General features: G+C 36.4%; 6 protein-coding genes and 1 long non-coding RNA gene across 21 annotated transcripts; 2 read left to right on the top strand and 5 right to left on the bottom strand.

The window, feature by feature from the left end:
- Positions 1 to 38,755: 38,755 nt before the first annotated feature.
- Positions 38,756 to 60,758, bottom strand: GAS2L3 (growth arrest specific 2 like 3). Of its 2 annotated transcripts, XM_088141920.1 has the most exons (10): positions 60,644 to 60,724; positions 58,629 to 58,730; positions 56,639 to 56,671; positions 56,048 to 56,216; positions 55,377 to 55,495; positions 53,248 to 53,389; positions 49,128 to 49,191; positions 48,338 to 48,476; positions 46,849 to 46,956; positions 38,756 to 46,400 (listed from the first exon to the last, which is right to left on the bottom strand). In XM_088141920.1, exons 3-10 carry the CDS (start codon positions 56,654 to 56,656, stop codon positions 44,985 to 44,987), a joined length of 2,175 nt encoding a protein of 724 aa, XP_087998046.1. In that variant the 5' UTR covers positions 56,657 to 56,671; positions 58,629 to 58,730; positions 60,644 to 60,724; the 3' UTR covers positions 38,756 to 44,984. The 2 variants fall into 2 exon arrangements, with proteins under 2 accessions (XP_087998046.1, XP_025029222.1); XM_025173454.2 differs by lacking the exon at positions 58,629 to 58,730 and having other exon boundaries at positions 60,644 to 60,758.
- Positions 60,759 to 60,857: 99 nt separating this feature from the next.
- Positions 60,858 to 95,980, top strand: LOC148215938 (uncharacterized). 2 transcript variants are annotated; one of them, XR_015796440.1, is made up of 6 exons: positions 60,858 to 60,953; positions 88,599 to 88,742; positions 90,621 to 90,658; positions 91,020 to 91,234; positions 92,802 to 92,898; positions 95,862 to 95,980. It is a non-coding gene; the product is annotated as an uncharacterized LOC148215938 (long non-coding RNA). The 2 variants fall into 2 exon arrangements; XR_015796439.1 differs by lacking the exon at positions 95,862 to 95,980 and having other exon boundaries at positions 92,802 to 93,277.
- NR1H4 (nuclear receptor subfamily 1 group H member 4) lies at positions 64,070 to 95,976 on the bottom strand. 6 transcript variants are annotated; one of them, XM_025173456.2, is made up of 11 exons: positions 95,764 to 95,891; positions 93,292 to 93,422; positions 91,104 to 91,215; positions 88,591 to 88,953; positions 87,114 to 87,254; positions 84,098 to 84,231; positions 82,318 to 82,416; positions 79,757 to 79,856; positions 75,765 to 75,911; positions 66,525 to 66,638; positions 64,070 to 64,611 (listed from the first exon to the last, which is right to left on the bottom strand). In XM_025173456.2, the coding sequence occupies exons 2-11, from the start codon at positions 93,325 to 93,327 to the stop codon at positions 64,373 to 64,375; spliced, it is 1,485 nt and encodes a 494-aa protein (XP_025029224.1). In that variant the 5' UTR covers positions 93,328 to 93,422; positions 95,764 to 95,891; the 3' UTR covers positions 64,070 to 64,372. The 6 variants fall into 6 exon arrangements, with proteins under 6 accessions (XP_025029224.1, XP_025029225.1, XP_025029223.1 ...); XM_025173457.2 differs by having other exon boundaries at positions 91,104 to 91,175; positions 93,307 to 93,422; XM_025173455.2 differs by having other exon boundaries at positions 64,071 to 64,611; positions 91,104 to 91,175; positions 95,764 to 95,976.
- Positions 95,981 to 109,427: 13,447 nt separating the features above from the next.
- Positions 109,428 to 133,165, bottom strand: SLC17A8 (solute carrier family 17 member 8). The gene is made up of 12 exons (XM_088141507.1): positions 133,065 to 133,165; positions 126,544 to 126,793; positions 122,175 to 122,293; positions 120,690 to 120,804; positions 118,846 to 118,933; positions 116,232 to 116,318; positions 115,881 to 116,017; positions 114,696 to 114,845; positions 113,793 to 113,925; positions 112,982 to 113,092; positions 111,092 to 111,219; positions 109,428 to 109,766 (listed from the first exon to the last, which is right to left on the bottom strand). Exons 1-12 carry the CDS (start codon positions 133,163 to 133,165, stop codon positions 109,428 to 109,430), a joined length of 1,758 nt encoding a protein of 585 aa, XP_087997633.1.
- A 13,637-nt stretch (positions 133,166 to 146,802) lies between these two features.
- Positions 146,803 to 185,413, bottom strand: SCYL2 (SCY1 like pseudokinase 2). 2 transcript variants are annotated; one of them, XM_025173431.2, is made up of 18 exons: positions 185,249 to 185,413; positions 178,553 to 178,757; positions 172,678 to 172,835; positions 170,320 to 170,464; positions 169,436 to 169,585; positions 167,779 to 168,000; positions 167,462 to 167,578; positions 166,682 to 166,807; positions 166,246 to 166,422; positions 165,648 to 165,770; positions 164,854 to 164,967; positions 163,389 to 163,521; positions 160,540 to 160,658; positions 157,918 to 158,018; positions 156,570 to 156,615; positions 156,372 to 156,461; positions 152,661 to 152,780; positions 146,803 to 151,976 (listed from the first exon to the last, which is right to left on the bottom strand). In XM_025173431.2, the coding sequence occupies exons 2-18, from the start codon at positions 178,727 to 178,729 to the stop codon at positions 151,362 to 151,364; spliced, it is 2,733 nt and encodes a 910-aa protein (XP_025029199.1). In that variant the 5' UTR covers positions 178,730 to 178,757; positions 185,249 to 185,413; the 3' UTR covers positions 146,803 to 151,361. The 2 variants fall into 2 exon arrangements, with proteins under 2 accessions (XP_025029199.1, XP_007438655.1); XM_007438593.3 differs by having other exon boundaries at positions 146,804 to 151,976; positions 156,549 to 156,615; positions 185,249 to 185,412.
- Positions 185,414 to 186,496: 1,083 nt separating this feature from the next.
- Positions 186,497 to 205,289, bottom strand: ACTR6 (actin related protein 6). 7 transcript variants are annotated; one of them, XM_088141918.1, is made up of 14 exons: positions 205,137 to 205,268; positions 202,815 to 202,954; positions 201,924 to 201,969; positions 197,625 to 197,808; positions 196,701 to 196,818; positions 196,087 to 196,155; positions 195,305 to 195,428; positions 195,039 to 195,174; positions 194,892 to 194,948; positions 192,977 to 193,075; positions 192,372 to 192,447; positions 190,858 to 191,029; positions 188,959 to 189,097; positions 186,500 to 187,997 (listed from the first exon to the last, which is right to left on the bottom strand). In XM_088141918.1, exons 4-14 carry the CDS (start codon positions 197,690 to 197,692, stop codon positions 187,868 to 187,870), a joined length of 1,188 nt encoding a protein of 395 aa, XP_087998044.1. In that variant the 5' UTR covers positions 197,693 to 197,808; positions 201,924 to 201,969; positions 202,815 to 202,954; positions 205,137 to 205,268; the 3' UTR covers positions 186,500 to 187,867. The 7 variants fall into 7 exon arrangements, with proteins under 7 accessions (XP_087998045.1, XP_087998044.1, XP_025029200.1 ...); XM_025173432.2 differs by lacking the exon at positions 202,815 to 202,954 and having other exon boundaries at positions 205,137 to 205,289; XM_088141915.1 differs by having other exon boundaries at positions 197,625 to 201,969.
- Positions 205,290 to 205,404: 115 nt separating this feature from the next.
- Positions 205,405 to 266,706, top strand: BLTP3B (bridge-like lipid transfer protein family member 3B). Its single transcript, XM_088141914.1, has 21 exons — positions 205,405 to 205,600; positions 209,431 to 209,593; positions 210,539 to 210,577; positions 215,015 to 215,106; positions 216,491 to 216,680; positions 221,409 to 221,549; positions 223,115 to 223,285; positions 225,186 to 225,366; positions 226,422 to 226,505; positions 229,701 to 229,883; positions 230,462 to 230,577; positions 232,014 to 232,155; positions 233,799 to 233,992; positions 238,898 to 240,372; positions 241,453 to 241,628; positions 242,453 to 242,580; positions 246,889 to 247,039; positions 247,995 to 248,251; positions 255,851 to 255,959; positions 257,843 to 258,015; positions 259,531 to 266,706. The coding sequence occupies exons 1-21, from the start codon at positions 205,557 to 205,559 to the stop codon at positions 259,654 to 259,656; spliced, it is 4,335 nt and encodes a 1,444-aa protein (XP_087998040.1). The 5' UTR covers positions 205,405 to 205,556; the 3' UTR covers positions 259,657 to 266,706.
- The last annotated feature ends 1,323 nt before the right edge of the window (positions 266,707 to 268,029 follow it).

The raw sequence follows: 268,029 nt of genomic DNA, 5'->3' as shown, positions 1-268,029 counted from the left end.
AACTTTGGGAATATGGCCAAAGAAGAGTGGCTGTTTGGCAAAGCCTTAATCTTATATGCTTTAATGAATACTATGTCATGATTGCAATCTCCAGTACCAAACTAAGTCTCTCTTGGGTACTCCCGCAATTCTTTCTTCCACAAGGGAAATACAGTGCCAACTCCCTGGAATCCATACTTGCTGGAAACAAAACTTTCTTTCTCCTGATGTGTACTGTGCTTGTTGATGCATATTGAAGAAGCCCAACCAGTATTTTAATAGTTGTTGTGCTTAGTTACTTGGACAATAAATAGCTTCCTACCCTCTAGCTATACGTCTCAGCTGGCATTATGAAAATTTACATCTACGATCCAAACTAAAGCCTTAAAAAAAAAAGCTTAGTTTATAATCTTTCTTATATGAAGAATAATATGAAGAGTATTATTACTTGAGCAGATTGGCTTCAGATAATTATGGACAGCAGTATTTCAATCCTTGCTAAAGAAAAGAATTGCATAATAAGGTATCTCCCAAAATCTCTATTGCAGGGGTGGACAGCACACAGCTTGTGGGCTGCATGTGGCCACCAGCATCTCTTTTTGCAGTCACAAACTCCCCATGGAGAACCCCAGAGTGACTAGGGCCAAAGCCTTTGGACCCATTTTTTTTCTGGGAAGCAAAAGAGAAATCTCAAGCAACAGAGAACGCACACCCAAAGGGACTGAAAGGCAATTACCATATCACTCAAATATTGTCAAGGTATCACTAACCATGATCTTCACAGCCTTCAGGCATGGCAGGAAGTTTAGTTTGGCCCCCAAAAGAGTGTTCATTTCTGCTCTATAATAACAATACTTATTTTTAAAAGTTGTCTCCACTGCTGTCCAGAATTTTCACATGAATTTTCATTGTAATAAAGCATCATTTTAATAAAGGTTTTATAATATCCTTGACTTGAGTAAAAATGGACACTGGTCCTGGAATAAAAATTATTTCTAATAGAAATAATAAACCCAATTGAAGAAGGTCCCACTATTCATTCCTTTGCAGACAAAGGCGCACTACTGGAAAATGTTTTTGAACTTAGTGAAACAGAGTTCAGACATCTGCCTGGGTCAAGATGTGTTTAGCTGGGCTCATGTTTAGCCATAAAACATGGTGTATAGTATCATAATGTCTAGATTTATAAACACACTGAAACAGAAAGCCACACTGTGATTTAATGGGGATTGTGAATGCAGAGTATCCACTTACCAACTATCCCAAACTCAGTGTTCTTCCATAAATCTTTATGTGAATTTTCCAGAGTTATATTAGAAATTAAACTGCATCATAGGAACCAAAATTCTGTACCAAAGAATGCTTTAAACTGTGTGCGGACAAAGACAGATTTAAATAATTGATTTGGACTTAAATATAAACATTCAATTCACTTCAGGTAGAACTCTGGAGGGAGCTGTCCATGGTCAATTTGAGTCTACAGCTAACTTGAGATTCTGAGCCAAATGAGAATTTATTCCAGATGGATAACCTTCTTCTGACATTCTATTATTTTAATATATGTATGTATGAATGAACATTTAAAATAAAGGTATGAGGCATCAGCCATGCCACATGCAATTACAGAACAACCTATAACTTGGTGAGGAGTTCTCTTAACTCTAGGGCAGAAAGAGAAAATGACTGACAATATCCTCAGAGACCTAAGACATTTCCCTCTGCAAAGGCAGACATCTATTCTGAGATTTGTTTAGAAGTCTGTACTTCCAACATTTATACTATTACTACAAATTGGTGAGGAACTTTGAATTGAGGAATTCAATACTAATATATTCTATTATAAATTAATCCAATCTACATTTCCTGAACTAAAGTGCAGATCAGAATGTAGCTATCTTCTGGATTTTGTAGTTTTATGTGGACATATCCAGAAGGCAACATATTAAAGAATGTTACATTAGAAACTGCTAACTGCAGTATCAAAATAATAACTTTGTAAATTTGTTGACTTTAAAATACAAAATCATATCCTCTAGGCCAATACTGAGGAACGCAGTTCTTCTTAGCAAGGAGAGGTGTTTGCAGCAGGGAGGGGGCACATCACAGAAGCAGCATTGAGCTTGTCACAATGCAAGGTCCACCCATTTTATAAATTTCCTCTGACTTCACACAAATGTACAAAAGGAGTGGAGTTTGTGTCATGCAAAACTATTGCTATCAACATTTTGACAAAAGCATCAGATCCTGCAGATGCCTCTGCTAGAAAGGGACATTTTTTAGTATTCTGTTGTTCAGCTAGGATAGGCAACAGCATTTTTGTTCATTTCAGTACTTCCTTATCTCTTTTTGGCAAACTGGACTCTCTAACCAGAACTGGCAAAAATCACTTGGTAATGCCAGAGACAAGGCTGCAATTCTGATGTAGGGAATCACATATAAATCAGATAAAACATGGAGCAAACTTTTCAGGATAAACTGAATGATCCTGATCTTTCAACATATCTATACTATATCTTCAACAATTCACAGTGCTCTGTCCTAATAATGCAAGGACAATACATGCCTAAAATTGGCAACATTGTTCTTTGTTTTGGTTATCTATCTTGTTTTCCTCATTCCTTAACTGGGGACTGCACATCACGCACTCAACTTGTTCTCCAAAAGATCTTTGTTGAAAGATTCAAAACATATAGACACAATGCCCAGTTAAAGAACAAGCTCCATTCCCAAGGTCTGTCCTTCAGTTGAATTTGTATGTAAGCCGAACAGTATTATTGTACAATACTGTATATGTAGCATTATTAACTCAAACCATTGTGTGTTTAACTCAAATCACTGTGTATTTTACTTGAATTTTGCTACAATAGGCTCCATTCTTAACTATGGGTCACCCATAAACTGGGTGTTCTTAACCCAGAGACTACCTGTATCTCAAAAGAAGTGAAACTAGCATAGCATAGCATAGCATAGCATAGCATAGCATAGCATAGCATAGCATAGCATAGCATGGCATAAAAAAATTACAGATAGTTGGACACAAGTTACGGCAATTTTTCTCTTAAAAATAAGTCCAAGTGTGAAAAAGCCTATCACCCAAATATCCAAAGCCTGAGGACGTGAAGTCTGATTATCTGTAATGTCATCTCAGTTCAAAAAAGCAAACAATTTAGTTTGAAAAAGCATCCAGAATGCTATTAAAGTGCAAAAATAATGGCTTATTATAAACTATTATTAAAGCTTTAACTATGAAGAAAGCATCAACACAAATCTCACAATTATAATAAAGGCATTTTAAACACGTTCACGTAAATGTAAGTTCTACTGGGATCAATTGATTGTTCTTCAGAATAAGTGTGTTTAGAATTCTGATTCTAAACTATGAATCAATATTGATTTTTAAAGTAAAACTTGACATCATACTATCTATTTGCAGTGACCTCAATCATTTTTGCTCACTGAATGTAAAATATACATTTTTCATTTATTTCTGCAGCAGCAATCTGTGCAGTCTTCAGGCAACTTGCAGAAAGAATTAACACCATGCTGTGCAGCAAAGAACTACCCTACATGCTGTGAGAGCTAAAACCTACAGTAGGTCCTCTGAAGCTATCTGTCAATTAAAAGCATTGATACAAATAAATATTTAAATACTATTATAGTAACACTTTTTTTTGCTTTTGCTTTCATATTTAATGAAGTCTTATCTCCCAGTGAGCTCTGCTACAGATGTGGTGTCTGTTATCAGCATGAATGGGTCACCTCCCTGAGCTCAGGGACTGGACTAGGGTTTTCCTGCCACTATCAAACAAGGCATTAAACTCTGTGGTGGATGTTGCCTTTTTGTTTAGACTTATATGCATTTCCAACATAAAAATAAACCTACAAAACCATTGCAGGACAGATTTTATGAGATAAATGCTCTATCCTCATCCCTCACTTACCAACTCTCTCTTCTAGATCTTCAGATGGAAGCAGAGCCACAATTGCTGCTGCTGCTGCTGGAAGTGTCTATTTCTGTTGGTCTCATGAGCAACTCTCCTTCTGTTTTAGTTCACTGGGCAAAGGTGGCTATAAGGAAGAAGCTCGGAGGAGAATGAACTACCACTTTCATTGACAAAAGAGCTGATGCCGTTTTATTCTAGCTGGTAGCTCCTACAACAGCTTAATGATCAGCCTCTGCTAGCATGGTGACACTTAAGAGCACAAAAACCTGGTGTTGGTGTGATACACAGATTTGATCAACCTTTTCCTGGAATACAGGTTCAATTGAGTGTGAGTAACACATATGGAATGAAGGATCTATGGAACTCCATGTGTTGTTGATTTATATTTTTCCATCTTCCTTAACTGTGGGTCAGATAATGATGGGGCTTATGAGAACTGGAATCCAACAATAATTGAAGGGCTACAGGTTGGTGTGGGTCTTCCGGGGTGTGTGGCTGTGTTCTGGAAGTTTTGTTTCCTAAGGTTGTTCCTTCTGTCTACACTACTCCCACCTCTTAAGGTATATAAAGCTGTATATTGAGTAGCATCAGTCAGCTTGCATATGTGTAGAGGCAGGTATTTGAACACTTTAATAAATAAATAATAGATATATATTCAAAAAGTTGGAGTGGGCAAAAACAATGTAGCACATCGTAAAACTTCTGTCACTGAAGGGTTTTGATATTCATATCATGAGGTTGTTTTTATTGATTTTTGTATTTGGTTTATTTGGTTGGTTGGTTGTTTAATTACAACCCATCAACATATCTTAAAATGGTAGCAGATAATTATGATGGTTTTTCAGATTATGTTCTCACCCCTCTTCATGTGCAGCACACTTTCCCCTACAAGTTTGTATCTATATTTATCTGTAGATAAATACTCTGATAAATAAATACACTCTAGATAATACTTCCACGCTACACCTAGTGTAGGGTAGAGATGCACTAGCTAAGATTCTACCAATCCTATCCAGCAAACTCCAAAGGTTTTTTTTTATCTACAATTTAGGAATTGTACTTTAGATCCCTAAAGTTTAAACAGTGATTCTCCTGAAATATATGCACTTGCACACTTAAATTTGCACAATAGTATATTAAACAGAGGAAGTTCCCATTTTTGTTTTATAGAATTGTTACATACTTTGCTTTTTCCCCTTCTTCCTACATTGATGGTAAAATTACTACTGAAATTCAGATTTTTAAAACATCTCTAATCCCATTTTTCAGGCAATAATATTTTTTTGAAAAAAAGATTCTTAAGAATACAAAAGCTTGCATCTAAAAAAAAAATCTTCTAGTAGACTAATAAACATGTTGCTTTAATGTGTATTTGTATCCTATTTATGATCATTCAACAGAAAGTGATTTCCTATTTTACCTGGAATGGCTGTGTATGCATGACACCATGGTTAACTTAGTCATGGCTTTTTCAACCCAACTATCAAGGTCCATATGATATACTACATCCTAAACTAAACCACATGGGTTCAGTTTGCACATGAAACTAAAATGCAGTCATCTAGTTTATAGGTCAGTATATCAGAATCAGAATTTTGGGGCTGGAAGATACCACAAAGATCATTTAATCCAATCCTGTATTGTGTGAACACAGCTAGTGTAGTTGCTTATAGTTATGAGGACCTTTTGATTCTAAGAGTGCTGTATAGAACATGCTGGCTGGGGAATTCTGGGAGTTAAAGTCCACACATCTTGAAGTTGCTAAGGTTGGAAACTCTAGTTTTCTAGAGTGCATCAATCCACAACCGGATGTTTTCCAGATATATTGGACTACAAGTCTCAGAATTTCTATCCAACATGGTAAATGAGGCATTGTCCAAAATACCCGGAAGATGTCCTAGTTTGGAAAAGGCTGCTGACAATTTAGTATTACTGCTCCATTATATACACACACAAATAATGATCTTTGCTAATGGAATCAGGGACTTCCATTATTTGCAGGAAAACAAACACCATTCCATAAACTGCATTACCTGCACAATATTTCAGATCAGAAATTTAATCTGCATACTACTTAAAGAGTCCCCAGGGATGTCTCTTTGGTTCCTTTGATTTCTCATGCTTATTAACTCAGAAAGAAGTCCCAATAAGTTGAATGAGGTTTACTGTCAAACAGGAACATATACAATTGCAAACATATTCCTTAAGACCATTATCTCACCGCTGTTGAATCACAATCCACTAATGGATAATACATCATTATTTTAATGACTATATAGGTCATATAGATGCTGGTGGCAACATCTAGCCAACCTTGCTTGAACCCCCAAAGCTAGGAAGAATCAGATTTAGTGTTTAGATGGGAGACCATAAGGAAATCCCATGGCTGTAACAAATCAGAACAATGAAAAAACATCATGGAAGAAGGCAGGGGCAAACCCATTCCACAATGCAGCCGAGAATATGACCTGGATTAGTGAATGTGGTCACCAAGAGTTGATACCGACTAGAAGAAATCTTTACTTTTACCATATGGTACAGTGAAGCTACTGGATCTCAGCTGCACAAATCCAAAAAATCACTAGATGGCAGAAAAGGGTTGTTTTCCATATCTCTTTGATGCCATTTAGTGATTGTCTGAATTTCTGCAGTCCAGATCTTGCAATCCTACCTTCAAGTCTCCAGAGAAGGGAAGGAATCAAATATAGCTAAAATATAGTTCCTATTGCACTTCCTAACATTTCATTTCCTAAGATGTAATGCGGCTATCCAAGTTGGCAGCTGTGGTCTTCTGTTGGGCAGGCAGTACAATGTGACCCTGAGTTGCCCATGAGCCACTTATACTAGTAGAAGACTGATTCATATGAAAAACAGCAAATACTTCTGACAGGAAGCATGTGGATTCCTTTCAATATATCTTTGATCCAAGTACTGCACATTAAACTCATAATATCTGAAATGAAGTCCTGATTTTTATTTTGTGGCCCTTTCAGGATTTACTACTGCTCATGATAAAATGATATCATAGAAATATTTAAGCTGGATTTAAGCATCGCTGGCTGGGAAATTCTGGGAATTTGAAGTCCACCCATCTTAAAGTTCCCAAGGTTGAGAAACACTGATTTAATATGTAGTGAAAAATATTTTGTTGTATGATTTCACAGTAAATTACGTACAGTACAAATATTTCTTTGCAAGAAAGAAGGAAAGTGTGAGGATTTACTATCTAGGGGGCTGCTGTTCTGTACTGTATAATGACTCAATTCTGCTTTACGTTAAATTTCTTCATTTTTTAATTTAATTTAATTTAAATTATATTAAATAAACTTCACATTCAAGTTAAAGTTGTACGAACTGGCAAAGTAGGATCAAAACAATTATATTTTCCATTACAAAATATGTATCTTTTTCTTTCTTTTTGAAGAGCTGCAAAACATTTCAACTTTTCAGAATAAAAACAAAACCACCACAGGATTACAAATATACAAAACTTATCGGATTAGCTTTGCCTTCTAAAACTGACTTTCCTCTCCTCGTATCCACACAAAAAAGGTCACTGAATCCTTAATTTTCTCAGATACCTGCACTTAGCAGTTAGTGCACACGTGTTAAGGAACTGTCTTGAATGACAGTGATCAAGTGCTGATGAGAACACGTGTGTGTGTGTGTGCGCGCGCGCGCATATGTGTCCCACCCTCCCTACTTCTTAATATCCTGGAATTGCGCGAGTTGCTTTCCTTCCCTGTCCTTTACAGCAAGAGGCTGTGAAACAGACGCTGATCTGGCAGGAGAAACCAGCAGTAACCCCAAACACACCATTTTATTTCTACGGAATTCCTCTGTATTGTTGTAGCACAGCAAACAAGCGCCTGTTCCATGCCTCCGCCGTCAAGGACAAAAGGGATTTCAGGCGAGGGACTTCGGCAGGGCTGGGAGGAACACCACCAGAAGGAAATTGCACTGACTTCATTAAGCAGCTGAAGAAAATGGGCCAGCAGATGAAGGGCGCGAGGCTTAAGTGATCCGGAGGGGTGAGAGCGAGGAGGAGGAGGAGGAAGGGGAGGAAGAGCGAGAGAGCACTGCAGCAAATACACCTCCATCTATGCACACACGCCACTTACCACACGAATCGAAACATCAGAGGAAAACCAGCTTAGGAAGGGAGGCGTCCTTTAGAAAGACGGTCTTAACAGTGCGAGATTCAGGTGAAGCTGTGGCAGATAGCCGTCTGGAAGACGAAGGCAAAGCGAAGGAGGCGAGAAGCCAGACTCAACGCACAGAAACACACACACCCCGCGGCAGCAGGGAAGTCTGTCCACTGCTCACCAAACCTGCACGCGGCGATTCGCGGTGCGGCAGTGGCCAATGCGGGGCGCAGGGCAGCCCCTAGAGCACTGCAGCTAACCGAGGCAATTGGGTCCTCCCTCCCCGGGACACACACGGAAGCTCCGCGCTGGGGCTCTCGCTTTGCCCTGTCGTCTTCCTACGCCCGTGACTATTTGCCTTGGAAGTGCGCGCGCGTGCGTTTGTCTGTGGGGGGAGGAGGGGGTGCGCGCTCCTGTGCGGAGGGGGAGAGAAGCTGGAGAGCGGGAAAAAGTGGCGAGAGCGACCCCGCCAGCATCAGGCTTCTGGCTCGGCCAGCCATTGACAAGAGCCAGCCGGACGGTTAACGGGAGCCCTGGCAGCCCGGCACTGAGACGAGCGAGCCACGCGCACGCTCCCCCCCCCTCCGGCTGGGATCAGAAGACTCCGGGGGCGCCGCTTTCCCGGCCTGCCGAAGGCGTTCGCCTCCCTTGCAGACGCACGAACTGCCCGCTGGCCCTGCTCTCTGAGGGTGGGAACCGTAGCCCCCAAAGTGCGAATGATTTTTACTTAGTTGTGCCACAGGTACTTCTCCTCCCACGCTGCAGTCGTCCCGGAGCCACCCAGAGGGCAAGGCGCTACAGGATGAAAAGCGGAATAGCCACGTTTAAATATCTAGCGGAAAATAAATACGTCTCACACTACCGACATTATGCGTTTTTTTTTTTTTTTTGCCGTGGAAATATAAAAGTTTTGCAATCACATTACAACCAGAAATCCACTGTCATAACAAACTCTGCATCCTTCAGCCTCAATGCTATATGTATTATATATACAAAGACTGGATTCTGTATACTTATTTTGTATAGCACGGGGACTAAAATGAGAATATGAATTACATGTTTGGATGCAAAATGATTTTATTGGAGGAATAAGAAAAGTATATGTTGGATCCATCTCATGGATGGAAGTATGTTGGTACCATTAACAAAAAATCTTGACCATTTTTTTTTTTTTAAGTTCGCTTACCTGATACTGAAAAAAATATTTAACTATAAGTAGAATCTTGCTTCTCAAATGTCTGCTAAAAGGTTAGCATTAGAGATTCCAAAATATCTTTTTATAATATAGTAGCATGTTTTAGTCACTTAAAAAAAAAACCAGACTTAATAATACTGGCAAAAGTATCTGGATTTAAATCTAAAATAGAATCTTTTGACACATGAAAAATATTAGTTTCCGTATTGCTGCAGGTGCAATTCCTAAAATAGTGGTTCATCCATTTCAAAGGCTAATGCACTAATTTTGCAATCAGAGGTCTGACATATATTTGTAATATTTCATTAAAAAATTATTCTCACGTACAAAAGTAATTAGAATATATACAGAAGCTATAAACGAATGCATGCTGGAAAAAGCTAAGATAGATATACATATACACACATACGCATGCAAACACATTCAGTTTGTATTCTGCAAATACACACATTCTTGGCCTTTGCTAGAATCAATTTGCTTGCTTTGTGTTGGATTACTGGTCTTTATGTGGTAACCCTGTTTTTTTTTATAATTCAGTTAAATGCATTACTGCAAGATTTTTGGGTAATGATTAATAGGAAATACATTGATTTAGATTAATAGAGCTCTAGCTCTCTCAGATGGTCATAATGTAGAAGTTAAGATGGAAGGTCCTACTCCACTGTTGAACACTTACAGAAACTTTCATCAGTATAAATCTACTGAGGGTAGTGTATCTACTCCTGATAGGTGATAGATTCCAAAATGAGAAGTTGCAAACTAGGATGGGCAGCACAGACTTAATCTTGGACACTGTGGGAAAGCCTACAAAACCAGACTGATCAATCACTGCTTGGTTTTGTTTTTGTTTTTCATATTAGCACTCCTAGAAAAAGTGCTGGATACAAACACCACAATGCCTATTTAAAATATCTGTGCCTCTTCCAATCCATTGTGTCTGTTCAGACCTTCTGAGATTGCTGGAAACCTTTTGATGTGTGTTCAACAATTTCTCGCTTGATACTGTTAAAGTCCCACTTTTCCAAAACAGTCCCTTTGAGGTCTGCTATGAGTATCCTGGGAGGTTGAAATGCTCTGATATTACTTTATCCTTGTTTTAAGTCCGGATATCAAATTTATGTCCATTAATTCTTTTGTGGAAAGTTTGTCCCATTTGTCCTACATATAATCCAGAGAGGCATTCCTGGCAGATGATTGCAAATGTCACAAAAGCTTATACCTTTTAATAAAGTGTGTTAGTTGGAAAAGGTGCTACCAGGCTCTTGATAGAAATAATCCCCTAAGAAAAATTAATGTCACCATATTGTTTCATAAATAGTGCTAGGAGTTTCCTATATAGAAGAATTCTTATGCCACACAAATCATCGACAAATGCATAATTGTTATATCTGCACCTATATGGATCAGAACCAAGTTAAGATCCTGTACAAATTATATACAGATGTAGTTATCTCCATGGCCTGCATGTATGAAAGTATGTCCTCCAATATATGATAATGTGTGAATGCTGTAAATATGGCATAAGCTCATCCCTTCGTAGTAGACTTTGTAGTAATATCCTTTTAAAAAGTTGCATGCAATGCTAAATTTAAATCTGCTACCTTGTTAGTCTTTACATAGATGCATTTTAAAGTAGGAGGCAGGAGATTTTTTTTTCCAGACTGGTGATATATTGGCAATTTCAGATAATTAAGAAATTGAGAATAAAATTATTTTGTTCAGTGCTTAAATATAGAAATGTTGGTGTGCCTGAAGTTAAGCACCAATGGATTCATCATGTCTGAAAAGACCTGTAACAGTGATAGTTCCCAAAACTATGTTAAGGTGTCTTAGACATCTAGCCACCCGTACCACTGCATTCTAGACCAGTTGTAGTTCCAGATGGTCTTCAAAGGCAGAGCACATACTTTGTTTTTGCTGAATATAATAGACAAAAAAAAAAAAAAATCAGCTGCAACCCAGCACATGTGTATTTATAAGGAAGGCTAATTGAGAATATATTTCTAGGCAATAGGGCAATATAGCAAATGGGAAATTTTTTTTGTCTCAAACACAGAATAAATGACTGCATTCTGGAAATTTTATTGAATTGTTTAGGCAGCTATGGTTTGGGAGAATTGAAACTTGGGAAGCTTTGGATTTTGACAAAAACAAGATCTGGGCAGGATGAGTAGAACAAGGGTGTGTGCCTAGCCTTCATTCTCCACTCCAGCTCCCAGATCAATTTTTTCCACTGTTGAGCTTCATAGGACATTCCCTTCATCTCCTTAGCTGCTCTTGTTAATGTATGTCTTTGGCTCCCCCCCATCTGGATCATAAAATAGCTGTTTTGTGCATGGATCAAAACGTCTGTTTCAATTCAACCATAGTGCACTTGAAAACATTCTGGCATGGTTTAGTTTCTGCATGCAACATTTTGCATAACCATACTAGACAACTATGGGCCAGACTGCAGTTATCCAGAGGTATCCAAGGCATGAGAGATCACAGGCAGGGCCTCCCAATCCAGGCACTAAAACTCACAGCCATTCAGTTGTGCTTGGGTTGAGCTAAAGCCTGTTCTTCCCCATCAGACCTTACCAAGCACTGGGAAAGAACTTTGACAACATTAATTGCTGTGCATTGTGCTATTGCCACCACAGAGGGAAGAATGATCCAACATGATTATTACATTATTACAAAACAGTTTTTTGTGCAGGCCATGGTTTTCCCTGTAAAACTTTGTGGAAGTGAAAGTTGAAAAAGCAGGATAGAAAGAGTATTGATGCTTTTGAACTTTGGTGTTGGAGAAGATTCCTAAGAATACTATGGGTAGCCAAGAAAATGGATCATGGTACAAATCAACTCGGAGTTCTCACCTGAGGCACAAATGGCCAGGCTCAAATTATCATACTTGGGACACATTATATGATGACCTAGCTCTCAGAGAAATCTCTAATGCTGGGAAAGGTTGAAGGAAAGAGAAGATGATGATGACAAGCAGCAGGGTGGATGGACACAATTACAGCAGCAGTGGGTACACTGTTGGAAGACCCGAAGGATCAGGTTGGGGACACATCATCCTGGAGAAATCTATCTTTGTGGTGGGTAAGAGTCAACAGCAGCTTGACGGCAGATAATCATCCATTCTGACAGTCAACACTAGAATAATATATTAATAGAAAAAATCTTATACCAGTTACTCTGAATGTTAATATTCACAGTCAAATTAATATTTACCTTTCACTGAAGCATGACACTTCTGGGAACCTCTCATTTGGATTATTGAAACACAATTTATATAGGGCTGTCTTTGAAGATACTACAGAAATCATAACTGGTTCAGAATGCTGCTGTTAAATCAGTCAGCATACAATACCCATTCTGAAAACACTACATTGGTTGCTAAATCAAAGCACTAATTGGCTTGGGCTCAGATATCTGAAGGCATAGGTATCTGCTCATTTATTAAATTGCTCTATATCCCATCTTTATCCCAGAGCTCATACACAGCACTCTCAAACAATTTGGAGTAAGTTGGACTAAAAGGTAGTGACTGACGCAGTGAATTTTCAAAACAGAGAATAGCAGCTCAGGATTAAAACATTGGGATCTTGGTGTTCACTGAACTTGGTTTTCTTCTTGCAAACATTTCTTTACCAAACTAGGTAAGACTGTCAGTGCTTTGATAGGCAAGAATGGGGTTTGCTGCCTTTTATGTGTGGCAGATTGTTCTACCTGACTTGAAAAGCATTGTAGTTTATGGTGCCTATTTCTGATTGAACTACCTAAATTGGTTGGCTGTATTGTTTCATCTTAGATTGTTCCTACCTGTTGTGTTGGGTCTCGCTTATCTATGTATTGTTTTCTGGGTGTGAGATAAGGGAAGATGTGTCCTGGCCTGTTTGCTTCCTTCTTGGCCTTTGCCTGCTTTTTTGGAATAGTTTATAACCATGTTTATCTCTATGTGTCTGTTGATGGCTGATCTATCAGAACACCGGACTTCTAGGAATTCCCTTGCATTAACAATCTAATAGCCAGGTAGTTTAGTCAGAAACTACAGTGGGGCAAAAAAGTATTTAGTCAGCCACCAATTGTGCAAGTTCTCCCACTTAAAAAGATGAGGCCTGTAATTTTCATCATAGGTATACCTCAACTATGAGAGACAAATGGGGGGGGGGGGGAAATCCAGAAAATCACATTGTCTGATTTTTAAAGAATTTATTTGCAAATCATGGTGGAAAATAAGTATTTGGTCACCTACAAACAAGCAAGATGTCTGGCTCTCACAGACCTGTAACTACTTCTTTAAGAGGCTCCTCTGTCCTCCACTCGTTACCTGTAGTAATGGCACCTGTTTGACCTTGTTATCAGTATAAAAGACACCTTTCACAACCTCAAACAGTCACACTCCAAACTCCACTATGGCCAAGACCAAAGAGCTGTTGAAGGACACCAGAAGCAAAATTGTAGACCTGCACCAGGCTGGGAAGACTGAATCTGCAATAGGCAAGCAGCTTGGTGTGAAGAAATCAACTGTGGGAGCAATAATTAGAAAATGGAAGACATACAAGACCACTGATAATCTCCCTTGATCTGGGGCTCCACGCAAGATCTCACCCCGTGGGGTCAAAATGATCACAAAAACGGTGAGCAAAAATCCCAGAACCACATGGGGGGACCTAGTGAATGACCTGCAGAGAGCTGGGACCAAAGTAACAAAGGCTACCATCAGTAACACACTATGCTGCAGGGACTCAAATCCTGCAGTGCCAGACGTGTCCCCCTGCTTAAGCCAGTACATGTCCGGGCCCATCTGAAGTTTGCTAGAGAGCATTTGGATGATCCAGAAGAGGATTGGGAGAATGTCATATGGTCAGATGAAACCAAAGTAGTACGTTTTGGTCTAAACTCAACTCGTCTTGTTTGGAGGAGAGAGAATGCTGAGTTGCATCCAAAGAACACCATACCTACTGTGAAGCATGGGGGTGGAAACATCATGCTTTGGGGCTGTTTTTCTGCAAAGGGACCAGGACGACTGCTCCGTGTAAAGGAAAGAATGCATGGGGCCATGTATCGTGAGATTTTGAGTGAACACCTCCTTCCATCAGCAAGGGCATTGAAGATGAAACGTGGCTGGGTCTTTCAGCATGACAATGATCCCAAACACACCGCCCGGGCAACGAAGGAGTGGCTTCGTAAGAAGCATTTCAAGGTCCTGGAGTGGCCTAGCCAGTCTCCAGATCTCAACCCCATGGAAAACCTTTGGAGGGAGTTGAAAGTCCATGTTGCCCAGCGACAGACCCAAAACATCACTGCTCTAGAGGAGATCTGCATGGAGGAATGGGCCAAAATACCAGCAACAGTGTGTGAAAACCTTGTGAAGACTTACAGAAAACGTTTGACCTCTGTCATTGCCAACAAAGGATATATAACAAAGTATTGAGATGAACTTTTGATATTGACCAAATACTTATTTTCCACCATGATTTGCAAATAAATTCTTTAAAAATCAGACAATGTGATTTTCTGGATTTTTTTCCCCATTTTGTGTCTCATAGTTGATGAAAATTACAGGCCTCTCTCATCTTTTTAAGTGGGAGAACTTGCACAATTGGTGGCTGACTAAATACTTTTTTGCCCCACTGTATACCAGCATTTCATGCTGTTTTAGTGATAAATTGCATCAATTTATTTGTTTACAAAGTAAATCAGAAAATAAAGTACAGTGGAACCTCGAGTTACGAATTTAATCCGTTCTGTGACTCTGGTTGCAACTCAAATTGGTCGCAACCCGAGGCAAATTTTCCCATAAGGTTCAATGTAATTACTGTTAATCCGTTCCGGCAGACCACACGTCAGGGGCGGAAAAATGGCCGCAGACCACGCGGCAGGGCGGAAAAATGGCCGCGGATCCGGTTCGTAAGTCGAGGCGAGTTCGCAAGTCGAGGTACATTTTTGGGGCCGGAGCTGGTCGTATCTTGAGAAATTCGTAAGGAGGGGCATTCGTAACTAGAGGTACCACTGTAATACAGCTCAGCTATATGGTTTTATTCATTATACAGATCCTACAAAGGGCTTGTAAACAGGACAGGTATTCCTTCTAACTCATGAAGCCTTTCCAAATTTGCTTCAGCTTCATCAGAAGGTAAAGAATTGTTCCTGAACTAGATGGGTTTAGCCTACTGGCGTAAAATCAGGTACAGACCCATTCTACTAGCATCTTAGGATCTAAGCCCATATAAAGGCTACTAAAAAGGAGGATTAAAGTAAGAAAATCAAAGAGGCTATTAATGGTTTTTCTTAATGTTATTCACATTATTGAATCTCTAAAATCAAGTGAAAGCTCCATGTTCTCTAAGTAGATAGAAAATAAGTCCAAATATTGGCTGGGTAAAGACTGAACAATTGTATATGAAAGCTATTTTAGCATAGCGCAGCAACCAATACAAATAGAAAGTCCTAACTGAGCAAGGGGAATCAGCATTTCCAGTTTTTTTTTTTAATAAATGGATCCTTTTCCTTTATTATAAATGGCATCAAATATTAAATATGAATGTCAGTCTTTCCACTTTCCAGATAATTTTATGAGACTCAAAATGACAAAATGAGAGTCACTTTCACCTACTTTGCATGGTGAGATACCTTACTGAGGCTGAAGATGCTTCGGTTATATTCAGTAAAGTTAACATTAATTTTTTCAACAAGAGCAAATAATTATTTCTATTCTTTGGTCCTCAGTCTTGTATATTCACGGACGTTTGTTTCTCAAACCTTATGATACTTCACCCTGACCCTTCTTCCTATTGCACCCAAGTTGTAGTACACTTTTGCCATATTATTTCTCCCTCTGAATTCTGTCTCCCAAGAATTGATTCCATTACTGGAACAATTACTTTCAACAAGGATTTGAAATCTATTTAGTAATACACACATCACAAGCCTTATTTTTATCTCTCGTTTTACCACAACAGTGGTTACTTAGTCTTAATAGAACTGCATATTTTCACCCATTCAGGTTTCATATCTTCTAAGTGTTGATTATTCCCTGAGAGATTTTGCTTTCTGGCATCCGCTCTAACATATGTTTGGGGTTCTAAGTCAACACATACCTACAATGTGTCATGATGTGGTGCTATCCTGTATGGTCACTTCCCATAAAGCTACTGCTTTTGCTACCATTCTAGGTGACGAAAGTCTTCCATTTACAGCAAGTATTGTCTTACTATACATATCTGATTCAGATATTTCGAGAAGGTCTGTGAGTGTCTTTTCCTTGTGAGGTTTATGGGATTTGAACCAGGCAGAAGGCCTTATCTGTGTCCTTACTATGGAATATTGTTATCCCTAGAGGCTCAGAAGGTGCCTTCCCTGCTTGTATCCAGAAAGATTGTAAAAACCTTTCTTTTTCGTTGAGCTTTTGGCTCCTGTTGATCACTGTATGGACATTACTGTATAGATGCATATACCTAATTTTTACATTTATTTTATTTGAATCATAGACCAGCATATCACATAATAACATATGACTCTAAAAATAAAGTAAAAATAAAAATCTTATTAATAGAATAAAATAAGATAAAAATAAAATTAAGGTAAAATTATAAAGTACAGGAATTAAAACCCAGGAAAGACCTATAAAATTACAATCAATTTTACAATCAATAATATGCGTGCTATAGTTAACTAAGATAGATAACTTTAAAAGGACATAAGTAGTGCTAGGATTTGTAAAACACTACAAGGATGTAAAGCTATGCTAACTTATACTGAGTCTAATACTTGCTGAAGCCCTGCTAGAGTTTGTTGGGATTATGACAAGTATGATCCAACCAACCACAACAAAGAAAGAGCAAAATAAAACATAGAATGGTATGTGTATATTTAAAAGGGGGGGGGAGGGGAAGGGGGGGAATATAAGTGCATATATTTGTTGTATTCTTAAATACTATTATTTTATTACTTGCATTATTTTTAATTTGTTTTGATTTTGTTGTACAGTGCCCAGGATCACAAAATTAGGAAGGTTAAGAATATAGTAAATAGGTTAAATAAATAAAATTTCCATGCTCCAGTGTAGATATTTCCATATTATATTTCTATATTATCTATCACTACAGTTACAAGCTTTTTGCTGATTATTGAATAGCTGCCATTTCCTCTGGGGTTGGCCAGAGATGATAAAGAACCTTGAATGGAACTGCTGATTAGTTTACACTGGTAAACTTCAGAAAGTTTCTGAGGGTATTTTCAGTGAAATGGCTCCTAGCATTAATAATCAAGCAATTCTTTCATCTTTCATCCTTATTTTAATAGGAATTAAAATGATGAAATAAGCAGTTGGGATAGAAAGCAAGGATGACAAGTGGAACCAGAGGATGATTTTTTTAATCTTATAAAAATATTATAATAAAAAAGTTATGAATAAATAGGCAATACTATTCTTGGTCTCTATGATCCCCTGTCCAAGAAGAAGATGTAGACTATATTTTTAGAAGCAAATTAAAGAGAATTTAAAAAGCCATGAAATAGTAGTAATAGAGGAAATTACTCCAACAGTTGTTGGGAAATTCACTCTGCCAAGTATATTGTTCCAGGAAATCCTTTTCTTTTACATAGGATGATTGTTTGATTATGTGCCATTAAGCTGATGTCAACTCTTAGCAGCCACAAAGATAAATTTTCTCTAGAAGGATTTGTCCTCAACCTGGTCCTTCAGGTCTTCCAATAGTTCATCCACTGCCACTTAATTGAGTCTATCACCTTGCCCTACTTAGATTAGTAAAAGACATAAGAGGTTGAATTAGATATAGTGTGCAAATTTGGATTTAAAGAAGCACTTGAGTAACTCTGCTCCTGATGTGTAGAAAGGTTCTTAGAATAATCTTATATCATTTTTTGATGAGGTAATGGATTGTGGGAACTCCTTAATGGATTGTGGAAACTCTATAGACATATTATAACTTAATTTCAGCAAAGTATTTAACAAATTACCCAATGAAATACTGATAGCGAGATTAGTGTGGGTTGGGTGGCATTACAATGAGGTGAATATGTGACTGGCTTAAAAATCAGAGCGTTGATAAACCATTCTCATCAAACTGGGACATTATAAGCTTCAATCTCGAGCCCTGCATTCTTCAATATTTGTTATTATTGACTTGAATGAGGTGCTTATCTTTACACAAAATTGGGTGGGACAATTAATATTCTAGAAGACTGAAATACATTTTAAAATAACCTTGATAGGTAAGAGAAATGGGCCAAAATATCAGAAAGAAATGCATATTTATGCACTTAAGAAACAGAAATTAAGTGCTTAGGTATGAAATGGGAGTTCTGGAGATGGCAATATCATCTTTGAAAAAGATCTTGTGTGAGCCTTCCCTTAACAAACTGGACTGGAAACAGGCATAAAAGATATTCAAGGATGCAAACGTTTCTGATAAGTAGATTTAACACAGCAAAGCCAATGAAGTCATTATAGAAGAATTCCAATAACTATAATATTTCAAATACAGGCTATATTTATAGTGAAATGAGGGTTTACATTCTTGTACCTCTTTCTCCCATCCATGTGGTCTAACTCTTTGGTGCTGGAGGTATAGTTCCTAGTTGTCACTCATTTTGGTGATGGACTAGTCTGATTTCAGGCTGTTTTCTTCTGAATTTGTGAAAACTAGATTTCACATTGTGGAACAGTAGTTGATTACAAACTAAATATGAGCAAGAGATATGATATGGGTTCAAAAATGCAAATGTAGTTAAAGACTGCATAAATCAAAGTATACTTTCTAAATAGCAGGACACAATTATTAGATTTTATTTTGCATTGATCAGACCCCATTCAAGTATTGTGCTCAGATTTCTACCCGCTGGAATAATTTCAGGGAAGGGCAATGAAGATGATCAGTGGTCCAGAAGTTATATCCTAGGAATACTGCTTGAAAGAACTGGGAATAGTCTTGAGAAGAGAAGGGGGAAATAGGATAACTACAATGTATCAGAAGGAAAATGCAGCAGTGGCAATGTGTGATTTTCTAAGCATTACCTAGATGATTTAGCAGCTGGATCTGAAAAGAAAGAAGCAAGAGCAGGACTGAAGAACAATCCCTAAACAGGAAAATGGGAGGAAAAGAAAAAGTGGGAGTTGGGAGAAGAGGATGATAGAAGCTGAAACTCTGAAGGTGACTGGACTGGAGCTGAAACGCTGAAGGCAGCTGGACTGGGGCTAGCTATTGGTAATCCTGCCTAGAGGATTTACAAGAGGACTGGACGTAGGAACAAAGGTGGTACATTCCAGAAACTTTTCGCAGTTAAGCAGATGGCTTCTCATTAGGACTGGGCAAAGAGGGAGAAAAGGTTGTAAAAAGCCTTGATTTATAGGCTTCCTTCTAATATTGTTTTTCCCTCCTGTAGTAAGGTTAATAGGAGAAAGCCTGTTAATTTTGCACCTTTAGAACTGAGAATAATAAACTCTGCTAAATTAATTTGTAAAAGTACCAGTTAAATAAAGAAGAGAGACAAGAGCCCTCATTCGTACACCATGAGGTATGAAGAGGAAAGAATATTGACCAGAGAGTTCTTATAACTCTGGCAATAGCATGCTTCAACTAAAAGGATGTCACCCAGAAGGAGGTCAAGACTGATTTTCTATCATTGCAAAGCAGAGTCTATACAATAATGGATTTATATTACAGGAAGGCAGATTCCAATTTAATATTAGAAAGAACTCCTAATAGTAAGAGGAGTTTGACAATGGAACCAATTATCCATAGACTTTCTTGACAGGAAGAGTTTGAGCCATCAGCTGGATAGCACACATTTTTCGTAGCTCCTGCCAGTCTAATCATTTTGATAGCTTTTTAATATTTTATTGGACTTATTTTTATTGGACTTTTTAACTCAAGTAATTTTGTTTGGATGAGACAACAGTGAAGACAAATGCACAGATAAAGGACTTTCTGTGGAATTTGATAGATATGGGAAAATGAAAGAAGCAGCATGGTGTTAGCCCGGGTTCCCTTCCTCCACTGAAGTCTGCTAAACAGCCAAGAATTGAAGATCACTTTGCACGAAAGGGGAACATAAGTAAAATAAATCTCCCTCCCACAAATCTGAGGTATTAGAATGGGATCTTCCAAGAGAGTTGGAAAAACAGTTATTAGAGCTTTCCCTATCTGTTAGGGAAGAGCTAAATGGGAGCCAGGACTCCTGTAAGGGCTTCCCTCGAGTGTCGTCGTTCCATAAAATTGGTCCAAATACTTGCCATAGGGGATTTGAAACAACGTCTAAAACTAAAAATGAAAAACAAAATCAGAATTTGGAGAGGCTTCCATGGGAGTTCATGGCAAAACAATGCTTGCTCACAGCGCAAACCGTTATCTCGATATTTGAGCAGCTTTCAGCCATAAAACATGAGCTGGGTGTGATGAAAGGAGAAATAGAGGCTTTTGTGCAAAAGTATGAATCCAGATCTTTTACTCTGACAAAAGCTTATGAAACAGATGCGGTTAACCCTCATACCCGGGATAAGTGTGTTGATAAAGAGCGAGCCGCCAAAGAAAAAGTTAAACATCTAGATAGAAAGCTGCAGCTCCCAAAGAATAACTTTCTAACTCTTGATAAGACAGAGTGGAGAATTTACACATACTAAAGATTCTTTGGATGTAAATAAAGCACTTCCATCTAAATTAAATCGCTCACTGCAAACACAACAGATTGTTCTCGCTATTTGCATGAACAGACATAAGGTTGGATGCTGGAATACTAGGACAGCAATTGTAACTTCCCTGGGTCAGCTTATTCATTGCCAATGTGGGCGGATTGATTTACGTGCTGTTGAATGGCTCCCAGGTGCTCCAAACTGGAAGCGGATCCTCTTGTCTTTCAAGCAGTCTACCATTCCTTTGATGCTATTTAAGATGAGGGCGTATTTAGCTCTGTTTCAAATTTTCCCCATCAGAGTCTTTTGTGACGAAAAGGTTCAACCCTCACTTACTGACATGCCAGCTCCCAAGGTTGCCATTCCTCCACCCCTGGCCTTGAGAGAGCCAGAGCGTGGGAGTCAGCCTGCCCTACTTGATGAAGATGTTTTCGATCCAACTGAAGCCGGCCTCATTAACACTTTTGGCTCTTTACCAAGAAAGGAACAAGATAACATTTTGCTCAAGCTGGAAAACCTGAAGAAAACCTTGTTGGTCACAATTGCCACAGCTAAGCCACTTATAGACCTTGTGTCCCCAACTACTGATTTTAACTGTCTCCCCTCAGCGAACAAGGGGCTATCTGAATATGACCCGCCAAAAAACAGCAGTCTGGATCCCTTCGGGCCAGTAGGGGAACTTGTAGCTGAGGAGGAGTTATTACCTACATCAGAACGTTCTACTGGGGCTTTAGCAACAAATCAGGGGACTGGAGGGAGATCCCCGCCACCTCGAATGTCACTGAGAGGAATGCAGTATGACATAGCAACCCTGTCCCCAGTGCCACTGAATGAAGTCCTAGTAAGGCAAGATCAGCTGGATGATGTCAATTACAAACAAGATCCTCAGGAGCTGATACAGGATTTGCATGAGGCAGGCCACCCTTCAGTAGAGGCCATAACATCTGCTGTTGATTTCCCAACTCAACATAACAGTGTTATAGCTATCTCTTGTCAAAATCATATTTCGTGACTGGTTTCAAATGACTATGCATTTTCCTTTTTAACCTGGAACATTGCTGGATGGTTAGTTCCATCCAAAGACCAACTTTTTTTTTTTGACTATCACACTTTGATGTTCGCTTTTTACAGGAAACTTGGGCCTCTTCAGAGGTGGAGTTAGACAGTTATTGGGTTAACTCTATCCCAGCTGTTCCGAGTAAGGTTGGTGGGAGATCTAAGGGTGGTATTGCGACTCTAGTAAGAACAGCTCTACAATTCAGTTGTGTCATTGCCTCCCTTAAAGCCATGGGTAGTGGCTAGCTTGCTTTCATCAAACATATGGAAATTTTGCTTTTTAACATTTATATTCCTCCTTTTAATAAGAATGATTTAATTAGTATTATTTGGGAGCACATAGAAAATTTTATCTTTAGTTGCTTAGATAAATACCCCACAGCATCAATAATAATAGGTGGGTACTTAAATGCCAGGATGGGATTAAATGATCACGCATTATTCAATCAATTCAAGATACATTATGAGGAGAATGTATAGTTCAGTGTATTTGAGATGCGGTTCCTTTCTTTCAGGATAATTGTTTCTTTGAATGAAAATTCATGAATAAAAGAAACTTGGTATGAACAAGTCTCTGTTCAGAATCAGTTAGTAGTGGACTACATGTTAACATTTTATACTATACTTATTCTTCAGACACACAGATAAATACAAGATACATGACCATACAATACATTCTGGTAATTCATACAAATTTCAAATTTCATTTGAATATCCTGTCTTAAAAGCAGTTTGTTGCAAAGCCCAACAACCAAGAATTTATGGCAGAATTCTAAGAGAGAAGTGCTCCTAGAAAAGTATTTTATCTCTTTTCTACATTATGGAGTGCCTTGGCTATTCTATCCAAATCATGAAGCTCTTCTGGCTTGATAACTTTCATTCTCCATTATTCCCCCTTATTTTTCATTTCTCTTTGATATTGACAATGCCTCAAAATTATCTTAACATTGTCCATTCAGTAGACAATTGCAAAGCTCCCATATTTTCAGTAATGATCAATTACTGAATTTGTTTGGGTAATTTTCATGTAGGATGCAATTTAGGAAGTGGCTCTGATCAATAATGTGCAATCTTCTGTGGAACAAGGACCACACTTGTCCTTTAGAGGCACGTTAGGAATGGTACTTTAAACAATAGATAGAGTAGGACAAAAGGTCAATTTGATTTAATTACAATTTAGTTCAATCAAGTTGAACTAATTACTTCTGGTTATTTAATAATTTTATCCTTCTGTCACATTAAAAATACAGTCTTATGTTAATTTTTGGAGAGACACAGCCCATATATGAAGCATCAGATTGTGTGCTTATTCTATATATTTTAAACCACAATCTCGAATGTCAAACTGAAAGGTATGATCCCTTTCCCCAAATCCTTTTACCTGTGAGGTTTTCATTAAGTGGATCCTGACTGCTGCTGTTACTGCAAGAAGGCACTGGAGTGACAGAAAGTGAAGCTGGGCAGGACAAAGGAGCAGATAAATTGGTCTGTGGGACATAATACTGACATGGGCCAGCATCTTCATAGAAAGAGAAAGGGAGAGGATGGTAAGCTTGAGAGCAGGGATTTTTCCAATGAGAAAGTCCAACTGAGAACTGGCCAGAAGCATCAAAACCTGAAAATAAGCAAGGTATGCATTAATATAGGAAGAGCCTTATTGGGTAGACAAGGCCCATTTGATAAACATTCTCTTTGAAAGCACTAACAGGTTTTTTTTAGGAAAACAAGAAAAGGATAGGAAAGAATCCACCACTGTCTGCTGTTTATTCCCCAGATATCCAGAGGTGGGTTATTTCTACACATGTAGGCTCTATCAACCCATAATTCTTAAATATTACTACCACCTTGATTTGAGCAGAGGATCGCACCTTTTGTTTTTCTACATCTATTAAATACACTATGCATTTTTCTACTGAATATGCTATCACTTCCTCAGAAATTAATGCTAGGGTTATGAAAAGCTTGTCATCTCTTTCATAGGTAAATAATACTGCAGATTTATATTCTGTTTAATTCAAATATCTGCAAACTAGGAATCAGTTGCATTAAGCAAGCACTCTCTTTGAATAGAACAAAACAAAAACTATTAAATCAGCTTTGTTTTTATTTCTAGCAGGAACCAGGTGTTCCACCATCAAACAGTAACATTAGATTCTGAAAGATGATAAAACTTAATGAAAAGGTAGGTAATACATTATATTTTGGTCTTATCTAAAATTGTTTATTTGCCTGTAGAACAGGCCCTAGGGGATATGTCCTCTTTTCTCCTTTCATCTCCAGATTTGCTCCAGGGGTAGAGGGAAACTCTTGCTGAGTGAGCAGAAATCTGCACATGACATTAAATATAGCCTGGAAAATCTTTATATTTATGCCTAAGAACTGAAAACACATATTCAGTATTTTTTTAAGCCAGTCATGTTTACCATAATTCAGTTTGGAAATCAGTTATGAAAACTCAGCTTGCTACAAAGCAATTTCAGAATATATAAACTCATAGCCAAGTTATGCAAACATGTGTGCAGACTCTAACAATAGAGACTTGTTTCCCTAAGACTTTGAAAGTTAGGTTTTGGAATTCCCTTTCAAATGTGTAACTAAGATCTCCAACAGTTCTTCAAGTTCGTTATAACAACAGTTTTACCTCTAATCATGCCACTATCACCAAAATAAATCTTTAGTACTTTATCAAAACTTGGTTATTTGGCTCCTATACTGCAAATACAGGAGTGGCTATCATTAAAGTTGTAAAATGAACAGAATAAAACACTTTAATAAAGAGAAAATAGGACAAGATGATTTAAGCATCCAGTTCTTAAAGACCTGAGGCTAAATATGCTTATTTATAGAGTCTTGATTAGATTTTCCCCAAATTTCATTGTAGCCAAATATTCATCATCACAAACTGCTATTATAAAGCAACTTTCTGCCTTCTCAGGTTCTTCTAGAAGCTCTTTCTTCAAAATGATTTTAAGAACTGTCTGGTAATGTTCTCTGGCTTCCTACTGTTCTCCCCAACCATCTAAAGTCACATTTTCCTTCTTAAGGGTATTTTTACATCAGACTGGAATGCTTGCTCCTGCCTGAAATTAGTTTGTTTGGATCCTTTATCAATTGACAGGCCTTTGCTGGTTTTCTAGCCAGAGCCTCTGATCAACCATGCCTAGTTTTTTGTCTAATTCCTCACTTACAGGTATTCGTCATAAGGCATTTGAGCAATGGTGCCAAAGATCTTAAAAATAACATTAAATCACTGAATGTTCACAGTATTTTGAGAAGGGACTTCCAAATTTCCACAAGGGGCTACATGGGCTTTTTGAGCCAAGGATTATCCATTGCTGGTCTACGTAAGCCATATCACCAGTCAGAATTGTTGGTCTCATAATCTGAATTGTAATGTATTATGTGTTTGGTCCCTACCTAACCCCAGAATACCTTATCCAATTAATTAATGACCTTCTCTGAGCTACAGTCATCCTTTCATAACAATCCTAACTATAAGAATTGTAACCATTTTATGCTTAATACAGCAAATCAAATCCAAAGCTTCAGAAGAAAAGTTACAGTGTAAGAACTCTCCAAAGTCATTTACCTGTTCTTTATACAAACTTTACAGAATATAAACAGATTTTTTTTTTTTGTCACAACATCTTTGTGTAAAGTTGTTACAACATCTACTGCAAATCAATGGAACCACAAGTGTCAAAGTTAATTTTTCTGTAAACTAAAGGGAAAACAAAATGTATCCAGTTTCTTACCTACTGTAATTTGGCTGATGCAACTATGGTAGCTGGTTCCAACAGAAAGACTGCTGCTGCCATGAGAAATGTCATTATCTAAAATAAAAATGCAGGAAAATATATGTGTTTATGTTTGTGTGTATACACATAAACACACATAAACAAAATGGTTGTAACTAAAACTTTGTGAATAATTGAGGCTTAAGCTTTCCTAAACCCTCTTTGGGCTGGACGTTTTGATACTACAATAAAGAGGAAATGCATTCCAAAAAAGAGCAAAGACTGGGCAAAGATATTGGTCAAAATGCATATATGCTAATGTAAATGCATATATGCAAACATAGAAACAATTTCTGTAATTTGTATAGTTCATCTCAGCATAGTGGGTATTCTGTTCTCTAACAGCTCTTTAAAAAGAAGATCTTCTTTGTGCAGGAGGATCCATGGCCATCCTGATGTTCCTGGGTACGCTTCCATGCATACTTCCCCCCTTAAACAATGGAATGATGATGACAATCCAACTTAGATGGTGTGTGTGTGTGTATGCACAGGAATGCCTACTATTTGCTTTGGTAGGAAGGTTCTGACTGGACTAATGCACTTCAACAATTTCTGTAATGAATCATACTGCTGAATAATTTGTTCAGAAATCCATTAATGAAAAGGAAATACTGTAAAATGTAGGGATCAGACTCAACCTCTGATGTAATTAGTAGCTATTTACTTTTAATGATGATTAGTAGCTATTTGTTTTTCTACTAGTGAGAATCTTGCCTTAAATAGCATCCCATAGATCCAGCCCTCATACACAGCATGCCAACATTTATATGCCAGCAAGAGAAACAATGAATAAAACCTTGATCTGTGAAAATGCTACTCTTCCTTTACTATCCAATGTGCATACATACTTTCCAATTCTTCCAATTGATCACTGGCAATATGTTTAATCTGGCATTAGTAGCACTAATTTTTGAATAGTGTTTTTGACTTTTTTTTTAAAGTATGCCTTCTTTGCAAATAAAAGATCAAGTGACATACCAATGTTTCAAACAGCAGTACAGATAAAATTTAGAACAAATTTCTATCACATTTTAAGATTAACTTTTAACAGTGCTAGCAGAGAGATCAAAACAGTAGCATGAGCCCCAAACACATTTGCAAAGCATGCCCATGTATATTTACTCAGAAACAAATTCAATTGCATCCAAAACTACTTACTTCTGTGTTAATGTGTTAAAAAAAATTCAGCCTAAATTATCCTTTCTGGAATTTCCACATTCAGTTCTAGCATTTCACTGGATTTGAAACCAAAACTCTGTAAGAAGACTTGTCTTAAAAATACAATGAAGCCTTTCTTCTTCAGTCAACAGAAGTGAGTCTACCTTAACCATTAAATGGCTGTGTTCATGCAACATACTTATGTTTAACAAGTTATTTAACTTGTTTATTTTAAACTAATTTTCTGTGGTCACTCTACACAGTGAACTCACAGTAAACTGGATACATAAACATGCTTAAAATGTGACTAGCAAGATTGTGATTCAATGTTTCATATGAATGCAACCACAGCGCCTTGGTGCCAAGTAAATTCAAAGACAAGGTGACTTTTCATAATGCTCTTTCTTCCTACTGAAACAAGGAACCTGGAAACCTCATACTTTGTTGCCACACAGAGTAAGATACCATAATGATCTCATATCTTCACACAGATGTAAGATCTTTACTAATTAAAGAAAATAGATTTAATAGTAAGAGACATTTTACCATATTTAATCAGGGAAGCCATTCTGCTGCCTTTCTCGATGGGGTTGTCGACAGGGCTACAGAATATAGTCAAATCTTTCAGCGATGTTTGCGGTTCTGCTTTCTGGATAGCTCCCATTTTACAACACATCTGATTCCTTGTGCATCTGCCTGCTTGAAGCCTTTGCAAGCTCCTCTCTGCTTCTGAAAGCGGTACAGTACAGAGTGGCCCCATTCTAAGCCAAGCATTTCTCTGTTCAAGGACGTTGCCCCCTCTCTGTTGGACCAGCTGGAAGGGTGTTCCTCCTCCAGCAGGCTAGGCAACACATGGGCTATTTTTCTCCCATATGATGCAGATGACTGCTGCTCCTGCTGCTGCTATTCCGAAACTGACACCAGGGCTGATTAATTTTTGTAAAGTTCTTCAGAATGCTCATTTCTACCTGGGGGAAACAGAAATAGTAGGCTTTTATCAACGGCACAGATATGTGAAGGATAATTAGGAAGAGCTCTAATCCTTAAGCAATATTCCCAGTGCAAAATTCCCCTTTAGACAGGATGAACACACACTTGAGCAACAAATTCAGCACAAACCTCAGTGAGGCAAATAAGCTGGTTTCTTGCCTAGGTAAGGGCATATTGTATTAAACCATGGTTTAATTATGGATCACCTTATGCTCTTGGGAACCTTCAGTGCAGCAGAAATTTTTTTTGTAGCCTTCCCCAGATCTGTGCCTTGCAATAATTCTGTCTGAGCTCTACAGGCAGTTCCTTTGACCTCACAGCTTTTGCTCTGGTACAGTAGGCATTGTCAGCTGTGAGGCCTTCTATAGAGAGGTGTGTGCCTTTCCAAATCATATCCAATCAATTTAATTTACCACAGGTGGACTCCAATCAAGGTGTAGAAACAGCTCAGCAATGATCAAGAGAAATGGGAAGCACCTGAGCTAAATTTCAAGTGTTGCAAAGGGTCTGAATACTTATGCCAATGTGATAGTTCAGTTTTTCCTTTTTCATACATTTGCAAACATTTCTAAAATTCTGTGTTCACTTTGTCATTATGGGGTACTGAGTGTAGATTAATGAGGAAAAAAGTGAATTTGAACGATTGTAGTATCAGGCTGCAACGTAACAAAATTGAAAAAAGTGAAGGGGGTCTGAATACTTTCCAAATGCACTGTATGTGTTTATTTTTCAGATATCCAAAGTGCTGGCTTTAGGTGATTCCTTATTTTTTGTTCAGCTTACTTTAACTATTTATATGGCAGTTTTCAACATTCAGTGTTCCCTCTAAAAGAAAATATCAAAACAGAAGCTCAAACAAATAAAATACGACAAAAAAACTCCACTGAAAAAGTTAAATATATAAATGACAACATATATGACTATTATTAACAGCTGTGTTACAATATTTACAGAAGGCAGCTTCCCAGAGTCCTGGTAGTATCATAGCCTTATATGAAAAATGATACTGCCCTAAGTGGGATGCTAAGCGGATCAAGTGGTAGCAGATGGATCCCATGCTGCTTTGTATCAAGTGCAATATTTCAACATTGTTAGCTTATGTACTTGAAAAAACCTCTGAACTCATCCCTACATGACTACCATTCTCAGCAATTTTATGACTGAAGATTTCACAGATCTCTGAAACGGTGTATTATACCTTCGTCAGGGTCGATATACTCTGAACTATGGCCATTCATTTCATTTCAACCACTCGAGTCATATCTGAAGCAACCATAAATGCTTACTTTCAGATAAAATACTTTCCTACAGTGGTTTTTAACCAAGTGATGAGATTTCTAGTACGAAATGCTTATTTGTGAATCTTGGAGATTTTTCATTGGCCCAACATCAGATATACTGATCTTGATCTTATCTAGTTTTCCTTTAAACTTCTGTTTTATTATACATCAAAACGCACACTGCCATGAGCATGAAGGTTCCAAAAATATTTAATTTCTACTATAATTAACATAAAGGCTGGAGCATCCATATGGGGGAGTGGGGTCAACAGTGTCCAAACAATGGGCATGACCAGATGATCAAAGGCCCACCCCCTTTTACATATGTTTGATGTATATTAAAAGGGGGCAGGCCTTTGATCTCCAGGTCATACTTGCCATTTTTACACTCTTGACCGCCTCAGATGCCACTGGGTAAAGGTATAGTCTCCCACAACTCAAACCTGACTCCTACTAACTATTTGGACTTGGACATGTTGTTTTCTTGCAACAGTACAGAAGGAGTAACTAGTTTTTACTTTGCTTGGATCAGCTAAGATCATCTAAGGCTGGCTAAGTGCTGCTGTCTGTGGTGAGCCCATCATAGCTGGGACAAAACACAGTGCATGGTGGTTGGTATAGTTTGCTTCAATTAAAAAAACAACAACCATGGAAAGCTTTTTTTAAAAAAAACTAGGGCATAAAGAAATGTCTGCCCAGTGAACTGAATAGAAAAAAATAGTCTCAGAGAACTTTGGAATCAAGTCAATAAGATTAATTTTCTTTCTTTTCCCCAATACATTTTCTTCTGTTTTGGGTGAATAAATAGGTCACAGGTGTTTCAACACACCACACAGACATGCATTCTGCTGTGAAATAGAAAAGTTATGGAAAATATCCTAGACCCCTCAGGCATATTTAATACAATAGGAAAATACCAATACACCTTTTGACCATCCCCTTCTCAGGTACAGGTATGCCTAAAATGGACATTCATAAAGGATACTTTATGAGTGTTTTTTTTTTGATATGGTGATTATCCAGCAGTGTAATTTTCTAAATGAAAAATTTAAAAAATAATGCTTCTTCCATAGGTCCTCCACCTTTGGTCCTCCACACAATCATATTAATTGGTACAATTTCTCTTGCCTTGAGGAATTGCATTGTCCTCTTGCCTTGTTGTGATCAGAGCAAACTACTTGAGAATTGCTGGTGTTGAATTAGTGCTCTGAAGGCTGAGAAAGGAACCAAGGAAAACTAAGCTTTATCCTTGGATCAGAGAGACCAACGTTCCCTCTTCGCCCAAGTAGCTCAATAAGTGACCTTGTACCATTTACTCTCTCACAGAATTGTTATGTACAGATAGCTCCTGGCTTAAGAATGTCTGACTTACGGACAACTCATACTTATGAACGGGCTGCCTATTACTAAAAACAGTGGATGGTGTTTTCCTTCCTCGAGCCGACGAACCACTGAAACTGCACAAGGTTTTCATGAACTGCTGAAGCCGTCTGTTTTTAATATACAGTCTGTTTTCAGCAGTTGTCAGTGGTTCATGAAAACATCGTGTGACTTCAGCGGTTCATCAGCTTGAGGAAGGAGAACACCATCTGCCATTTTTTAGTAATAGCAGCCCATTCATAAGTACATATTCTAACTTATGTACAAATTCAAGTTAAAGACAGACTTAGGAATGGAACTCATTCTTAACTTGGGGACTTAGATAAGATGGTAGGGTTCAACCAAGCATATTGCTCCAAATTCCTAAAAGGAAAGTTATGTCAGTTTCAGCCCAAGAATCACATGAGAGAGTCCAGAAATTAGCTCAGCTTCTTTATTAGCTTGCACCTAATAGACAGAATCTTGCCAGACTAAGTCTAATTCCCAACGAGTACAACTATAACCATCAAGCCCTTAGGGAGGGGCCAGTCTCTTCTTACTTTCACACAGTCCAGCTGGGGGCTGAGGAGATGCTTGGAATGTCACTCCCCCTCCCTGTAACCTTGAAGCTCCATACCAGAATCCTCCCCACTCATGCCTTTCATCACAGATAGAATAAAAATATAATAAACAATGATTTGGATATGGAGCTTCCATGAAATCCACACATGGAGTGTATCTATTGGAGGAAAGAAAACGTTCACCACTTTCATCTTCTTTTGCCCCTGAAAATCTGCTCAAGAGGAGATCTGACTGACTGTGATCAAAGCAAGATCATGAACAGGGTGTCTGCAGGGTGTGGTCAAAAAGTCAAGATGGTGGCCACAATGAGAGCTCCATCTTTTTACTGTGCATTGCATTGAACAGTTTTATGATGAACAAAGTGGGCACATTTTTATTGCATTTCTGTTACTACTGGGAGGTGGTAATCTCCATTTTTAGGTATTTTTATTCTATATAAAACACCTTTAGTACTGGGGAGTGATCATAGCCCCCAAATATTCATAATTACTTTTTCCCAATTCTTGGGGAAAAGGAATACTCATCTGATACAGCTGCCCAAATTTATAAGCATAAGACATCAGTGGTTTCATGCAACACTAGTGGAAAAAGCTACTGATAAGGAGGAGAATGGAATTACAGAAATCATATAGCACAGGAGATACAATCAGTTCTTCCTTATATAGAACAGTATGGAGGATATGGCAAGGATGTTTAGTGGCATGCATCTCTCTTTTGCTCATGTTTATAGATTAGTTAAATCCATTCCTTTCCCATCCTGCTTATATTAGTTAAATAGTTAAATTTTTATTTTCCAGTGATACATACTTTGGCTTAAGATGGATGCATGATTTATAGTAAATACATTTTCTTGCTATTTGGTAAAACATTTCTTAAGTTTAAGACAGATGTATAACTTTAAGTTATATAATATATAGTAATAAATCCCTTATTATCCTTCTAATAGGCAGAAGGGACATAAAGGAACTGTTATTACTGTCCTCTGTTTCATGTAATAAAATCCCTGTATCTTTTCCCCAGTGATACTGTACACTTATGGTCTTTGAATCAGAACTAAACCTATTGCCTTGCACTCTGTTCCAAAAAGTGGGCAGTTCTAGACAGACAAATAGGCTGAACACTTGTTCTTAATTTATTCTTGTCTCTCCTTTCCCTGACGAGCTGCATGTTTGCCCATGCTACATCATCATTCTCATCTACGGGGATGGACCAGTCTCTACTAAAGATTTCATTCTCTTCCACATTTTGAGATCAATTACTAAATTGCTATTGCTGGTAAATTTGTGATGAACCAAAAAATTGACCTTACGTTCCTGATACCGGACATGAATATTTCCAAGTTGTATTTTATGCTCCAGTCTGCACCCCAGCAAAGTCAATGCAACATTCACACTGATTTTTAGATTGCACTCTCAAAGTTAATACAAGGAGTCTTTGAAGTAGCAAAAATGCTGATAATTTATTTTTTAAAAAATGCTGTGGATGCATTGCTGTTTTGACACCAGTAATAAGTACTTTCCAGGTATTACAAAGGTTCATTTCTATAATGTGTATACATAATTTATGATTCCCTTATTTCAATGCTAGACTCAGCAGAACAGAACTGCCATTGACATACTATTCATCAGAACAACACTTGGTGGTAATTATATTTTTCCAGCTGCCATCACAGAGGCCAATGCAGAATGACTCATAGCATTTGGTGTATGGAAAGATGATTGCATCACTTTGGCTGAATTACTAAGAAGAACTTGAACAAAGTATTTTTTTCCTATCCTATCAAATACACCGATTTTTAATAAAATATTTTATGGGCAGATAAAATGAAATTGATATTTTTTTATTAAATGATTACAGTATTAAAATATTTAGTGCCTACCTTTTAAAAGCTCCAAGGTAGTTTACAAAACATTCATAGTTAGAAAATGTGCAAATAATATAAAATGGATTCATCATACAGGATGTAAAATTGGAATTTACTCAGGATAACTTTAGTGTAAAATTACTGAATAGAATGTTGGTGATATCCAATGGCAGAATGGTCAGACACATTGCTTTGTTCAGGAGCTGTCTCTCAAAGGAGTGATTTGCTTACGAAGTAGATGCTTTGAGGTAGAAAATGGTTCCAATTTCTCTTCATTCAAATAAAATCAAAATTGTTTTTATTGTTTTGTTTAAAATGTTTTAAATTGATTTTATTTCATTTTATCTTCTTATATAACTGCATTCCTCAAGGTGGGGTTAGGTAACTACAGTTCTCAAGATATTGCTAAATTACAGCTCCAAGCATTTCTCCCCAGTGGCCATACTGGAACTGCAAGAAATACAACAATTCAAAGCCTATAGGTTGCCCAACTTTAGCATAGCCTGTTCCCATTGTGCAGTTGTTAGAAAATGTATCCTTACCTACACCTACTTGTAAATGGGGACAAGGGAAGAGAGCATAAAGAGTGGTTCATGAACTACTTCACCTCTTATTAAGCAATGTAAGGGTGTTCCTTTCTATATATTCTTATTTTTATTACTATGAATAATAATTTTAACAGTAGTAGTAAGACTTGCAGATGGAAGACCGACTTCCCAGTAAAGTGCTTGCTCTGCTAGGCTTCACATGGCCAGCAATATGCAACTTCTTTTCAAAGAAATAAGGTAAGGAAAACATGCAGAATATGACTTCTGGAATTCTTCTCAATTCTTTAATAATAGCTCCACTCTAGTATTGTCCACTAGAGGTCCCCAAACTGTCAAGAAGCTATCAATTTACTTAAAAAAAAATATCTTTCAAATAGATAAAGTAAATAAATCAGATTTTCAGTGAGTAAGAAGAAATTAATGAGATGGCAGCAGAATTAATTACTAATTTTGCAATGCTACCTTTATTATTTAGGTAGTATCTGAAAGTCTTAGGCAATATGTCATGGGCCGTGTTGGAATGGAGAAGATACGGTATGGAAATATTTCTGTGGCTTCTAGAAAAGCCCTTCACCTTGCAAGGTAAGACCATAATTATGTTCACCTTAGTACGTTCACATGCTAAGTTAAAATGTAGTGCACTTAACACATGGAAGCATTTAAGGCCACTCAGTGCACCCAAAGCAAACACCACAGAGTGTGGATAACAGAAGCATGCCACAGCCTTTCTATGTACAGGATCTGTATTAAGCCTACTAAAGTGTTTTTTTTTAATGCAAGCTTTTGCATTCCTAAGAATTCATTTTCAGACAAGATAGTAGCCTGAAAAGGGGCTTAGAGATTTTTTTAAAATCTTAATTTTAGTAGTAATTGTAACACATCAAAGTAGACCAAAAGGGCAGAGAAGCAAGGTGCATAACAATAATTGCAACTTCTTCTGACCAATATACCATTGTAGATTTCTATTACATCGCATACTGCCTAAGTGTATTACATATTACAACTGTCATGAATTCAAAGCATATTTGGTAATGCAAATATGAGGGTTATGATATCAGTGCTGCAGAAAACTCTTTGTCACCATCTGCTGGTCATAGCCCTAGCAGAACTATTAAAAACCCACGACTGCCAACATTTTAAATGGCTGTCACTAATAATAATAAATGGTTGCCAAGTCTGAAAAAAAGTTAAAACTAAAAAAGGAAAACAAACTACAAAGTTTAAGAATTCATATTTTGATACAATAGTTAGGCAACTATTGTATCAAAATGGCAAGGGGCCCATTTTGCTGATTGTACTCCAGATCTCAAAAAGGGAGCACAAGTTTTCATTACATTTTTACCCATATTTTCTCATGCAAACATGAAAAAAACATTGCTGTAACTCAAGAAAGCATTAGATATAAGAATGATGCTGAAGTTAAATCAGGAGACATAAGAGTTGAGGATGATGCACCTGTCAAATGCTAGATGGCAGTGACTATTCTGGAAAGAATACCTAACTTTTCAATCATAGAACGAGAGGTTTTGTACGACTTCAGGGGAGCAAAACCATAGAAGTGAAAAAAGTTATTAACTGATAGAATTCAGAGTGTGCCAACCCTACCTGTTTCTGTTGGATGAGCTATGATAATTGGAGACAAACAGTCCTGCAAATATCCTGGCCCTGGGCAATGGAAGTTTAACAGTATATGTGAGCACCAACACCTTGACATTTAACACTTAATATATATATTAAGCCTTTCGCCCGTAAGCTCACTGGTAACCAGTGCAGCTCATGAAGTAGTGGAGTTGTTAACTAATTAATGTCTATTGTGGCTTTATGAAGCACTTACTACATTTTTAAATAACCTTTTGAGCTGAATTTTAGCAGGCAATTTCTTTGGAAAATCACTGAATCCAAAACCTGATTTCCAAGCCATATGTTGGAGCATCCTACAGAAAATCCAATAGTCTCACTCCTATTCATGTGCAGAATCTGTTTCCCTCCATGTTTTGCAAGAACTACAATATAGCTCGACACAAGCAAGCTATGGGCAACAATAACCAGGAAAGTCATCACACTATGGTTTCTAACAACAGTGTCATATCATGGCTTTTCCTGTTAATGTTAGAATAAGCAGATTTATTTATTTGATTTCTATGGTTGCCCAATTAGCAAAAGTGACTCTGGACCACCTATAGTTTGAAGATACCTGAAAACAAGGAATTAAAATAAAATACAATATAAAATAACATAACATAATAAACCTCCAGAACTTAAAAACAATGGGCTAACAGAACAACAGAAATAACAATAATAAGAGAAGCAACTGAGACCAACACTTATCTCATTCAAAAGTCTTACCTTCTATACAGGTTCATCCTATGGCTTGGCCCAATACTCAGGGGAAAAATCAGGTTTTTTGGGCCTTGCAGGTTAGGGTCACCTGAACCCTGATTGAAATGATGTTCCATAGGACAGGTGCTGCAACAGAGAAGTTACACCTCCTGGTCCCATTAGATAGCATTGCTTAACCATCTGCCAGATCTCATGAGAGGAGCAGAGACAAATATAGATAGGCAGTCCCAGTCTTGTGCCATTAAGGGCTTTATAGTTGACAACTAGGACCCCAAATTGCACCCGGAAGCTTATAGGGAGCCAATACAGCTCATGAAGCAATAGCATTCCAGGATACATTGAGGTGCATCTATAACTACTCATGCCGCTATATTCTGAACTAATTGCAGTTTCTGATTGGTTTTCAAGGGCAGCCCCAAGTACAACACATTGCAGTAGTCTAGATAGGAGATGACTAGGTCATGAGTGATCATAAGGCCTCCTGATAGTTCAAAATAAGTTCAAAAATAGTTCATCTACTTTTGCATAATGACAAGGCATGACAGGGAATTCATTTGTAAAATGGGGAACTTATCCATTCTATATAGATTTAATATTTAACATATGACTGCAGGATACAATGATATTTCTCAGACTGGAGTTATAAAATCTTAAAGAACTGTTTTTTCCAATAAGATCTGGTGCCAAATGGAGGCTTTTTATGCCTTTTATTCTTCTAGGGCCTAGGTTTCCTTTCTTCCTGGAGAGTGAAAAATCTTAAAGCAGTAAGCTTTGCGCTTATAGCCAGGCCCTCTGCTTCTTCAAAGTTCTCTTGAGATTTGTTCCTTGTACTAGTTGCAGACACTGGCGTGCAATAAATCCCTCTTGTGAGGCTAGTCCCTCGACAAGTGTAGGCTCATATGTTCCTGCCTCTGCAACTTCCTCTTTAGATGTTCCTGGCTCAAAGGGTCCCTGTCCCTGGGACAATCACCATCATTTGATTGGTATTTGACACCTCTGTTTCTATAGCTGTTGGTTTAGTGAATCACCTACACAAAACATATTACTGTTTGTCTTTAACCCTTGGATCCATGGTTTGAGGTTTTGTTGTCTGAGTAGCAGTCCCTCTTCCCTTTTAGCACAACTCTTACATATAGGCGACCACTATTATTTATCAAACATTGTCAAGCAGCAAATAAATTAACAATATAAACATAGTCAACAGTACAAATATTCTGTAATATCCAATACTTCCTTTCCTACTCTTTAAACCTCCCTGGTAAATTTGAAGTCTATGTCCTCAAATAGGTTGTGATATCAAATTTTGGAGAACTTCAATCTATATTCAGTAAGGGGGTACAGAGCAGGTTCCAGCTGCAAGAAATTGGGATGTGTTGCAATAAGGATTCAACAAGCTGTAATTTGGGATTTTTATAGCTCTGTTTCACCTGTCCCTAGGCTGTAGGTGTGGCTAGCAAGATACAACTGCTTTAAAGATAACTTACATTAAATAGAGAGTAAAACTACTCTCTGATATCCTGTTATACCAGTGCCAGAATGTGTATCCTGGGACCACTGGATCAGTTAGGCTTCTTCAGTGAAACCATATTTAAATAAATATGTCTTAATGTGAAGCGCAGCCTTGTTTCCTCACAGAGGTTTTCTTATAATTACCATGCAAATAATGGTACATTAACGCATTCCCACCACTAGATGGGATATGTTCTCTGTTTAGCTTTACATTTCTACTTTTTTGGTTTCTTCTAATTTTTACAATCACAGATACTCATTTATCATTATTACTGTAATTTCTATATTCACTGATAACTTAAAATATAAACATTTTGGAGCACAAACGAATAGGAAAATTTTGCATGAGAAGAACGGTGACAAGTGAGATCAAAGCTGCAAACAAACTGTACTTTACTGAACTATATGGAAAAACGGGGTCAGTTAGAAAGCTGAAAATAGGATGACTTTAGGCTGCCAAGAAAGCGATAACACATAACAGAACACTGAAGTCTCTAAGAAAATGACATGTGGCCTCTACGCTAAAGAATTTGTGAAAGGTTACAAAAGGCTTGTGAAATAAAGAACAGCTGGATGAGCTCCAGCAAGAGCTAAGCTGATTGATACTAGGAAAGACATTTGAGAGTACAGATATACAACCATTGAAGCCACTGTTCATATCAACAGCTGAAGCACTTGAGGTCATGGATACTCTAACCATAGGAAAAATGCACCATAACTTCAGGGAAGAATTATTCTACTCTGTGTTTGTGTGTGAGTTTTAAGAAAACATTGCTAATAAACAATATCTTTAATAACATTGAATTGTACTAAATTTGGGGATTGGTCTCATGCTTGAATTGTTCAGTAGCCCACTCTAATGATCCTGCAGTACAGGACTGATATTCTGGCCTGTGTAGGCTGGTGAGTAAGTAGAATTGTATGTATGTATGTATGTAAACTTGTAGACCATCAATATAAAACTCAATAAACAATCATGGCACCAGGGGAAGCACACTCCCATATATCCACACACCATCTTACTGGGCTCCAGCCTCATCCTACCTCAGCCCTTGTGGGAAAAGCCAGCTCTTCAAGGCATTCCAGAAGGCAAAGAGGGTGTGGGCCTGCCGGATCTTTTGAGGAAGGGCGTTCCACAGGCAGGAGCAGCTACAGACAAGGCGTGCTTCCTAGATCCTGCTAGATGACAGCATTTAAGGGAAGGGACCTGGAGCATACCCATCCTATCTGACCTGGTGGGATGGGCAGATATCCTCAGGGAGAGGCAGTCCTGCAAGTAGCCCGGTCCCATGCCATTTTGGGTTTTAAAGATAACCAGAACTTTGAATGGTACCCATTAAGAAACTGGAAGCCAGTGCAGCTCATGCAGCAGCAGTGTAATATAATACCTGTATAAGAGGTATTACAATTTTGATTAGTAGATTTTTAAAGCAAAATGTGGGGTGCCCAGAACTGTGTGCACTGTTGCATTCTGGACCAGTTGTAGTTCCTGGATGGTCTTCAGAGGGAGGCCCATGTAGAGCACATTGCAATAATCCAATTGTGTGCGACCAGGGCATGAGTGACTGTGAGCAAGGCCTCCTTGTCTTCATTTTGTACATAACTACTCTGTGTGCATTACGTTGGCCCAATTTATTTATGAGACAAGAAATTCACCAGTGGCAAAGATTTTGGAACCACCAAACCACAGAGAAAAATAAAACCTTCAGAGAAATGCAATACTTAGATAAAAATGTCTCATAAACTATTATTTCACAACTTCATAAAGTTTATTTCTCAACACAATGGACATTCATTTAAGGGATAGGACAGGGATGAAAATGAGATAGATGAAGTCGGTTAGGAAATGAAATTGCTTTTTTGCGAGACTCATCATCTTCATAAAGATAAAATCTTTTATTGAAAATTTGGGGTCGGGAGATTTACATAAGTAGCAGTTCTACATGTATAAGTGTGTGCGTGCGCACGTGTGCACCTTCAAGTCAGTTTTGACTCCTGGCAACTGCCTGGACCAGTCCCTGCAGTTTTCATGGCAAGGTTTTTCAGTTTGCCATTGCCTTCTTCCTAGGGATGAGCGCAAGCGATTGGCCCAAAGTCACCCAGCTGGCTTTGTGCCTAAGGCAGGACTAGAACTTGCAGTCTCCCAGTTTCTAGCCGGTATAAGAGGTATTATGATTTTGATTAGTAGACTTTTAAAGCTGATTGTTTAAGAAGTATTAGGCAAGGTCAGCTTTTAATACTTACCGTCAGACTAAGTTATCAACATTTAGCACTCCTGAATTTATATAGTCCAAATGCAGGTTATTCAGAACAAGCACATAATTGTTTCCAATACCTGCATTACAGTATATGATCAGTGGACCATATAATAATTGGATGCATTAAACTTTGGAACTTTTTTTTTTTAATTGTAACATTTTACCATCCAAATTATATTCTTGGATTCGTAGTATTTTGGTAGAATACTTGTCCAAATTTAACTTAGTGGATAGTTGGCACTCTACTAATCCTTTGTAATGAGAATATAGTTTTCTTTTTCCACATATAGGAATTGTTCTAGCTAGATTTTTTTCCTCTACTAATTCATTCTTTGATATCTGAAGTCAAAGCCTTGATGTAGATGTTATTACAATTTCAGACCATGCTTCTGTGAATCTTACTGCTTTTTGAGTAGCTTTTGAGTGTATCTCTGCTGAATGATACAAATTTTATAAAGCAGGGAACCATGCCTTGGCTAAAACATCCATCCATCCATCCATCCATCCATCCATTTCTAACTATCTGAGAAACTCTGGGTGGCAAACAAATAAAAACAAAGAATTACATTAAAACAAAAACCAACTAAAACCACATTCAAGGCTCAGTAAAAACAAACTGTCAGACACACGCACCCATGCTGGAGCTCCCAACTAACGTCCCACCCCCAATGCCTGGGGGAAGAGCCAGGTCTTCATGGCCTAGCAAAAGGCCAATAGAATAGGGGCTACCCATATTTCAGAGAGAAGGCTGTTCCACAAGGCAGGTGCCATAACAGAGAAGGTATGCTTTGAGAGACCTCTAGATAACCTTGTTTATTAATGGTACCCGGAGCACACCCACTCTGCTAGAATATTGATTTGAGATTGAATTATCACTATGCTTAGAAAGACAATTAGTATTGCTCCCATCCATTGCCTGATCAATATATATCTTTGTCTTTGCTAAAAATGAACTCAACAAATACTAACCTATTTTCATCCATTGCACAAAGCAACAATATTGTGAAAAGGGAGTAAAATCTACCATTATTAGCTTCTGGGTTTAAAACAAATTATATAATATTATGCCATCTATTCAGGGTACAGAATAAAAGTGTCATTAATAACTTTGAATTTTAGTCAAAACCATACTAATTCATTAACAAAATATTAGATTTCCTTTTACACAAAATAGTTTTATCACATTTTATCAGGACCTCATTATTACTTTTAATTCACTTCAAGAAATTGTTATTACAAATAAATCTATGAACCTGGTGAATGTTTTCCAATGGATTTCTTAAAAGGTAACTTTTGTGTCATATCTTGTTCGAGTTGCATGGCAAATCTCTTTCAAATAAATCCCTGACTTTCAAATTTTAATGAGGCTATCACAGATATTCCTAAATATAGTACAAAGTTCTAATGATAGTGCATCCAACACAGGTTAGATTTATACAGGGCTGTCAAATTTCTAACATCAGACTTGTTCGGACTTTAATTCAAAATAGACAAGTCCCTTGTGCTGAGAAAGCATTTGACAACATTTTCTTGGAAATTTATGAAGTGGCTGTTAACATATTTTGAATTGCCTCAAGTTTTATATTTTGGATTGATAAAATTTGTGCAGTCTCTAAATCAACAGTGATTAACCATTTGCTCTCCTTTGTTAAATTTATAAAAAGGCATGCCTCAAGATGCCCTCTTCCTCCTTTTCTTTTACTTTGGCTTTAGAACCTCTTAGTGGCATAATCAGAAATTCTGAAAACATTAATGGAATCACAGTGGAGTCTGATGTAGTGGCTAAGGTGCTGGGCTAGAAACCATGCAAATGTTTCTAGTCCTCCCTTGGGCATGAAAGCTGGCTAGGTGACTTTGGGCCAGACACTATTCCATGGTTAAAGGTAGACTAGGACCTGGGTCTTCCTGTTCAACATCTTAATTATGACATGATACACCGGCTGGCTGTGTGTATATGCATATGTATATAATCTTGTGATATGCACTGTAATCATTTTGAACTCTCTCCTTTCCCTTTGGAGCTTTTGGGCAGAGAACTCTTCATTTGAAACAGAGTAGCATCATCTTGTTTGGCTATTATACAACATTGGAAGGAGAAGTTGGTAACCATTTGCAGCAATTCTTTGTTTATATATGTGGGGCAAGGAAGAGGATTCTGGGGCAATAAGAAATATTTTTGCAATTGTTCTCTTTACTACATACTTCACAATTATGTAAACATAATCTTAGAAATTATGATGAAGTTTGAAGTTGATTCATAAAAACATGCCTGCAATGGAATTAATTTATCACAGTAAAATATCGCTAGACTAGGACCAGTTGAGAACAAGGCAGCCAGGGTATTTCTAGCTCCATCACTTGCAGAGTGGCCAATTATTTATTTATTTTCCTTATTTTTGCCTGATTTAATGCAGCTATTCCAACTCCTCTCCCACCCATTTTGTATATTCTGCCACATTCAACGTCTATAATCTCACCACCTCAGCTGGATTTTTCTGGATGCTAACTCAGTGGCTAAAGGACCAAGCTGACTCTTGCCACTGCAAACAATCCAGTGGCAAGAGATCTCTTTGGATTTCCTACCCTGGACAGATATTTAATAAAACTCTCAGTAATTATTTTCCTGCTCTGATATAAAATCCAAGAATAGTACAGAGGGTGTGGCAAATTGTCATTCCCCCACCCAGTTTTGCAAGCTTCAAACTGTCTATATATATAGAGGGACATAACTCAATTACACCACAACTGACAGCCTGTATGTTGTAATGATTATTGTTCAGCTAGGACTAGAGAGAACCCATTTAGCTAAGTTTCATGTGCTGATCATAGCCAGTCACATGATTATCATGAGAATGAATTTGGTGATAACCTGCTCATTGGAATTAGAAAAAGGTAAACATACAGTAAATAAAATGTAATACTTTTTTTTAATTAGAGAAGGCAATGTATTTTTAACATCTTAAATAATATATACCGTTATTATGGCAGTAGCTTTTATCATGAATGCAGAATGTTTTTGTTCTATTGTGCGAGTTCTTCAATATGAACTTTAACCTTGAACTACTTTCATGCACACCTCCATGAAAACACACATGGTTTCTAAACATAAATGTTCAGCTCCCAATAGAAGCCATATAGCTTGTGAAAATTTTGCTATAGCTTTTCAATGCTTACTTGGTAACTACAACAACCTGCAAACCCATATATAGGATTTTTCACTTAGCACTGGGAGGGCAGAGAGAGAAATAAAGCAAATGTCTACCCTGTTTTAAGAATAAAGACCGGGACCAACTTTAACCAGCTTTGAAGTCTTTCAAACCCAAACTGAAAGCAAAAATGTGTTGCTAAATATATTACTTTTCTCACAGCCTGTGATAACAATTTGAGATGTTTTTGTTTCCAAATCCATACATTGTTGAAGCTAAGTGCAAAAATGAATATTTAGAGAGCCCTGTATTACTTTTGTACCCTAACACTATCCTGTATCCAAAAGATATATACACGCATTGAAGTGTCATTATTCAATACGGTTGTTTTCAGGTAAGTAGCTATAAGATTACAATCTCAGAGTTAGTCTGATTCAGCTAAGGAAATCTGTGTGTATAAGCAAGTCTGGAGTCAAGAAATATGGATATAAATTTGCAGTGCCTAAGAATATCTGACTGCATTTTCCCCCCTAAGATACAGAATATATACTAAAAAATGTAACTCTCACCCACACTGAACCTCAAGGAGTCAGACATAATATATTTTGAAAATGCAACTAGAGCAGTCAGGATGTATATTTGACTAATTATTTCAACTCTGGCCAACAGCCAATTTGTGATTTTTTGTGGGGGCATGGGGAAGAAAACATTTTCATACACTAATGATTAATTTTAACTTGAATTTCAACTATTTGGTTCGACACTGAGTAGACTAACATTTTAACCAACAGTGAAATTATACAGTTAATGCTTGAGAAGCTTTTCTTGACTCCTGGGGTGTGGGCAGAGGGGGAACACAAGGAAGTTACAGCAGTTTGTTTTAAAAATTGCTTCAAAACCCTATGTTAACAAGTACAAGTGTATTTTAACAGCAGTACAGATGTACATAGTTAATTATCTTGCCAGAGAATACACACTGCTGAATGCAAACCTAAAACTAAAAAAGTAGATCCTGGCTTACTTTTTCTTCAATGTTAGTTATGTATGTTGTAAGTAAAGTGATTAAACGTAACAACAAATAGATTCTACAGCTAAAAATGAAATAATGTGAGAAATATAAAAATCCTAAAGGCAGCTTATTTAAAAGGTTTTTCAGTTACACCTATGAATATAATCCATGCTTTTTGAAGTTGTTCTCTCACTTTGTCAACACAAGCAATTTCCTAGAAATCTACTGAGCACTCTCCTCCCATAGAGAGGTTTGTCTATCACATTTTAAGCGTGCAAGACTGTGCCTGCATAAATTTTAGTCCTTTCAGAAAACCAAACATGAAAAAGTTACACAGTGCCAGTATCATCATTACATTATAATTGAATTCATAATTTTGTTCACATAAGCCCAGCTGATAACAGTAGCCTTGAACACAACCCATAATAATTAGAATACACATTTGAGCCAATATATTCAGACTTTCCTGTGATACAGCTGACAAAGCACATAATCTGTGAAGGCACTAAAATTATTATCTTCAAAGCCAAGAACTCTTGTAAAATGTTCTTAGTCATCTCTTTGCCCTGAAAGTTTAAATGAAATTTAGCATTGTAGATTATTAATTTAGAGTTATTATTAACTCAGGATTAATTGACAGTTGCTTTTTTAGTTAGTAGTATGCACATACAATAGTAGTAAATACTAATTCTCATGCTCATTTTTGACAAAAGCCCTTATTAAAAACAAATACCCATGACAGAGTCAACACATGATTTTATCTGAATATATGCTCAGGAGATATCAATTTTCTCTGGCACATGTACCTAATAATACAGGCAATTTGCTATGCTATAGTTTTCCTTGGAGATGGTAAATGCCACCTTGTCCATACAATTCATTAAGAAATATTTGCCACATGAAACTGAGCAATAAGTGATCTATTGGGTGCATTTTTATCATCTCAACATTAATGTAGGAAATGGACCCAAAAATACTTATAATGCAGATCATGATAAAGTGCCTTTTTGTAATCAGTCAACTATTGCAGTTGTGGGGACTAGGAAACCTTTTAAATTTCATTGTTCCAAAGCAGGCTTAGCATTTAAATGATTGTATTGTTATTTAATGTTAAGTTCACTAGTATAAAGTAGCTATTAGAAAAACATGTTGCAATAATCAATTGCAAAATTCTGGGAACTTTACTTTCTGAGTTTCTTATTCCCAGTCACAACAAAGTAATTACCCTCCTGTTCTGACTTTACTGTGGGATCCTTTAACCTAATTGGGGTCCCTTTAGTTAGAACAGTTGTAGCTTTTCCTTTTAAAACAGGATCCTTAGTGGTTGAATCAAGATCTTTATCGTTCTTCTGGGAGACTTTGACCTGTGCCTGACTTTTGATGTTAGCCTTCCCTGTCTTTTTCCTTGTCCCATTTATGGTCGATGTTTGAGGAAGACGCACAACAGACAATGGCATACGATCAGAGTGTGTTGATGCATCAGCTGTTACCTGTGTTTTCATCCTGCTATTTTGGGCCGCTCTCTTCTTAGCCGAAGAATTATTAATAGATGAAAATGAATTTTTACTCTTTACATCTGATGTAGATGCCTGCTCAGTTGATTTACCATTTGTAAGAGAGGAATTAGAACTCAGCTGTTTGGGGCTAGGAGCAGTTATCTGTTTGGCTTGCTTAGTTTCCAATTTCCCTCTGTGTGAGGAAAACTGTGTGGGCAATGTTTGACTGCTAATTTGGGAAATTAATTTTGCTGGCATTGTAGAAGATGTTTGAGAGCAAGATGGCTTAGGCACATGTAAGTTTCTGTTAATTGTCTTTGCAGATTTTGCTGAGGTTTTTGAAAGAGGCTTACATTTGGCTATATTTTTGAGCCCAGCTGCAGTATTAGAATGATGTTCTTCTAGAGAACCGACCCTTTTAGCTGTTTCAGGCAACACGGAAAGTTTACTGGTTGAACAACCTAGAGCAGGATGTTGTACAATTGGAGAATTCTGGGAACATGCAGGTTTGATAGATGATACAGTACATTTCTGAAGTGATTCAGAAGGTGTTAAAGCAGTTCTCCCCTGAGCCAATGATGAGCCCTTATTTACAGTTTGTCTATATTTTGAAACAGATGTAGGGTTATGAGAAGGCAGTGCTGACTTTTTTGAAACTGCTTTTGATGATTTGGAAAATGGCTGAACGTTACTTACTGAAGAGTCTTTCAATTTGGGGTGGCTCTGTGTGAACTGGTTTGTAGGCGAGGTATGCATTACTGCTCCTGAAGAAGAAAGAACAGTTTGTTGTGGCAACTTAGCTGCTGCCTGTTTCCTATTACCTACAGGAGGGTTTTTTGAAACTGAAACAGCAGCAGAGAGCTTTGAACTCTGGGTATGGTATGTATCAATGGCAGATATGGGATTCATGACCGGAGGCTGTGGAGCTCTAGCAGATGAATCAGAAACTGTATCACCAGATGCACCTTTTTGAAAAGACAAAATCTTTTGTTCCAATGTTGCAAACTGAAGCACTCGGCAAGGATCATACTTGAGAAGAAAACCTTGAAGAGTATCCCAGCCTCCACCAACGCGTACCATTACATGTTTGCCATGTAACATCTAACAGAAGAGGGGATAAAAAAACAGATGGTATATTGGTTATAACTAATTGCACTTAGGCAATATACATATTGCATGAAATATTAGAATGCTTTTAACATTCAGTTTTCCCAGAGGACAACTGATAGTTACCATTTGCCACCAATACCTAGAAAGCAATAGAGGTATTGTTCTTCAATAATGCACACCCTGAAAAAAATATAAGCACAGACCAAGAGATGCACAGGAGTACAAGCTGCCCAGTATTGTAGCAGCAAAGAGAAAGAATGATTGCACAAGTATTCCCAGGCATCAGAGACAATGGGACATTTTCAACCTGGGCAGATGATATCACTAGGGTAAGGTACTGTCAATTAAATTATATTGTCATCTCTTGAAAAGGGATAATTATCCACCCAATTAAGACTGATACTTCTTAAATGACTGAGCAGAACCACTGAAAACTTACTCGTATAAACAGTATTTTGTCTCCGAGTCTATAGCGCCCTTCAGACAAATACTCGATTGAAAATCTATGAGAGCAGCTACAAGGAGGATCTTCAGCAATATGCTTAACCTATATTGTACAAAGATTTTGTTATCTTTTTATAATATATATTAACAACAACACTAAATGTGAATTACCCATTTGGCTGCAAAAATGACATCCGAGGAAGACCAAGAAATACTCATCTCAGTTCAAAGATTCTTTCTTCAAAACTTCCAAGTAGAAAGTAAATTTATAAATTGTGGAAGAGACAGTGCATTTCAGTTATTTGCAATATTATTATATTTGTAGGAAATCAAGATTTAGAGTAAAATTCTAAGCATGTTTATTCATAAGTAAACTTCTCCAATGAGTCTTATTTTCTATTAATTAATTTTTTAGGCTGAAGCCTGAAGAAGCTTAGTATCGTGCAAGGTTGTAACTTTTTAGAAATGATCTTGAGAAAGCTTGCATTGACAGACTAGGATTATCTATACCAAACAGCACTTTGAAAAGCCCAGCTACCATTATCTGGGCTAAATGAATATCAATAGTCTTCAGTCAACAGATCCATACTTCAATTTAAATATGACATATTTGTTATCTGCACTCTGGACAAGACCTACCCTGATTACATGAATAGTAGGATATTAAACTCCTTTGGTGCCAACTGAGTTACTTAGATGCCACTGATTAGGGCTCAGCTCTTGGGTGACCATGGATAAATGCTTGTTTCATAGTTTTTCCAAGGACAGTCCTATAATGTCTTTGATCCTGTCTATTTTATAATCTCATTCATCCTGTCCTGCCATGCTGTCAGTTGTCAAACAGAACATCTAAATTTCCAGAAGCTAAATATAACTTTCCAAGAAGTAATATCAATAGTTGCTTAGAACTGCATACAAAATGCTTACAACACTGCCTGAGATGATTAATCAACACTAATACATGTTGAGGTGTAGTGCTTAGACTCCCTGAGTCAAGAGGGCTTTGAAGGTTCTCTCCTGCAATAATTCATGGTCTGACAAAATGGCTTGAGGTTGCATGCTAGTTCACAGTTTATAAAGCCATAAACAAGCAATAGATGGTTCAAATATAGCAAAACAAAACAAAACAAATTTGCTTGACTGTAATCTTAACCAACATTACAGAGATGGATAGATTTTTGAATGGAATGTGATTTGTAGATACCTGGGCTGGATTCACATATCATTCTAAACATGGTTTGCTTAACTATGATTTGTAAGATAAATAAAAATTGGCTGGTTTTGTACAATATGCTAAACTTTAACCACAGTTAATCCACAATGATTGGGCTTGCACAACATGTTATTCCAAACCAAGCAAGCTACAGCATGACCCTCAAAATTCCTAGAAAGTTTACATAATTCACCATAGCACTGTAGTCTTCCAGTTACATCACAAATATTCAGATTATAGCTTCATAGGTAGAAATATACATGCTACTTACTGCTTCATGTAATTCTCCATGCTGACAGCACAATTTATAGGAAATTATAGGAGCTACACTATCAGAGGACATCAACAAAGTTTCTTCCAATTCAATTTCTTTCTCTAGCTTTACTAATACTGGTGGTTCAACTCCATATCTATAAAAAGAAAAATGCTAAGTGTGTAAGATACTGCATTTAGAATTTTAGTAACATTTTAAAACAATAATCATAGAGTGAGAGTAGCTATTACACTTACTATGACATATGTAAAGCATGAGTGCTTGTAATCATTGCTATCAAGAAAAAGGAGAATTAACTAGGCTAGCTATAGAACTGGCACCGTTCCTGAGCTACTTTTGGGAGTGAGGGTGGAACACAGGAATAAGGCATCCTATTTTCTGGCTCCTTCTGTAAAACTTGGTGCCCTAACTATGGAGCAGTGACAGTGGTGGTTCTTTCATTATCTCATCCATTGGCAAAGGAAGACTTCCTTTTCCCCTTGTAGATGGGAAAATGCAAAATATCCTATGACACCTGGACTGCCTTCCCAGGGAACAGGATTAGAGGTGAATGGCTATGTTTTCATAACACTCAACTTAAATGTGATCTATCAATTAACCCAATTTTCAGGACTTGTATAGTACACAAAACCATAAACTAATCAAGCACTAGCTAAAATGCACTAGGTTAGTTTGTAGTACAGTCTTAAGAAAACAGCCAATCTCTGGGGCTAAAACCCTGAGAATCTTTAGGAAGATTCACAATGCATTCAAAGCTTCTAGTTGGAGAAGAGCGATGAATACACACCTTGATACAATGCGACCAATTTCCAGTAAGCAAAGGTATACTTGTCTTGGGTCTTTATGCAGAACTGTAAAAGAATTAGTGCAGGTAAGAAAAAAATTAGTTCAGTGAAACTCAGAGATCTGCCTGCATTCAATGACATGGAGCAAAGTCTGCAAGAGCTGTAACTCATACAGCTGGACTCAGGTCCAGAAATATTGGGACATCGACACAATTCTAACATCTTTGGCTCTATACACCACCACAATGGATTTGGAATGAAACAAACACAATGTGCCTTAACTGCAGACTGTCAGCTTTAATTTGAGGGTATGTACATCCAACTCAGGTGAACGGTGTAGGAATTACAACAATTTGCATATGTGCCTCCCACTTGTTAAGGGACCAAAAGTAATGGGACAATTGGCTTCTCGGCTGTTCCATGGCCAGGTGTGTGATATTCCCTCAGTACCCCAATTACAATGTGCAGATAAAAGGCCCAGAGTTCAGTTCAAGTGTGCTATTTGCATTTGGAATCTGTTGCTGTCAACTCTCAAGATGAGATCCAAAGAGCTGTCACTATCAGTGAAGCAAGCCATCATTAGGCTGAAGAAACAAAACAAACCCATCAGAGAGATAGCAAGAACATTAGGCGTGGCCAAAACAACTGTTTGGAACATTCTCAAAAAGAAGGAACGCACCGGTGAGCTCAGTAACACCAAAAGACCCGGGAGACAACGGAAAACAACTGTGGTGGATGACTGAAGAATCCTTTCCCTGGTGAAGAAAACACCCTTCACAACAGTTGGCCAGATCAAGAACACTCTCCAGGAGGTAGGTGTATGTGTGTCAAAGTCAACAATCAAAAGAAGACTTCACCAGAGTGAATACAGAGGGTTCACCACAAGATGTAAACCATTGGTGAGCCTCAAAAACAGGAAGGCCAGATTAGAGTTTGCCAAACAACATCTAAAAAAGCCTTCACAGTTCTAGAACAACATCCTATGGACAGATGAGACCAAGATCAACTTGTACCAGAGTGATGGGAAGAGAAGAGTATGGAGAAGGAAAGGAACTGCTCATGATCCTAAGCATACCACCTCATCAGTGAAGCATGGTGGTGGTAGTGTCATGGTGTGGGCATGTATGGCTGCCAGTGGAACTGGTTCTCTTGTATTTATTGATGATGTGACTGCTGACAAAAGCAGCAGGATGAATTCTGCAGTGTTTCGGGCAATATTATCTGCTCACATTCAGCCAAATGCTGCAGAACTTATTGGACGGCGCTTCACAGTACAGATGGACAATGACCCAAAGCATACTGCAAAAGCAACCAAAGAGTTTTTGAAGGGACAGAAGTGGAATGTTATGCAATGGCCAAGTCAATCACCTGACCTGAATCCCATTGAGCATGCATTTCACTTGTTGAAGACAAAACTGAAGGGAAAATGCCCCAAGAACAAGCAGGAACTGAAGACAGTTGCAGTAGAGGCCTGGCAGAGCATCACCAGGGATGAAACCCAGCGTCTGGTGATGTCTATGCGTTCTAGGCTTCAGGCTGTGATTGACTGCAACGGATTTGCAACCAAGTATTAAAAAGGGAAAGTTTGATTTATGATTATTATTCTGTCCCATTACTTTTGGCCCCTTAACAAGTGGGAGGCACATATGCAAACTGTTGTAATTCCTACACCGTTCACCTGAGTTGGATGTACATACCCTCAAATTAAAGCTGACAGTCTGCAGTTAAGGCACATTGTGTTTGTTTCATTCCAAATCCATTGTGGTGGTGTATAGAGCCAAAGATGTTAGAATTGTGTCGATGTCCCAATATTTCTGGACCTGACTGTATGTAAACATGGAACTCTGTAGTAGCAAGTTCTGTTCCATGTAGGAGTACACAAAGTACTCCTTTGTGTACTCCTACTTGACACCCAGACCTTTCTCTAGCTAAAACTGGTTTGGAAATCTACCAGTGCAAGATTTGTTTCCAGTCCTGAGAGAGTTTGGACATTAATTGGTCCAGCCCCAGTGAGGCAGGTCATACATGAGGCACATCTCACCCAGCTCAATATTTTGTACAAGTAGCTTATGGCAGGTTTACTACTGCAAAGTGAGTTTAGCCTGCTTTTTAGAAGTATGAAGATTCAATGGTACTTGTAACGATAAATGCAGTGAAACCCTTTTGAGGGTCAGACCCTATGCCCCCACATTAAAATTGTTTTGAGGCACAAACCCACTCTTTATTTCACCTCAAAAGGCTTACAAAGGGATCCTTGCAGACCTTTGGATGAGGCTCTTTGCCAAAAACGTACAAAGCATACATTCATGCCACAAAACCAGCCACTATAATCAGTAACTTTCAAAGTACTCTGAATTATGTCTTTAAAGCTGCAATATTATACAGGCTTGGCAAACCTAAATTTTGCGTGTTCCATCTATAGAAAAATTTAACTGAATGTAGATTAAAATATGTTCTGTAGGAACTATATGAATCCTACCATTCTTAGATGACACAGTGTGGTATAAGCCCTGGCCGCTGTCAATTACATTGCAAAACTGCAAACTGAACTTTGCTGCATCTTTTACAAACCATCCTGAATAATAATAGTTTTTAAATTTAAACACACCCACACCATGCAAAGCAAATACATAAAGAATTGCTTCAAAAAGTATAAGCAATACCAAACAATTTAAGCAGTAATTTTATACAGGCCTAGGGCTTATAGCCTAAAAGTAGATGTGTATCTACCTTTAAAAGAGACAATGCTAAAAACTTAATTAGCAATACAACTTCAAGCTATTTTTCTTAATGAGCACTACAAGATTTTGCTCCATCTGGAAAAATTTGATTTGGCAGCTGCTAGTTACAAGGTCCAGCCTGAAACAACAAGAGGCAGGCATTTAACAAATTGTTAACAGCGAGTCCTTCTTTCAACGGCCTAATTTATCAGCCAAGTACATATTATAAATCCTTTATTCAGAGATTCATAATCAGAGTATTTACTATTATTCTGAAGAAAATTTCAGGAAGTTCACTGCACCCAACTCTTGAAAAATAGAAAAGCTTCAAAGCAGAAGTGGATTTTTTTTATTAGGCTATCTACCCCTTCTTGACTACCACACATTTATTAATGTGCCTAGATTCCTCACAGCAGCACACCCCCAAGGCCTGAAGGTTGTGGCTTGTTCCATGTCTTATAGGGCATGACCCAAGAGATCAGCATGGGAGGCACTAAAAACAGTAATTGGACAGCTTGGAATTAGAACAAGAGAAAGGTATTTCTGTAGTAAATTAAGTGGTATCTAGGATTATGGGGTTTTAAGTTGATTTTATTATTATTATGCATTAATTTTCAGAATAGTTTACTTCTAAAAGCTATATAAGAAAACACTTTCAGCCAGTCTCAAGTTATGAAGAAATCATCTTCTTTGTAAACTCTCAACAAAGCATAACCAAATTTATCAAGAGCAGAATACTTTCTAAGCGTAATTTAGTATTGTAGCTGAATTACACACAACCATTTTGACAATATAATTAATATAATGAAAATGCTAGAGTAGTTATCGTATTTCAAGAATTTTCAATATTGTGATGCATCACCTGCAGGCTCAATTCAGCATTTTAAAGTTACCAAGGAGCTGGTGAGCTGTCAATGAACACACAGAAGAGCATGAATAAAGCCAATTATCACATCAACATCTTCTCAAGGCATCAGAATAGGCTGATGCAAATTCATGTTGCAGAAATCAGACAATCCCAACATTTTTAGGAAAAAAGCTTCAAACTCTATTGAAAAAGTGTGGCAACAGAGTTGTTAAACTTGTCAAACTAAATTTTAGAACTCTTATTGTAACTTCTGTTATCAGAAAGTCCCCAAAAGCAAAATCAAGATTGTTTTAATATTTCATTCTAAGGAATAGGTATTTTGCCCTGTTTAGTATTTTTGCATTTCTACACATTTTAACTGTGTTCATTAAACATATCAAGGTATTTCTCAATAGATTAGAAGGAACTGATTTATACAAACACCTCTCATCTTTTAAATTTAGAAGTGAGTAACAACTGATATCAGAAATTAGTGGCAATATAATTCAATAAAACAATGCAAAAAACATCTATAAGATCATCAATAAAAATTACCTAAGCCTTCGGATTCAAAGAGGTAAGTCTCATCCACTCCAATGCACCTACACCAATTCAGAAAGTTCGCTGTATTATCTCTGGCAAAGAAAGATCCTGAAGGAGCATCTTTTTTACAGGGAACTCTTCTCAAAGGGAAATTCTGGTAACAGGAAAGCAGTGGAGAAATTTTAACTGGAAACATTCCAAAAATTCTATCACAAAGGTTTCTTCTAGAGTAGAACTAGTAAGGAAAAGGGGGAGGGAGTTCCTTCTTTCTTTCAAGAAATATTACATTGCAAAAGAAATTAATCTCAATTGTACATAAATTAGCAAAGGGGAAATTTGTTTAAAATAGTATTGTAGTAGACTCAGTTAAGGCAGGCAAAAAGAAAAAAGAAAGGCCATGCACCAAACTTTGGGGCATTTGCTTTTAGTTGTCAGAAAAAAACAAATGTCCCATTTACTCAGCTGAAAACATGGCTTGAAAGACACTTTAAAAATATATTACCAGCAAAAGGTACAAGAAGGGCAATAAAGTGTATCACATGAAAATTCAGAACAAACCCTCAAGGATATTTATACCCGAAATACTGCTTCAGTAATTTAAAATTAGAACAAATCTGTCAGCAGCCTGAACATATGATTCACATTTTTCTAATGAATTTCAAGTCATGCACAATTTTAATCAACAGACTTTCATTATCATCTTCCAAATTGCTTTCCCTTTTTCACAGAAGCTGATCTGAGGCACAACTTTCATCTGTTCTGCGTCATCTCAAGCCACCAAATGTACTATCCAAATAATATTTTACATCTGTTTATAATTCTAAGTGCATCTAATTTGTGTAACATTCCTCCAACCCTTTACTATAGCCCTGGTATGTTCACTGATTCCTTCAGCATCCTTTTATGATAAATCACCTGACTCCCATCTTCAGAAGTCTTAAGTGTCAGCATCTGTACCAGCTGCAGCACTTGTTTTTAGAGCCCCCTGCATGCCACTTCATGCTTCCCACAACGCTTTCTCATTAAATACCATTCTAAACTACCTGATTGTTATGTGTAGATTTCCCATCCTCTGAAGAACACAGAATGTATTAAGTAACATGAAGCTATCACTGGGCAAAATGTAGTTCATTAACATGGGAATATGTGCATTTACACAACATACTAAGCCAAAACTAAACAAACCACACACTGCTTTACAGAACTGAACCAGATCAGTGTATCCCAGACTTCTAAAAATCTAGGTATAGGAGTTCTAATTCAGGTAGTCCCCAGTTTAAGAATGAGTTCCATTCCCAAGGTCTGTCCTTAAGTCAAATTTGTATATAAGCCAGAACAGTATTATTGTACAATACTGTATAAATAGTATTGTGTAATGAACTCAAACCACTGAGTACTTAAGTTGAATCATTGTGCATTTAACTCAAATTTTTCTATAACAGGCTCTGTTCTTAACTATGGGTCGTCTATAACCCGGGCGTTCTTAACCGGGAACTACCTGTATTCTTGCTTTATTTCCAGGTTAGTTCACATAAGAAGTTGACATACACACACTTATCATGGCATGGAGTGAACACAAAAGCATAAAGCAGAGTACTCTGTATAGGAGAAGGATGGATTCCAAGTATTGCTGACCTGAATGCATTACTTGAACATAGGATAACATTAGAATTAAAGTAGCCTTGGTATTAGGGTGAAATATGCAGTATCATACATTTTCTTATGCAAGAACATTGTGGCTGCCTTCACACATTTGAAGAAAAATTATAATGAACTGTGCATGTCTAGTAGAATTATTTTATGTTTAATATTCTTAACTTGTAGAATATCAATTCTACAAATTCTTAATTTGCAGAAAAGCAAGCTACTGTACTATATTTATTTGAGAGGAAGACTAAATTCAATAGTTTATATTTAAAATGGGGAAGTAATCTTAGATTTGCTGAGCATATATTAGAGGAGAAAATTTTTGCTAATGTTCCTTTTAAACTTGCATGCAGGGTTGCCTTCCTTTCAGGTAAGTACAGTATAAAATAAATTGCTGCCACAAACACACTTAATAGAATAATCTAATCTTGCTCACATGGCTTTTCATTAATTTAAATAAAAGTTAATTGCTATTTTTTTAAAAATGAACTTACCTTTAGATCATTTGAGTTACAAGATTTTTTAACTATGCTTTGAATGACTCCAATCAAAATGCATAGCAGTACCCCGTTATCAAGTTCCTCCAATAAATGCTCTGCTTTAAGTTCAATATCTATAGAAGAGCCATGATTTTCATTAGTAGAGAGAAGATAAAACTCAGACTGATAATTCAGATATACATAAGCATAGCCTCAACCTAAATCCACTGGGGAATAGCCTCTGTAACACTGCCTTTTGATGTGGTTTACCTGTGATGGGACTGTGGCAGATGTCAAAACTGATATACAACGTCACAGATGTCATTCATATTCAGAGCACATGATCTTATTCTTGTATTTTAAAGTAATATTTAAATTTCAGCCTGTATTTTGGGGCGTAGGTTAAACAACAGTGATTAAGATGAATATTGAGCCTTGTACTGTTCTGACTAGTCAATGTTTTAAAAAGCAGAGATGTGCATTTAAATTTTTTTTTAGGTAAGGCAGTATTATGTACTCTTAGCAATGACCAGACTTCTATAAAGGGAGAAACAGTAACATAAGTTGACACCTTCTGTTTGTTTTCTACATTAGTGGTTTTAACTTCTATCAGCATGGACTCTAAATCTAACTCTATCCCTACATCTTTAACTACAGTAATTACAGAGATGGTTCTTCAAACAAACCCAACAAGCCAGATAGCCAGATAGCCAGGTCCTCTTGCATAGGAATTAGAGTTGCCTCATGTCGGACAGATATCCATTGGTCATATAGTAAAACATCAGCCAAGCCAGGGCCGTGCCTTGGAGTCAGTGGACTTCGTGGACTGATAGGTGGATCATCTCCAAACCACACCTAAGGTGGATATCAACAACTAAATTAGACTGTTTGGCTACACCTTCAGCACCATGCAACAACTGATCATGTTTGCAATCCGTTGTGTGACTCTTTAAAAAATGGAGAGTAAAGTCCATAACATTGTATGTTTCACAAATGATTCACTATTATTTTAGAGAACTGTAGCTGTATTAAAAGGTGGATGTCGGCTTTCCATTTGGCTTGTACAATCCATCTAGATTACGGTATACTCTGAAAAATGCCAGTATTTAGTTTTCATTTTTTAAAAAACAAATAGCAAGTTGACAAAACAAGAAGCATAAAGCACCGTTATAGTAGCACATTAAATCTACAGAGTCAGTTATGTTCTTCAGATAGATATACCACAATATAAGGTAGGAAAATATTTAGTAAATATATTAATATTTCAATTTGCCTACCTGGACTGTATTCTGCATGGTAATTGTATGTTCCTAGGAATGGGGGGGAAAAAGAGAGACTTTCAACTAAAAGTGACAAATTGTATTTATATTCATTAGTTTTTCTATAACATTGAAAAGACAGCCAACAGATCAACAGAAAGTAAACCAATACTGATTAGGAGTTCCAAAGACACTTTCTAATTGCGCCCGTACTGTTTTTCTTATCTGGGATGGCTGTCCTCTTCCACTAAGCATGCAGCTTCTGGAGGGATGTACATGGGGTGGTGAGAGGAGAAGGGGCCACCTGCCCAGCCAGCCAGATCAGCTGAATCAACCCTGGCAATCAATGGGGTGACAGATGCCACAGAAAGATCACCCTCATATCCATTCCTACTTGATGGCTTGAGTTCCACATATAGGCTGATGTCAACATACATGCCCTATCATAAAGTTGAAATTTAGATGCAGAAAATCTAAGGGTCTATCCTTTCCATAGAAAATTATCAATCCTATCAATCTACTTAAAGTTAATTAAAATATTGGCATAGGAATAACTGTCGATATGAAATATTCATTGCTTGCACGTTTGTTTCCCATATATTTTAAACATATATTGATTTTTATATTTTTACATTAATCTGAGATTTTTTAAAAAACGATATACAGTAGCTGCAAATGAAGAACATTTGCGTGACTATTGCCAAATATTTAAAAGAATTCAAGCAGCAATTGAAACCTGAATTGTTACAAATTGCCATAGAAACATTTAAAATATATTAGACTCCAATGAAGTGAATAACCAATACTGTATGGGAAAAATATATATATATATATCCACGCTGCCCAATATTTTTGTATTGGAATGCAAATCCTGCAGTATGACAATATTTAGAACACAAGCTTCCTTTTAAATTTCCTTTTCAATTCATTTTCAAACCACACATATAAAAGAATTCGCTCCTGTACCAGCATAGCTTAAGTGGTGAATTTAAAACTCCATCAGAAATCTCAGATTCTAGCCAGCTGGGAAGGCACACAGATATCCTAAACAAATGCCACGATTTATTACTTGAACTTAAGAAACTCATGTCCTTCTCCTGATACTTCTCTTCTTTATACTACACAAAAAGGGCAGAAAGTAGAACAAATCTTTACTAACTAATGTATTCCGCTTCCCACAGTGAGTACCGGGGAATAAAGTTCCTTTACATAAAAAGCCCTTTGTCTTAACAACAAGCCAAAGTAAGGAGCTTCATTGACATTTCAGAAGGAAAAAAAAATATGGTTGCAGCAGCTACCAAAAATGCTGCTCTCATTAAATGATGGAATATTGCACACTTGAACAAGGCCCTTAACAAGCCAACTGCCACAGTAAAAAGAAAAGGCTGCTCAGTGTGCAAGGCAGACTACCAGCTTGAACAAAGGAAAATATTCAAAAAAAGAACTATTAGAAGAATGTTCAGCATCTTTGTTTTTCAAGAATGCCTCACAAAGCCTGCCTATTTTGGAAAAAAACTCTGCACGCTTGCAACAAAATGTCAGAAGATGTTTGCATCAGCTCAATAACATTACATCTGTCTTTCGTATCAATTAAAATGCAGTCATGAAGTTCACAGATTGACGGCTAGAAATGTGCTTCTTACATGATAGATTTATCAGTGGGTTCACATATCAAATTAAGTTATGGATCAACTGATTTTTATGGAATAAGCTACAATGTTTCAGGTCGCACAATTCAATATGCCAAAACAGAAATCATTACAGCACAGTACAATGTGGCTTGCATTTTGTGGCTGAGTGTCTTGTGTGAGCCTGACAAAGAGTTTGTAAACTAAGTTTCAGGGCTTAAGTTGTATGAATCTACCAAACTGTGGTTTATTCAATAAATCATGGTTAAACATTAGGGTCTTTTGTACAGAGCTGATGTTTCAGAAATCATATTCTTTATTTTTCAAATCAAGGTTTGGAATTTTGGGAACAAACAAGAAGTGTGTACATGCCTTCTTACCCTGGTTTTTTTTCCCCTTTGGCCTTTAGAGAAGATTTCCAAATCACAGATTTATATTCAATAATCACAGGAAATTGTGGTTTAAGAAAACCAGGAAGTCTTCTATGGGAAAAAGTAAGAAGAAGAAAAAAGATACAGAAGTATGTAAGTTTCTTCCTCATTTTCTCTTTCACAAAATGGTTGAAAAATTGGGAATGTGATGTCTGAATACAAAATCACAGCCACTGTGATTTGTAAATCATGGTTTATGACAGCATTACCTGTGAATCAGGCTACATGGTTTGTTTAACCAGTTCTAATTAAAATAAACCATGGATTAGAATAATAATACACAAACCCAGTCATAAGATGATGATCCTATGCATATACTTGAGTGGAAATCCTACTGAATTCAATGGACCAACTACAAAGCAAGCATGAACAGGAATGGGCCGCACATGCTAATTTCAGATAATCACTACCTTGTGGTACTCAACTAAACCTTTTAAACACTATTTGAATATTACAAGGGACTGCATATCAATTTCTGGTACAATTAAAGTACTAGCAATGACCTTTCAGGACCAGAAAAAAAGATACTTTCCCCTTCAGAGGAGTTCTTGTTTTAACAATTACTTTAACAATAGCGAGGCATAGTTACAAAAAGGGAGAGGACATTTGGGTAGCTATACCAACACTTTTGGTATTATTTATCTTTTCAAGGGAAACCTGCCGCACTTCTTAACTTTCTGGAAGTTGGGGGAAAAAAATCTTTAGGGATACATGGCTTTCAATATTATTATTGTTCTTGTGAGACACTTCCTGCTATTTTCACACTTTATGGTTTAGCATTCAAATTGTAAACAGAAAGGCTATTTTAAATCATTATTTGGAGTTCATTTCTTTGAACCTCTAGGAGAGAATGCAGGGTATAGTTTTACAACCAAACAAATAAACAACTTCACTCATTTGTTGGGAAAGCTGGAGCTGTAGTGATGGACAAATGCTTCACCACTAGGTGAATTATTACAGAAACCATATATATAGCCACATACCATTATGTATATAACATTAGTCATCTGCTACGCATCTTATAACTACACCCACTTTTTTAGACTACTATATAAATCCATAATTAAAAAGAGTTTATTTATTAAACTTATACCTTACCGTACTGTAACAAATCTCAGCAGTTTATGGTTCCCAACTTTTTCCAAACTTCGCAACTTCATGATACGTGTGACTTCAATTCCCAGAATCCCCCAGCCAACATGCTGGCTGGAGAATTCTGGGAGTTGAAGTCCACAGACTTCTTAAACATGCCAAGTTTGAAAAATACTGCCTTATACCATTTGAAAATTACTAGAAGACCATACATTCTTTAATTCAGAACTTGCATACTCCAAGGTCAGTTGGGGTAAGGAACAACTTGCCACAGGCTGTATACTGTGTCACATCCTTTCACTGTCTTTGAGCCTCAGACATTTCATGACATTGGGAGAAAAATTCAGTAAAAAGTCAGTATAGCTTCAATTTCGAGTTCCCCCCAACACGTTGCCTTGTTGGACTACGGCTCCCATTTTCCCAATATGCCTGCCGGAATGAGGGCTGTAGTTTAGTGCAAGACTGCAGAAAGCTGCTTTCTCCAGCGAGAAAACCCCATGTCAAGACTGTACGTGCGTCACGGCAACAGAGAGCAAAAGCTGAACTGATTTTCTTCCTCTTTTCTGGGTAAACGGCCAGCACTTTTCCATAGCCCTATTCAGCACTATCCCAAGGAAGCAAGGAAAGAAAAACCTTCAAGAGCATCCGTGCCGTACGGTTTAAGGCGGTGCATCCCCTACAGATGGAGCTACGGATGGAGGCTCTACTGAACCCAACACAGCACTAGCCAACCACGCTTCAGCCTAGTATGTTGGGATCAGTCCCAAACTTCTGCTTGCTGACACGCTCGGGGACCCACTGCGCTTCAGCCAGAAGAAATCACACATCCACAAGCAGTCTGCTATCGACCGGGGAAACTTGGAGGTACTTACGGGAAACCCCCAACTCAGGACCCCCCACGCATCCTCTGCCGGGGGCGCACGTGGGATTGCGGCTGCGGCAGGGAATCCTCTCGAGCTCCAGCGCTCCCTGATTCATTCGGCCGCGTCCGCCCGCACAGTTCGAAAGGCCCAATCAGCTGACGCGGGGCGGAGCCCAGGCCTGAGGGAGGGGAGGTTTCGGTTTGGGTGGGTCCCCTGCGGCGTCCTCCGCGAGAGGCGCGGTCGCGGCGCTGGTGCTCGGCGTGGATTCAAACGGAAGGGTTGCAGCGGTCCTGGGGGCGATCCTGCTGCGTAGCGTCAGGTGACAGCCTCCGCGGATTGGTGTCTCGAGCGGGTGATGGGGGCCTCCTCAGCCGGGAAGGCAGGGGGTACGCGTAGATGGCGGCAGCCTTGCTGAGGTTTCGCCTACCTCTACAGCCTGTTTTGGAATCAGGGCGCGGTTGCTATGATTTAAGACTCCTCTGCATTCTTTGGAAAAAAGCTTTCTACAGCAGAGAGCGCTGAGCGTGGAGGTGGCACCACCCAGCAGCCCTAACCAGTAAAGTCAGTGTGGAGACAGAATAACGGATCAGAAGCACCATCAGAGGTTCTTTATCCCTCCATATAAAGCATGTCGCAACACAAGACTATTCAAACAAGTATTTTATGGCTGTGCTTGCAACACGGTAAACTGTAAGCCTTGGTTAATAAATGCACTGGGTAGGCCAGTGTGGAATAAAGCCTCTTGTGCTTTATCATGTATTGACTAGCATTAAGTTGTTACGTGGACCCAAGTGTTGTGGTTTGTTACTCATGGTTTATGGTTTAGTGTGTTGTGCAGACACAGCCTACTTGGAACTCACTCTACTATAGGAAACTTTGGGGCCCAAATCAACACAGTTCCTTCACCCTCTGCTCTGACAAGGCTAACCCACCACAGAATTTAATTTAGCATACAGTGGGAAAAAGTAATTGTGTCTCAACTCTAGTATGTTGAGACTCTGGTATGTTTAACATGTTCTGTAAACCTGGCCAATTGTGAATTGGTTGAAAAATATGGTTAAGCAAGCTGTGGTGTAGTGTGGTATGTGCACCACCTATGTCACTGCTATGAACCAGAAAAAAAATATTCTTCATTTAGGAGAATAGAGTCAGCACTGATACCAACCAGTCTGGGTACACACACCATGTTGCTTTATGTACAGAGTTACTTTATCTAACAGTAGAAAAAAAAGTTTATATTTTTCCCCAAGTGAATAGGAAGGGAAATATTAAACTTGTATTTGACAAAGAGAAGCATTTAAAATAATCAGGAAATGTAAATTTCCACAGATGCAGACCTTACTGTTGAACAATATGGATGCCTTTGAAGTTTGCTATTGCTTTGGAAAGAGTGTTTGCTTGGAGATTTAACCCTTTTTCTAATATTTCAATAGGATTTTTCTTCTCTTTCCTTGCCAAATTACTTGCTCTCCTCCCCTCATCTCTATGCTATTCTTCCATTTCTTTTCATTCTCTTCCCTTAACTTATCTCCATTCTATTTCTTTCTTCTTTGCTCTTTTGGAAGAAAGGAGGGGAATGTGCGGATAATGGTTAGTTTCTGCAGATGGGGGGTCCATTAATTTTATAAATGGGATTCCTTATAAGGAGTTAATTGGAGTTAACTGAGATTAATCCAGTTAATATGGATGTATTTATTTGTCCAGACCTTGCCCTGCTTTGGAGTTTGGCTTGTGGAAGATATATGCAGGTATGTATGAATATGCATATACAAGTATGTCACAGGCATTCATTTCTGGGTGGGAGCATATCTGTAGGACTGATTTCAGCTAGAGTTGGTAGACGTAGATTAACCAAGTGGGGAAGGTGGGCATTGTGTGGGTGGTCTGTCTTTTTTTTTTCCCCCTACATATTCGTTTTGGGATCAGGTTAAATTTGATCTTATCTTTCTTTTAGTAAATAGGATTATTGGTTTGGCTTAGTTGGGCATACAAGATCTGGCCTGCAAAATTGGACACTGGAGTTTTCCACATCTCTTTGCTGGCATTTGTCTGGATTTCTGCAGCCTGGATATGGTAGTGCCTAGTTTAGGAATTTGGTTTTTAGGCCATGTTTAATAAGCCACAATTGGCGCGGTATAGCACAGGCTTGCACAGTATATGAACCAGATAAATGGATTCTGTATTTTATTCTCTACGGAATGAGCAGCAAGTTTGAGGCCCTTCTTCAGAAAGATGATCCTTATTTATTTATTTATTTATTTATTTATTTATTTATTTATTTACTCACTCATTTGATTTTTATCCCACATATCCTTCACAAACACAGGCATGGAGCATTTTCTACTTCAGTTTCCTCCAGCACAGTAGCCCTGTAAAGTAGACCAAAAGATGGTACCTTGCCTAAAGTCAACCTGGGAGTCTCAACAGTAGAGATAGAATTGATAAGTCACTTAACTTCAAGTAAAGTTACTTATTAGTTCTATTACAATAATTCCAGCACCATATTCAATTGTTTTCTTTTTCTTCTGCCTAAAAATAACAGATTTGAGTCATCAAACAGTTGGCATATTATGGTACTTCCTTTGATGGGCAACTAGATCTGCATTCCCTTCAAAGCTATTTTTATATTCACAGAAAAACTGTCATTTTCCAGTCTGGGCACTGCCTTCCATGGTAATTCTTCTCTGAGGAGAATAGGAGATTCTGATTCTTTCAGATTGTGTTCCTGCCCTGTGGCCACTAGGTTTCTGAGCCAATTCCCAATTTGGAGGTCTGAAACAATGTATGTCTGTGAATGTGAAACTGCTTAGTGATGCAGGAAATGTAGAGTTTGCTGTCTACTGTTTCACAATACAAATGGCCCTGTACCTCTCACCTACTGTTCAACCTAATTTTGAATATGGGTTTTCTGGTCTTCTGGAACAGTGCTGAACCCATGTATAACAGTAGTATAAGCAGAATGAAGCTACTCTAAATAGTGCTGAATCAGTGTCCAAAAGTACCCTATCAGCTAATAGTCAGGCTTTCTCTGAATGTACTTGTGCAAAACTGGAGCAAGATTTGAAAGATGGCTAATGCCACCTATCTAGCCATCCTTCCCAGCCTTATCCTACATTAAGGAGAATGATTGGTGGATAGTTTTCCCATGAGTTGGTGATATTTGGTGAGAAGGGAGGGAAGCAAAGCCAGGGAATCCACCAATTTCTGTCTTTAATATGTCCTGCACATAAGGACAGCAGCATTTGCCAGCATTTTATCTATGGCAGGATAGATTGCACATTTTATACCAGTATAGTTTTCGATAGTTTATGATTGATAGATAGCACTTCAGCTTGGCTGTGTGAAAAAGCCCACAATCTATTAATTTAGAAGGAGTGGTTTGTGATGAACAAAGGTGGAAATGATCTAATAATTTTAAAAAGAAGTAATTGTAATAATTTCTTTATTTTTAATTTAATTTCAAAAGAAAGAACAGGAACTTGCTTCCGGCAAACAAAAGTTCACTTGTTTCAAGGAACTTAAGAACCAGCACAGTTACTCTATGTGAAAATCTTTTATATAAAGTTTAGTAAACAGTCACAAATGTAAACTCCAGTGAAGATGATTTACTGTGGATTCTTTTAAGTGCTTTAAGAAAATATTTAATACAAAGACTCTGAAGCTGGATACACTGATATTATGGAGTCACTTCTATTGTCCCAGGTACCTGTGTTTAGGATGCAATAAAATCGAGTCTTATCACTGCACATCCCATATTTCACAAAGAAGAGGTGTAAATTTGTGATTGTTAACTCGCCACGACATCAGCATATCTGCATGATGGTGATTAAAAGTCCGCAGTTCTGTAAGGCGACCAAGGAGACATGCAAACTGTTGAGGATTATCTGTGTGACGAAGCTTGCAGAATTTTTGCAGAACTTCAAGCAGAGGCTCTTGAAGCCGTTCAACAGACTCTCTATCCTTGATGTATGGCCGATCTGGTTTTAATTTTCAAAGAAGATGGGGAACAATAATAAGCATTATTTTATATTTATCAACTGTGAAGACCAAAGTGTTCCAACTGTAAGTGAAATCCATCAGTTCTCTGTTCATGGGCCATTTTGTCCCCATATATGCACAATTGTGCATCTGCAAAAACCGGCAGTGATGATGGGGTTAGTTTTACTAGTTAGCCTGATATTATTGTTATAGAGAAGGTTGCAAACCCTGGTCCTAAGATAATAGAATACAGAATAGAAATAATTCAAAATCCTGTTATTGCAGAAATATTATCTGACATGCAAAGATGGTATAACAACTCTGGAATATTCTGCCTGCAGTACAGCTGGCTCCCCTCTCTCTTTATTTAGAAAGACCCTCAAAACTTTTTTATTCTCACAGGCCTTCACCCATAGTATTGTATTAAATATTGTTTCATATTTTGTTCTTAGTAGTGTTTCTTTTTGTGCTTTTTGCCCATAATCTTAGCAATTGCAGCAGTATACAAAATCTAAAATAAATGGTTAGAAAGTGTTTTAATTGGTTTTGTTATATTCTACCTTTGAAGCACAAAGTTACAATCCTGTCTCTATAAGATTTTAATTTAAAAACTCTCCCCTGCCTACAGAAACTAAGGAACAAAGAAATATTTTTTTCATTCAGATCCCACTCCTATTTTCTTGCTGTCCTATCTTTGAAGATGGGTCAAGATTAGCATTTCCTAGGGATTGAGGAAATAACACGAATCCCACTGAATTCAGAGGAGTTTGCTTCTCGATAGACCCCTGTCTTTTTATGCCATTAGCCAGATAGTAATGATCAGAAATGTGGAGTTTTAAGAGCCATTATATTAAATTTGTATTCACTTTTGTCAGTATATCTATGTGTTTGACATGGTTGGCCATAACTTTACTCCAGGGAAAAATAAGAGCTTAAATACCTGCTAGGTTTTTTGTTGGAGCTATAGTGTGGAGGGAAAAGGTTGAATTTTCTCCCACCTGCACCAGAACTCCAGATACAAACCCTGGTGGTTGGAGTCTAATGTAACACGTAATTTGTCTTTTGTTTTGAATTTAAATCAGGTCATTTGAAGCATTTAATACAGAAATGTCTAAGATTAAACAATTGTACCTCAGTATTTGTATTCCTACACAGAGTAACATTTTACAAGTTCCTTTTCAATATAGAAGAATGTTAGAAGAAAATCTTGTTCACAAAAGTACACATTTGGATCGTGTTTGGTATGACAGAAGCTGGTGAAAGATGAATTTAAAAATGGGCCAGATCTAGGCAGGGGGGAAGGGGGCTGCAGAGAAACCCTTTCCCCCAAAAGGGCGCCATGCATCTCTGGGGTGAGGTCTTCGAGCAGCAGCTTGGAATGCTTCTGACTGCTCCATTCTGAGCCCCCCTCATTGTGTGTACAGGAAGGAGCACATGCAGTCCACCCTATCTTTCCCATGTGCACACATGTGCATGTGGAGAGAGCTGAAGCACATAGGCAACAGATATGCACTCACCCTGATTAAATCATCTTTTGCACACAGACACAGAAGACACACATGTATCTGCCCTGATTTGACCCTTACAGGTATATATACACAGAGAGAGATGCAACATGTTTCCTGTGGCCTCTGCTGGTAAAGAGAATGGAAAATTCCACAAGCCACGCTCTGCAAGCTTTCACTACTTTGTTATTGAAATGTATTGGCCAAATATTTCTTCAGTTACTGTTTTTACATGAGAAATTAGTATGTTATCCTTTTCATGCCTCTTTCCTTTTTTCCTCAAATTCTGTAACATAATTCAATATTGATATTCTAGAACAGGGTTTTTCAAATTGTTCCACCCTGGGGTTCTGCGGCTTGAAACAGTTTGAAAGCCTGTTCTAAAACAATTGAGAAAGTAACATTACCTGGTGATAAGATAACTATTGCTGTAAGCAGAGCATATTCTTCTTGTGTCATCTTGAGTTCCCCAGTACTTTTATAGAAATGGAACATAGGCGTTATGTATTCATCTGAGATACCTATATTACAAAATATTGAGAAGTTCTTAAATACCACCATATCAGGAAGTGACAGTTGCAACCTCCCCCACCCCCAGCCCCAGGTTAGAGTTAACTTTATGTAATTAATCACATGTAAATTACACTAAACCAAATGTAATTTTCGTCCTGATCTACCTACTTTTCGGAGAGGCCAAATACATAACTACTCAAATAACACAGTTGCATGGACAAGTCAATATTATAATTACACAGCACCTTACCTATATTAATTATTTTTTCTTTTATGATGTTTTGGCTTCAAATAGATTGTGAGACTTCATTTCTTCCCATTTAGTAGATACAGAAATCTAGGTGAAAGTGACCTTTCCAAGTCTCACAATGAGATGCATCACTTGCAACCAGTCTAAATTCAGTCCACAAGAACTTAACAAGCATACTAATTTAAAAAGCACTGTATCAGTAGGTTGTTCCTTTTATTTACAAAGATCTTTTTGTTTACAAATGTGAGTATGGATCAGAATGGAGCCAAATGATGTCACCCATATATAAGCGGGAGACAGTTTGATCATTGTCATATTTGTGGGATCCTTGGTATTCTCTGAGCTTAGTTGTTTGCTTGCAGACATTTCATTACCCAACTAGGTAACATCATCAGTGTGAGTGAGTATTGTTGCCTGTTTATATGCAGTAGCTTTCCCTGCCAGTTTTGGTGGGGGGTGTAGTTTCCTCCTTGGTGGTTCCTTGACATATTGTTTTCTGCCTGATTGTCTGATGCTGATCCCTACTTATCTGAATGTTGGCTGCTGGAGGGGATGCATTTTAGACTTATTGTTTCCCTCCTTTAATGTCTCTTTTGGATGGTGTGTAAATGTGGTTTATTTCTATGTGTCTATTGATGGCTGATTTGTCTGAGTGCCGAGCTTCCAGGAATTCCCTAGCATTTTTGGATTTGGCTTGATCTAAGATGCTAGTAGTTTCCCAGTTAAGTCCACACACTTCAACACTGAGCTACAGATACTCTCTTCTGTTGTCTTATTTTGCAGAAAAAGGCTGTTCATTTGTGTATATTTGCTCTTCCCTTTAAGCAGGAAAACACGATACCCTGTGTTCCAGTCCTGGTACAGTCTGCCATTCTCCTGGAATGTACCGTCATACCTAAAGTAATTTATTGTTCTATGGTGATTTGTAGTGGTCTGGGCACTGTCAAGCCCCCAAACAACCCATTTAAGACTAAATAAGACCTTTGACAATTAAAAGGCTTTGCAAGGCCTATATATGTTTTAGTAATCACATTGGTCATTTTTCTCATTTAATGGGAACAGACAATGTGGAAAAGTAGAATATAACATAAACAGTATAGTAGAATTATGATGCAATCCATGGTAATTACAATTCAACACCCAAATTATGCAAGAACCTGAAAATCAACGAAGATGGAAAGTGGAAAAATCCTTTTTCTTTAAAAAAAAAAACACAAACTTTAATTCTGTATCAGGTCTATTTCCCCTTGTTTTTATTTTGTTTTTATGGTTTCACTATATGCTATTTTATTCACAAGAGGGAGCTATTTTCCTGTATAACACAAACTCTTCTAGCACCAGTTCTGCAAATCTCATGAATGAGTATCAGTTAAAAAATTGCATTGTATATATATTTCTCCCAACTGAACTCAAACTGTAAAATAGATAAATGCAGTAGATTATTAATATTGTTTGTATTCATATAAAACTGTCAAGATCCTACTTTACAGAGGGCATTCCTCTATTAATCAGAAATGGAGAAATTGCAGCCCTGTTGAAGAACTACAGCTCCCAATATCCTTTGCCATTGGCCATGCTGATTTGGGCTACTGGGAGTTTTAGTTCAACACCACGTGGAATCACAAATTCCCTACTGTTGATCTGTTTGAAGAGTTGCCTAATTCATGTTCAATTTGAAGACGGTTGAAATGGCCTATCAACAGTGACCACCTCAACAGGAGACTGAGTAGCTCAATAGGATTTTTTGGTTGCCGTCTCTTAAATATGTTTTGGGGTGATGAATCTTGTCTTTGTTTTGTAGTGTATAAATAGGCATCCTACTATTGCACTCCTTAGTTTCCAAGATCCATACAGATGGTAGAGAAACCCCCAGGAAACAATATGAGAAACTGGGCTTAAACCTAAGCACACAGGTTTAACTGGATGTTGAATCACTCGTGAAATCTTTATATGGATTGCCTAATATTTCCTTTCTAGATAAAAATCTTAAACTCATTTCAATATGTGAAGATTATAGGGAACATGAGGACAAAGTTTTCATCTTTATCTATAATAAATTGAAACAGTAGAACAAAACAGAGAAACCCAAAGCCTGGTGTATTTTCCTCAATGATGAAAATTTCAGCTGCAGTCTATGAAAATTTCTTGACCTTCTGGCTAAGATCAAGTGTAGGTTTCCTATGTGAAAGCCACATTTTGGTGATACTTTAAATAACCATGCTATGCTCATAGAAATCAGCTCATAATATCCTGTAGGTATATTTCACTATGATTATGAGGAGTAGCTCTTTCTGACTAAAAGAGGGCTTTTATGAAAACGTAATAAATAGACTGGAAGCATTTCATGCTGAAACACTTAAACAGTACGGATGTGAATGAGACCTCAAGGAACTTCATGTTTGAGCAATAACAACAACCAACTTCAGAATGAAGGTATTCCCACTTCTTGAGTAAATATATGTGAATCAACTGACAGTTGTGTTCCAGGTAATTAGTTGCTTCAGTGCTGATGGTGACTGGATTAACATAATACACTATGACACAGTATGGCTAACCATAGTTTATTAAACTATAATTGGCTGGGCTTATATAACATGCTAAACCATGAAGCATGGCTTAAAAACCATGACAGTTGGGTTCAGACATGCTAAGCTAAAACCAAACAAATCATATTCCAGCTTAGTGTGAAATGCAAACCCAGCCATTATCCATAGAGATCTATCTCTTCTTTGACAATATTTTATTTTTTATTTATTTTGTTCAGTTTAGGCACCGCTTGACTCCAAACTGATTCTGGGTGGTTCACAATATAGCAAACAATAAAAACAAAATACAGAGCAAGTAAGCAAGATAGGATCTAGTTACTCAGTACAAAAATGTAGACAAAAATACTTTCAGCAAGTGGCTCTAGCCATCTTATCCCAAGGCCTGGGAGAACAGTCAGATCTTCAAGGACTTATGGAACACCAACAGGATGGGTGCCATACACATTTCAAGGGGGAATCATGTTCCAGAGATTAGGCATGGTGACAGAGAAAGCATATTTCCTGGGTCACAATAGATGGTGCTGTTTAATCAAAGGGACCCAAAGTGCACCAACTCTGCTGGCTTATACTGGCTGGGCAGAAATCATGGGAGATAGGCCGTCCCTCAAATAACCTGGCCCTATGCTATATAGGGCTTTATTGGTGATGACCAGCACCTTGAATCACACGTGGAAGCATACTGGAGACCAGTGTAGCTCATTAGTAGAGACATAACATGAGCATACAAAAGCATACTCATCACCAGTTGAAGTTTCTGAGAAGTTTTCAAGGGTCCCATTGTAGTAGTCAAGCTGTGAGGTGGCTGGGACATGAGGGCCTTCTGATCCAAGAAGGGGCACAACCGTCCCACAAGATGAAGCTGTGCAAAGGCCTTTTTGGCCATATCTGCTACCTACTCTTTGAGCTGTGAGTCCAGGAAGACCCCCACATTGTGCACCACTCTTGAATGGGGAAGTGCTACAGATTCTCAGATCCAGGGTGCCCTAATATCCAAGCCACTTTATCTTTGTAGAATTGAGTCAGAGCCAGTTGCTCCCCATCCAGGCCCACGTAGCCTCCAGGCCCTGGGACAGGACCCCAATAGCATCACTCGGCCAGCCTGGGGTTCAAAGATATAGTTGGGTATCATCAGCATATTGATGATAACGAACTTCAAACCGGCAGATGATCTCACCCAGCAGCTTCACATAGATGTTAAACTGGAAGGGAGAGAATGTTGAACCCTGTGGCATCCCACATAAGGAGGACCTAGGGAATGGCTCTGTCCCCCTGTGAACACTGACTGGAACTGGCCATTAAGGAAGGAAAAGATCCGCTGTAAAATGGTACCCCTAATTCACAACCCTTGCAGCTGGTACAGAAGGATACTGTGGTCAGTGATATCAGAGCCACTGGGAAATGAAGGAATGCAAGGATGTATGCACCACCTCCATCTTAGCTCTGCTGTTGATCATCAATAAGCATGATCACGCCTGTCTCTGTACTGAAACCAGGCCTGAAAGCTGACTGAAAAGGGTCTAGATAATCTGCTTCTTCCAGGGTCCTCTGTAACTGTGTCCTGATATGATGGACTGGAATTGTGGGGGCCAGAATCGGGGAGTAAAGAATCCTCTTTCATCTCCCGAAGCGTGAGGAAGAAATAAGCGGATGAGGCTGGCACCTCCCTGAGGAATTCACTCTGTTTTGACTGGCTGACTTTGGGAACTCAGGTTTCAGTCTGGGAAGACTCTTGGTAGAGGTTGCAGCTAATAAACCTTGTTGGATTGAATCTGCATGGTCTCCTGGAGTTCCCTGTGCTAAACCTGCTATCTGACCACCTTCTCAACAACCTTCCTTAAAAAGGGAAGGTTGGAAACAGGACAATAGTTGTCCAAAATCATTGGGTCCAAGACTGGCCTATTGAGTAGCATCATTGCCCTTGTAAGATCTGCATCCTGAGTTACTTCTGCTACTCTAGTTTTAAAAAGGTAAGGAGAAATGGGCCCTTAGTTTGTTTTTTTAGTTTGAGACCATGCCTTTGGTATCCCATCACTAAGTCCATATGAAAGTATATAAATATGATTTCTAATTAATCTACAGTGGATTAATTTTTCAGAAAAAGCATTTCCTACATTGAAAAACTTGATAGCATTTTCCAGGTTTGCTGTCTACTTCCTGATGGCAGGGGACAATATTTTCTGTTCATTGTTTGGATACATTTCTATTTGTATAGTCTAAACAATTGTGTTTTTAGCATTAACTCATACCATTAAAAATATGAGTATGTGACATGTGCTAGATATTATGGACAAAATATAGTATATTCTTTCTGTATTCTTTTCTTTTTAATGCTTTTGATTTTATATTTCTTAATCATATAAAACTTCAGTCTAGAGGATCTTTCCATTCTTGAATTGGCCTGTTGTGTTTTTCCATATGAGAAAATCTTTACTATGACATCAAGAAAGACACACATTTGTGAAACTATCCTGTTGGTATTCTAGCAGCTTCGTCCTTTAGGTGAATGGTAGATTCAATCTGTACTTGGTTACTAGTATAATTCAAAATTTATTTCTGTTTTCACACTCATGTTCTTTGTTGTGCATCCTATTTTAATTTCCCTTCGGTAATAATGTAATTCAGTTTATGTATTTATTATAGCTAGATGTTTAAATTAAAAGAGAAGAAAAACAGCTCTGAGGAAGGTGATTTGGGGCTAATTAATTATAACTAAGACAGCTGTTAATATGAATGAAGAGATCTTTCATCTGGATAGGCTTGAAGCTGCCAGTAGATATTAAATCAAAGTGCAAATGAGCTCTTGTGTCACTGGGAAGTAAACACACATAATAATTACTCATACTGTTTTAGCTCATTCACAGTATCTTATCTATTCAAAGTATTTTTTTCAATTCCAAATCTTTCATTAGAAGCCTTACTTCAATTTTCCTGAAATATTATATGAAATATATTTTTAAAATATTCTTCAAAATCCTATATAAAAGCCTACCAAGCTTTCACTTATTGCATTATTCAAGAAACTGTCCATTCCTTCCGATGCCTACCTGCCCAGTACATGGTTCAAGAAAGCTCTTTCTGTTGAAAAAAAAAGCAGGTCCCAATATTTTTTGAACGGATTGTTTTCCACTTGACAGAATTTTTAAAAAATCTCTTGCTAATTCTCTCCTTGGGGTTTTCCACCTGGCATCTAGTTGCATTAGTTGTAGCTCCCAGATTTTTTGGGATCCAAATAATGCTTTTTTGTAACATTTTTAATGACCTGTATTTGTGCTTTGCATTTCATGGAATTAATTTTAATACAGCTGTTTGTGTATTGAAATCTTGTAAACAGCCTTGAAAGAATTTGCAATTGTAAATCAAGACAAAATCCAATAAATACAATTTCACTGCCAAATTATTTTTTTCAAATACAGTATTTGCTTTGGAAATGTGTTGATTTTAAAAGCCAACAAACACAAAGCTATTGCACTTGACAGTCTTTGCAACTGAAATGCACGAATCTAAATGACTATTCAGAATTACCAAAGAGGTCACTTAAAATGAATTTACTAACGCTACATCTCTTTTCTTGCCCATTCCCATGGGCTAGCTTGAGTTTTGTGAACATTAATAAAAACTGGTCAGTAGCATAAGCTTTTATCCGTGAAATAAAGAGGAACTATCATTACTGAACAAAAGCAGGTGAGAGTGTTACTGTTAGATAGAAACATTTATTTACCTAAATGTTTACTTGTTTACTGAGTGTTTATGTAGAAGAAGTCAGGGCTATAAGCAAGAAAGTGTTCTATTTCACAAGCTATTTGGCTGATACTCATCATCATCCTCATCTTCATCCATACTGCCTTAGCAGGGGGATGCTAGGGCAAAAAAGTCACCACTAAGTTTCTTTATCACACAGAAATTCAAAATGCATAACTGTCTAGATGAAGGGAAAGCTGCTATGGGAATTCAGCGGCTTGGGAATCATCCTTGTGGCAGGTGACAAAAAAGTGAACACCTCCTGGCATATTCATATTTTCAGCTTTTGTTGCTGCATTTCATGGATGCGGACAATAGGACTTATCTGACAACTTGACATTCACCTTCACGTAAAAATTGTTTCAACACAAGCCACAGAAATAATCCCCTAGAGTTTGTTTTTCTGTCAGAAGTTCACATCCATTACGCATTTTAAATACATTTAGTTATGGTATATAATATGCATTCATTAAAATGTGCAATTACATGTTAAAAACCTCAACCCTTAGCTGTAATTCTTAAGAGTTTCAACAACTGCCTGCAAGAAAATAGAAAATGAAGTCTGCACAGCAAAGCAAGGACAAGATATATGTATTGTCGAAGGCTTTCACGGCCGGCATACGATGGCTGGTGTGGGTCTTCTTATCAAAACCCTCATTATCAAAACCCTCATGGATCGTGCCAATCGGATCTGCGAAACCCAATTCCTAAACTCTGAACTTAACCACCTTAATTGGGTCCTACAAGCGAATGGCTACTCCAAAAATGAAATAAAAAGCTATCAAACCAAGAAAGCAACATACGACTGAAGAAGAAAAACAGCCACCCACCAACAAAGTATTTCTGCCCTATATCAAAGGGATCACAGACCGCATGGGAAAACTGATGGAAAAACACAATTTCCAAACAATCTTCAGACCCACCAGAAAAGTACAAGAAGTGCTAAAATCAGCAAAAGACAAAAGGGATCCCCTCACCGCCACAGGAGTATACCGCATACCATGCAGTTGCGGGCAAGTATACATCGGGACCACAAAACGCAGCATCCATACCAGGATAAAAGAACACGAAAGGCACTGCAGACTACAGCAACCAGAAAAATCTGCAGTAGCTGAACATGCTCTCAAGCACACTGGACACAAAATCCTATTTGAAAACACAGATACTGGACAACACCAACAGCCACTATACCAGGCTATACCGGGAAGCCATTGAGATTCACAAACACCAGCACAGTTTCAATAAAAAAGAGGAGAGTCTAAAAATCAACAAAACCTGGCTACCAATCCTGAAAAATACAGCCTGCAAAAGGTCAACGCACTCAGCTCAACCACCAGGACATGTGAACAGTTCACACAATGAACTTGCTAATCACCCCCAGCAGCCCCTCGTTAACAATTCAATAGAAGAAAAACCCTGCCTAATCCCCAGGAAGATACACACAGATGGTGACACCAAAACAAGCAGCCACTCAGTAACTCAACCCCCCCACACACACCCCCATCCCCCCCCCTCAGATCTCTATAAATACCCACAAAAGGGTCACATCACCCTGGGCACAGAAAGAACTGCTCCTGTCTGTGCTCCTGCACTCTGAAGATGCCGGTCACAGGTGCTGGCAAAACGTTAGGAAACAAAACTTCAAGAACACAGCCACACAGCCCGGAAGACCCACACCAGCCAACAAGATATATGATACATTAACAGAAAAAACAATTTTACTAAAACTGTTGGATAGCAATGCCCTATACTTTATTAATTCTTGGGAATATATCTAATAGTATAGTTGCTAACACAGAGCTGTATTTCTTAGAGTCAGAAATAAGGCCACTGAGCTTAATAGAACTTATTCCCCAAAAAATGGGTATAGAATTGCAGCCTAACTTCTGGATTTTTATCTTATACCTCCATTCATGCTTAGAGCATCTTTTTAAAAAGCAGCAAGAATTTTCCATTATCTCCCACTGCAATCATCCATTTTGGCTCTTGAATGTGTGCTTTCCAAATATGAAATTATCAAGAGCATTGGATTTTTCCCAGGCTTTTGAGCGTGGACAGTGGGTTTCAATGCTAATAAGTTAGGAAGGGTGAGATACTAATTTATTCTGTAACCGAATTGTAAATGATAATGAAATTGCATTTTGTACACAGAAAGATGCTGTAAAATGATTAATACTGGTCTATCTTGTGAAACCAAACATACAGTGAATTTCATACACATCAATCATGACCTAATTTATTGTAGATGAACTAATAATCTCAGTTTCTCCACTCAATTAGTACTTAGCAATTATAGAGCTTGTTTTGTCATTGCCATGCATTTGGGTGGTGAGATTGTTTTACTGGAATTAATGAGATAGAAATGACATATCATTATTTAACTTTTTCTACATCCCCAAATATAGCTGACTGTAAAGGGACAAATTTGTTTTCAGTATGTGTATTTTTATAATTCAGCATTTCCTTGATAATCTTGAACTCAAGGCTGACTATCTACTGAATGCTGAGAAGCCTGACATTCACAAAAGGACTATGATTTTTTTTGCTAAACATTTCAAAGAATAGTGAGTCTTCTTTTGCTATTAATTAATGACACCTACCACTGTTGCGAATTCTTTCTTCTAAGAGATCAGCATGTCCTCTAGGAAGTTTCCTGTTAAAGATTTCAGCTGATCGAAGGAACATAGCTTCTACTGCTGAACCCTTTAACAAAGCAATTTGATCTTCATGGTCCAGGGTTTGAAAACCTGGAATAAAATGTGAGAACATTAAGCTAGCAATCAGCAAAACAACTGTTTGGGTGGCAATGTTACATTTTAGGATAACTAAAAGAGTTGATACATCTCCTTTTTTAGTACAGAAAAGCAGCTATTTAATTATAAAGACATATTTGAAGGGTGTATTCTGTTTCAGTTCCCAAGCTACCAAGCAAGAATTCAAGTTTTTTCACATGTACACAAGCTCATAATCTTATTTAAGATCACAAGATGATTACTTTAAATCTAATTAGCATATTACAAATTAACTTCCTGTTTGTGGGTTAGAAGAGAGCTGGTTGCGTTATCATCTTTCAGTGTTTAATTGGGTATCTTCCAACTCTCATTCATTTCTTGTTCTTGCTTTTCCTTGTTCTAATTAGCTTACATGAAGAGAGACTATGAAAAAGGATTTCATATAATACTACATCAAAAAATAAGGTATCATGTATTGGAAGAACAGTTGTCACATAAAGATCTCCATACTTACATCAATTTAAAGGCAGACTATTAATATGGTCAATATCTTAGGTCTGCTTTCCAATGATGGCATTATTCCAATTATTCCATTATTCCATCTTTCCAATGATGGCATTATTATGAAGTGTTCACTTCATAACATGCAAGAGATAGCTGGGTGAAGGTGTTCTAGCCTATCTTCCTTTCTTTTTCTAACCCAGAGGTAACCCTCCCCCCCCCCCGCCACTAGTCATAAACTGATCTAGGAAAGAGCTGGGTCAGCCATAGTGGAAGCTTGTCTATCAGATTGAATGGGACATGGCTCCACCAATCCCCAAGTAAGCCTCCTTATAGCCATGTTAATTTTCAGTGCCCTGCTGTGATAAGTTATTAATGAAGTCAAACAAACATTTAATTTATAATACCCACCCTACTGAGGCTTAGTCCAGCTAGAGTTAAAATTGACATTTAAGCTAAATAACTGTAACCTGACACAATCTGACTTTACTAATAAGATTTAGATCAGGATAGCTCTAATTTTACTAACTGCTTTTTTCAACATCTAGTTACAACTGCTTACACCAATCAGTCTGTATTACTAAATAGATAAGTTTTGCTTATTTTCTTTTTTTTAATAGTAATTTTATTAAGAATTACAATTGCAACAATAAAAACCTAATACAAACTAAAAAAGAATAAAAAGAAAAAAGTGCAGAGGAAAAAATAGAAAGAAAATAGAAAAGAAAGAAAAAATAAGAATATAGTGACATAGATAGATAGATAGATAGATAGATAGATAGATAGATAGATAGATAGATAGATGACTCCCCTCTTCATCACAAGTATAAACAGTTTTAGTAACTTATCACCTTCTCTTAAAATACAACAAATTATATCTTCTTCCCATATCCCATCTCTTATCTATTAACAAATCCTTAAAGCCTCATCATTTCAATCCTGATGACAGCAAAAGTCCATTAAGGGTTACCAGATATAACAACATATCTATTTTAACCTTGATCAAATAAACCAACTTTAAAGTGTTCTTTAATTGTAATCTTTAGTTCCTTCTAGCTCCCTCTAATGTCCAATTTTTAAAGTCTTGTGTGTTTTTTTAGAGGAATTCAAAACAAAAGCATTTTCCCACAGTAAGGATTGTTATAATTAATTCAAAATCTTATTTCAAATTTATCTGGACCCTTAGTCCGTTTGTAACTTTCTAAAATCAAAGTTTTAATCACCCTTTTACTGTTTATTAAAAAAAATTAAGTCTTTAAACTTGTATTTAAAACTTCTTTTGCTAAAGATTGAAGGAAACTCAGCTGGTACTGTAAAACTTGTTGATCCAAAGGTTCCTAATAGCTGAAAAGCAGTTAACAAGCAATTTCCGAAAGTGATTAGAAAAGGAAGTATGCAAACCCAGTGTCCTTTTAAATATGCTGACTGCAGTTTGAGCAAAATGGCTATTCCCTTGTCTCCCAGAGCATTAAACTCATTTGTGGTTGATCTCCTCTCTTTGTCCAGAGAGGAATTACAAAGAGCCGGTCTACTTGCTAGCTCTTCATTATGCTGCGGTCATCAGCGGAGCCGTCTTCAGTTCACCATTTCTTCTCTGGAAGTCCAGTTTTGCTTATTTTCTTATAATGGTTTTAGATGACAAGACTACACATTATAAGAAGAAAATGCACTGTTTTATATGATGGGAGGTGAAACTGTGTGACCATTTTCTTCACTGCAAAATTAGTACCCATAGACTCTTTCTAGCAAGAGGTCCATATGAAGATCCATACACACTGTCAAACTAACAGTAGGTCTGGTCAGGGTCAGCTAAGAGTTTATGAACTTATAAAACACCACTGTAACTATATATAGGGAAAGAGTATCACAGATTTATTCCATCAATGAAAAAATAAAATTAAGACCTGGAATGAGGATGCTGAAGTTTATTGTTAATTGATTATTTTAATAGATTAGAGCCTAAAACTGAAACTCTCTACTCAAAATACTATAATAACTTATGTTCACTGTGCAACAATTCACTGTGCAACAAATCTTGCAGGTCAAAGAGTAAGGGCATGAATTATGGAGGATGGAGGCTGACACAACTGTCCACAGAATTTGATCTCTGTATTCTAAAGGGGTTGGTAAAAGGTGATTCTGAGGAGGGATAAACTTTCTAGAGTGAAAGAGGTGTTAGTCCCATCAATTATATGCTATACTGTATCCCCAAGTTTATTAAGCAGAAGCATTGAATTTAAGGAGCCTCTTGATGAGGGTGAAAGAGGAGAGTGCAAAAGCTGGCTTGAAACTCAACATTAAAAAAACTAAGATCATGGCATCTGGACCCATCAATTCCTGGCAAATAGAAGGGGTAGAAATGGAAGCAGTAACAGACTTCATTTATTTGGGCTCCAAGATCACCGCAGATGGAGACTGCAGCCATGAAATTAAGAGACGCTTGCTCCTTGGGAGGAAAGCTATGGCAAGCCTAGATAGCATATTAAAAAGCAGAGACGTCACCTTGCCGATAAAGATCCGCATAGTCAAAGATATGGTTTTTCCAGTAGTAATGTATGGCTGTGAGAGCTGGACCATAAAGAAGGCCGAGCGCCGAAGAATTGATGCCTTTGAACTGTGGTGCTGGAGAAGACTCTTGAGAGTCCCCTGGACTGCTAGGAGGTCAAACCAGTCAATCTTAAAGGAAATCAACCCTGATTGCTCATTGGAAGGATTGATAATGAAGCTCAAGCTCAGATACTTTGGTCATCTAATGCGAAGAGAGATCTCTTTGGAGAAGACCCTGATGCTGGGAAAGATTGAAGGCAAAAGGAGAAGAGGACGGCAGAGGATGAGATGGTTAGATAGCATCACTGAAGCAATGAGCATGAAACTGAGCAAACTCAGGGAGGTAGTGAAGGACAGGAAGGCCTGGCGCAATAGGTTCATGGGGTCACGAAGAGTCGGACACGACTTAACGACTAAACAACAAATTGAATTTAAGATGGATTGTCATCCTGAAGTTTATACTCCCCCTCAGTATTTATAAACCCTATAAAGCATCTTTCATCAGCTGTTTAATTTTTAACTGTTATGGTTGGTCACACAGTCAGCCAGATGTTTAGACTGGATTTGGCATTTTCATCCACCTACTGAGTCCTTCCCAAGGACCTGGGATAGGCAGATGTTGTTTGATGATGTATTATTATTATTATTATTGCCTTTTACTTTTTACTTTTTTATTTTTTAAATATTTTCTTAGCCACCTTGAGTACTAATTAGATTAGGAAGATATAAAGGGATATAAAATGAAAAAAAAGATCTCTCTGACTGAAAAACAGATCGATGAAATTGACCAAACTTATTTAACATCCCATTACCTGGTAATCTTTTAGTGAACTCCACAAGGACTTTAACATGACTAGTGGCCATTTCTGTTAAAATGAGAAAATTTTCTTCTGCGCTGAATTCCTCTTGTAACTGATAATCAAAACAAAATTATCATGAATTATAATAGTAGTAATAAAATATGAATACTAGAAATGAATTACTATTTTTTTCTTTAACAACTAATGCAAATTTATAGGATTAAATACCAAATAACTGAACAATTCTTAGAGTATGAATGTTACAGAAAACTGATTATTCTAGGCCACATAAGAGAAAATGAAATAGATGGAGAAGACAATATAGCATTTAAAATACGTTTATACAAATTACAAAGTCTCACAATCTTATACTCTGTAGATGGAGAACAAAGGTGGTTGCACGTTCAGCTTTTCTACAACAAATGAAAACTCTCTGCTCTGCTTGTTAGGAGATCTGAATCCAAATTCGGTGCCTTCATTGATGCTTGACCAGACCAAGTATAAATAGAACACTTTAGCTAGACTGCAAAAATTCAGAGGACTCCCAAATAATGACAAGTTGTTAAGAGTTTTCTTTATCTCTCTGTTGCCACCCAGCGGCCCTCTGAATTTTGCAGCCCAGTATGGTACAGTAGTTTCAATATAACTGCTGTACCTGGTGAAACCCATGCTGTTCACTGGTGTAATTTGCACACTACTTTAAGCCAAAAATATTGATCACTACATTATATTATGAGGGCATATTTGGTCTTCCCGATGTGGTCTTAAAGCCATCGTCCCTGCCCATTGGCCGTTCTGGCTTCCCCAGTTTCTTGTAATGTGCATCAGTAGTATGCAAGTTGGCTGCTTTCTTGTTGATCTTCTGCTGTTGTGAGCAAGTAAATAAATGAAACACGGATATCAGATTAGCATTATTTATTTACAATGCTCCTTCCTCCAGTTTTTCTCACAGCAATAACCTAACAACTAATAACAATAACAACTAAAACTTCCATAGATGTTATGTAAGAGTTACTTTTCGAAACGCGCCCTGGGCAGCACTCCTACTTAGATTCAGTTACATCTGAAGACTGGAAAATATCTTGCTTCTTTTAACCTGCCAAGCAGCAGCAAGTTTGGTATAGTGGTGAAGGTGTTCAACTAGAAACCGGGAGACTGTGAGGTCTAGTCCTGCCTTAGGCATGAAAGCTGCTGGGTGACTTTGGGCCAGTCACTCTCTCTCAGCCCACCTCACTTCACAGGGTTGTTGTTGTGGGGAAAATAGGAAGTGGGAGTATTATGTATGCTTCCTGGAATTGTACAAAATAAAAGTGGGATATAAATCTAATATTAAACAAAATATCACATCCATAATACTGACAGATGCTTATTTTGAACTAGGCCAGAAATCCTTGTTGTATGCACCAAGCCATTACAGTTTGTAATCTGTTACTTAGAATTGACAAATAGTATAATGATAAACTTCTCCAGTTACTTTGAAAAAATAGCCAGGGGTGCAGATGTCCCAGTTCATCAAAGGCTTAGAAAGAACTTTCCATCTTGTTGCTGATTTAGCATTTCTAAACATCTGCATGAGCCCTTATGCCATCCTTACAACTGTTATGCATAATTTCTGCATATCTTAATTGGATGACCAATATATCTGGTATCAGTCAAGAGATGCCTGAATGCTTTATATTATAAAGCCAAACATATGTGATACTGTAATTATGAACCTGTCAAAAAGAAGACAAGTTGCTATTAATTATGAGACTGAGAAACTGTATCAACCCATGTAAGTTAGTATTTAAAGCTTTCTCATTGAAGGCTGCAATGACAGATTATTCTTGTACTCTATACCAGTGTTTCTCAACCTTGGGAACTTCAAGGTGTGTGGACTTCAACTCCCGGAATTCCGGGAGTTGAAGTCCACACATCTTGAAGTTCCCAAGGTTGAGAAACCCTGCTCTATACAAAGAAAGCTCAAGTTTTTGAGTGGAGAAACTGAACCATAATCAACATTACTTCTTAACATGTAATGGTAGATAAGAGATTCTAGTTTTATATCAAGTATTATGTTGTTTTGTACCTGGAAAGCTGTGTGATTACCATATGCCTCATAATTTAATTAGTGCTCTCGAACTGACCTAATGTGTAGTGTCCTCATATATGAGGAAAAGATTGGCAATCAGAATTCTTTTCTTTTTTACGTCATATGTATGCTTGTGATAGGCTGTACACCTAAAAGAGGCACTTGAGTTTTACATGTCTGCATAGAGATTCCCAAAGTGTTCCCAGTCACTTGCTCAGCTCGTGACTGGAGAGAAGGCAGTGCCCACAACTAGAGTCTTAGGGCAGGGAGCTCATAAAGTCACAATGCAAAATAATAAGTAGGGGGGGAAAAGAGAAGGAACCTGCACCGCCCTACTCTCTCGTACCACGCAGAGTCTCCTCATTTCCCTGTCTGCATTTGGAGAGCAGACTTGTGTCAATGTCTGCAATATCTATTTAAAAACCCTTCTGGAAAAACTTACATTATAAAATAATAGATTCTGCAAAGCTTGGGGGTATTTCGTATGAAATTATATACTTACAAGCTTTTTGGTAACCTCCGGAGGAATCCGCTGTTTATTATAGGATTCCATTATATAATGAAGAAGATTCTGTTGTTCCGAGCTTAATTTTAGTTTCTCCTACACTAGCAAAAAATAAACCATAAATGAGCATGATTTTCTGCTTCATACTTAAGTTCCACTACATACATTTGAGCATCTTTCCTGATTTCAGTGATAGAGTTGATTACTTTCACATTACAAGTAGTCCTCGGGTTATGATGGCAATTGGGATTGGAATTTCCGTCGCTAAGTGATGCAGTTGTAAAGCTGCATAGCAACGGCAATCCCAGCAGTTCCTGTTGCCGTCGTAATCCCAGGACCATGCAAGTCATTAAGTGGGAAGAGGCTGGAGTCCCAGGCAAAGAGTGCAGGGCTGTGCTGGTGCCGTGGGTGGGTGAGTGCCACGGGTGGGCACTATGGAGCTCAGACAGGTCAGCAGGGGCCATGGGCGGGTGATGGGTCAGTGGAGGCTGCAGATAGGCACGGAGTGCAGACAGACTGGTGGGGGCTATGGAGGGCAACGGGTGGAGTGTTGGGATCTTGTACTCCATAGTGAGGTTCCTCAGGAGAAAAAGCAGGAGCGACTTAAGGGAGCGACTTGCAACCTTCCCTGCCGGCCTCCCCATTGCCTTTGCTTGTGGGAAGCCAGCGGGGAATGTCACAAATGGTGATCATGTGGCCATGGGATGCTGCAACTATCGTATGAGCCAGTTGCCAAATGCCTGGATCGCGATCATATAACCGCAGGGGTGCTGTGACAGCCAGAACTTTGAGGACCAGTCATAAGTACCACTCGTTCAGCCCCATCATAACTTTGAACAGTCATTAAATGAGTGGCTGTAGCTTGAGGACTACCTGTATATATGCAAAATGAAATCACAACTGCACCTTTTTAAATAATGAGTTAGTTATGAATACATTTTGCAAGGATTCAAAGGTATCAAACTAGTAATAGTAGTAATATTTCATTGATTAGCCACTAGGCCATATCAGAATACAAAATATAAAACACAAAACAGTAATAAGATCATATGCTATATCAAACAAGATGTATACGATGGGGAAACCCTATTACAACCAAGATAAAACTTGTCATATGGGTAAATATTAACCACATATATTTTTATTTATTTATTTATTTTTGGTGCCTTCAAGTCAGGGCTGATTCCTGGTGACTGCCTGGGCTAGTCCCTGAAGTTTCTTGGCAAGATTTCAGAAGTGGTTTGCCCTTGCCTCCTTCCTAAGGCTGAGAGAAAGTGACTGGCCCAAGGTCACCCGGCTGGCTTTCTGCCTAAGGCATGGTTTCCCAGTTTCTAGTCTGGTGCCTTAACCCCTACACTAAATTGGCTCTCTATCCACATGTATTATTGTACCAGTACTGTAGTTGGTTCACACACCATGCTAAGCCATGATTTGCTTAATCATTGGTTTACTGAATAAATCACAATTGGCTGGCTCTATACCATGAGCTAAGCCACAACTAAATAAATGATATTTTGGCAGAGCATGAATTCATCTTGATCACAAACCACACTGAAACTGATATCATAGTATAAATTGGCATACTCTGAAGGCCATCAATGAAATTCTTGTACATAATATAAATAAAACCTAAATTATATTTTTATAGTTATATGCTTCATTCCAACTTTCTATAGAGGAGCAGAAGTTATTTATGTGAGAATTCTCATTCAGTCTTCCATACTTATTAGTTGTATCATACTATAGAATTGATAAGATGCTACAGTAACTTTATTACCTTATAGAATTTAGTTGTAGATGATACTTGCTTCAGGTCTAGTCCCTTGGGATCTTCACTAGTTGTCTCATCTACAGGCTGTAATGTACTTTTTCTTAGTCGTTTTGACTTGCATTGTATTTCAGTTAACAAACCTGAAAATGAATACTTACAATTTTCACAACTGACACTTATACATGTTGGTCCCAAACAGCAACAAACAAATGTTCACATGCAATTAAGATCTCCTATAGCATTATTTTTTTTATTATTTTACATGCTCAAGTAACCTTGTCCAGGAGTGGGTGGCAACTACATCTACTCCTACACAGGTTGGCAACCAGGATCCATGCTGTGTAATTGTCATATTGCGTCCACAAAGGCTGCTGGTTGACCCTTCCCATCACCCTGAGAAAAAAGGGGAGGAGAACTTTTAGCTAATTTAACTAATTTCCTGCACAATGGGGCTCTCCTTCTCCCTGGATAACCTGTGCCTCCATGGGGGAGATTGTGGGGAGGAAGGCAAATCTGGTCTCCCAGAGGTATTTCTTCCCATGACACATAGACACAGTTTGGAAATCAAGAGCTCATTCTACATATTACATTCAAACTTAGCCAATTCCAGAAACACATTCTCAAAAAAAAAGTGAGGAGCTATTTACTTACTGAAATTATTTCAGCAGATTATCTGTTCTATTAATACCTGAAACGTTGTGATGCTTAATAAATTTGTAAAGTTGTTGATGTATAGTGTGCATAAAAAATCTTGTAAGCCAAAGCTGGATCTGTGCCATTCCTTCCCTCCATCATAATTGTTCAAAGGAACATAGTCAACTTTGATCAACATGTTTTCTGCTCAGAATATTAACAAGTATAAAGCCTTATTCATTTCTTCAATTTTACTATATCAGTTTAAGAAGATAAAATATTGTTGTCCAAGAATAGGCAAATGATGATGCAGGGCCATAGCAATCGTAACAAATGGAATACTTTTGTGTGTGTGTGTGTGTGTATTTCACCTGAAAGGGCCCTACTTCTGAGGATGAACAGAGACTAAATATTGTTGAGGAAGATATCTATGAAAATGCTTAATTCAGCAATGAATAGTTTTAATATCCTGTATATTATAAAATCATGCACCATAGAAATCAAACTTCCTCTATTACTGAAAGAAGAGGAAATTTAAGGAATTAAAATAACAATTCCACATAATATCTCAAAAGATTAAAATGGCATTTATGATCATGACGCCGGCACTAGGGTTAGTGCTGACTTTGGTTATTTCAGTACTATGCCTTTCCCAAACTGGTATTCTCCAGATGTGTTTAATGTAAATCACATTAAACTTTAAATCACCAGAATGAGAAAAATTGAACTCATGGTTGTGTGGATGTTGGTAATTTTTACATCATACAAATAATGAATACTGCCCAAGGGTGACAGCTGCTTCATATGCTAGAGGAAAAAGACGTTTCCATATATCCATGAATCAGAAAACACATGGTATACATAAACACAGGGCCAGATTGCTTATTTCATGCATTCAGACGGATGTCTCCTTTCCTAAATAACATTGCTGTGGTCTTCAGAACAGCAAATGTCTGACAAACGGTTTTATTGTATTCGTTTGACAGTTTCTGTAAATTTTCAGCCATGCGCCCTTCTAAGCTACTTAACAAAATTTCAGAATTATTTCCAATGACAAGCTTGTCTTTCCAGCAAAGTGTGAACCAGATTTGAGTGAGGGTCATTTTCAAAATCTACTTCTTGAATTAGTTTCTGTTGAAAGACTGTATTTTATAACCACACAAAAACATGAGTGCATATCACTGGATCATGGTGATTCAGGAATACACAAATAAAGTCATAAAAACCCATAAGATTGCCTTTTTATTTTTTGCAGTATAGCAACCTTTTACAGGAATAATTGCAGCCCTGTCTTATGAGTAAAGACTCAAAGTCCAAGGCAATCTTAATTTCAAAGAGATCATTTTGCTTAAAGTCAACTTACAGAAAAAGTTACAAGCTTAAGTACTCTGACAAACCTTGAAGGTTGTTTTTAAATTAAAAATGAGCAGTACCACTCCTTATTTGAAGGTAGTTACAACCAGCATGATGTCCTCATTCCTGTCCTTTACAAGAACATGCTTATGTTTAAGTTATGAGTTATATGACTCTCATAGTAACAAAGTACAAGTTTCCATTGCAGAGGAAGATTTAAGTCACAGTACCTATTGTTGGCCTTTGCTTCACTCAGGACTATCTGAGAAAATGATCAGCTGTTTTAAAAGTTTCCATTTCCTTGAGCAGCATTGGTTACACTGACCTATTTTTTTATTTTATTTTATTAGACACTAAATTACTGGTAGTCCTGAAAATACTTACACTCTCCCTTTGAATTTAATTTTAAGAAGGTTTGTTTTTATGGCAAGCTTACAGATTCATTGAGGGGTCTGACCACTGTGGCAGCATGATTTGTTTGCGTGCTTGGGCACTGAGGGCAAAGAGGGCATATAGCAAGATCTTCGCTGTCTGTTAAATTTACAGAATGAAGAATTAATTATATTATATTTTTTTTCATTAATTCCAAATGCTAATAGATCCTATTGTTTTCTACAAAGCCTAAGAATTGATATAGCATCTTGTGATCAGATTGGAGGATAGAAGTATATTAAAAATTCAGAGTAGATTAATTTCCGGTATGAGCTTAAACTGGTGTGATGCTACAATTATGCTAAAATAACTGAAGCCGTCAATAGGGAACACCAAACAGCTTTAATCCATCCTTGCATATTTACAAAACACAACGCATGCCAGGAAAGTAAATTTTAATAAAGTACAGTTATAAGTCTCCTGTTAGTTAAGTACAATACCAGCAGTGGGAGATTTGGAACTGATCTTCACTTTTTTTTCTAAATGGTAAATTCAAAGACCATATTAGCTTTTCCTAATGGCCCATAGCCCCTCTACTATAAAAGCAAACTACAGTGATTTTTCAGTTAAAACGAATAGTCAATGAAAACAGCTGCACACTTACACTCAGCCAGCATTCCTGCTGCCTTGCACTTTTGTAGACGGCACTTCTGACACTTTCTCCTCATATACATGTCCATCTCACAGTTTCCTCCATTTTTACACTTGTATTCAGCATTTTTAGTGATACTCCTTCTGAAGAAACCTGATGATACATGCAGAATAAGATTTCAGTTTTAAAACCAATACTAAAATGATTACTATATGAATAACACTGGTTTAAGATTCTTGTAATTTGAAAATTGTGCTCTATAGATTACAGTAAAAGGGTTCTCTAGGCCAAGTTTATAACCTGCATATAAGCAGCTAGTTCTCACCTTCTTTGCTGTCCTCTAAGTGGGCTCACACATCATGCTAAGATATAGTCAAGTTTACACATTTTGTTAATACATAAGCCATCATTTACCAACCACATACTGGACTGGAGTACATACAGTACAGTACAGTATCATGCTATGTGAGCCATATAAAGTACTTACTAGCCAGGTCAGCTTGGCTTACACATTGTACTGCACTGCAGTGTAATTTGTTGGTCTTGGTTTAATGTGTTCTGTTTTTCTAGTCACAATGACCTATCCACTATGTCCATAGTTTCAAATATTGGTCCTGGCTGATTGTGGCTACTTCAAATAATTGTTAAGTAAACCACAACTAAGTAGTAAAATAATGCACATTCACTGAATAAGGTTTATAATTGAGTCTACCATGCAAAGGCAGCCTTTCAGTTTGAACAGGCTTTTGAAACTAGATCTCCTTAAGTCTAATTTTCTAATCACTATACTATATAGGTCTTTAAATTTAAATAAAGGTTATCTTCTGGACAGACTTTTTTTTTTTTTTTTTTGGAATAGGAGGACACTCACTACCCTAGTCTGATTTGTTATGGAGTATTATTTCTGTCAATGATCCTGTATATATATATATGCATAGAACAATGTGATACATGGAAGTCACATCTCTCATTCTTTGACTTGTGTGACCAATGGAGTAGATAGCTGAACCAGGTTATTGCATGAAATTAAATATAAAAGCCATTCCAGGCAAAGAAATTTTCTAGTCCTATGCAAGAGAAATGCACTGGAAATCCCTCTAGCAAAAGAAATTATAAGGTCAAGATGTCTGTCCTGGGTGGGTGGGTGGGAGTTTTGTGCCCTCCTGACTTTTCTATCTCCCTTCTGAAACCTTTGCTAAACAGTGAATGATCTTGTTACAGAGTTTCATCAGTGGACTTATCTGTAATCACACAATCTTCTTATAGTAATACTACTGAGTAGACCTTTATGACTCTAAAGCAAAATGATCCAGGCCAGTGTTTCTCGATCTTGGCAACTTTAAGGTGGGTAGACTTCAATTCCCAGAATTCTGGGAGTTGAAGTCCACACATCTTAAAGTTGCCAATGTTGAGAAGTTCTAGACAATGTTCTATCTTTGGTTAGGTAGATGAATTCTATATAAATAATCTTTTTTTTTCTTTGTCCTACCTTTGCAGCCTTCACAAGTCAGGGCATTATAATGGTACCCAGAGGCCTTGTCACCACAGACAACACACAGCTCCTTATCTTTTGTTCTTCCAGAGAATAGACTCATCTGAGACTTCTTGGCTACAGGAATGTCTACCAGGACTGTCTCCTTGGTATGTAAGTTATCAGAGGGCATTTTTCCAAGCTCATACATTACAGGGGAGTACCATTCTTCAGACTGTTGAGGATAAAGACTAAAACCTGAGTAATAAGGTGGTAAAGAGATTGGAGGTTGCGCCGGGCAAAAGTGCATAGTGTTGTACTGTGAGTAGGATGACGCATCAGAATCTTTTGCTGCAGAAATCATGGGATCCGGTTGTATACCTTGATAACAACACAAGATATTTTTCTAAGTCAGTCTTCCAGGAACAGTGACTCTCACTAAAAATAATCATTGTTATTTTTTCTTCTTGAACAGCCTTACGGTGTAATGTTCAATTGTCCTGAGCTGAGCTTGCTTAATGTGATTAGATGGGTCTAATTAGAGTGAGACCTTGGATTTATGATATGTAATGGACACATACTTCATTCAGACCACCCCTTGATTTTACAAACTAAATAGGAAGGTTGCCCTTTACATTGAGGTTTTGCTGCATATGACATGAGTTAGGTCAATTATATGATTACGCAGATTATGCAAATTGATGAAAATGACAGATGTGAATTTAATGGACATTCTCCCCTGATTGATCTGTTAAATTGAGTTTCTACAGTGATTCTACAGCTTACATTTAAAAAAATAAATGTGTTTCCTTTTTCTCATTAACTTCTCTGAATGCCTTTGTCTTACTAATTCTTTTCAGATTTTATGGGTGGGTGTCTGTGGACATGTATATAAACTTTATGCAGGAAGAAGAAGATGTGTATGCCAGATGAAGGGACTATAGTTGCCACACGCATGCCAATTAGTGGTGGGTTGTGGGGGTTGTGGTAGGGGGCTTCTGTGTATAATGGGCAACTGACTCCACTGGGGAACTTCCTCTATACTGCATATGAAACTTTTTCCCAGGATTCAGAAGCCTGATTTTCCACATAGAAGGTGCTCTTTAAAAACAGAAGGGAAAGATGCAATGGAGATAGCTCACTTGTCTCTTCCCCTCCCTAGGGAAGAGACTATTCAGATTCCCAGTCAAAAATCTCTCTCACTCCCTCCCCACACCTACCCCAAAGACATTTACATAGTGGAATAAAAATGGTTGTGTGTGTCCATCTAGTTCTTGATTCTGAATAAAGAGCTGCCAGTTGCTAAAGCTACATGTGTAGGTTTGCAGACAAAACCACATATATTGATAGACTAAAATGTGGTTGGCTTGTACTGTGTGAACAAAGTCAGTGAGCTTGAATATGTTATCCAGCATTTGTAGTGAACCCAGTGCAAACCAGTTATTCTTTTAATTTTTCAGTATAAACATTTTTAGGAACTGTTTTTATAAGTACAATGCTGAAAAATTGAAATTACTATTTACTTATAGTTGTTATTTTTCTTTGCAATGAAGGATGCAACTTGTTCAGTTTATAAAACATTCTGTTTTGCTAAATAATTAGTGTTTTTAGTTCTATCTCTGTCTTCCTTGAATTTGTCTGATACTTTAAAAAGCTATTTAAACTAGTAGCTTTGCTAAGCAAAACATTTCAATAGTTAATTATAAATCTTATATAGTGGCATTACAAAGATTAACAGATGCAAATTATTGCAAGCAGTATCAAGTCAGATTATTTCTGATCTGATCTTGGTAGCCTTTTCCTGTGTGTCTTCCTTTCCCAGATATAATCACAACCAACCAACTGTATTTTAGACTAGAATGTTATGAAAACCAAACTGTATTTAGATTATAATCAATATGTCATATGAACCCATAACATTGGGTTACTTAAGCAAACTATAGTCAAATGAATCATGAGTAAGTTTGTTCTGGAAACACAATAAAGGAGTGCTATTCTTTTGTACAATTATCTGAAATTATTTTTCATTTTCTTTTGTCCTATACTAGGAGGAGTTTTCAGTGGTACAGAACTGAAGGAATATGAGGTTGGTATTTGTCAGGATAGATGTAAATTATAACATCTCTAGTTTTGGGGACAAAAATAACATATTTAAAATCATAAGTCTTCATTACATCATTTGCATACACAGACAAAGAACAGTTTTTAAATGTAAGCCATAGATTACAAAAGAAAGGTTGACTGACTTCTAAAGAACCATTAAATGCTACTAGTTCATTAATTCATTAAGGAGGATTACCTAATAAAGACTAGTTTTACCTAGCTAGTAAGAGAGTTGGATCTGCTTTTTAAATTTAATAAACATTACAGTAATGATAGCAGTATTAGTCATAACGTTATTCACAATCATAATCATGTTATGTTATCAATTCATTCTTATTTTACAGAATTTCATATATATAAGTTTCGATATTATACCTCAGCTTTCCCAAACCAAGTACTGTACATGTTTTAGAATATGTTCAACCTACCTATGTTGATTGGGGTAGGATGACAGTTGTAGTCCAATACGTCTGGAGGACACCAGGATGGAGAAGACTGGTCTACCACAAATCCAGAACAAGAGGAACCAAGATCACCATACTAGAAATTGTTATGTAGGGTAAGAAAAAGCTCGCTAGATCTAAGCTAAATTAATTACACATACAAGAAATAATTGTGTTTTGATGTCTTAGGTAACAAATATCAATGCCTAGACATGGTTTCACTATAGCTACTATAAAATAATCTTATCTAGTATTAAGAACAGCAAATGAACAGTGAGTTGGGATGATATCCTACCTTTTAAGAGCATACCAATTTGACCATTTAAGTAGAGTTCCTGAAAATTTTGTAATATGGTTCTCTTGTGCTTCCTTAACTTTCAAAAACTCTAATCACAAGTGATAAGTAAAACTTCCTCTGAGACCAGCCAAGGAAACAGTAGGGCAGAGGTTACACAGTTTACTTATTAACTTTATTATGAGGAGTAAGTTGAGAAAATAGCTATGACAAATTTCCAGCCCAATTTGATAAAATCTAGAAAATTTGCTTCCAGAAGAAGCACTCATAACTACAGGCTTACTTGCAGTATTATTTCTTATGGATCAGCATGTTTTATATTAAATTATAAAATTTTTGTCTTGCTAAAATAAGCTAGTCATCCAGTATTTTATAATCCACAATGGTAAATCTATATAAAACTTGTTCTGCCACCAAGGCAAGGACAGCTGAAGCCACTACTGAAATTGCTGCAGGAATTGACCAGCTTCACCAAGATGCCCCACTGTAAGGATCGTAACAGCCAGCAAGTCAATATGGCAGTATTGTAATAGCTCTGACTGCCTGACATCAGATTATGTTTTCCTCTTGGATTGGCCAAAGATACTTCTAGCAAAGGACTGCTCTTTACCTCAGGAAATCATGAGGAAATATGTGTTATTCTTTTTATTTTTCCCCAAGATAAAAGATCTACTGGAGAATCGCCTCCATGTTAAAAATATAAATGACTTCATTCAAGCATGTTCATAAGCAAGAGAATTATGGAGGGGGTCACGGGCTTTTCAACATGCCTCCAGTGGGCCAAATGCTTTATGCTATTGCTGGCCATCAGTATGTTCCCGTTGCCAATGAGTTTCTGCACAGTGCAGTCCTGTTACCAGCTGTGCTCCTCTCATCCCGGGGTACAGATTTTGGATCCAAGTTGAGTGATCTGCTGCCCTGTGGGAATCTAACATGTTAGCTGCCTGCCACTGACAAAAGGTGAAGGGGAAATTAATTCCTATCAAAAAGCATCAGACTTCAGAAAAGCATGGTGAGGAGTACTGGAGAGTTACTGATCACCATGGCAAGAATATCTAAAGAAGATTATTACATTTACTAAATACCTTATTTGTAGTAGACTCATAACCAAATAATACTAAAAATATAATATATGAGAGAAAGAAAGAATTACTATTACTTTAACCATTTTACTGTGCATTGTAAAAAAAAAACCCAGTCTCTCACACACACATGCACACACACGTATATATATATATAGAAAAAAAAATACAATTGGTATATATATATCTATATATCTATGCTGATTGTATTTTATATACTGTCTCAGAAAATCTTTTATATTCCAAAACATGATGTCATCTGCCCACTGCTTGCAAATTGCCTATCTGTTCTTATCTTTTGGCTAGGTTGATGTGATGCCCTTATATGCTGACAGCTGAAGACAGAGAAGCGGTGACAGACAGACTAAAGGAAGTATTATGTGGAAGATGGAAAGATTAGCAGGTGAGGGGGAAGAGGCAGAGAGCAGAAATAATATAGACATTCTATGAATGTAGAAGAATCACAAGGAAAAATGGTTAACACCCCCTCCCATCTTCTCCAGTGTCAAGACTTCAGTCCAGATCATCATATTCTCTCATCTGGAATATATATTTTTTTAAAAAAAACAACCTACACAAGAGGTTATGAATTTCTCATATGATTTATAGTTTGACTAAATGTTCCCGAACGATGAGGAAAAAGACATTTGGATAGGGCCTAGAAGTAGAATGAGCTGAATGCTGGGAAACAAATGAGTAGTCTGAAGTTAACAGTTGGTTAAAATGTTAGGGAATTTTTAGCATTTCTTTCAATGTTATAAATATTATCTTGCTATTAATGTATTTTCTGATTTACCAAATAAATTAGGACCTTCAGAAAGAGAAAATCCATCTGCTGAAGATAGCTGGGGATGCTTGACTAGGTTCATCTCCGATGCCATAGAATCTTTAATGTGAGATTTGCAATAACTCAAGTAGTGACGAAACCTAACAACAACAAATAATATTAATAATAATAATAACAGCAGCAAATAAAAACAAGTTTGTATATGTCCCAGAACAGCACTCATTTCCCAGAACATATCCAAATACAAAATTAGTGGAACTGTTGTGGTGAATATTAGAATGTCTGAACTGAGACATAATCTAACGTACCGTTCACAGGCTGTGTGCTTATATTTATCTGAAGTTACCAGCATCATGTATATCTACTAATTTAGAGTATATAGAGAGCATAATAATAAATCATAAAATACATTGGCCGGTAACAAAATGTTAGCCAGCATTCCGAAAATAATTCCAAGTAGTCATTATTTCCAAGATAGATAGATAGATAGATAGATAGATAGATAGATAGATAGATAGATAGACAGACAGACAGACAGACAGACAGACAGACAGACAGACAGACAGATAGGTAGATAGGTAGATAGGTAGATAGGTAGATAGGTAGATAGGTAGATATAGATAGATAGATAGATAGATAGATAGATAGATAGATAGATAGATAGATAGATAGATGTTAAATTCTATGAATATTTACTTGAGAGCCTAATAAATTTAGTGGGTCATTACTATATAAGTATAACATTTCTCTAAAAATTAGTACTGCCTTATTCAAGACTTTTTCAATCTTGCATTCTCTAGCTGTGTATGAACTACAATTCCCAACCTATTGCTATCTTGGAAAAAAATCTGAGAGAAGTAGCTCCCACAAATCTGGGGACAAATGATTGACAGCATACCAGTTTTGCCATGTAGAGCTGTTTTATATTAAAATTATCAAATTAAAACTTAGAGTTGTATTATTACACAATTGTCTGTTAATATGGTTTACATAAGAGACTCCAACTTCCTTGGCACAACTACTTTCCCGATATCTATGCAAACTTTCTATAACTTTCCATGACTTTGTATGACTTTTGGCTTGGAAGAGAGGCTAAGTTCTTGTAGTTGAGTTCGCATGCATTAAACCTGGTTTATTTAACCACTGTTAATTGAATTAATCCCAGTCTGCTGGGTTTATAAACCAAAACCAGATAAGCTACATTATGGCTTAGTGTAATGTGAATCTCACCCATATATCTCAATTCTGTTCATTGAAATTCCTTGAAATGTCAGTCAATACTGTTGGAATATGCAATCAAACTCATATTTTTATCTTTGGGTATAAATATTCAACAATATAAGAATTTTCATTAAAACATTTATTAGATAGGAAATTTCTCCATGAACTACTGTACTTAAGGTGACCCACTATCAATCTTAAATGCACTGAGGATTACAATCATTGGTTCATTTATGTACTGATATTGTACTGCAGCCTCTATTTTCTGCATGATATTGTTTTGTTGCCTGTATTTTTAATTCTATTTTAAAATAAGATAAATCCCACAAGGAACTAGTGAATAAAGAATGCCACTCTCTCAGAGTATTTGCGCATCCAATTAAATCTGTCCCTTTTTTGAATGTCAACCAAAATAATAGCACTGCCAGGTATCAGGGCTGTGGGATAATTATCAGACCAATGCTGGCCCAGAGATTCTATGAAAAATGTAAATACATAAAATACAAATTTTATATTTCCTCTTGAAAGAAAGCATATAATGAACACAATTCAGTAATGATGAAATAGTGATATTAATGTCAAATTCTCACAAGTAATTTTTTTACCCATTGGAGGAAGGGAATAGAAGGATTGGAAGCACCAAGTTGGAAGTGGCTATTATAATAAGGGAAACTCATTCCAACTTTGCCAATAAAATTAATGCCAAAAAGAATATGGAAAAGTGTTTTTATGTTGTTCCATCTTTTTGCCCTAGTGGAATACATATTGCCAGTTATACAAGATCCTGTGTTTGTGAATTCATAGTAGTAATAATTCATTTTTTCTGGGTGTTTTTTTCCCCTTTTATATTAGACACCATGGCAAAATTTTACATTTTGGCATCTGCAACAGAAATATAAAACAAATACACATTTTCATTAGGACACTTGCTAAATTTAATGGAAAAAGTGATCAGAAGCCAATTTGAAAGTTTGAAATTTGATAATCATTATTTAATTAATATTTATACAATCAGCAGTATATTTTGACAATGGGGAAAAACAGTGCTTTGGGAGTTAATCCCCACATGTATTTTTTTTTAAAGAGTTCTTTATCATACACTAAATAAATAATAATGCTGTTTTTCACTTTCTTGCAAATTCTAGTATTAATTCATGTGTAAATCAAAACTTACAACAAGATGAAATGAATGAAATTGCAGAGAAACAATACACTCAAACATGTTACACAGACTATAGGAATTAGTAAATAGCAACTTACACCTGATATCTTGCTCTAGTCTGTTCGTAGAATCAGCAGTTTTGCATCAGCTGAAACTCCTGAACTGAACATTTTTGTTTTGTTTCTTACTATTGCAGGATAAAACGATCACTTTAGCTTACTTCTCTCCTCTTCATTGACTCAATACTGCAGTGGACGAAGATTACTCATTAACAGTTTTTTCTTTCCTGAACTATCTAAACAAGCTTGAAGTACAGGAACTTTATAAAACTGGATACAGCACAATTCCTGGACAGGATATGCTGCTTATTATGATTGGCTGAACATTCTTATGGGGCAGCAACTAAAAAGCATGTTGACAAATGCTAGCTCATGCTTCTTCTGAATGAGACAACCAAAAGGCGTAGGAGATCAAGGCCAAGTGGAATTCCAGATATTGAAAAAGGCAAAAAGGTGCCAGAAGTAAAGCAGCTATGCTTATGCTTATTTAACTCATTTAACCCTGGCCTTAATCTTCTGAAAATTTAAGTAATTTACCACCATAGTGATATTCTGAGCATAAGAATTACCACCAATCTGGGTGCCCTCCAGAAGTGTCAGTCAAAACTTCTACAGTTCCAGTCCACATGGCCACAGCTAAGAAATTTACACATTCAGGTTGCACCAAGATTAAGAGAGCTTTAGTCTAACAAACACCCATCCCACAGTTAGTGAGTGTCTTGAAGAACTACATAATAGTTTAAAAACTATTCCCATATTAAATGTGTGAAACATAGATCATTATCAGAACACCATAAGGCCATGGCTGAATCAAACCAAATATGGATTTAGTCTAAAACATAGTTGCCAATCAGATGTCAATGGGAGGTCAGCAAATAGGACATGAGCATAATAGTACTCTCCTACTAAAAAGAGAACAGAGTGTAAAAGCAGCCAAAATTTCCAGAGAGTAAAATAATAGAGGGATGTTTCAAAATGATAGGAATCATGCCAAAATATATATTTTTAAATGTTATTTTGATATATAATTTTGATTTGTTTGAGTTCTATTTCAATGGATTTCATCTTATCAGTTTAGATATCAGAAAGAAACAGGCTTCAATGCGATCAAGCTAAATTTCCCCCTGCCTGTAGTTCTTGTCTTCCTACATCCTAACAGTTCTTTTTGTGTTTGTGTGTGTGTTCCACACACAAACTGGTATTGAGAATGAGTGATCTTAATAGGTAGAGCTATTTCCTCAGAAATCTATACAGTTCATAATTTTATGAATGAAATCAATGCACCCACAAACACACACACTATCCATTAACTTTTAAAAGAAATAGCTGTTTTGATCACTTCAGACGGTGTATACTATAAATTACTGATCTCATCATATTCTTTCTTTCCTTGTTCAGTATCTTGATCAGCTACTTCTCAGAGTTTCTATGAGTTTTTCATCTTCCCAATGCTGTACACATGATCAAAATGTACATTTGCAAGACATTCTGTGTGCGATCTAATCTATAATTTATGAATAATTATTAGGAATTAAATATGACTGTGTAATTTTACATTAAAATGTAAAAGATACTATTGTGCAGAATGTTGGCTTGGCCTTCAAGGACAGAAATGTTTATGACTTTTTAAAAATAAGTGTAACATAAAATCTCTTTTAAACGTTTACTGTATATGCTTATTTTATCCATTTAATCATTTACTTAACTATTGCTTCATCTCGTCAGTACTTAGGCCTTTAAAGTCAACAGATAATAATGTGAAATAAATAAAACCTTTGTCACCCACTGCTACATAAGATTTTACGTAACTCCCCTAAAAATAAGAAACCTTTGAACAGCCTGCTAGTAATATACATTGTACCACAAAGCAAGTAATCAAGTCTGATTTGGAAAATTAGTGCTATTTACAGAAATTGGCCAGATATTCAAGCCTCTTATGAAGGGATTTGTTTAATTCTGTATTTTGTCATCGTTACTAGTATTGTCCACTACACGACCTTCTACTGCCTCTTTCCAATTTTAATAGTTGTGTGATGTTATCTTTGTTTTTTTCTGTGCTGTTTGATTAATTTCAATTTTACTCATATTGTCTATTGACTTGATAATGCACATCTAGTATTTTCTCTGGAGTATTCTAGTCCCATGCCTTTGTTTGATTACTTAGTCCTTTTCTGTATCTGTTTCGTCATAATCACTTCTTTGGGCATTCTGTTCTCAGCAGGCAACCCCCCAAAAGATGCAGTGGTGTTTGCCAGCTTGATGGCTTGATGTTGTTAAACTAACAATTTTTTACATCAGTCTATTAGGAGACTCAAGGCACATTATGAAAGTGACATGGAAAAGAGGAATTTCAAACATTTAGTTCTATTATGAGGGCAGAATAATCCTACCATAATTGCATTCAGTTTATAGTGAAACAAAACTGAACAGTGGTTTTAGTGATTGGGATTACAATGGGGACAATGGGTTAAAGCATAGGTACAAATTTCCAGTGCTGCTTGCTTGCTTATTTATTCATTTATTTATTTAAAAACATTTGTATAGTTGTTCATCTTAAAACCAACTCTGGGCAGCTTACTACCAGTAAAACAATATATACAATCATAAAACCACCAATGATAAAACTAAAAAAAATTGGAAAAACCATATAGCATACAGCCCCCAGCATTCCTTTGGCCATTTACAAGAGACTTTCCAGTGTGAATGGACCCAAATTTTTACCCTTCCACTTCAGGGAGGAGGAGAATTAAGGAGACATGGATGTCTTAAGCTCCTTAACTCTCACTGTCAGATCAAGAGATTGGGTCTGTTGTACATTGGTATGGCTTCCAAGGCCAAATATCCCTGGATAATTGAACGTGGCATTATGAAGGGCAGGACACAAGCCCCTTTAGTCAAAGATTATCTGGATAAAGGCCCTAATGAAGAAGAGAAAAATCTGCATAGAGAAGGTCAGTGATAGAACAGGAAATATATAAATCTTTACTTCAGAGGGAGTTGTTCTGGATATACAGAACAATCTCTGATCTCATTTGGTCTGAATAAAGACCTTGACAGGTATTCCATTCATATAATTCAGCCTTAGTTTAACAAATTCTGAACTGTTCTTTTGTAATCTTATCCACCTTAAATCATACTGTGCTCTAAGTACTCGTAGTAGCTTTTACTCTGTTAACTTAGTTCAGGTGATTGTACTCTTTTTATTCATTTTCTTAATGATATTTGATACATTTGTATTTATATTGTTGACAGTGCTGGATGTATTAACTGGAGTAAGGTGAGTCCTGGAGTTATTTGTAACATATTTAACAGTCTGTTAAACTGAGATTTCAGTCATATTAACTGTGTTGGTGAAGAGTTAAGAGTTGAGGCTACTGAGAAGATATTTGAAATACATCTGGCCAAGTTTCTTTCAGCATTTTGAAACCCCTTTTCATTTTCTTCACACTACATTCTGTTACTCCCTGCTAAGAGGTCAGAAATTTTACCAGAACATATTTCATTCATGGATTGTTGCAGACAATTTTGAGGGCCGGGCAGCTGATTAGCAGACATTAATATTATCGTTTAACGCTTGCATGCTAGAGCTCACTGTTGAATGTTTGTGGTTAAGCTGCAAGAGGAGGATAACAATGAAAGGTTCGGTTGTGGGTACTTTGGAAGGAGGGTGCTCTGTGGAGGGGAAGTTAAGATTTTAAAATGTTCAAAAACCACAGTTGTGAGATCACCGGCTGACCTAGTTGTAACCTAAAACGCACACCCATAAGGTGGAGATTTTAGAAAACATAGAACATGCTAAGCTCATTATGGGATATTAGTATGTAACATGGAACCAAGTACACTTGTGTGACAATGTGACAAAATGTAACCAATTATATTTTTCCTTTACCTACTTCCTCATTCATGAAATGTATAAAATTTGACAGAAAGCTTGACTCAAGGTCCCTCTTCTTTGAGAGATGAGAACCTCTTTGCTGAAGTGCTTTGATAAAGTGACCAAGAGAGACTTCCCCTGACTCGGTGTGTCTGATTGGTGTTACGTACCGGGTAAACGAATCTGCCAGCCTTTGCAGCCAACATTTACCTCTCGAGATTGTAGATGCTACATTTCAGTTAGACATTTTATGTGTCCTTATATTTTTGTAACAGTATTAATTCTTGAGTAATCTTTCTATAGTAAATAATTTATTATATGTTCACATTGCAGCTCAACTGATTGTTGCTTTGCCTTATCTCCATTATTTTCTCTCCTGAAGTCTGGAACAAGAAAGAAAAGGTTTTGATCCTCTTATATTTGATATCCTTTTAGATATTTTAAGAGTGGTATCATGTGATCTTTTCTTAAGGCTAAACATGCCCATCTCTTTCATTTTCATTTCATTCTTCATAGGGGTGCTTCTAGTTCCCTGATCATTCTCACTGCCCTGCCTTTCTCTGAACCTGTACCAATTTTGCTCACTCCTTACAATTTGGTGCTGAAGGGTTGAGAGGCCCCCAGGTGGGTCTGATCAGTGCAGAATACTTGCAGTGGAATTATTACTTCTTGCAGTTTGGAAATTGTCTTTACATTGATGCAATCTAAAATTGGATTTGATTATTTTGCAATCACATCACAGTGCTGGCTCATGTTCAGATTGCAAAAAATGGTTATATCCCCCATTTCTGATTCTTCCAAAGCTTTCAGTTTGTATTATTTGTAGGGACATCATTTGGTTTATAAAATCTAAAATCTTATTTTAGAAGGCCATTATTATGGATGCATTTTGAAGGAAATAAGAGGCTCAATCCTGTCACAGGAAGTTTATAAAGGTAAGCCAGAAAACACAAGGAAAATGGAAAAGTTGTCTTTAAAGCTCTTCTGGGTGACTCAGATGACTGCGTCCACATAGTTTTCTTGGCAGAGTTGGAGAAGTAGTTCTGGAATGTTTTTGGCTTCCCAGTTTAGTCTATAGCACTGGGATTTCCCGATAGTTTTCCATCCAAATCCAACCCTGCTTAGCCTTTTGAGCAGAGCCAAGATCACCTGGGTTCTGCCACCTGCTGTGAACCTATTATAGTGAGAACTTAGCACATTTTAATTCTGAATGCTTTTCTTCAATTAAAAAAAGGTTTTTTTCTTTAAAAAAAAGAACATAAGGAAGCATCTTCCAATTTGTCTATTATATAGGATCAGGTCATTGATGGTATCTTTCACCATAGCACAGAAGAGGGCCCCTTCACCTCCCTAAACAGGAGATATGCCTGACTGATGAAAAATTGCCATATAATGTAAACCTGTGCATTTGTACCCAGAAATAATTGCCATTAAGTTCAATAGCACTTCTACATGAGGGAATATAGGATAGCAGCTTTACTGTATGATCAATGTATGCTCAGTGCTAAAAGTGAGCAAGCTATGTCTCACCATGAAACTTTATTAAAGGCTATATAACAATAAAACTCAGATTGCCATCATTTATTGTGCAGTGCTAAGAAGTATGAGTACTTTAGAATGTTTGAGTATACAGTGCATCTACACTGGCATTTATTAAGAGATATGTCATCAAGCAGTTGGCTCCTTAAGAAGAAAGATGCTTGCAATCATCAGTCCAAAAGATTACTGAAGAACTCCCTGATTGACTTATACATCATATTAACCCTGCCTACCTGCCTGCCTGCCCTGCCTGCCTGCCTGCCTGCCTGCCTTCCTTCCTCCCTTCCCTTTTTGCCAGTATGACTGAACACAATTTATTTACAAGCTGCCTTTTTGAACAGAAATATGATATATAAATTTAATAAAATATTAAAAGGTAGTGCCCTGTGTCCTGTGCCAACTAATGAAAAAGTGAAAGCCAGGCAAGTATCAGTTTGCAAATCTTTATTGCCATATTATAAACTTTTGATAATAGCTGGAAACCCCAGAGTAATTAGAGAACACTTAAGACTTAGGAAGTTCAGAGAGTCCATACCTTGCCTTGTAACATCAGTCATAGTCATCTTCCAGGCAGGAGAAAGGCAGAGCCACAGTGGTTGTCTGCAACAGATCTGGGGTTTAAGCACCAGAGAATGTGATGAGCTGATCTGAATGTCAAACCTACAGTATGAATGCAAGGCAAGGAACAAGAGCCACATGAGCACAGTCAGGAGTTGAGTTGTTTCCAACTGAAGGTAGGCCTGGAAGCTGCTCTTATTCACCCCAGGGACTGGCCTGGCTTGATTAGGGGTGTGCTGCCTTCTCTTCTCAAGGAGATGCACTAGTCACTTTTGCTAGGCCCTTCACAAATGTCACTGTTGATGAAACTACCATGGGTGCCTGATTGCCTGCTGGCTCTACGTGCTGATGGTTTGTGTGGTCTGCCTCTTTGAGCTTTGACTGAGGAGGCATCGCAAGTTTATTTAAAGGCTGCAGTAAGTAGATTGACACATTGCGCTAAGCCAAAAGCAAATAAGCCAAATCATAACCCAACTGCAAGTGGGTATTTTGTAACTGCTACAGATATCATGTCAGCAATTTTGTGAACGTACCCATTAAATCATTCCAAATATAACCATAGTCCAAAATAAATGGGGAATCCTCTGCTTTCCCCATTTATTTTGGACTATGGACATATTTGGAATAAAATGATTTAATGGGTACCTTCATAAAATTGCTGACAGGATACATGTAGCAGTCACAAAATACCCATTTGCAGTTGCCGCTCATCATCTCTTGTAACTCATCTCCTGTCCTGGTGTTCTTTACCATCACCCTTTTTTTCTGAGTAGGTTAGGGGGCCCCAAACTCTTCAGCTCATTGACCCTTTTATGATGTTTCAGATTGTTCATTGACTCCCAAACATTTATTATATGAAAATAATTTAATAAATACTACTTTAACTAATAGCACGATGATGATTGATGATGATGATGATGATAATAGAGAGAACTCAAGGCTGCTCTTACTGGCAGCTGACCATCCAACCCTCAGTAACACTGTCTCATCACTAGTCACTAGGACTAGGGACTGGCATGAAGCTCTACAGAGACCCCAAAATATTAACCTCAATCAACTTTCTATCATTTATTGACTACCTATTGATCCCAGACATTTAGTAACCCCCCCATCCATTTATCGTCCACTTGGATGGTCCCATCGACCTTTGGGCATCGATATTGACCACTTTGGGGAACCCTGGAGTAGATACCTGTATCTGCAAAGTATGCTATAATGATGATATGATCAAAGCTCCACTTGTTTCTTATATGTGTTGCACTTTTTGACCATACCGTGTGGGCAGCCCTATGGGTAGATGTTAATAATAATGCTAATAGCCTGTTTGGTGTAGTGATTAAGGTACTGGCTTAGAAACCAGGAGACTGTGAATTCTAGGTCTCCCTTAGGCATGAAAACCAGCTGGGTGATTTTGGGCCAGTCACTCTTTCAACCCAATCCACCTCACAGGGTTGCTGTTGTGGGAAAAATAGAAGATAGGAGAATTAAGTACAGATAGTTATAGTGTAGTGACCACAATTGGAACCAGCAACTTGGTTGCTAAGTGCTGCAGTTGCTAAGCGCAAGATCATGTAACTGTGACAGGCTTACAACCTCACTTCCCCTTCAGTTATTGAGCGAAGCACCACGGTCACTAAGCAAAATATCACGTGACTGCAACTTACAGTTTTACTTCTGCCTTCTGTATTAACTCTGCTTGTCACAAGATGGCTGCGAAGCACAGGAATGGTGATCACATGACCGCAGGATGCTGTGACAGTCATAAATGTGAGGATTGGTTGCAAAGTTATTTTTCTAGGACTGTCATAACTTCAAACTGTCACTGCACAAGGCAGTCAGTAAGTGAAGGCTACCTGCATGTTTGCTGCCTTCAGTATATATATGGAATAATAATAATAATAATAATAATAATAATAATAATTATAATAATAATTATTATTATTATTATTATTCAAACCAAGCATATAGCTTACCTATCATTTTTATTTGATAAGGATGATTATGAGATCTACGGTGAACCCAGTTTTTCTTGGAAATAAAAACAATGCTTGAGGCTAGCACTTTTAACATATTAACTTCCCATTTACTTTTTTAAAAATTAAAAGAATCAACTCCTTTTTTAAAACGCAGAGTATTTGGATCCTTGCAGGTACTAGCGAAAGATTACCAATATATTTTTTAGCACCAGATAGGAGATGCAGGGCCTAGAATGATGTGTGACTGAGTGTCTCTGCCGGGTTTTCTTTCTACTCCTCATTCATTCCTGTGGACACTTTTGTAATATATTCCTACTACCAATTACTTCTCAGCTTTATAGAGATATTTGAGGTCAGTCAGCCTAGGTTATCTTGCAGGGCAGGTTGAAACAAATATAAATATGCCACATGATGGTATTTGAAAAGGTAGAGGGCAAACACAGCATACTCTCTAGTGGGAGATAAAGTAGAGAGGAAATGTATTGCGGGGAGTAGCAGAAGGGTAATTTAAGCTTCCATTCACTCAGGAGCAACATTCAATGAGAGGGATTTGTTGTATTCATTCAAGATAATAGTGTCAGCTTTGTCCTATTTCATGTTCAAAAGCAGTTGAATCTGAACAGTAGGAAAGGGACAGTATTTTCCACTGCAGCTGAGGACAACAAGCTATTTTGGAAATGCAGGGCCCAGTTATGTGGCACATAGTTCTCTCCTACAGTTATCACTCCTTCACATTTGGCACTATAAATGACTGCTTCGTATTTTCTAACAGTAGGGCTGACCATCAAAAGCAGGATGTTGCAATTGATTCCCTCGGTCCATATTATTAACTCTCTGCTCCTTTTTAGGCTTAGTTCTTACATACTATCTCTGCTGTCAGAGATATTCCAGTCCCAGTTTAAGGAGTCAATTATTCATAGCTAGAGGAAGGTGGGTATCTCAGTTTACCTCAGTCTTTTTCCTTATTAGAATCTTAGCACATTTGCAGACAGAATCTAGAGAAGAGAAATTGGGATCAATCTTGAGAAAGGTGCACAAAATCAGCATAATTCTGAAGAATATGCCAGGCGGGTGACATCAGCTTAGGATTCTGTCACAGGGAATGGGCTATAAATCTGAAATTATAAATCTATAAATCTGAAACTAATAACTTAATCTTCACATTTCTCAAGAAAGAAACAAATCCTGATATGTTCCAGAAATGATACAGAACGTGTTTCAGAGTCCAGTTTGTATTTACACACCTGCTATCTCTCAATTTTATATCCAATTGTGGATTCTGTATTTTCAGTGCTGCTTTTTCTTGTTCCTCTCTTGAGACAACAATCATCCATACTCCGTGGTACTTTCTTCTCTCAATCCAGTCAACTATTGTTGTAACTGAATCTTGAATTCTGCTCTCCAATTTCAGCAACAGTTCCCATTCTGGAAGTCTTTCTTTTGCACACATTTGACTGTGGAGGTGGCAACCTTGACCTACTTATTTCCAAATTCTTCATGCTTTAGCTCCTATCCCCAACCTACTACTTTTAAGTCTTTCAAGTTCATTTGACTGAACTCACAACCCTTACGACCTCTACAACATCCCCACTCCTCCAAACACATACTTCAGCCCCATTTTGGTTTTAATCTTTGATCTTGGACAATAGCCCTTTATTGTTTCTTATTGATTGTCACTTTTATGTTGGTGGCATAATCCACTTGTCTCTTTTCTCTCATATCAGTGTTGACTATACATTTTGGAAATAGCAATCCTATTCCCAATATTTAGAAGGAGGCAATGTTGAATTAAGGTATGGTATTTTACAAGATTGATGTTCAATTTTGTGAGAATAAACAGGAAAATGGCAGTTTAAATGAAGCTTCATTCAAAAACAATATTGTGTTAGAACAGGGGTACATTTCTAATGAGGAAAGGGTACACTTGGAACTTTTGAGTTTAGAAAAAAGATAACCAAGGAACATTATAGACTATTTATAAACTTATAGGAAAACTTTTCTCTCTCACTCAAAATATTAGAACCTGAGATTATCCCATGAAGCTGAATGATGGAAGATTCAGATAAATAAAATGAAGGACTTCTTCACATAGTAGTATTCACTAGTATTCAACATAGTGATACAATGCTATTTTAATAAGGTGTCTCCTTTTTCAAAAAGTTTAAAATAATATCTCAAAGCTAATTATGATTTCTTTTCATGCTATAGCTGATAATAAGACTTACTCCTAGCAAGAAAATCTGCTCTAGTTTTCACTAACCAGAACATTTTTGAAGTATTTAGATTATTCAGTACATGGTATTTAACATTTTTCTTTATCTTCCAATCATGATTGAAAACATAGTTATAATCCTTTGACTATTTTTCATCACCAATCCAGGATTTTTTTGTGAGTATGCACTAAATTACCATTTATTTTCAAACATTAACCTCAAGAATCCACCAGAAATTACTAGCCTCAGATATATTTAATATAAGCATATAGGTGGAAAACACAACTCAGTAAAAATACTTTTAATATAATAAAAGTAGTTCCAGACAAGTTTCATTATCATTGCTATGACATTTCCCTCCTTTCTGAGGAAGGTGAAACTCTAATGTCTTCAGTATCAAAGACTCAGAAGAAATTAGTGGTATCCCCAAAGAATGGAAGAATCTATCATTAGGATGCTATGTCTTCGTTGTTACGTCTTCATGTGGCTTAACTATTGTCAAAACAGCACAGTTGAACAACAGGGCTCTCAATTAAATACACAATGTAACAAAATGTTTTCACTTGCAATTTTACTGATAGTAATAGCATGAAAACAAAATAATCAGGTTAGAAGTCATGCAGCATGCTTCCCATATATCTCTCACAGATTATGAGGAAAATTCTAGAATACCAAGTATTTCAGGCGTATTGAGTGTAAATCAATTATAAGAGCTATAACAAGCAGCACATTCCTTTCTAAACAATAAGCTCCTGCAAATACATTGCACTGCTTACATGTTGTCAAGTGAAAGGGAGTATAATCTGCAGAAATCCTTGGAATGGTAAAAGGGCGGGAAACCACAGCTTCTTTTTTATATGAAGGGATTATTTAAACCAACTGTTCCTTGGGCTCCCACTATTCAGGCCTTTAGTTTGCAAGAAAATATATAACAAATATATAAATATATAATTCAGAAACAAAGAACGCTATGAATTCCCAAAATACTTTTTTCTCTCCCATGACTGAACTGTGTCAGGTTCAGCCCAAGAAACTCCACGGGACAGTTCTGGAATTGCTCAGTTACTTTATTAGCTTACACCTGCTAGACAGAATCTCACCAGACTAACTCTAACTCCCAAAGTCTACAACTAAACACTACAAATTCCTTAGTGTGGTACCAGTCTCATCCTCTTTCCTTTCACATGCTCAGGCTATGGGCTGAGGAGATGCTTCTCCCCATGACCTTGAACCTCCTCATCCAAGTCCTCTATCACAACTGCCAGTTATTACAGGTAAAGTCTTGATTAATGCGGCTAATGAATTCCATGAAATGATTGCATTACAGTAATCAAATTCATACTATTTGAAGAAATATTTTTATGGAAAATATGGTAACTAGTTCCAGCTCGATGGAAATAGGCAATGAAAAACATTTAACATAAATTTTTGTATGTATATTAATGAAATATTACAGTAAAGGATAAAAAGAATACATTTATAATTTAAATGTATGGTTAACAAAGTCATAGGGTAGTTATAGAAAGCAAAATAAAAACAAGTTCTACTGTAGATTCAGGCATTCCAACATCTTGTTCTATTTTAGCATCACTATGACCACATTCATGTTGTTCAATTACACCAGATTTTTGCTGTAATGTAATAACAAGCCTCTTCTTTTTCAAACTTGTACTGTTTTCCTCAGACAGAATCTTCTTTTCTCCATTTTTCACATACAAAGATTAGCAGTGTCTAAAACCCCAGCTGCAACTATGCATGCACTAGCCTCAATTGTGCATGCACTAGCTTCGCATTAACTGAGTTTTGGGTCACAGTCAATGTGGCCTGATATCAATTTACAGTTTATGCTAAATCGAATATCGCATTATTCAAACTCACACTAATTGTGACCTACCTATATCTGTCCTGATCTGAACAGTCTGGGGCTACTTAAAAATAATTAATCTAAGGGTCCATTTCTATGCATGTTGGCTTCCCAGTTCATGAAGCCAGTATAAAATGACATGCTTTAATCCTTGGTCAGAAGTATCATACATAGTCATGTGACAAAAGTCTTTCCAATCATGGCATGAAAGGACTGTTTTTGGAAGGAAGGCCTGAGTTGCTCCTATTTTCAATGGCTAGTGAATAACTGATTTATTTCAGGTGGATTTTGGACTGAAGAGATATGGAATAGAACAGGAATACAATTGTATTGGGGGGGGGAGGGTGAAACTTTGGCCCATTTGGCCTTTGAATGGTATCCTGGGGGATGCATTCAGACTGTGGATGTGGCCAGGACAAAAACTAAATGATTTTATTTATATTAAATTAAAATTAATTAAATTTGGTTTTAATCATGATCCCTTTTGATCATACTAAAAATTATAATTTGGATGGCCTCAGGGGACTGCATTCAGGACCTTGAAGAAGCCTAGGGTTTTAGGTTGTGCCTCAATGATTTCAACATAACTGGAGATTAATTATGGTAACAGGTTGCTCTTCATTTATATTTGTGCTTCATTTATTTTTGTATATAATTTTAGTCTGAGGTTGTAATGTGATACCCAGATGGGGTCATGGATAAATGTTTTAACAAGCAAACCTGTATATCTAAGGTTGTGGACCAATGGCATAAATATTTTTATAACAGGCATATATTTTGGAGATGATCCAAAAATATGTATCTTGTTGGAACTGATAACATAAAAGTTAATAAATGGCAAAAACTATCCAGCAGGCTTTTTAAAGCTGCATCTAAACAACTGCTACAGGTGGTCCTTGTTTAACGACTGCTCATTCAGAGACCATTCGAACTTATGACAGCTCTGAATGAGTGGTAGTTTTGACCGGGCCTCATACTTATTGTCATCGCAGCATCCCCACAGTTATGTGATCACAATTTGTGACCTTCCATGCTGGCTTCCCACGAGCAAAGTCAATGGGGAAGCTGGCAGGGAGTTAGAAGTCATGGTCATGTAACAACCCACATGGTCCTTGTTTAACGACAGCAACTGGAACTGCTGGAACTGCCGTTGCTAAGTGGCATGGTCATGTGGTTTTTTGACTTACAATTGTGTCACTTAATGACAGAGATTCCAATCCCAGTTAGCATTGTTAAACAAGGACTACCTGTACTGAATAATCTCTAGTTAAACACAGTTTTATCCCTTCACCACAATGCATCCTCTGTTGCATATTACTATGGAAATGAACTCAGTAGGAAAGTCTGCTTATGGGACTTTTAGATGGCCATAGTATTTGAGTCAAGACTGCGATTGCATTGCTTTACAGTGATATATTAAAAATGTCATTATTAGCAAAGATTCAAATATTAAAGGACCATGGCATTGCATGGGTTGATCATATGCACTATACACCCCAGATGTATTTTTATTAATCCATTTGCTGTAATATAAGCTGAAAATGACTATGTTTATAGCCAATCATTTGGCAGGATTAATAATAATAATAATAATAATAATAATAATAATAATAATAATAATAAATATAGATACAGCTTGTTTTTATACACAGATGGTAATACACAAACCATAAACACATTTACAATGAATCTTGAAAATTTCCATTTTCATGGTGGTAAATAGTCTGTTCTTCAACATTTTGCATCACTCCCTTTTCCTTCTGCAACTCTTTCCTTTGTGCTACACCATGCTGAACAGTAGCACCATACGTTTTCTTTGAGCTAACAAAGGTATCATTGTTCAGTTCAGTTTCTTCAGCCAGTTCATCTTGCTCAATTATTCCACATTTCTCTTCATTCAAACTTTCTGGGTCAGCCCATTCCTGCTTCTCACCAGAAGCAAAGATAGCATAAAATACCACTCCACTATAGTGAACTAAAGCAGCTATTAGAAAGACATTTTGCCATTCTTCACGAGTCTAAAGAAATGACATGGGACATATTTTATGTAGATTAAATTTATATTTGGTCTTTCCACCAAAAATAACATTCAAAAAGAATAAAATATAAAGAAAATAACAAAGCTGTAGTTAGATATTAAAATTCAGGAATTAAAAACTTATCAAATAAAAAATATAATAAATAATATCACCTTGAAATAAATTGATTTCATCAGGAAGTTAGCTTTGGAGCCAAATAAAACTTTTTTTCTGTCAAAAGAGACAGGCTGGGCTCCTTTAGCAGATAGATGCAGAATTTAGGAGCATCTGCAAAAAAGGCCCTTTCTTTTGTTGTTATCAGATATGCCTGTGGTAGCGGAGGAACAGAAAGCCCTCATGGCATAATAATGTTATACTTCAAATCACAGAAGGCTTGGTAGCTAATGACCAGCACTCTGAATTGATCCTCGAGACAGACAAGAGCAAGTGAAGCTATTGTAAATAAGAGTCACTTGCTGGTGCTAGTTAATAATATAGCCACATTCTGAATCAGCTGAAAATTCTGAAAATTTTTCAAAGGCAGCGCAGCATAAAGAGGTTAGTCTGAAAAGTAGGTGCATTACGATGGCTAGATCTGATATCTGTAGGAAGAACTTTATTAGCATACTAGCTTTGTTGTGTAAACACACACACTCTCTCCTAACCAGCACTGAAAGCTGACTCTTCAGGTTCAGTACTAAATCCAGAAGTACACTCACACTGCAGACTTGAATTTTCAAGGGCTCTATAATCTCATCCAAAACTGGTTCATTCCTATTCCTAAACTGACTTCTAATGGACAAGAAACACCTCCATCTTAAATGGATTAAACACCAGTGTTTTTCCTCACCCAGACAACTGCTGATATCAGATGCTGATTTAGAAAATGAACAGCTTCCTTAGATGTAAGTATTGTTTCAAATACTGACTAAAAGGAGACATTGAATTGAATGTCATCAGCTTGTTATTGGCAACAATCTCAACACCATAGATAATGTTCAAATGTATCTTCCTATTTATATTAAGTGGTATGGGAGAAAAGATGGAATGCTGCGAAACCCTATAGCCCAATGGCTAGTTTCCCATTTCTGAGAAATGCTGTGAAATCCCACCTTTTTCTGAAACTGCTGATGTCATAACTATTTGGCAAGGGTAATCCTCATGCCAAATCACACTTGCTGAAATAAAGTCTCATATCCCCACTATGTTTTCAAAATGGCTAGGAATGGGGTTGAAACTGGCAAAACTAATGATGTTTTTAAAAAAAACCACTGACTGCCATGCATTTGAAAGCCATTCAAGAAAAAACATCTGAACTTCATTACCTTATGTTTTGTCATTGCACCAACAATGAGAGGGCAGACCATTCCTGACAATGTCCCAACTCCATTAGAGATGCCCATGAGAATGCTGGCATACCGAGGTGCAATATCTAAATGGTTGACATTAAATCCTGTAATACAAAATATAACATCAACAAGGTGCATTCTGTTGGCATGAAAATGATTCAAGCAGCTGAACATGCAACTGCTTCTTTTAGGCTGATTCTTGTTGATCATGAATATACAGCCTAAGTCCCCAAGGTCTCATTGTCCTCTGGAGTTTGATTTGGTCCCTGAGAACTTCAAACATTGTTACCAAATGTGATAATGTGTATATATATATATATACAGCCTAGCCCTAACACACACACACACACACACACATATATATGTGTGTGTGTGTGTTAGGGCTACTTGTGTTAATCAGATTTAGTTTAATTTAAATGTAAAATTAAAGATAAATTTAGTTTGGGGCCAAGAGTCAGCCTACTTTTTGAAGTCTGGTCTCTGTGCACAGTCCTTGGCTCTCAAATGGAAATAATAAGTAAAGCACAGAAAAAGCAATTATTTTGGAAATAGGGCACTGAAAGTATCACAAACTCTCACATTTCATAGGTAATTAATGTGAAGTTTCTATACTGTTAAAATGAAATTATATTACTGGTTTTGAATCTTTTAAATACATAAATAATATAACAAGCATATTTAAGTAGTCAGTTTCTTAACCAGTCACTTGCATAATTGTGGTTCTTTTTAATTTTTTATGTGGTAAAATTTTCATTAGAAATCAGTCAATTTAAAAAGCCATTTAACAATGTCATATTGCACAGGTGAAAATTTTTATTAAATGCAAGAAAAAGGCAGTGGCAGTTTTGAAGATAAGGGAGACTTCAAATAGGTAAGAGATTTGCAGAGAAAGAAAATATTCTTCAAGTAGGAAGTCCTAACTGACAGTCATGATCATTCTCAAGAGTTCTCCAAACACCAGTTACGGAAGAAGCTCAATAGACTGAAGAACAAAAAGTCTCAGGCCACATTCATGCAAGCCATTTAAAAGTAAAGGCCAAGACTAGGCACAATATGAAAAGTAAAGGCCAAGACTAGACACAAGTATGAAGCAGCAGAAACCGAAGGTGATGCTAGCTGACAGCTGCTGTTACAGCTGTACCCAGATTTCAAGTCTCATTAATCATCACATCTACTGAACATATTTCAAACCCGAGTGAGTTTCAGCATTTTTTTTTTTTTGAGAACTTGGCTTAATGGGCTTTTCTTGTTATATTTTTTTACTGATTATAAAAGTTTTACTTGATAAGCATCTCTCTTCTGTGGAATGCCCCCTCCCCAACTTATTTCTTTTCTTTCCTTATTTTACTTTTGTGTTAGGAATTATATAAGCAACTGGTTTTAACATAGTGACTGCATGGACAGGAACAGGCAGGATTACATTTGCAAATGACTTAAACCTGCTGTTCAGGTTTTACCATGATTAGCCCTCTAGCATAGAACCTCGGGATACAAATTTACAAATGCAAATTTAATTTCTAAACAGATTGTCAATATGTTACTTTTAGCCTATTAAAAGGTGGCATCTGATTTGGTTCATTTGCCAAACAGAAAATGTTCTTTAATGACAAATGTTAAGGGTCCATATGTACAGACATGTTGCCTGTCAGTCTTGCACTATACGCTATACATTTTCTGTTTTGAATGAAATTTGAGGATCCACCTTTGTTGGAGAACGCGTATCACTACTTTAAAAACATGGCTCTTTGTCTGACACCAGTAGTGTTTTTACAATATTGTCTGAAGTACATACAGAAACAATGAATAGCTATAATAATCCTGCTGATGTTAAAATGCTTCTACAAGGGGCTTAACGGTAAGTTTTACCTGAAATAGCAAATCCACTAAAGCCTACTGCTAAAACCAAGAAAGAAATAGCCACACCTCTAGTGTGAGAATATCCAACCACCAAAAGTAAAGTAGCTTCCATCCCAAAACCTGCAAAGGAAATATATGGAAAAGATTGATCATTCTTCAAAATATGCTGCTACGAGATGTATTCAAGCAATCTATTTAATTTTAGATCATGTTTCTATTTTTTTTTCTTTAAAGTTAGTTCCAGACCCTAACTACATGCAGCTTGGTTTCTAGTTTTCTCTGCTTTTTATAAAAACACCATGCTACACTGTGTGGGGGTTTTTTGGGGAGGGGGGGAGGGGGTGCAACCCTGGGATTCAAAGGGTAAAAATGATAGACAGATAGAGCATCTGATAGATGCTTGCACCTATCAGAAACACTTGAGCATTTGTCCTGTATGAGAAGTGGACATCATGGGCATGATGCATGAATATCACGTCATGGCACTGCTTTTTATTATTACTGTTATTCTTCTGCATGCATTGTTTGACATTTGTAAGATGCTTAGAATGTGTAAGATTAAACTGGCATGAAAGTCACAATAATTCTTTCCTCCCTTCCCACCTACATGCAGCCCCAACAGATTATCTCAGAAGGAATGAAACTTCAGCCGAAAAAAAAAGTCTGTCCATCCTTCCTCAGATATTTTAATAATTCAATCTTTTACTATACAACATACAAAATGCTTGAGATGTTGCATTGATTATACTTTTTTAAAATCAGCAAATGAGTTTGATATTTAGATAATAACATATAACTCAAATATAAAGTCTAAGCATACCTCCACAATTCATGATTTTTCTGACAGCAGTAGTTGTTAAAATTCTGCTGCTGCGTAAAAAGTCAGCCAGTTGGCCTCCAATGGGTACAATTACAGTCATTACCATGTGTGGAACTGCAGACAAAAGGCCAACCTGAAAGTAAATACATGCAATGGAAGTCACATGCCCAAAAGAAATAGGTTTTTCTTACAATGTATGAAGTTAAGTCAATGAATAGTTGGGGGGGACACATAATTCCCTAGCGTAGGTGAATTTGGTAAGTACTTCACTAAGGGACAGAGTTGACAAATTTCCATTTGTCATCAGCTGTTACAAGTTATGGAGACATTTATCATAAAAGATTGTCAAAGGGATTGTTAAAAAAGTGCTAGTGGCTGTCCAATGGAAACAGCAGGCAAAGGGATGTAGCTCCGTAATCCTAACTGGCTGCCATGGCCTCCTATCTTTCAGATGCAGTTTTTCACCAAACAGAATGTTTGGTTAATTTTTCAACACAGTTGCAGGTTTATCTGAATATTTGCCATTGGATGAAAATTAATGTCAACTATTATATAGGCCTCTAGTTTGGGACTATCTCCCAGAATCAGTACTAAAGCACTAAAGGTTCAATTAATATATATATATATATAGGGTTGTAATGTACAAGTTGTTGGATAATAAAAAATTATTTGTATCATAGCAGTATTGATAGACAAGTTAGCTCTTTTCTCTCCTGTCCAGTAGTCCTTGATTTTCATCAGGTTATTTGTGTGTCAGGCAGCTGGCACTGACTAACAGCGATCTATATTAAGGAAAGGGTCAAATGTGCCAATTTATTAGGAATAAGCAAAGGAAAATCACTGAGAACAATCAACACGTTATCAAAAGACCTTTAGAGAAAATCCTTGGGTTTGTATCTTTACCTTACTTATTGCAAATCCAAAGACCTCTTCAAAATAAGCTGGCTGACTTATGAGCAGCAAGTAGAAAGTCCAGCTTCTGCAAAAGTTTGCCACAACAATTGCATAAACCGGCATCGAAGTGAAAAACTGCTTCCAAGGGGTGCTGAATCTCTAGAAGAGAGAATGCCAAAGCTTTAGAGTGATTGGAGGCAGTGGTTCAGCTGAGTAATGTTAGACATCAGTCTTAAAGTTCAATTTGTCATTCATGTGTATTATTTGTGGAAAAGCATTTCCACTGTAGAAAGCAATATTTTAAAAACAAACATGAACAAGTAACCTGTCTTGTTGTTATTTAAATAATGAAAAGGAAAGGATTCTGCAGCAAGCAACGTCAACCCCACTGGGTTCAGCATGCCTGGACCAGTCCAGGAACCCATGCTAGGCCCCTTTGTGCTGTCCTAAGGGCTCCCTCAGTGAACATCTGAAACTGGCAGGCTGGGTGGCCTTGAGATGCAGCCCTAATTCCGCTACTAGCTGAAAGGCACCTGAAACTTCAGTAGTAACTGAAATCACAATTGGTGGTGGTGGGGGAAGGCATACTGATAGAAATAGCACCTCTAACAACTGCTTCATAGTACAGTCCTGTGCATATTTGTGGTATTCAGCTTTAATCCTTCTTGAAAATCATCTGAATTTAATACTAAAACGCAAACTTGGTACAATCTTTTTTGTTTTCATACAAAGAGCCTGAGAAAAAATTAAAAAGTTTTTAGGCTACAAGAAACAAGAAAAGAAGCATTTTTACCCCAACCTATTTGATTTATACCATCTTATGATTTCAAAAGCCTGGGATGAGAGATGGGAGACTGAAAACTCTGTCCACATCTCTTTTTCTCTCTATTTGCATTCACATATTAAGAACGTTTCGTGATCGATTCTAAAAATCACATCAGGCAAAATCTGAAATGTCTAACAAAAGGCTTCAGGAGCAACATACTGTCACCTAAGCATAAAATAGGGCATTAAATCAACAAAAGTTCAGGAGTAGGATTTTCTTGTGTTAGAACCTTCACAAACATTTAGTTCCAGTAATGATCTGACAAAATGCAGATCTGTTGTGAATTAATGTTTTCTACACTAGCTTTGGACAATAAATTATTTTCTAAGAGCGGGAAAAAGTATGAAATGAGGCTACAAGTAACTTACACTGGTATTGATTAAGTTGGCTCCTCCTATACTAGTTTCTATGTAAATTCTTTCCTCTGTGGTTATTGTTGGATGAACAGCTGGGCTCTCATATGCTTGCAGCAGCCAGAATATATACCAGAATATCCCGAACATTCCTTTAGATGGAGAAGGAAACAGGATTTTGTCAACCATTTAAAATATTTTGGATAATCCAAACCCAAAACTTTTGTCAGCATTATTTCAACACAATTTTAAAACCAATTATAGTAGAAAACCAGTTAATTTACCATTAATGTGAAACTAATGACCCCCTCCCAAAGAAAGATTATTACTTTATCTATGATACTTTTTGTTCACTGGGTAACTTACCATATGTATAGAAGACAGATGACCATCCTATATATTGTACTAATACACCTGCAAGTGGCATGGCAACTACTGCCCCAGCATAAGAACCTGTAACAAAAAACATATCCATATGGGTCAACAACTGTATTCCAACATACCTAACCCATGATATTATTCAGAATAGGTGTTCTGTTTGGAAGAGCATTACGTTGATAATTGAATACATCCTGTTTTGCAGTAGGAGAGACCAAAACATTGTAGAAGAGTGTGGGATTTATGGATTCTTGTATTAAGAAACACACTTGTGTTAGGCAAGATTGCAGCTGCTAGTGCTGCTGAAATATAGATAACTGAGAATGCACTTTGAAATACTACAACCCATGTTTCCCAACATTAACATGACTTCAGATAAAAGACCTATCCCCCATTGTTTGTTCATTTATTTCATTCGATGTAGGTACCACTTGACTCCATACTGACTCTGGGCAATTCACAGTATAGCAAAACAAGATAAAAACACAGTACGAAATAGATAGACAAATGGGATTTGGCCATATACAAAAAATCTAGATTGACTAGGACTAAAATTTTCAGGGTTGTTGTTTAGTCTGGGAAATAATAATAATAATAATAATAATACCCCTAGAAGAAAGCCATAGCAACCCAATTCCATATTGTTGCCACCAATATGGGCCCTGGGAATCTTAGGGAACACCTACTTGAGCTAAATACTGCCTGCTCAGCCTGGGTGAATAGGGAGTGCCTGTTGAAGATTCCCTCCTTTTATGAGGTTCAACAGGAGGGAACCTTGAGGCAGACATTCTTGAGGGCTGTTCCCTTCCTTTGGATTAGCTGTTCCCTGATGCAAGAATGGCCCCCACTCTTAGCACCTTCCAGAGAATAATTAAAATCTGGCTTTTCCAGGAGGCCTTTGGTGATCAAGCAGCTAGAGGAAGTTCTGTGCCATTATTGTTTCTTATTGCTTCTGGTTTTATTGTTTTCCATTGTATTATTCCATGTACTATGTTTTGATTTTGTACATGCCTAGAGCCGCTGGAGTGAGGTGGTTTATAAATTCTATAAATAAAACAAAAACTTCATGGTCATGTCCCTGGAATCACCATTGCTCAAAGGAGACTCTATAGCCCAATGCTTTATTTGGAAATATGCCTGCCTGCCCAGAAAAAAGACAAAAGTGTGTTGATGTAGTAGATCACACCGTGGAAAGCTAGAAGAGATGGTGGGAAGGAATCTGAATGGTTTGTTTTCTGGTGTGTGTGTGTGTGTACTCCTCACACACACACATATACACACACACAAACACACACACACACACACTATGCCTTCCATTCTGAGACGGTGTCTATGTCTTGCTCCCAAAATTTTAAGTGTGCCTTTTGGTCTTGAATACTGGGGATTCCTTTCTACAGTACTGTAATATGAAAGAAATCAGAACACTACTGCTGTTAATATTATGCAATTACTAGCAGGAAAAACATTGCTAGTAGTAAATGGTTAAAGAAAAATAAATGGCATTTGGATCCTATTGAGAGCTCATAAAGACAAGCCATGAAATTCTAGTTTGGCATTTACTGGTGTTACTAATTAATTATTCTGAAAGATGCATAGACACAGGTGTTCTTCTTTTTCTCATTTGAAATTAGTTCATATTATGTTAATAGACAGTTAACTTATGTATGAACTGTTGGGCATCCTGCAAACATTTCACCTGGAACTGCTCTTGGATTAGTTCATTAGCAAATTAGTTTAAAATGTTTATCCATACTTTTAATATTGTACTTAAAAGGTATTTTCCACCAACATTTTTAAACATAGTTGAATCAAATATAATACATTGCTTAATTATTTTTTTAGGTTATTGTCATCACACTGATTAACATTCAACTTGTCTGGAAATAAACCAAAACTTTAAAAGAATAATAAATAAAAGAGCAGCCTAACTCAGAAAGGAAATGAATTAATGTGCAAAGATGATGTTATCAATGAGTTATAGAATGGTTACATGAAGTTATAGGAGGCTACCAAAGCTGGGGGAGAAAGACAAAGAAAAAGTGGAGCAAGAAAAAAGTGTGATTATTGATTAGTGTTTTCTCAGAGCACATGGAATGATGAACTAACCAACTCTATATTAGCTTAGCATTTGGTTGTGTAAATTGAGCCTTGTGGTTAGTTTATGGTTCAGTATGTTATGTGAACCCCCAAAATTGAGTTGAATAAACCACAGGTAAATGAGTTGTATAAGCAAAGCCATATCTGCTTGATATGAGTAAGTGGGATAGGTTAAAGCAACAAAAATTTGAATTGGTAATGAAATATGGAAAAATAAACTTTAGAGAAATTTAAGCATTAAAAAAAAAAAATTCCCCTAATTGAAATTGCTATAAAGAAAGTGAAACTGTATGTGCTGACATGTATTATAAGATAAATAACAATTTTATGCCAGATTCAAATGGCAAGATATATGTCCTTCAGGTACTAAGAAAGTTTCTTTGGCAATTAAAACAATTGAAAAACAATTGAAGACCTATTATTTTTATAATCAGCATAGACTTTTTCTTTAAATCTATAATGGAAATATTTTCTCAAAACAAAAGAAGAAGAAAAATCAACATACCACAAAATGAAATAGTTGCCAGCCTGCTTCTTTCCAGAGGAGGAGCCCATTTACTCCACATCCCGTGGCATGCTGGATAAGTCACCCCCTAGCAAACATTTTTGCACAGCATTCAATTTCTATATTTAAGATTTTCATTTGTGCTCACATTTTTACTATCTGCAAGTAATTGGAGTTTTTACCCCTTTTTGGACAGCAATCTTATGCATAAGGAAGAAATCTCACTTAACATGAAGGGATTGACTTCAAATGAATGTGTGTGTGTGTGTGTAAATAATACAGTACATAATGGAGGGGAATTAAAGGAAATAGTGATTTATTGGGGTGGTAGAATCCCAGTTCTTTTATTTGGATAAGCTATTATAGATTCTATCTGTATTTCCTGAGTCTTAAATATCACAAATCAATATCTGTGAGGATATTTTATGAAAATCCTGAATGGATCTAAGATCCTGCCCCAGGACATGAAGCTTTGGTTAAATAGATTTAAGAATGGAAAGGATTTGAAGGATCCAATTATTTCAAATACTGCTTTTTCTCAATAGAAACCTACCTGCTATTAGTTGAAGCTGGCAGTATTAGTTGAAACTGCACTTTATATTTTCTGACCTTCCAGAGTTCACATGGCTGCAAATTAAACTGTCTTATTCAATTCAATTTTTTTTGCAGTTTCATAATAATAGCATATTTAGCCCCCGCCCTTTGGAACATCTTGCCCCCAGAGGTGAGACAGGCCCCCTCACTCCCAGCCTTTCGGAGGGATTTGAAGACCTGGCTCTGCCATCAGGTCATCAGATACGGGGTTGGCTAGCCCCCTAGAGGCATGGTGTTGCTTCCATCGGCCTCCTGGATTCTTCCTCTTCCTTTATTCTGTGTAAATGTGTTTTCTTATAAATTTTAACTATATATTTATTTATTGTTTTAATCTGTTGTAAGCCGCCCAGAGTCCCCCATTGGGGGGAGATGGGTGGGGATAAGTTTGATAAATAAATAAATAAAATAAATATTTCCAGAGTTCTCTGCCTGTTCAGACACTTTTGTCAAAATGATGAAACTACCATTGTGCTGTTGTGACATGAGCTTCCCCTTCTGTATGTGTACGTGACATCGCAATGTGTGTACAAAGGGGATGGAGCTTGCATTGCAATGGTGGGGCTGCTTTCATCGCTCCCCCCACCCCCCGATACCCACCAAGGATAGATCTGCAAGTTCCCCTCCTCCAAATTTGTGGATTGCAACTGTGTTCTTTGAGGCAACACTGAATGTCACCAAGCTTTCAAATATAGCCTGGGATTTTATCATTTTAATACTTATTTGTTGGATATGTATCCTACTTTTTTCCCAAGAAGTCAATGTGGAGTACATAGGTCTTCTTCCTCCACCCACTGCTCCCCTGTTTGGACTGAGAGAAAATTTGGCCCAAAGTCACCCAAGAAGCTTCCATGACTGAGGATAAACTTGAACTTGAGTCTTCCCTTAGTCTTAGTCTAATACTTAAATCATTACAGACTGCCTCTTGGTGGAAGGAATATAGAATCCAATCCTAAATACTCTTAGATCAGTGGTATTTACTTTAAACGTTAACAATATGGGAACAATTCTACTTCAAGAACTGTCAAGCTGACCAATATAAATTAACTAACCCCCCCCCTTGACTTAATTAACAGTAGACAGTTGCAGGTTCTGAGAAACCAAGATATTTTAACACAGTTGCCAAAAAAAAAAAATAATAATAATCCTCACCCTGGAATGATGCAAAATTTCATTCTAATTTGTGTATAGCTTACATGCAAATAATGAAGACTTAATAACTGGTGCAAATAAACATGTACATTGGTGCCTACCTCCACAAGGCCTTGCAAAATTCTTACAAACATAACACACCCATAATGTACTCTGGCAGCTGCAGGAATGAACATGTTCAGAGTTGAAGTTAGAAAAATTGCTGCTCCAAATACCCTAAAAAAGGGAGAAATATAATTTTCCCCTATAATTTCATATTGCCATGATGCCATGATACTATATATTGAGCTGAGGAAAGCTGGTCTAAATAAAAGTTCAGAATCATCAGAAGATCAAATCTTTTCAAAAGGATAAACTAATCATTCACTGAAGCCTTTTTGTCTAGAACTCCAGTTCAGTCTAATTGCTATGTCCGTTGTCCACCAGCATGGAAAAGGAAAATAGAAAACGAGGTAGGCACACAGCCAGATAATATCAGCTGAGAAATTTAGCTGAGCACAGTATAAAATGCATGATATTGAGGTTCTTGGTATTATGAACATTTTTATAAATGCTATTCTCAAAATGTTCAATATTACAAAACTCTTTTGAGTCCACAACTTTCTTTGCTAAATTCTTTTGAATTTAATGTTATTGTTTTTATTTCCGGACACAAACATATAATCTGACAAGGTTTAATTAACAGCAGTAACTATCAGTGCAGCTACAACATAGCAGTTGTAGTTTCATAGCAATAAGCTATTTTTGTGCCTTCAGTATTTGTAATGGAACAAACAGAATAAATATAACCATAAATATTATTTTGATCAAATCTGTGACTGTTACTTTGACTCCTAAATCAACTAAAAATATTTTAATATAATTAGAGTACGATCATGTTTTTGAATTGTGCTGGCCAAAGCCATAGAATTTTGTACTTTTTCCACCAGCAAAATACTAAATATGATTTAGGGATAAAGATGCACTGGCAACTATCAGATGTGGCTGGGGAACTGTTCAGCCAGTAAAGTTAGATTAGTAGAATAGCCTAAAAGGGGTAAGTTGGTACAGAGTAAAAACATACATCTGTTAGTAAATTCAGTCAGATCTCTTTATCACTGACTCTGTCACCTCACAAGCCACTAACTGGATCAAAAGTCACAATTTTAGCAATATAAGAAATGTATGGTATCCCATGAGCTCTTATAACAGGAGAGTACTTACAAGTATATAATGTATTCTGTTGAGATAAGCAACTGAATTGCCTGTAGTTTCTTATTATTAATAACTAAACTTATACAATCATTACATTAAATAATGATTAATATTAACTATTATCCTTCGAGCTGCAATCCTATGTCCATTTCCTCTCACTAAGTCCCACTGAACAGAGTGGAAATAATGTTTTTAAAAAACACGTATAAGGTAGTTGTTACAGTTCAAAATGAGGTCAACTCATTTTTGTCATATATATCCACAAATGATTATAGGTTGTTAGAAATGCTGAGTTCTAGAAAGGTAACACACTTTTTATACATATTATTTATTAAATCACGTGCAGCATTTTTCTAAATTCTGTATTGCATTATATTATATTAGTATATTACCTGTTAGCTGCTAGTTTATTTGCAATGAAGCCTCCTGGAATTTGTGTAACGATATAGCCCCAAAAAAACGATCCATGAATTAGTCCTACTATTTCTGGATCCCAGCTGAATTGTGCTTTCTACAAATAAAACAGTATTTAGTTGGCACCTTGATGTTTGTAAAATGTTCTTTGTTGCAAAATTCAGATATTCCAGTTATCACTAACCAACATTTGTGGATTTTTAATCCTCCAAGAGCTGTGAAAACAAACTTATCTGATGGGAGGGGGAAATCTTGTAGTTAAATCATACCTAACATTTTTAGAGTATTAATCAGCTGGCATGCTCTCAAGTTAATGGACTACACAAGGTTCATTTTACTTCTGAGTATTTGAAAGACATTGATGATATACTTACTGTCCATAATCATATATTGGAGACAGGAAAGAAAAATATCTGGAGCATTTTTATTGCAGCTAATCTCCTATCTGATTAGCCGAGCTGAGTAACTCCTTTGATCCAAATATAGGTATCTAACTATACAATGGTTGTCCTCTATTTACAGCAGTGCCTTTCTAGCTAATCAAATGCATTTTCACTTAGACTTTACAGCAATCTGTAGAAGAATATTTTAGGGGCACCTTTCAACCAGAGACTAGGACACGTTACAATGAAGCACATATTGGTTTATTTACAGAGTTGGAGGGAAAGACAGGACTAAAGAGGGGTGGGGTTACAGTCCCCCTTTATGCACATTAAGACTTATGCACATTAGAATATATCCAGATATTTCACTGGATATACACAACATGCACCCAGTGAAGTCAGTGAGGCCATTAGGGTATAATTATAAGGTAACGGCAGTACAATGGGTTTTTGAAATAACAAGAAGGCAGTTATTCCATGAACATAATTTCTTTTTAGGGAGTTACTTTCTTTTGCTTTCCCAGAGTTCTCCTCAGCTCCCAGTACCTTTTCCCAGAGTATCAGCAACTCTTGGCCTTATAAATGTTTTGTGGTTGAGCTAACAGTTTTAGTTTTCCTGAGAAGATATGTTAGGGTCTTTTAACTTGGCCCCAGGAATTCTCCTTCAATTCAGTGATATTGTCTTGGGTTGTAATTTCCATTTTCATTGTATGGTAAATGCTTATGAAGTTCTTTGTTCCATCTTGGACTACTTACTACCTGTCAGCCTGATCTACTTCACAGGGTTATTATAAAACCTGTGAATATTGGCATGGAGAAGTACATATGCCACTTTGAGTTCCTTGGAGGAAAAAACAGGATGTACATTTGTTTTTAGGATGTATGGGATCAGTATGGGAGTTAAATCATAATATTTGATAAATGCCACTAAGCTTTTAATATAGAGCCAGTTTGGTGTAATGATTAAGGCATGAGGCTAGAAACTGGGAGACCATGAGTTCTAGTCCTGCATTAAATATGAAGCCAGCTGGGTGACCTTGGACCAGTCACTCTCTCTCAGCCCTAGGATGTAGGCAATGTCAAACCACTTCTGAAAAACCTTGGAGGGCGGAGCTGGCGTCGCGGCGATACGGCGGGCGATCCTGGGTTCCCAGGATCGCAGCTGATATCTCCTCCCCTGGACGGTCCCGACGGACCTAAGCCGTCCCGAAGAGATGGCGATCATAAAGGGCGCGTCCCGCGGATCTCAGGGATGCCGCAAGTTCCAGATTGATCCCGGGAGAAGCTCTTGAAGCCGGCGGAGGAGAGCCAGCCAAAAATGGCTGCGAAAGCCGGGACAGCTCCAAAGGAAGAAGGAAGAGAGGGGTGTCAACTGGGTGAGATGGACTTTTATTATTCAACTATTCTTAGAGAACACCTTAAGTAACTTAAAGAGATTTTTAAAAGTGAAGAAAAGTGGATTAAGCGGCGAGATTGAACCTTATAAAAAAAGAAGGGGGAAAAAAAAATTTCTTTTCAACTTTCCCTTTTTAGTGGAATTGACAAGATGTTTTTCTTTTAAAAAAATATATTTTTTAACTGGATTGGCTTTTTCTTTTTAATATTCAATAATTCTTTATTTTAAGCCTTTTTTTTGACTAAGATTTCTTTATTGTTATAAGAAATTTATACTTTTTGATTTTGAAATGGGGAAAGTGGAGTTAAGAGAAAGTAAATGAAAGAAAGTTGCACTGCCATCTAGAGGCGCGACTTAGTGCTTTTTTCCTTCCATTGTGACGCATGCTCAAGGACTCTGTGCTTTCTAAAAAGATAGTGGGATGTGCATGTTTATACAGGTGCCATCCGTAACTATAAACAAGAAAGTGGAGTTGAAAGCGATTTTGAAAATATCAAGATGGAAAGTTTGAGCTAGTCACAAGAGCCTTGATTAGTGGCAGTAGCTCTTTTTTCTGCTAGAAGCTCTGCTTTGCTCTCCATTCCCCCCTCCCAGTTGGATTTTTTTTAAAGAGACTTAGTCTCTCCCCTCCTCTCCTTTTTTTTTTATTTTTTATTTTATTTTTCTCCTTTTGCTTATTTTTTTCTCTTATTTTTGGCAAGAACAAAGATAAAGAATCCTTTGACTCAATGAAGGTTTATCAAGACAATAGACTATACGAGAAACACAATGTAGAAAAAGATCTTTAAACTATCGAGGATGACTATAAAAAACTGGAAGAAGAGCTGCAGAAATTCCCGCAAAAAAAAAAAAAAGAAAAAAAGATATTAAAGCTAAAATGGACTTAATTAAACATAAAATGGGATCAATGGAAAAGGAAGAAATAGTACAAGAAATCAGAAGTATTAAACAGAATTATTGTGAGGCCTATAAACTGAGAATTAAAAGGGTTAATCAACTGATAAATGAAGAGGGACAGACTTGTTCTTGGCACTGAGGGTGAGAAAAAGATTATACAAGATTATAATGGAAAATCGTATTAAGAGAATGCACAAAAAGAAGAAGTAAAACAACACTGAAAGAAACTACTTCAGATGTTTAAAGAAAAAACGAGGGGAATACAACAATGATGGAACTGACAGAAGCTTTAAAAAGCAGAATGTTTGAAAGGACATTTATTATTGCTTTCTCTTATCCAATAACATAGAAAAAGGAATAAACAGCTAGATATTTTGGGATATTGAATGAAAAGGGTGAACTCAAAATTATGCAAGCGCTGGAATAAAGTATAAATCTGAGATGTATAGTTAAAAATTGTATTTGATTGTAAATGTCTTAAGAGATTAGACTAAAATTTATATATGGTTGAATATAGTAACATATAGATTTTAAACTAGAGACATTTTTGTTGAAACATGTAGTGAAGAATCTGGTTAGAACTGTAACCTGGTTAGAACCGTAACTGATACTGTAACTGATACTGGTTAGAACTGTAACTTTTAAGAATTTGAAAAATTAAAAAGTACTTATGCAGGAGGAAGTTATTGAAAATTATGGAATGTGCAGAGATGAGTTAAATTGAGATTTGATATTAGAGTAAGAAGATAAGTAATTTTATATGACACGGGATTTGTTTTTATTAATGATTAGATGAGAAAATATAGTAATGTAATGGATTAGGAAATTTTATAATAGAAATTTGATATTAACTATTATATATATACACATATAATCGATAGATGAAAATGTATTACTAATCCTATTGAAAGTTAAAAATTTTTGTAATAAATGATTCTATAGATTAGCTATGAATGATTAATAATTGTTTATTGATAAGTATACAAGTATATTTTGAATAGATGATATGAGAATTTAAGATTATGAAAGGGGCACCAACGAGTTGGTAACTGGTTGACACACGGTATAAAATGGAAGATGCTTTTTTTATGCCTTTTTATGTTTTTGTTTGTTCATGTATGTTTTGTGTTTGTTGTAAAAATAAAAAAACATTTATAAAAAAAAAAAAAAAAACCACTTCTGAAAAACCTTGCCAAGAAAACTGCAGGAGCTTGTCCAGGCAATTGCCAGGAATCAACACTAACTGAAAAGTACACGTGCGTGTACACACACACACACACACACAAGCTTTTAATGTCACTATATCTCTCCATGGCATGGGCATAAATTAATTAGTAGTAAGGGGAATAAGCTTAGTACAGTGTGAATCTCATGAACTCAGGTAGCAGTACTTGGAAAAACCTCCTTCTGTCTGAGACTTTGGAGAACTGATCTAGCTGAGTAGAGCGATTTGCTCTATACCAATTACAAAGGCCCTATACTTTCTTCCTATAACGAACTCGCTTATACTATCTGAATATCAGCTTTAAAATATAGGTGTCTTGTATCTGCAAATGCTAGTGTCTATTGGGAAAAACTGAAAAAAATAGAAAAATAAACTTTTTTATCTGATCACTTCTAGAGTCTTTTAAAATGCTATTTCTCTGTGTCGAAATAATGTATTCTACCTACCTCAGTCTCTGGTTTTCCATTGATGTAGACTGTGTTGTTATTAACCATTTCCACTATAGCAACACCAAGATTGCATCGAATTCCAAAAGAAATGCAAAATCCCAGGCCACTCATCACAGCAATTATATAGCGTTTAGGTAATCCACAGCAATAGCAATCAAATAAAGGAGGTTTGGTTGTTGCTTCCACAGGTCTTCCTTCTTCATTCAGCTCTATGTTATCTCTTTCAAAGTTGGTTCCGTCAATTTTTCTGAAGTTATGCAAAATAGAGACAAGGTGGCTTCAGAAAAAAGTATACTCTCAGAAATTACTGATATGCACTTAAAATAACTAAGTATATAAGGTATGTTTGTTATACTCCCATAATAACTGTTCCTAATAAATTATATTTAAATAGCATGGAAGGAAAGAAGGAGCCTGAGGGCATTGCGTACCCATTTGCAATCTGATGCCCTCTGGATATGTTGTAGCCATAGTTTCCAAAATTACTGAGACTGTAGTCATATCACCTTTGGAGGGCACATAGAATATTCTAGAAAGCTAATACAGTGACATTAGCATTTCAAGATGGGGCAGCTGGATATCTAGTCTATCAAACCATCAGGCAGACTGTCACAGAACGAAACCCCCAGTGTTATGTAGTGAGGCCTAGGTGTCTGTACCATTTACCTCAGGGTTCCTCAACCTCAGCAACTTTAAGATGGGTGGACTTCAACTCCCAGAATTCCCATGCTGGCTGGGGAATTCTGGGAGTTGACGTCCACCCATCTTAAAGTTGCTGAGGTTGAGGAACCCTGATTTATGTTGTTTAAAAAATGTGCTTTTATGTGTTATTACTGAAAAACATGGATTGGGAATCTGTGGCTCCCCCCTGTTGCTGAACTGCAAAAATTATAAACTCTTCTAAGGTTTGTTGTTTAGCAATAGCTGAAAGGCCATGAGTTTACCACCTCTGTTTTAAATTAACACAAAATTGAAGGTTTGTATAATAGAGCATGGAGAATCAGACTTCAGAGCAGAACCCAGTTCTTCCCATTCCTTTGCAGAACTTTATGTACAGGTGCCTTAAGGAACTTGTTATAGAATAAAAGGCAATGCAGTAGAGATAGCATTCTGTTCTGGATAGGGGCATACTTCCTCTGAAAGAGCAAGTCTATAGTTTGGAAATATGTCTGCTCCTCCGCTGTCCTGGGAGATTCACATATACCTATGATGAGGATTGCATTCTCTGTAACTCTTGTTAAGCTAGTCAGATTTGGCAACATATTTGTTACTAGAAAATATACTGTATTGTCAGACAACTTGACAGTTTTTAAGCAATTAAAAATTCTAGAAAGAACTATAGTTCCTACAAACCACTGAGAATTACATTGGTAACAATAGTTTAGATTAGAAGGTATGCTTGGGTAAAATAACACAATATTGGGAGCTTATTATGTGGTACCTTGGTTTTCGTATTGGATTATGTTTAACTATATTTTTTGTTTTGCTTATAGAGGTTTTTATATTGTTTTTCTTGTGAACTGCTTTGCTAGCTACCCAGGGTTATATATTTAAGATGGGTGGCCAAATAAATAAATAAAGAAGGAAGGAATTGAAAACCATAAGAAGTTTCATAGGTAAACACGGGTCACATAGCCTTGCAAGAGGGGCAAATGATGAAATGTGAATCATGTTATCACAATGCAAAGGCCATGAGTAAGATAGTTGTGTCCCAAGTCAGGACACAAATACAAATGGTGTTTGTGCTGTGATATCATAATACACGGTTTTTTCGTCATTTCAGTTTGTACCAGATACCACTGGTAGATTTTCAAGAACGGATTGTGATGGACATTTCATACAGAGATTTTCTGTTTTAGGGAAAGGAAGAGTATATTCCATCAAAGTGAGTGTATTACTAATGGACAGAAACCTCCCACAGCTTGTGCATTTATATCCTGTTTTCTATGTATTACAGGGGAGTAAAAGCATATTAAACATTATATATTATTGCTTTTATTGATATTACTTTTATTTAAAGTGAAATAATAAAATACAATATCATCACCAACAGTAATACTTAAAATAATAAATGTCACTTGAAATAGCTATGAACTTTTTATCTGCCTTACATCCAAAGGGATTGCTATAAGATAACAAATAGGACAGTATTATGTGCATGGGCATTTAGTGCAAATGCACACAGCATCACAGATCAAGTGAAACAGTTTGTCTCACACGGCGGTTCCTGAATGTGTTCTTGGCCATACATATTCTAAGCAGTTTTTCTGTTCAGAGACATTCTTCTGTTAAATGGTAAGTCTACAGGTTTGGGATTTCTATGGTGTCTCATTCAAGCACTAATCAGATCTAATTCTTTGTAGTTTTTCAAGCTTAGTCAAAATCAGCTGGTTTCTGCCACACAGCTGGGCCTTCAATGATCACCTCATCTTAATGAAATTGCATCCAACAGAAAAAAAGGCAAGAGGACAAGAACTGACATAATATTTATATTACCAACTGAGCTAAGCTGGAACCTTCTAGAACCTAAGTTTAACATTAACAGTGTGGTACCTAATATTCTCACCAAAAAAGCTTGTAGTAGCATGTACTTCATTCCTGGATGCTTCAGCTAGAAACAGCCTTGCTGAACACACCTGCAGTTGGGAGTCTTGCACCATGTGGGACAACTGTGGAAGATGCGCAGCCTGGAATGCTTTGTAGATTCATCATCCCTTATTTCAAATCATGATTCCATAGACAAGTTCCATGATTCCAATATAATATGCATGTACTCCAAGTGGTGCAGTAAAAATTTTTACATTCTGAGTAGATGGTCTTATATTATTATTACTCCGTGTGTGTGTGATGTTTATATACTATTTACATATTACTATTTGTTTACTATTACTACAATATATTACTATGAAAGAATAAATATACACACCCATACCATTTAATTTATGGAAAAGATAACTTAAAAAGTTAAAAATAATAAAATGAACATGGATAAATGTATATATTTCCAGAATTCATCCCTGATTATTGATGACAGGACTGTTTTCTGTTGCTACCATCAGCAGACATTTCTGCCTCATTACACAAGGAAGTCCTCAACTTTAAAGGCCACAACTTCAGCCCTGAAATCCAGTCCTAATTGTATTACTGGATAGGTTTTCTACTGTTGTCTGCCAGTCTTGCCTAAGAATTTCCAAGTTCAATGCATCCCCTCTGATAGATTCAATTCAAAAGTAAAAGGGACTGAATAAAATAAGTAAACCCCAGTATTCATTTTTATATATAATTCTTATATAATACTGCTCTTACACTTAGTGTTTTAAAAGCTCAGTAAAGAATATTCTGTTTTTACTACCAACATTAATCCAAAGTGTTTAGGAGAAAATTTGGATGGGAAGCACAGCTGCCTTCAAAGCTAATTCCTAATCCAGCTGAAAAAATGGGTGATGTGGATAAGGTAAATGAATAGATTGATAAGAAATGTTTGAAAAACTCCAACTATAGTATGTACTTCAGACAAACAAAATCACTCTTAAAAAAAAAAATCCATGGGATGGGACATTGCTACTATTGTTTAATTTATATAGCACCCTGTAAAACACAGAAAAACAGTGTGAAACAAGAAGTTGCAGAAAGACTGCAAAAATGGAAGTTGCTTAATTTAAAATTATATTAATTTCTGTCAAAACTCTACTTCTCTCTTTCCATTTGAGATGTAAAAGGAGTCTTCTTTTAAAAATTCTTACCGTCAAATGGTTCACTAGTAAATTATATTTGATGGTGAATATTCTGCAATCAATTGTTTTCTTTTTTTAGATAAATGCCTTTTCTTCTTTTTTTAAAATCAGATTTATTTATGAGACAGAACTAAATTTCCAGGGGGAGCATGGGGTTTAGAAGGGCTCATAACTTATCTTAATATCTGGCTGAGATGACATAGTAAATCTATTGCTCTGGCAGTTTCTGTTGGCTGTTTTCTACTATGTTATGTAGATTGCTTCTCAACATACTTGTCACATTATTTAACAGAAGCATGGAAGTCAGACCTCTATCCCAGCAGCTTGCAATCTATTATATGATTTAAAAAAAGATGGTCTATACATCTAATCCAACTAAAATAACTTCCAGAGCTTTTCTTGTGGGGGTAGCAGAGGTCCTATGCCATACTCATGGAAGAACCTCCATTCAAGATATTGTTCATTATTTGAAATAATCAGATGGATCAACAGTTTTAATTCCAGCAATAAAACTAATCCATTTAAATATAACCCCAAAGGTAATTTCAGTAGTTTGGATTTCTGTACACAATCCTAAAGTCAATGTATTGGAAGGAGACTCAAAAGGACATTTTATTTACAAAACTCCCATGGTCCTAAAAAACTATTTGAGTATTCTTAATTAAAAAATACAGGCACATCTTGATTAATTTCTCATCAATAATGGACAGACTTACAAAATTTACAATACATTCCTACAATACAGTGTACAGTGTACAATAATGCTGATATTTTATAAATAATATTAAATAAATATTAGATGCGTGGTTTTAAAATATTGCATGCCTGGTAGTTCCTTGTTCATTGCTGAGTTTACTAAATATTTTATGCAAAGATAGTCTTAATGTTAGATTATTCTAGATGGCCACATAGAGCAGTACTTTATGTGCATTTTTTTTTTTTTTTTGCAGCAGGCTGGAGAATCTATCTTTCTTATATTTGCATGTATATGTTAATGAGCAAAAGAGTTAAAGAAAAGAGGGAGAAGCAAGTTGAGGATTTTGGCAAGCTGTTTGGCATTACGGTATCAACAGTGCAACAGTCCACCAAGATTCGGTGTTAATTTGCAAAATGGATATGGAAAGAGACTCCATATACGTTTCCTATCTGAAGGAAGTTGGAATAGAAATTAGAAAATAATTCAGTGATGCAAAATCTTACTATTTTTGCAAGAATGCCAAAATGCTTGGGTCTAATCTATGCACAACTTTATCAGACGTTTGTGGATATACCTTCATTTAAATGAGACAATAAATATCACACTCAGAGACTATTAACATTAACATTAGCAACAACCTGAGAGTTTGGTTAAAAATAAGAAGAAATATCAGTGCTTTAGGCTGATATGCAGGTGACTTTCAAATTTTCATAAATGACCGGTAAAAATCATTTGTCCAGGAAAACTGGAAAGTACTTATGCTTAGTGCTCAAATTTAAAATGTCTCCCTCATCAAGTCAGGCTTGACTCCTTGTGGCTCCACAACACATCCATGTAGTTTTCTTGGCAACAGTGCAGAAAGGATTTGCCATTGCTTTCTTCTGGGAGAATTGGTGGTGGTGGTTGTTGTTACGACTTCACAATATAATCTGCAGTTCTGCTATTTTTCTAGTGGTCTCTCACCCAAGTGCTAAAAATGTAAGACCCTTTTTCAGCTTTTTGAGAATAGCCAAGTCAAATGAATATATGAATGTGTATATTACAGACGGAAAGAGAAGGTGAGCTAGTTGGTCCTGGTTACTTTATGAATAGCAGTAAAGAAAGCAAGCATGGATAAAAGTAGTTATCGAGGGCAATACCAAAAACTAGACACGTTGTTTCTCTGCCATTAGTATCAGCAATTAATACCATAACATAATTCTGTGGATGCTTGTATCAAGGAATGCCCTGTTACCTTCAGTGATATTTAATTCTATATAAGCACATATGATGGCAGTTTAGATTATAGGGCAATTATATATAATAGTATTTTACCTTTTAACAGTAACAAATTAGTCCTGTTCATGCTTTTGTAAAATTTTGAAAAATGGCCAGAAAAATGTCTTGTTACAGGACAGCCTATCAGTGACACAGTTGTGCTGCTTTCAGAAAACGAATAACACAAAAATATGCCAATTAAACATTGTAAGCATTATTTTATTTCACTGGTAAGGAGTTTACTGTTTGACTGCATAAAAATTTAGTATCCTCAGGAACTTAATAAAAGATTCTTGTTTAACATAGCACAAGACTTCTAACTTTTGCTATAACAATTTAACACAGCTTTTTCTGAAAGGTATTATGAACTTTATGCTATATTTTATTCATTCACAGATATCTCTCATGAAACATGAAATAAGCCTTTCAAATATATTAGCTCATATTTAAATTCTGACATAGATCGCAAAGATAAGCACACTTTTGTGGATTTAAGATCCTTTAAACACACTGAAGATGAAACACAATTGCTGTTCATGTCCACAGCAGTGTAACTGAAAATTATTTTAGCTGTTACTAATTTAAAACTACAAAAATAACTTTATCAACAATATTAAGCATGCCTAAAATCATGGCCTATCTTAATTTTGTTTTTTTCCTAATTTAGTAGGACATACCTAATAAGTGATTGTTTTAGTTTGTAGCTGAGGTACAGCTCCTTGTATATCCTGCTTTATTCATTTGTTCCTACATCTTTCAGTTACATAACTCTAAATATTTGTATTTTTAATATAATCTTTGTAGAGGTTTACAGTATATGAAGCTATTACCTTTGCAAGTGTCCTAGAGAGTCGCTAACAGTATTCTTCACTTCTTCCTTCCAAGGCTTTAAAAGTCTCTCTTTTAATGAATTTAACACTTCAAAAGGCATCTTTTGTTTTTCCTTAAATAAATCCTTTTATGTAAAATGGACTTCTCGTCATCATCAATTTCCCCCCAATTCTAATAGTCTTTTTTCTTTTCTTTTCTTTTCTTTTTTCTTTTTTCTTTTTCTTTTCTTTTCTTCCTTGGAGAATGATCTGGCAGGTATAATGTTAATCTTCCAAATGAAATAACCACACTGAAATTATCAGTAGATTCTCCCAAGGGCTGCCAATAATTCAAGGCAAATTGCTGGAGGTCTGTTTTGCATCTCTTGTTATTCTGCAGTCTTCAAAGGATTAGACCTGAAGGTGAGTAATACTGGACCTGATGTTAAGCTTATGCATCTGACTAAGGCACATTATAACATGCTGCTTGTCCTCTTTCTAGGCTTTCTTCACACATGTGCTCAGTGATGCTATAGTAACGAACACAATACTGTCTCTCTGGCCATTTGAGCTTATCCCTAGCAAACTTTATTAAACATTTATGCATTCTCTCTCCAGATCTCGAGCCATGGCTTATGCTCCTATTTTTGCTCTCCATTTTCCTACTGAACCCCACATATCAATATTGCTTGATTTATTCATTCATTCATTCATACATACAGACACACACACACAATATTCCACTTGTGACTGATCTCATTGATATCTCCTTAATACAGAATCACTATATATTGTATAAATGGGCAGTGCATTGGATACAAATTAGGTCACACTGGAGGTTAGTGGGGGAAAAAAAGGAAGGAACTGATATTGAGTTAAATCTAGATTTAAGTGCTTCCAACTGAGTTGGCATAAACAGACTGCTCATTTCTCTCTTCTTTCTGAAATAAAACCACCACCACCCGCCCTATGCCAGGACTTCTTATTTTGTTTAAATAAGTGTGGGGATCGAATCTCACCAGTTAACTTCTAATCGTTTTTTGTATTTTTTAATTGTTTTTAAAATAATAACAAAAATAGAACAAAAAGAACAAAACACAGACATAATCATGATAGAAATACATACATTGTCAAGGAAGGAAAAAAAATACATAACAAGTGCTTTAATAAAAAAAGTGAAAAAAAAGAAACAAAATATATCATTATAACAGTAAACAGTTTCAATTCTATATATGCTTATCTAATACAAATATTATGCAAGTATAAATATATTTATTTCCAATAGTTATATAACTATCATGCTTTTTTTTTTAACCTATTGTATTCTGTATAAATGAGTCCCATATTTCATTATACTTGTCCATGCAAAGTCTACATCTATAGGCAATCCGCTCATGGGTGGCAAGTGTCATCAGGTCTTCGATCCATTGAGTGAATGGGGCCATATGTTTATCTTTCCAATGCTGCAAAATCAGTCTTTTAGCCATAGTTAAAGGGACAGAGAATCCATTTATGTTGTCCAGTTGTCAAATTCCATGTACTAGGTATATAGTTCAAAAGAATATTGTCCTCTGAAAATTTTAACTTTTGTCGTACAGTCACATTTATATAGTCCACTACTTTCTTCCAAAACTTAATAAGTACAGGACATTGTAAAACCATCTGCTTTAAAGAAGCATTATCCTTATTACATCTCCAACAAAATGCTGTCTTAGTCCTCTTCTATACAAATGTAGTGGAGTCCAATAAATTCTAAATATTATTTTTTGTTGTATAAGTGGTAATTTAAGGTCCACTAACACTCTTGCTATAGAAGCTAAGACACTCTCCCATTGTCTAGGCAATATAGGAACCTCTAATTCTTTATTCCACTCATTTCTTAGCATCTGTATATCAAATTGATCTGTTGATACAAATATCTATAAAAACTAATACTGTAGTAGGTTTTTTTTAGTTTTAAAGGATTTAACAAGTTGTTCTAGTATCTCAGGTGTCTCATAAACTGAAAATGCTGCAGGTACAAACAATGTTGTTAACAAATGTTGTAGCTGTAAATATTGCCATTGGGCTACATCTGATAGATGATATTTATCTCTTGACACATGTATGTTAACAATTCATCTTCATCATCTATCAATTGGTCCAAAGTCAATATCTCTGCTTCCATCCAATTTTTCCATATCACCATCTTTTCCCCAATTTTTAAAGTTGGGTTTCCCCATAAAGTCAATTTAGCATGGGATAAGGGGTCAAATCTTTTTTTTTTATTATTATTCAATAAACACACATACATACAAACATAACTTGTTCCCAACTTCTATTACTTTTACATATAAATGTAGTAATTACAATTATAAAATGAAACATTAGATGTGCACCCCACCCCCAGGACCAATATTTTACTTGATCATTCCTCTTTCCAAAAATATAATAATTCTTGTGTAGGTGTACATCCTTTCTCTTTCAGTAAGACAAATTCTATAAATATATTCCATATCTCTGCAAAGTCATTTCGACTTTGCAACCCTTCTAACTTTAATATTACATGTTAACTTATCATTGATTGCAATATCCCACACTTCTTTATACCATTCCTCTATTCGATAATCGCCTTGTGTTTTCCATTTTCTAGCTATCATTAATCTTGCCACCGTCATTAAATTTGTAATTAAATCTTTAGTAGCTTGAGTGCATCCAACCTTATCATATATTGATAACAGTGCTATATCCTGACATACTTCCAAATTTATCCCAATTATCTCATTTATCTCTTTAAATACCTGTTGCCAGAACTTCTGTGCCTGTTTACAACTCCACCACATATGGAGATAAGTACCCGACTCCTGACATCCCCTCCAACATGTTACTGAATATTTCCTATCTATTTGGTTTAGTCTTACAGGTGTCAGATACCATCTCCAGACCAATTTAAAATAATTTACCTTTATCCTTTCCAACATAGTTTTTAAAATACGCATATCCCATATCTTACCCCAACACTGATTACTTATTTGTTGGGTTAAATCATAATCTCATATTGATTTGAGATACAAATCTTTTTTTTTTATTAAACATTACATTCCATAGCTTTCTGACTGACATAATTGTTTCCAGAGATATTAGAGTTCTAGCGTATTTAGATCCTAATACTAATACCATCCAACCAAAGGTGCTATATATGTATATTCCAAAGTTGCCCAAATCAGAAAATTAACACCAATTGTTGGCTTCCAATATTTAATACTTGACAATAGGTAAGCTTGATGATATAGTTCCAGATTTGGAAAACTGAATCCTCCCTCATTTATTGGTAATTGCATTTTCTGTAGGGATATTCTCAGAATTGAAGAACTTCATAAAAAAATTCTAAACAAAGAATATTTTCTGAAAATATTTTCCAGATATATGAACTGGAATTCTTCTCAGAATAAAAATTAATCAGGGAATAATATTCATTTTGAGAGCATTCACCTTTCCCCAAAGGGTGAGGTTTAATGACTCCCATCTATCAGTATCTGAAGAAACCTTGTTATATATTTATATTACATATTACTAACTGAGTTATATGTTTTGGTATGCACATACCTAAATATTTAATGGATTCACTATAAATATGGAATTGATATTCCTTAAATGAAAGGGTAACCAATTTTTCACTTACTGGCATCAATTCCGATTTTGACCAATTAATATAATATCCTGCTATTCTATTCAGCAGACAATATTAAGTTACTTGTAGATTTAACATACTTGAATGAAAACAAAGACCAATTTGTAATTTTATCACTAGATGCTGAAAAAGCCTTTGACAAAATATATAGACAGTACATGTTGCTGTACTTAACAGGTTTGGATTTCCTTTGAAATTCATAAAATGGATCATATTATATGAATCTCCCACATCTAAAGTAAAGGTTAATGACATGTTTCCTGCTACTTTCCTGCTACTTAGAGGAACTAGTCAAGAATGCCCACTTTCACCCTTGCTTTTCAATATCTGCATGGAACCCTTAGCTTGTGCTGTTAGACAACATAGGGAGATCTAATTCAGTTGAACACAAATTGGTTTTATTTATAAATGACATTCTTCTGTTTATTTCTAAACCTCTCACTACTATTCCAGTGTTGATGCAAATGATAGATGTCTTCAGTAAACTTCTAATCTTAATGAAATATGTAGAAATGTAGAAAATAACAATGATTCAGAAATTACAGTAATATTTCACCAAAGGCCAAATGTTCTCTCTGCAGGAGTAATAATGGCCTATAGTTATAGTTTATATTTAATATTGTTGTGAATGTGGCAATTTGAAGTGTATTATACGTGGGAATTAAGATATGCCAGAATAAGCACTGACATGGTTAATAAACTAAAACTAAGGACTGCATTTAATAGGTAACTAGAAACTTTAAAGAGTAAGATCCAGTAATACCATTGCAATCTCTTGTTTTCTTCTCCTAAACTATGATATAATCTTCTGAACCGTTAAGGTAACCTCTACAGTGGTCCTGGTTAGTATTTGCATGGAAGATCACCATAGAAGCCTAGGCTGTAAGTCTAAGCAAACAAAAAGCCCTCACACAAATCCATCCATCCATCCATCCATCCAGGTCAAGCCAAGATTACACCAAAATAACATGAATGCAGTAAACAGTGACCCAAACTCCACCCCTATGTATTTGTGTCCTGATGTCTGATGCAATTAACTTGCAGTTTTTATATTGTGACATCATGGCACACGTTTTGTTGTTCCACACTGAAAGATTTAACAAGTTCCTTACAAAATAAGAAGCTTATAAGAGCTTATTATAAAACTATTGCTAGAATATACGAAATATATAGAGAGAGTACAGGTAGTGTAGAATAAGGAATTGGAATGTCCAATATCTAAATATCAAGGGCAAACTATGTGGACAATTACATAAAAAATTGGATAGCACATATAGTAGTAATTTGTATGATTAGTTGCTTTTTTCCTATTGTTATGCAGTTATTTAAATGTTAACGATTCAACATTTAACATATATAACACTAATATACATACAGGATTAGTTTTCGCTTAATATATAAAGTATACAGTATGCTTTGGTGAGTGATTGAATTCCTTTTTCCTGTTCAAATAAAATAAAATATAAAATAAAATAAAATACAGTGATACATAGGCATTAAAATATATATTATCATTAAATTCAGTTTGTCACAAAAGCTAACTAGCATTGTAACTATGCAGTTTGAGGATTTAAGATTTCAGTTCCAGAGACTAAACAAATTTATTAGGATATGAAAATAACTTTCTGGTTGTACTGTATTTGGTGTGTACATTTGTTAATTGCTTACTCAAACTTTTTTAAAAAGCAAACATGCTCTTGACAACAGGAGCTTCTAAGAGAGGTGGGAGTGGCAGAAAAAACACCTAGTAATCAACCACCATCTTGTATGAATTAAGCTTCAGTTTATAGGCTTCGAAACATGGGTGATTTATATTTTATTTATTTATTTATTTATCTATCAGATTTATATAGCTGCCCATCTTACAAACATGACTCTGGGTGGCATACCATAAAACAGTTAAAGGAATTAAAACAACAATTAAACGCAATTAAACACAAATATAAATAAAACGGCAGGAGGATAGACCAGCATCCTATACACAGTATAACCATCTTGCAGGCTCCCCATTTCCCTGGGATCCCAGGCCTGTTTGAAAAAGCATGTTTTGAGGGATTTCTTAAATGCCAGTAGCATTTACCCTTACATTAAAATGGTGCATGTGCCAAATTAGGATATTACTAAAATGCATACCAAAGCTTTCTCCAAAATTGTATACAGATGGAATAAAAAAATACAATTAATCCAGAATCTGAAAAAGGAAAATTCAGCACTATATGGGTAGTCCTTGCTTAGCGACTGCCTCAGACAGTGACCTTTTGCAGTTACAACAATGATGAAAAAGTAATATTGTGACCAATGCCTGCATTTATGACTTTTGCAGTGTCTCTCTCTCTCTCTGTCATGTGTTTGCCATTCCAGTAAGTTAGTATGCATTGTCGTGTAAAATCGTAAGCACAGTCACGCTCATGTGATTTTTCACTTAGTGATTGCTTCACTTAACGACTAAGTTGCTGGTCCCAGTTGTGGTAGCTAAACAAGGACTACCTATGTTATAACTTTTCCCAGTCTGGACCATTCTATGGGTATTACAGGGTGGTTGTTATGGGGAAAATAGGAGGCAGGAGTATTAGATATGTTTGCTGCCTTGAGCTGACCAGTATATCTCTATATCTCTCTATCTCGATAAAAATATAATAATAATAACAACAACAACACCATCAGCATTGACAACTTGAATGCCACTGGCATTGACAAAATCACCATCGGTCAATTGCAAAAGGCAGCTTTACTTGGAACAGCTCACATCCAGTGAGGATACCTTTAACACCATCAAACGACAACATCTGCCTATCCCAGATCCTTGGCAAGGACTCCATAGGTGGATAAAAATGCCAAATCCAATCTAAACATCTGACTGACTGTGTGCCCAGCTATAATAAAATAATAATATATCTGGAGAGTTTTGTGCTGAGGAAGGCTGGTTGTTACCTGTTTCCATATAATATATAGATAGCTCTTATTTTAGTTCTTGAACATAAATTCATACTGTATAAGTAAATTCCACTTTTAAAACCAGTGTTTCTGCGGATTCTATTACATTCCTTATTTTACTTTAAGCAAAAGCTATTTCTGAAACCACTAACATATTTTGAAATGAGCTTAGAATCTGAAAAAAACCCAAAGCTCAGTGAATGTCATTTTATATTTTTGGAAAAACAGTATTAACCTAGCAAGGTCTGCTCTCTTGTGGTACGATGCCTTCATTTTATTTGACACATCACATGACAACAAAAAACACTTTCAGATTTAAGTCAATCAGCATTATCCCCAATATAAATGATGCTACTTAAATTACTACCTTTCTTTGCCGCTGCTGATTTCAGACAGAACTTCAGAATGACACGAGCCGCATCAATGGCGTCATAAACAATTGCTCAAATAGTGTCTAAAACTTGCATTGTTTTGCATTAGTGTCACTCAGACCTGGATCAATAATACCACCTTCTGGATTTTTTTTAATTTGCAGCCTCTGGAGACTGCTACACTAAGGCTACCTAAATGCAAGATATATTCTGATATTTGAGAAACAAGCTTACATAAACAAATTATTGTTCCATAATAAACATGATTATTTTAATTTGTCTGTCAATAACAAATATATAGATTTTTTTATAATTATGTTTTTTAATGGTTTAATAGTTTATTGTTTTTATTTTTATTTTTTTTGCGGGGTTTTGTTTGGTGGTTGTCTTTGTATTGCTTTTTGGGTTTTAACTGTGTAAGCCACCCAAAGTCACAGCAGTGAGATGGGCAGTTATATAAATTTAATAAATATATAAATATACCAATAGACCTGTAGTAGTACAATATATGGAATATATACAGTATGTGTTTATTCAATGTATATCCACCTGTTATGAACAGGAGCTTAAGGTGATCTATCTATCTATCTATCTATCTATCTATCTATCTATCTATCTATCTATCTATCTATCATGTTTATGATATAGATAAATCTATATCATCTATCATCAATCTCAAAATCATGCAATACGCTTCTGTGACAGAAGATGGAGTAGAATCTGAGTCTCCCTGCTCCTAGTTCATCACTTTAACTGCACTATTCTGACTCTGTGCCTATATAAGGGTACATTACATTCTTACATTGTATATTTAATTACATTACACATATTTATATTAATATATAAAGAGTATATATTAATATATATGTGATATGTTAATATATACTCTATAGAGAATACATAGACCAGCAGTAGTTCTTCCCCTTTTGCTTGCCAGCAGAAGACTAAACACATTTTTAGCAGGTTATGTTTACTGAGTGAGTTGCTCTAGTTGCTGAGATGGGTTATGAATAGTTTATTTTATTTATTTATTTATTTCATATTTATATGCCACCCATCTCACAGAAATGTGACTCTGGGCAGCATACAATAAAACCATAAAAAACAATAATTACCAAAAAAAAATTATTATTATAAAAAAACTAAAAAAGGGTAGGGAGAGGATAGATTAACATTTAATGAGGTGGACACAATGTAGCTACCTGATTAAATCCCCATTTCCGTGAGATCCCTAAGCCTGTTGACATAACCAGGTTTTAGGGGACTTCTGGAAGGACATCAAAGAGGGGGCCAGTCTCATCTTTGGGGGGGGGGAATATTTCACAGGGTGGGCACCACAGCAGAAAAGGCCCATCTCCTGGGTCCTGCCAAATGTAGCTCCTTAGCAGATAGGACCTAGAACATGCCTCTTCTGCCAGACCTGATGAGATGGACAGAAATAATTGGGAAGAGGCAGTCCCTCAAATAACCTGGACCCATGCCACAAAAGGCTTTAAAGATCAGAACCAACACCTTGAATTGGACCTGGAAGCAAACTGACAGCCAATGCAGCTTGTGGAACAGAAGTGTAATGTGTGCCATTCTAGGGGCACATATAACTGCCTGTGCTGCTGCATTTTACACCAGCTGAAGCTTCCAGATACTCTTCAAGGGCAACCCCATGTAGAGCACATTACAGTAGTCACCTGGGAGGTGACCAGGGCATGAGTGATTGGGAGCACAGCTTCCCAATCCAGGAACAGATGCAACTGACACACAACTTGAAGCTGTGCAAAGACCCTCCTAGCCATGACTACCACCTGCTCCTCATGGACTCCAGGACTCCTCCTATGTTGCGCAGTGGGTCTGTGTGGGGCAGTACAACCCCATTCAGTACCAAAGATGGTATAGTCCCAGAATGAGAAGGCCCCAAAACCCAGAGCCATTCAGTCTTACCAGGGTTCAGTTGAAGCCTGTTGTTCCCCATCCAGATCCCCACAGCCTCCAGCCACCAGGATAGGACATCAACAGCATTGCTTAATTCACCAGGGGCAGAGATGTATAATTGGGTATCATCAGAATACCGATGATCCCTCACCCCATGGCAATGGATGAGCTCACCCAGCGGCTTCATATAGACGTTGAATAGGAGCAGAGAGAGCACTGAACCCTGCAGCACCCTACAAAGTAGGGGCCGAGGGCAGGATCTCTCTCCCCTAATCACCACCGACTGGTATCGACCCCAGAGAAAGGAAGAGAACCAGCATAATACCATACTGCCCACCCCCAATCCCTGGAATCAGTGCAGAAGGATGCCATGGTTGATGGTATCAAAGGCTTCTGAAAGGTCAAGCAGAGCAAAGATGGATGCCCACCTCCCATCCCACTCCTGCCAGAGATCATCCAAAAGTGTGATCTATGCCATTTCTGTCCCATACCCAGGCCTGAATCCTGACTGAAAGGGATCCAGATAATCTGCTTCATCCAGGTTCCTCTGAAGCTGCCGCACAACTTTTTCCACCACCTTCCCCCAAAAGGGGAGGTTAGATCCTGAATGAAAATTGTCTAATATAGTGAGGTCCAGTGATGGTATCTTGAGGAGGGGGTAAACCAGCTCCTATTTTACCAATGAGGTTTTAGTGGTGTTCAAATTTTTGTTTTTTTAAATTTTAACCTTTTTATTTTGTACTGTCTTTAAGCGCAATTATTTGACAGAAAAGATGTCGACTGCCAACTTCTATTCTTTTTGCATAAGTTTATATGCTCTCATAACAAAATAATGTTGTAGAGAAGTTAGGCTGACATGTACTTTAGTTGTGTTAATTCTGTTAATACATAAAATACTTCTAAATATGTAAATGTAGACCTCGATGTGGGTTGCAATTCAGTGAAAATTCTGTAACAGTTACTTTTATCCAACAGTTGCTTTTATCCAATACATATAGCCCCCCCCCACATCCTGTTGTGTTGCCTCATTGTGTGGGGTGGGGTGGGGTTTCTGAGAGGGATAAGGAAAGAACTCTGGGAATGCATGCCAAGATTATATAATCCCAGAAGGGTCACTCAAGGCAGGTTATCTGAGTTGCCCCAGACAAAGCAAGCAGATATTGGGCAGCATCTATATGGGAAGATGCTAGAGGAGTATTATCACTTTAGTGACAACTGCAAAGGCATCATTTTATATTGTGTGGGAGAAAGTAATGGTGAACCACTCCTGTATTTACTATAGACATAGAAAATGGAACCTATTTTTCATGGTGCTCGCCCTTTGGAACATCATTCCCCCAGAGATTAGATTGGCCCTGATCCTATCAATGTTTTGGAAGACTCTGAAGATGTGGCTTTGCATTTTTATTATTAATTCAATTTATATAGGGTCTAAATTGAATTAATAAAATAAATAAAATATAAAATGATTAAAAATATAGTCCTGGATGATGGGCTCCTCAGCTTGAATAGCACTTAACGTGCTACTTTTGGAGTACTAATGGTGTTTATGACATGGCTATATTAATGAGATGTCTAGTTACATATGTTGCCATGCAGCAAAAGAAAATTTGAAGTTGCAAAGACAGAATTACAGGTAGTCCTTGCTAAATGACCATTTGTTCAGTGACTGAAGTTACGACAGTGCTGAATGGACTTATGACCCATGCCTGAAATTACGGTCGTTGCAGAGGCCCCCGTCACATGATTGTGATCTGGGCCCTTGGCAATCAGTTCACACTTATGACCGGTCGCCAAGCACTCTGTGATCATGTAATTGCCATTTGCAATCTTCCTTGCTGGCTTCCCCAGAAAATCAATGGGGAAGCTGGCAGTGAAGATTGCAAGCTGCTGCCGCTTGCCAAGAGGACTCTCTCTCATCTCTGGGGGCTGGCTGAAAATGCCCTGTGCCAAAAACCTGCTTGGATTTCAGCACGGAGCTTTTTCAGCCAGCCCCCAGGGATTCTGGTACAGAGCTTTTTCATACAGCCCCCAGAGACAAGAAAGCCAATGATTTCTTCATTGCTAACACAGTCTTCAAACAATCAAAATGATTCCTGCATATATGAACATCACAGAGTACAGTGAAACCAAATTGATTATATTATTGATAAAAGGAGTTGGAAAAGCTCAGGTATAACAGCAAAGAAATGACCATGAGCTAAATGTGGAACAGATAATGAATTGCTCATATAAAAATTCCAAGTTAAACTAAAACAGAAGAAGAAAGCCAATAACTTTCCACTATATGATCTTTAGCATATATCCACAATTTTCAAGGAGAAAATCAGAAATCACTTTGAAGCCCTGAACCTCATTGTTTGGAACCAGAGAAACTATGGAATGAAATCAAAGAAGTTGTTAAGGATGAATAAGAAAAAAGACTGCCAAAGATCAAGAAACAGAAGAAAGCAAATTGGATGTCAGAACAAACTGTGGAAATTGCCAAGAAGGGAAGCCAAAGTCAAGAAAGACAAAGATCTTAGGAAAGAAATTAATGAAGAATTTCACTGAGCTGTTAGAAGAGACAAGAAGCAATATTAAAACATCTGTAAAGACATCAAAGATGGAAACAGACAAAGAAAAAGAAGAAAAGTCTTCCAAAAGATCTCTGAAATCAGAAGGAGATTCCAACCTTGAACTGGTATGCTAAAGGACACTAATGGACCAATTCCAAGATCAAACAGTATATTTGAAATTATGTACAGTAGAGATAACAAAATCAAGATACTTTAGAAGATATTCCCTATTTACAAGAACCCCTAATACTAAAAGAAGATCAGCATTTCTGTCATTGCCAAGTTGGAACACTACAAGAATTGATGGAATTATCAATAGAAAGCAGACAAGAGAAGAAGAATCAGTAAAGGTTTTAACCAAGCTATGCCAACAAATCTGGAGAACAACATTCTTTGTTCCATAGTCCATAGAGCAGGCCCTTTGCTTTTGATGTATCACTTAATATGTTCTTGTAAATAATAAAACAAATGAAAATAGCGTGGACATAATTATTAGTACCACTAACCTAATATTTCATAACACATTCTTTTGAGGTAATAATTGCAATCAAGCGTTTTCTGTAGCTCTGAATAAGACTTCTCAATTGGCAATTTGTTCCACTCTTCTTGAGCAAACTGCTCCAGTTGTCTTAGGTTTGATGGGTTCCTTCTCCCAACTGTCAGTTTCAGCTCTTTCCATAGATGTTCTATTGGATTCAGATCAGGACTCATAGCAGGCCACTTGTTTGAACAGTCCAGTGTTTGCTTTTCATTCATTCTTGGGTTCTCTTAGATTTATGTTTTGGGTCATTATCCTGCTGGATACAGAGCTTTCCAAGAATGGGCATTAGGTTTTGCTCCAAAATCCCTTGATAATCTTCTGATTTCATTGTGCCCTGCAGAGATTCAAGGCAACTGGTGCTAGAGGCAGCAAAGCAACCCCATAATATTATGGAGCATCCTCCATGTTTCACGGTAGGATGGTGTTTTCTTCTTTAAAAGCATTTTCTTTTGTGAACGCAGAGCTGCTGTGACTTACCAAAAAGCTCTAATTTTATTTCATCTTTCCAAAAGACATTCTCCCAGAAGGACTGTGGCTTGTCAACATACATTTTAGCAAACTCCAGTCTGACTTTTTGGGGTCTTTCAGAAGTGGGGTTTTCCTGGGTCTTCTACCATGGAGGCCACTTTCAGTCAGACAGCAAGCAATGAATGATACAACTTGCTATTGTTGTACCTTGATCTTGGAAGTCAGCCAGGATCTGTTTCAAGATTTTCCTTGATTAGTTCTCCATCATTCAAACTATCATTTTGTTCAATCTTGTTCAATTTTCCTCTTGTGGCCACATTCAGGGAAGTTGGCTTCAGTCCCATGGACCTTTAAGTTTCTTGACAGTATTAGCAGCTGTGGTCACAGGAACATGAAGCTCTTTGGAAATGGTTTTGTAGCCTTCACCTTTACCATGTTTGGGTTATTACCTTCTTCTTTTTGTCCCCAGACAACTCTCTGCTTTTCTTTCTCTTGTCCATGTTCACTATGCTGCATACAATGACATAAAATTCAAATAGGCTGAGTTATTATGAGTTTGAAGACACCTGTGATACTGCTTGAGAGGTCACTAAAATCCAATAGTGTCTTTTAACTCCTAAGGGATACTGTCATGGTGTGTATGCTTGAAACGTGAAACAGAACTGGTACCAATAATTATGCCCATGCCATTTTCATTTATTATTTACAAGAATATGTTAAGTCATACATCAAAAACAAAGTGTTTGCTCTATGCTCTATAGAATAAGAAATGATAGATGTCATTTACTTGTGTCAGTTTCGACTTATTTCATGGCAAATTGGGATTCCTTTGGAAAAAAGTGGAGGGGTACCAGTACTTTTGGCCATGTCTCTATAATTAGTACCTAACAGTTAAATCATAGTTACAATAAAAGTATGAAAGGGTCACTGGCCTGATCCAGCAGAATTCTTGGGCATTATTTGATTTATATCCTGTGTTTATTTTGCATGATTCAAGGTGCAAAATTTCCCCCCTCCCAACAACAATCCTATAAGAGGCATTGGACAGAAGTCCATTTTCTACCAATACATTATTTTTTAAATGATATTTCTCTAGGTACTCATTCTGATAATATAATTTTATTTTCTTTGCTTTATAGAGCCATGATTCTAAAATTAGTTGGCATCATGAAGAGCCAATTGCTAAATAGCTAAGATTCATTTATTTTCTACTTACTAATTTACTAGTAAAGTTTAAACATTCTTTTCAAGTAGAACTTCTTCATAGCCAATTGTGGAAAACCTGTATTTATTTTCCACCTAAAAACAATCCACTCATTTGAAAAGCTGAAAATATGAAAAAAAACCCACAAAACCTTTATTCCAATAAAACAATATCATTGAAGATTTGAAAACTACAGTTATTAATTCACAATACAAAATGGTAGGAATTTCTTATAACCATCACTGTACATTTTACATATCTTAAATGTTAACAGTTTTAAAATTTGATATCAATATATTTGTTTCAAAGAACAGCAAAGTCCAATAAACCAAAATAGAATTTCATGTTCCAAATATTTATCTCATTACAAACCACAAGAACACTAGGAGTAATATCACTTTACACATAAGAATTTGAATGCCGTATAACTAAAACATAGAAATTAACACTTAAATAGAGACTGCGCAATTAAACATCAAATATTTTCAATCAGGCCTGAGTTTGTGTGTGTGTGTGTGTGTGTGTGTGTGTGTGTATCTCCATCTCCAAACTTGAGACATATATGCACACATAGAATTTCAAAACATCAAAAAAGTAATTTTTAAAGACATATAAGCAACTTGGATATTTTAAAGAAGTTGATTGAAATCCAAAAAAGTTTAGGAGTAATCCTAGTCTGATAATTCCTATCCATTTAAATGTATATAATGCTTTTGAGTTCAGGATAATGAATCACACAGTGCAAGAATCAGTATATATTACACAAACAAAAGCTTAATCCTGTAATCATTTATAAGATTGCTAAATGTGTTTTGAAGACTGATTTTTAAAATCTTGCACTGCACAAGCTCATCAATATATAGAAAATATCCACAAAAGTCAAATTGATAGTATCATGTCATTAGAATAGATAACAATTATTTTATTTAAAATATTATATCTGCCTTATGTTGGTTACATTAGACTGATGTAGCCATAACATGAACAGGTACAAACAGTAGTAATTTTTATATGAACCATACCTATGGAAAACTATAAGCCTGTTGTCATACACCACTGTACACAAGTCAAATAACAGTAGCATTCATTAATGTATTTATGATAAGGTTACTTGCCAGATTTATTTCACTATAGTCAGACTGAAATATTGGATGTAATTTAAAAGATGCTTGCTTATCCAAGACTCAGCACATCCATAGTTACACTTTTCTGTGTTTAAAACATAAACTGCAGAACTTCTACAGAAGGAAAAACATTTTGCATCTTATAATTTTAAGTTTAGAAAAACATGAGAATGACTGGAAATTTTTACTTAAATATTTAGTATAACTGTGCTACTTTCTTGAATTTTGCTACACTCTTTTCTGAGTGAGGTCTGCATCCATCAGATAGGCACGACTGGTCCTCTTCTTTTGCAGAGAAAAGGCAACAATTTCTTTCCTTCCATGTACATTTCACCTGGACAAACCTCTATCCTCAAGCTCTTTCTTATGATTGTGGCTCAGTGGTCTATTTTATTCATAAATAAAATTACTACTAGCTCATGCCAGTAGATAGAACTTGATCCTACTTAATGAGGTCAGAGTTAAAAAGTTGGTGTTATTTAAAAATATTTTCATCAACCTTGTAAACTTCTGAATCCATTTTTAAAAGTATGGATTTTTTGTATACCAATGAAGCTGAGATGGAACAAAAAGAGTTATAGCTTATTCTGATTAATGAATTCCTTAAAAAAAGGACAATTCATGAAGTATATCCTGAAGAGAAAATGCTTCTCCACTTTAAATGTCTTCTTAAATTCCATGCTTGTGTGAATAATAATGAAAAGTTGACAACATAGTATCACTGACATTATCCAAGTACCCTCTTAAGATGGTAGCAGTTCATTTGTCTGGCTCACTGTAAAAGAAAAAAGTAATCTGCTGTAAAGGCAATTACATGCACTCACAGGCCAAAATATCTTTAAATAAGCCCCCTAATGAATCCAGGCTCAGTGTGTCTAAACTAGTTTTAAATATACACCTCATGGAAGGTGAAGAGACTGAACAAATATTTCTGCCAGGAAATTAGTGAACTGTTTTCTTTGTAATCAAGGTTGTTACTAATCTGGAAAAAAATAATCTTTATTAGAGAGTTATAGTAGTTAGTGACCTGTTCATATACCTATTTCTTTTTTTGATATCTTATGAAAACTAGGTATGTTGTTACAACATACAGTTACTGTGATATTGGCCATGTACAAAAATGCTTCAAGAGGTTTTATACTGATGAGGTATGAAGGCTTCCTCCCTATTACAGATTAACTTCCATGTATAGCCTTACAGCAAATGAAATTTTCACTGTACAAAAGAACAGTAAAACACTCATGTCATTACTTACTATCAAAGCTCTGCAAGCCCCAATGATATAACATTGGAATACAAGTTTTTATTAGTAGGGTGAATCTAAAGGAAACACTTTCTATAGCTATCTTAAGAAATTCAAATTACATTATAAAAGCTGAACCATTCACAAACAACAACACTGTAAAGATATACTGGTTATTTTACTTCAAAGTAATCCCCAAATGAAGAAATCAAGGTTTATAATAAACAAATCATCATTCATAATTTTTTGTAGAAGTTTGTTTTTCACATATTACAGGAAACTTATATCTTCAATGCATTTGTTTTATCTTTTTAAAAATTGTTTAATATTTGGGAAATTGTTCTAAGTCATAAATAAGAAATTTAAAGAAGCCTGGAATTGTACAAAGAACTGCATATACAGCATATTTAGCATTCATAATTTTACACATGTGGCTAATTAAACATCCTTCAGCAAAATATTGACAGTACATAAATAGCACAAGTGATTTTTTGTTATAAATAATTTTATCACTGGTCCAAAGATACAAAATAAAAGTACTAAGACAGAAGACATAAAACAAATTCTTAAGATATATTTAACATTGTAACTGCTTATAACTGAAAATATAATTTAAGAAAATACAACTCACATTTACAGCATAAGGACCTTTGGTTTCTTAGGCAGCAAATGGAAACAGTTTAATCAGTGAAAGATACTGAAAATAAATGTGTTAGCTTTCTTTCCATTAAAAAAGGTTACACATCTTTTCAATATAACTAGTTACATTCCAAATAATTGTGTAAGAAAGATCACCAATGTTCTAGGAAAGAAATAATTACATACTAATAGAAACAGCTGAAAGAATAGAGGGGAAAAAAGCACTTTTACCCCCACAAAGCAGAATTTACTGCTGGTTCTTATTTAAAGAAATCTTTTACATTTGGAACAATATTCAGATGAAATGAAAGATGACTGTTTTCTCTGAACTGATGTTTGAAGTTTATTCTTTCATATATTCTGACATGGCCTCAACGGAAAAAAAAAGTTCAGTCAATAACATTGTCTTATTTGAGATCATCTACTTAATCTGAAGAAATACAATGGCTTCTGCCAACGGCAATCAAATCTGAATCCATAACAAGTATTTATCTGAAGATATCAAACCACTGCACTGGAAGTAATCAGGAAGTTACCAGCTTTGCTGCTGAATTGACTTCTATTCTGTTCAGCAATCTACAACTGTATTATTTTAATGGTTGGATGTCAAAATAAGCATGTTAAAATTGCATAACCTTTTTAGATAACATTTTAAAAGTTTATGCCAAAAATGTAACTGCTTTTGTTGGGCAGACATTTAGGTATTAAGAGGTAAATCAGAGCATTTCTGGTTTGCAATATTTTTCAGTGTGAAAGACCTCTATTTTACAAATACCAAGTACTTTCAAAACATTATCTGTTGGGGAAGAATGCTTAAGGGTAAAAAATTGTGTGTTTGTCCACCAATCTTAGGTCTCATATTTTCCCAGAAAATTCCATATTAATATATACATTCAACCACAAGCTATCCTATATCAGCAAGTATTGCTAACTTGGTATCATATCAAATTCAGACAGCAAAACTCAAGAGCACAGGTTTAGCACACACTTCAGGGGCATTTGTTGGGCCCTAGATTGTAACTGCTGATAAATCATTTGCTTATATGTATTTGTAGAAATATACAGTAACCAGGATATCTAAAACAGACATAAATAGTGGCCTGCTCTGCTGTACAACAGGTGATATAGTATTTATAGGGTTATTGGATGGCATGTTTGCTGTTGGCTACACATGTTGGCCATTTCAGTGAAACCAGTGTAACAATTCCCATGCCAAATCCAGAAGGCTGAAACCCCACATTACCACCTAGTCTATCTCACTTAGTGCATATATTTCAGGTCTTGTGCATTTGGAAGAGCCCAGGTTACAACTGGTAGTAAATTATCAAACTATCTTTATCAGTAGAAGTTATCAAGAATAGCCAGAACATAAATGCCTGAAATTGGTAGATGTCCAGTCTTTATTTATTTATTAATCATAACTCTGGGTGCTCAGATTGATACAACCTGACCTTAAAACAATGAAATTAGGGGCAGAGGCTTGTAATTACCTAAGAAAATTAAATAGACAAATGAAATATATTACTCAGTCCCTGTGAAAACACTTTTTCTCATGTTCATTTTGTTATATCAAATTTACTCAAATCAGCTTTTTATCAAACATAAAACAATGTTAATCATCTTGCTCACAATTACAACTATTATCCAAAGAGGTCGTTTAAGTCCTTGCTAGCTGAGCTGCTGTTTATCATGCTGTTGGTTGGCTGTGTGAAGTTCTGAGGATTAAAGAAAGGATTTCCCTGTAAGCCAAAGCCAGGCTGTCCCATTACATTCATCTGTGTTCCCAAAGGAGAACTGTTGGTACCCTGAGGAGGTGCAAATTGATTAAGCCATTGGTTTGTTTTCTGTTGTGACAACTGATTCATACTAACTTTGGGTTTTTGAGGCCCAAATAGACTATCTAAAGCAGACATATCAGGTGGCCTGCTTTGCTGCACAACTGGTGATGTAGTGTTCATGGGGCTATAAGGTGGCATGTTTGCTGTTGGCAACATATTCATGTTGGCCATTCCAGTGACACCAGCATTACTAAAGAAATTCTGGCTTGTGGTACCAATCCCCATGCCAAATCCAGAAGGCTGAAACCCCATATTAGCATTTAGTCCATTTCTCTTAGTGTTTTCAACAGATGATGAAAATGCCATTCCAATACCCACTGAAGAAAAACTACTTGAAGAAGGAACTTTAGGCTTGCTGATGGGTTGAGTAGTCAATGATGCTATGTTATCTCTCAGAGTATCAGTCAAATCCTTTGTCTGAAAATACAACACATATAAGACAATTTAAATTACTTTACAGCAGCATCAATAGTTATCGTTTAAAGAATAAATACCAATGAAGTAATTTCATTTTAAAAACTAGGTTATTTTGTATGTGCCACCCAAAGGCAAATTTACCACATCAGTGTAATTGTTTTTTTTAGTAGCTGCTTAGGCAACATTACATTCTGACTGAACACACAGCTACTGCTGTGCTCTAGCTAATTACTTTGTCTAGTGTTTTAAATCTGCTGTAATTACAAAATGCTTTGCTGTTACTATGCGTCTCTCCAACACAGCCTAAACAACTAGTTACACTGTAATGTAGCTGCTACTGATAGCTAGAACAAATGAAGAATCATTGTTGGGAAACTATGGGCTCCTCATTCATTCTCTGTAAAGAAGGCTTGCATTTAGATCATTTGCAGGGAAAAGATCATTTTACCAAATGTTTACATTAAGATTAGATGGACAACAAAGACTTATTGATCCATCTTTATTTTCAGGGGAGTTTGCTTGTACCTCAATATCAGGCTAAGTTACTTTCCCAGGTGTTTAAAAATAGCTGCTGAATTGGCTGTCTTTGGTTGCCACTAAGATTTTACTGCTTCTGTATTTTCACTTATTTGCAGTCCAATATATTGATTAAGTCTGCCTGTCTATCTATCTATGTTCCCATACCTGTTTCACTGGAGCAATAATTGCATGAGGCTGGGGTTTAAGCGGCTGTTGGTTTTTCAGTTTTTGTGCTTGCTCCTGTTCCTTTGCTAACTTCTGCTTTTCTTCAAGTGTAAGTGACCCCTTCAAAAGAACACATTTGTTAATGGATAGCATTAACCAACTGTGGTTAACTAGCTTAGTTAGCAAGTTAAAATCAGCAAGACTGGCAAGGCAGAAACTTTTGTCCAAATGCAAATGCCTGCTCATTTTTCAGACACCTGTCTGATCTACTTGATGTTTCCATCTCAGCTAAACCTCATTCTTCTATACACAGAAAATGCACTCAGCCTCTCCTTTTTTCCTCATCTGTCTTTTTTTAATAAAATGGCAAAATTCACCTTTACTATCCAATTTTTTTGGTATATTTTACTTGGGAATAACTTCCGTTTTATACAAAGTTCTATGAAAATATGGCAATAAGTGAACGTGATAAATATATCAACCCCTGGTTGCAGATCTGGCTAACAGATATTATTGTATTTTATTAGGATTGTGAACAATGCCTTGTAATATAAAATGCATTGTTTTCATGTTTTGAAAATTCAGCTCTACTAGGATACCAGCTACACAGGTTTTTTCTTGTTTAACTGCAGCTGAAGTTTAAGTCTTTCCACTTTGGTTTAAGGTCAAAACAGTCAGAGACATCACTGACAAAGATAAGATAAAAGGGCACTGTCTGCCTCTTCCACATAGGAATCCTAATATAAAGTCAGCTGACAGGCAAGAACTTTGAAGCAGAGACTTGCCTTCTGCTGGAAATGGACATTCTTTGTTCTGATTTTTAAGAATTTGGAAGGCAGGTGCTGTGGCTTGCTCTTACTGGGACTAAGAGGAGAAGAGCAATTATAACAAGATTCTACTGTGAGGATACCAGCTGTCTTCAGATCAGTTGTCTGAGAGAAATACTGAAAGGCAACAACACCCAGGCCTGGATATAATCCAACAGTTTTCAAAGTGAGAACTCTCTTCTCTTTTCTCCCTTTGGTGCAGCCTGATGGAATGGTTGCTGGTTGGTAAGGGGAACATGAGAGCTGATATATGGGTGGACTCTGTTCTCATCTCCCCTTCTTGTGTAGTCTATGGAATTTTTTAGTATTTATTTAGAACATTTATGTACCATCTAAAGCAATTTATAGTCAAAGGTGGTAAACTTCAACAAAGCTATTTGCTATCTCAGTAGAGTCAGTCTGTTTCCAAAGAACAGATTCATTCACTTTATACTTGATTATCCATTCAGTTTCTGGCTGTCTTGGATAATAATCTCCCATCTGGAAGCATACCTACATATCTATCATGCTATTGCCTTGAGATAAGCAACACACTGCAAAGCATTGAAAATGAGTAACAAATAGTAAACTGGTGGAATACATATGAGATTATAAATGCTAGCTTGCATAGACTAGTATCAGTGTCCTTAGGATAAAATTGGTTTGGTTGCATTTATGGCATACTGGCCAAAATGGGCCAACACTGACCAGTTCTGCTGTTAGCACCAGCAGGGAATGATACATATAGCAGAAGTACAACTAAGACTCCTAGCTGAATTTGCTCCTTTTCTATCTTACTAAAAAGGTATTATATGAAAGCAATGATTGACTAAAGCCATGATGGGAGCAAGAGGTCAGTATCAATAAGCCCATATGGTAACAGCTATAGTATACAGAAAATTGCGATTTGGAATACAAGAGAAGCAAATGGTAAAGACCATGAATTAGCAAATGAAATGAAATGAAAGAAAATATGTATGTTGTGGATATGATAGTTCTAAATAATGGTGGTCTGATCTTATTGAGCAGAGTTGACGAATATGTGCAAAGAAGTGAAGGTATATATTTAATTATGAATCAAAAGGTTAACATGTATGTCATAAAGTATATATTCTTTCCCATCTCTTTATCTTTTCTGTCATATTTTTTATACTATAACTGTCAGCTCTCCAAAGACCAGGCTAGGAAACCAAAGTCATGAATGCTAATATTACTTTTATTATAAGGTTACAGTAACAGAAACTTGGAAGTCTGAATGCACTTCCCTCTTCCTTCCCTTTATCTTTATGAAAACCAGGAAGAGCCTTGTATGAGACTCAGATTAGAGTTCTGCCCTGGATTCAGATTTTTTTTATCTGACCGTTGTCTCGGTAGTGGCTCTTCCTCCTGTTCTCAAGGTTATTCTTTCTGCCCATTACAGTAGCCCAGAGAACAGCAGAAATCATTTTGTTTTTTAAATTGATCTATAAGCAATGGATTAAGTTGGGATATGCAGCAAAATCTTTATTTGATGAACCAATTCTGTCTGTCTGTCTATCTAAAGACTCTGGATCATTTTGCATTAAGTTAAAAACATATGCAATCAAATTAAAAAAAACCTCACATATCCAACAGTGATTCTCAACAAAAATAAAGCAGGCCACATAATATTCAGAATTAAAATTCCAAACATTCAATGAAACAGCACTGTCTTAAAAGCTTTGCAAAATACTAAAAGGGAAGTGCCAGACATACCTCACAGGGCAAGATATTCCAAAGAGTGGGGGCTACCACAGAAGAGGAGTGCCTCCAGGACTATATCCCCTTGAATTCCCTTGTACATCAGCCCCTAAGCATCTCCTCCCTGATTGTACACATAGGTTGGCACTCCCTAAAGTACCCTGGAGCCAAGCCAAATAGAACTTTATAGGTCAAAACCAGAACTGTGAACTATATTTGAAAACCTACTGGTAACTGCAGTAATTGGGGAACTGGCAATGTATTATAATAGCACTCTCACCTACTAACATCCTAGCTGACATAGTTGCAGTTTTTAATCTGTACCAGTTTATAGGTTGTTTTCAAAGGCAGACCCATGTAGGACATATTAGTCTAACAGCAGAGTAATAAAGGCATTGGTTGCTGTGGCCAGAGCTTCACAATTCACATAGGGCCACAAATGGTGTCTCCTACACACAGCAAGTGGTCTACAATAGTTGATGATAGATCTTTTAAGACCAGGACCCTGCCACTTAGTCATCATCTTAAAAAAAAAAAAAAAAAAGAGGGGAGGGTGAGGATAAGGAGAGTCCATTACACCCAAATATCTGTTAAACTGCAAATTATGTTATTCACAGCAATTTATGTCATTTGTGTAATGACTCATAAATTTAAATTTCAAAATTAGCATAAATTTAATTGCCTCATCCAGACTACTTTAGATGCAATGGATTTGTCCATAATTTCAGGGAGATGTCCAGACAGTTTTGTCTGTTGTATCTGAAATCATCTAAATGGAGGTTCATTAAATGAAGGATTCATTGCAATTGTTTTCAATAAATAAAAAAAAAAATTAAACACTATATATAGCTGCTTTCATCTCTCTTAAAACCAACTGGCAATAATCACTACTACAGCAATGGAAAAAGGTCCCAATAATTTGAATTAGAAAAGATACTGTTTTTCTCTTTTATGCATATTCTTTACAACAGTGGGCTGCTCCCTCTTCCTGGCCCTTACCTTATAACATCTTTTGTGTTAAAAACTATGGAGTCAACACCAAAAAGGAGGAATTTAATCTGACCAAATCAGGATCCATCATGTTGAAATCTACCATGGACTGCAGATTCAATACGTATGTATGTAGATATGTATGTGTGTGTGTATAAAACTAATAATTACATTTTAACTTGTTATTAAAGCTTACTTTTCTTTGATTTGTCATCAGTCCATTCTCTTTACAATCAGGTCCACTAGTTAAGATACACATTCCTAGATTGGTAAAAGTTTTGTCCACCTGTTTGGATTAAAACAAGATAAAAAAATCCTTACAACAGTTACTGGAAACCAGTATTATATTAATCTAATAAACACAGCATCTTACTTGATTGCCTGTACTACTGACTTTTGATTCTTCAAGTGGCTTCATTTGATTAGTTATATCCAAAGATCTGTAAAATAAAAAAATAATTACAGTAAGTTCTAGTTTCAACTTCAAAAACAACCCAGTAAGAGTAACAAGACACATTCCAAATGTTATCATGACAAATTAAAAACAATCTGCTTCATTGAGTTTCTCTTTCAACATACAGTAATTAGTAAGTGATTGAATTACATTATTATATACAGGTCACATCAGCATCTACATCAAATTCACAGGTTAAATCAAAGCAGCAAAATAGAATTAACATGAAAACAACACAAGTTACTGTATAATAGACTAAATATAGAGGTTGGCTGGAAAACCCCTCCTCAGCCCTTGTCTGCCACAGCATTCTTTTAAACATTCCTCCAAAGTTGATGTAGTTTTTCTTTTTTATTTTGCATGCATGCTAGAAGAATTAAGATGATTTCTCCTCCATCTCTTAGTAAGATAACTGCATGTGTGTGTGTGTGTGTGTGTGTGTGTGTTATAGAACTATTTGGGGGGCACTCTGGGATGCCTCCTTTGCTCCCAGGACCATATAACTATACTCGAAACAAACTCTTAAAAAAGAATAGTTTCACTGTTGCTATTAATTTGCTCAGGGTTACTTGCATTATTTAATAAGCCCTAAAATATATGTTACCCCTTTTAAATTACTTGAAATGCATATAACAGAGCACAGATTCTTCCAGTTTCTCCTTTTCTCTCATTCAACTATATTAGTATAACAATATTAAAAAGTGATAAGACAGTACCTATAGTATATTCAAATTCTATGATAGACATCTAGCCCAAGGTATCAGTTTCAATTTAAACACATCATTGGCTGAATTCACACATTATACTAACCCATTTGTTTTAACAATGATCTGAAGGTATAGCTCATACATAATACTAATCCATAAATTTAAATGGCTGCATTCAAGCTATAGCTCATGAACCCAAACCAAATAAACGTTATGGTTTAACATGCATCAATCCAGCCTTATTTGAGCATGGTTTGGTATAGAATACTAAATTCCTATCCAAGGTGACAGAATATAAAGTTCACAGACTGCTTAAATGGAAAATCTGTTCTAAACTGCTCAGCTGTGAAGATGAATGGCAGTTAGCCAACTTCATAGAACTGTTAAGAAGCTAAAAAAAGTATCATAAACATCCTTGCAGTAGAATATTTATAGCTAGTTAACCTATTGGGATATACTACTAGTAAAATTTATTTAATCTTTTAGATAGAAAAACTCAAGAAATACAGAAAATTATATAACATAGCAAAGATGTAATATTAATAAATTCACTGTAACTTCACGATATTTTGCACACTTACTTTTGTTGTTCCTGCATAACATGGATTTGTTCAAGTTTGGTCTTATGTTCAGCTTCCAATTTACTTAACATCTCTTTTATGACTGAAATAAAGGAATTAAACTAGAAGAGAAATATATTTAACATGAAAAAATTTGAAAAGTACCAGTCTTCTAATACTGAATAATGTATTGAGAGAAATCTAACGAATTGAAATGGGCAACACAGAAAGGAACACAATGTGATATTCAGCAATTCTATGTATACCTAATTAGAAGACATGCTGAACTCAATTTTATTTGTATACTTATTACAAAATATATGTAATACAAGAATATGTGCCCTGCAGGCTTTTTTCATGTATTTTCAATTAAATGTATAAGGAATGCTTGTGGTGATGTTAAAGGTCTGTTGATTGGGGAAATAAATGAATCTTATACACAGATGCTGCTATCTTGTTGGCTGAGAACCTGAATATGGTGAAAAAAGGAGTATGGATATGAAAATTTATGTATTCTAGAATGCTTCTTAAAGATGGAGAAATGGATAGAAGATAAATATTATTATATGAAAATACTGGTAGAAAAAATACTGCAAGGAATGAAAGTTTATAAAAGAAGTTACCATTGCTGCATATAAGACTGTACTTCTGTCCATTTTATTATATGGAACTGAAGCTGGATTAGTAAATTAAATGCAATGGGAATTATTACTTAAGAAATATGTGTGGTAAAACAAAAAGATATAGGGCCATGAATGAATTGGTGTTGAATGAATTGGATTAAATATAAATGGCCAGTATAAAACAAATATGAGGAAGAAAGAATGAGGATCAAACTGCAAAACAAAACAGGAAGGAAACAAGAAAGTAATGGTTGGATTGAGTTGATAAGAATCTCAAAAAGAACTGAGAAGTTTCAAGAAAAAAAAGTAACATACTAATTGGGGTATGGATGTCATAAAAGCAAGAATGGTTTGCAAGGCAGAAAGATATGATTACAAATGTTGGTGTAAACTAGACTGTTCAACTTCCTTTTTTCTATTATCATCTGCCTCCAATTTCTTTTCTTTACTATTTCTTCTTTTTCTGCACTTTGCAAAACATGCTTATCCTGAAAAGGAATAGGGTGATAGGTATTTAACACTGCAGCTTTTAAGGTCTAAAAATAGTACAATCTTAAAATAATAAAAAATAACAAGTTGCCTTGTGAAACTGTCACCAACGTACACTTAAATTATTTCCTTTACTTAATACCATCTGTGCATGTAAAAGTTTTTACATGTATTTCCCAAATTATTCAAACGCTTTTGTGCCCAATATTTTTCTTTCTCTCAGTCTCTCACACATGTGTACATGTGTGTGTATGTATATGTGTATGCATGTGTCTCAAGCAACTCTCCTAACATTCCCCTAGTCAGGTAATTCCAAAAGCCTGCAGACAAATAAATTTAATGTTATTACTCAAGAATGGCATAAAAAAAAAAGATGTTCAGCACACTTGGACCCTGAAACTTTATTATCAATTTGGATACTGGGACATGGAAATGACTCTGCAGAAACTGATATATTTCTCTTCAAGCTTTCCCTATAAAGAAGATTTAAGTGAGGACAGGGACGAGGACAAGAGTTTATTGTTTTGTGATTGATAATTCTAGTCTCTTGATCACAGTGGATGATTTTTATCAGTGATCACAACTTTGGAGGATATAAAGCAATATATCACAGCCTTACTTCAGTGCTTAGTGCTCTTTATAAGCTTTTTTTTGCTTGTTTGGAAAATGTTGGAAGTCTAATCTGTCTCTGCACAAATATCAACCATTTCAGGTCAATGCACTTTCTGTAATATTGTTGCCAACTGAGCAAAAGAGAAATAAAGTTTAAGTCAAGTTGCATTTATCACAACTCCTGAATCCTTACACCATCCTTCTGAAATTGTCCAGATTTCTTTCCTAGCAATATACTTTTCGTTCAAATCATTACCCCCTTCCACTTTGCAGCCTTCTCTTCTACAAACACCACTGCATTTATTCTCCCTTAATGAGGTCAAAATATATCAATGGGCATTTGCAGGGGATGGAGCAAATGAATGTAATGGCATGATGCAAACACTACAACTTAAGACTTAACACTACAACATCAGACATCAGTTTGCAAGTACAGGTAGTCCCCAGTTAAAGAGGTCTGTCCTTAAGTTGAATTTGTATGTAAGCCGGAACAGTATTATTGTTTAGTACTATATTAGTAGTATTGTGTAATCAACTTGAACCATTGTGTATTTAACACAAATTTTGCTACAATAGGCTCCGTTCTTAACTATGGGTTGTCCTTAAACCAGGCATTCTTAACCCAGGGACTACCTGTATATATTGGCAGCACTGATGTCACTGGATGTTGTCACTTTGGCATAATTGTAGTTTGTTGTAGAGACTACAGACATTACCTATGGTGCAAGTCATTTTTATAATTTCCAAAAAAGCAACCCAACCTGTGTAGTAAGTGCGATCTTTTCTTTAAAGAAGGCTCCAAACTGGAAAGGCAATAGCTTTAATGCATCATAGTGGAATATAAAATAAACATCTTCAAAGTTTGGATTCTTCATGAACAATGTAATTTATAGTGAAAACATATGATCAATCATCCTACCTGATTTAGATTAAGATTGTTCTCAATGCTAAGAGGAATCAGATGCGGAAGCACCTTTCCTGCAAGTTGTTCTTTTGTAATTCCCAGCTTCTTGTGACTGAATGTACATTTGTAAATACCTGTTATAAAACATTAATGGTTTAGCTACTGATCTTATTGAACTGCAAAATTGTATTTTACTCTGAGCACAAGACTAGTTTCAATAAAATAATTCAAACATCCATTGCACTTTACTTATACAGTTGCATGGGAAAATATAGATATCCCTGGTCAGATTGCAGATTTCAAAAGAGAAGCTGACACAATCTCTACATAACATAAACACATCTTCAAATTTGAATGCATACTTATTATTTATCTGCAGTTGCTTACAGAATCAAATAAGGCAACAGTGAATGTGATAAGAGCAGAAGTTTGGACACCCTTCCAATTTATTCACACTATTTTTTAAGTTGTTAGTAAGGCCCAAAACGGTGATGACTCACTTGCTACAATTAGCTAGATGAAGATGAATACTCTGACACTTTTATCTTCTCAGACTGTGACTGTTCCATCTACTTTCAGCAACTATGATCTCCTCTAAAAATCTGTCTGCCCATTTGAAAATGAAGATAATTCACTCATATAAAGCAGGGGAAATCTATTAAAAAATCTCTAAAAACTTTCAGCTAGCAATTTCAACTGCAAGAAGCATTAAGAAATAGAAGTTGGAGTTATTGAAGTCAAGGCAAGATCTGGAAAACTAAGAAAAATCTCTGCTAGAGCTGCCCTCAGATTGGTAAGAACAGATAACTGTAAAGCCTACTGAAAAGTTCAGCTGAGTAGCTGTCTAGAGCTACTGTATGCATAATGAAGTAAGCAGTACTATGTGTTTAAACAGATTTGCTAAAACTGGGACTTCCCATATGGTGCTGGCGTTCAGTAATTTAGCAGGATTAGATCATCCCCAGGGCCTTTGACTTGTTTTAACTGCATTGTAAGTTTACCAATCTCAGAATGGACATTGGAGCCCAACTTGCTAAGTCTTCTGGGCAAGAGACTGATCTATCACTAAATTGAATTCTGAGGTATTTGGCCATATCTCTGGAGAAACTGGGTCAGAATGCAGGGAAGTGTATTTTGGAACAACAAAGACTACAAAATGCCAGAATCCTGTGGAGTTTCATAGTAAGTGAAGAAAATGAAGCGGAAAATAGGGGGATATTTCAGTAAGAAACTGATCAGAAACATACCTTCAAATCAATCATGAAGCACTTACAGGAAAGAAAGACAGATTTTGACATGAACTTCACAGTTCCCAGACTTGAATATTATTGAAAAACTGCAAGGAAATAATCCAATGCATATAAGGAGACCTTCATGAACTACCTGATGTCTGCAAGGAAGAGTGCAAAAACTTCCAGAAGGAAGAAACAGAAAGACTATTAGCTGGCTAAGGGAATGTCTGGAAGTTATGTCTGCCAAATGAGATGTTACAAAATACAGACTGAAAGAGTGTCCAAATTTCTGCACCTGCCACATTTATTGTTTTTTAATTCTAATTTGCAGGACAAGAGCTTTGTTAGTCTACAAGGGCAAAAAATCAGAAGGACCTTTTCTGATTAACAAATTTTATTGAAAGGCATAAATGTTCCTGAGCTGCAGCTGACTTCATCAGATGCACAGAATCTTTAGACTGATGTAGGTTCTAAATTGTGGTGAGCCAGAAAGTTGGGGGGAGGTGGGGGAGATAGGTTAGTTATGCAGACGCAGATTGTGAGACAGATGACCAGATAATTTTGAATCTGTAAACAACTGCACATAAACTTTAAATATGTGTTCACATTTGTAGCAAGATCTCATATTTAACTTTGTACAAGATAGAGATTGGTGTTAGCTTCTGTTCACTTAGGGATTCACTGAAACTTAAATTTGAGCAGGGCTGTCTAAACCATTGCATGCAACTCTAAATGTATAAACATGCTTTATATTTCTTCTAGTTTGATGGGATAGGAAAACAAGATGCTGAAGTTAATTATTTTTGCAACTAGAGATAATAGTATGTTCCTGAGTAGTTAATATGTTTGATACAGAGTTTGAACTGAAAGGAAAATACTGGGAAACTAAGCAAGTTATACATATCTGAGTCATATTAGAGTGGTACCTCGGTTCACGAACTTAATTCGTTCCACGATTCTGGTCGCGAACCGAATCAAATTTCCCCATAAGGTTCAATGTAAATAAGGTTAATCTGTTCTGAACCATATGTATTTTTTTTAACCATCTTTATTCTTCAAAATAGTCAAGATTGTCGACTTTGCCATCTTGTACTCCGAGGCCAGATCAGTCACACGAATACTACGCTCATGCTTTTCTACAATTTCCTTCTTCAATTCAATGGTTAGTTTCTTCAAAACCTTCTTACCATTCTTGCTCTGCACTTTCTTGTCACCTTCATTACCGTTCTGCACGTTCTTGTCACCTTCATTATCGCTCTGCACTTTCTTTTTACCACCATGCTTGCTCTGCACTTTCTTTGGAGCCATGCTGGATGTACTTTATGTGCTAAAAAGCACACCAAAAAGCTTCACAGCAAGTGTCTGTCTGCGACCGTGATCTCGCCTAGAGGAAGCCACGACCATGTGTCAGAGCAGGGAAGATGGCCGCGGGTCGTGTTCATCACCCGATGCGGAGTTCGTGAACGGAAGCAAAATTTTGCGAAAGCTGCTGTTCGCGAACCGAATTGGTCGTGAACAGAAGCATTTGTGAACCGAGGTATTACTGTATAAACATATTGTTTTTGAATCAGTACACCAAAGTACCACAGAGGAATTACTGTAGGCAACACAAAACATGAAAAGTCACATTACCTAAGATTCCCATAAGGACTGCAGGTTCCTTGGAAGGAATTTGTTGCAAGAAAGGCAGAATATCATCAAGAACAAACCACTTATCCAAGTATTCCAAAATTTTTCCCAAACAGACTAAGGAATTTACACGCACCTAATAAATATAGAAACAAATCCTCTGAACTTTTTTGAATAAAGGTGATTTAAAATGAAGTTTGATAAACAAGCTCTTTAATCACTTAAAAACCATGTGTACATGGGATATGCAGTCCTATATCTGCTTCCCAGACTTAAACAGTTTGTGTATGTGTACAAAGAAGCAGTGAAAACTTACTCTTATAGGGGAAGCTTCAGAAACAATAGAATTTTAACAAGTTTTTGCATGAAAAAAATACAGTAAAAAATTCTGCATTAATTTAAAAAATGAGGCTATTGCCAAGAGTCAGACCTTTTGCTATTTCTTTCTTGCATCTTACCCATTATCTAATATTATGAAGTAGGCAAAGTAAGCAAATGTTTATTTATAAAATGCATATGCTGTACAGACCCTTAATGGCTTAAGCTGGTTTACAAAAGTACAAGTCTGTGCTAAATCAGGATCTAAATCCAAACTGAAAAGGATCATAACAATCCATTTCATTTAAGAACTGCCGTAGCTGCAGAACTGCTATTTTGTTAATGAGTTTGTCTAAATATACTATCAGATACCAGCTGATAGTTGTTGAAATCAGTCAAAATATAGTTTATTAATCAGGGATCACATCTCTGCCTCTTTTAAAGTGTTGGGAAATTCTGCCTGAAAGGTGAAGTATTAATAGTCTGGGTGATCACTGATAGAATAGAGTTTTTGGAAATCCTTAGAAATCAAATTAGGGAGGGATCCAATACGCAAGCAGTGGTGTGAACAAATATAAAAATGATATCCACTTTCCTCAAAAGACAAACTGTGGAATTGACTCAGGCAAATGTTATTAAATGGCACAGCAGACACCTTAAGGTACAGCTTAAAGTGACATCAGATGTAGCATAAATTTAAACCATTTTATTCATTAAGAACTGTCATAATGGAGCTTAGACAGAACCTCATGCAGCCAAAGGTACTGAAGACTGGGTCACCCGACAATTTTAAATAATTCCCTTGGATGATTCCCTGAAGATATAGTTAGGGATAAGACCAATGCCTCTCCTCCCTCAGTGCTAAAAAATAAAGCTTATGTGGATGCTGCCATTGTACTCAATTGTCCTCCTACTATAATCATCCTAGCTGTCTGCTCTTGCATTTCATCACTTGTTGCTCTTACAGTATACAATGTTCTCCATCATGGAGTAGGAGATACTAAAAAGCAAGTGCATCAAGCTAAGAAACAAAACAAAACAAAACAAAACCAAAAAACAAAAACAACCACCAGAAACCAAGAAATACTGTTCAAACTGGAAAAAAAGCAAAATACAAACAATTTTAAAGACTTCCGTATTAAAAACTTACAGCAAGAGATGAGGTTTGTAAACATGCATTTTTAATTCTTGGTATCAACGAATTTTTCATTGATGGATAATCTATAAGGTTGGCAAACGTGGGAATAATATTTAAGCAGAGTTCCTGCAAATAAAAGTACCACAATCATTATATATATATAAATTGGATGAGGTTAGAGTTAACTTTTTAAAAAAGTAATTTTCAAGCCATTGTTTTTAATTTTGGTTTACACCAAATGATTAATATTTTAAAACAAAATTTATACCTAGGTTTTTCAAGCTGGTCAAGGGACTTAAGCTTTTGGGACAGAGCAGGGTGGGGTGTGGGAAGCACAGGTATGTAAAATGTTTTGAGGTTGGAACAGTCTCACTTTACCCAAAATGTTCCAACATTGGAGCAAGTTGTTCTACCCTTTCAGGAAGTAAGCTGATACTGAAATGGATCATTCCAATTGTGAATAGAACACTTTTTTGAAACTGGAACAGAGCATCTGGAGTCAGAATGATACATTTAGGATCAGAACATTTCAACCTCAAAACATTTTACACAATTCTAGAGAAAAGAATGCCTTTTTCATTCTTGCTTTCTTAGAAAATTGCTATTCTAAAACTAAGTGTTGAAATGCAAGAATTACAAATTTATTCTCATACTGCTTTTTACATATTTTTACTGCTTTGTGAGAACTTATTCTAAAGAATGATAGAAACAAATACAAGAAATAAAGATAGGATAAGAGAATCTTTCAAAGATGCCAAATATATTTCAGCTATAGCAAAGTTGAACAAAACATGTAGTTATCAAACCTGTATTTGAATCGATGGTGCTTCTAAGGCTCTATAAACCATTGGCAGAACACTGTTCTTTATTTCATCTGGAGGTGTTTTGGTTAGTAGTAGGTCCATTTTTTGAAGAAATATCAAGAGAATCTGTTTATGAAATGTAATTTAAAAAAAAAATTACTTTCCCTTCTTTTGTTAATCAGACTAATATTTCAGAATAGTTTTCAGAGTAACATTTGGTACCAATCTGTATTCAAATGTCAATGTAAATATAGCAAATATATTCACTTACCATGTTGCTAGCCTGTAAGCATGGAAAATAAGAACATCAATTTTAAAATAGAAATTACCAGTATGTACTACTGGAATGTGTAACAGAATGTAGTATATCCACAAAATGCAATATACTAGACTTAGAAACTAAGTCTGCTCACCTGGCAGAAATCTATTCCAGGGAATGACATCTAGGATTCTGAAATAAACTTTAACTGGAAACTTTACAGACTGAATACATTTTATGAAAGCACAACAGTTCCATCTTTTCTTTTCAGGATGTCAGTGTAATCTGACTAAGGCATAGAGACACACAGTTTTGTCAATATTTAATACAATACAAATGTACCTGGATTGGTTCCTGTTGTTTAAAGACAGGGCTGAGGTCAGGTAGAATTAGTTTTATGTATTCTTCTTTGGTACATTCCTCCGCAATGAGCAGAACATTAGGCAGAACAAAAGGTACCATGTCTGGATTTACAAATTCAGACGTTAAGCAAGGCAAAATTCTTTGCACTATAACACGCTGAAAGAAAATAGACATCTTACTTTTCAAAGATATAATAAGATTTACATAATTAATCTTAAATATTAGAAATAAGACAAAAAATGCAGCCTTTTCAAAAATAAATTTATATATTGGTACATCCTACAACTCCCTTTTGTAAAACATGTGAAATTAGAAACATTTGTCACAGTCCCAAAATGAAGCTATTAGAGAGCAATGCACATTTCATCTACAATATAGTGTGAGGCATTTATTAAGGTATTTGGAAGTTGCTAACCTTAGGCAGTTTTGGTAAAACTTTTGGCAGCCCTTTAAAAAACTGTGATTTTTGAAGATTATCCCTTTGGAATAAAGAATCAAAGTACTGTAATGTCATGGCCCCAACATCATCAAAGAATGGTATCTAAAAATAAAGATAAGATTGAGATGATAAATATGCTATATATAGATAGATATATTTTACTTATCAAAAGCATAACAACATTTAATTCTAATTAAGATTAGTAGGTTATTTTGTGAATTGCCTAGAGTATCTGGGAGTTGGGCAGTATACAAGTTAATAATAAAGAAAATAGAAATAGAAATAGAAATAGAAATAGAAATAGAAATAGAAATAGAAATAGAAATAGAAAAAGAAATAGAAATGAAATGAAATGAAATGAAATGAAATGAAATGAAATGAAATGAAATGAAATGAAATGAAATGAAATGAAAAGAAAAGAAAAGAAAAGAAAAGAAAAGAAAAGAAAAGAAAAGAAAACCAGTACTGTAACACTGCCCGGATGGCACTTAACACCAAATAGATATTTTTCTTTTTGCATTTTCATAAGCATAACATATTTTCTAGACAGCTACATAATAGTCTCTAAAAACATATTCTACCAGACAACAATTCAGCTGTGCTGCTAATAAAAAAAAAAATAATCTCTTACATTACGAACTCTCATAAACCAGAATTTTTAACAAAACATTTTAGAACTCTATATTTATTACTACAACAATTGAAGACTTTGCCTTATGTTCTGCAGCTACTTCAAGGAGACTTCTATTTACTCACTTTAGTCATTTGGTCTGCATCTGGTCTGACTGCAGGAGTGACATTTAACAACAGTTTTACATGTTCACGGACATCTTCTGGGATGTTCTGAAGATTACTGGAACCCAACCGACTAAGCTGTATAGAACACATGCCATCGTTAACAAAAAAGAAATTCTTGCCTGTAGTGTTTGTACTATATAAAAATCTTTCTGGCTTAGAATTTCATCAGATACAGCATACATTTTCACGCTCACAAATCAGGTGTGATATTTGAAACCAGCCATTATTTCATAAGTCAACATTTGAAAATACATGTTAACAAATTTGCAATGTACCTGATCCAGCTGTCTGCTGAAGCTTTTATATATATCTTGCTTGTTGACCTCAAAAATGGGCTTTCCATTATTAAATACAGCATACATAATTGCCCCTAGAGAATACATGTCACTAGCTGTTTCACAGCTTACTGAAAGGATGTATTCTGGTGCCAAATACTGAGGATTTGGAAGACACAAAGATGGTAAGTTTGGGTCCCATTCTTTAGAAGAGAATTTTGGCTGCAATAAGAAGAACAGTGAAGTCACACATTTTAAAACAATAAAATTTAAAACAAATTTACTCTAGCTAAATAATATTAATATTCCAAAAGTCTTACCTTAACACCTAAAGATATTTAGATCTATATTTTTAAAAGATATATGCCCCATTTTAATTTAAAATTCATTTAACCTTTTGATACACATTTTTAAGATTAAGTGAAAAAAAGCTTACCTTCATATGAATGAATGAATGAATGAACGAGCGTGCGTACACACACACAGCAGCCTACTTCATTTTAGGGTTGTTCCATATGTAATGGATGAGGGAGAATAGGCTTCAGCTCAAGCATGGCAAGACTGAGTTGCTGTGAATTTTAAGACCCCTGACTCTGGGAATTTTCCATCTTTAACTCTGTATGGGGTGCCCTTCCCCAGTCAGGATCGGCGCAGAGTTTGGGAACCCTCCTGGACTCTTGGCTCCTGCTTGAAGAACAGGTGGCAGCCAAGGCCAGGGGGCTTTTTGCACAGGTTTGTCTTATGCACCAATTGTGGACATTCCTGGATTGGGAGACCTTGCTCGTGGTGACTCATCTGGATTACTATAATGCTGCCCTTGAAAAAGCTGGTCCAGAATGTAGTGGTATGGGCAGTTTTTGGTGTTTCTCATTATGACTACGTAACACCACTGGTCCATGAAGTTACCATCCCTTATGCATTCACTCATTTTAAACTTTTAAAACTTTAGATTAGCTAAGCATTAGATTTTTAGTATCTTCAGCTGGGCTTTATTTAAGAAAAAGAACAAATTCCTATACTTACTAAGTTTGGGGAGAAAGTAGGGTACTATATGATTGTGTGACAAAAGCTAATGTTTTCAGAGGATACTATTTTTTTGAACTATATACCTAGCACATGGAATTTGATATCTGGACAACATAAATGGATTCTCCATGCCTTTACTATAGCCAAAAGACTGATATTGCAGTATTGGAAAGATAAATGTATGGACCTGTTCACTCAATGGATTGAAGACCTGATTTCACTTGCCACTTATTATATTATAATTATAATTATAATTATTATTATTATTGGATAGCCTATAGACATAGACTTTGTATGGAAAAGTATAATGAAATATAGGACTCATTTATACAAAATATAGCAGGTTAAAAAAATGATAGTCACATAAATGTATTGGAAATATATATGCATTTGAATATTTGCATTAGATAAATACATAGATTTGTAACTACTGCTGTAATGATATATACTATGCTAAGTTTTTATTTTCTCTGTTGTATTTTTGTCACTTTTTGTAATAGCACTTTTTAATTTTTTTTCTTCTTGATAGTGTATTATTATTTTTGCATTTTGTTTTCTCCTTTTTGTTATTAATTAAAAAGCAGTAGAATTATTTTAAAAAAGAAAAAGAACAAATTAAACACTTTATTACCTCTTGTTCAGATGGATTTATAGACTGAATGCAGAAGTCAAATCCCATAATTTTCCATGCACCACTTTTATTCAGAATTATGTTTTCAGGAGTAAGGTTGCCATGGACCATTTTCACACTGCTGTGTAGAAATGACAAGCCTTCTGAAACCTGTTAGGAAGGACAAGTTATATTCTTGTGAGAATGTCTTTTTTTTCAGCTTTCTGAAACTTACCTATGATGGATTGTGTTTGTTTTCACTTGCAACTACTATCTCAATACTCTTACTATCACACAATGTAACCAAGGCACACTTGCTCAACCAATCAACTGTAGTTAGCTCTTTAAGCCCTCCTTATTCACGAAAAGTTTTTACACAATCTAAACAAGAACTATTATTCTAGAACACAGACAGTGGAATACAAACTACCAAGCTATCTGAACAAGTTAATCTATTGAGAAGTTTCTAAAATCTTTTAAGAACCGAAAGCAGCTGAGGACTGCAGGTTTTAAATATCTAAAATGTCTGAATTCACTTGCAGATTATTTTACAACATGGAAGGAACTGGTGTACACATTTATTACAAATTTTATTGTAAACAGCACTTTTACTGTTTTCTTTCTTTAGAAAGAAAAAAATGTGGAATAGGTGCCTCATGTATATATGGAAAACGCTGAGGTGTTCAAAAATAGAGCACAGTATTGCAAAATGCTGCAAGACCTACTTCTTCAAATATGTTCATCTTCATATCTTCAGTCATGTAATGGTCCTCCTGCACTCAGGCTGGTAAAGTTAGAATATGCATACTCATTTATAGACAGACAGACCGACACACATATAATTTTGAATATATTATAATTACCGAGGCATTGGTATTAATGTAAATATACAAGTCAATATATACCTGAAGTAAGCCATATTTCATTTCCACATCATACAAGTTATATTCTTTGATGTCAGATGGTAAGGGTGAAGGAAGATTGTCCCAGTTACCAAGTATATTAGCCAAGCTTGCACTAACTGGTTCTGTACAAAATGCTAAACAGTCTCTAAAAGAAAACAAGAATAGCCTTACTAAACACTCCAAATGTTAAATTTAAAACAGGGATAGGTATACTAATGTAGGTAATTTATAGGTTGTATAGCACACTGGCAGCTAGAAAAAGCATAAGATGTTATGATAAGCAGAATATACTTCAATTTCAGTGTTTCAATCTTAACAGCAAATATCACGCCTCTAAATACAATAAATCAACATTATTTCACAAGATTCAACACCACAGTAAAAGTCCATAAAAGCTTATCAGAATCACTGGAAAAGAACAAAATGAAATTTCTGAAGACTTCAAATAGGACCTTTCATTTTTCCTCATAAGACTCTTCTGCATTCAAGGAATGCAAACTGAATTAATTGCATGTATTTTATCACCCATTTCTTATGAGCAGGATATAAAATACAGTATTGTGCAAGAGTTTTAGGCAGGTGTGAAAAAATGCTGTAAAGTAAGAATGCTTTCAAAAATACTGTATATACTGTAATTGTTTAGGTTTATCAATTTACAAAATGCAAAGGGAGCGAACAGAAGAAAAATTAAATCAAATAAATATTTGGTGTGACTACCCTTCAAACCAGCATCAATTCTTGCACACTTTGTACACTTGCACAAAGTCAGGGATCTTTCAGGATTAGAGTCAGGTGTATGATTAACCAATTATACCAAGCAGGTGCTAATGATCATCAATTTCATATGTAGGTTGAAACACAGTCATTAACTGAAACAGAAACAGCTGTGTAGGAGGCTTAAAACTGGGTGAGGAACAGCCAAACTCTGCTACTAAGGTGAGCTTGTGGAAGACAGTGTCATGTCACAGATCATGCACCATGGCAAGACTAAGCACAGCAACAAGACACAAGGTAGATCTACTGCATCAGCAAGGTCTCTCCCAGGCAAACATTTCAAAGCAGACTGGGGTTTCAAGATGTGCTGTTCAAGCTCTTTTGAAGAAGCACAAAGAAATGGGCAATGTTGAGGACTGTAGATGCAGTTTCCGCCAAGGAAACTTAATGCAGCAGATGGAAGACACATCATGCTTACTTCCCTTTGACATTGGAAGATGTCCAGCAGTGCCATCAGCACAGAACTGGAGGAAACCAGTGGGACCCAGCTAAACACGTCTACTGTCCAGAGAAGTCTGGCCAGAAGTGGTCTTCATGGAAGAATTGTGGCCAAAAAGCCATATCTCTGGTGGAAATAAGGCTAAGTGACTCAACTATGCACAAAAACATAGGAACTGGGGTGCAGAAAAATGGCAGCAGGTGCTCTGGACTGATGAGTCAAAATGTGAAATATTTGGCTGCAGCAGGAGGCAGTTTGTTTGCCGAAAGGCTGGAGAGCAGTACAATAATGAGTGTCTGCAGGCAACTCAGTGAAGCATGGTGGAGGTTCCTTGCAGGTTTGGGGCTGCATTTCTGCAAATGGAGTTGGAGATTTGGTCAGGATTGATGGTGTCCTCAATGCTGAGAAATACAGGCAGATATTTATCCATCATGCCATACCATCAGGGAGGTGTGTGATTGGCCCCAAATTTATTCTGTAACAGGACAATGACCCCAAACATACAGCCAATGTCATTAAGAGCCATCTTCAGGGTAAAGAAGAACAAGGAGGCCTGGAAGTGATGGTTTGGCCCCCCCAGAGCCCTGATCATAACATCATCGAGTCTGTCTGGGATTGCATGAAGAGATAGAAGGATCTGAGGCAGCCTACATCCACAGGAGATCTGTGGTTAGTTCTCCAAGATGTTTGGAACAACCTACCTGCCAAGTTCCTTCAAAAACTGTGTGCAAGTGTACCTAGAAGAATTGATGCTGTTTTGAAGGCAAAGGGCGGTCACACCAAATATTGATTTGATTTGGGTTTTTCTTCTATTTGCTCACTTTGCATTTTGTAAATTGATAAACACAATTACAATATATATTTTTGAAAGCATTCTTACTTTACAGCATTTTTTCACACCTGCCTAAAACTTTTGCACAGTACTATATTTGAGAAGTATTTAGAATATGGGTATAAGGTATAAACTTATTTAGAAATCTATATAAATATTTGAAAGAGTCCAGTTTTTACAATTCTATAATCTAAGCTTATATACTGCACTTTGGTCATAACTCTTCAAAATACATCAGAAGTAAATTACCAGACTGTTTTGACTTTAGTTTTTGCACTGAATCTATTGTTACTTTAGCAACAGAAATTTTTACCGGGATTCTTCTAGTGGATGCTGCACAGTTAGCAGCCGAGGATGTCGAAGTCTTGTCAGCTGCTGAACTCCTCGTTTTAAGCAATCAATAATTTGATCCTTCTCAAATTTCTGATATTTATCCATAAGTTTTTTATCAAACACAAAGACTGCCACTTCCTAAACATAAGGTATACAAACATAATTAGTGAACCATTTATATTTTTATGCATATCTTACCAAAGTAAAACTACATTTAACACTTTAAAATAATTCTTCTTGATGACTTTTAATTTTAAAACAAGTTATTTACCACTAAAGGAGAATTGCCATCTTGTATACAGATCACACTTAAACTGGCATAACTATCCAGACTTTTCAAGCTACGCCTTAAGTAAAAAGCAAACCTTATGTTCCGACACTTGATTCTCTGTCATATTTTCTTTCCTCTACATGTGACAGGAAGATTTTATTAAAAGTATATGGATTCTAAATTTACATATGGCATCCTTAAACATTTTAACAGAAACATCAATAGGACTGATATAGACCTTACCATTAGATACAAGTATGTAAATAAGCCTACTCAGGTTATATAAATTATTAAATAAGGCAGACTGCTTGACAGTAGAATTTACTAAAAACTTAGATGCTTCCTGTGCCATTAGCAGAATGCTTTCTTCAAGAAAAGGGAGTTTTCCCAAACATTGTTCCACACATGATATTGAGGATGCTGTTTTACATCATTCCATGAAAGGCATAACGTTATCATATCGTTTGTCCTAATGAGTCTTAACCAATTAAAAATTGTCTTTTTAATATGACACAATGGAGAGATTTTGTTTTGATTCTATTCATAGTATTCAAAATGCTACCAAAAATACATATCAAAAAAAGGAGTTTTGAACTTTCTTATACAGCAGTAATAAACAATAAATGAAAAAACACCTGAGGTTTAATTCTTTATAAATAGGAGAGGAAAAGTCACCAAATGACAATGTGTGTTATGACATCATAGCACGAATGAAATGGCTGATATACTTGTAATAGATGCCATGACATAATAATATAATCATAACATTTGTACAATTAAGTCATGACACTTGTCATTTTGCTGTTATTGTAGCTTGCTGCGGCAATATGAAAGAACGAAAATTGAAGTTTCAGGATATTATTTACCATGCAATTTTCCTTTAGAATATTTGTTTTTACCAATTCAAAGAACACATTATTTATGGATAACCCATGGTATACTACAACTGTCAAACAAAAAGAAAGCAGATTATTTTAAATTACCTTTTATCACAGTTTAGCAAAGAAAACTACAATATGTGAAATGTGAGAGGTAACTGTAGTTTTTTAGCCTTAATATAAATTGATAATAAAAAATACTAGGCTTCCTAATGTAATAACAAAATTACTTAATAAATACTTGAGAAGTTAGGTCAACTATAGAATAAACAGACAATCAGTTATATCTTTTAAAAGTTCAAAAGCTTCTAAACTCTGTTACACAGTGAAGCAGAAAGGTTCACTGGAATATTAACACAGTAAAGTGTGACAGAACAACTCTCTTGATATCTGGCACTCAGCCAGATCTCTCTAGGTATTGTCAGCCCTATTAAAACTTTGAAAACAGTTGTTAATCATTCATAAGTGTGCATTTTCTGAATTTTTAGATGTACACTTTTTTTTCCTCACAGGTTAATGCTGTGCAGTGCTTTGGATCTGAAGAGAAAAAGGTTCAGAGCATGCAGGGGCATACAACGCCTTTTCCCAAGATTGTGCTGCAGCTGTAGAATGAATGTGATCCTAGGAACAGACTCAAATGCTTTAAGGATTTGCTGAAAGGTACTATGTGAACATTCCAATGTGCTCTGAAGCACCTTCTTCCTTTCAAATCTAAAGTGCTACACAGCCATCTCATGGATCATCAGGCAGAGTATTTCAAAAGCCTCAGTAGCAGCTACACCAGAGTCAATGTAAGTATAACCTACTCATGACCCCTCACTCCATCCCTAGAATTTCTGGCACCATCCACTTTCATCATTCAGTCAAAACAAGCCTACTAAACCCATATACATACAGTACTCCAAATAACAAATGGCAGAAATAATACTGAACAATTTATTTATTTTATATTTATTTCTCCATAATCCACAGGCAGATCATACCATACAGTTTAAAAATCAAAATGAAAAAGAGACTTCAAACAATAACCACTGATATTTTAACAATGATCAAAATTAACACACAATTAAAACTTACTAAAAGCTTGGTAAATGGAAAAGGCCTTCACTATCTTAGTATTAACAAAGCAACTGCTATAAAATTCTACACTTCATCTTTCTTGGTAACAGATGTACAGCAAACCTAGTAAGAATGACAACTGATGGGACAGATTTATACAAGAGATGCTCTTTAGATACAAAAGCCACACTACAGTTTATACACAATAATCAACTCCTTAAAATAAGCCAGAGTAGTGCAGAAAGAACTGTCCTGAAATACATATGAACTGAAAAGAGGATTTAAAAAAAAAAGTCTTTTGACCATTCTTCAACAGGAGTCCCACACAGAAAACACTGGAGGTGACTAAAACATGGCTGAATATTGCTGTAGTCTGCGCAAATATAAACAGATCAATCCTGTGTACAAAAAAACAAAATAGTTCAAGAATATACAAACTTCTTCAGATAATCAATCATGAAGTGTACAGCTATACAGGAGAAGAGCTGCAAACCATACAGCCCGTATAATGTGTCTGTGGGAGGGAGAGTAAGATTAGAAAAAAGAAAGGTAAATACAATAGTTCAGTGATATACTATATGCTTTCCAAGTAGAAGACCCCAATTTAAGCTCCTGGTATCTCAGTTAAAAGAAAGCATGCAACTTTAATTTTTATAATTGCTAGCACATGGTTCTTTGGCAAAAAAGTGGCACATATATTTTGTAAATAAATAGCACAAGATGCAAAAGACTTCTGAAAGTTTGGAAAGCTGCTCACAGACAAAGCAGACAATATACAATAGACGACATTAGATGGACTAGTAACCTATGATATTTATTTATATAAAATTGTGTACTTTGGCGATGAAGGCAGTTAACAATTCCACAACTTTACAATTCCATTATATCCTATATATATTTTTATATCTATTGATATAAACTACAATAGATATAAAACTACAGCATTCAAGCTCACAAGAAACAATAAGCATGTACTGCTGAGCAGATAATTCAGTGAGAAGTAGCAGGACCAAACTAGAGAAATACAGTCTAACAATCAGGGAGAGAGAAATGCAGTTGCATAAAGCAAAACTCATGTTGTGAAATATATGTCAACAGGCAATATTCTGATGTATAATACAAAGACCATGAGACAAAACTCTTCCACTTTTGCACCAGAAAAATCATTTGGCCACAGAAGCAAACAATGGCACCAGCATCAATGGCTGTAACAAAATGATACTCTATCTACCACATCAAATACAATGACTAGGAATTTCATGGATGCAGTCTAGTACTAAAGGAACAGTGGAGGGGGCAAAAAGTACATACAATGGCTTTCCAATAAAGGACTGGGGAGAGTTCAGCGACATAAATGAAAGTGCAAAGGGATAGTCAAAATAAACAGTGTATTTCAATGCACTTTCCCTAGTAATATTTAATACATTTATATCCCAAGAATATTTACTGGGTTTAGACCTCTTCACTGTATTCAGCCACATGTTCATTAGGACATGGGACGCATACTGAAGACACAGTAATTTCTACAAAAACTCTTGGTCACAAATCAGAGCCAAATAAAACTAGTATATTTTTAGCTTGGCTATGGAATTACATATTCCTGGTACTTTGTCATAGTTACTCAATCCCATTCCTCCCAAGCAATGCCTGAAATTCTGACCAATATATCCCCACATCGCTTTTGAGTTCCACTAGCAACAACAAATATTAGTTCAACAGTGGCAGCATGTCAATACATATCAACTACATAAATATAACTAGAAACCCTCTGTTGAGCAAAAAGGGAATTAGGAGCGATCCTAACACCTTTCATAAGAAATAAGTGGGAGATAGATTAGAAAATACAGAGTAACATAAATATATTTATAAAGTGTGAAAAGCCTCCGAAAATAAGCATGCTTAAGAACTATCCATTTGCTCACTGTTAAAGATCAGCAAATAAAAAACAAACTTTTAAAAATAACCGATAATAAAAATGTGATTTCAATGTATTCAGAGGATGCTGCTGCCAAATATTTTTAGGATATGATTTTAACTGCATACTCTTGGTCACAGTTTTGCTCTATCCTGAAAAACTGCACAAGATTTTTTTTTCATATTTATCCAAAGGAGAGATGATTTGATATTTAAGAAACCCCTATCTTAAAAGGAAAAGGGGACATGGTTGTGAATATTTTAAAAAAAGGGCAGGGCTAGAACAAAATTACTAATTAAAAATTACATGTAACATTAAGTATCTCATTTAAAAAAACTATTAAATCTTATCTGTATATCAAACTCATACATAATCACTTTCACATACAGGTAGTTCTCACTTAACAACCCTAATTAGGAATTTTTGTCACTAAGTGAAGCAGTCATTAGGTGAAACATAATGTGACTGCACTACTTAGTGACTGCAGTTCTGGTAATCCCAGTTGCAGTCATGAGGCCAGGACCGTGCTGTTGTTAGGTGAGGACCTCATGCTTCTCCTGCCTTGCCGCACTTGCTTTTGCTTCAACTCCCCCTGGGCAGTGGAGTGCAGGGTGGCCAAAAGGGCAGAGATGGAGGGGAGATGAAACAAACCTTGCAGTTGTAAATGCAGGTGGGCTGCCAAGCACCCAAATTTGAGGACTGGTTGTGAATACCATTCATTCAACGCTGTCATAACTTCGAATGGTTGCTGAACGAATGATCATTAAGTGAGGACTATCTGTAAAGAAATTCACAAGTATGCACACATTCCCTTCCTTCTAGTATCAAAAGAAAGAAAGAAAATCATAAAGATGACTGGAAGAAGTAACTGCATCTAAAAGGGGAACAAAACTGCCTGGAGATGAAATGAGAGGAAGAGGTAACTGGACAGGGAAAGAAAGAAAAGAGAGAGAAGCCTTGTTCAGGCGTTACAAAAAAGGGGAAAATAACTAGGAAGCAGTTCTCTTAAACAACTTAATCAACTGTTAAGAAATTCCCTTAATTTACAGGTAAATATTTGGGAAAAAATAATACCAAGTTTAGGATATATGATACTAAAGTAAAGAGAGACCATTTGGTGTAGTGGTTAAAGGTGCTGAATTAGAAGCTGGAAAACTGAGTTCTAGTCCTGCCTAGGCATAGGAGCCAGCTGGGTAATTTGGGGCCAATCAATCTCTCTCAGCCTAGGAAGAAGGTACCAGCAAAGCCATTCCCAAAAATGTTGCCAAGAAAACTGCAGAGACTTGTTCCTGTAATCACCAGGAGTCAGTATTAACTTGAGGACAGCCACACTAGAGGAGTCACACCAGGAATCAGGATTAATGTGATAACACCACCACACTAAAGTAAAGATAGATATATTCAAGGTGTCTTGTTGACATGTGAACACCTGATAGCAATGTAAGCACACACATTTGAGATAAATTAGGATAGACTTTATATATCTACTTATAGATAGACAACTTCCTTAGATTGTAGTCTAAGAAATTATAGTACATTCAATTCTCTGTAATTTTCTCATAACTTTTAAATATTGGGGCATTTTAGAAACCTAACAGGAACATATATGAATTACTTCCATAAATATTATAAGGTTGAGCATAGTCAACTTCTTTTATTCTGCCATTTTAAACGACATACTCTGTTTTGAAACACCACTGTGATCATACATATTTCCTTCCAAAAAGCTTACCTGTTTTGTTGACTTTTTAAAGCCATTAAAAATTTTCCAAGCAAGCTTGTTGCCACCGCTAGCAATGTGCCGACCAACATCAAATTCCCTGGTAACTGGATTTCCCATGACTGCACTTGTGACATCTGCAGTCACTTTTGTAACAGTGCTCTTCAATTTATTTAGCATCAACTCCATTGTTATGACAGTCCTCTAGTATGTCTGCCTATAAAGGAAAGAATTCTTAAAAACAGTTTTGAAATTTTGTTAACACAAACATATACAACATCTACTCACTAAAGATAAGATTTTCTAGATAGTATTCACTCTTAATGCTTATTTAAATGAAAGTTTGACGTCCCAGATAATAAAAAAGAATTTTAACATATTTTTGTATCCCTTTTGAAGCAGTCAATATGAGAAATATTGTTTTTAGTTTTAACAGTTTAAAAGTGTTAAAAGTATCAGCTCCTTGGGAAAAGAAGGAACTATATCCTAAAAAGGCAAAAATAAGCAGACTGTGCATATGACTTCAACAATCTAAGTTATGGTATCAGTTAAAATCTATATCAGAGATTTTGCTATTTATTCAATTTGAATAAACTATCCTTTCATTGAAAGAATGGTGAAGGGATTTAAGGCATTGAATTTGTTACCTATGCCGAAAAAAAAAGTTTGAAAGACATAGAATTAATTAATGTAAGAGATTAATTGCTATACTCTGTTACAATACCCTTTCTAATATTTTGAAATTGATATAATATATAAATATATTAAATAAAAGATTAACACATTACAAAATATACCCAAATATCAAATCATAGGGCTGGAAAAGATGTCTCCTAGTCCAACCCCATGCCAGGTCTGAGAAATCCTCAGACAAACCCAGACAGATGGTTGTCCAACATCTGTTTGAAAATGTCCAGTGATGGAGCACTCATGATTCCAAGAGGCAGACTGTTTCACTAATAACTTTCACAGTCAGGAAATTCTTTTTTTATTTCAAGTTTGGATCTCTCTTTGTAAAGCTTCCATCCATCGGTTCTTCTCCTACTCTCGGGTACTATAGGGAATGAATTTAGATTCTCTTCCCTGTCACAGCTCTTCAAATATTGGAAGATGCTATCACGTCTCCTTTCTGCCTTCTCTTGTTTAGGCTAAACTTATTTAGTTCTTTTTACCATTTTTATAGGATTCAGCCTCCAATCTTTTCACCATCTTTGTTGCTTTTCTGTTTACTTTGCATTTCTTAGCATACTTCTTGTACTGTGCTAACCAAAACTGGACAAAGTCTTCTAGGTGCAGTCTGACCAGTGTAGTGTAGAACGGAACTACCACTTCCTGTAATGTCAACATATATCCTTATTGATGCAATCAAACATTGCACTGGCTCTTTTGGCAGCTGCATCACACTGCAGAGGTACTATCTGTACTTTAAGTCTGTCTTCTGAGGTGTTAGCAGTCTCTTCCCACCCCGCCCTGCAGTGTTGAAGTGTTGACTTCAAATTTGCTAAGTACCCCTTCTTTCCTCTCATCTAAGTCATCAAAAATATTGAAGAGCACTGGGTCCAGAATAGAATTCTGAGGTATGCCACTGCATACCTCTCTCCATGTAGACACAGGTCCATTAAATGATTATGTGTCATCAAGTCACTGTCAACTTTTGGAGACCTCATGCATACGTTTTCTGCGACAAAATAGGTCCATTAAGGACCACGTATTGGGTACAGTTGTTCAACCAATTGCAAATCCATTTGGTAGTGGTACCACTCATCCCACATCATTTCATTTTATCAAGAAGGAGACTATAGTCAATTTTATCAAGTGCCTTACTGAAGTTTAGGTACACTTATCTACAGCATTCCCTTAGTATACTAATCAAATCACTTTGTCAAAAAAAAAAAGTAATATTGTTGTTAATTGGTCTGTCTTTTCCATTTTCCTTTTTTAAAAGAGTGGAACAATAGCTCCTCTCTAATCTTCTGGCACTTCCCTTGTACTTCAGGAATTCTCAAAGATCAGTCAGTAATTCTGAGATCACAAACTATTTAATTTGAAGTATAATATTCTCTTTACATCAATGGGAGAAACTATGCTTCAAGCAATCCACCAAGGCTTAAACAAACAGTAACAATTTTAAGCAGATCATGGGTTAGATGATTTATAGGGCATCATATATTTGGATGGTTGAGATTATATTTGTGTATCTAAGACTGCATGTTATATAATCCATTTATTTCCTTCAATTTACATGATGCTTTACTAAAAATTCATCATCAAAACTCAGCTATTTTTCCTTCCAGAATACAAACATATACTTTGTATCAACTCCATCAACTTTGCTTTCAAGAAAGGATATTTCCTACCATATTTCTTACAGAAATGATAGATATGTCCTAAACAGAACTATAACTATAGGCTATAGTATCCTTTGGGTCACTCGAAAGAGTTGATTGGGGGCACCATTTGGCAGTGGTTCCATTTTTTGCTGAGGGGGCAATCTTAAATGGTATTAGTGGGAGAGACTGAGTCTTTAGGTATTCTGCTATTACATACCTCAGGACATGTTTCTCCATTTTTCCCAACATCTATATAAAGCCATTGTGAGGTTGTCACTGATTTGGGATTATATGTCATCATTATGCATCTCTATAGTAGGCTAAACAGGAGATGCAATCTTGACCCAATGTGTAGAGGCAGTGTATGTCAACCCTACAAGGTAGACCAGACCAAGAAACAGATGCCATGTAGGCCTAAAACTACCTTCATTGAGATTGACTACTATAACAGAATTTGCAAGTCTGAATGTGTTTCCCCTCCTTTTACCTATTGTGTGAATTAGGTGGTACCTGCCTGAGATGTTTTTGTATTCCTCCCCCTTCATCTGGGCTTCTGCAATGTTTATTTGTTTCTTGCCTTGGTAATAAATCTTCCTCTCTCTGTCAAGGTCATCTTCTTTATAGTGTAGGACTGGATGGAGTTGAACAGACTCATACTTAATCCTAACAAGATGGAGCTGACTTTGATACAAAGTTCTTCTGCATCCATGAATGTTCCATCTATTGTTCTCAATAATGTGATACTGCCACCAAACAGCAGATATGCAATGGCTATCTACAACTGACTTATGGCTCCTGCTAGAACAGCAGGTGGAGGCTTGTCTCCTTTATTTTTCAATTTCATTCTTGAACCATTAGCCTCTTCTACTAGACAGTGTTAAGGTGTGTAGTGGAACTCAGCATTCAATATAAATTGTTGTTATATGTTCATGATAGTATGGCTATCCTTGATAATTATCCAATGTTATTACCAAAGCTTTTCAAATCGCAATAGCAATATGGTTTATGCTGAACATTAAAACTTCCATTAAATCTTTGGGGCAAGATTAATGTTATCAAAATGAATAATTCTGATTAGTAATTACTTAAGATTGATGCATATTGTAAAAGAGATCCCAATGTTAAACCCAATTAAATACTTTATATAACTTAATGGAAAATGCTTGACAGACTAAATCCCTCAAACACTCCAGGCCAAATTTAGATTCTTTTACAATGAAGGCAAATTCAATCCACCAGATTTTCAACTATATTACTGGGATTTTATTTACCAGGATACTTTTTGGAACAAAACCTTTTATGAATATTCTCCCCTTTGAACCCATTAGGAGAACAAGTGTGTAATACCACTGAAATCTAGGCAAATTTTAGGGTCCAGATATAGTAAATAGGGATTGTTTCCAGACTTGAAAGCTGCTAGGCATTATTAATAAATGGTTAGATTTTGATCTTGAATCACATGAGAAATTGACACTGTGGAATAATCCAAATTTGAAAATAGTGGGGAAGATGTTTTACTGGAATGCCTGGGGTAAACAAAGGTTCAACACTTTAAATTTGTTTTTTTCTAATAGTTAAAGACTTAGAGAGTATGTGTAGAATGTAACTTACCTACAATATTCGCTTGGCAAAATACACAACTAAAATATGTACTAATTAAACAGTATGGCCTGGATGTTCTAATGGTCTTCAGTATGCCTGCAATTTTAGAACCTTCACAAGATGCAGTGTGGAATGGAAACCAACAATTCAATTTTATAAGATATTAAAAAAGAAAATGAAAGTTAGTATTAGTTGTATATTTGAATTGTGGAATGAAGAACTGGAATACTTTATTCAGTTCTGGAGAATCAGTGGTTCCAGTTGTTAAGAAACATAAAATTATGATTTAAAATGAAATTAATTCATCAGAAAATATTTTATATTTACTAGACCCCTAGCAAGAATGTTTAAGATGGAGGAACATGCATAGTCACGTTGATTTCAACTTATTACATATGTCAGCAAAATTTTGGGAAGAAATATTGTTAAGGATCTTAATGAGAGGTTGAACTATATTTCTAAAACACAGATTTTGTCATTTCATGAAGAGCTTTGGCTACATTGAGCCTGGGGCATGGCAAAGAGGATAATTTTATGTATCTGTGAATAAAACTTATCCTGATTTTAAGAAATACATCTAGGATATAAGTCTGTTATTTATTTTGAAAAGTCTGTGTTCTAAAAATCAGAAGATGAAGCAATGTGTTTTTATGTGGTCTAGATTAATTATTAGTTTAAGGACAGAATTAATTTTGTATTATTACCTATTATTTTTCCCTTTTTTCTAGGTTTTCTTTCTTCTGCATGATCACTATTCTCCCCCCCCCCTTTTTTTAACTGTTGGTGCTGTAGCTTTTTGTTATTTTACTATTAATGTGTGTGTTTTTAAATAGAGCCTTTAGCCAGTTCTGGTTGGTCTACCAGCTGTGATTCTTCCCAGATGAAAAGACAATGAAGATAATGACTCTAGTTCTTGTCCTGCAGTTAATCAGTGGTAATTTGGTCTACATGAAGCTGCTCTTGAAGATGACCTATAAGCTGCAGCTGATACAAAATGCAGCTGTCCCCTATTTCTATTAACTGGTTTAATAGAAAAAAACATTCATCCTGTGGGAGCACTGATTACTAGCAGGCTTTGGGCTTGATTCAAAATATATTAATTATAAAGTCTTATATGATTTGACCTGTTAGTTTCAAGATGATCTGCTCCAGGTGAAATCTGTCAACTCAATGCAGTCTAAATGGGAGGGGTACTGTGGGTACCCATCTCCTGAGAGATTAAGGGGGCAGGTGCCCATAAGATGGGCTTCCCAGTAGCAGCACCCTCACTGTAGAATACAGTACTCTGCCTCCTGAGATCAGGATGCCCCTCCCCCTTTTGGTATTTAGGAAGGGGTGAAAACAGTTCATTTTTAAATGAAGGGTCTCCAGTAGCTGACAATAGTATAGAAAGATAAGGATTTGTTTTCTGATGCTTGAGTAGATGGCATACAAATTGTTGTAATAGATATTTCATTTACATACATCATATATGGAAATTATTCTGTGACATAGTAATAGTTATGAAAAATGTTTGCATGTCATTTAAGGATATAGAAAATATTATGGACCTAAAAATTAGTACAGCTGTAATTCCTGAAGTTAGGCTGAGGAACTTGCTGTAAGAAGCATGCCTGCAGTTCTACAGAGATGGCAGGCCCAATTTTTCTTTCCAGACAGGCTTTCTAAGACTGCTTTACGTGTGACTTAATGAGATGGCACATCTCTGAAAATAGCTTGAATCTACCTTTTAAATTAAAAACAGTACAATCCAAATAGAAGTATGTTGCAAAGTGTTTAATTGTCCTTGATCACAAATAAATGAATATGACTTCAGCTTGCATTAATAATAATAACAAATTTAAGAATAATTGCTGTGCATTTTAAGCCTGGAAGTAAGGATTTCAATTCCATTACTTTCAATGGGAACTTTTACTAAAGTCACTTTTGACTGTAACATCAGCAACTCTTCAGATACACTTTTAGAGGAAGTGATTTCTATTTAACTGCTTCCGTATCTCACAAGAAATTAATTACAGTGAATTGTCAGGAAAAGTTTCAGAAGACTCATGATATATGAAAACAGTAAAGAATTTAATTTTCTATGAAGCAGTAATCTTCAAATCAGGGCCACCCCATTAAGTGTTTTGGCTTAGACTTCCCAAGCAAGTTTTGTCAGATGGTGCAATAAGTGGACAAACTAAAACAGATATAAAATATATTCACTAATATTACTTTTATGCCCCATTTGATAATGCAATACTATATATAGACTTTTAAATATGCTGTATTTCTACAATATCATTTATACTGCCCATTTTAAAAATAGATTAATCAACTATTGGGTCATTTAAAAGCAAAAATGCGCCTATCTTTTAAAAAACGTTGATTTTTTTGAGATGTGAGACTAGAGGTACAAAAAGCAGCCCATTCTTTCGGAACACGCCTAAAACAGGTACGAGTTTCTCACCGTGTAAGCACCCTTACAGAAGGCTGGGGCAGCCCTTCCTCTCAGCCGGAAGAGCCTGCTAGTTGGGGAAACTCTATTACTAGAAAGAGCCTTGCTTTTATTTCTCTTTTTCTCCACGTCGCTCACGACCGATCGAGAAAAGCACCGTAGCAGAAAACACGGTGGAGAGGAATAACGTCATCCAGCTCTCCCTGTCCCTGCCTGCCCAGATTACACCATTCAGGCCCTCCTTGCGATTCGGAGGGAGGAAACGGGCCCTTCCCCGCTCCAAGATCTTAAGGCCACTCTCCGGCACCGAGAGCGGCGGCCGCCCCAAATCCGGCTCACCTCTTCCTGAAGAAACGGTACAGCCCCACAGTGGGGCGTGGTTGACCAAGTGTAGACCCCGCTCGGCTACGCCATGGCGACCACCTCAGCCGCCAAACCTGACCTGTCCGACTCCTTCCGCCGCCCGCCTCCGTTGTTGTCACTGTGAGAGAAACAAGAGATGGGCACGGGGCCGGAAGTTGTGCCGGAGGAAGCCCCGCCCACCGCTCACGCCGCCAACGGTAGTTTCAGTGCCGGCGGCAAGTTTGATTGTCCATTCAAGCGGCCGGGTCTGGAGCGAGGAGGTCGAGTAATGGGCACGTTTCTCCCCGGACGAAAATCCTTCAGGACTGCTCAGCTGAAGGTTTCAGATGAAGACGCTTGAACTTCCCTTTCTGTTTTTGGCTCTTCTCCCATCACATAGGCCGACTTTCATACGTTGCACTAAGACATGGTTTTAGCTTACTGTGTCATGGCTTAGTATACTACGTGAGCTCAGCCAGTTTTACTTCATTTAATAAACAGAGCAATGTATGAACCATGGGTGTCCAAAGGAAGGGGGAAGCAAATTATATGTGCTTCATTACCTCATCACACAACTTATGTATTTGCATACTTCATACATGATGCAATTACATAAATGCATACTTTACACAAGATCATTACTTGCATTGGCCATTGCCACTTGTTACAGGAATTGCTGGTACAAACTCAGTTATGTAGTTGTCTGAGATTCCGAAACTCAACATGGGGACTGAGGCTACAGTATAGTTATGAGAAAGTCCAGGTGTTATGGATCACAGATGTCAGTCAGTCCTGGGTACAATAAATGGAATATTACGTGTGTGTGTGTATATGCATACACATCTTGGCATTCAAGACTGCTTGCTTCTCAGACAATGTAGCTCTTTGTTTCAATAAGATCTTTGAGGAGTTGCTTATTTTAGCATGTACTATAATCAAAGGAAAGATTCCCCTACAACCCTCTCATTGTTAGTGATGGCAACAATCAAGGGTACCATGGCTGAATTACTGAATGCTGCCAAGGGATCTAAAAGGAGAGGCACAATCTCATAGCCAGGTTCTGATGAAGGTCATGTTCCAGAGAGACCAATGCTGTTTCTGTCCCGTGTGCCTGCCTGAACCCTGACTGGAAAGGATCCAGATGGTCCATTTCTTCTTAGATCTAGTTAATTCCCTATCACCTCCAGAATCTTACTCCAATTTGAAGACAGAGAAATCATCTAATACAGCTGGAGAGAAACAGCCTCTTCAAAAGACAGCACATCACCATTTATTTTGAGGCTGGTGGCATCTCACCCTCCCTCAGAAAAACATTTTTCATCTCCTGAATCCAGCCATGTATATCCCACAACCACCCAAAGGAGCCAGGTTGTACATGGGTCTAGTTATTCCTATTATAAGATGTATGTATGTTATGTCTATCCTGAAAGACAATTCAGATCAAGACAATATCTGATCAATATCAATAGAATGAAATTGACAGAAAAATACTTTTGTAACAAATGTCCAATCTGAAACAGGCACTGCAAATTTTTTTGGTCAGTCCTCACCAAAACTACTCTATTTAGTTCTGAACTAATTTTATAAAGGATTCAGAGAAATTAGGACAAATTCATAGAACAGCAATGAGGATTATCAGAGGACTACAAATTCTATGAAGACTGACAGAGCTAGGTATTTATAGCCTTGAGAAAGCTGAAGCACTACTATATATTACAGCACTCTTCTGTTTAATTCCATAGTACAGTATATGGATTTAAGTTACAGGAAGGCATATTCCAACTGAATGTTAGAAAAACTTTCCTACCAGTAAAAGCATGGAGCTAATTCCCCACAGCAGGCTGGGCTCCCCTTCACTGGAAAGCTGGGTGGCACTTGGAGGTGTTCTAGTCCAACCCGTGCCCAGGACAAGAATCCTCTTACCATCCCAAATGACTGTCCAACCTTTGCCTTTTGTTAACATGAAGGCCAGACAGACATCTTTCTGAGATAAATGAAACTGGATTCCCGCATTAAGTATGGGTCTGAACTCAATAGCTTAAATGGCCCCTTCTGATTTTGATTCCTTGGAGTATTTCTCTTTTAAAAGATTTGACACTGCAGTTTGATAACTCTGTCTTTAGCGTAGTAGCTGCTGTTCTTTTCCTCCCTCAGAACTAATAAAAAGGGCTTCTAGATAAAATTTCCCATTAATTAAAAAAAAATTGGATCACGATTAAATGTTTTTTTAAAAAAATTAACCAAGCGATCATCTAGCTTTTTTACATGAGTCACTACATAATTATCTTTCTAGAATCCAAAATTAAAGTTTCATATATACACTTAAAAAATTATCTCTAAGTTATCTCTGCTACAGAATATTCTAATATATTAATTGAATTCTTTTAAGGAGCTATTTCTAGATATTTTCTTTAGAATTCATATATTTACCATGAATTGAGTGATCAGCAACAACCAATAAAGAACTCATATATACAAAGTACAGTTATATACATACAGTTCATCAATACATAAAACTGAAATTATGATTATTCTAGAACACAGCTCTAGATTAAGACATCTTGCCACTACAATGGACAATCTATACAATACAATATTTATATGGAAGTAATCTATTTAAATATCAAATTTTTCTTCACATATGCTATGCCCGTTTTCTTCATAATCTTCTCTTGTTACTACCATATCTTCAAAATCGTCGTTTTCAGAAATCAACTTTCCACCTTCCCAGGAATAAGTAATAGGACTGAAAACAAATAAAATAGCCTTTTAAAAAGCAAACTATATAAACATTATGAATTAATATTAATTTACATTGACCATAGTAGCAAATGCTATACAGTACTATATATAGTAGCAAATGTTACACTGTATAATGCAACAAAATGAATGTACTGAAGACCAAGTTGGTTGTGTTTAGTAAGTTATTTGTATTTGACAGGGGAAATGAACTGAATTACTACAAGTTACACCTAACCATGTAAGCAGATGAAAACCAGAAAACCAGAGCAAGCAGATGAAATTGTGTACCTTGATAGAATATTTATTAAAAGGATGGGGAAGTTTTAAGTTATGTGTGTAATTGCTTAGAAAAGTCAGGGACCTGGGAATGGTTTACTTAAAAAGTGTTTGGGATAAAACAGGAAATAATAGTGTCAAGTATGAATGAATAGAAAGCGAGTCACCAGTATGAAAGAAGTAGGTTGAGGTGCTTTGTTTATATAGGCAACATAAATGAAGGCAGAGTTACAATACAAAAATATGAAGGAAGACTGAATGGGTTGAGCAAAAGGGAAAGACTGGGAAAATCATGGTTAGACAGAACAGATGAGGCCCTGAAAAAGAGGTGAGAAGTTTTAGGAAGAAAAGGCAATGTATGAAACGCTACATGGATATGAGGAAGCAAGGATAATCTGCAAGGATAGGAAGGTATATAGAAATATAATGAATAATTTTAGTTTTTCTTTCCTTTCCTATTATATTCTACTTTTATTTTGCCCACTATTTCTAATCCTTTTTCTGTGGTTTGCATAACACTGCTTACTCCAAAAGGAATAATATGGTGAGTACATATGTATATAACCAACAATATCAGAAGGAACCAAAATGCATAAATTCCTGAATTAATATTAGAAAATACAATATAGAACTTGAAGAATCATATTTTAAAATTAAGAAGCTCTATTTGTAAATGAAAGACTATTTACTTCTCTGGCAGAACAACTGATACATCATAATCTGTTGGAGTGAGGCATCGAACCTCAGAATAAACACGATCTCTGAATCCAGGGAACAGAGAGTTTCCACCAGTTAAAACAATATTCTTGAAGAAATGAGGCTGCATTTCTGTGGACAAATCAGATTAAGATAATTAAATATACTGAAATAATTTGTTTTATTTTATGGTAAAAGAAAGGACAATTGTCAGTTTAAACCGGCCTGAGAGGCAGAAATAATGTCAGATTTCTTTGTTTTTTCAAAAATTTAATTGGAACTATTGCTGATAGGACCATATGAGGCAGAAAGACACCATGGAGCTTTCTGCGAGTGTAACGAGGACAGATATGGTCCTCCTGCTAGAAGAGGTATTCACCTGAGGGTAACTAATGCACAAACCTATCATTCCCTCTAACAGGAGCTGCCTGAGGGTTTAAGACTGTGTTGTTAGCCTGGCATGAAAACATTTGTACTGAAGGCACTGCTACCATCATCCTAATGTTTAGCTATTTTACAAAAAATAATTGCTTATTTCCACAAAATGCTAAAACAAAACTGTATTTCACAATTTCTGATATCTTTAAATTATTTTAGTTCAGCATTCTTGATAGTGCACAGGTAATCACAGCAATTTTACAAGAGTTATATTAACGATAACAGTGGTTTTCCTATGTAATGTGTTGTTACATTTTAACTAGGTACTTAACCAAATTTTCTTTTCATGGTTTTATTAAATTTGATACCAAAGGAATAGGAACAGGAATTCTTGTATGCTAGAAGATATGTTTATAGAGAAAAATGTATTGGTTTGTAAATTTATCTACTGTAAATTTTATAGATGTAGCATCATTAATATAAATACCTCAGCTTACGATAATTGGAACTGGAATTTCCATTGCTAAGCAATGCGGTTGTAAAGTGTGATGTCACATGATTGCATCACTTAGCAATGGCACTCCCTGTTGCCGTTGTTAAGCAAGGATCGTGGGTCATTAAGTGAGGATCTCCTCGCAACTTCCTGCTGGCTTCCAACAAGCAAAGTCAATGGGGAAGCTGGCAGGAAGTCCCAAGTCCTCAGTGGATCACAAGCAGGCTGGAGGACAGGTAAGTGGTTGCTGCTGGGGTGGGGGGGAGTGTGCGCAGGTGGCCATCACAGTAGGGTTGATTGTGGCTGCTGCCGGGTGGGGGAGTGTGCGTGTTAGTGGCTGTTGAGATGCAGCGTAATTGCAGCGGGGCTGAGTGTGCAAGATGTGCGGGTGGCTGTTGAGGTGTGGCATAAGCACGATGGGGCTGGGGTGGCTGTTGCCAGGTGCGCAGGTGGCCACTGAGGCATGGCACAAGCACAGCTGGTTGCTGCCATGTGGGGGAATGTGTGCAAAGGTGTGTGGGTGGCAGTTGAGAGGAGTGTACTGCAGGCACCATAGCCAGGCTCCTCAGGGGAAAAAGCTGCTGGAGTACAAACAACTTACTGGAGCGACTTGTGACCTTCCCTGCCGGCTTCCCCATTGACTTTGCTTGTGAGAAGCCAGCAGGGATGTTCACATATGGCGATCACATGACGCAGGACGCTGCGACTTTCATAAGTGTGAGCTAGTTACCAAGCGCCAGGATCACATGACTGCAGGATTGCTGGGATGGCTGGAATCTTGAGGACCGATCATAAGTACTACTCGTTCAGTGCCGTTGTAACTTTGAACGGTAGCTGAGCAAGTGGTCATTAACTGAGGACTATCTGTAATTATTCCAAATATCAATATTAAAATAGCTATAGACAATGAAGCCTTTGCCCTTAAAATGTAAGCAACTGAAGCAAAATACCAACTGTATCATTGTGCAACATATTTCACAGATGGATCTTTGAGAATGCAACACCATTTTAGTAAATGTACCTTCTGGCAAATTCTGAATTGAATAAACAATGGCTTCAGGAATTCCCATTTCTTGAATGCCAATATCTGAAGGATGGAAGAGTATTTCTGGAACTGCAAATCGCTCATTTGTAAGACGAAGTATTTGCTCACCAGTTTTGTACTTTCCACTTAACACCATTTCTTCCCTTGGCTAAATCAAATAATTATAAAACACATAGTGGTAAAGTCTATATTTCATTAAGTGTTATTCAATTACTGTATACTATATTACTGTACTTGTTTGATTTTATACATTTTACCACATAACGTTCCATATAGTAGCTGCATAATAACCGTATTTTTCCGACTATAAGACAATACTTTTTTCTAAAATCCTTACCCTAAAAACTGAAGGGCGTCTTATTCAAGGAAGTCAGCTGAGAATCGCGCGGTTGCAAAACTGCTCATACTTTGTTTCTGCAGAGAGGCTTCCTCCTATTGCTAGCCTCCAATCACGAGTGAAACAGCTTGTCTCCCAAACAGACTTCCTCCAATCACGAGCCTGATGTAACTGATGTCAGCTGATGCTGAACAAACCAATTAGAGGAAGGCTGTTTGCAGAGACAAGCTATCTGCAGTTTCACTCGTGCTTGAATGTAATCAGTTATGCAAAAGAGCCTGGAAATAGAGCTGCAGAGAGACGGTTTGGACCTCCTCCCACTGACTGTATCAGGTAAATGTTAACTAATTACTAAATAAAAATGTGTTCTGCACTATCTTTAAAATATTTTTAAATTTTGGGTTGGAAAAGTGGGGGTCGTCTTGTACATGGGGGCATCTTATTGTCGGAAAAATACGGTAGTTCTGTCACCTAACAGGACTATGGATGTGTTTTTTCAATAGCAGCAACTAGTCCACAAAGTAAATCACACAGAAGACTCTTTTTATAGTAAGTTGTGCTGTGAGAAGGGACAGAGACCCATTTATATTAACTATCATGGAGTTGCTTAAAGCACCCATGGATGTGACTCATGATTCTGTTTAATACCTTTTCCAAATTAATAAAATAGAAGTAGATGGAAGAATTTGCAGAGACGGGATGTCACTTGACAGTAAAACATAAGGCCAAGTTCCAGTCCACCCTCAGCCATTGAAGTTCATGGGATGACTTTGGTTCAGTGACTCTCTCTCAGCCAAACCTACCTCACAGGACTGCAGGATTAAAATCTAATAAATAAAAGAGAAGCGAGTGTGTAATTCTAAATCCATTTGCCTGGAAGCAATTCTCTTGAAATCAATGAGCTTTATTTGTAACTAGGCATACACTATAAGGGGATTAACAAGTCAGTTCAACATGGTAATCCAGTTTGTCTCTTTCAGCTGTGGTTTTATATTGTTTTATATCCATAGCATCTTCTATTCATCCTTCTCTTGAAACTAATAAACTACTAATGGTCATTACACCTGCCAAATGGGACAAACATTTACTTGCAAACATTTACTTGTATACACTGAAAACTTTAAACACAGTTATGAAGATTTTACAGAATCACCTTACAAAATCCTTTTTTTATTGTGCTGAAGTCTGGTAAAACATAGTCCAACATCACTGTATTTTCTTCTTTCAACCTGGAACAGAATTCAGAATGCATTAAATAATGTCTTAAAGTTTCTCAAAACAATTTATTCCACAGCAATTTTTATACTTTAGTATAATGTAACCTGAATATTCTTGAAGAATGAAATGGGCTTTCAAAATGATTATTAGGTAATTAGTAGAGAAAGACAAAATGTATAGCATATGCTTGATCTTGAACATTATTATTTCTTCTATTTAAAATATTTTAGGTCACCTTTAAGGACAAAAACTTCTCTTTAAAGTGGCCTAGAAAACTAAGTATCTCTTCTTCTGTGAATCAAATCAGAAATTAAAATCCAGATGAAATGTCTCCTCAAAGATCTTTATCTCTCCTTCCAGATACACAATTGGGCACAGGAGATAAAATATTCCATACATGCTCAAAAAGTACCCTTTTAATTACAAAAATGTCAGCATAACCAGGTGGCATGCTTTTTCAGGATCAAGCCCTGTAAAGTAAATTTCCAAACTTTAGATAAAATAACCAACACTTAAATAATATATTTAAAAAGACCATACTTGGCAATCTCCATATCCTTGAAAAAGTCTTGTGAAACGTAACATACGTCTTCTTTCACTTGATTAATCACATGAGTTTCATCCATAACATGGAGCTGCCTAGAAAAATGACAAGAACTTTTGGAAAAGTTCTTTATTCTGTTTGCATTATCAGTTTATTATGAGTGTTAAGCAAAATTTACTTAACCTTTTATTTCACAGTCTACTGCAAGATTAATTATGGAAAAACCCATTTAAGTCTTTATGCTCTACAGATATAGGCATACTACTAAATTTAATGGTAAGTTGAGGAATTAAAACTACTAACGTTACGCTAATTTATGTGACTTCTCAGTAAGTTCTGATTAGGGGCTTGTCAGGCAACCCAGCTAAACTTCATAGCTCCTTATATCTCAAGGACATTTCCTTAACAAGATTGCTATAAATGATGAGTTCATAGTCAGATAATCAGAGAGCTTGAAGCAGTTTTAGGAGTCATCTATTCCAACCTCCTGCTCAGCGCAGGATGCACTAGAATATCTCTAAAAGACAACCATCCAGTCTGTCTGAAGACCTTTGGTGTGGGAAAATTCACAATTTCCACTGGCTGATAGCTCAGAGTCAGGAAGTTCCTCCTGCTATTTACCGTTAACCTCCTTCCTTGTAGTTTTAGCTATAGGTTCTGGTCCTGCCCTTGGGGGCAACAGAAAATAAGTCCCACTTTCCTTCTGTGAAAGTCTTTCACATATTTGAAGACTGCTATCATGTCTCCCCTCAGTCATCTTTTCTGTAGGCTAAATATATCCACATTATTTAACTATTCCTCATAGGGCTTGGTTTTAAAACCTCTGGATTTACTTTAATTTGTCACTGTCCATTTTTAAAGTATAGTGTCCATAACTGAATACACTATTGCAAATGGGGCCTGATTTGGGCAGAATAGAGTAGAACAATTACTCCCATGATCTGGACTTTCCTCCTGTTTAATGTACAAGTAGTCCTCATTTAGCAACCACAATTGGGACTGGCAATTTGGTCATTAAGCGAAGTGGTCGCTAAATGAAACCCTGTCTGTGCTTATGATCTTACTTCAGCTTTTCTTTAATTTACAGACCTACAAAGATTGTAAATGCAAGGATTGGTCACGAAGTTATTTTTTCATCACTGTCATAACTGCGAACAGTCACTTTACAAGGCAGTCGCTAAATGAGGACTACCTGTATTCTAAGATAACATTTGCCTTTTTAGCAGCTGCACTGCACTGCTGGTTTATGTTTAACTAGTGGTCAGTAAGAACAACAGAACAGAATTTCCTTCATGTGTACTACAGCCAAGACAGGTCTCCTCCAACCTATATTTGTGCTGTACATTTTTCTTACCCAGATGCAGAACTTTAGATTTCTCCCTGTTATAACTGATCTTATTAATTTTAGTTCACTGCTTCAGACTCTTTAGATCTTTTTGAATCTTCTCTTTTTTGTCTAAAGTAATAGTCACTCTTCCCAGCTTTGCATCATCTGCAAACTTTATAATTGATAAAAATGTTGAACAACACAAAGCCCTACTACTTCCCTCTAAGCTGAAATGGAACCATTAATTAACACACTTAGGATATGGTCATTCAGTCAACTGTCAGTCCATCTAACAATAGTATCATCTAGCCCATATTTTACTATTGCATTAAAGAGAACATCATGAGACACTCTGTCAAAGGTTTTGTTGATGACCAGTCACCCTATGACTCTCTGATCTACTTAACTAGTAATTCTGCCAAAGAAGGTAAGATTAATCTAGCATGATTTGTTTGTGACAAAGTCATGCAGGGTCTTTTTGCTTGCAACATGCTTATCAAAGTGCTCCCTTTGATAATGGGGTTCAATGGGGTACTTAGTAAAGCATCCTGAATAGTTTTGCAGAGTCCAAATAAATGCTTTACCTGTAAGAGATTATTTCCTTTAAATGATTGGTTAAAAGTTTTCCTCCAACATTTATCCTGGGAATTAAAAAAAAATAAAAACACCTTGAAATGTTTGTATATTTTTAAAACAACATTTCCTTTTTTATGAATAATTAAACATTTTACCTTATTATTGCTTCTTTCTTCTTTTTACTTCTGCAGTAAGGCACAATGTGTGTAAAAGAATATCCACTGTCCACAATAATACAACACAGTTCTGATGGGTTATCTCGGAAATATCTATGTGCACTAAGAGCTCCAGCTGAAACATAATATATCATATTATCAGCTATTTTTATTAGTAGGCTGACATAATAAATTTAAAATGTGTTGAATCAATGTCAAAATGAAGAACATTGTACATTTTCTGGACAGTGGACAATATCACTCACCATTTACTCTGAGAACTGCTTGGAATTGGTATTCTTCAAATAATATTTCATTCATGGATTCTTGAATTGAACTAAAGTTGAAATAAGGTTCTGTGATGATGATATTAGTATCAACAAAATCTACCTGTGAAGGAAAACATTTCAAGAAATGGAAGTAGTTTTGAAATAAATCTGTAGATATAACAACTTCCTAATAATAATTCAAAATCCATATTAAAGCTATATCATTGTTAAGTTGCCGTATATACAGTAGTCTCTTTCAGGTACTGTACTGAGAAAGTTTTAGACTCTATTTATAACTCTCCCAAAATTGCTGAATGAAATGAACAAACAACCCACTTTTAAAATATATTAGCATAATATATAATAGATTAGCATAATATATCAGCTGGCAGTCAGTTCTGAATATTTATTTATTTATTAAACTTGTCCCCGCCTATCTCCCCCCAAAGGGGGACTGTGGGTGGCTTACAACATATTAAAACAATAAATAAATATACAATTAAAATTTATAACAGGACACATTTACAAAGAATAAAAGGTAAAATCCAGGAGGCCGATGGAAGCAGCACCACCAATATTCAAGAATACCCACAGTGAACAAGTGCATGTTTGGACAGATCACAACTGAAGCTTTAAAACAGTGAATGGTATCCACATATTATCCAAATCAGAAACTTGTTTTCAATTATTATTATGGTGAATATTTTAAGTAGTATGATCCAAGTGCCTTCTGCAGTTGTCTTGGTTCTATATTCAAGATATAGAAAAATGCATGTTACCTGATACATTTCTTTTCCAAAAAGATAGTCCCATACTTGTCTCTGAACATCCCAATTAACCAAGTACCCCTATTTTTAAAAAAGAAAAAAAAAGTTTGCATAATTCCAAATTTTCAACCTACATTTGTTGGACACACTACTAAAAGAAATCAATATGGAAATTCTTTATGTTTTGAGGAAAATGTAGCTGCTTCCTCTGTTGAGGTGAATGGACATCCCGTATGTAAAAATCTTCATGTTTATGCTTAATAGTTCAAAGTATTTTTATCGTTTTTCTGTATATAAATGTTGGGCTGGGCCACATGACACACAGATTTCAATAGTATTCTGCCTACATCATTTGTAAAACATCCAAGTATAAGAAAGAAATGATATTTGACAGTGCATTATGAAAGCCTCTCATTTCTAAGAACATATTTTTGCTTTTGGAAAAGATGTTTAAAGTTCTGCCCAGTTCGTATTTATCACATATACACAATAGCTAGTTCTACCAACCTCAACCAGATTTATTCCCAGACAAGTGTGTTCAGGACTGTAGGATTAAATTGTAATTATTAAAACATTCAATGGAAAACAAACAATTCCTGCATAAATTGTGGCATGTTTCTAATTACCTTTTGGAAAGGGAGAATATAAAAAAGTCCAGATGGATCTTTAATTTCATCCAGTTGGTTAGCTGTAAATGTTTTCAAACGAGCAGTCTTTGATCTGAACTGGCAATTGGGAATTACACTATAGGAAGGAGAAAAAAAATCTAGCAGATTCCTAAATACATATTTAAATGAACTGTCATCTGTAGATGAACATAACAAATAACAAAATACTGTCAATATTAAAATGCTCTCCAAGGGAACTGCTCTACTAAGTTAAAGTTTTTATTAGATTTGGAAGCAGCAAATCAATGTCTGCAAAGAAAGAGGGGCCTGAGACTCAATAAATTCTATACAGCTAAATTGATGTCAAATCAATTTTTTCTGCAAAATTTTTTTGCAGAAATGATTTTACTCTCAGAAAGCCATACACAGCCTGCAGCTTTAAAAATACACATGAAACTTAAAGGAGGCTCAGAATTTAAAATATTATATAACACATTTATTTTAAACACTGTATGAAGACAATTTATGCATAATCTAGACAGTTGGGAGACTAGTTCCTGTGCAATCAGAAGGCTCCAAATAAACTGAGTATGCTATGAGGTGAACGGAACATGCTTTAAATATTTCTATTTGCAAAAATCGTTGATCCATCTGTGAATAGAAAACAGATTCTTTCAAATTCTACTTGATGGGAAATATTTTACAACGCACAATACAATTCAGTACATGACGTTTCTGTAGTTAAAAAAAAATCTGGGCATTTGTTAAGGAACGTTCAAAGTTTCGGGATGTTTCTCTTCATTCACAATAACAATACATTCTGATCCATCCCTATATGAAACATATGAGAAACCCCATAAACTCGTCAATTGCCCTAAAACGATGTCTGTGAAAACAGGCTTCCATTTTCTCCACAATTGATTCGGAGCGAAAAAACCTCACCTGACATGAGCATGACTGTACCCGATCTTAGCATTGTAAGCGCCGTTGTCCAACACGAGAGTCGCCATCTTCCCCTCGTGTCTCGGTCTCTCGACTCCGCCCCATTTCCTAGAAAAAGTCTAGACTCTCCGCTTCAGTCCACAGAATATTTCCTCCCAGGTTCGATCTACCATCCTAAGATAGACTATTACAAGATTTCCTCATGAGTGGGAGAAGACCCATATAGGTAGGAAATTGGCCCAAAAGTTGGGACATATGCATAAAAATGATTATTCTAATTTATAGCGCTTCCGGATTCGATTTATTTTAGTTCCGGGGATAGAGGTGAGACTAGTCCATTTAAACAAAACGCGGTAGCATATGAAGCAGTCCTTAATTCTGTGTAACGTGTGACTTATTTGGAGTAATAATTTTATTTTTTTTTAAATGTTCGTACGTTCAAAAACTGAACGGCTGCATGCAATTGAATGGAACACTCCAGGTCAGCGCTACTAGGCTGGCATGAAAACGGACGATTTAAAAGGGGTTTCTGCGAACGATTTCTAACTGGAAATTTAAACCGGAATCAGTCATATCTATATAGTACAGCAGTGTTTTGTAGATTTCTGGAGTTCTATTTTTTCAGCTTCCCAATTCCGAGTAAAGATATAATTCATTACACAGGAAGGCTGGGGCAGTCAACTACTTGGGGCATGATTTGGCAGGTTTATAATTTCCAAGGGTTAAAATATTAGATTTCTCCATTACTGTTTGTATAAGTAACTCTCAAGTTTGTCACTGGATTTGTTTGCATTTATAAATAGTTCCATATCAGAAATAACCTATACAATGAAATGTTTCACTCTACACTATATTTCTATATTTGTACTCTGGTAAGAAAAGCACATTTCTACTTATAATGTAACTGCAATGGGACCAAGCCATTCAACTAGACCACAGATGTGAATCACTCTGTGATGGACATTGCTGATTTTTTAAACACATTTATAATTTTAAGTTATTTGTGTATTTGACAGAAAGTCCCACTGGACTTTTCTTACAATCTTGTAATAAATCCCTTAGAACAATCCTTTTCTTTGATTATCTGCAATATAGGGACACTAATGTTGGATAGCTTCATGTTTGTAAAGAAACAACATAAAAGATTTTTTTTCTTTATTCTTATGGACTAAACAGTCTGAATTTTAGAAGGTAAAACCCTGCTTATAAATCTCTACAATTATAAGATACAGCTATAAAAGCTGGAATAGGGGTGGATGAATTACGAATTGGAAAATAAAATTGATACCATAAAAAAGTGGTATGAGTTATAAATAAATTAGAATAACACTTAAAAACAGTAACCCTCTCAAAACTGTATATTTATTATATCTTTTAACTCTCCCAAAATATTACAGGGCAATACTATCAGAAAGCCCACTTCTCAGTAACTCCAATGAGTGGGGTGGGACTAGAAGCCTGAAGGAATCACATCCTGCAACGTCCTGGGAAAAAAATCTAAGAGTCTAAAAATGATTCAGAACATTCACTTCCCAGCCAGCCAAATGAACCAAATTAACCAGCATATAGTGTAGGAATTAATTTAAGTTTTGTTTTGTTTGTTTTAACCAACTGCCCATCAGTAATGATCTTGGTCAAAAATCCCAGTTTAGGAAATAAGTTTAAGTGCTGATATATTTGCTGAATGTTAATGTATCCAAGAAGACATACACAAATAAAAAATAAACAAGGCAGGTTATTTTATTAAAACTATACTTGTTAACAATAGAGAATTACATGTGCTTTTAAACTGTATTAAGGATATTTACTTTCCTTTTTTTTTTTTTTTTAACAAAAGTCATGAATCTGCAGGATAGTGGGCAAATGCTGACATGTGTATCATGATGCCATCATGCAAAATGAGGTGAGTTACCTACATATGTTGGCCACCATAATGTAATTGACCCAAGTTATATAATAGTCTTATTTTTCATTGTGACATACATATTGTTATGTTGATACAGTTATGGCTTGTTGTGGAAACCTATCAAAATATAGACCATGAATATCGGAGTAACTCCTCCAGTCAGAATTACCAGACTGGAGGAAAGGAAGTGTGTCTCTCAAAGGGTGCTTTTATACCCAATAATAACTCATGCATTGGTCCTGAATGGAGCTCCCCTTGAATACTCAAAAGCTGCAGCTGGTCCAGTATGTGGGAGTATGGGCAATTATGGCAGGCATGGCATGCACAAGTAGCACCTTTATTTCATGAACCTCACTGGTTGCCAGTAGACTTCTGGGTGCAATTCAAGGTGCTGGTTATCACCTTTGAAGCCCTTTATGGTATAGGGCAGTGTTTCTTAAAGTGTGATTCTAGGACCCCTGGGGGCCCCCAAGACCCTCACAGCAGTCTGTGAAATCAAAATTATTTGCCAGACTACACTGAAAAATAATACAATATTCAAATCCCACCAAACAATAGTGAGAAGCGGTAGTGGCCGTGAATGTGTCAATTTTAATTTTTAATATGGTAAATAGCAATAAATATAATGTAGACAAACAAAAGCTCTTTTGGGGTCCTCCATAATTTTTAAAAGTGGGAAGGAGTCCTGAGAGAAAAAAGTTTAAGAAACACTGGCATAGGGCATTATTATTTGAGGCACTATCTCCTGTAGTTTCTGCCCATCCCATGCAGTCTGACAGAGTCAGCATACTCCAGGTCCCATCAATTATACAATGTTAGCTGATGAAATCAGGAAGTGGGCCTTTTCTGTCATGGCACCTGTCCTCTGGAACACCATTCTGCCCGAGATTCCTGTGCTCCTCACCCTGACCCCGGTTTAAGCAAATCTTTAAAACCTGGCTTAAACCCTAGGCCCTGGGTTAGAATCTATGGTAAACCCCTAGTGGGATGTTTCAGTTCTTTGATTTTTTTCCCTCCACACTTCCTTTTGGATTATATATTCTGTGTCTTTATTGTTTGTTGTTGCATCATGTAAGCCATCCAGATGCATACAGATTGGGACTGCCTATAAATCTAAAAACAAACCAATAAATAAATAAATCCAGAATACATCCTCCTAACAATGCATGTCTTTAGAACATCCATAAATAGGCATATGTGAGTTGCATCCTCCTCCCTTCTATTACATATGATTATCATGTAACAATGCTGGTGATCAATTTAAAAATAACAATCTATATGATTACTCTTAGACGTATACAGGAAAAATAATTCTTTTTTCTGATGAACAGAAGATGTTATCTGAAAGAAGACACTGAGTAGGTGGTTTTACTTTCCTCTAGGTATGTGCATAGTTTATCAATCCAAGAATCGATTGTCCAAGAAACTTTTGCAATGTCTTATTTTCCTCTGCATCATGCCAAATTTTCTTTGATCCATTCTATTCTAAGCAGGATTCAGTAGTTTCCAGAAGCAAAACCTCAGAACTAGATGCAGTACAAGGTACCTTGGGAGTGATCTGGACTCAAAATAAGCCTTTTTTGTCCAGAATATTATGTCTACAACATCTCAAGACTTTTTTGGTTTGAAGAATGTATTTCTATATGCTGAATCACCCCTCAGAATGGCATTGTCTAGAGGAGGTTTCACCTGAGAGAAACAAAACATTTCAGTCTTCTCCAAAAAGGTCTATGGATTGATTCGTTTTGTTCATCCCTATTTTAAACCTAAGTTATTTATTTTGTCAAGAAAGCAAAAGAAAATCTATTTCTTAAATACTCTTGCTTTTTCTCCATTATCCATATTTCCTGTGAATGAACTGGATGAATTTACAGCAGTAACCGCCTGCTTGCCAGACTGTTCCAAGAATGACAGCCTGCTTGCAGGACTGGGAATTCACAACTCCTCTTTATGACACAGCATCTTCACATGGCAGAGATGCTATCCTTGTCATGACACATGTAGGGACAGATTTGACCCCCACCTGATAGGAAAAAAAACTTTATTCTTTTATTTAAAAATGGGTAGGAAAACTCTGAAAGGAACAGAAGGAAGAAGCTATGAACTAGGCTTCAAAAAACCTGAAAGACAGCTAGGTGGCAGCAAAGAAATATACAGGCAGTCCCCAGTTTAAGAACAAGCTCATTCCCAAGGTCTGTCCTTAAGTCGAATATGTATGTAAGTTGGAACAGTATTTTTGTATAATACTGTATAAATAGTATTGTGTACTTAACTTGAATCATTGTGTACTTAACTTGAATTTTGCTACAGTAGGCTCCATTCTTAACTATTGGTCATCCATAAACTGGGAGTTCTTAAGCCAGAGACCTCTATGTATAAACTGTGTCTCTTACCTCCTGCTATCTTATCTCCTCCTAAGGTTCTCTTTCAGAAAAAGCACTACAATAAATAAAGCAAATTGTTCAGTCTTCATAATTGACAAATGATTATGTCATTTTGGATGACAGAGATATTACGAGAATCTTCTAAATCCTTGACTTATTTTACTTATTTTCAGTATTTAAAAATTGCTGACTCAACACAGACTCCCAGCAGTTTACAAAAAAACTGAACATAAAATACATTAAAAACATTAAAATCAATAAAACATCATTATCACATCCCTGCATCCATATACCACCATATCTCAATTCATAAAAAATAAGAATTAATTTTAAACTCTGTTGAAAAGCTCAGTTTTGATTGCCATAAGGGAAGGCAACAATGAGACCTGGGGGTAAACTATTTCACAGGAGTAGAGCACCAGTGTTTCTTACCCCCTTTCTGGTTTTATGCAATTGAGATAAACAGCAATAATAATGTTGCGATAATAAAGACAACAGCAATACAATACAATTAAGTAGCAATAATATTGTTTTAGAGAGAGAACTGAAGAACCTTGTCTTTTTTTTTAAGAGAACAGTACGATATCTAAACACTCTGGAAAGAATTGGCGATTTGAGAACTGCAGCCTAAGATTTCCAACTTAAATGATATTAAATGTTATTAAAATTTAAAAAAAATAATCTGTACTACATTTGTTTACAAGTGAGATTTACATTTCTATCTATACTTCTATTTTTTGTTGAGTTTGATTGTAATTGTTAAATGCTGTGCCTTAGAACAGAATTAAATGTTTATTAACGTGAAAGAGAGAAAATCTAATGTTCAAGCATAATGGTTAAATGTAATTTTAAATGAATACATCTTTTGGAATTTCAATGGAAAAAGAATATTAAGTTCACCTTGAACATTATCTTTAGAAAGAACTGATATGTTTATTGCTGGTACATTACTCTGGTCATGATTGCTAAAATGATTGAATCGTTCTTCCATATGTGGTGGCTGAGTTGCAGAACTCAATATTATTGGAAATGAATTAATCCTAGAATGGAAAAAATTTTGAAAGTTGTAATTCCATTTCAACCTGATATATTTTTATTCACCAAACCAAACATTTATTCAAAATACACTGAGCTTGCATTGAATATAACAGCTAAGGATTTTAAATGCTTTTTATTGGAAAAAATCTCTAATCTTCCCTCTATGGAATAATGGTTAATTAAACTGTGGGAATATGCCCCAGTCTAAAATAGCTTCATATCTGTAAATCTGATGTATAGTGGAATTGTGCCACATCTCAAATTTGGATTCTAGAGTTCATATTTTAATCTGATATATACCCTACATATTATTTACAGTATCCTTTTAATGTATTGTTTACTATGTATAGCTTCCCCCCCACTTATTAATTAAAATTGTGTTAACCAAATATTTTTACAGTTCAATAGAAATATCTCTAGGCCAAAATTTGGGTATGAAATGTCTTAATAATAATCTAAATGAATGGCAAGAGAGCCAGTTTGCTGTAGCTACTAAGGCATCAGCCTAGAAACCAGGAGACTGTGAGTTCCAGTCGTGTCTTAGATACAAAGCCCGTTGGGTGACCTTGGGCCAGTCACTCTCTCAGCCCTAGGAAGAAGGTAATGGCAAACCACTTCCGAAATCTTGCCAAGGAAGCTGCAGGGACTTGTCCAGGCACAGGAGTCAAGACTGACGCAAAAGTACACACACACACAAAAGTGAATGGTTATTAGAATATATTACCTATATGTTAGTTTCCATCTTCTGATTATTTTCAATTTGTTGGCCATCCACACATATTCTATTTTTTTAAAAATTATGTATGTATGTATTTGATTTGATTTGTGTAACTGCCCATCTCACCTAAGTGACTCTGGGTGGCTCACAATATTCTACTGTATATCCTTTTTCTCCCTTCCTAACTATATTCTCTACATTCTTTTAAATGTATATTTGTATCAATATAATTTGTTTTCCTTTTTTCTTGAAATTATAATATCTTTCTAAAAAGTGTATGCGCTTTTTAATTTAACAGGGTTGTTAACTTCATTCAATTCTACTAATTTTATATTCATTTTTACCTATACAGTGGTACCTCTAGTTACGAACTTAATCCGTTCCGTGACTCTGGTTGCAACTCGAGTTGGTCGCAACTCAAGGCAAATTTTCCCATAAGGTTCAATGTAAATATGGTTAATCCGTTCCGCCCTCCCTATTTGGTCGCACCAAGAGGCAAATTTCCCCATAAGGTTCAATGTAAATACATACAGTTAAACAGTTCTGAAACACATGCATTTTATTTTTAAACCACAAAAACATGAAAATAGTCGAGATGGTCGACTTCGCCATCTTGTACTCCAAGGCCAGATCAGTCACACAAATACCACAATCGTGCCTTTCTATAATGTCCTTCTTAAGTTCGATTGTCACTTTTTTCTTCAAAGCCTTATTCTTGCCAAGCCTGCTCTGCATTTTCTTTGGAGCCATGCTGACCAAACACCTTCCAAACGCCACAAAACACACCACAAGCCTCACTGAATGTCTCCTTGCTACCGCGATCTTGCCCACAGGAAGCTGCGACCGCATGGCAGCAGGGAAAATGGCCGCGGATCCGGTTCATAACTCGAGGCGGAGTTCGCAAGTCAAGGTAAATTTTTGGGGCTGGAGCTGGTCGTATCTTGAAAAATTCGTAAGGAGGGGCGTTTGTAACTCAAGGTACCACTGTATATAGCGGACAACTGAATTTGTTGAAGTAAATATAGATCTAAATTCCACAATTGCTTGTTTTCAGTGCAAATTTTATTTGTCAACTTAATGACAGAATCAGTAATAATTTCATAAATTGGATAATGCTGTGTAATTCTTGAAGGTCAATGAAAGCATCAGAAATGTATGTGCCACATCTCCTTTGAAGCCTCCTATTAGAATGCAAGTTGTTATTTATATTTCTCTAACAGAAGTGTTCTGTGGGTCTTGATAATTGAAGAAAGATTAGTTTTTAAAAAACCTAGACTTAGGTGGGCCTAAAAACATATTTGTATTTTTGGCTATTGTTAAAAAGGTAACTGGGTTTAACCATAAAACTTATATTCAACGAGCTATATAGCAGTTATATAGTAGATTGTATAAGAATACAAATAGAACTATTTTCCGATATGCAAAGAGAACTATTTTCAAGCTTTTTGCTGACCAAGAATACTTACGTATAGAAGCAACTTCGGTTTTAACTCAGTGGTGCTTATTCCTGTGTAATTGTGAACAGGGTGTATCAGGATTACACTGCTTGCACCGCAACTTCTGATTTCATGCATCATGGAAAGAACTACGCGGAGCCACTGCAAGGAATGCGCGCGAGACAAAACGCTCCTCGAGCCCCTGCTCGGAATAGTAGCAGCCGAGAGAGGGGCGGCGCTCCCACCGGCGGGTGCCTCCCCTCTCCCCGCCCATTAGCCTGTCAGCTGGCTCTGCTGCAATCAAGATGGCGGTGGGGCCGGGAGGAGAGTGAGCGAAGGCGGCTGCGCTCCCTCTCCGGGGGATGGAGGAGTCCCGCACGGGGATGGGTCAAGCAGTCATCTTCTTTTGCTTGCCCTGAAGAGCGACGAGCGGGGACGCGAGTGCGGACCATGGCGGGCATAATCAAAAAGCAGATCCTGAAGCATCTTTCCAGGTCGGTACCCGGGGCGCTTTTCCTCAAGGGGCGGATTTCGGTGTTCTTTTTCAGCGATTGAGAGGACGGCTCGGCGTCGGAAGAGGCGACGGGGGGGGGGGGGGAGCCTAACGCATCCATTTTCTTCACTCGTGAGGTTCAAAGTCATGGAAAACGTCTGAGGGGGCCTGCGGATCGCTCTTTGCGTGTTTCTGGGTGGCTTTGGGAGTGCTGGGTGTCAGAAAAATACAAGGCTAGTTTTGAGTTGGGGGACGCGATGGCGCGCGCCAGGAACCTCAAGGGGTGAGCTTGTGTTGGCACCAGACAGCTGAGGGGAATAAGTCTGGGGGCGGGGGAGGGTGCCTTCTCCATGTGAGTATCCGCCCCGGGGCTTTTCTTGCCGCAGTCTAGAAGGTCCTCGCGGCTCGTTCTACCGGCGCAGAGAGGAGGTCAAGATAAAGCTTGGTCGCCCGAGTTATTTGTCCGTAACGCGCCAGTACGGCGGGACGCGGCGATTGACCAGTGTGTGTCTAGAACACTTGTGTGTGTCCAGGAAAGTGCACAGGCGAGAGTGGGTGGATCGTAAATTATACTTGACACGTTGTCTGTAGGAGGAGCGAGCGGCGGCTTGGCTGATGTCACCATGCACATTATTGAAGACGAGTCTGGAGACGCCAGGGTTGTGTGGAGGTGATCGCTATCTAGCTTGTCGAGTTTTCCTACGGTGCTGGCAAACGCGCTGCCTGCTATAGGTTATGATTCAGCACTGCGTTCCCTCCCCGCTCGCTCGGTTGCAGAAGGGGAGTCGCTGAGTAGTCTTTATAAATCTTTTATACTGGCTATGCGTTGGAAGCCAGTGATGATGTTAACTGAGTAATGTCTCTTCAGTATAACACGGTTCTGAGGTGGGCATGATAGTGCGATAATTTGATGATGCTTTTTGAAATGTTGGGAACAGTGACAGTAGGATGACATGTCTATTTCTGCAATACTAAAGAAGAAATAACTACTAAGTATTTTACGTTTTGTCAACTGATTTGTGCTGTTCATCTTGGTTTTGTTTTTATTCTGACTTCTTGAAATGTATTGATTTATGGCTTTGAACAGGTAGCTGTGATGACATTAAACATTACTGTGAAGTAATCAGACTGAGTAACTAAAGTTGCAAGTTGTGAATGTGTTGTTGGTGTAGAATCCTATACATCTGCTTAAAAATAAACCTCATGGAATTCAGAGGGATTCTTCATGTAAAGACAGAATAGCTGATAAGATTAGAGAAAGCTGAGGAATGAGCATGAAGCATAACATAAGGGAAGAATGATCTGTTTTACTGATAATAGTGAATATTATGTATGTTAGTAGCCAGTCAATATTTGCTTTTTGATGGGTTCATATAAACTAAATATGGTGTAGGAGCAGATGATAAAGCAGTTTTCCATTTTTGACTGAATGGCAGTTTTTCCTGAAAGCATAAGTTTTGTGATGGAAGCAAAGTGAAATATAAAATGATATAGACAATAATGATTGTGATTATCTCCTAAACATTGATGTCTTTGTTAGACTGAAGCAATATGAGGCAGTCTCAGTGCTAAAATTATCAAGTGTCTTTTCTCCATGAATTCTGAGTTTGGCTTGGAAGTTGCAATTCAAAGCAAGAGTATTTTTAAGAAGTATTTTTTTAATAAAAAGAAAACACTGAAATTTTGAAATGGGTTAGATGTAATTATGAAGAAGCTATTTTTTTTTACTGTGTACAAGACAAAACTTTGAAATGTTTGGTTTCTGCTCTTCAATTTACATACTTCATTGTGTGGTGCATTTTGTTGTCTTTGCTTTCCATTCTGAGTTTCCTAGATTACATGCTTGTATGTGTGTTAGATTTGTGGAGAGTTCTGCATGATGGCAAGGAACTGGATGTGATGTCCTTTGTCCATTCTGTTCTTTATTTAAATAATAAAGTGAACACTATTGTAATGCTTTTATCCTCATCTTTCTCAAATTATCTACTTAAAATGTGTGTTACTTGTACTCGCTTTGTGGAGGAAAAGTGTTTTATGATCTGCAACTTTTCATATTCATGTTGCGGAAATAATTTTCAAATACTTGTTGCCCACTGGCTGTCCCAATTAACCAGGCAGTGGTAAGAAAACAACCAGAACGTTATTCAGGAATTATAAACCAGAAACATATGATAAAGTGTGGTACTTTACTAGCATGCAGGTTGAATGAAGACCCTTAATACAAGGTAATCTATGCTCTTATGCTAAGGATTATGCAAATACACTTATATCATGATTTCCATGGTGAAATCAGACAGTCCCAAAAAGTAACAGTGTCCACTACTGACCTTTAGGTTTCAAGGCAGTTAAGGGAACTGTAATAAATTTACTTGGCTCTTGATAAGATCAAAATGTCAGTTCCCTCTTAAGTGAGTACTTTTCACATAACCCACTCAGTACTCTCACATGTAGAGTTAGCCTAACCATCACCATATTTGAAATATCTTGACATTCAGGAATGACATCTAACTTGGCATTCTTTGAGTTAAATGGACATATTCTCAGGCAAGCCATGCAGTGACAACTACCAAGTGTTTACCTTTTTACTTTCCCCATTTTCATACTCTGCTTGATCCTCCTGTTGTGCAGCATGCTATAGTTTATGTGGCATTTAATTTTAAAATATGGAATTATTTTCAACTTTTCCATCAAGATGCTCTACTGAAAAGTAGAGCAATGCAAATATGTATCTGCTCAAATATAGCAAAGACATTCTGTTTAAATCATATTTTAATCCATGACATCTACTCAGAATCATATTTGTGAGATGGACAGCCATACAAATTGACATAAAGATTTGCAATAGTATAAATGACAGCCCCAGTTCAAGGAAAAGAGAAGCGTGCTGTTAAGTGACTGGTTATAACTTAATTATTATTGAATCCCCCAAAGTATTGTTCAGCAGCTGTCCAAAATAGAGAATGAAGTACTGAAATGGCTGATACCAAAATCTATGGAAGATATTTATGTTTGATAATGTAAGATGAACGTCCTTTTAAAAGAAATTTCAGAAGCATCTGCTGTTCAGTGATAAGAAGAATTTTTATTATTTTTACTTCTAGATACTGATAGAAGATGTGATCACATATGATTCAGAAAGTGTTTTTTGTTCAAAGAACCCACTTGAACTACTGTAGTTTATTTTCTTTTGGCCAATATATGCATCATGCTATTCTGAGTACAGTAAGCAGCATTATGCAAAATGTAGACAATGAGTGAGAAGTAGTGAGCAAAAGAAATTAAAGATGGGAATTAAAAGAAAAGGAAATCTAAATGTATATAGTTTAAAACAACCCTGTTTACCATATCTGTTAATACTTTTCTGTACTTGCAAACATCTAGCTTCTACCATCCATACACTGATTCATGCATTTTCTTTGTTCATTAAACTTCTCAATTCTCTCATCTTGAAAATTTCATCAGTTCCACCCAAATGTGTACATCTCTGTCTTCCTCTCCACCCTTCGCTCTCTTCTTTCACATATTTGTTTTATGATTTGATCTTCATTCATTGTTCTTAAAAGCCTTTGCGGCCTTTAACTTTAAAAAGAACTAAATCAAAAGTTTTTCCATGTGCAACAAAAAAAATCTTCATAGTGAACTAGTTGAAATAGGTTTAGAATGTTTGTCTGTTTAAAATGCTAAAGTAAATGCTTAATAATCCTCAAAATTGATATTTTCAATACTTTCCCCACAACATTTATTTATTTATTTATTTTTATTTACATGGATTTTAAGTTGCATAATTCATTTGGGGAAATGACTTTAGTGTCTATGTATATTCATTTTTAGGTTCACCAAGAATCTGTCACCTGATAAAATCAACCTGAGCACATTGAAAGGTGAAGGTCAGCTAACCAATATAGAGCTTGATGAAGAAGTACTTCAGAATATGCTAGACCTTCCCACCTGGCTTGCCATCAACAAAGTATTTTGTAATAAGGCATCTATTAGGGTGAGTAAATTACTATTCCAGTTAAGGAATTTGTACAATTTTTATTCATGTTGCTCTTAAAATAATTTAAATCAAGTACTTTAAGTGGTTTTAAATCCTTTTTAATTTCCATGGGTATAATAAAGGAAACTGCAACTATGAAACATTTTGTTCTACTTTTTTTAGTAATAACATGATATATATAGTCTAGTGAAAATAAGCTTTTAGTTAACCATTTTCCCCCTCTCTGGTGACTTGTTTCTGAAGCCTTAAATTTTGAGGTAAAGCCCAGGATTTTTTCAAAAGAAACAAACTGCTTTCTTTTTATTTTTATCTCATTCTTTTTTTTCTTCTTCTCATTCTTTGTTTTTCTGGTAGCTTTTTATCTGTCATTTTCTTTCTCTGGCATTCAATATATCCATCATAGACACCATACATTTGTAGAAGGTGGGTGTTTAGGGACTGGAAAATGAACTATGCTATAATTTTTTGTAATCTGTGGATTGGGGCATATGTCTTTGTCACTAAAAGAAAGTGAATGCACAATCAAATAGAGGTGAGGTTACGGCTGTTTCAACTTTTTGGAGAAAGGGCTGTCTCTTCTGATGGATTCTTGAATCTATTTCCCATCACAGATCCACGAATAGTGTGAATAACAGCAGTATGGAGCCCAAGAAATGAGATGAAGAGGATTTCTCTTCCATCCTTCATTTCCATTTTGTTTGTATACAGTGCTTTATGGCCAGATCATATTTGTGCCCTTCTTTCTTTTCTTCAAAAGTACCTTCCTGATTTGATTTTAGATGATTTGGATTTTGTCCTGGAAAATAATAGAGATAATTTGATTTTGTTTTTATTGATGTAGGCAAAATTAAATGTTTCTCTTGCCTCATTTCTCTCTTTTCTGGAGAGAAAGTTCCTTACTGCATAAAAATATATTTTTTTTATATTTGTTTTCCATTGCAGATACCATGGACAAAATTGAAAACGCATCCAATCTGTTTGGTGAGTTTTGAATTCAGCCACTTCCCCACAGTTTTTAAAATAAAATGTATAGGGCTTGTCATTTTCTGCAAGTCACAAAAATAATTGAAAGAATGTTTTGCGTTACAGGTATTCCTTGATCTACAACCATTCATTCAGTGACTGTTCTAAGTTATGATGGTGCTGAACAAATGGTGGTTACGAACCGGTTCTTGGAGTTCCAGCTGTCCTAGCACCCCCACGGTCATGTGATTGTGATCTGGGTGCTTGGCAATCAGTTCGCACTTACAACAAGTTGCAGTGCCCCACAATCCTGTGATCACCATTTGTGACCTTCTCTGCCAGCTTCCCCGGAATGCCAGTGGGGAAGCTGGCAGGAAAGGTTACAAGTCTCCCCCACCCGCACACCCTCCCCCAGCCTCTCTGCATTCGCATCACACTGGGCACTCACACACCTCAGCACACCCTCCCCAAGCCTCACCACACCTCTCTCACACCCTCCCCAACCCTTGCCTCCCTCGCACTCTAACGCATCCCCATGCACTCTCACACACCCTCCCCAACGCTTGCCTTACCTTTCCCAACCCAATTGCCATCGTAAGTTGAGGACTACCTGTACAGATACACTAGGAAAGGGAATGGTGGTCAAAATAGTAACTAATGATCTAAATAGAAGCAGTACAGGTAGTCCTCGACTTACAACCTCAATTAGGACTGGAATTTCCGTCACTAAGTGATGTAGTAAAGTGCAACAGCATCACTTAGCGACAGCAATCCCTGCAGTCCCAGTTGCTGTCATTAACCAAATCCCACGTTGGTTAGGTGAGGCAACTTCCTGCTTGCTTTCCACAACCAAGTCAGTGGGGAAGCTGGCAGGAAGTTGCAAGTCTGAGGTGGCTTGCCAGCAGGCAAGTAGATAGCTGCTATTGGGTGGGGGAGGGCTCAAGGGGGTGAACAAGGGCGTGGCACGGCAAGGCTTGGGAGGGTGTGAGGGGTTTCGGGGGGTGCATGAGGATGCAAGGGAGGTGCGGCAAGGCTCAGGGAGGGTGTGCGAGGGTGCAAGTGAGGTGCAGAGAGACTTGGGGAGGATGTGTGAAATTGTGTGCGGGTGTGAGGGGGCATGGCAAGGGTTGGGCAGGTGTGCAGGGATGCACAAGTGGCCAGCGTGTCATGAGTTCAGAAGGGCAGGGGAGGATGTGTGGGTGGGGGAGACTAACTCCAGCAATCTGCAACCTTCCCTGCCAGCTTCCCTATTGACTTTGCTTGTGGGAAGCTGGCAGGGAAGGTTGCAAATGGCGATTGTGTGATTGCAGAGCGCTGCAACTGGTCATAAGTATGAGCTGGTTGCCAAACACCTAGACTGTGACTGTGGGGGTGCTGGATAGCTGGAACTCCAAGGACCATAACCACCATTCGGTCTTTGAATGAATGGTCGTTAAGTCGAGGACTATCTATAGTCTCCATAGAAGTGAAATTATACAGCCAGTAATAAAACTAAACATCATGAAAATTAACTCCCCCATCGTGTAACAATTGTAATTTTGATTTTAAAAATCAAGGTATTTGTCCTTCCTCTAAAAACTTTCTTATCTACACCAGTACATATTTAAATATTAATAACATTATTATTTTAAAGAGATTAACCTGGGAATTCTTCTAAGTATAAATATAAATCCAGAATATTCAATTTTATAAAGACTTTTCCATGAAACTCATTTGGATTTTTATCTTCTCTTTGCATCAATATGATTATGAGATAAACAATTTGAAATATTTATATATACAAATAGATTTTTTTTTTTGGAATAAGTAATCCAAGATATTTAATTCAAATACAAGTTAAAGCCCAACATTTTACAGTTTTTCATAGATATATTAGACCAGGGGTTTTTAACCTGAATTTTAGGGGTCTGAAACCTGTATGGGAAAAAAAATTAACAACTTTATTTTCACTAACCTCTAACTAAAATTTAATTTTTCATTCAGTAACGTACAAAGTTAGGAACGTAATTTATGACTTCTAGACTCCAATGATATAGAAGCAAAAAAATCAGTATGCCTTATACTACTAAATAGACTAAACTTGTTCATGTGTAATCTTCCGAACAGCTATATTATTGATTTCTTCCTCAGTAATCTTTGGCTCAGTATTACAGAGCTAAGTATAAAACCTTTTTAAATGCTGATTTATTAAAACAGAGTCATTATATACTTTGCTGTTGTTCAGTGTACTGAACAATAAAAATGATACCATTTCATTGTTGCTCTCTCAGTTTACAAGCTGAGAATTTATTATTTCTTTCCCCAAACTCCCAATACCTTTTCTTTCTAAGATTCTATCCCAAGTACATGAAGAGAATTAAATTCCAATTTAGCAAATATAAAACTTTATATAATTACAATGTGGGTTATGTTCGAAATGTTTCTTGTTTTTCTATGAAATATATGCAAAAATATGACCATGAATATATGCCTTAAAAGTATCCTAAAAAAACATTTAGTTTGCAGATTGCCTGTTTATAAAAAATAATTATTATATTGAAAGAAGAGAAAAGATCATTCACTTCACTTGAGACAAAATTTTAAAGAATTAAAAAGAAAAAAAATGAAACATTGCCATTAAAGTGAGAAAAAGATTTACTTTGAAAAGAGCACTCAAAAAAATACAACCCTCCCACTTCCAAAACAAAACTAATCCTACAGAGATTTCCAAAAAAGGCATACCAGAAATACAGTACAGGAGCTCTCTGTTGTTTTCCAGTCAAGATAGTCTACCGTACTCTAAAAAATATGAAAAAATAAAGACTGCCACTTCACTTTAGCTAATCTCAGAATGAGATCTACTTCTGGATCAAAAATCTTCTCTCCGTAACCCAGGGATAAATAGAATATTTGCTTGAAAAAGAAAAACATGTATAACCCTCCTTTTCTGCTGCTAAATGGGCTTTATTAAATAGTTTGCATTTCTGAACTTTCGGTGAAGACAAATCTGGAAAAATCACTATCTTCTTTGCATTCCATTCCAAAGATCCCACTTCCACGATAAATGCAGGATATGAACTTATATGATAGATCTTAAAAGTCTCACCTCAGTAGGACTGCATTCCTGTGGGGAATGGAAACAGAGATCCACATGATAAGTACGGTTGTTGTTGTAGGGAAAAATAGGAGGAGAGAGTAGTAGGTATGCTGCTTTGAGCTCCCGAATTGAAGGTGGAATATAAATCTAACAAATAAATGAATAAGCAACAAATTAATTTAAAAAGGTGAGCACGGAAGGGCAAGAGAAGTGTGAGGTCCTTGGCTAAAGATGGTACAGTCCTGGCTTAACAACTGGAACCTGGACTACCGGAAGCGCCATCGCAGTGGTGCAGTCATGTGATGTTTCACCTAACAACCACCTTGCTTAGTGATGGAAATTCCGGTCCCAATTAGGGTAATTAAGCAAGCATTACATGTATCAAAGTTGTATCTTGGATTGCGTGTCATATAAATTTATAAAGAAATTTCATCTTGATGATAGATGTTTTGCTGTTTTGCCACTAAGAACTGTTTCAGAAATCATTAAGTAATGCATATCCTTGCATTTGCAAATTTCTCCTTTTCACTTGGCTTCTGATTCACATTTGGTATTGATAATATTTCAGATCTTCAGGTAATTGCTTTGAGTCATGAAGTTGAGCCTAAATGCTTGGGTTTTTTTCCTTTTAAATTGTAGTCTGATAAATTGCTATGTATTGGCTATTGCATTATTCTTTCTTAAATATTAGAGTAGCTTGATGCAAACTTACAGCAGTATAGCTGCCAGATTGATGAAGAGCTTTACTGTACTTAATAGCCTCAAAATGTATGTTATGACTAAAGATCACAATGACTATCTGCTGAATTAGGCTTTATTTAAGATTAGCAATACAACACTATTTAATTTCATGGACATTACCATTCCTATGTATTTTCAGAAGCCCAACTTTGTAACTTGTATTGCTATCAGAAATAAATTATTACAAGTGATAATATAACAGGACCCAGAGAACCATCTTAAGATTGCATGGTTTGGTTTTTTTTGCATACTACATGTTTAACATTGGTTGCACAGCTGGCATTCATGGGATGCAGTTTGAAACATGTTTCAACTGTGATTATTGAGCATTTCATTAACAGCTTTAATTTAACTGAAGTTATTTTGCATATAATTATTAAAAACCTAGCAAATTAATATTATAGATAGGCGTATTATTGTATAAAATTTGTGCATTCAATATAACCAAGTTGAACAATTGCTGTAATTAGGTCTCTTTCTGAAAAGTTTATTAGGTATTACATTTTCTTGACAACCAGTATTATTTAGAGAGTGCTATGGTACAAACTTAAGCCAGCCATTATACATAAATAGATTAGGTAAATTGATTCTAAAAAGCAAAACATTTCAATCATTAAATTCTTTCCGGTATTTCTTAGTCATTGGATAAAGTAATAATGGAAATGAGTACATGTGAAGAACCCCGTGCCCCAAATGGACCATCACCTATAGCAACTGCATCAGGACAAAGGTAAATTATTATTAATCATTTAGGATGGGATGTATAAAATATGTAACTGAGAAACAAGCTGGTTATAATTTAAACATTATAATACTGCCTGGTAATTAAAATTAGGCAAAGTTGATGATCTATTTGAAAAGGGCTATATCAAAATTAACTCTATAAGAAAAAATCACATGAAGAAATCCCAGTGTGAAGAGATTATTGTCCTCAGAGGATAGTAATTTACTAGCTACCAGGATGATAAGGCGTTTGGAAATGAAATCTGTGTGGAATGATTAAAAGTGCTGGGCATGTTTAAGCTTGTGAAAGAGAAGAATGGGGGCCAAGGGATATTATAGTGGCCTACAAATATCTAAAAGACTATTGCATGCAAGAGAAGACAGACCTATTCTCTGTTGAAAGAGGAGGTTTTAAAATGGGAACTTGATGGTAGCCTGTCAGGGATAGTTTAGAGCATTCTCAGCAAATGGCAATGGTATATTTAGAATTCTGATATTTGAAATCCACACATCTAGAGATTGTTAAGGTTGGGAAACACTGCTCTGTAGGATTGCTGAACTGAGCAAGGGGTTGAACTTTAAGGTCCTTTCCATCTCATACATGCTGTGCTTTTATCTCTGTATCTATATTCCAGATTACTTTGATCAATGTAAAATGTCTGCCACCAACTGTGGCAGTGCTTACATCCTATGTTATTTACACTCATGGGTTACTCTACAATATATAGTCTTATTGATCCAGGAAATCACATGTATAAAGTATGAAACTGCCTTTGTACAGTAAGCAATGAAAAGCCTAGCATAATACTGCTCTAGCATAATATTCATGGAACGCAAGAAAATGCCAAATAATTTGTAATGGTATTTGTAGGAGGAAACTACAGTCTTATTCTGCATACTCAAGTTTATACATATATGCAAATAGGCTTTTTGCATCACAGTTTTGAATTAGGATTGTGAATATAATATTAATAAAAAGCAAGTTAGATACTTTATGGCTTTTTTAGGTGTTGTACCAACTAGCATATCTGCTTTTTCTAAGCAATTCACTATTTTAGTATTGAATTTCTTTGAGTGGTACAGTATTATAGTAATTGGTTCCAGGAAGTAGTATAATACTTTACGTCCTGAATACCCAGTTTCTCCCTTGACACATTTGGCTTGTTTGCCACATTGTCACATATGGTACTTCAAAATGGGGTGTATGTGTGCCTTCCTCTGCTTCTAGATTTTACTCTGCTTTAGTAATCTTTAATCTGTTCTGGATTTTGTGAAGATTTGGCCTCTTTTCTACACCAGTACATATATTGTCTTCATTTTGACCAGCTGCTAAATGTTTCATTCATATACACAAAAGTTCTAATTTAAATCCCTGCATTTTATTTTGCCAGTGAATATGGTTTCGCTGAGAAAGTTGTAGAAGGCATATCTGTTTCTGTAAACTCCATTATAATCCGAATTGGAGCAAAAGCTTTCAATGCTTCATTTGAACTTTCTCAGTTGAGAATATATAGTGTAAATGCAAAGTGGGAACACGATGATCTAAGATTTACTCGATTACAAGAATCTCAGCGTGGAGAGGTAACTTTTATTTTTCTTCTTCCCCCTCTTGTACAACCAGCATTTATTTTTCACATATCTATTTCACGCAAAGAAAAATAATTGTAGCAGAATCCACTTTCTTTATTTAGCATTATCCATATACTAGCATTTAAGTAAAATCTTTGTAGTTTTCTTAGCAGCTGTACAGACTTATTTTACCACAGTTATCTTTTGGGATTTTTTTTAATGATTTGCCATTTAGCCTATAGCCCTGATATTCCGGGTGGCCTCCCATGGAACCCTGCTTAGATTGTGAGCCTAGACAAGATTAGTCAGCATTTATATGGTTATTAATTTTATTTTAATATTAAAATTATTCTGTAGTGGCTAGTCATCTTAAGTCACTTGCTACTATTTATATATGTGCACAGCTCTGAATCATACACTTGCTACCAATTGAGTAGTTACCTCATGCCATTTGCAGTTTGTGGGAAAACTTCTCACGTGGTTACAGTATAATTATCATGCTGTTCAAATTCCTAATCAAGGGAGAAACATCATTTCTTGGCTGATGAAATATTTTGCTTGTGAAACTATGCCTGTGAAAGCCTTTAATGACCCTAGCCAGTATATAAGAAACTAAACTTGTAAAGGGAATCTCTGTGTCATACAAATCAGGACTACAGAGCATCTAAATGTCTATGCATGTAATATCCTCCATGTGTGACAAATGGGAAAAATCTGTTGGTATTCCAGTGAAAGTAGTAAATGTGAGGAACAAACCTATTACAGTAAATTCATGAGCCTAAACTTTTGGGGTCAGTGGGCATATTTGGATTTTGTGAGCATATTAGGGTTACTCCCAGAAAGGCATTCTGGTGGTAGGATCATTCATCAGAAACCAAATGCAGTTCTCCCCATGAAGCTTTGATCATATGCCCAAATGCAAAAAACAAACAAATCAAAGCCAAAAAAAAAGGGGGGGGGCATTTTCAGGTTCTGAATGGTTTTAAAGAAGGAAATGGGAACAGTCTATTCCTGGAAGGTTTCGCACTCCTATTTCCTCATCCTTAACTTTCCCATATTTTAAAAAAATTGGGTGAAAAATTTGAGCCATTCTACTTCCAATGACATTGCTGTGTCATTTTAGCCCTGATTGTGAGCAGTGTCCATTTGGATGTGCATGGTTTCTTGTTGCCATTTTTGTTGAGGTACATGCCCAGTCTTTTAACTGGAATGAATTATAAAAACAGTTAAGCAAATAAGCACATTCCAGGCTTCCAGAAGTTGAGGCAGCTGAGTTGCCTGAACCCTCAAACATTGGTTACCCTGATTTATCAGAATCCACCATTTTATTTTCTAAGATTCTCTGGTATATATGTGGGTCGCAGAGGTACTGCTGGAAATCCAGGTTATACTGGAGGCTAGTGGTTTGCTTTGCAACTTCCGATTTCTGCTTTTAATAAAATGATCTAAAAAAGGATGGGTCAAGTGTTTTAATAGGTATCAAGGACTGTGTCAGCAGCACACTGTTACTTTTGTTGCCACCCTGGAAACCCACATATCAGTGTGGCTTGTATATACATTTAAATCCTGACATAAGTTATTTTATTGAAGATAATGATGTTTAAGCATCTGGAATTGCAATTTTCAGATATTTGGTCTTATAATTATAGAATTATAGATTTAAAAAATTGGTAGGCACCTTAGAGGTCATCTGATCCCACCTACTGCTCAATGCAGGATATGCTAGAACATCTCTAAAAGATGACCATTCAGTCTCTGTCTGAAGGCTTCTAGTGAAAAGAATTCACTACTTCATTTGGCAGTCGGTTTCACTGGCTGACAACTCATACAGTCAAATTCCTCCTGGTGTCTAGCCTGAACCTATTTTCTTGCAGGTTTTACACACTGATTTTGGTCCTGTTCTCTGGGGCAATAGCAAATCAGCCTACTCCCTGTTTTTTGTCAGCCCTTCAGATATTGAAGACTGCTGTTTTCCTATATTTCCCTCAGTCATATTTTCTGTAAGTTAAATATACCCGGATCCTTGAATCATTTTCATAGGGCTTGGTTTCCAGAGCCCTTCTTGGTATCCCTCTTCTGAATGTGCTTGAGTATGGCATTTTCCTTTTTGAATTGTGGTGTCCAGAACTGGACACAGTATTCCAGATAAGTTCTGATCAGGACAGAGTAGAATAAACATGATCTGTGGAGTTCTTGGTGATCTGTGAGCTCTCCTATAACCTGGACTCTGTGTTCTGCACAGTTCATTCAGTACTTCACTCCAAGCTCAGATGAAGCCAATAATGAACACTCTTTGGGTGCAGTCCATCTAACAATAGTATAATCTAGCCCATATTTTACCATTTATTAAGGAGAAAATGCTGAAGGATTACATTTAAGGCTTTGCTGAGGTCTGGGTATGTTAAATCTGTCATTCCCATGATCTGCTAAGCTAGGAATTCTGTCAGAGGAGGTATGGTTAATCTGGCATGATTTATTTGTGACAAACGCATGCTGGTTCCTCCTAATTGCAGCATACCTGTTCACGAATAGTCTGCTCAATAAGTTGTTCAAGAATCTTATCTACTATAGGTATCAAACTGACAGATCTGTAGTTTCCTGGATCTTCCTCCTTCACATTTAGTGATGACATTTGCTTTCTTCCAATTTTCTGGGACCTCACCAGTTCTATAGGAGTTCTCAAAAATTAATGAGAGTGGTCCTGTGATCCCTTCCACTAGTGTGAAGGAATATAGAGCTGACCTTGACGATAGGGAAGAAATGAGCAAGCTGTTTGGGGCCGGGGGGAGACTTTCAGAGAAGATTACACAGGCCAGAGAAAGAGGAAAGCCTGAGAAAGAAACTCAAACCCGCCTTTATTTTGTTTAATATAAGATGGCAAAGAGAGAAACTTGGACAGGTTTTAAGGATTCTATTATTCTACCTTACTATAATAAAGACCTTTCCTGCAATCCCTCGTGTGCCTGTTTCATGACCTGTTCTATTTGAAGGGCTGTTAGCTAGTTCCTTCAGCACTAGGGTGTAATCCACCTCACACTGGAGAGTTGAATTTATTTAAATTAGTTAAGTTCTCATTTACCTTATTTTGACTTAGGGATAAACAGTGAGTTTGATGTTTGCAGATTATATTAAATTATTCAGGCTAATGAAATTAAAAGTGATTATGAAGAGCTCTGGAACAATTTCTTTAAACTGGATGAATGAGTAACCAAATGGCAAATGCAGTTCACCTTCAGTAAGCATAAAGTGATGTATATTGGCACACACACACCCCGCCATACACATTGATGGGGTCAGAATTGTCTGAAACTAACCAAGAACAAGATTTGGGGTTGTAGTGGATAATTTAGTGAAGATGCTGTATGGCAACTGTGAAAAGGCAAAAGACATGTTAGGAATCTTTGTGAAAAAGATTGAAAGTAAAACTGCCAATAATATCATGGTTTTATACAAACCCTTTGGTACATCTGCATCTGGAAAGCCTTGTAATAATTATGGTCATCACACTCAGGAAAGGATATAATAGAGTTGAAAAAGTACAGAGGAGTGCAACTAAAATGATCAGGAAAATTCAGATACTTTCCTTGGGACTCTGGAGCTTAGTGCAATATGATTGAAGTATATAAAACCATTCATAGAAAAGAGAAAGTGGACAGAAATAAGTTTTTTGTCCTCTCCAAAAACCTTAAGACAAGAGGTTAGGATTAGCTAATGAAATTGATTGGAAGGAGATTTATGACAGATTAAAGGAAATACTTCTTCACTTGGCACATAATTAGCTAGTGAAATTCATTACCACAATATATGATAATAACTAACTAAGATGGCTTTAAAAGGTGATTGGACAGGTCTGTCAAGAGCTTTCAAGACTGTTGAATGTTACCTCTAGTTGGGGGGTAGCACACCTCTAGCTACAAGAGCATTATGGTAAGAGAGAAAGAGATGTCTCCATCTCCTGCTTCAGAGCACCCCAGAGGCATCTTGCTGATCATTGTGAAAAACATAATGTTAGATTAAGATGGCCCTTGACCTTATCCTGGTATTCTTATATTCTTATGAAACCATTTCTATTAAAGGCATGTTCATTTTGAAATCTTTACTATAGGTTTAATATAACAATCGGAAATACCAAGATTTCCCAGGCACTGCTATTACGGTAGAAAGATTATATTCTTGAACCAATGGTTTCTTATTGCACCTGTGTTCATTTGATTTCAAAGATTACAAACATATTTCACTTAGATAAGGCCTCAGTAGAAAAAGATGATGTAGGTGATTACTTTCTCTTCCTTTCTTGTGCATATATGTGAATGATTGATGTTCCAAAGATGACACACAGTTTCAAATAAAAAGCCTGAATACACACACACACATCACATTTATACCCTGCCTCAATCATACACAGGCTCCTGACAACCCACAACATAAAAGAAAAATAATAACCATTAAAATGTTACAAAATAAAACCAACAGTCAAATACACAGACCTAAGCATTACATTCTTGAAGCTTGCTCTTTGTTGTCTTGATTTAGGACTTGTTTCTTTTTTTTAAGTTATAAATAACAAATTTGAGTTTTTAGTCTTAAAGAATGAAGGTTAACAAATTTAAGCTGAGTTCTGTTTGGTAGTCCCTTGGAATCAAAAAGAGAAGCAACTATGCCTGCTTCATACACACATGCACACACATGCACACACGCTCTGCACTTATGTATAATTAATTTGTGTATGTTTTATTATAGGTATTGACATTTAAAGAAATCAACTGGCAGATGATCAGAATAGAAGCAGATGCAATCCAAAGCTCTCAGCATGAAATCATGAGTGCTCCAGTTCGTCTGATTACTAACCAATCCAAAATTAGAGTCATACTTAAAAGAAGGGTAATGCTCAAACTGAGTTGAATAATCAGTGAATAAATTTTAAAAAATGTTAATTTGATTTATGAGAATTTTAATGGCAATGGATAAAATGCTATGTAGTAAAATAAAAAATTTACATAGAAAAGGTAATTTAAAATGTATAGTATAATTATTGTATTAACAGAGGTCCCAGAGTAATAGAATGTAGTAGTTGGAAGGGATCTTAAGAGTCATATTTCTGCTTAATGTAGAAATCCACTGAACATTCCCTGGCAGATTTCCAGTTCCCATATCATTATGGTAACTCTTCTCTGAAACCTTCTCTAGCTTTTCTCTTTTAAGATACATGTGCAGAATTGGATAAAGTACTCCAACTGCAGTCTGTCTAGTGCAGAGTACAGTGCAACTGTTACTTCCTGTGATCTGTATGCAATGCTTCTGTTAATATAGCATACAATTACATTGGCCTTTTTAACTACTTCCTCATGCTTAACTGGTGTTTCCGGTAGGCCCATCCCCCTATCCAGATACCATGGTTGGATTTCTGAGCTTCCCCCAACAAGCCTCTTGCCTGAAGCACCACGGAATTTATTTATTTATTTAGATAGTTTATATGGCCACCCATCTCATAGAAGTGATATATAATGCCCAAGGATGTCCAAGGTAAATGATACGTTCCAATCCTAAAATCCTGTCCACAACAGAGTTTGTTTAACCTGGCCTGAAACCTAAGGAAACAGTCTTCAGAACCTTGCAAAAGGCTAATAGGGTTGGAGCTACCTGGATCTCTGGGGGAGGGTGCTGTTCTATAAAGCAGGCATTGCCACAGAGAAAGCACAACATGCATAATATTATGAGGCAATGGAAGAGACAAGCTCAGTTGGTCACTGAGACAAATCAGAATTTCTGAATCCTGTGTATGGGTGTGCTTAGTTGGCTTGCTCAAAAGGTGACCTTATTTTTTTTTTTAAATTCTTCCAGTACAAGAAGGCAGTTCCTTCTACAAAGAAGTTGGGGACAAGCCCAGTTCTTAGTTTATCATCCATGCTTTGATCATTTGACATCTGTTGGACAAGGCTATAATATCATTTATACCAGATTATGACAGCCTAAATTTTATATTTTTCTTATTTTGTGTTTGTTTAGTACAATTCCTATATGCATGCTTAATTTTGTTAATTGATTGTAAAGGAGAGGTACATAAGGAACACTATCTCTAAATTAAACATTTTTTCTGAAATTTCTAACCAAAATAGACAGAGAAACTAATTCTTAAAGAGAATACTTGTGAACCACCCAGAGTTGTTGGGAGTTGGGCAGAATTAATAATAATAATGATAATGATAATGATAATGCTTAAAATTCATGGTTGCCTATGGCCTTTATTTATTGTTTATTAAAGGACTCATGCCCTATGTTGAAAGTATAGAAATACTTGAACAAAGATTCCAGTTTGTAAATTAAAGTCTTATTTTTCATTCTGCTTAAAATTCCTTCACTGTAATCCCATAGCCTTATAAAAAACATATATCCTGAAAGCTGATATAGTTAGCAATATTTAAAATTCACTTTTTTTCCTCTGACAGTTAAAAGATTGCAATGTGGTGGCATCCAAACTAATTTTAATATTGGATGATTTACTGTGGGTTTTGACTGATTCCCAGTTGAAAGCTATGGTACAGTATGCTAAATCTCTTAGTGAAGCAATAGAGAAATCAGCTGAACAGAGGAAAAGCCTTGCTTCTGAACCCATGCAGGTAAGCCAGTCAGGTATTTTTGTGTCTTAATGTTATTGGTACAAATTTGTGAAGAAAACTGTACAGTATGTACTTCTGTGGGATTTCAGTCTTTAATTTTGTGAAACTGGTTTGTTTTGTTGAACCTTTATTTTTTCCCCCCAAAAACGGTAGCACCAATTTGAATTATATAAGTAATGATTTAATAAGGAGATCTTTTTTTTTTTGTTAGTTAGCTGTGTAATATTATTTCTCTAGGTCAGAAGAACCAACTGTTATGAACATTTATTAATAGAATAGACAGTGTGATAATTAGTACATCATACTGGACAAAGTTAATTATCAGGGTAGATTTTAGTCTGTCTTCATGAAGAAAAGATGTTAAGTTTATAGAGGCCATAATATTAAAGGATGTTAACTTCATAAATATATCTACAATTCTGTGTCTCATTTATTTCTGTGTAATGTATTGAATAGGCATAATAGGACTGCATAGTTAATAGAGCTGTGCAGATCATTTGATGAGGCAAGTCTGAGATGGAGGAAGCAGCTCAAGGTGCCACAGACGAATATCAACCTCAAGGGGAGCCTTTCAATCAGGCACCTGAGGCTGACATGGCTGAAGAACATTTGAGACAGCCGGAGGCAGCAGTAGATGAGAGGCCAGATTTGGGACCTGCTCCCAGTTCTAGAGCATGCAGAACCAAGTGCAGAGCAGAGCAGAGGAGATCTGTATGGTTCTCACACAGCAAAGATGTTCATGCCCTTGATTGTCTGAACTTGGCGTGGGCTCCATTTAAAAGCCATCACTGTCCAGTAATTCTCTGTTGGGAACAAGTGCTCCACTTGCCTGAACTTTGCATATTTGTTTTCTGAATCTGTTGCTTAAGAAAACTCTACTGCTTGAAACCTGGCTTGGCTGATAACCCATGTTTGGGGCTCTTGGATGTTTTACTTTGATCTGATAATACTTCCACCCTTTCCTTTGGATTTGGATTGAATGCTTGCAAGTTATTTATATTCTGGAACTTGTGGGAGTATATGCATGCATTTGCAAACAAAGCCCATTAGCCCTGCTTTAGAGTAAAATGAGCAATTCTGTTATGCATGTGTCATTTGAGGCAAAACATGACCTTTTGGATCTATCTCTGAAGCAGCTCTGCCACCACAGCTGTTCAACAGCTCAATATGGCTGCTTCCAGGCTCTCCCAGCATCTTCTGGGTATGTATGTGCATGCTCAGATGACAGCAGGGAGGACCTCAAAGCAGCCATTCCAAGCCTTTAAACAGCTGCAATGATATTATGGCCTTGAGAAGGGCATCCAGAGAGGTGTTTCAGCCATATGGGTTCCAAATGCCTAATAGCTAGTTTAAGGGACTTTTGCTAGCAGCATTAAGAATAGGTTTGTGTATTTTTGTAGTATTTTCTGCTTTTTAATCTCTTAATAATTTAATTGCAGTAGGTGTGCAAAGACTTCTTGTTGGCCAGACTGTCATCTTATTATTGTTCTTTATTTCTCTTGCTCTTGTTTTTCTTGTTCTTCATTTATTTTGTTTTTATTATTCATATTTTATTTTATTGTAGTTATATTGCGAGTCATCCAGAGTTGACTGGAGTCAGGTGGTGCATAAATTGAATAAATTAAATTCAAATTAAATTATTTCTAGAAACATTTTGAATACTGCTTTGAAAAAAATTTGTTTCATGAGGTGTTGAATTTAAACTGCTACATTTCAGCCATGTCATTCTTGCTGTCACTCAGCTTAGTGATTGAGCCATATAACTTTGAAGATTAAAGGCAATTTTATATTCCATTTGAAATTTTTATTTAATATGAAAGCTTTTTTATGTTATGGAGTTTCAGTGAAGTTTATGCTGAATAAGAAGCTTTTGTAACATTATGTACTTAAATGTTTTCAGAGTTCCTCTTCAGCATACAATTCTCAGGAGGTGAAAACTCAACAATCTTCAGCAGCTACTGATCAAAATGACGCAATTGTAAAACTATTCAATGATTTTGATGTTAAAGAAACATCTTACCATGTAGCAATTTCTCATTTAGATCTGCATATCTGTGATGATATTTACACCAAGGAAAAAGGTAAGAGTTTTATTAAGTAGCTTTGTGATTGACCAAAATTGTATGATTCTGTGTTAAACTACTATATATTTCCAGTTTATTCTGTTCATACACTTTCAGGTACATACACTAGTAGTTAAATATTGGTGCATAACAATATCTTCATGTAATTACTCTGCTGTTTCAATAGTAATTTATGTAATAAGACACAAAAGGGATTGAAAATGTTAATGGCTTAGGGAGCTTAAACCATTAGCCTAATTAAGCAATAATTAGATAAGGCTTCATCATTTCTACTACTGATGTTCATAATGTTCATATACCAGTAATCTATACTTGTAGATGCTGAGAATTTATATTTGCATCTAATTTATTTTTAAAGCACTATGATGTGCAAATAATAACTGGAGGTTTTCAATTTAAACTGATGAAAAAGAAAAAGGATGAGGATTTATTCCATGATGTTTCATAAATGCTTCTGAAACAGGCTGGGTTATTTGACAGTTTCTAACTAAGTAGTTTACTATTGCAAAGATTGTTTGAAAGGAAGAGATATACATTCAAGGGAACTGCTGGCCGTGAGGCTGGCAATTATGAAAATGCTCCTCTTCCTATCTTTCATAAATTGATAATTTTAGTACAGTTCTTAGAGGAGAGCAAGACAAGTTCAGCAAATATGCATTTTTTTCAGAATGCCCATCTGTGGGTAGAAGCTAATGAGGGCTATAAGAAAGAACCAACAGAAATTGTGTATCTCCGTTAGCGATACTCAAGCTGTGCTTAATGAAGCTATGTGCTATACCTACTATGACAGATTCAGATTTGCTATGAGAGTGGTAGTACTGAGATTTTCTTAAATGTAAGGAATTTTCACAATTCTGGAAAAATCAAATAAAAGAAAAGGCCACAATAGAAATCAGTAGAGTATTGTTCAGTTGCTGTTGGCTCATTTTACAGTGCAGCAGTTTTGAGAGCCACCAAGAAGAGAAGCATATTGCTTTAAATGAACCAAAAATTTTCTTCCAGAGGAAATAAATATGAACTGTGACATGATTATGCATTGTATTATTTTATAGATGCAAACAGGCGTGTTTCAGGAGGTGCTATGCAGCTGTCCTTTAGTCAATTAACTGTTGACTACTATCCTTTTCACAAAGCAGGTAAATGTTGATTTCTGTTTATTGGTTGTAAAAATGCTTGATCAGCACTTAATTTTACCACAATATATCTCCCTGCATATGATCTGTTATTGACCAAAGTGGATTGAGTGGTGTGAGGATGCTGCAGATATGAAGCTTTATACAATAGGTTATATTGTATACAATGTGATCTGAAGGGAATTACATTTGTCTCCCTTGTCATGGTTGGATCATACCCTGGTGGCCTTGAGATTCTCCTATACTATCCCCCTCCATGGGGAGGTGGGACCCATTCCATTGGTTCGCCCCTGGCGACTGATGGACCCAATGGGGTTCCAAAGGGAAATGGGGACTATACCCGAGGATCTGCTGCATGGTCCAGCAGAGGTTGTAGCCGCCACCTGGAATAGGAAGGTGGCTGAGGCCTTGGACAAGATCGCACCCGTGCAATCTCTCTTGACCCATCGAGCCTGATACTTCCTATGGTTTACAGAGGAGTTGAGGGTCCTGAAAAGGATGTATAGAGTGCTGCTGGAGGAAAACAGGGACCAAATCTGACAGAACACAGGCTAGAGCCTCTATTAAGGCCTACCTTGTGGCGGTAAGAGTGGCAAAACATCAACACTTCTTCACTCTTATTGCATCTGCAAAATGCTGCCTGGGGGCCTTGTTAAAGATCATCCGATCTCTTTTGGGAAAGGTGGGCCCAGTGACCCACATGCCGGGCCATGCAGAGGAGTTTTCTGGGCAACTGGAGGATAAAATCTCTTGAATATGTTCCCGGTTGGATACCAAGCGTGTGGTGTGGTCTGTGGAGATGCCTGGGGTACGTATTTACCCTGTTATCTGGGAGCAATTTGATCCTGTTGGACCTGAGGAAATGGACAGGGTCCTCCAGGCTGTAAATGCCACCACTTGTCAATTAGATCCATGTCCCTCCTGGCTGGTTAAGGCAGCTTGGGAGGTGACGTGTGGGTGGGTCCAGGCAATGGTGAATTCATCCTCAAGGGAGGGAGTGTTTCCAGCAGCCTTTAAAGAGATACTGGTGTACTCCCTCCTCAAGAAACCATCGTTGGATCCCACCATACTGGACAATTTTTGTCCAGTCTCCCACCTCCCCTTTTTGGGAAGGTGGTTGAGAAAGTGGTGGCGTTGCAGCTCCAGAAGATCCTGGATGAAATGGATTATCTGGACCCTTTTCAGTCAGGTTTCAGGCCCAGATATGGGACAGAAACAGCATTGGTCGCACTTTTGGATGATCTCTGGCGGGGAAGCTGCTTGGACAAGCAGTGAAACATATCTAACCAAAAGAAAAGGAGTCCAGCTGCCATTACTCAACCTCCAGATAATTCCACCTGGACGACTGAGAATTTTCATCAACATACTGCATTCATCCTTGCTCTTCTTGACCTCTCAGTGGCTTTCAATACCATCAACCATGGTATCCTTTTGGGTTGGCTCAGAGAGTTGGGGGTAGGTGGTACAGTTTTGTGCTGGTTCACCTCCTTCCTCCAGGGCTGGTCCCAATCAGTATTGATAGGGAGCGAGAGGTCCACCCCGTGGCCCCTCCTTTGTGGGGTGGCGCAGGGTTCGGTATTTTCCCTGCTTCTTTTTAACATCTACATGAAACCACTGGGTGAGATCATCCGCCACCATGGGATGAGGTATCATCAATATTCAGATGATACCCAATTATACATCTCCATCCCAGGTGATTTGAATGATGTTGTGACTACCCTTTTGTGATGCCTGGAGGCAGTGGGGGCCTGGATGGGGAACAACAGGCTTCAGCTGAACCCTGGTAAGACGGAGTGGCTGTGGGTTGGGGGCTCCTCTGTATCTGGAAATTTACCACCTTTGGTTCAGGATGGGGTTGCAGTACCTCAGACAGATCCAGTGCATAATCTGGGAGTCCTCCTGGACTCACGACTTCTGCTCGAGGAGCAGGTGGCAGTCATGGCCAGGAGGGCTTCGCTCAACTACGTGTTGTGCACCAGTTACGCCCTTTCCTGGAATGGGAGGCCCTCCAGTCAGTCACTCATGCCCTAGTCATTTCCCTTATAGACTATTGCAATGCGTTCTACACGGGGCTACACTTGAAGAGTATCCGGAAACTACAGCTGGTTCAAAATGCAACCACGTGGGCAATTTTGGGTGGCCCAAAGATAGCACATATTACACCTTTCCTGCGGAAGCTGCATTGGGTGCCAGTTTGCTTCCAGGTCCAATTCAAGGTGTTCGTTATCACCTTTAAAGCCCTACATGGCACAGGACTGGGTTACCTGAGGAACCGTCTCACCCCCATTATATCGACCGATCTCACCCGGTCAAGCAGTAGTGTTCTGAGAATTTCACAGTTATTCTTAGCAGCTCTTAAAAACAATCTTTCCCAGTAAGTTGGCATCCTGATGTCTTCAATCACTACTCTCATCATCTCCATCCAGCAACTCCAAGGTTATTGTGAAGCTGGAAAGGATTTGAAAAGGATAATAAAAATCATTAGGTTGGAACTTCATTCCTGTGAAGAAAGACTTCAATGTTTGGGCCTTTCTGGTTAGACAAGTGTGATTATGATGGAGTACTGGAAGTTGTGGTCATTACAGTGCTTTATAGAATTATATATGGAATGGAGAAAATTCTAGAGAGGCTTTTTTCCTCTTGTGATACTAGAGTTTAGAGTTATCCAATACAACTGACTGACAGGGGATTCAGCAAAAAAGTATTTCTTCACACAGCCCATATATAACATACATATAATTTGGGTTGTTATGATATGATAAGGGCTACCAGGTTCGATGGCTTGAAGGACATTGGATTAATTGATGGGGGATGAATCTATCAGTGACTATTGAGCATGATACAGGTAGTAGACTTCCAGGTTTTAAGGACACTCTGCCCCTGAATACCAAGTTTTGAAAAGTAATAATGGAAATTTATTAGAGAGCTCAGGGCTGCTTCATGAGGCATGTGATGGTCACTAACTAAAGTGTCGTGGAAGTAGAATGCTGGATTAGATGGATCTTTGAGATGGTACAGTAAGGTTTTTCCTAAATTCATTACATCTTTACTGCCTTAATATTGATGTTAGGCATTTACAAAGTAGAATCTGTAAGAATAATTTAAATAGCCTCAAATGTTTAATGATAAAATATTTTAAATGGATTTCACTAGATGCTTAAATTCCTTCTCATTTATGTTAAATGTATAACAATTTAGATGAGAGCTGCAGCCATTGGATGCATTACAGTGATGCTACAAAAGCCAGAAGTGAATGGGCAGAAGAACTGCTGCAAGAGTTCAAAGGAAATGTTGAATTGCTTAAGCAGGCTGTGAAGGATCACAATTTAGATTCTCCAGTTAAATCCCCATTTCAGGAGTCTCCGCAGCATATGCAGATAGGTATTTAAGATTTTTCATTTACTTTTACAGTCTGTCTGTGGACATAGATCCCATTAGTTTGACTTGATTAGAAACACTAATATAGTTGGCAGTTCTCTCTGTGCTCCTGTCTGTGCTCCTGCCCTCTGAAGATGCTGGTCACAGATGCTGGCGAAACGTTAGGAAACAAAACTTCCAGAACATGGCCACACAGCCCGGAAGACCCACACCAGCCATCGTATTCCGGCCGTGAAAGCCTTTGACAATAACTAATATAGTTGCTTTGGACTAATTGGGCTATCTTTCCTTATATTTTGGTAATCTTTCTCCACAATATATTGTTCTCTTCCATGAAGGGATAAAATTGACTTGGGAGACTGATGCTTATAATTGAGAAGGTAAATAACTCATTAGGTTCCCAATCCTGTATGAATTGTGCAATTAATGAGTGATTTTGATACTGCTTCCTTTCATTGCTTCCTCTTACTGAAAGTTTAGTTTATTTTAATTATTTTTGTGTTACCAACAATATGAGTAGAAGGGATTTCAGATAAGGTAAACTACAGTGTATGTGGTTTTATGCTTTTTGTTTCTTATAGGCAAGGATCAAATGTCAAAAGGAATTTCTAAGACTTTTGGGTCATCACAGCAGCCAAAGGAAAAATTGATGTCCAGCCCAGTGGTAGTTAGACTTGCAGATGTCAATTTTTATCAGGTACATTTAAGTACTAATTGCTGCAACAAATTAATATTACTTTTTTTTCATGTCCAAAATTATAATGAGGCTCTTAATACAAGTGTTGACTTTCATTCAAGATGACAGAAATTTTGCCAAATTAATTTTTGGAGTAAAGGGACATTTTTCTTATTCCAAACTGTTTCTGATCGTTTTTAGTAGTACGATTGGCAGAACAATTCTTTGATGAGATTGGAGTGCTTTAATGGAACATTCTGTCATATTCAGTTACTTTTGCTCTGCTAGGCGATAGCTAGCAGAATGAAAATAAGGAGCTATTTGCTGGTTGATTTAAAAAAAAAATCATTGCAATTTAATTCGTATGCAGTCCTCACCATGCCCCTCAGGAGATTTCTGAGGTCAGGAGAGGTTTTTTAAAAATATTATTACAATTGACTTTATCTTGATCTTAAGTTATAATTATTTTTAATCTAAGCCACCTCTAGAATTTTTTTATAAATAACACATAGCTCTCCATATCTGATTATAACAAGCAAGCAGTTCTTTACCATAGGTTTTTGACTGATGAAAAGTATCAAGTTTGCTGCATCTCAAAAAGAAATATAGTTTGGATTATCCTGTTTGAAGATGTAACAGATGGGTTAATTTTTCTGTTGTGCTATATATAAAGCTTGTTAAACTACTCATCTTAGGATATAGATCCCTGCTTCCAGTAGGAGGAGAGATCTGATGTTGGATTTAACTCTCTGAGATGACATTTTTGTCTTTCATCTCAGAAGGAGGAGGAATCCTACAAAAGTTGCTGTCCTGGGTAAACAGGGCTGCACTTCATCAATTTTCCTTAAGCTGAACCTTCCCTATGATTATGTAATCTTTGTAAATTACAGTATTACATATTCTGATGTTAATATAAATGTTTTCTGTCTTTCTAGCTAATGCTGTAAATGGTTAATAGAACCTCTGTATCTGTATTTCAGGCAATCTAGATTTATTTTTCTCATTTTTCTTATTGATGGATTTAAATGTATAAAATGTATGTCAAAACTGTAAGCTTAAAGACATGTTAAGTTATAGTACATATGGTACATAAATAAATTGTTAATATATAATTTTTAAGTTGTTATATTTTATGTAATATAAAAACAAGTCTTTTAACTGATTTTAACACCATTGGAAGCAAACTAGGCAAAGGGCTCAGTTATACAACTGTTTAAAATTAAGACATAATTATTGAAATATTAGAGCATATTGGGAATGACATTTCCTGAAGTGTTCTCTACAAATCCAGTACCATGGACCAAGTGGTGTAAAAGGCCACAAAAATAATCTGTAATTGTCTTCTTCAGGTTATTAAAATGAAAATCTTTTTTCCTAATAACTGTGAAAAGTGACAGATGAGAAGTTGTTAACACTTGTGCTTCACAAAACCCAAATGCTGAATTTCTTATTTTCAGGTCTCTACAGCAGACCAGTGTCGCCGTTCTCCTAAAACTCTTATTTCCTGCAATAAAAAGTCTCTGTATCTCCCACAAGAAATGCCAGCCATTCATATTGAATTCACTGAATACTACTATCCAGATGGCAAAGACTTTCCTAGTAAAATATTTTCTTATCTTTTTCCCTTTCTTAAAAACATAATTGTTTTGGAAGTAGAGTGGAGCCTCAATTTAATGGACTCCTATTTAGTGGTTTCCAGATACAATGAACCATATTCCTATCTGGAAATGCCCTCCAAATAATGACAAGCCCTTTGCATCCAAAATAGTCTAAACTCGGCAGTTAAATTTATGTCATATTTTCCTTAATTTTATGACGTCTGCAGCAATTTATGTCATTTGCTTAATGTCGTAGCACAGATCATGCTCTTTGTATAATTATGTTGGTATACAAAAGATGCAAACCACTGCAGGTTTCATATTAACAGACATTTGGGAATAATGGATATCCCCCGCTCTATCCATTAAAATGAAGTTTCACTGTATATTTCTCCTATATATAGGGCAGAGTATATTTCTAGGAGATACATCTGACTTATCAAAAGACTGTAGTTAGATAGATGTTGATAAACCATTTGTAGATTCTTTCTAACTTTGCAAAACATAAAAAAATATATATATATAGTGTTAGATAAACTGACTTTCCATTGTTTTCCTATACCTAATCCTAGCATTTCATGTTCAAGATTAGAATTCCTACTCATATGGCATGTGCCAATATGTTTTTTTTTTCCTCAGTGATGTTATAATAGACATGGTCTATTCATTGCAACCTAGGAGGAAAGAGAAGTTGGAGGATTATATCATACAGGAAGTTTGACAAACATTTTAGAAATATTTAGTATATGATTAAAAAGTTCTGTGCTAAAATATTGCTTAATTTTTTTCTACTTTGATATTGTCAGTGCTCTTCTTTAAAATTGTTATATTATTATTGATTATATTATTGCCCAAGATATAATGAAAAATTACCGATGTGTAATAATATGAAGATTTTGAAGGGAAAATAACACTGTCCTTGCAGTGTTCTTTGTCCAAAGATGCAGCACCTTTTTTTTCCCCACACTAATCAAATATTTAAATGCTGGTAAAGAAAACTGAAGTGTTTAGTCTTGATTTTTTCTATTGTACGTTGATGTAGATTTTTCAAATAGTTGCAGACGGTTATGTGCAGCTGTTAATGCCCCACAATTTTGCTTCTACCATGTTCTCTGTACATTTTTTGTAAGTTTATAGGGAGTGTCTATATAATGATCATGACAGGTTGAAAATTTTTCCATGAACTGCTTTTGAACAAAATTTACATACTTTAAATTTTATCAAGTTGCATACTTGCTCAAGTAGACATGTGTATAAATAATCTTGAGGGTAGGTGGATGGTGAGAAATGCCTTCACTCTCACCAGTAACAAGTGTTTGGGGCTCATTTATACAAAATATAGTAGGTTTTTAAAAAAACACAATAGTCATATAAATGTATTAGAAATATATATGTACTTGAATAATATTTGCATTAGATAAGTATATCTAGAACTGTAATTATTTACTGTTATAATGACATATTAGCATTTTTTTCCCTTTGTTGTATTCTTTCACTTTTTTGTTAAAGCACTTTCAATGCCACACTAGGGAAACTTACTGTTTTTCCTTAGAGGTAGTATTCTACAAGCACCTAGCTTATATATACAGTAACTCTACTTTCAAGACATTTTTAATATAATAATTTTGTTTTTATTTCCTTTAGTTCCAAATGCAAACTTATATATTCAACTAAATGCACTGCAGTTCACTTTGGACGAGAGAAGCATTCTTTGGCTAAATCAGTTTGTACTGGATATGAAACAGAGTCTCAGTCAGTTCATGGCCATGTACAAGTTAAATGACAATTCAAAATCAGAAGAACATGTTGATGTTCGAATTGATGGATTAATGATTAAGGTACAGTTTGCCAAAGCATTGCACTTAACATTTGTTAAGTGTTTCATTTCTATAAAGGATGATGCGTGACAACAGTCTCTGTTTTGAAACTGTGGAACCATTTTTAAATGACAGACCACAGACAATGTACCAGTGATTGTCTTCATTTCTAAATTTTATAGGACATTTTGACCTTTCAGATTTTTAAAAGCAAATTTCTGATATGCCTGACAAAAACCTCCATGTTTGGAATATATTTCTCAGTGTAACACTGGTACCATATAATATTTCCAATGCTTGTGATTGTATAAGAGGTAATATAGATGATAGCATTAAGTGTGATTAATATACTTTTTACAAAATATTCTGGCAGCTGTCGGAGAATATAGAACATTTAAGTAAATATGTTCTATGTTCATAAATTGTAGAAGTCTCCAAGTTATGGGGTGGGAAGTTTTTTTTTATATATATATATAAGTTCAGTTTCTCTGGCTACCCACTCATACACAACTCTGGGCAGCTTACAGGTATTAAAGCAACAATATCAGTGCCTGGGCAAACAGATCTAATAGCTGGACTGTTTGAAGCTAAAAAGGATGAAATTATAATAGGCATATTAGAAAAATATTCAGAGAATCAGTAATACACTGTTAGCTGTGGAGATCCATTTATAGATAAATAACATATTGAGGGTGATGGTTCTTTGAAAGTCAAATACATATGGATTCCTTGGACATAGAAAACTTTAAAAGGAATACATTTCTCTGCAGAATTAGAGTGAGCTGGGCTTTTTATTACCTTGTTTGTTTATTATTTAAAACTGACAAAAATCATATAACAGGGAGGTTATAAGTGGTCAAAATATGATAACATAATAAAAACAGTAAGATGAAAAAGAGAAAAGACCATTTAAATCAATGAAAATACTTGTGCAAACAAAAAGTATTTGAGCTAGTACTAAAAAAAAGGCAGTGATACTGGCAGTCATGTTTACATGGGAAGAAGTTCCATAATTGGAGACTACAAGAGAGAAGGCTTTTTCTCTTGCTGCTATGTAATGTATCCAAGTTATTTAAGGAAAAGACTTTCTGGGCATATTAAAACATGGGCTGGATATTATAGCCAGAGGTGATCCATCAACTTCAGTGGGGCAAAAAAGTATTTAGTCAGCCACCAATTGTGCAAGTTCTCCCACTTAAAAAGATGAGAGAGGCCTGTAATTTTCATCATAGGTATACCTCAACTATGAGAGACAAAATGGGGGAAAAAATCCAGAAAATCACATTGTCTGATTTTTAAAGAATTTATTTGCAAATCATGGTGGAAAATAAGTATTTGGTCAATATCAAAAGTTCATCTCAATACTTTGTTATATATCCTTTGTTGGCAATGACAGAGGTCAAACGTTTTCTGTAAGTCTTCACAAGGTTTTCACACACTGTTGCTGGTATTTTGGCCCATTCCTCCATGCAGATCTCCTCTAGAGCAGTGATGTTTTGGGGCTGTCGCTGGGCAACATGGACTTTCAACTCCCTCCAAAGGTTTTCCCTGGGGTTGAGATCTGGAGACTGGCTAGGCCACTCCAGGACCTTGAAATGCTTCTTACGAAGCCACTCCTTCGTTGCCCGGGCGGTGTGTTTGGGATCATTGTCATGCTGAAAGACCCAGCCACGTTTCATCTTCAATGCCTTTGCTGATGGAAGGAGGTGTTCACTCAAAATCTCACGATACATGGCCCCATTCATTCTTTCCTTTACACGGATCAGCCGTCCTGGTCCCTTTGCAGAAAAACAGCCCCAAAGCATGATGTTTCCACCCCCATGCTTCACAGTAGGTATGGTGTTCTTTGGATGCAACTCAGCATTCTCTCTCCTCCAAACACGACAAGTTGAGTTGAGACCAAAACGTTCTACTTTGGTTTCATCTGACCATATGACATTCTCCCAATCCTCTTCTAGATCATCCAAATGCTCTCTAGCAAACTTCAGACGGGCCCAGACATGTACTGGCTTAAGCAGGGGGACACGTCTGGCACTGCAGGATTTGAGTCCCTGGCGGTATAGTGTATTACTGATGGTAGTCTTTGTTACTTTGATCCCAGCTCTCTGCAGGTCATTCACTAGGTCCCCCCGTGTGGTTCTGGGATTTTTGCTCACCGTTCTTGTGATCATTTTGACCCCACGGGGTGAGATCTTGCGTGGAGCCCCAGATCAAGGGAGATTATCAGTGGTCTTGTATGTCTTCCATTTTCTAATTATTGCTCCCACAGTTGATTTCTTCACCCCAAGCTGCTTGCCTATTGCAGATTCAGTCTTCCCAGCCTGGTGCAGGTCTACAATTTTGTTTCTGGTGTCCTTCAATAGCTCTTTGGTCTTGGCCATAGTGGAGTTTGGAGTGTGACTGTTTGAGGTTGTGGACAGGTGTCTTTTATACTGATAACAAGGTCAAACAGGTGCCATTACTACAGGTAACAAGTGGAGGACAGAGGAGCCTCTTAAAGAAGTAGTTACAGGTCTGTGAGAGTCATACATCTTGCTTGTTTGTAGGTGACCAAATACTTATTTTCCACCATGATTTGCAAATAAATTCTTTAAAAATCAGACAATGTGATTTTCTGGATTTTTTTCCCCATTTTGTCTCTCATAGTTGAGGTATATCTATGATGAAAATTACAGGCCTCTCTCATCTTTTTAAGTGGGAGAACTTGCACAATTGGTGGCTGACTAAATACTTTTTTGCCCCACTGTATTTGAGGCCACTCAGGGCTTTAAAAATAAGCGGACACAACTTCCTTTGACTTAGGTCAGATCCACAGTTTTTGTTTGCCCCGTAATCAGTACAGGCTACTCACCATATCCTGAGTGCAGGAACAATCTTCCATGTAGTCCAAGCCCACTGCAAATGCACCCCCAGCCTCTGTTTTGAAAAGTACTGTTTTCTATTAGAAGCCATGTTAAACTATTTTGAGTGTTTAGTCTACTGTGCTTTATTCCTGTTTAGTGACATCCCCAACTCCAATTGACTATAGTGCCTGGCTTGCCCATCCCTTCTGGTGGCTGGTCACTTGTCCTGTATGGCCATTTCATGATGAGTTGCTATGGTCTCAGCTGGTCAGCAGTTTCCCTTTTTTTTTCTTCCATTGATCCAATAATGTCTCATGAAGACCTTGGAGTCTACTAAAATTTCCTCGTCATTATATTTTCTTCACCTCTTTTGCCAGCATGCCTGTATTCCACTTTTATATGGATTCCTGGCAGATATAAGAGTTCCTACCCAGGCTGGTTGAAGCATACTCTCCTTTCTTTCCCACACTGCAGCCACTGTACTGCAATGGCCCTTCCTTCCTTCCTTCCTTCCTTCCTCCCTCCCTCCCTCCCTCCCTCCCTCCCTCCATGTTGGAATGTGAACATGTTTGAACAACGTTACAAAGTTTAAGTGAATGTACTTCTTTGTTTCTGTGAACCTGAACCATCAGTTACTTATTGCCACAAAATTTCTACAGACCCGCAATGGAACAAAGGAACAGCCTGGTCCCTCTGCTTTAATAATGGTAGCATTGAAGCAATGGCGTAGTAGCATCAAAGGAGAGAATATGGGAAAGGTGTGTGAAGGCATTCATGTATGCAAACGTATGAGAAAGAAAAGAACAGGAACTAGTAAGAAGGGCCCAATATTTAAAAGGAGAAGGCAGGAACTGGTAGTCCCATCCACACAGGGGCCAGGCAGCAAGGCTTGCCTTCCCTGCTTAGCTGGAAAGAGCAAGAAATAGTGGAATGACCAATCAGATCCTGTGGTAGCAGCATACCTCTGCATTCTAGACTAGAATTTTTAAAGTCAGCTTTCAGGAACAGCTGGGAGAAGCATGGGAGACAAGCAGTGTAGGCTACCAGGTAGAATTGCCCCTAAAAGGGAATGAGTAGCCAGTACAATTCCTTCAGAATGGATATGTGATTCCATTTGGCTGTACTATTTATAGTACTGGCTGTTGTATTCTGAACTAGCTGAAAATCACAAATAATCTTTAAGGCTTTCTCCATATACTGCTTGTTACACTAATCTGGTTGGAAAGTTACCAGAGTATAAACTACCATGGCCAGATGTGGCCTAAAAGTATTGATTATCAAAAAGGTTTTAGTATTAAGGAATGTTTTATTACTGTAATGAAAACTCAGAGGATGATATCAGAATGGAGATATAATAAAACATTGTAAAAGCAGATGATTTCATTACCACCATGTTGCTGTGGTCTGAATTAATCTAGTCAGTCAGATTTCAAAAAATGAAAATATATAATCTGCTAACTAAAGGCATCTGCTGCAATGGCATAACCTTTTGCAGACTAAATTCCACAATCAATCATTTATAAGACAAGTTAGTGCCCTTCAAATGTTTTTGAATGGAGTTCTCATATTTCCTTGACTTTGGCTGTTTGGGCTGAGATTGATGCCTTGCAGCCCCAAGTATTTGCAAGAGCATTAGCTTGCTTATTTTGATTTTAAGGAATCACAAGGCATTCTGCCTCTATTAGCCATATATCCTTCTCTATTAAGTCTTCCTCAGGAAATTATTCTCTAATGTTGTGCAATTATACTCCATTAGCATATTGATCTTTTCCTTTGGGGCACCAACTTCATACTCACTTATCTTCCTCTTTAAGACTTAAGACCAAATCCAGTACTATTCCACGTGCAGAGTGAAGCACCCAGACTGCTATTTCCATCATTCCCTTGTTCAGCAATTTTGGGGAAGGTATAATCCACATTTTGGGAAGCTATATATATTAATAGTTTTTATGTGTATTGATCAGATATTCCCTGGACTCTCTACTTTTCTTTTTCTGTCTAACATCTGAGGAACGTTTAATCAACAGATTGTTATTTCTTTACATATGGTTTTCTAACTAAGTTTACTTTTTTATCGTTATAGTTCATCATTCCTTCTGAAAGGAAGCAAAAACATAGAGATGATCCATATGCAATTTCCATTCAAAGTTCTGAAATGATTGCTACAAATGCTAGACACTCAGCAAACTGTAGACACTCTGATTTGGAAGCAGCATTCCAAAACTTCAAAGACTCTACATTTTTCAGTAGAACTTTCACAGACTTTCCCAAATCTCCTGACTGTTTTAATCTTTTGCATCCCATTTTCCAGCGACATGCTCATGAACAAGATACAAAACTTCATGATATCTATAAAGGTATCATTACTCCCCAACTGAATAAATGTGCACTTAAAACTTCAGCTGCTTCAGATGTTTGGGCGGTGCATTTTTCCCAATTTTGGATAGACTACGAAGGAATGAAGAGTGGGAAAGGACGGCCAATAAGCTTTGTGGATTCATTCCCTCTTACACTCTGGATTTGTCAACCCATGAGATGCGAACAGTCACACAAAGAGCCTTTTTGTAATGATGAATCTCTCAATTTTCTCAAAAGTGATTCTTGTGACCTCGCTAATAGGCTGCAGCATAAAAAACGTCTGAAAGAGTATTATAGCACTGGGATGGAAGCCTTCACCAATGGTACTGAAAATTTGTCCTCCACTAAAAGCACTTCAGGATCTCAGTCTGCATATTTTGCAGATATTCATGTTTTACTTCATATTCAAAAACATGTAAGCATGCAGATCAATCATTACCAGTATCTTTTCTTACTGTACCTCCAGGAATCTCTTGTGTTACTCCTGGACAACTTGAGGAAGGATGTAGAGACTGTGACAGGGAATCCAGCAAAAGAGGCAAATGTCTGTATTGGGATCTTATTGAAAAGTGCTGACATAGCTTTGTTGCTTCAACCACTACTGCAAGGAAGCATCTGCAAGCCTCCCATTTTAGAACAAGGAGGTCCAATGACATCAGATCTCTCACCCATGGAAAACAGAGAAGATTATGAATCTGAAAGCAAGCTAGTTTCTACTTCTGTTACACAGATGAGCAATTCAGATATTAATGTTGTAACCAACTGTGGATCTTCAAATGCTGATCTTAACAAAGCCATTCTGGTGAATCCGATTTTAAAATCAAATAGTGATGTGGATTTACCAAGCAAAAGTTCATTTTTGGATGATGCATCAGAAAAACTTTGGAGGAAAATGAATGAAGAAAATAACAGTGGGCTTTTCAGTCGTAGTGATTCAGAAGAAATTTGTGAGTCATTAAGTGACAATTCCTATACTAAGGAATTGGTTAATATGTCAAATTGCAGAGAAGACTCTATCAAAATGCTGATGGACAAGGAAGAAGAGAAAAGTGGTTTCTCAAATAACAAAAGTAAAGCAGAATGCTCAGCTGTTAAAATTATAGAAATTGAAACTGATTCTGTGGGGCAGTCTGAGAAGTTTGAAAATGACAAAGAAAAATTGAGCACAGCAAAAATGCTTACATTTCAGTCTCCATTAAGGTACAGAAAATATTAAAGTCTACAAATGAATGCGGTTTAGATCCAGGGGTTAGGGTTAGTTGAGTAAAATTAGAGGGATTACAGGTGTTCTGAGTCTTTAGGCCACTTGTTGATATTAGGAAGCTGGAAATTGGCTTTCTGTCATAATTTTAATGAGTATTCTAGTGTATTGTATCGAGACCCAGCTTAGTCTAGTGGTTGAGGCACTAGGCTAGAAACCAGGAGACTCTGAGTTGTAGTCCCACCTTAAGTATGAAAGATGGCTAGGTGACTTTGGGCCAGCCACTCTCTCTCAGCCCATGATGTTAGGCTCAGGAGACAAGCCAGTTGATAAATTCCTGTTGCAACCAACGGATCAACATTTGGTTGATGGGAAAAATGGACCCTGCACCTGTGAGAAAATGCTGGGAAGAAAAAAAAATCTAGTGTATTATATTGTAATTGTTGTCTAGTCATACCTCACCAGGTTAATCATTTAAACCCTGTTTGCCATACATTTTTTTTTTGGCAGCAGCTAGCATATCTATAGGAACACTCCATGTAGTTCTGAATATACAATATACTAGAATAATAATCAATGTGCAGTTGGAGCTGGAGAAAAGTTCCTAGTGATTGGAATGAATTAGAAGGCATCATTATTTTCTCATACTCCCACTTACTATATTTATACGTTGCAAATTCATTTACAAAATGGTGGTGGTTGTGGACATGGATTTATTTTTATTTTATATATCACATTTATATAGCCTAGAATACTTGCTTTAGGAAGTTTATGAAAAATGCAGTTGCCCAGTGAAGGATTTTCCACTTATCTGGGCTTACTTGGCAGCTTAAAAAAAATCACAAACAAATCTATCATCCTTTACTATTCACGCAGAACGTGATTCTACCCAGTTACAGGAGCATAATCTGAAGTCAGACCTGAATACCTTACTGGGTATAATTACTACTTATGATTTCAGAATATTTTATATGTTCATCAACGTTTGTTTTAATTATAGACTTTAAAGGATTTTTATTTTACTTTGTAACTTTTTTCTACCTTAAGTAATTATTTCCTAATATCTTTATATTAAAAAGTGGAAAGCCTAAGGAATCGTGCCAGTCCAATCTCCCTGCATTCTCTGTTTCTTATAAGAACATGAAGAAAAGTCCATCACAAGCCTCTTTGGATACCATTTCTACTGACAGCATCTTGTTCGAAGAACACTATTTGGAAAGTGATGGAAGTGACAGCCAAAGCTTTTTGGAGAAAGGTATACAAATGCACTGACACACTTTTTAATATAAACAATACTATCTCTTTTTTTGACTTCATCAGTACAAGAACTAACTTTAGTTTATGTTTTAAAAATATTTTATACATTTCAGGTGTACCTTTTTTGGCCTACATTGGAGGAATTACCATAATTGGAAAACATAAGATATTGATGGCCATTTCATTTGTATGATTGGTTTAATATATTGCCAGAGAGTGTCAGTTTCAGATAACTGTCAACATGATTGATTCCAGCCAACTGAAACTCATCCATAGCATATTCATCATTGATGAATTTTTAATTATGGTTAAATTGTGATTTTAGGGCAAGTTGTATGAACAAATTCTTACATAAATGGATTTTTTTTACTATCAAGGGTGGAGTAATGTTTTGCATTGAGCATATTTACTGTAATTTGCAAAGTTATGGGTACTTGTTTATTTATTGTTACATTTTCAAAATTTAAATTTTTTAGAGAAATGTACAGTATAGGTAAAATACAAGAAAGAGTTCAAAGAATCATGTTTCTTTCTAGCTTCATAGCAGGAATCTGCATCCTATTTTGGTTAAACATAGTGCTTAATATACCTGTCTACCTGTCTATCAGCTAAATAGATCAGAATGTGCAGATATCCTTTTTATCTTTTTCCCTCCCATCTTAACTGGCAAAAATTAATCAAATTATTTTAAATTATTTAAAACCAGTCTATTTTCTTTAGTTTGATGTGCAACTAGATTAAGCTACCTTGAATGTTTGCATGTGAATATTCAATCTTTATTCACAAAACATCTATCTTTTTTTCATAATGTGACTATGCCAGCTATCTTGTCCAATAAACTGGTGGAAAATATGCCTGATGAAGGCACAGTGAATGAGAACTATGGTGAATCATCTCCAGATGTCCTCAGTGCAATTTCAGAGTGTACTCAGGATGCTAGTGAAGAAATGGTAATGCTCCAAAAATAAGACATTTTATATATTTGAACAACTCTTTGGAAATATAAAATATTGCTTTTTGGTAAATTGTGGAATGGGGAGAATGAATGCATAGTCTTGATAAAAAATGGTGCTTGCCAAACAAGAATGCAACGCAATTTACTACTTTACTGTTATCATAAAAGTAAATGTTGAATAAACTCTAATTTGTTACCTCAAACTCTACTAGACAACTAGAGTTTCAAAATAGAAAGTGCTTCAATAACAAAATGCAGAATAAAATGCTGCCCTTGTTCAGCTATAATTTTCAGGAAATTACACTAGGAGCCCTAGATTCCTCGACTAGAGGGAGGTGGATGGGGCTAGTGGTTTTAATTAGTTTGCAAACAGCCTTTGCCTTTTCTCCAGACAAGATGGGTATCTTTGATAGGTAGAAAGGCTATTTTGAAAAGTTGGCTTATATGGGGCAGCCCTGTCCTTCAAGAGTTACAGTAGTGCTTAAAAGTTTGTGAACCTGTTTGGATTTTCAATATTTCTGCATAAATATGACCTGAAATGTGATCTGTTATCTACATAGGCTATCTAAAACTAGATAATGAGAACCCAGTTAAACACAATGAGTCAACAACATTATACTTGTTCATTTATTTATTGAGGAAAATGATCCAAAGCTACATATTTGTGTGTGGCAAAAGTATGTGAACCTTTGCTTTCAATAACTGGTGTGCTCCCCTTGGGCAGTAATAACTGCAGCTAAACATTTCTGATAACTGTTGATCAGTCCTGCATATCGGCTTGGAGGATTTTAGCCAATTCCTCCTTACAGAACCGCTTCAACTTAAGGATGTTGGTGGGCTTCCTCTTGTGGACTGCCTGCTTCGGGTCCTTCCACAACTTTTATATGGGATTAAGGTTAGGACTTTGATTTGGCCATTCTAAAACATTAACTTTTTTCTGCTTTCACCATGCTTTGGTCATACAACTTGTGTGTTTTGGGTTGTTGTCTTGTTGTATGACCCATGGACAGATACCCTGACATTTTCCTGTAGAATTTGCTGGTACAATTCAGAATTCATAGTTCCATCAATGCCGTCCTGGTCCAGAGGCAGCAAAGCAGGCCCCAACCATGATACATATGTAGCTTTGGTCATATTACTCAATAAATAAATGAAATAAAATAAATAAAAGCTTGGATTGATGTTCCAGTTATGCTGCATTCCACAAAATGCCTGATTTGGCTGGAGTGACAATTGGTTTAATTCATCATCTTGCTTGGGTTACTACCATATTAATTATAGCAGGTTGCTTTTGAGAAATGTTTAGAAACTGCAGATGATCTAGAAGATGGCAGAGAATTCATTGCATAGAATCAGACATTAAAAGTGGATGTCTGTCTTATTGCTGCAGTTACATTTGCTAGAAAAGTTCTCCAGGCATTCGACTGAATGCTTGAAGGTCTCAAATTAGGGAAAGAGCAGAGCTGGGCATGTAGCCCTGCTCCTGCCTTTTCCTTGTTTGTCTACTCATTTATTTTTATGCCACCTGATTCCAAAAAGCTCTAGGCAATTAACAATCCCATCATAAAATAAAACAGGGTACAAGAATACATAAAAAACCATCAGAGTCAAAAGATGAAACCAGAAAATTACAGCAATTGTGCGCTTGCAACCCCTCTTCCAAGCAAAGCATCCTCCTTCTCTGCTAGACAGAGCAGGTGGGTCTTAACAGTTTTCCAAAAACCTAGGAGGGACAGAGCCAACCTGTGGGAAGATAAGTATCTATGGTTGATAGAAAGGGGACAGCTGTGGGGACAGCTATTTAGGCCTGCATCCTAGGCTGTCAGCCCTTCATGGTAGACCAGACTAGGAAACCAATGCCATATAGATCAGTAGCACTTTTATTGTAACAGAATCTTGCAAGTCTGAATGTGCATCCCTTCTCCCTCCCTTTATCTTAATATAAACTATCTTTGTGAACCAGAGAGGGGCTTGTCTCAGATGTTTACTTATGATATATTCTTGGTCCATGCTCAAGCCCCTTTTTATCTGACTGTGGCCTTGGTAGCAGCTCTTCCTCCTGTCCTTCAAGCCCATTCCCTCTGCCCTCTACACAGGCTCCATCAGATGACAGGTACAAAGGGATGGGACTTGGGGGAGTTGGCTCTATTCAGTCTTTTAGATAGCCATATGCAGAGCCATGTAGCACTTCAACGGCAGTCAGCAACTTGAATCTATCCCAAAGCCAACCAAGAGCCAGTGCAGCTGTGTAAGAATCGGATATACTGAGGTACACCAATCGCTGCCCAAGCAGCCGCATTTTGTACTAGCTATGGCTTCTGAATGTTCTTCGAGGGCAGCCCAGTCTGGAACACATTTCAGTATTTCAAGCAGGAGGTAACTAGTGCATAAATGATTGTGAGAAGATCTTTGTAACCATTTTCTCACTGAGAAGGAGCTGTGAGTCAAGGAGGACCCCCAAATTCTGAACCACCTCCAAATGGGAGAATGCATTCACAGTCAATGATGTTATTTCTCTGGCACTGTTAAGCCCACAAATCCAAAGCTAACCCAGCTTGGAGATATTCAGTCTGAGGCTCTTCCCTGCCAAACAGACACTGACACCTTCCATGTGTTCTGCATCATCTTTTTGGCCCAGGGCAAGATGTATTACCAAGTATCATCACCATATGGATGATACCAGATCCTGTACTGATATATGACCTCACTCAGCAGTTTCATGTAGATGTTAAAAAGAAATAAGGAGAGGACAGAGCCCTGAGACACTCCACGTAGTAAAGGCCTCTGAACAGAGCTCTTTTTCTCCATTACTGCTAACTGGAAGCACTCCTTCAGGAAGGAGTAGAACCCCTACAAAGCAGTTTTGTTAGCCAAATGTCATGTAAATTCTTCACAAGAACCCTTCAGATGGTCATGACAATAATCTTTTCCCAAGAGGGAGTGAATTGCTTTAAAAAGTGCCATTCGGCAGCATTTGTCAGACACAACCAGGCTGACAAAATATCTTCTTTTTGCCACTTGGATCACCACTGTGTAGGCGTGAATATGTAGGCTCGTGTCCAGTTAGATTCAATGTCCAGTCAATATCCATTCCTCCAGTGGCACTCTAAGGCATTTTCCTTGCCACTTCATCTTCATGAGCTGTTCAGTAAATCAAGGAGCAGCATCAGATCTGCAAGAGATGGAGACTGCTTCAATGGGATCTAGTCAAGGGCTCTAGCTCCCCCCCAATTCCAGTTGCAGGCAGAGTCCTGTGTGAACTGCCTACCAAATCCTCAGCAAGCACCCCAAGCACCCAAGGGGATTCTTTTAAGGGCCTGGGACAGATTGATCTAATAGACCCTTTTCTTCTTGCACTTTCATTTGCTCCTTTGTGCTCTCCATGCATTCAGGCGAAAATATGAATAGGGCTTAACATTTTCCTATCCCAGTTTCTCCTATTCTTTAAAGTTTTAAATGGAAGAATATCTTTTTTTAATCTCTCGCTTGTATATGAAGTTGTGTTGGTTGTCTTCTCTCCTGCCATCTAAGATGCATTTTGTAGGACAGAAGGCAAAACCTTCTAGCAGTTGTAATTAAACTCTGGATCTCCATTACTAAATGCTTGCCTAGTCTCCTCTCAGTAAGCCTTTTGTTGGCATCTGAAGACTTTTCCAGCTGAATTGATTCTGTTTGTCCTACTATATTGCCTGTGATGAATGTTTTTTACAGGTGATTGTTAGAATGCATTACGCATCTGTAGGTAGCTAGATATTGATATATTTTTAATTTAGTGAGTACATAATTAGCATATTTGATTCAGCAAAACACCTTCTCGGTATCTCAGTTAAAAGAATTAAAATTAATCCAAGCAAATGTGAAAAACAGATTATATTGATTACTATTAGCACCTACAATAATACTTCTAACTTAGACCAGATATAAGCAGTTTTATTAGGGGTGTACAGAACATTTTGAGATCAAAATATTTTGCCTCAAGACCAAAAGAATTGTCTCAAGCTGCTTCAGCCATCCTGAAGCTATCCTTCAGTTTCAACTTGTTTCATACTTGAAACATTTATGGAATAGTGGGAACAACCCATGTTAAACTTGAAACAATTGTTTTTAACCCAAAACGAAGTATTTCAAGCTAGAAACATTTTGAATATGAAGTATTTTGTACATCCCTGAGTTTATCCACAGAGTAAATAGCAAAACTCCGAAAAGGCTACAAAATTACGCAAACAAATTATTTGAAAAAGGAAAAACTGGTAATAATTCTGAACCTTAAGGAATTATCTGCATTTTTTTATTTTGTTGACAGATGTCGGTGGTAGTTTTTAAAATATTTGGTATTAATGGTGAAATTGACATCAGAGGTGAAGACACAGAAGTATGCCTTCAGATAAATCAAGTTTTAGCAAATCAGCTGGGCAATATCAGTGTTCGACATTATCTTTGCAATCGAACAGCAGGTAAGAAATAATACAAAAATGTACTAATGGTATTTTCACTTTAGTGACAGCATCTTGAACAATTGCTCTTTTTTGTTAATGGATTATGAAATAGGTTATTGCTTTGGACAATTATAGATGTATATAGTTATCTCTAGCAGCTTAGAAATGTTTGTACTTTTAAAAAAATCATTCTGGAAAAGAACAATAATGCTTTTCTTAGGCTTCAGATATTGAAATGAGCACTTGTCTTGTTCAGCACTTGCATCAACTAGTTTATATTGCAGCGATGTGAGTTATTTCTCACACAGAAAAAAAAAGCAGTTACCAAAACAGTAACAGATGCAGTGTGTCCTGCCTTCACAAAAGAGGCAGGACCTGCCCCCTCCATGCTGAAAAAGTGCAAGGAAATAGACAAGAATTTTGCTGCCATTGATTACCTATATATAGGTATCTCATTTGAAAGTACAGTACTTGCTGGAATTCTTGTATTATAACCTTAAACTTCCTTCTAATAAGTACTGTTGATCTGCATTTTTTTATTCTTGTTCCTTGGATTAACTGTTTTTAGTCTAGTCTGTAAAAAGGGAAGCTTGACAGAAAGCTATAGATTTCTTCTTAATGCTATTCAGTACATCTTAAGATGAAGAAATACTATGGAGTTTGTAATATCAGCATTGGGAGACACGACCTTAGGTAGATAAGTAGGTATGAAAATGTGAGAGCGAAAACATATGCTATACCTAATTAATCTTTTAAATTTCTATAGGGGTTGACTATTTGGATACAGACTTACAATGTAAAAATTATGGAGGCAGCTACCTGTGTAACTAAAATGATTCTGTCATGTCAAAATATAGACCATTTTTATTTGGACAGCTTTCACAACATATTAATAATAGGCTCTGTAGAGATGCATTTAACAATGTATAAAGTATAAACCTACAACCTGATTCTACACTTAATTTTATAACAGGTTCAGATCCTAAATGTGCAGCTGGGCCAATTAAACCAACTCCTGAAATAAGGCTGAGATGGGAAAGTGGACCCAGCGCTGTAATACATTCATTGCAATCTGAAAAAAATGGGTTTCTACAATGTCATGTAGAAGATTTTACTGCTGATTTCCTAACCTCCTCACTTATGAACATTCAGCGTTTCTTGGAAGATGAAATGCTTGCAGAAGTGATGCCTATGAATGTAAAAATTTCTAATACAAAAATCAACATAAAAGTATGTCATTTTTTAGTGAGCTTGATGTTCCTTCAAAGTATGTATTCACTATATGAATAGGCTAATTTTTATGGAAACTGTTTTTTTTTTAATTATTTAATAGTTCCCATGACTGGAACAAATATGTGTATATTTTTAAAAAGTGTTGCTGGATATAAACTGACTTTTGTACAAGGCTTTCTCAGATTTGTTCTGTATATGAAGTACATTTTCTCCAGATATATAACACAATGGTGATTCAATAATGGATAGCTTTTATCACCTGAGTGAATATTCCAAATGATGAAGAATATCAGAGCTTGACATTTGTTGCCTTTGAACTTATTTATAAGTGGCCTTTTAAAAAAAAAAATCAAAAGAATTAATTAGATGGTTCATGAGGTTATTCTAGTTCTTGAAAGCATATCTAATGGTTTCCAGGTGCTGCTTACAGTTCCAGTGCATTCTACATAGAGCTATTGAAAAGTGTAGAGTAGTTGAAATTGTGCAAAATGAAGTAGATAGGCAATTAACTGGTCCAAGTTACAGGGTTGAAATATGTGCATACTAAAAGATCTGCACAGTTGCTAGTTGCTTTCCAAGTGTATTCTAAGGTATCGGTATTTAAACTGTAAGTAGCTTAAGACCTTATTATCTAAAGGATTGTCTGCCCTATTGTGAATCTGTCCAGCTGTTAATATCCGCAGGAGAAGCTTTGTTGAAGAAGTTCCCATTATCAATGGCCCATCTTTTTGGCATGTGGAAAGGACCCTTCTCCTGCATTGCTCCAAGGCTATGGAAGACCCTCCATTAAGAGTTACATTTGCGCCCATTCTTTCTAAGTTTAGAAAATCTGTAATGACACATCTCTCTTGCCAGGCTTTAGATTGTTTATTAAATTGAGTATTCATTTTAATATTAATTTGTTTTAACATTTTTATTCTGTTCAGTTTTTCAAAAAGTTGAGTACTCACTAGATTAGAAAGTAGAATATAAGCTTAATAACTGACTGACTAGATGAACAAATGAATACAAATTTTTTTTTGAGCTGGGATTTTTAAACTTTAAAATTGCAGCAATAGGTCATACTGAGAGACATACAGCTACCAGCCAGTGTATTTAACATAGTATAGCTCTTATCTCAAGGAGAACATCAGGAATAGCTTTGAAGTCCTGAACCTCATTGATAGTGAACCAAAGGAAATGAAGAATGAACTTAAAGAAGTTGTGAAAAGAGACTGCCAGCAATAAAGATAGAAAAAAGCTGGATGTCAGAACAAATTGTCAAGAAGAGAAGAGAAGCCAAAGCAAAGACAGACAAGGAACTTAACAAAGAATTTCACAGAGTTGTTAGAAGAGACTACAAGCAGTATTACAACATCTGTAAAGACACTGAAGGTGAAAACAGGCATAGAAAAACAAGGGAAGTCTTTCAAAAGATCTCTAAACTCAGAAGGAGGTTCCAGTTTTGAATTGGTATACTAAAGGACACCAATGGACAGATCGTAACTGATTCAAAGGAGATCAAATGACGATGGAATAAGTATATTGAAATACTGTACAGTAGAGATGTCAACATCCAAGATACCTTAGAGAATATTTCCTACTTACAAGAACCTCTAGTTATAGAAGATGAAGTTAGATCAGCACTCTGGTCATTACCAAATCGGAAGGCTACAGGAACTGATGGAATACCCACAGAAGTATGGCAAGCAGCAGAAGAAGAATCAGTAAAGGTTCTAACCAAGCTATGCCAGCAAATCTGGAGAATAACACAGTGGCCAACAGATTGAAAGAGGTCAACCTACATTCCACTACCCAAAAGGTGACTTAATAGAGCATGCAAACTATCATACAGTATCCTTAATTTCACATGCTAGCAATATAATGGTTAGGATCACCCAATGCAGATTATTAAAAGAGATGCCAGATATTCAAGCTGGCTTTAGAAAAGGCTGAGGAACACAATAACCTGCACTATGCTGATGATCCTACCCTAATGGAAAATACAAAGGATCTGCAAGGTCAATACAAAGGAGCATAGTGAAAAAAAATGGAATTAAAATATAAAGAAGACCAAATGAATTACAACAGGTACAACAGCCAGCCCTAGAATTCACAGTAAAGATTTTGAAGTGGTAGATAGCTTCTACCTTTTAGGATCAACTATGAACAATAAAGGAACAAGAGGTCAAGAAATATGCCATAGACTAGCACTTGGGCAGAGAAGCCAAGAAGGCCTTGAAAAAGAAATCCAGATGATGTGATGCGTCTGTACCTATAAAGATCAGATTAGTGCAAGCAATTGTATTCCCTGTGGCCTCTATGGAAGTGAGTGGACAACCAAGCAAATAAATAAATGGATCATCAAACAGATCAATGCAGAGCTGCCACTGAAGGTACAAATGACAAGGCTCTAATTATCCTACTTTGGACATATTATGCAAAGACCTAACTGTCTAGAGAAGGTTCTAATGCTGGAAAAGGTGGAAGGAAAGAGAAGAGGATGACAAGCAGCAAGATGGATGGACTCAGTTATAGTGGTGATGAGTGCACTGTTGGATGCCAGGCTAGGGACAGATTATTGTGGAGAAAATGTGTGTGATTGCTAAGAGTTGACATCAACTTGATGGCATATAATCAGTCAAATAGCTGATGCAGGAAATGATGCAGTATTAAATAAGACATTACAGAAGTATTTGGCTTCAGTCAACTTATTTAATAAGAGACCAGCCCTCACACTCCACAACACACTTTCTAAATAATACAAGCATGCCTATATAACTTGCTGCTATAAAAAAGGCAGATTTCATGCTTGGAATCACTAGGAGGAGAATTGAAAATAGAACTGCTGATACAATGATACCTTTATATAAATCAGTGGTGGAACCACATTGAAAATATTGTGTACAGTTCTGGTCATTACACCTTGAAAAAGACTTTTTTAGAGCTAGAAAAGTTGCAAATAAGGGCAACCAAGATTATTAGAGCAGCTTCCGTATGAGGAAAGGCAATTGGGGATGTTTGCTGGAATGAAGGAGGGTAAGAGGAAGCATAGCTGTACAGAATAATGCATGGTATAATATGGATAGAAGTTGTTCTATCTCTCTTAAGTTAAAACTGGAGGTCATCCATTGAAGCGTTTAACAGAATCAATTCCACTGTTAATCCTATGTATTGAAGATTTGTCTGTAAGAAAAAACATTACATTCATTTTCCTAAGTTTTGATCAAAGGAAGATGAAGTTGGTCAAACAATTAATACCAATTAGAAAAGCTGTGCAGTAAAGAAACTATGTTGGATAGTAGTTTGTTATGGAACTCCTGATATGAACTCATTTGGCATTACATTCCTCCTTCAGAATCAGGCCTAAATATTTGGCATACTTAAATTCAAACTACCTTGTTGCTATTTTTCCCACTAACATAAACTAGATTCACAGCAATGAGCAACTTGCAACAAAAATTAAAATCTAGGCATAGTTTAATAACTGTAGGAATCCTTGAGGCTTACTTAATAGTCCCTATCCTCTTGTAAATAGTACAATCCTGCAAATTTTCAAAGTCTTTAGCAAAAATTGACCCTATGTTACCAAGATTTGTTACAGCTGGTAAAATAATCTGGAAATGTTCACTTTCCTTAAAATACAGTTTAGTATTACAAGATTTTGCACAATTGGATATATTATGTGAGTCCCCAAGTTTCTAATCTTGTGGTTTAAAGGGATGGTGAAAGAATTCCAGAAAACCATGTTTGAAGTAACCTGTTACTCAAAACCATATTTATTTAGACTTACAACAAATGTGATTTCTTGCAGAGGTGGAACACTTATTAAAACCTATTATGGACATAGGGAAATGACTCCAGCTCTACAGGTCCTACTGAGTTGACTGAGGTGTAATCTGACTTGGTTTTCTGGAAGGGGTTTGAGCCTGTTAGTTCCAAGAAAGTGGACAGAGTCCTTGAGGTTGTTAGTGCAGCCACCTGCATATTAGATCCATGACCTGCTTGGTTGGTTAAGGCTTCCTGGGAAGTGACATGGTTGGGTCCAAACTGGTGAATTCATCTTTGAGAGGGGCATGATTCTGGTTGCACTTAAGCAGATAGTGATCCATTTTCTCCTCAAGAAGCTAGCATTATATTGCTAGCATTGGATAATATCCAACTTGTCTCCAACCTTTCCTTTCTGGGGATGGCTATTCAGAATGTGGTTGGACTGCAGCTTAGAGGGCCCTGGAGGAGGCGCATTATCTGGATTCCTCCTGCTAGGGTTTCAGGCCTGAGCACTATACTGAGATGACATTGATCGCCCGTATTGATTAACTATATGACCTTGGATGACCTAGGATGGGGGTTGTGAGTACATCTTGGCCCTTCTTGATCTCTTGGTAACTTTTGATTCCATCATCATGGTATTTTTCTGGACCCACTCAGGAGGTTGGGAATGGAAAGCATAATGTGTGTGGTTCTCCTTCTTTCAGGACCAGTTTGTTTGTTTATTTATTTATTAGATTTATCCCCACCCATCTCCCCCTAATGGGGGACTCCAATACCAGTTGGTATTGGTAGGAGAGAAGAGATCCAGCCCTTGCTTTCTGGGATGCTTCAGAGCTCCATTCTCTTCCATCTCCTATTTAGCATTTACCTGAAGCTGGTGAGTGAGGTCATCCATCATCATGAGGTTAGGTTTCATTAGCATGCTGACGATACCCAATTATATATCTCAAACCTAGGCCAGCCAAGTGATAACATTAAGATTCTGTCTCAGTTTCTGGAGGCTCTGAAAGACTGTAAAGGGAAGAATAGGCTTAGGCTCAATCCTAGCAAGACCAAGTGGCTGTTGATTTTGGGTCCATCTGGCTCTGGATCTTACTGTATATTCTTGCGGATAAGCCAAGAATTTTAGGTCCCAAAGTATACTTCAAAACTTGGGTTTGGGGTATCTGTGGATGGGCTTATCTGTGAGTATATATGGTAGGTTTTTCCCTCAGCTTTTAAAAGGTTCTTGTATATAATCCCATCTGTGGATAAGTGTGATGGAATGGAATTATGAAGGCCAGGCTCAAGGAGATAAACATTTTCTTAGCTCGCCAGAGGAGCGTGGGAGATACAAGAGGATGAGACTGGCACCACTCTGAGGAATTCACAGTGTTGTGGCTGGTTGACTTGGGAGCTGGCGTTTCAGTCTGGGAAGATTCTTGCTAGAGGTGGTAGCTAATAAACGTAGCTGAACTGAATTTGCATTGTCTCTTGGAGTTCCTTGGGCTAGGCCTGACAATAAGCCAACCTTTGATTTTTTAACCAAAATACCATGAACAGTGTGCTACCTGCAGGTAAGTCAATTGTGAAAATGAAAACATACAAAAATTTTGAGGGTTGGCTTATCCACAGGTGGCAAATTGTTCTGGTGGCACATTGTTCATTGTATTTTGGTTAACAATTTGAGGGTCAGCTTATCCATGGACATTTGCGAGTATATATGGCAATCTTTGGTTCAGGATGGGGATGCACTACCCCAGACAGAGCTGGTGTGCAATTTGGGGTCCTCCTAGACTCGCCACTCTTGCTTGAAAAGCACATGGCAGCCATGCCTGGAAGGGCCTTTATACAAATCAATCTTACGTATGAAGTGCACCCATTCCTGGATCTGGATGCCCTATTCATAGTCATTCATGCCTTGGTCACTTCATGTCTGGACTACTGCAACATGGTCCAGATAGGCTGCCCTTGAACTCCAGTCAGAAGCTATATTTAGTCCAAAATGCAGCGACACGAGTAGTTATGGGCACACCTCTGTATATTCATGTAATACTGTTCCTCTGTGAGCCAGTGGGGTTCTGGGTGCAATTCAAGGTGCTGGTTGTCACCCATAAAGTCCTTTGTGACATAGAGCCTGACTATTTCCAAGGCTGCCTGTCTCTGATTACCTCTGTCCATCCAATAAAGTCTGACATTGTTCCAGGTCCCATCACTCAAGCAGTGTCATCTTGTGGGACCCAAATGTGCCTTCTCGGTTGCTACACCTGCCCTTTCGAACACCATTCCCCCTGAGATCTTGTAGAGAGTAAGGGAAATGACCTTGACATAAATATGCAAGAACCATTATGTAAGCAAAGAGGGCTGAAACATTCTTTAAATCCTGGGAAGCAAGATAGTACTCAGAAGTGACTCAGACAGGCTCCTCCCTGATTCAGTGGAGTATAAGGAGGGGAAGCAAAGCACAATCAGGCTTACAAGGTTCTGTTATTACAGCCTATGTCAATAAAATACAGTTCTAGTCATGTGGAGTTGATTTTCTGGTCTACTTAATGGAGCTGACAGATCTGGATGGCTGTAACCCTGCCTGCCTTGAAAAGGCCTTAAAGATGTGGCTCTTCTTCCAGGCACTGGGATAGGAAGTTATATAAGCCCATTTAAATTGTTTCTTTGGTGCAATATGTTTTAATTGTTACTGTTATTTCCTATTGTTATTTATTATTATTTTTGTTCTTGTCTTATAGTGGATGGCCATAAGAATTGAATTGATTAATTTATTGGTGGTACAAAACACTTATGGATTGTATTTAGTTTACAAGAATTCCTGGATTAGATTATCTAGATCCATTTCAGTCTGCCCCTTAAATATAGATTTTGATTAAGATAGCTTTGACAAGTATTGGGAATTGGGATGGCAAAATTGTCTGCTTTGATTCAAGATAAGACATTGTGTAATTTTAATGCTAACTGGAAACCTTTTTTTGGACTTCTTGTGGAAAACAGAAAAAATCAAATTATGTTGTATGGAATTGATGTTTAGAAATAATGTGGGTTAATAGAAATAAAGTTATGTTTTAAATTTAGAGTAAGAGTTTGATGTATATTGTTACTTATATCTGTTGCAAGGAGGGTCGGAAGTCAATTTTTTGTTGTTTTTTCTTTTCTGCACTTTTGATCTTTACTACTTTCTCTTTTTTCAATTTTTTCTTTCTTATTCTTTCTCTTAATATTAGTTTTTGCCCTTTAAAAAAAATTAATAAAGTTATTATAAAAAAAACAAGTACTGGGAATTGGAAAGGGGCATTACATCCCTGTCGGGCAGCTTAATTCCAAGTATTTCATTCCAGAATCCTATTGAAGTTGGTTTTGGTTTGTGTCAGTATTTTTATGCTATGGTTTAACTGCCAACAATTTTTTTAATTCAGTGTTTTTTTTAATTAACTGTTGTGAGCTGCTTTAAGGGAATAGCATTAATATCTGAATAAATTGTAGTCATTCGGTGTGACATACGTAATACAAATGAGGCTATAGGAATTCCATGTTTCATGAATTGGCCCTTTAATGAAAACTGGATCACACTAACATACTCATCTTTATTGTTATGGCAACTGTGAAAATATTAAACAGCAGTGAAACTGGATTGCAATCCATGTCACTGAAGTATTTAATCTAGACTGGTTTATCACTTTTAAAATGTATGCATTTATATATAGGGGGGCTTGTCTATATGTTTAATGCTCGTACATGATTACTAGTTCTTATTTACCTTGTCACTAGAAATTTACTTTATTGCCAGAAATTTTTTCTGCATGCAGAATTTCACCTTAGCACAAGTTAACAGTTTCTATTTCTTTTGTTTTCTAGGATGATAGTCCTCGTGACAGTTTGTCTGCTCCTGAATCAGTCCCAATAACTTTGCATATTGATCTGCTTATGATAGAGAGGAAAGAGGATGGCTCATTTTACATTACAGGTAGATTTTTTTCTTCCCCTTCTCATATTTAATACTAACAACACTGAAAGTAGATGTTCTGAAAAACTGATTAAAATCTGTAAGATTTTTTTTTAATCTTAACATTGTCATAGTAATAAATATAAATAAATAAATAAATAAATAAATAGTAGCAAGGGGAAAATACATAAACAAATAGTAGCAAGGGGGGAAAAGCCAACAGAACAAAACTTTTTATTTCAAAGTTATGGTGATTCTGTAAGTTCTGTCCATGCATGATTCATTTTATATTTTTGGCTGTTGTTATTTTTTTAAAGATGTTTGATGAGAGACAACCATGAAGTATGTTAAAGTATTAAAATATACAGGTAGTCCTTGTTTGCAAACTTAATTGGGACCAGAATTTCCATCGCTAAGTGAGGCAGTTGTTAGGTGAAACATCAGGTGACTGCACCAGTTTGCAACACTGCACTGCATTAGTGCAGACTGTTTTATGCAAGTGTAATCCATTCAGTTTTGAGGTTTTACTAATTACTCCCCTTTAATTGGGGGTGAGTATAGACTGTTCAGTGAATGGACAGATACGGAAAAGAAATGTTAGTACTGGAAAGCTGAAGTAAAGATTGAATGGATGGATAAATCAAGCAACAATCACAAAGAATTATTCTTTTCCCGCTTTTGTTCAGATGAGACATACTGTATTTAATAAAAAGCACAGAATAAAGTAAGCAAAACATTATACAAAATTGAGTAACATCTAAATAATGCAATTAAAAATATATGACTTTTTTATTGTGTTAGATTTCTCATTCACTATTCTCGTCTCCCTCTTATGTCCATGTTTTAAAAAAACAGAAGCAACTTTTTTTTTCTTTTTTGCCAACACACAATCTGCTTTTCTGTAGGCTACTGAAGTACCAAAATACTCACAAAATTTTAGTAGATAGCTTACAAATTATTGTAAATAACAATCACAAAGAATTATTCTCTTCCCGCTTTTGTTCAGATGAGACATACTGTATTTAATAAAAAGCACAGAATAAAGTAAGCAAAACATTATACAAAATTGAGTAACTCATCTAAATAATGCAATTAAAAATATATGACTTTTTTATTGTGTTAGATTTCTCATTCACTATTCTCGTCTCCCTCTTATGTCCATGTTTTAAAAAAACAGAAGCAACTTTTTTTTTCTTTTTTGCCAACACACAATCTGCTTTTCTGTAGGCTACTGAAGTACCAAAATACTCACAAAATTTTAGTAGATAGCTTACAAATTATTGTAAATAATTAACTGGGGAATTCCAGATTTGGTTCTGTTAACTTCACACAAAATAGGGTTTTGTCTTAAAAACTCAATAAATCTAGGTGAAATAGACAAATTTAGGAATTTATCAAATCAAATGTACATCATTAATACATTTGTGTGTTTTTTTTTTTGAGAATATATACAAATGAAATGCACTCTGAATACAGTTCAGAAGTTAAGAACTTTAAAATCATTTCAATGGAAAAATATCTGAGTAATTCATCTGTTTAAATGTGTGAGAAGTAGCAGTCCATCTAGATTACTTGTATTGATTAGAAGAGGGATTGAGGGTTAGAACAGATGAAGAAAGGTATGTTTTTTTGAAAACATTTCTTTTTAAAATACTTAGTTTGAAGATAGTTTTATCTCAGTTTTACTATTTGGTAATAGTAACAGTCTTACTATTTGTCTTGATATTAAATAGCATTTAACAACAATATTGGTAAGAAAGCAATGGAAATATTTCTGTGTTCATATCTTTATCAATTTCTGCTATAGTTCCATTTTCTTGATATAGTTATATTGATGTGGTGCATTTTATTGAGTTCTTGATATCAGTATCTTTATATAATCCTCTTAATTCTCTAATTAACAGACAACCGAACAGTTAGTAGTGATGCACCAAAGACTAAGACACACAGTAGTATAGGCGATCAGGATGCTGAAGTTGGCACACACAAGAATTTTCGGTCCCAGTCCACACAAACATCTCCAGAAATCAACAGATCCCAAGGATTTATGACTTTACCCATAGTAATCAAAGAACAGGTAATGATAAATCTACCAATATGTTTTCTTTTTCTTTTTTCTTTTGCAAAGTTGTTTTTATAATGGCAGTTAATGATTTTGTATTGTAAAGGACAGCAAACTCTTTTGAAGAATACTGGAAGCCAAATCTGGTTTTCCATGAGTATTTTGAAAGAGTGCAGAGTGTTGTGGAGGACATGTTGTTTACAGCCTAAGGTTATAAATACTCCACTCAATAAAGAGAAAACCTTTTTTGTCACATAAGATGATGACCTCCTATTCATTGGAATGGTAGAGTTCATAAGTTAGAGCAGTCAAAGCAGTTTCAGTATAAAACATGTTCATGGAAATGAAAATTAATGAAAACTGGCTGTGTGACCTTGGGCCAGTCACTCTCTCTCAGCCCAACTCACCTGACAAGTTTGTTGTTGTGGGGAAAATAGGAGGAGGAAGAAGTATTAGGTATGTTCACCACCTTGAGTTATTTATAAAAATAAGAAAGGCAGGATAAAAATCTAAAAAAAAAAGTGTCCAGATAGTCAAATAAAGGGCATACTTTAATTATATGCTATTCTAAATTATATACACTTTGAGGAAATTAGTAACATTTTAAATTAAATAATGAATGTAAATTTTTTAAAAACTTTTAGTGGATAGAAATTTATAGTTGGAAAGTGCCAAAAATAGCCCATTCATAATCATTTGGAAAGTAATGTATAATTTAAATATCTGAGAAAGTACTGCTCCATAAATGTATGAAAAAGACAGATATAATTTTAATATGTGAAGTGAAATCAGCTGTTTTTAAAATACATTCACAGAAATTGTAAAAATAGGTTAATATGTAACACTAAATTAAAAACCATGACTCAAAGCAAAACAGTGGGTTCATAACATGTAAACTCATTCATGGTATTTTTAAAGGTTGGCAGTAGAATACATTTTTTTTCAATACTAAGTTTAATTCAATATGCTCTTCTGTTATAACTGTAGTAATAACATAAACAGCAGTCAGCTGACAGTTCCTGCTTAACAGGGTTATGCGTATATAATATACCTATTCTGTAAAAAGGAATGCTGAGCTGAGGCTAGACCATAACAGGGAACAGTGCCTTAAATTGGTTTCTGGCAAATCTATTCTTCCCTTCACAAATATGCTCTTGTGACTTTTTTACATGTCTCACAAGTGCTGTCTTTTTTACATGTCTTAACTTGGAGCACAAGTATCAGAGTCTTCTGATGCTGAATTAGGGGGGATGGATGAAAAGTTAATTGTAAGTAATGATAACAATTGGCACAATTGTATTATAGAGATTGTATTACATTTTATCAGTCCAGAGGATAAGGAGGCTTTTTTTTTAAACTGTCTTTAAAAAGTGCTCTGAGTATATTGCAAAACAAATCTAAAAAAGAAACAACAAATGGGGAGCACAAAGTTCTTTCATTTAATGTTTACTTTGCTTGTAAGGCTGTAATCTTATCAAACTTAATTTGGCATATCAACATTAAAAATGGTTATTTATTTATTTATTACAGCTTATTGAAGAAAATGAATGTCTAAAACAGGAATTAGCCAAAGCCAAGATGGCCCTTGCTGAAGCTCACTTGGAAAAAGATACCCTGCTTCACCATATTAAAAAAATGAATAATGAAAAATGTTAGCAGACGCTATACGTTAATGCGGAACAAGAAAGGACCCATTTTATAATAGTTTTTGTTTATGGAACTGAACTCAGAGCAACATTTCTGTAGAAAATGCACTTATAAGAAGGCGTAGGAAGAATTAGATTTTTTGTTCCTTTTTAAACTCTAAGTTGCAGTGATGTGAGGAAGAACAATTTCTATTATACACCATTGACTTGCTAAATAAGTGGTGGCATGAATAAAATATCCCTTTGTCATTGATAGGATATCTTCATCTTCATTTGTGAAGATAAAAAGTCTTTGTTACAACAGAAATACTGTTCAAGGGACATTAAGTTTGCACTATACATAAAATGGCATTGTGAAAACTTGTGATACCTGCTTAGAGAGGAGTACCCCCAAGTCTCAAAATGTATAACTACAGTGTGGGAAAGGATGATCAGAACATAAATGGCCATAGTATGGTGGGCAAAATTGGAAATTGCACAGTCAATTGGACAACGATTTGTCATTAGCTTGCAGAACAATAAGGTCATTAGATCAGGGCTCTTTTTGAGGATCATTAGTCATTTCTTTGCTTTGACAATGAAACTCAGCCACTCTCAGCAACATTTAAATTTTTAACAGTTTAATGTTCTTTTGTAAAAGTAACATCGCTGTATATTAATGTGCTTGAAAACAGTTATATAATTATTTGAACTTGTAACACTTTAACAAAATGTAAAGCTGCATTTTATATCATAGATTACGTGTAAAAATTAAATTTCAAACTTTCAATTTAAAAATTGCTGTAAATAAGTAAAGTACACAAACCTGTGCAGAATATTCTTAAATTTTTAAAATAATAACTAAACCCCCTGATAGAAGAATTATCAGGATGATAATAGTATATAGGTTATTCAGTGATCTTTCTTGATCATTATTTGAAGTCATTTTGAGGAGCATGCATTTGCTATGCTTGAACTATAAAATAATTCAGGGAATGATTAATTTCTTTTTTAAAGTAAAAGTAAGAGACCAAATAAACTAAAATCTGGTGACAGAATTAACTGAATTGGAAATAAGAAAATTGATTTGAATCAAAATGATTTTAATTAAAGTTTATGTGATGTAATTCATATTTCCTGCATTAAAAATAATTGAAGATTCTGCAAAGAGAAGATAAATCAAGATGTCTCAGTTGTGTAAAACAATTATATACTGTATGTCTTTATTTTAAAACAATACAGTCTTAATTTTATGAGCCAACTCTTCAGAAGGTCAGCTTATTTCTCCTATTCCTTTCTAACCAAATTACCAGTATACTGTAATTCCTTTCTTACCAAATTACCAAAATATCTTTATTTCTGACACGCACTTCCTAAATATTATCCCACCATTCCTCTATCTATATGCTTTTATCTGGCATCCTAATTCAGTTTATCAGAAACAAAAGTTATATTCTGTATGTCCAGGTTGAACCTCCAAAATACCTGACATAATAAATGCTTGTTAAATTCAAGTGATTAAAATCTGATGCAGTGTAAGCATACTACTAGTAAGTTATTTGCCAGGTTATTTTGTACAGGTTATTTACATACAGTCCATTTTAAAAGACTGTACATAACTAACTGCCATTTAACTAGGGATTAAGATTCATTGAGCTCTCTGCATGTTTATTTCTAAGTAGGCATATGTAGGATTGCACTGTAAATCAGATATATTCAGGTAGTTCTGTTAATGACAGCAATTTCCATCACTAAGCAATATGGTCATAAAGTTCAATGTCATGTGACCACGCTGCTTAGCAATGGCAGTTCTAGCACTTCCCGGTTGCCAACATTAAGTGAATCCCGCAACGTCACATGGTCACCACTTGTGACCTGCCAGCTTCTCCATTGACTTTCCTTGTAGGGAAAGAAAGTCACAAATGGCAATCATGTGACTGTGGGACCTGCAACGTGATTACAAGCTGGGCGCTGAGCACCCGGATCACAATCACATGACTGCGGGGGCACTATGATGGCCGGTCTAAGTACCACTCATTCAGCACCATTGTAAGATGTGTAAGCACTGTAAGATGGGAATTGCTTGACCCTCATGCTGTTGTCCTCTTACTTCATGCTTGTCATACTATGATTTTATAGCAGTGACTTGGTCAAAAGATGTGACTTTGTGCTTGTTTGAATTCACTGAACAGGTCCAGTGCTACTCTTTTCTATACTTTTCTCTATAAGAAAATGTGAATTTTTAAAGCAAAGAATTGGTATGTTAAATGATAGATTCAGTTTCTTATTCAGTTTTTAAAAAATCAGATATTGGTGCTGAACAAAATAATCCCTTCAAACTCTAAAATTAAAAATTGTATTAACAGATTCCTATGAATGAATTAAGACCTCTTACTTCACTATTATGACTCTCCATGCTTCTCAGTTGGTTCGGAAGAAGTGGGTTGGATTTTGCATGAGCATACCACCTTTCTGTTATTTATTACAACGTGCATTTTTTCAGGCTTCCATACATGCCTGAAAAAAGAGGTGTTGCTGCTGTAATGAATCAAATAATTAAAGCAATATATATTTAATGAGATTCTTAAATATAGCTGCATCTTCTTTCAGCTTGTGTGAAAACCTAAAAAAAAGAAAGGTATGCTTTAATAAATAGTGCAGGGGTCTGAAGCACATTCTTCAAATGATTTTGATTTATACACATTCCTCTCTCTCATGTTGAAGCAACTGTAAAATGTATTGAGGTTACTTTTCATGTATAGCCGTATACTTGGACCTCCTCCTCCTCTGCCACACTTTATGTATTTGATTTCCAAAAGCAATTGAACAGAATGTCATTGCTTTTACAAAATGAACTAAATGTTAAATTTTGTGAAAGATAATAGTTTCATTCAGTTAAAAAAATATCAAAGACCTGTGTGACCTCTCACAAAATAGTGAAAATAAGTTATGCTCCTACTATTTATTGGTAAAAGATACATTCATTTGGTAATTTGAAGAAAAGAATCTGTAACTGCTACCATTATGTTCAGTCTGTACCCAAAATACAGAAACTCTGGATCCTTGGATAGTACGTTGTTTCAGGAATTGGTACCAATACAGTCTGTAGGTGTCTAATTATTTGGACTCTATTCTCTGGCTGGTACTACCAGCATCCCGATTTAGATATCAGCTACTATAGACTACTTGGAAAATATAAATAGAAGATCTCTCAGGAAACACATTTTAGTCATCGTGGATGTTGATGACCTGTACACCAACATCCTGTACAAGAATGTATTGCAAACTATCAGAAATTCCATCTCTGATGGCACCACAGGACATCTGCCAAACCTCTGTGATTTCACATCCATAATTATTGTATTTTTAGGGAAAACTTGAATTTCCACATCAATTGAACTGATGTGGGCACTTATAGTCTTTATAGCTAACTTAGAATGCTCCCTCAGCTCCTCCTCCCAAAAATCTCTAGCTGAAATTCAGTGACAAATGTATTATCTGGATTCACAAACAAAAGTAAAGGTCCATCAAAACTTAAATACAGAGGAATTACACAGTAAGTATAACCTTATTTAGGAAGCCAACTGACCGTTATATATATACTTGCATTTTTCAGCTTCCATTCAGAATACACCAGAAATTCACTGTTTATATCCAAGAAACATAATGCATGGTCATCTCTTCAGATCCATCTGATAAACATGTGAAGAGTGTAACTCAAGTGCATCTCACATATCTAGGGAAATTTTGCAATAAACAGATCAACAGGCCTGTTTCTAAAGCATATCAAATTCAAAACACAACACAACAGAATACCACTTGTTATATGTAAGCCCATTCTGGACAACATTCCCTTTCATAGGCCTTAACTTGCCTATAGATCACCATCCAAGTTAAAACACCTATTAAGCAGCAACAGTGATACAGATACAGGAATCAAATTCTGTGCAGATCCAGATGCCAATTCTACAGGAATTGTTCTGGGGTGTCTGTCCAAAACTGCAATGGAGGCTATGACTATAATCTGCATAGTAATCTGGATGGCTATTCTTGTATGCGTAGTTGGTTGTGTAGTGCCATATTATAGGCCAGAAAAATATCTCAGCAGTCTTTAGCATGTATTGGGCAATTTTGGCATCACTTTTTCAGAAATTTGCTTAGAATAAGAACATGAGAAACCATCTTACACTGAGTCCCTCTTTTCGCAGTAAACCAATTGTGCTTGGGCTCAAAGCTAAGCAAGGTTAAAGTCATTAGGAGCCAAGCTTGACTCAAAGGCATGTTTAAGTTTTTAAGATAACATTTGGATAATTTAGCTTTCTCATTGACCTGAGTGAGAAATATTAGAAGCTCCTGTCTTTGCTCCTGGTTTTTCATTATGAGAAAACAAACTACTGCCCAATTGCAGCTACACCAAAGCCTAGATTTCTAAATTGTTTTTCACTAGGCAGCAATCACATTCCACTGAGGAAAATTTATGAGCCTCTTCTCTCCAGACAGTACTGATGCAGAATTTGACTTTTCCAGGGAATTTAAATCTTATCCAAATATGCATACAATGGATATCTTCAAATTTGTTGAGTTTATTACCCCCCAAATAAACCCTTCATGGCAGGAATAGTCTATACTATTCTCCATACCGAGGGATTAGTAAATGAACGGGAAACACAAATTTATTCAGAATATATTATAAGGATACAAAAGTACATAAAAATAGTATATTAAATAGATCATGTAAATCAAAGCATGCATTACTAAAGCTTGAACGTTCTTTGTTCACTACCTTGGGGGTGATCAGACAGCTGATTTACTAATCTAACATCTACTTTTATATAGTTAAATGGATTTTTCTATCAGCTTATGCATTTCTACTTATTTACTGATACATTAGAAATCTGTCAACGCATATGCAGAATTATGTTACCCACACAAAGGAAAATTACAGGAATAATGAATTTTTATTTTGTATACCTTTACAAGCAGGTAAAGAGATAATTTTGGTTCTTAAAACATTTCCTGTATTTTCAGTCTCTTGACTCAATTATTCATGCTTCAATTTCAAGTGATTAAAACGGCAAAATACTGACCGATTTGCAACATTATGCTTATCATACTAATTTGGGGAATGACCAACATTTTTCTCTGCCATTGCGGGTCTTAGAGGATGGGAATTTTCTCCCTGCCTTGGGGCAATCCTATTTCTGATCAAAACATGTATGTCAGTTAATGCTAATACTGTTGATTCATTAGCTAAAAACATTGAAAATGAGGAACAGACTTTTCTTACCAAAAACAAACAAAACCCCACAGATTTTACTTTATGTAAGCCACTTATCAACTTAAGACCTCACTTATTTAAAATGAAAGCTGGGAAACGGGATTATGGATTATTCTGGGGAAACTGACCTTGATCTTGACCATGTCCATATTTACACTTAAAAGATTAGTATAGGACCTAATGTCATCCACAATACTTGCTTATCTTCCAAATAATATATGCCATCCCCTTGTTAGCAATGCCCCATTGCACTTTAAACATACTGTCCTAATCTCTATGCAATACAATGGACATATATCTGACATCAAAACTATCAGTATCCAAAGATTAGTGAACAAACATTACAATTTTTCCAGATCATTCTATTACTGACCCAAAAGTGATAGTCTAATTATAAAGACTAGTTTCACTACAAAATAGCAGAGAAGCAGGAATTTTAACTTCCTTATGGATTAATGAAAAACTAAGGCTTTTTATCACACAATGAGTTAGGATATGCAAAACATTTGAAAAGGACTGTTTTGTATAACCGAAAAGTTTAAAGCAGTGCATCCTTCAAAATGCTCAGGTGCTTTAAAGGCTTTTCCCAGCCATTTCAAGGGTATTCATAGCTACAAGAGTCCCCGGGTTAAGAACGTCCAGGTTACAGATGACCCGTAGTTAAGAACAGAGCCTACTGTAGCAAAACTCGAGTTAAATACACAATTTGAGTTAAATACACAATGGTTTGAGTTCATTACACAATACTCTTAAACATTATTATAATACTGTTCTGGCTTACATACAAATTCGATATTCCCAAGGACAGACCTTGGGAATGGAACTCGTTCTTAAACTGGGGACTACCTGTACTTCATTAGTGGTTCCAGCAGACATACTGTGTACGCACGCACATGTGCATACTGCTAGAAAACACCTTCTAAAGGATATGGCTATTTCAATGCTTCCAGGAGGGATGCTTCACTTACAGAAGGCAGTTTGTGAAGCACCCCTTTCAAATGTTTTGCAGAGCCCTACTACATTACTGGTTAGAATGTTTCTATCACATTTTACTACTTTGTTTAAGATCACTGTAAATATTTTCTTTCCTGCTTACTTCCTCTCCTCTCAATAACTTGTACATATAAAATATTCCTAAGACCCATGTTCCATACATTGCATTTAAAAAAACTATGATCCACCATGCCTATACAATAATGTGTTTGCTTTTTAACTGCTGCATGTCTCTGTATTGCTTTGGTAATATAAGTAAATCAGTTTCTACATCAGAATATTATTCTACATAGTTTTGTAATGAAAAAGCTATCATAGCAAGTAGATCAGAGTCCTCAACTTTGTGGGGCAGGTAAGCACATTTGGAATTTTTGAGAACACGTTGTAGGCATTGTTAAAATAAAGTTTATTGAGAATAGTTCATCAACCAAAGAATATTTTTTCTTATCTTAATTTAATCCAATGGTTTTTATCTGGTGGCTAGCACCCAACCTAAAGTGCATTGTAACAGTTTCTATCTTTGCTTACTGTAAAAACAAGAACAACATGAAAATAGAATGCAATTGTATCACTTCATTTTTCTTAATGCTGGATTAAAAAAAAAAATCCTGCTCTCACAGTCTTCTTTCCTAAGACCATTTTTGGTAATCAACTCTTGTACAAGCTTTTTAAATAAAGTTTCCAGTATTAATCATGGTTTTACTTATTGAAAATGCCATGTCTAATGTACTTTAGAACTGCATTTATTCTATGCACAGTTTTACACTGTCATTTGTTTATTTATATAGATGTGTAAATAAATGAACCTCAGCTCTCTTTCTCATGTCATTTCTAATAAATGAGTCTACATTTAGATATCAAAATTCCAGATTATACGTTCATGTTAATCCTAACTTCAGGCCATGACATAATTCATTTCATTATATTATTTCCAATATGTATCAATATAGCTAAAGTGCTTATTAGCACTGCATCATCAGCATACATCACTGAGCAGTAAAAAATTAGTTAAAAACCAGTACAATTGTGGATTCAATTGTTTCCTAAATCTGAAACTGTGTATTCCAGAATTATTTGGATATATTTCAATTAATACATCCAATAACTCCCTTAGCTGGAGTTGGTACTATTTGCTCTTACTTCAGCTACAGCCAGCTGAAGGAGGCATCTACTCCATATAACAAAGAATCTGTGAAACTGGTCCTGGGATTTAGTTATTTATATCCTACTTTCCTCTAGGAGAAAAAGGCAGGGTCCTGAGGGGACTAGGCGACTGAAGCCCTGCCCCTTTTTAATGTGCATCACACACATTGCATGCAAATAAAAATGGGGGTGGGGGGCTTCAATTGCCTGGTTACACCTGCCATTTTGAAGCCAGTGACACACTGCTGCAGACAACCCTGTGCTGACAGACATGTGATAGTAGCATATTCAGTGATAGTATGTGTTTTAGTTAGAAAGTTTCAAGCCATTTATTTCATTTTATCGAGTCAGTTGTTAAAGATAGTAGTGGATCTAATGACAAATTCAACCATGTATCCTAAAATAAGATCCTCCAGTCCATCTTATATAATTAATGAATTAGGTCATTCAAAAAACAGTTTATGAAAACATTTATCAAATGACTAAAAACCATACATTGCTCTATACAATTGTTACATATTTGCATCTCATATTACTTGCTTAAAAAGTCTCTCTTTCTCCACATTCCATCATTTCCACTACTAAGAGAAAAGTAATATTTGCTGAAGCTGGCAGCAAAAATTAGAATCCTTCAAAGCAGATGCAGTGTTATCCATGTTGGAAGTTTAGGTATGACTATGTGGTAGTCATACCTAACCATCCACAAAATGGGTTGCTCCTCACAAGAACAGGTAAAAATGTGTGAAATGTATAAAAAATATGCCTTTCAAGATGGGTGGGATACAAAAGTTGGCAGAGGACAATTAACTGTTTTGCTGGCTCCATCCTATGATGCAATAAAGATTCTTATCCGGCTGTGCCCATCATGTGCCTTGAAAGTTTTCAGTTGAGCTTGAACCTAAGTCTAGTCAAACAGTATCAAATGTTTGGGAATTACCACTAAATTCTTTTTGGTGAGCTTGACACTAATCTCACCAAAAAGAATTTGAT

Source organism: Python bivittatus, unplaced genomic scaffold (assembly GCF_059951505.1).
Source record: "Python bivittatus isolate LINGU-HERP-01145 unplaced genomic scaffold, Pbiv_v1 ctg000330_np1212, whole genome shotgun sequence".
Classification (NCBI taxonomy): domain Eukaryota; kingdom Metazoa; phylum Chordata; class Lepidosauria; order Squamata; family Pythonidae; genus Python; species Python bivittatus.
The sequence above is the reverse complement of the archived record's forward strand: the minus strand, read 5'-3'. Positions and strand labels throughout refer to the sequence as shown.

Excerpts from the sequence above, each read along its gene's own strand:
- GAS2L3 (XM_025173454.2), bottom strand. Across the intron at positions 55,496-56,047 it reads CTGGCTATCTGGCTTGTTGG|ATATTGAACTTAAAGCAGAG; the intron begins GTTTGTTTGAAG and ends GCTCTTCTATAG. Across the intron at positions 48,477-49,127 it reads ATTGGTCGCATTGTATCAAG|ATATGGAGTTGAACCACCAG; the intron begins GTGTGTATTCAT and ends TTCTTTTTATAG.
- NR1H4 (XM_025173455.2), bottom strand. The coding sequence starts at position 93,376 with ATGGCATCGGAGATGAACCTAGTCAAGCATCCCCAGCTATCTTCAGCA. Across the intron at positions 87,255-88,590 it reads GACTTGTGAAGGCTGCAAAG|GTTTCTTCAGAAGGAGTATC; the intron begins GTAGGACAAAGA and ends ATGTATCATCAG. Across the intron at positions 84,232-87,113 it reads AGCAGGAATGCTGGCTGAGT|GTTTGTTAACTGAAATACAA; the intron begins GTAAGTGTGCAG and ends ATTCATTTTCAG.
- SLC17A8 (XM_088141507.1), bottom strand. The coding sequence starts at position 133,165 with ATGCCTTTTGAAGTGTTAAATTCATTAAAAGAGAGACTTTTAAAGCCT. Across the intron at positions 116,018-116,231 it reads ATCTGTCTTCTATACATATG|GAATGTTCGGGATATTCTGG; the intron begins GTAAGTTACCCA and ends CTCCATCTAAAG. Across the intron at positions 109,767-111,091 it reads GTGCAATGACAAAACATAAG|ACTCGTGAAGAATGGCAAAA; the intron begins GTAATGAAGTTC and ends TCATTTCTTTAG.
- SCYL2 (XM_007438593.3), bottom strand. The coding sequence starts at position 178,729 with ATGGAGTTGATGCTAAATAAATTGAAGAGCACTGTTACAAAAGTGACT. Across the intron at positions 166,423-166,681 it reads TTTTACCAAAACTGCCTAAG|CGTGTTATAGTGCAAAGAAT; the intron begins GTTAGCAACTTC and ends ATTTTCTTTCAG. Across the intron at positions 152,781-156,371 it reads TGATGACAAATCAAAGAAAA|GGGTCACTTACACTTGAAGA; the intron begins GTAAGCTTTAAT and ends GTTCTTTTGAAG.
- ACTR6 (XM_088141916.1), bottom strand. The coding sequence starts at position 197,692 with ATGGCGACTCTCGTGTTGGACAACGGCGCTTACAATGCTAAGATCGGG. Across the intron at positions 193,076-194,891 it reads AAGGAAATAATCTCTTACAG|GCAGCTCCATGTTATGGATG; the intron begins GTAAAGCATTTA and ends TCATTTTTCTAG. Across the intron at positions 187,998-188,958 it reads TCAGTTGTTCTGCCAGAGAA|TCCTATTACTTATTCCTGGG; the intron begins GTAAATAGTCTT and ends ATTTGTTTTCAG.
- BLTP3B (XM_088141914.1), top strand. The coding sequence starts at position 205,557 with ATGGCGGGCATAATCAAAAAGCAGATCCTGAAGCATCTTTCCAG. Across the intron at positions 240,373-241,452 it reads ACATTTCAGTCTCCATTAAG|TGGAAAGCCTAAGGAATCGT; the intron begins GTACAGAAAATA and ends TATATTAAAAAG. Across the intron at positions 241,629-242,452 it reads CCAAAGCTTTTTGGAGAAAG|CTATCTTGTCCAATAAACTG; the intron begins GTATACAAATGC and ends TGACTATGCCAG.